This window comes from Barbatula barbatula (assembly GCF_947034865.1).
Source record: "Barbatula barbatula genome assembly, chromosome: 25".
NCBI classification, from domain to species: domain Eukaryota; kingdom Metazoa; phylum Chordata; class Actinopteri; order Cypriniformes; family Nemacheilidae; genus Barbatula; species Barbatula barbatula.
In genome coordinates this window covers 13,747,972-14,016,250 of record NC_136788.1, presented here as the reverse complement: position 1 = coordinate 14,016,250, position 268,279 = coordinate 13,747,972, and the positions used below count along the sequence as shown (strand labels likewise).

General features: G+C 39.2%; 18 protein-coding genes and 1 long non-coding RNA gene across 35 annotated transcripts; 10 read left to right on the top strand and 9 right to left on the bottom strand.

Annotated features, from left to right (window-relative positions):
* The first annotated feature begins 42,319 nt into the window (after positions 1 to 42,319).
* Positions 42,320 to 49,901, top strand: ehf (ets homologous factor). Its single transcript, XM_079449772.1, has 9 exons — positions 42,320 to 42,492; positions 45,119 to 45,212; positions 45,745 to 46,002; positions 46,746 to 46,802; positions 46,929 to 46,988; positions 47,084 to 47,152; positions 48,413 to 48,457; positions 48,612 to 48,807; positions 48,929 to 49,901. The coding sequence occupies exons 2-9, from the start codon at positions 45,125 to 45,127 to the stop codon at positions 49,026 to 49,028; spliced, it is 873 nt and encodes a 290-aa protein (XP_079305898.1). The 5' UTR covers positions 42,320 to 42,492; positions 45,119 to 45,124; the 3' UTR covers positions 49,029 to 49,901.
* Positions 49,902 to 53,748: 3,847 nt separating this feature from the next.
* Positions 53,749 to 60,521, top strand: ric8a (RIC8 guanine nucleotide exchange factor A). 2 transcript variants are annotated; one of them, XM_079449991.1, is made up of 10 exons: positions 53,749 to 54,030; positions 54,996 to 55,043; positions 55,732 to 56,358; positions 57,406 to 57,500; positions 57,761 to 57,911; positions 58,545 to 58,640; positions 58,726 to 58,870; positions 58,959 to 59,103; positions 59,312 to 59,431; positions 59,584 to 60,521. In XM_079449991.1, exons 1-10 carry the CDS (start codon positions 53,941 to 53,943, stop codon positions 59,717 to 59,719), a joined length of 1,653 nt encoding a protein of 550 aa, XP_079306117.1. In that variant the 5' UTR covers positions 53,749 to 53,940; the 3' UTR covers positions 59,720 to 60,521. The 2 variants fall into 2 exon arrangements, with proteins under 2 accessions (XP_079306117.1, XP_079306118.1); XM_079449992.1 differs by lacking the exon at positions 54,996 to 55,043 and having other exon boundaries at positions 53,853 to 54,030.
* Positions 60,522 to 60,962: 441 nt separating this feature from the next.
* psmd13 (proteasome 26S subunit, non-ATPase 13) lies at positions 60,963 to 65,054 on the top strand. The gene is made up of 13 exons (XM_079450087.1): positions 60,963 to 61,228; positions 61,669 to 61,747; positions 61,839 to 61,873; positions 62,018 to 62,073; positions 62,300 to 62,343; positions 62,418 to 62,504; positions 62,584 to 62,755; positions 63,445 to 63,524; positions 63,648 to 63,773; positions 63,907 to 63,969; positions 64,071 to 64,151; positions 64,344 to 64,460; positions 64,568 to 65,054. The coding sequence occupies exons 1-13, from the start codon at positions 60,981 to 60,983 to the stop codon at positions 64,661 to 64,663; spliced, it is 1,284 nt and encodes a 427-aa protein (XP_079306213.1). The 5' UTR covers positions 60,963 to 60,980; the 3' UTR covers positions 64,664 to 65,054.
* Positions 65,055 to 65,513: 459 nt separating this feature from the next.
* Positions 65,514 to 66,680, bottom strand: cox8b (cytochrome c oxidase subunit 8B). Its single transcript, XM_079450092.1, has 2 exons — positions 66,445 to 66,680; positions 65,514 to 65,686 (listed from the first exon to the last, which is right to left on the bottom strand). Exons 1-2 carry the CDS (start codon positions 66,553 to 66,555, stop codon positions 65,579 to 65,581), a joined length of 219 nt encoding a protein of 72 aa, XP_079306218.1. The 5' UTR covers positions 66,556 to 66,680; the 3' UTR covers positions 65,514 to 65,578.
* A 2,725-nt stretch (positions 66,681 to 69,405) lies between these two features.
* Positions 69,406 to 75,682, bottom strand: tesmin (testis expressed metallothionein like protein). Its single transcript, XM_079450481.1, has 10 exons — positions 75,296 to 75,682; positions 74,742 to 74,840; positions 74,236 to 74,383; positions 73,558 to 73,655; positions 72,507 to 72,583; positions 72,367 to 72,429; positions 72,107 to 72,209; positions 71,899 to 72,036; positions 71,701 to 71,822; positions 69,406 to 69,962 (listed from the first exon to the last, which is right to left on the bottom strand). Exons 1-10 carry the CDS (start codon positions 75,650 to 75,652, stop codon positions 69,761 to 69,763), a joined length of 1,407 nt encoding a protein of 468 aa, XP_079306607.1. The 5' UTR covers positions 75,653 to 75,682; the 3' UTR covers positions 69,406 to 69,760.
* Positions 75,683 to 76,416: 734 nt separating this feature from the next.
* Positions 76,417 to 79,016, top strand: LOC306890619 (C-signal). Its single transcript, XM_079450478.1, has 6 exons — positions 76,417 to 76,658; positions 76,757 to 76,808; positions 77,139 to 77,326; positions 77,453 to 77,608; positions 77,733 to 77,843; positions 77,928 to 79,016. Exons 1-6 carry the CDS (start codon positions 76,512 to 76,514, stop codon positions 78,039 to 78,041), a joined length of 768 nt encoding a protein of 255 aa, XP_079306604.1. The 5' UTR covers positions 76,417 to 76,511; the 3' UTR covers positions 78,042 to 79,016.
* gal (galanin/GMAP prepropeptide) lies at positions 78,403 to 81,022 on the bottom strand. 2 transcript variants are annotated; one of them, XM_079450479.1, is made up of 7 exons: positions 80,950 to 81,019; positions 80,795 to 80,875; positions 80,649 to 80,703; positions 79,926 to 79,997; positions 79,049 to 79,135; positions 78,787 to 78,858; positions 78,403 to 78,654 (listed from the first exon to the last, which is right to left on the bottom strand). In XM_079450479.1, exons 1-7 carry the CDS (start codon positions 80,950 to 80,952, stop codon positions 78,593 to 78,595), a joined length of 432 nt encoding a protein of 143 aa, XP_079306605.1. In that variant the 5' UTR covers positions 80,953 to 81,019; the 3' UTR covers positions 78,403 to 78,592. The 2 variants fall into 2 exon arrangements, with proteins under 2 accessions (XP_079306605.1, XP_079306606.1); XM_079450480.1 differs by lacking the exon at positions 79,926 to 79,997 and having other exon boundaries at positions 80,950 to 81,022.
* A 1,477-nt stretch (positions 81,023 to 82,499) lies between these two features.
* Positions 82,500 to 86,917, bottom strand: LOC306890358. Its single transcript, XR_013786270.1, has 5 exons — positions 86,860 to 86,917; positions 86,028 to 86,137; positions 83,388 to 83,487; positions 83,126 to 83,277; positions 82,500 to 82,892 (listed from the first exon to the last, which is right to left on the bottom strand). It is a non-coding gene; the product is annotated as an uncharacterized lncRNA (long non-coding RNA).
* Positions 86,918 to 89,109: 2,192 nt separating this feature from the next.
* ppp6r3 (protein phosphatase 6, regulatory subunit 3) lies at positions 89,110 to 103,441 on the bottom strand. Of its 9 annotated transcripts, none has more exons than XM_079450002.1 (25): positions 103,262 to 103,441; positions 97,968 to 98,139; positions 97,625 to 97,858; positions 96,852 to 97,038; positions 96,620 to 96,757; positions 96,299 to 96,364; positions 95,894 to 96,006; positions 95,625 to 95,738; positions 95,406 to 95,535; positions 95,047 to 95,199; positions 94,754 to 94,912; positions 94,602 to 94,666; positions 94,372 to 94,487; positions 94,218 to 94,303; positions 93,997 to 94,083; positions 93,678 to 93,775; positions 93,317 to 93,371; positions 92,907 to 93,037; positions 92,700 to 92,821; positions 92,437 to 92,617; positions 91,849 to 91,946; positions 91,604 to 91,772; positions 90,394 to 90,501; positions 90,182 to 90,268; positions 89,110 to 90,108 (listed from the first exon to the last, which is right to left on the bottom strand). In XM_079450002.1, the coding sequence occupies exons 3-25, from the start codon at positions 97,849 to 97,851 to the stop codon at positions 90,057 to 90,059; spliced, it is 2,742 nt and encodes a 913-aa protein (XP_079306128.1). In that variant the 5' UTR covers positions 97,852 to 97,858; positions 97,968 to 98,139; positions 103,262 to 103,441; the 3' UTR covers positions 89,110 to 90,056. The 9 variants fall into 9 exon arrangements, with proteins under 9 accessions (XP_079306128.1, XP_079306131.1, XP_079306134.1 ...); XM_079450005.1 differs by having other exon boundaries at positions 93,678 to 93,757; XM_079450008.1 differs by having other exon boundaries at positions 93,678 to 93,724.
* A 2,546-nt stretch (positions 103,442 to 105,987) lies between these two features.
* On the bottom strand, positions 105,988 to 151,236 carry lrp5 (low density lipoprotein receptor-related protein 5). Its single transcript, XM_079449906.1, has 24 exons — positions 151,062 to 151,236; positions 145,008 to 145,208; positions 144,405 to 144,624; positions 140,288 to 140,485; positions 137,441 to 137,637; positions 135,706 to 135,837; positions 133,925 to 134,321; positions 133,681 to 133,852; positions 117,492 to 117,708; positions 117,128 to 117,417; positions 116,380 to 116,606; positions 115,240 to 115,424; positions 114,826 to 115,149; positions 114,060 to 114,256; positions 113,731 to 113,933; positions 111,479 to 111,669; positions 110,291 to 110,500; positions 109,981 to 110,106; positions 109,630 to 109,866; positions 109,405 to 109,515; positions 108,752 to 108,982; positions 108,524 to 108,666; positions 108,313 to 108,410; positions 105,988 to 107,872 (listed from the first exon to the last, which is right to left on the bottom strand). The coding sequence occupies exons 1-24, from the start codon at positions 151,114 to 151,116 to the stop codon at positions 107,611 to 107,613; spliced, it is 4,824 nt and encodes a 1,607-aa protein (XP_079306032.1). The 5' UTR covers positions 151,117 to 151,236; the 3' UTR covers positions 105,988 to 107,610.
* A 2,765-nt stretch (positions 151,237 to 154,001) lies between these two features.
* Positions 154,002 to 163,002, bottom strand: cUnh11orf24 (chromosome Un C11orf24 homolog). Of its 3 annotated transcripts, none has more exons than XM_079450410.1 (7): positions 162,333 to 162,934; positions 162,140 to 162,244; positions 161,585 to 161,667; positions 160,677 to 160,868; positions 157,089 to 157,214; positions 156,410 to 156,535; positions 154,002 to 155,797 (listed from the first exon to the last, which is right to left on the bottom strand). In XM_079450410.1, exons 4-7 carry the CDS (start codon positions 160,837 to 160,839, stop codon positions 154,983 to 154,985), a joined length of 1,230 nt encoding a protein of 409 aa, XP_079306536.1. In that variant the 5' UTR covers positions 160,840 to 160,868; positions 161,585 to 161,667; positions 162,140 to 162,244; positions 162,333 to 162,934; the 3' UTR covers positions 154,002 to 154,982. The 3 variants fall into 3 exon arrangements, with proteins under 3 accessions (XP_079306536.1, XP_079306534.1, XP_079306535.1); XM_079450409.1 differs by having other exon boundaries at positions 154,022 to 155,797; positions 161,585 to 161,629; positions 162,333 to 163,002; XM_079450408.1 differs by having other exon boundaries at positions 162,140 to 162,392.
* An 18-nt stretch (positions 163,003 to 163,020) lies between these two features.
* On the top strand, positions 163,021 to 167,404 carry ap3s2 (adaptor related protein complex 3 subunit sigma 2). The gene is made up of 6 exons (XM_079450407.1): positions 163,021 to 163,226; positions 164,427 to 164,518; positions 164,619 to 164,730; positions 164,894 to 164,965; positions 165,806 to 165,913; positions 166,597 to 167,404. Exons 1-6 carry the CDS (start codon positions 163,158 to 163,160, stop codon positions 166,720 to 166,722), a joined length of 579 nt encoding a protein of 192 aa, XP_079306533.1. The 5' UTR covers positions 163,021 to 163,157; the 3' UTR covers positions 166,723 to 167,404.
* Positions 167,405 to 169,492: 2,088 nt separating this feature from the next.
* Positions 169,493 to 175,702, top strand: anpepb.1 (alanyl (membrane) aminopeptidase b, tandem duplicate 1). Its single transcript, XM_079449899.1, has 20 exons — positions 169,493 to 170,120; positions 170,255 to 170,397; positions 170,496 to 170,632; positions 170,733 to 170,859; positions 171,037 to 171,191; positions 171,314 to 171,427; positions 171,562 to 171,705; positions 171,820 to 171,885; positions 171,986 to 172,051; positions 172,137 to 172,309; positions 172,491 to 172,567; positions 172,663 to 172,796; positions 172,943 to 172,998; positions 173,086 to 173,233; positions 173,317 to 173,405; positions 173,510 to 173,620; positions 174,427 to 174,594; positions 174,671 to 174,811; positions 174,899 to 174,980; positions 175,263 to 175,702. Exons 1-20 carry the CDS (start codon positions 169,528 to 169,530, stop codon positions 175,419 to 175,421), a joined length of 2,883 nt encoding a protein of 960 aa, XP_079306025.1. The 5' UTR covers positions 169,493 to 169,527; the 3' UTR covers positions 175,422 to 175,702.
* Positions 175,703 to 176,243: 541 nt separating this feature from the next.
* LOC306890291 (aminopeptidase N) lies at positions 176,244 to 184,397 on the top strand. The gene is made up of 20 exons (XM_079449900.1): positions 176,244 to 176,832; positions 177,173 to 177,315; positions 178,261 to 178,397; positions 178,576 to 178,702; positions 178,779 to 178,933; positions 179,020 to 179,133; positions 179,567 to 179,710; positions 179,812 to 179,877; positions 179,953 to 180,018; positions 180,418 to 180,590; positions 180,699 to 180,775; positions 180,920 to 181,053; positions 181,126 to 181,181; positions 181,665 to 181,812; positions 181,892 to 181,983; positions 182,056 to 182,166; positions 182,328 to 182,495; positions 182,569 to 182,709; positions 182,854 to 182,935; positions 183,083 to 184,397. Exons 1-20 carry the CDS (start codon positions 176,303 to 176,305, stop codon positions 183,233 to 183,235), a joined length of 2,817 nt encoding a protein of 938 aa, XP_079306026.1. The 5' UTR covers positions 176,244 to 176,302; the 3' UTR covers positions 183,236 to 184,397.
* A 1,424-nt stretch (positions 184,398 to 185,821) lies between these two features.
* LOC306890292 (antigen-presenting glycoprotein CD1d-like) lies at positions 185,822 to 191,404 on the top strand. Of its 5 annotated transcripts, none has more exons than XM_079449901.1 (7): positions 185,822 to 186,069; positions 189,051 to 189,293; positions 189,625 to 189,882; positions 190,123 to 190,392; positions 190,479 to 190,595; positions 190,727 to 190,768; positions 190,905 to 191,404. In XM_079449901.1, the coding sequence occupies exons 1-7, from the start codon at positions 185,982 to 185,984 to the stop codon at positions 190,970 to 190,972; spliced, it is 1,086 nt and encodes a 361-aa protein (XP_079306027.1). In that variant the 5' UTR covers positions 185,822 to 185,981; the 3' UTR covers positions 190,973 to 191,404. The 5 variants fall into 5 exon arrangements, 4 of the variants coding, with proteins under 4 accessions (XP_079306027.1, XP_079306028.1, XP_079306029.1 ...); XM_079449902.1 differs by having other exon boundaries at positions 185,912 to 186,069; positions 190,530 to 190,595; XR_013786265.1 differs by having other exon boundaries at positions 185,917 to 186,069; positions 190,123 to 190,382.
* An 80-nt stretch (positions 191,405 to 191,484) lies between these two features.
* Positions 191,485 to 199,140, top strand: klhdc4 (kelch domain containing 4). Its single transcript, XM_079449898.1, has 12 exons — positions 191,485 to 191,745; positions 191,860 to 191,951; positions 192,018 to 192,096; positions 192,517 to 192,615; positions 192,765 to 192,901; positions 193,360 to 193,452; positions 193,835 to 193,997; positions 194,583 to 194,661; positions 194,879 to 195,087; positions 195,335 to 195,743; positions 196,428 to 196,547; positions 197,647 to 199,140. The coding sequence occupies exons 1-12, from the start codon at positions 191,647 to 191,649 to the stop codon at positions 197,817 to 197,819; spliced, it is 1,752 nt and encodes a 583-aa protein (XP_079306024.1). The 5' UTR covers positions 191,485 to 191,646; the 3' UTR covers positions 197,820 to 199,140.
* Positions 199,141 to 201,339: 2,199 nt separating this feature from the next.
* On the bottom strand, positions 201,340 to 227,786 carry jph3b (junctophilin 3b). The gene is made up of 5 exons (XM_079450212.1): positions 226,367 to 227,786; positions 217,278 to 218,085; positions 209,520 to 209,644; positions 206,976 to 207,928; positions 201,340 to 204,512 (listed from the first exon to the last, which is right to left on the bottom strand). The coding sequence occupies exons 1-5, from the start codon at positions 226,746 to 226,748 to the stop codon at positions 204,432 to 204,434; spliced, it is 2,349 nt and encodes a 782-aa protein (XP_079306338.1). The 5' UTR covers positions 226,749 to 227,786; the 3' UTR covers positions 201,340 to 204,431.
* A 2,914-nt stretch (positions 227,787 to 230,700) lies between these two features.
* On the top strand, positions 230,701 to 247,510 carry zcchc14 (zinc finger, CCHC domain containing 14). Its single transcript, XM_079450211.1, has 13 exons — positions 230,701 to 232,069; positions 234,740 to 234,866; positions 240,703 to 240,773; positions 240,922 to 240,993; positions 241,412 to 241,503; positions 241,950 to 242,044; positions 242,477 to 242,510; positions 242,598 to 242,883; positions 243,511 to 243,599; positions 244,338 to 244,462; positions 244,881 to 245,024; positions 245,109 to 246,224; positions 246,306 to 247,510. Exons 1-13 carry the CDS (start codon positions 231,401 to 231,403, stop codon positions 246,359 to 246,361), a joined length of 2,976 nt encoding a protein of 991 aa, XP_079306337.1. The 5' UTR covers positions 230,701 to 231,400; the 3' UTR covers positions 246,362 to 247,510.
* Positions 247,511 to 248,109: 599 nt separating this feature from the next.
* map1lc3b (microtubule-associated protein 1 light chain 3 beta) lies at positions 248,110 to 253,375 on the bottom strand. The gene is made up of 4 exons (XM_079450375.1): positions 253,090 to 253,375; positions 251,448 to 251,503; positions 249,801 to 249,907; positions 248,110 to 249,566 (listed from the first exon to the last, which is right to left on the bottom strand). The coding sequence occupies exons 1-4, from the start codon at positions 253,127 to 253,129 to the stop codon at positions 249,401 to 249,403; spliced, it is 369 nt and encodes a 122-aa protein (XP_079306501.1). The 5' UTR covers positions 253,130 to 253,375; the 3' UTR covers positions 248,110 to 249,400.
* Positions 253,376 to 268,279: the final 14,904 nt, after the last annotated feature.

Here is a 268,279-nt window from a genome sequence, read left to right as displayed (position 1 = left end):
GCGAACCCCATCTGTCGGCTTCGACACAACGTCTTGTTCCCTCCATCAGGGAACAGAGGTTACATACGTAACCGAGACGTTAAAGGTGCTTGCTAACATTTATACGTTTATTATTTCTCATATTTGGAGATTTTTGCACCTCTCCCTTTTTTCAAATGTCTAGGTATTTCTAAGTTTTAACAAGAATGCAGTATTTATTAGCGATCCCCTTCTCAACATGCTTATTTAAGTGCGTTTTCATTCATCATGAGATATTTAAGCCGCAGTGCTGAGTCATCTTCAATAAAACTTTGCTTAATGCGACGCTGGGTGATGGCCAGGTCTACTCCTTTGCTCAATATATCATACATGTACTGTATAACCGCAACAAGCCTACATGCATTATACCATCCATCTATCAGAGCAGCCGGCCCTCCTCTCGGTTTGTCGGTAAACCATTTTTTTATTTGTAGATTTTTTCATTTTACATTGCGATTGTGTTATTTGTCTTCAATGGAGAATTGAAATATATGAACCTTGTCCTGACGTACACCCGGTTTCAGTCAGGTTTTGTTTTAATGGCTTTATACACAGCAGGCCTGACGGGGATTCATATTCCGAGTCTCTGAACCGAGATTTTGCGTGCGGAGAACTTTGAAGCAAGGTTGATGAATTAGCATGATGAGAGTAGAAAGGGTTCAGACTCTTAAAATATGCAACGCTGCGCGTGCCAAAAGGTGAAAGTCTGAAGAAGTTCTGATTTATGCTTATTTATGTTTTATCGCGCCTGCCATGTTTTGAATCATACTCTTTGACAGTATTGTAGGAGTTCTTCAATAGTTTTTAGTTTTTTCCTCATGACTTTTTGTTTAAACATTTTGTTTTCTGTAAGGAACAAAACAAAACAATTATACATATATTATATCAATATATAAATATTTTGTTCACCTAACACCAAACCTAAGGAGCAATGTGGGCATTTTAGTAGCATCTAGCTGTGAGATTGTGAATTGCAACCAATGGCTCACTCCGCCCTTCCCTTTTGAAGCACTACGTTGGCTTACAGAGAACAAACATGTTGTCACATTTTTGCTTAAGATAAGATATTGAAGAAGTGAGCTCTGTAGAGCAGTTTGTGCATTTAGGGCTAATGTAGAAGCTACATGGTGAATTCCATGTAAGGGGACCTGCGGTGTGTGTAGATAGAAATGGCTCATTCTAAGATAATAAAAACATGATGAATCATTGTGTACGGTCTTAACACACCTAGTTATACTACATTGCATTTCTGAAAAACCTTTAGTTCAAACATTCAGACAACTTCAAAAAATGTAGATCACGAAAAACATTTCTGTCAATTTTTAAAGGCGTAAATAAAATTAAAATTAATTCAAGAAATTGGCATGTGATGTGATGTGACACACAGCTGCTTTTACACTGACCAAACAAACCAAATCCATCACCAGAAGCTTTGTTTTTTGTTGCTGTGTTTGTTGTTGAGGCACCCTGAGTCATTTCTCTGGGGTTCATCAAAATTCTCCATGATCTCTGCAGCCGTACAGAGTCAAACACATGGGTAAACCTAAAAAAAAACCGCATGATGTACCTGACCTTCAAGAGTGGTAAAAAAGCGAAGGGAAAAAGATTTTCTTGCAGACAGGTCGTAGCGCTACTCATCTTCCAAGTGTTGCCCTGGTGTCAATTCCATTTCATCACTCTTTAAAAGTTGTGCAGGACTGGTCAAATTCTGCTCTTGGCTGTGGGTGAAAAGCTTCTTAGTTGTGGTGCAGTCGTGAGGATGAACTGAACACGCTCCAGGGACAAAAATGCCGTAGGATAGAGAAGTGTGTGTGATGCTTTCAAAACCGGTGCCTGTTTTGCTCTTTATATGCTTTTAAGCATTAAATCTTGCTATGAATGTTACCTAGGGTATAGAGCATGATGTTTCCCTCATATAACCTTGTACTGTAAAGAATATCTTTTTTGCATTTTATGATGTTTTAGTTTTTCTTCGGCAAAACACAGGAGAATATATTAAAAAAAATGCTGGTAACCAAAAACCGTTGCGCCCCATTGACTTCTATTGTATAGAGACAAAACCAATGCAATTAAATGACGACCAACGTTTTCTACTACAACACTATTACCCTGACATTTTCACTGTTATTTGTACTGTATGTCTAATAAGGTTGAGCAACTTTATCCCACTGCAGAGAAACTTCTTCGGCAAGGCCAAACTCTAAATGCAAGCCTTTATGTTTACAGGCTGACTCGGAGGGAGAAAATCTAGGCCGTAACACTAACCAATTACTTTCTCTCAGCGCAATTATGAATATTCACCAAAACATGAAATATTGATTGTCTCGTGTTAACTTCGAGCCGCGGTGAAAATTAAAACAAATATTAATCACATGCCAGAATAATAGCAATATTTATGAGGTCTGGTGTGATGCTGAGGATGAAGTCGAAAATATGATGAGATAACCTCCGTTTGTGTTCTCCAATCAACTTTTCTAATCGAGGGGACTATCTATGTCCAATTAATTTGCTAAGCCCAATGACACACACACTCACACACTTTTTCATATCAAAGACATCCATGTCCGCTAGCAGAATGACTAAATGTCAATCGTCCACATTCCCCTTGCGGAGTGTGATACCGTTCCGTCTTATTGCATTTAGGTCTCATCGGGTTTGTCCTTTTCTCCCGGATGTTGATGAACCTCTTCACCATCCCTGTATGTGTAACTTTTAAATTACCCACAAAACCGAGGAGATGTCATTGAATGTTGTTGCGTGCACATTGGCTGTGAGGGTGTGTCAAATGGTGTGCAGAGACGCCAGATGCTGTACTGAACTAGTAGGACTATTATAAAGCAATCTTCATTTGGTGGTTATTTATGATGCATGTGTCTGAATGCATGTGTGACCTACCTGTACTTTTTGGGACATTTCTGATTAAGGGCTGGTGTTGAAGTAAACGTTGAACCTTGTGTCCATGCTGGTTCTTGTTTTCAGAGCATGCTTTAATATTGTTCTTTGTATTATTTCTAATCCAAATCTTTTATTTTCAAGGTGAACAAATCACAGTTTTACAATGTGTCTTCAAAATCCCAATGTACTCATGTATGAACCATTTGGTTCATTTTTATGGGGACCAAAAGTTTGAAACACATGAATGATGTCAATTTCAAAAAAGTTAAATTAAGTTTGTAAAAATGCATCTCATTAAAAGTAATTCAAGAACAAATAAGAAACGTGCACTGTGAAAAAAAAGTTTTACTCCAACTGCAACTCATCAAAGTAAGTTAAGCAATCAAAAAAATTACTTGTAAAGCCATTTAGATTGTACAATGCCCCGTTTATGTTTTGGATTGAACATTCGGCTCATGCTACAGGCATTTTCTGCTCTGATATTTGGGGAACATCGACCAAATGCATGTAAACATAATATTAGTAGCTAAAAGCATAATAATATGATGCAAAATATTTAGTTAACAAGCACACAAGGGGTGGGACATCTGTAAGACAGCAGCATCATTCGGACACTCCCCGAGTCCCTCCCAACCTCTCCATGCAGATTCCTCATTAATGCGCTGATGAAACCTTCCACCAGCGTTCCTGTAACTTAAACACAGGACAATACTTACCGTGCCATGTGAAGCAACGTTGAAAAGGTTTCTACTCTTACCTCATCCAGTACACGTCTGCATCAGTCTAATTAGCAGCGATGTTGGCTTGGTCAGATTAAAGGTCAGGCGGTTCTCTGAAGCATGTCTCCTGCAGTCCCGGCCACGCAGGTGTGAGCAGGTGTCAGACGCAGTCAGGCAGAAATCTATCTGTCTGTTCGCGCTCCTTAAACCCCGGGGGGAAATGAGCAGCATCTGCTGAACAGGTTTATCTGTTGTAAAATTGGATGGCTGCGCCTACCAAGAGTCCATCTCGTCTCAACAAGAGGAAAAATAAAAGCAACGGTTTGTTTGAACTTTCTTTGCGGTCGGTTATGCAGAAAATGCATTTGCAAAATCTCATAGACTTGCTTTGTTGTATTGTTGAATAGCCGCACAAGGAAGACAAGTAACACAAGCGTATCGTTTAAGCAGTCAAATAAAAGACAGGTGGTGTAAATAAAAGGATTACTGATATCCTGATGTTAATTTAGTCATCTGTGAGAGGAATCAGGGGAGGTTTTGAGCTTTCTTCCACTTCTGTTTTCTTTGTATCGATCGGTGCTGCTTTTTTGAATAATCCTCTGCATTTTTGGTGAGGTTCTCCCAAAGTCCCCGACAATCTGTTTCAGCTACGCCTCGCATCCCCCTGAAGTCCTACAGGACAACCGGCTGACTTCCCCAGCTCGGCACCAGCAAAGCAGATGAGAATCTCTGTGGTAAATTATATAGTCTTTGTTTTCGTTGTCATGTCACTGTGTTTCGTCTCTCCTGCGATGCAGACATGCATTCCGATGAAAACGAAGCAGGAGGACCTCTGGCTCCTGAAGGATTTCTGGTGAGGTTTACTTTCATAGCATTGTCAATAGCAATTACAGCGCAAGGCTTTTCCCCGAGCTTCGGCATCACAGGACTGGGAAAGTTGCCGGCGGCCATGTGCTCCCTCATTAAGACTGAAGGAAGTTACCAGCAGAATAAAAACAGTAGTATGATAAAAACAGTAGTATCAAAAGTAATGATGGGGAGTAGTTGATGCCAAAGCTTTTGGGTTAAATAACACTTTATTTTACAGTTTTACATCTTTATCTGATTTAATCTGTGTTGATATATATCTTGACAAGAAAATGGCAAATTACCAACTTTGTACATAACTAAAATATGTTCAAGCAAAGATATTTTATGTTTTTAAGGTAAGCATAGCTTTGAAAACGTAGGATATTGGCTGACATATGTATAATGAATTTCTAATCTCTGTCATCCATTTCATTAATTCTTCAATGTTATATACTGTAAATGCGAAGCTCAGCAATGTATCCATCAGCGTGGCCTAAATGTGGCTTTTTTTACTTCCTGCATTGATAATTTAAACCCGCGCCCCAATGACAGAAATGTTTAAAATGGTAATTCGCAAACAATTGTCCCAGAAGCCACCCAATTTTGGTGATTGACACTTCACAAATTGTACTGGAAATGTCTTTTCTTTCCACTTAAAGTTCCATGTTCCACCAGCTGAATGCACATTTATGAAAGCACACCCTCCGCATTGACATCAATAAATTCACATCCTTCTGGAATTTGCATCAGTGAGCTTCAAATATATCCTCCTATTGTTAGACAACTAACTACACGTGTCCTCCTCAAGCAGGTTATGAATACTCTTTTGTGATCCAGAGATCATTAGACACAATAGACATCTTGTCTATCCCCTGCTGGGACATTTATTTTTTGTCAAAGTCGGCCGTGTATTGAAAGAGCGTTATTCGTGACTCCACAACAATGCCCTTCAAGGAATTTTCTCAGTTTGGGATTTTATTTTTTGGTTTCCAATTTCTGAAAATAGTTCCCCAAAAGGGAAATGATGTCATTGTTTATTCACCTTCTTGTCATTTCTGTTTAACAATGAAATGATTTGGAGTTAAAAGAATAGTTCACATGAAAATGAAAATTCTGTCATCATTTACCCTAATTTCTGTTTCTGCAGAACACAAAAGAAGCTATTTTGAAGATTGTTGTTAACCAAACAATGAAGGTAACCGTTGACTTGTATTGGTTTTGTGTCTATACAATAGAAGTGAATGGGCTGTGCCGTTGTTCAGTTATCAATATTCGTCAAAATATTTTCTGTTGTGTTCTACAGAAGAAAGAAAGTCATACAGGTTTGAAATGACAAGAATGTAAATTTTTGGGTCAACTCTCCCTTTAATAATGTCAGAATTGGCATTTTTGAGTGAAATACTCCTTTGTGTTTTGTGTTTTGTGTTTTCTTTTATCGCTTGAATAATCTGTCAATGTCTCTCTCACTGTCCTTTTGTCTCATAGGAAAAGTTGGACAACCGTGAAGCAGGAACCATTACGTCTGCTTGTGATGAGTTCAACATGACTGGAGCGTGAAGCAAACCCATCCCATACTGATTATGACCAACTTAATAACCTCCATCATACGAGCTGGCACTGTGAAACCGATGAACTATGACCAATCATTCACATGATTGGACTACGGGGTGCCAGGCTTGGGTGGCCCAATAAAAACAATTGGTGCCAAGTTTCAGTATTCATATAAGGACAGGACAGATGGCTTAAAATCTCAAAGCCCCCAAAGTTCATTACTGTAGGGGTGTCCTGTTCGCTTCCAAGCATGTTTTTTCAACACAGAAAATAAACAACAGTGTGAGATTTACACCCTAGTGTTTGCCCTTTAAAGCAAATTGTGGCGTAGGGATGCTGGCAGGTGCCCAATTTGAGCGGATCATGAAACCATAGAAGTATCTGTTTAACAGAAGACATCTAATGAGCGTGATTTTAATGTTGTACACGAATACTTAAGGGAATATCAGAATGGATGCGGGCGTGCTCGCCGGACGGTGGGAAGGAACGGGTCGAGGCATAAAAGACAAAACACGACGACAATAATTCATTATGCTAATAGGTGGATTAGCATAAACACAGTATAGATAAATCCAATTACCCTGTGATGCTCACCGAGTTGCAGATTTATGTAGTTTAGTATGCACATTTTCTGCCTCACTGCTGCCGGTCACAGTTATTTATGGCCATTTGCTTCGCAAGCGCCGGAATAAGCCTGCCAGCCGATCATGAAATGATGTCCTAATATTTCCAGAAATGACACCAAAAAATCTGTTTGGATCTCAAGCGCTGCCATCTCAGAGGCGCTTTAAATTTTGGTTTTAGTGATGTATTTTTGTTCCCACTGATTTTGCGTTTCATCTTTTTCATCGAATGCATGTCATCGTTTACAGTTCTTGTTGCGGGCTGTTATTTTCATTCTTGTTTGTCAGTAGTAGGCATGCAGAGTTCTTCTGCGAAGTTTCCAAAGTTAAACGTTCATATTGTGATTCTCTCTGAAAGCTTTAGTTGAATTCATTGTTACGGTTAATGACGAATGATTCACATGTAATTTATAAAAATTACGAAAATTGTCTCGCCCTTATGTAATTTTAGATCAATTTGTTTTGGTGTAACTCCAATAAAACGAGATCTGTTGAAATATGGGTTTGAGATGTAAGAGCTGGAGTTACTGATGCTCAACCTTTTGCATGGGGCCAGAAATTACAGTAATGACGTATGGGTGACAAAGGTGACATAGACGTCTTTTTATGGTGCTTTTGCAATGCAAGTTTATGTCCTTTTGTGTGAAGATTTAAAAATATTTTTTTTGTATTCCATGGAAACAAAATAAAAGCATGGGGCAAGATTAAATAAGTAACTACTTGTACCAGGCAAGATTAATTGTGACTATTTGAGTGAACCATTCATTAATATACAGTTTTTTTCATGAAATTTGTGTAAAACATATAAATACAATGGCAGGACAGATGAGTGTAGTTCTATTCGAAAAGTACATTGCTGGACTACATGTTCATTAGTGTCACTCAGTAAATATTCACTTCATTTTACTCTTAGCTTAAATACTGCAGTAAGTTTTAATGTCTTTATTTATAGTTGTTTAGAATCCATCAGCCAAATAAGACGCTTGTGTATGATAATAGTTTTTATAGTTAAAGATGATTACAGCCTATTTTTAAGAGGTTTGCGCTCTGTAATCTTCTGCTGGTTTGTCACATAAATTGCAATTTAATGTGTTTACGTCCTAAATCAGCACTCGGGGTCATAAAAAAATAACAATAAATTCAACAAGGTCACAACTGAAGCGTTCTTGAACAGCCTTGTAATCAAGGTTAACGCTGTGAATCTTGACAGATTCCCGCGATGAAATTACACATCACAGACTGCTAAAAATAATGTGATTGAAATAGTCATGTCCCGTGATTCCCAGCAAACCCGCGTCACATAGGGCTCAAGGTGCTTTTTCTTCCTTTTCAGCTATTATAGGGGCACAGCGGGGCAAAGGCTGATCCGAGTACAGTGAGTCAACCTGTAGATCACATGGTTCCGCCTGATATTCTCCACAAGCCTGAGGACAGTGTCAGAGAATAATTCCAGCCCCCCGGGAGTGAGCAGACTCGCCACTGTGTCCTGCTGTCCTCTCAGACAATGGGAAGGGTAATGGCTTCCCTACGGCCTTTCCTATTCAGTCTGATTAGACCACCTGCATCATAGGAGCCAGCCACTACAACAATTAGCTCCATTTATCAACCCCACATCCTTGAGAGAGGGGCAGCTGGATAGAGAGGGAGAGGGAGAGAGAAAGAGGGAGGGAGATGGTTAAGGAAGAGTCTATGGAAGTGCACTTTACAGCTCGGTTGCCAAACATTATGCAGCAGATTATAAACATCAGCCCTTGCACTGATGTGATGCAACAAATGACTATAGAATCTGTTATAATAAGAAATTGTGCTACTGCATACGGCGCGATGCAAACACCTTTATGGTTTCTAATGGTGTCTTTTTCATTAACACGGTGGTAAAACAGATGCTATAGGTGTGTTCTACTCCATGCTGGGACGTGCAGACCGGCTTGCGCACACCCGGAGAGCGGACTTCCCGGGAAAGCCCTGATATCGTGCCGCGAGAACGGTCCGCTCAGCACTGCAAAAAGTCAAACACAACCGCTGACTTGACCCTTGTTTATTTCTACGTTACGTGTTATTGTTGTTTTGCACATGCGATTCAGTTTATAACCATCCCGAGTTCACACTGGAATCTGAATTGGACACATTTTTTAAATAGTGTGAACAAACAAAAAAGCAGATCTGAGTGGAATTGAGCATTTAAACTTGCAGTGTGAACGTTTAGTCTTACAGATGTATTTGTGCTATCTGGGGTTAGCCAAGAGACCAGCTAAATAACATTTTGCGAGGCTAATATATGTTAGATTAACTCGCTAGCCTACCTCTTAAAAAAACTTTGCAGAAACATTAAAAGAGCATTTCATCAATATTTGATGTCATAAATATGGTCTCTTAACGTTATTGTAAGAATTTTAAAGTGCATTTTATGAACATTCGGTCATTGCTTAATGTTCTAAAAATATTTTAGAAATAATTTGTATACCCTTAGTGGAATGTGAAATAGTTCTCATAACTGGAGCTCTATAAATGTAATGCTTTGTAAATAACAGCACAATCCACAATCAATTTCTGTCTCCTCCACATCAGCCTCAATTTCACTTAGCAGACGGTCTAAGCACCAAGAATACGGCCTATACAACTATTCTCTCAAGGAAATACAGATAGATGGGCTAACCGGTGAGCCGAGGTGCTTAATCTTGGTGGAAAATAGTTTTGAACGGTGCAAAAGCCAAGCAAAAAATGTGAGATGTGTGCAAAGATTCCAGAGTAACCGTTGTTTAAGGACTAACCTTGACACCGCTGTGCTATAAATGTTGAGACTAAATAGTTCAGAGTACATGAACAGCAGGGATGAACAATTTTTCTGCCCAACCCTCTGGAGAGAACCCCAGCTGAACGGAGACAAAACACAGCACATAGAGACCTCGGCCCTTTGTCTTCGCTAAATATAATATGCCGTATTTTTCATCGCGCTGGAATACGCTTTTAATCACGCTGGAGTTATTTGTCATGAAAAGAAATGATATTACAAATTGGGCTAAAAACACCAAGTGGTATTCTGACACAAAACAGATCACCCCAAGGACTCCTGCAAAAAGTCTCCTAACAAAAGTTAGGTGTCTTGTTTTACGTTCCTCTCGGGTCAGTCCCAATTCAAGATATGCAATATGCTTCACAGGAAAAATTATGATGATCTTCTTTCTCGATGAGAATTCTAGTTCCACCATTTACCCAATTACACAGTTATTGGTATTCTGTCCTTGAATTGGCGAGGTGAAGCACTTACAATGCGTCAACTCGCCGGCTCTTTTAATTATTCGGCCTCGGAAGTCTTAGTTCATAAAAGCAGGGCTTTCAGAGTGCAGGGGTCTCCAATTCCCCCCTCAGTCTCATCAGTTGTCAACGAGACAGTATATCCATCGTCTGAAAGCGTGGCCTCCACAAAGTCCTTAATTAAGTCCTGATCACCCTTTCCTCTCTCTGGCATCAGTGGGTTTCATTTCCTGCCTTCATATCGCTGACCTTCGCCAAGATTTTATTAATCCGCTTTCAACTTGTGGCTGTGTTTGGAAAGGCCATGTTCTTTTACTATTAAAGCAAGGGTAGTTGCGTAGCGGCTAGCAATAGCAAGTTCCCTGCGTCCCAATTCCTTAATTAGAATTAGTCCCAAATCATGGTTAAAAAGATTTTCTCCAAGTACGCGGATGGTCTATTTCCGGTTAACCACAACTCACGATTTAACAACTCTACACTGAAGTAATAAAAGTATACAGTAAACATTACATAGGGAAAATAGAGAATAAATACTTAAATTCAAAGAGGACACATAAATCTGGCAGACATCTATTTGATTGCATTTACATCTGCAAGACATAGTTTGCTCATCAGCAATACGTCTCGGAGACGTCTGCTGTCAGATGTCATGTAGACATCTAGAAGATGTCTGTAAGATGTGTATGTTTGAAATGGATGTAAAACTGCTCTTTCTAATGTTTAGCAGATGTTTTAACACAGCAGATGTTTAGCAGATGTCTCCAGATATTAGCAGACATCTTCCAGGCGTACCTGTTCTATCTGAGATGTTTATTTAAGATTACAATCCCTCACAGCATCTGGGAGACGTCTATCAGATGCATTTACTTCTGCAAAATGTTTTTTTATTGTTTGCTTATCTGCAATACAGGACACCTCCGAGATATCTCCTGTCGGATGTCATATAGACATCTAGAAGATGTCTGTAAGATATTTATGATTTAGAATGTATGTAAAATTGCCTTTTTTACGTTTGTCCAAATCTTTAGCAGACATCTTACAGACGTACCTGAGCAGGGATGTGATGTATGCATTTCACATTATATTGTTTTGCGGCGTACTAAAATGTATATATGTTTTCATAATAAAAACAATACATACTTTTATGGCAAGAGAATTTACCTTCAGAGCTCTCTACAAAGCCAAACCTCCTCGTGTCAGGTACCTCATATCACATTTACCAGTGAACAAACATGAGCACTGGTGGTTTAAAGTTTTGTAACAGAGACCAAACAGTTGTAACACAAGTATAAAATGTCTGTTTTTCTGTTTAAATGTTTACTCTTACATTATTTTATTATAGAATAGTTATATATTTGTCCACATTCTGTTGTATACTATTATATTATTTACAATGGTAAACTGTAGTTAAATTCCTCCTTTTGCAGATACAATGGTGTTTTTTTATAATTTCACTTAACTAACATTTAATATATATACATATATATACAGTATAAGTATACTCTAATGTTCATAGTTTATCAATTTACTGCTAGAATACTTCAATTTATTATAGTACATATTACAATGCAATACAGTGTTTTTAATCTGGATGTTCAAGTTTGCCAGACGGGTCGTCACAAAGAGGGTGTGGTTGATGGTATCATGGAGATGGAGTTCATGTCCTCATCCAGAGAAGCAGACAAATTCACTCCGCTAATCCTTCAATGTTTCCAAGTCGCGGAAATCACAGGGCTGAAAATATGGACTCAATGCAGCAGGAAAACAAGTTTTATCCATAAAATGGAAAAAGTTAGTTTTTCTTTGTGTTGAATATTTTATACCGTTTTTGTAGGAAATTGCGTGCCAACGCTCCATCAAATCTTCAAACCAACAGGGCACAGCATTCACTTCCCTCCATACCTTCCTGCCACGGTAGAGAAGAGATCTTGACATCTTTTGATACACGGCATCCACAGGTGGCCCCAGCGGTGGCTTTTCAATTCCGATTCCTTGACTGACATCCCTCTCCGCGTGAGAAAAGGACAGATCGCGTTTTTCAGGAAGGTCGGCCTAAGAAAGAGGGGCGGCTGGTAGCGCGCGGCCACTCTCGGGACGACCTGGGTTCTAATTTCACAGCTGAGCTGCGTTGGGCGGCGTATTGGACTGTGCCCGAGATAGACCTACGTTGCTGACTGCCTCTGACCCATGCAGAGATGGTGTCACTGAGTATTTGTGTTATATTTTCTTTTACACCTCTCCTGTCAGATTCATTACCTCAGAGACATCCATCATTTCAAAGTGACAGCGCATGTAACAGATTGTCATGAAATTGCTTGACAAGTTTGTTTTAATTTTTCTTCCAATGTCAGAGCAGACAGAACGGTAATGCGAGATGTACGATATGTCATCGAAAGAGGCAGTTATGACGCTATTATTTCGCTCGCTTGTCATTTTTCTTAAAATAGATGTCAGCGGAAGGGTAATAGACTGACAATTGGCAAAGCGATAATTGTAACCTTGCGGAAAACACGAGTTGTGCAATATCAACATGCTATTATTCATGTCGTCTTTGTCACACTCTTTTTGGTTGAACGAAAGTCTACCAGCAAAATGAAGGAGACCGGAAGTACTGTAGATCTGACAGGGAGAATGGGGTTATCTGTGTGACTCTGTGAGCCAAAGTTTTCATTGGCTGGGAGAAATGAGATGTACACTACAGTTCAAAGGTTAAGGGGCATTTGACCAAAAAAGGTTTTTGAAAAGGATTACTTGGAACAAATAATGTATAAAAGGCCAATAAGTGCCCAGAATAATTTGTTTAAAAAGCATTTAGACCTTAAGAAGATGGTTGATAAAATGCCATGTAAATGATTATATATTTATGTATAAATAATATAAAATATAAAAATAAAAAGTAATGACCTTAAAGCGATTGTTCACCTAAAAATGACAATTCTGTCATCATTTACTCTCAAGTTGTTTCAAACCTGTGTATATTCTTTTAAACAATAAAAAGTGTTTGGGGTAAACCATGTCATATTGTCTCAAGTTTAATCGTTGGAAAACATGTAAATATTTAATGTTTAAAATATTAAATAACTTTTACAAAAACACAGTTCTATACGAAAGTCATATTTGCTAGAAGTTAAATTATTTTCAACTTTTAATAGTATTTGTAATCGTATTTCTTGCTTCTGGGGACAACTTTACTATCATGGCTCCTGATACACTTTACATCACGTTATTATGTGAAATCGCTCCGTTAATTTATTCATGTCTAATCTGTAGCCACAAGATTAACATGATTCAATACATTGGCAATTCACCATGCATGATATATATTTGTACACCTGGATAAATTTGCTTTGACATTAAATTCCTTCTGGCTGCCATGAGAAGAAAATTCAATTAGATATGCAAAAAACTGAGGGGGTTTGCCACCACATGCAGCTATGTGGGCCGAGCCCTTTCTAAAAATATGTTCACGTGACAGGTATCCACAGTTTGGTAGATTAATAGAGCCTGCTGGCACATCTTACCCCACGATGTCTTGTACATTGATGTGTTGTCTGTTTTTTCCACAGGTATACATCCACAGCTGCAGACTGGAAACATCCTCATGAAATAAATGTATCTCCAGTCAGCTGCACGTAAGGATCCTTGAAGTTTCACAGCGAAATCAATCATTAGCCAGGATGTTTTGAGCAAAGATGGTGTGGGGCTTTGCTCAAGCTTAGAAGGGTTTATTGTATAACGTCATGTTCTCAAACCCTCCATGAATAGATCTCAAAATAGAAGGTGGCTCAGGTCCCTTTGGAATAGAAACGTAATATGTTTTAAGGCACACAACTATTATACATAGAAATCCTGGATTTCCTGGGGATTAGAGCTTTCAGCTGGCTGCGGTGATCTCATGTCGTCCCTCGCTGACGTTCGGTAGCACAAGTCTGTCGACCTTACAGATCTACAAGCTTCTGTAAGTCCAGCTGAGTCTGACCCATGTGGCATGCCAAGATTGTGACAAGCCAAAAAAAACACCCTGGTGGGAGATCTCAGGACATTTACTTCCGCTCGCACCGTTTCGTGCACCGCCCTTAAATGTGTCAAGCCTTCGGCCTTTTTTCTACTGCAGCGTGGCCAGGCACCCTTCTGCCTCGCCTCCCTGTGGTTGCAATCACCTTGCTAACGTAACCCAAGTCTGTGTCAGTGGGTATTTTTCGCCAGCCCTTCGGCTTTGACGTGACGTGCGGCAATCTTTCATGCGGACGTTGCTGTGCCACATTCTTAAATAAAGTCAATGCATCACAGGAAGGAAAGGTGTCTGTTAAAAAGAGAGAGAGAATGGGGCTAATGACTCAAAACGAGCCGTAAAGTGGTACAGAAAATCCAGCTGCTGACAGCAGACGGCGTAGCAGTGCATTGTGGGATAGAGGTAAATCGATAGAGGTCGGTAAATTTTGTGCAATGGTTAATTTGTATTTATTTGTGATTTGAGTCTACGATTATTAGAAAAAGAGGCCCCACCCCTAAATCTAACGTACAGATGAGATTGTATGGATTGATACTTCAAGAGATTTCAAATTGGCATTATTTAGGCAGTCCTTTTTCCAAAAGCATATTCTGTCGACCCTTCATGCCAAAGCGAAACCACAAATGGACCAAATGTTTTGGTCGGCATACATGGCAAACCAGGGCACGCATGACAATGATGGAGCCCCGACGAACGAGCTTACACGGCACATTTGGTAATTTGCACACCTACCTGCACTTCAGAGAGGCACAATTACCGGGTGTCTCCAGGGCGGCTGGCCTCTCCGATCCTCATTTGCAGGAAAAAGCGCACCTCCACGGCCCTGTCCGGCCACGGCTCCGCCGGTGTGAAATGGACGTTAATTCTCTTCGCTATCTGTACCGTGCAGGGACTGTTTTAAAGCTTGCATTCAAATCTCTCTCTGTCCTGCTACTACCATTCAAAAACTGTTGAGAGAGAATGGAAATGTGTGAAATAAAAACATGAAACAAACCTGTGAAATGTAAAATAGCCCATGTTTTGCATGCGGTTGCCCCCATCAGCAGAGCTTAATGAGAATGTTACCTTCCCAGTTTGAAGGTAATGGAAAGGGAAAAAAACTGTGATTACTGGTAAACAATAAGCAGGATATTACACAGTCAGGTAGTTTTTTATTAATGAAGGATATGTGAAGTGTTTAAGACTCAAATGCAGGACATTATGAGACTGGTGCTGCTGTCCGTGGTCCTGAAATCACCCAGAAGTCACAAGACATTTGAGTAGTTTTTACAAACATGCCTCACAAAAAACATTACTAGTGTGCATTCTGAGGCCAATCAACACAGGCACTGATGTATTTTATGATATGTCAAGCTGTTTACAGTTTGAACAGCTCTAACATTTATTTAGTCTTGGACTAGTCTCAGGTTCTGGGGTTATTAGACAAAATTAATTATCAGAACGGCGTGTGCTATTTGTGATTTGTTTCGCCCAATTTTTTAGCAGTTTATATTCCAAGCAGAACTATGCAACATGAACACAAAGTTTTTAATACATGTTTAATCGTATACTTATATAACTCAAGCATGTACATTTTCCAAAGTAGGACATTATTTTTGACCATGACTGTACATGAAAACATTGGTACACCTACTTGGTTAATGGCACTATGAGTGTAACCTCACCTTTAACAGTAACGTGATCGTATCTTACGTTTTCTTTGAATTTTTTTTCCTTATTTCTATACAATTTTTCTTCAGTTTCTTCTGTACTGTACTAATATATATTTTCTTCAAAGATACTTTGCAAGAATGTAAAATTGTAAATGGCACTATAGAATTACATTTGAACTGAATTGTCTTAGCAATCGGCCAAACCCTGTCGTGTTATATGGCACATATCTTAAAATTTAACTTTCTTTTTCTATGCTTCCAAGTGATTTAAATATATACTCTATAAATTCAAATGTATGTTTACACTAATTTTACTTCTTTCAGTGTCAAATTCACTTACTGTTCAAAAATGGTCAATACTGAATCCCTGTTCCTAACCCTAACGTCAAATACAAATGCATATGAATAAGCCTTTGATAATGCGATGTGAATTTTTTTTCAGGTGCTTATATAATAGATTCTTTAGTTTAAACCATTCACAGCTCTCGTTTTCTCTGCTTCTCATGCTCTTACACGCTCCTGCACGGTTCATTAGCATGAGCTACGCATCAACCAGGACAAGGTTGCGTTCCCTCATTCCAAAGCATCTCTGTTAAACTGTCAAAACTGAATTGTAAGTCAGCTCGATTTAAGGGCCCTGGTAGCCTGTGTAGAATATAAAGAAGTTGACATGTAAGCATACACTACAGTCGTACATACATCTACTGATAAGATACCGGATGGGAAAAGTGTATGAGGATGTAAGTAAAAAGCACACATTCACAAAAGCTGTTCGTAACAGATGGAACTCTGTCTGTACTTCAAGGGCCTGTCGGCATGCATGTTGTACAATAGTAAATGATCCCCTGCCTTCGTGAGCTTCAATGAATATCCAGACATCCTGAAAGGTCACGTTAATCTACTAGAAAGGAGAAGATCCATTAGAGCTGATGCCAGACCAATGATGCCACCAGCGAGTAGACGTAAACGCCGTAATCATTTTACGTAAAATACAATTCCCAGCGTTGAAGACATAAATGGCCCTCCCTCCACCACGCGCTTGTAAATCGTCCTACCAACCATCTGATGTGCCCACATGCTTCTGTTTTTCGATCGCTTCTGACAAAACAAACAATAATAATGGAATAATTGTAATTTCCCCTGTTGAGTGTTCAAATGAGTTGGTGGCTGAACTAAGACTCCACACAGTCACGCTTTGCTGATTTGGAACACTTTGTTACGTGTGTGGAGAGCCTCCATTAGGACCCGTCTCCTCGCTGGTTTTGGAGAACAGTGGCGCTTTGTTTCCCTCTGCTGGACGTGTTCGCCGCAACATTTTGTGGAATGCAATGAACAACATTCATGAGCTAAAGAGGAACGTCCAAAACAATAAATCACCGCTTTGTCAATACTCTCATCTGTGCATCTTGTTGAAGAAATGCCGGCAAAATCCAATGGTGCAAAGTGATTCAAATGAATGTTTTACAAGCATCTTCAAGCAAAGACAATGCTGGTTTTTACCTTCCTGAACATGAAAGTATTTTATTGATAGGTTTGCAGGGTTCAGTGTTGACAATCTGTCTAGACATCATCAGTCAAGTTCACCAACAGCTGAGAAGTTAAGACGACGTCCAACACTTCAACAGTTCTATAGTACTTAAGTCCAGACTCGAAACGTTTTGCTGTAGTCTCCCATTGGTAACTGCACTCGGACTGCCAAATGTTTTAGTTGGTTTTGACAGAGTCTAATGATCTTTTTCTCCTTCCAAACAAGCATACTATATGTTTGCTTCAGTTGGACTCTTGGCTTTCATTAAGTTCATTCTCCTTCCTCTTGGAGTATGTTACTTTTTGTGATGGGTAATCAAACTGTAAAAAAGATGATACGTAATACTAAATGAAATTAACTAATTCAGATAAACAGATTAACTGCAATGCATGCTGGGAGTGATTGAAGGAGTTTTCTACTATGATGCTACACAGTATGCCTTGCAGCATCAAGCTTTCTTTTGTTGATTGTCACTATTGTTCAGTTTCAAACACTGATTCTCGATGTCTGATTGATTCACCAATTTAAAGTTTTTGTTTGTGTATGTATCTTCTGTCGATTCAAAGAAGTATGATGAGCCATACCACTGCTTTAATCTCGCACAATACCTAGTCTACACGATGCACTCAGGAGCAATTATTTAGTCTCGACTAGTCCTGGTCTTGGACTTGAGAAAGGTGGACTTGACTGCAGCCCTGCACTTCAATACTCAAAGTATCCATTGGCTGCAGGCTTTTCAAAACCCAGTTAATTATAAAGCCTTGGAGAGCTGACAATACAGAAAAGAGCCTGTTCAACTTTTATTTGATAGCAATTGGCTTGTTGTAGACCTAACAAGTGCATGAATGAACTTCAAGCAGAACACGTCAATCCTCGAGTCATCTGGTATAGAACAGAACCCTGCTGTGACTCAGAATCAATGGGTAAGCTATTATTATGGGACGGCTTGACATCTATTTCGTTTTTTGACACAGATGTGGTGCAGCAATGGGCGATTTTTTCTCTGACAAAGCCAAAGTTTGGCAGGAAAGTTTTTGGTAAAAACAAAAAAGGATTGCATCTACAGTGTAATTGGTCATTCAGTAAGCAACCTTCCTTCAGCCATGGGAGCTTGAAGCCATGATCCATGACCACGGGAAGTCCTTGGTGGAGTTTGTGAAAGATGTGTTTATTTGTGAACTTCTTAACCTTTGCTCTTCAAAAATAACACTTTCGCCTCGGCGGGTGGATGTCTCACCTCGTGGGTGAGGAGGGTGTCCTGCTGGGGAGACGGAGTGCTTTCACAAGGGCGAGGTGAGATGGGTCGTATCCTTGATCCTCAACACTCTGGAGCCTGTGGGGAAAATCCTGCTAATGGCTTCCACTCATGTGATGGGGTTGTTGACTACCTTGTCCACGATTTGAAGCTGATCTCAGAACAGCAGAATGAAGGACCGCTTCTACCAAGTGAGAAATGTGCCCTACGTAGTTAACACAATCCATCAGCTTCCATAATTCAACCATAACGGATGCTCAGAGAACAAGATTGAGGGGTGGAGCCCATACAGACACAGAAGATAAAGATCTGTGAATGTGTGACTGTGAAATATTACAGGGTAGGTTGTTAATCGCTTGATTTTCTCACATCCTTATGCGTGGTATGCTATAACAGTCTCTCACCTACCATCAACAAATGAATTCTAATAAGGCTTGCCGTCTCAGCAAGGGTCGTTGTTGTTGGAACTGGAGAGGCATTAGCGTGAGATGAACAAGATAATAGAGGTGGGTGGAGGGGGGGGACGTGTGAAAGAGAACGCCGGGCACTGGCGGTCTCTCATGTTATTTGCCCTTTGATAAGCCCCGTGGTGCACAGCAACCGAGACTTATTATCCTTTTTTCTTTATCCTGATTACCATATTATTATGTTACCCTCTCTCTTATTAAAGTAGTCAAGCAGTACATTTCTGATAAATGAGAAAAAACGTTTAATGAGAAAAAGGTGAGAAAGCAGGTGGCGGCTGGACTGAATGTTTCGGGTTTAGCGTGTGGGGTGACTATATTAAAGAACTGTTGTGTTGAAAGAGCGTTCCTGTATATGGTACTGCAGTATCTCTTAGAAAAATCAACTTTGGTGTTATTCAAGTAAAAGTTTGTTGACTTGTAAATTTAAGTAAACAAAATCTTTTTATTTAAGCTCTTTTTTTATGTGCGCACATGGAAATATATAGCAGAAAATGTATTTTTGAAGCTGCCACCAAAGCATAGCTGTGAGCATTTAAAAATAGAAGAAATAAATATTGTAAATGTAAATTATGTAAAAAGATTATTTGGAAAATATTTATATTTGACCCAACGGTGGATTAAAACAAAAACAACACAGCATTTTGGGTCAAAACAACCCGTCATATGTTAAATTACTATCCAACAGTTGGGTACATCATTTTTGAGCCGATGTTGGGTTTGAAATAACCCAGCACTTTTTAGTGTATTTGTATTCATAGTCAAGTCACAGTAATTCACCACTTGACATCATTTCACATGGTCAAGGCCTTGCAAATTTGCATACCTGTGGGTAGTTTAGTAAATAGCTGCTACTTTCTCATATGTATAGCAGTAACATTAATGGCAAAGACATGATTGTAATGGTGAATCTTCCTTTCATTCGTGGCAGGTCAAGGACCGTTTGTCCCTCATCCCCAGAAGACTTCATCAATGAGGCTTTGATGATGATGAAGCATTAGCCAAAAAACTCATACAGGGATTTTAGCTCCACCAGGAAGCTCCAGCTAATCCATATGAATTTCCATCTGTTCACAGTTTAGATCTGCCTGATTCTGTGCTTTCTTGCAGGTGAGAGAACCAAAGGGATTCGGAGCAAATGGCTCGGATTAAGTTGAGGTAATGACACAGTCACGCTGCCTTTTGTGTACGCGGCTTCCTTGGTTTATACATCATACCGAGAGTTAATTTATCACTACGTCGGGAATGGGAGGAAAATAGAAGAGCGAAATGCATTTTTTCCTTTTGATACTCATTTCAGCATCTGTTTGGATTCAGCCAATCAGCTCGAGTCACTGTAATGAGGTGCGGTGAACGAATGAGGTCTGGTTGTGTGGTGATGCTTATGTCGTGAACGAGAACTGATGGCTTACCCCTGCGTGTCTTTTTTCTTCCTCCCCGCAATTCATTCTCTGCTGACAATTCTGCATGAGCATGTGTGGCCTATTTTTATGTATTCAGTTGCTCAATATTCTTCTTTCATGAAGAGCTGAAGGGATATGTGTGAATGTAAAAAGACGATATGCTGATATTTGTTATTTGTATAGCTCAATAGTTAACTCAATGAATTTGATGCAACCGTGTTGTATTGACTAATATTTTTAAGTTGAATTTTCAAAATTTGAAGGCAACCAGGTAACTTTTTTTAAGTTGAACCATTTATTTTTGGTTCAACAAATTTTGGAGCTCCACCAAAATAATTTTGTATTTTATATTTACTATAATATATGCTAGAAAACAAAACAATAATTTAATGACATGATTAATAAAATACATGATACATACTGATCAAAATAATTTTATTTCAAAATCTTAAATGATTGAAGTAATCATTACATACAAATATTTGATATTTATTGATATGAATATGAATTAACATTATTAACAATAAGTATATTCTTTTCAATACTGTTTTCCAGTGGAGAAACCAAAGTCCTTTAGACTGAAGTTTATGTCCTCAAATGAGATTTATTGATTATCTAGGTTGTCAGTATTTGGTAACGGATCAGACAGAAAATAATTGTTATGCAGTCTGAAACGGACTTAAATGCATTTTGGGATATTTAAAGGATTGACACCGGTCTTGCCCAGAGCATTGCAGTGTGAGCACTGATGAGTTTTTCATCATTTATAGCTTTTAAACACAGTACACAACTCAGAAACATCTCAAACAATGCAGTTACAAATCTCAGTCGAGTGGAAAACACTGTGGATGGGTGGAAGACTAGTCAAGGTCTGCCATTGCTTCTGCTTCAGTGAGCCATCAAGCGCTTTCTTTCTTTTTTCATAGAAACCATTAAGATCTCACTGCAGGCTTGCCGAATGCTTGTTCTCCAAAATGCGCATGTGTGGGTCGGGAAGGAGTTGCTGTGGGACTTTACACAGATGGTGCGTGTTGACCACGGGGACCGGATGCAAGAACCAGATTAGGAATGGCTTCAGAGACCCTGCTGGGGTGCTGGTGTAGCTTTCCAACCATCTCGCTCTCGTTCTCTCTGTTGGTTTATCTGTCCTGTTTGTAGGTTGGAGTGTAGAGGCCCATTTACTGCCATTTTACAGCTCGTTTGGGTCCAATCGAGCAGCTTGCCAGAACCTTCTCACGGCTCCCTGTGACCCACTTTCAACTCAAGCCGGCCAACGAAACCAAATCGTGAAAGGACGAACGTATCTGCTCACAGGGAAATATTTTTTACCCTCATGTCATTCAAGACCTGTATATGATCCAAAAGAAGATATTTTGAGAAATGTCTCCGTGGTTTTGTATACCTCCGTGTCATTATTCTCCAAAAAAAACGTTGAAGGACTTTTTACGGATATGTTATTTTGTTTTCCAATACACATTTTCACATGTTCACTTATGTATAGGACTATAGATCTGTGTATCCACAGCCGGTGTCTTTTATCAAAGCCTAGCCAATATTACCATTATCTCTCCCTCTAGCTTTCCTACATTCCAGCCCTCTTCCTTCAGTATTGGCACACACCTCACAGGCTGATTTAAGTGTGTGCATTACTGCGCAAGAGATGAAATTATTTCATTCCTCTCCTCTACGGCTCTCTACCTGCTCTTGATGGGGTCCCCCGCTGCCTCTGAGGCACGTGGGAAGGTACGTGTCCTGCGTATAGAGGAGCTCGCATCTAACACGCGTTTGACCCTTCCTTCTTGCAAGGGAGAGAGCGGTTGCTTTCAGCATCAAATGATTAGCGATCTGAAGCCCCAGAGGCGCGGAACCGAGCTCGCGCACGCTCAATTTTCCACCACCGAACGGTTAATGTTAGCCAGAGCAGCAATTCACACAAAGAACAGGGCAAGCCCATCTTTTCAACCCGGGCGATTCAGCAGGCTACTTTGATGCGGGACTGAATTTTATTATCTGGGGAAAGCCAGGGGAGCTTTAGTAGACTTAATAATTGATAGTTTCATTTTCTGTATTGGCTTATTTTAGAGGATATAAAGTAGCGTTGGCTGCATTATGTTTCTTAATTGAATAGGGATGGGCGATGTGTTAAACGCTAAACACGTCTGTTCTCTTGCAAAAATGACACAATGAAACATAAATTTGTATTTTGTCCTCGTTCTAATGGGGATGTTTTGAAAAACTCTCTTACGATTTTACAAAGTTCTGACCAAAGAACATTGTGTTTGTCTGAGATCATTTGAGGTCTTTAATACGTCTTACAACAAGGCTCTCGACCGCCATCTCTGAAACAAAATTGAATGTTACGTATCTATACGTTTTTTCAGTGGTGTAGAAAGTTAGGTCCGGCCCATATGCAATAAGTCTTAACAGGCCCCATCCGTCCGTTGGTGGCCGTGTTTCTTATTAATAGACATCGGTGGTTTACTCAGGTTCGCTATTATAAATGTTGACGCTCAAATAGTAACGGCAGACTCCATGAGAGGGCAAACATTCTTGATGCGATTAATCGCGATTAGTAATTTGACAGTCGTAATTCTTATCCATAGAACAAACGTTTTTGAAGCATGTCATATGGAGCACCACGGTCCCAATATCCATTTTGAAAAAGAGCCATCGGAACAATATTTCTTCATTTGTGAGGAAGTGTAAGAGTAAGTCAATTACAGCAGACATTTCTCTTTAACAATTCTGCAGGTTCGTGTCTTTTAATATTTCAACCTCTCGCTCCTCATTAAATTCTGCTAGTAAATGTATGAGTAGCATGAACTGAAGAGCCTCTCTACAGGACTGTGGAACTTGTTCTCTCGTAGTAGACACCCGAATAACGGAAGCCCCCTTGTGAACCACCCACCACTGTCTTTGTTTTTCAATATAAATGCTGCTCTCTTTTTAACGATCTTTCTTTCCTTGTCTTACACACATTCCACAACTGACTCAATGAATCATTATTCAACGGGCAAACTTTATTAAAGATGCATCTCTACTTCTGAGTCTCAAAGGGAAAGTTCTGACCCCGGCAATAGCTGTTGAATTATGAAGACCACCAATGAAGATGTTTGCCTTTTCTCTCTTAAAACAATGCAGTGATACAACTAGGGCTCTGTATATGCAATAGACTGCTGCTCATATCTTTTGGCATGTTTCTATATTCACTGTCCCACCTAGTTTGTCTTGCATGGTTTTGAACGATAGAGGATGAAAAGTGTGTCTTTTAGCGCCAGGCATGTAATTTTAATGGCTGCTGAGGGGAAGGCATCCCATTTTGAAAATTTCCGTCATTTGTCACTTATTAATAATGTAGTGAGATTGTCTGATGGGTCGGCTCGAGTAACCACGCGCACTTTTTACCACTATGCCAGTTTTACTCTATTTTCTTCAGATGTTCTTAACACTCGGCCTAAGAGATGATAATGACCCTTATTTGGACATTTCGGCTGTTTAAAGTCCCAGTGGAATAAAAAATGACAATTCTTATTTTTTCATGAAATACTGCAGCGTTTATAGTAAATAGCGTATCAATGTGGGTCATTTTATTTTCAAAATGCATGTACCCTCATAATCTTCAGTTAAAATCTGAAAATGCACTTCCGGCCCTCAAATGACGTAAATTAGACGGCTTGGCCAGAACATCCGTTAACTCCTCCCCTTCAACGGTCAGTCTGCTGCCAATTTCAAAATCAATGCAACCGCTGGTTTTACACATCCAATCAATTCCTGGTGAAAAATGCAAGCCACGCCCACTAATTTTCCTTTTGAAATTCCATACGGAAGTAAAAACCCCTCTGTATACAGCTGCCATAACACATGCACCTGCCTGTTGCTGGGTCAGATAGTGTTGTGTGCGTGCGTGCAATGTTTTGGCATATATGTTTTTAAAAATATCTAAGAAATATATACCGTCCTCCTTCTCCTCTCTCAACCAACAATACAGCAGTTCTTATTCACGCACTAGTCGCCTCACGTTAAGACTATCGTAATGTCCTTCTCACTGGTGTTTCCTCCAAATCTCCAAAGTTTTTCTTTTATTATATTGTAGTTTACTTAATATTTTTTATGATTTATTTTTACATTATTTGTTATGTATATTATTTAATATAAATATATATTTATTTATTGTTTTATTAATATTATTATTGTTTTTATTTTTTATTTATTATAATTTTTATATACATAATTTTTTATTAGTTTAATTTGTATTTATTCCATTTTAATTTGAGCTTTTCTTTATTTGTTATTACATTGGTGCCTCAATAACTTATTTCGGTTTATTCCTGAGCCATAATTTCTAATGCTCGTTTTAAGTTCTTGAAATAATATATAGGTATATCTTTTTTTCTTTCAATTGAACAGAATCTTGAATCGATTTAGTTCTAACAATAAAAATAAACCCTACATTTAGTGGAAAGGAAATTTAGACCATCATTGTTTTTATATCAGGACAATGACCAAAATCACTTTAATATTTCAAAAGTTTACCCCAGACACCAAAAGAATGTCCCTTTTTCTTTTTTATGAGTTGTTCACAATAACACTAGAAACATATTACTCTGAAGAAGTAAATAAGGTCAGTTTTGATTTCATGTTAACACTGAAGTCTCATCGACTTTGTGCGTGTACCTGTGTGTATGTTGTGCTAATGGGATATCGTGGGACTATTTCATGACAGGTGCGAGCTGAAGGTTACCCCAGAAGATCCTGGCAGCAGAATCGCAGAACCATCTCTCCCACCACGGACCTAATTAGAACCTTCCGCTGACCCCCGGTGAGCACTGAGAAGATGCCACACGCCTCGGCCGTCATGGAAACAAGACGGTCCCGTCCCGAGACTGGTTTCCTTACAGAGTGAATCATGTTCCGGCTCACAGATACAAATGAAGTCTGCGGTCGCCCTCTTGTAGTGGTGAGTGAATGAGTGTGTGTATTTGTGTCGTCTCTGGGGTTCTGTGATCAAATAACCTTTTCTTGCCTGGTTGTGCGCTTGCCTTGTGAGTTGTCAGTGCTACAGTATTTGTTTGTCCCTGTGTGTGTGCCCAATTTTCTTTAAATAACAAGAGGGTGTAACCACAGGAGAATACGCTGTCAACCACAGGGGAGGCGCTGGGTGAGAGGTGAATGCATCTGGGGTGTGAATGTGTGTCTCTGCAAACAACACATTGGAACCCAAGGACACAGAATATGTAAACTGGTATATATTTTTATAGTTTTAATATCATTCTTACTGTCCAGTATCAGTTTTCATACGATCTGCTTTTGCCCCATTGACTTTGGGCTAGAGGTGCCATTAAAGGGATAGTTCTCCCAAAAAGGAAAATTCTGTCATCATTTACCCACCCTCTTGTCATTTCAAACCTACATGACTTTCTTTCTTCTGCAGAACGAAGATATTTAGAAAAATGTTGAAAACCGAACGACGGCGATACCCATTCACTTCTATATTATGAACACAAAACCAATGCAAGTGAATGGGTACCGCTGTAGTTTGGTTGCCAACGTTCTTCTAAATATCTTCTTTTGTGTTCTGCAGAAGAAAGAAAGTCTTGCAGGTATGAAATGACAGAATTTTCAATTATCTTTAGGAGCGATCTTTTTAGCTTTTTTCTAATAATCATCCATTTTTGTATTCAAATCGTAAAAATTAATGAAATTATGAAATCGTTTTTTTAAATCAGGCTGGAAATTTCAGGCAAAGCAATGCAACGAAACTACAAACACCCAAACAGACATGAACATCTGAATGCGCACTCCAACACGCCAAACATGCACTGAATCTTAATTCCAGACTCTTTTTTATTACATACATAACACAGTCTGCATCAATCACAGTGTTTACAGTGATGCTGATGCCTGCGCTGCGATGATTTATTTAGCCGGCCGTCCGTTTGTGTTGTAAAGGTGATGAGGGGGTGGGCTGCGTTTAAAATGAAAGGCAACCTGCTAATGTAATTGGAATGAATCTGAAGTACAGGTACATAGCCGAGCCCCGTGCTTTATGTGCATCACGAGCGTAACTAGGCTTGGTTTATAATAAAGACAGGAGCTCAGCACCAAAGATGGGCTCAGATTTACGGCGTTGTGCGTGAGAAATGCAGTTAGACGAGGTCTGCAATGTCATTTTGAAGGTCGTAAACAACGTTGCAGCTCTCCGTGCTAATTTTATTGATGACTTGCTTGTGCTGGACTGTGTGTGCGAGGCAGGAGTGTGTGGTTTTTTTTTTGCGGAGGCTGTATAGACTCAGATTCCAGTTCAATTGTGTGTGTATCTCTGTTTGTGTGTGTGAGGTAATGCACAGCCAGCCTTTGGATATACTTGGTCCTTTGTATGAGTAGAAGTATGTAGAGCTTGGGAATCTATGTCATTGTGCATTGCATTCTGGGCAGTCGCCGCCATGTTTGGGGACACGCTCAGCAGCGTACAATAACAGCAAATAGAAATCACCAGAGTTAAAAACAACTGTATTTACATTTTTAAGAGCTGCTTGCACTTGCATAGAATAAATGGGCTAATATTTGAATCCCGTGTTCATTCAAAGGAGTGCTCCCTTATTTTTTGGCGCTTCTTTTCAGATCCGTTTCCCCCTCCAGTCATGAGAGCAGACTAATGTGTTTTTAACTGGATAATATCAATTTAAACATCTACCTCCACTATTTCCACGTCTCTTCTGCAGTGTCCCCAAGTCACCGGATGCATTGGGTTGCTGATGTCATGTTCCCATTCTCTATTGACATTCTTTACTGAAAAAATTTTGCTCCTTGTTCAGTTTACTTAATTGAAACACCAACATTTTTCAAATGGCCGGTACCGTGAATGTGTTTAGCCAATTGTGCCACAACTTTAATAAAGTTGGATTGTTTTATTAGTTTGTACCAAGGAGAAAAAAGAGAAGTGATTTACATTGGATTATACTATACATTATATCTGAGTAGCCTATGTGCAATCCACTTGGATCAAACCCATGACCTTGGCGTTCCTAGCGCCATGCTCAAACCATTGAGCTACATATTGTTTAAAATGTAAGCTAGTGCTAAGAAATCTGCCGTAGCAGAGCATGTTTTCAAAACACAATGCATAATACTTTTGGGTCGAAAAAAAGACGGCTCACAACTAAATTCCAGAAATACGTCCCGAATTCTGTGCTGTATGCGTGTACATTCGCTTTAGGATACTGTTAGTAGCCAAATCAAATAAACTAGTGAGTTTAAAAACCGTTTTAAAAAAGTCTCCAGCACATAAGGCCAAAAGTTTCCATTTTTGTGACTGGATTCACTGGCCATCATGTTTTAATTTGAGTGTTCACTCGATGAGAGGCATCGTAACCTGTACTCTGTACCTTGCGCTCTCTCTTCATCCGCCTCTAAAACTCTTCTTTCATTTGAAGGCTAATCTCGCAAAGCTCCAGCGAGCACATATTTTATATTTGATTACCAGGAGCCACCAAAAGAGATGGGCACCGCAGATAGCACCATCGCCACGGTGATAACATCACCTCCCGGATGATAGAACCATCTCCACGGCAACCCAAACAAATATCGGGGTGGCTGGAAAGAAAAGTGTATGTACCATTAAGACGGCTGTGTTAAAGCCTAAACCAAAACATCATCTGACACGGAGGGCGTCGTTAGATTACACGAATGATATCGGATCTGTTTGAATATGCAAATGCTTCAAACCAGCTAAACAGGTTTTTTATTCCAGCCGTCCTCCCGGGTCAATTTGCAGGCGTTTGGAACATTAGGACACTTACGACAGCTCTGTTTTCCTTGTATAACGTAAAATGACTCTGAGTTAATCTGTGTATTCATTGCAGATATATGTGTATATACAGACTTTTTCATTGTTAAACAGCGCAATGTTTTTTCTTATTATTATGATATTGAAATGAAGCTGTTTGCGTGCTTCTTGTTTGTTTGCTCTATGGACTGAACATGGCTTTAATGAGACCAGAAATGTTCCATACACAACCATTTTGTATTAGTCAGAACCCACTAAAGTGAGTCGATGATGACAGCAAGCAGCGGTGAAATTGACTATAATGGCTGAAATAGGAACCGCTGCTCTGGAAGTCGGTATTGAAAGGGCAATTCAGGTCTAGTTGTCTGTTTTTAGGGAAAGTAATGCTTTAATGCATAAAAAAATGGTTGGATGTTGTAAAATCTTCCATTTTTATGGTTCATTGTGTTTGCTGAAGCGTTTCAGCTCACCCCATTTAGTGACAGCATGTTGTCACCAAAGTTTGTGTTTCATAAACTGTATATTGCACAACAACGTTGCAAGTTTAAATCGTTTTTTTGTAGCGAGATTTCAAGGTATGTGCCTACGCAGAAATTGACTTTAAAAAATGAACTGACCCTGAGAATTTTCACTGGAGATAAAAGTGTGACAACCCTCCCTCTCGTGCCGCCAATTGCTGTACTACCGCAAAACTGAAGGTTACACGACCAATAACGTTTTCAAATTTCACCGTTTAATAATTCTTTTGTCACAAGAATTGCCCGCAAACTCAACATCATAAGAAACTTCTACCAAGGTTCTTTGTACTATAATGCAAACATGTTAGTCATCAGATGCGCTTGCTAAAAGCACAGTCGTCAATATAATTCTGGAATATTCTGATCATCTGAACCTAATAAAACTCATAAGGTACTTTCTATTGGCCCCGAAGGAACTCTGCTATGCCCTTTAGTGGCTGTCTTTTTGTGCTAATAACACAGCTTTCCTGAATTAAATTTCTCTCCGACTCTCTAACGAGATAACCTTTCAAGATACCCACTAATAATATTACTTTTCCACCTATTGGGTCTGAAGAGGGGCCACAGGGAGTGAATGGGTTCCGAAGGGCTCCCGGATGCTTTTATTTGAGAAAACATCATCTGTGTTTGGTAAACGCTAAAGTTACTATCATAACAAAATTGTTATTGGATAAGCTACTTTCACTGAGCTACTCAAAATGTAAATTATTAACACACCTGTATTTTTTCCTTTAGTCAAAATGAAAAAAAATACATATAAATCTTGGATGACAACAGAGGTGAGTACATTTTCATGAAAATGGATGTTGAAAGTGAACAATTCCTTTAACTTCAATGCACTAAGTTGATAAAGTAGCCTGCTATTGTTTCAAACAGAGATGGCGCTAGAGAGCAGAAAGTTGAATATGGCAGTTCTAATATAGTTTAATTTAATATCGTATAGTTTTCCATAACCAGACCTTTGATCAAATGGCAATGAGCGATTTGTAAAGAGTCCTATGATACTTTGTTTTATGACACATCGTTTCTTTATTTAAAGGTCCAGTGTGTACTTTTTTTGTAGCATCTATTGACAGAAATGCAATATAATATGCATAACTTTCTATTCAGCGACTTGCATTGCATTGTACTACAAATATATCTGCATATACCACGGGTCCCCTTACATTGAATTCACCATGTCGTTTCTACTCTACAGAGCGACCAGCTGTTTACGAATTAAATGAGATACATGACGTTTGGAGCGACCTTGTTTCGTATTTCATTCCCTGTACCACTCCACGTTTCCAATTGTGTCTTGGCAGATTGCAACGGCGGCTCTATTTTCCCGCTCTGCATTGGAGAGGATGGAGCGAGAATAGATGTGAATGAACACATTGAACGCCACCTATATAATCTACGGCTTAAGTGTAGGAACCTGGGAAGGACAGCCACAGAGGAGGCTGATAGCACTCGGTCTCGGCGTAATCATGCCACACAAAGGCCCGGCTTTTATCCGCGCTACTGAATAGGCTCATATCTGCCTTTCTAGAAAAAAGATTAGTAAGCGAGTGCAAGGTTGAGAAAATACAGTCCTTATGTTTACTGCGTTATACATCCTTTCGGGTGTTGGGTGGCACTTTAGAAAACACAAATAAACATCAATAAATGACGAGCTTTGGAGCACTTACGTGTCGGATGTGACCAGATTACACACGGGTATGGCTCATTCCAGGTATAAGAATGGACCGATTCTGCTAATGGAAGTTTCATGTTTATTATATCACGTTTTTGTGAGGATTTGAAAGGAATAGATCACCTTCAGAATGAAAATTCTGTCATCGGTTACTCACCCTGCTGTCATTTCAAACCTGTGTAGGCTACTTTTCTTTCTTCTGCAAAACACAAAAGACGATATTTAGAAAAATGACGGTAATCAAAAACTGTTGGTCCCCATTGACTTCTCTTGTATGGACACAAAAGCAATGCGAGTCAATTGAGACCAACAGGTTTCTGTAACCAGTTTGAAATGAAAAGATAATTTTCATTTTGAAGATGAGCTGCTTTTTATGCATTTTAAATGCATCAAATGTCTTTATTTTATATTTGTATGTACATTTTATTTATATTTGATGATCAAAGTTTAATGTTCGGAATTAGGAAAAAGTCAAGTTAAAAAAAATCTGCAGGAGCAAATGCAACATCTTTAGGTTAGGTCTTCCCCAGGCATTAATGTTCAGAATTCCCCTCTGACCAAAACTTTTTCAAGATTCAAGAAGGTCGACTTAATTACAAGATTCTCTAAAGCTCATAATTATACCATTAACTCTCTTTCCCTTGAAGACTCGTTTCCTTTCAGGGAAAAAAGCTCCTTCAAACTTCATCACTCAACGTTCCGTGTGTGGAACTCAAAGCAGGATATATGCTGTACAAACAGCCCCAGTGATGCGCAGTCATGCGGGCACGGAGACAAAGACACAGTGCTGCTTCACGCTGTCTTCCGTTCTGGTTTTCCCACAGTACATGGACATTAATCACTGAGAGGATGTGTCGTTGACAGACAGCTGGATGTCCCAGCATGCACGCTGGCAGAAACTTCATTTTTTACCTCATTCCTCTCCTACGTATTCCAACATCTTGATTTTCTATTCTAAATTCCATTATATGTATGCAGCCGTGGAAAAAAATTTAGAGACCATTTCAAAATCTGTTTTTCTAATTTATTATTTCTAGGTAGCCTATGTGTTTAGGTAAAATTATCATTTTTGTTTGGTTCTGCGAACTACTAACAATATTTCTCCCAAATTTCAAATAAAAATGTTCTTGCTATTTACATTTATTTGCAGAAAAGGAAAACTGGAGAAACAGGTCACAATAACAGAAAATATGCTCTGTATTTTTTCAGACCTCAAATAAGTAGAAATTCACATTTAAGCAATACAACAGTCATATTTTTACTATATTTTTCATATGATAAGCTTTATTTTGTACCGTTTTAATGTATCTTGTCATGCTGTCTTTAACGTTGCTGTTGGATGACTTTATGTCAATCCTGAGCTTTAACCCTGGACTGGAATGGTCACAACACATCTAGATATGCAACACATCTAGAATAATGTACATATTGGGTCATTTTGTCTGTATATTTTTTAATCAAATTATTTTTGATGGTTTAATAGTACATTAAATGTCTCAAATTTGCTTTATAAAAGTATATCACCCCTAAAGCACGGCATGAAAATGAATATATTTGAACATGAATCCCCTGAATATATTTCTAACACCAGAGACAGTTTTCTTATCTTTCACCTGTGTGTTTTGTATAGTCGCTTATAAATCTTACACAGATTCTGAGTATTAGAAAACATGTGTGCCATGCAGTGAAAGCGTTGAAATGTGCATTTGTTTCACAGGTTTACAATATCTCAACATCAAACAGTTGGTTTGAAGCCTCATTTCAGATAAACAGGAGACGTCCTACGACAAAGTCGCTGGAGAAATTGGGCATTAACGCTGACCATCGGTTCAGACACCTCCTGGGTGACTTTAAATTCTGTTGTGATGTTTCCTTGGACTGATTGATTGAAAATAACATTTTCTTTCCATTGCTCTCTCTACCGCTCAGTTTATCATCTCTTTTTTCGATATCTCCCACGGGATTTTCATCCATTTCGAAGGATTTCCCAGAACTTCACAGGAAATGAGCAGAAAATGTGAGATTTACAGGTCAGCCCAACAAGTGCGCACACACTTTAAACCAAGTTTTACTAAATATTTAAACACATTCAAAGTGATAGTTCAAGAGAATTCCATTTCAGTCCGTTACTCACACAAACTTATCAAATTGCTTTGGTAGATTTAATCAGACTTTCTTTAATAATATACCACGTGTTGACCACTTTATGATCCTTCTGTTGTTTATGATGCCTTCTGTAAGATTTAACGTTCCAGTTTACTGCTCCATTTACTGCAGTTACACAACAAAAATGTTGTGTTTTCCATATAGATATATCACTGTCAATCATCCTCCATTAAACTGTAACTTCATAGGAACATTACAGTTCAGTAGGGCCCGTTCTCTGCAGGTTGGTCCTCTGCAGGCATGCTGTATATTTATGGTCTAGAGAAGCCGGCATTTAATGAAGCCACGTAGACCGGACCCGACAGACAGCACTTTCCATCGCGGGGTTGCTCTAATCTCCGTTAAAATGAAAGATAATGAAGCATTTAAACCATCTGAACCTCTTTCAGCCTGTGGCCACACTGAAAGATTTGATGTGGAGAGACAAGGCGAGAAGCGATGCGTTGAAACAGCGGGGTGGTAAACCGGTAGTGACAGCGAGAGTGAGAATTTCATTGTTCACAAACTGTTGAGAATCTTCAAGTACCCAACTGTGGTTGTGCTATATTTACTGTATAAATGTGTTTCTGCTTTTTAAGATTGTTCAAACGTCATCCTTGCTCTAACAAGAATATTATATTATTTAGAATTAGGGGTGGACACCCTAGAAGCCCCCCAAAGCCCCCCTTTTATTTTATTTTTGCAACCATATTTCCAAAGCTTCAATTCACACACACATGAATAAACATTGTGGCTGTCTAGTTTGGTTCATACATTTCTGTCTTTCCAGATGCATCCTGGGAAATGCTGGCAGGACAGAGAAGCAATGAATACAAGATTGAGACAAACATAACAAGTATAAGAAGGCAAACAGTGTGTGGCTTACCCCTGAACCGAAAGTCCATTTTCTGTTTCCACCACCAGCAGAACCCGGACAATTAATGCTTCTGTTTTCCTACCGGTCCAGCGCCGTGTCTTTTCTCCTCTGGCCCCGCCGAGCATATCTCTGTGGGTTCTGCTCTTACCAGCACAATCAACACAAACAAAGCCGTGCGATCAAAGAACCCTGCGGTATAAACAAAGCTTGAGAGCCCTGCTCTCCTCCCTCAAGCTTCCAGTTTTTGATGATGAAAAGCTACTGAGTGTTCTTATGTCTGAAAAATGAACTATTGGAAAACATCACGGTAATTTATTTAGTGCATTTGAAAGGAAAGATGTGGGGTTTGCATTTGTTGAAACTTTACACTCATGGAAACTTTGGCAGACACGCTTAAACAGTATATTATGCTTTCAGTATTAAAGCTTTCATACTATGATGCAATAGGACAACCTACTGTATAGGAGAACCTATTCTGCTCCCTATGATGCCACAAGACAATCTATTCAGCTTCATATGATGCTATAACATATTCAGCTCTTATAGGATATCCTATGTCACCAGGTTTTATTCAGTATAAAGCTTGTCTATCTCCCTGATGTCATAAGATAACCTATTAACTTCCTAATGATGCCATATAAGAACCTTTTATGTATAGGAGAACATATTTTGCTCTTTATAATGCCGTAACAGAACCTGTTTAGCTCCTTATGATGCCATAAGAGAACCATTTTTGTATAAGAGAACCTATTCAGCTCTTTATGATGCTATAGGACAACATATTCAGCTCTTTGTCAAACCTATGATGCTACATGACACTTTATTATGTATAGCAGAACCTGTGCAGCTCTTTATGATGCTATAGGACAACCTATTCGGCTCTTAGATTAAACTAGGATGCTGTAAGATAATGTATTCAGTATAGAACATATTAAGGTCCTTATTTTGCCATAAGAAAACCTATTATGTATAGGAGAACCTAACGTATTTAGCTACTTATGATGCCATAGGAGAACCTGTACTGTATAGTAGAACCTATTTAGGTCCTTATGATGCCCAAGAAAAACATTATGTATAGGAGACCCCATCAAGCTATGTATGATGCCATAATTGAACCTATTTAAATCCTTACAATATCATAAGAAAAGTTACTTAGCTCCTTGAAATATGATGCTATAAGAGACCCTATTTAGCTTCTTATGACGGCATATGAGAACCTATATGATGCCATTATATATAGGAAAACCTGTTTTGCTCCTTATGATGCCATCGGAGAACCTGTATTGTATAGTAGAACCTATTTAGGTCCTTATGATGCCACAAGAAAAACAATTATGTATAGGAGACCCCATCAAGCTATTTATGATGCCATAATGGAACCTACTTAAATCCTTACAATGTCATAAGAAAAGTTACTTAGCTCCTTGAAATATGATGCTATAAGAGCACCTATTTAGCTTCTTATGACGGCATAAGATAACTTATTATATATAGGAGGACCTGTTTTGCTCCTTATGATGCTAGAAGAACTTATTCAGCTCCTTATGATGCCATCGAAAAATCTGTTGAGCATCTGCCACAGATGAGCATTTCCACATTTATTGTGCTTTAGAAACCCATCTGCATATCTCTAAAAACAACCCTTAAGTCTAATGAGAAATGTACTGTATGCCTCGATAAGAATACTGACCTTAACTGTAAAGAACTAAGTTGTTCTCAGTCTCAACATGACTCGTGCATGCCCTGGCAGGTGATGCAGCGTGAATGTAAAACAGCCATGTGGAGAGAAAGGGGGGTTGCTGGGAAACGGGTGGCAATATCTGCTGTCTCACCTCACTGCCTCCCCTCATCTCTCCTTGATTAGCTGCAGAAATGCAGTTTACTCATCTTCATTCCTAATGAAGAGTAAAATAGATGTGGGGGGAGACACCGCGGCCTGTTCTGGCGAGCTCCCTCCCCCGGGGGTCTTCAGCGATCTGTTAAAAGAATCGTTGACCACCAGCTGGGAGAAACAAGCTCACGTTTAACTGCACTCTGATCTGCCACAACCTTTTTGAGTCCTAATTGATGATGACAGGGCTTCTTTAAGGCATGAAATATCGCCGTATAAGCACTATCAGTAGCAGACACAACGCTCAGAGGAATAGTTTCAATTCAAACTAATGTCTTAAGTGTCGCCACGATGTGAGGCTTCCGAGGTTTATTGCCCACTTCCCTACTTGGCTTCCACTTTAAGAGTATTGCTGTAAATATTAAGTATTGTATTAGTTTAACAGAGTCTTCTTGTAGCTCACTTGGTAGAGCATTGTTTTGTCATGGGTTCGATCCCCAGGGAACACACAAATTTCCAAATCGTAAAACTAAATTAGGTTGCTTTGGGAGTGCATAGGAAGCATCCAAATACATACTACAAATATAAATACATACATGTAATGCAATTTCACAAATTTAAAGGAACAGTTGACCTAAAAAAATACATTCAGCCCTAGATGCTGCAGATACCTCCTGCTGTTGCAAAGAACTCTGGGTAAGAGTGTGTAGAGGCTCTTCGAGAGTTTATGAATATCCATTCACGGGCGCTCAGCACGTTTGAACAGAACGCTTAACATTTCTTAGATCTCTAAATCACACTTTGAGGGTCATAATGGCGGACTTCAAGGCAAAAACAACTTCAAAGAAAACTATTGCAATTTACATTTTATTGAATTGCCTTTTACACCAATTTCGATCATAATTGTCAAAGTAAAATGATCGGTTTTAGCGCCTGATGACACCGACTGTCGTGGATTCGGTTAAATGTGGATTCAATTAAAAATCTTAAAGAATTAGTCTATATGTGTTTGAAGAAAGCTGCATATTTTGAGAAATAAAAAAGCTAATTCACACCCAACCGCCTGCATAGACTGGAGTGTTCCCAGTAAGATAACACATTCCATGTGCATGTCTACACTTTGATTTCAAGAAGTTATTTGTTGCTTAAAGATCAAGTGATTGAAATTTAGCGGCCTCTACTGGTGAAGTTGCGAACTGCAACGAACGGCTCACTCCACCCCTCCCTTTCGAAGCACTACTGTGGCTGACACTGAACTAAGACATCGTCATGTTTTCACTTCTTTCCTGATGGAGATAATGTATTAACGAAACGAGCTCTGCTGAACAGTTTGTCCATAGGGCTACTGTAGAAACCACATGAGGAATTCCATGCAAGGAGACCTGCGGTGTATGTAGATAGAAATAGCCCCTTCTAAGGTAATAATAACGTAACGCTTCATTATGTAAGGTCTTTACACACCTCTGAAGAAATAGTAGTGTATATTATATTGCATTTCTATCAATAAATGCGTTCCATTAGTTCAACTCTTAGCAGATATGATATAAAAGGTAGTTTCTTTGAATAAAAGTGTACTCTTTGTTTACATATACATTTACCCGGTAACTTGAATAGTCGAGGGGGAAATTGTGTGTTTAATAGACAGAGGCCACACGAGCACGGTGTTGATGATAATGTGATGGGTTTTATGTGTCTTTAATATCTGTGGTTCTAGGAGGAACAGTGTTGAGAACCCTGGTAACCAGAGCGGCCGTTGTGTAAAGCAAATACTTTATAAGGGATAAAAAGTGCTTTGGAGTTATATATGAATTATGATTATGGGAGGTTTATTTTTGTATGTTTATATTATTTTGCTAATTTCGTTTTCTTTTGTTATTGTAACAGATGGCTGCGGTTTTGATTTAATTTTACTCTTGATTGTTATAATCCCTTTGGGTTGAGTTTTAAAAACAAACCAAAAAAAGATCCCTGAATCAGGGAGTCATCCTCGTCGCCATTATTCTGTTGTACTAATCCACTACTCACAATATTCTCATATAAAGAGTTTCCTTTATTAATAAAAATCATTACAAGTATTTTCTTAACCAGCCCTCTCACCCGAGGGTAACATAAACTAAACAAAAGTAATCGAAATTGGAAAAGTAAATCAACTCAACCAAATCAACTCAAAACCAAAGCCATCTGTTACAATAAACAAAAGAAAACAAAATGATCAAAATAATAACATAAAAAAATGAACCTCCCATAACCATAATTCAAATATAACTTCAAAACACCTTTTAAAATATCTGCTTTACCAAACGGCCGCTCTGGTTACCAGGGCTCTCAACAACGTTCCACCTAGAACCACAGATATTTAAGACACATATCCAATATCCCATTAGTCACATTAAACCCGTTGCACTACTCGCATTATCATCAACACCGTGCTCCTGTGGCCTCTGTCTATTAAACACACAATTTCCCCCTCGACCATTCAGGTTACCGGGAGCCTTCACGCATTATGTGTCCGTGCATCTTCGAGCCGTGATTGAATGGCGTCTCTCCCGCATGAGTTTGGTACCTCTTACATCTCTACCTGGTTCCCACCCCGCTCAAGCAGAGCTCCATACCACCTATATTAGGCCTGCAAGCTGCTGGTCATCAGTGTCTTTCCTTCTACTTGTACAAAAGGAGTGTGACATGTTCATTAAACAGCATGAATCCCATTACTAACCCCAGCAGTCACATCACTCACAAGTAATTAGTCAAACAAATGGCCACAGGAATGCTAATTGTCCCCATTCTCTTGCTCTCTCTCATTTGTCCTCTACCCCTTTTCTTTCTCTCGCTCTCCTTTTCCATTTGTTGACAGACTTTATTTGACCATCATTGAAATGACGACAGTATGGTGTATGATGGTCACTATTTAAACAGTCACTTGTGTGCACCATTTATGGTATGAACCTCAAGACAGAACCCAAGTGCAGACAGCTAAGTTAAACATAGTTTTATTTAAATAAAAAACCTGCAATGGGCCAAACATGAACTTAAACAAGGTTGTAAACCTAAAAACGCAACGAGGGCCAAAACAGGGTCCAAAATCACGGGTATAAATCCACAAAGGCAAGGTAATGCAAGACAGGTGCAAGGTAATGCAAGACAGGTGCAAGGTGCAAGGAAAGAGACTAGGGATGACTACATAAAGCATGGAATAGAGAACACAGGGGACTTAAATGGAGACACTTACAGGAGGGCATAACTAAGGACAGGTGAAGGGAATGAAACACTAATGGGACAATGACAGGGAAACAAGGTGGCGGGGCCAAAGCACGAGACAAGACACGTGGCGCAATGTCAAAACAAAAAGACATATGACACACACAAGACGTGGTACTGCCATGACCCTGTCCACAAAACTAGGAATTCCAAGACAAGTAGGACAGGACCACGACAATTTATTCATATCACGAATATAAGCTAAACTTTCATAAACTCACTACAGGCTCATGGAATCTTTGACGTCACTATTTTGACATTTACATTTAGTAATTTAGCAGACGCTTTTATCCAAAGCGACTCACAAAGAGTTCAAGAAGCGATAAGTCATACGAGAGCAATAGTACGATAGGTGCAAATACAAAGTTTTCAACAAAAACCACTACCTGTTGAGAAAAAAAGCGAGAGGGTTAGTTTTTCTTTCATTTGTCTGTCAAGTATTCATAGAATAATTCTAATATTGAATTTAAAAAGAATAGCTGTTGCCATTTGGGATTTCTTTACGGAGATGTAGGTTAGGATCAAGTTTTGTTGGTGGTTTTGCTGCACGCCGGAAACAAGCACATGGTCCTTGGTGTGAACAAACCTTTACAACAGCATGAAATATGATGCACCGATCACTGTTTGCTTTTACCGTGTGGAAACGCATCTGTTATGACAACCAAATCTATGCGCAGAAATAGTTTGAGGACTAGAAAGAGACCTCTCACGATGAAATTAGTGGATGTTAATAGACCTTGAATCAAATCTACTAGAAATTGAAGTGGATGGGGTTGCATCTCTCATACCTGCGACTTGAATAGACTTTGCTGCTCAATTTAACCGCATCACCTCAAAGCGATGAGTCACCAGCGCCGTGTGCTCAAAAATAGTAAACCGCTCAACTGAACGCGCATCGTGACACAAGCCGTGACAAAAAGTGCTGTATTTACCGAATGAGAAGATGATGACTTGTGCGTGTTCTGTATTTAGTGAGTCATAATCCTCAGCGTGTTCCCTGCGGTTGACCTAGAAGCGCTCTTTTGTCGTGTAGGCCTAACCGCGCGGTATAGCTTGTGCGTGCTTGCGCTTTTGTGTATTCCCACGGTCTGTGCGCCAGCGCTTCGCTCCGTTCTGTGTGAATGAATATTTCTGAATTAATTTGTTTCCCCAAGCCCCTCTCGCAGACACAAAAGTCTGCCATAATAGCTGCGAAAGCCAGTCAACGTTTTCCTATAAGAACTCTCAAGTTCCCGCAGTGGAGAACTGTCAGAGAAGGAAACGTGGATGGTTTACTGTAATGATTTCCATAGCTGAACCATCGAATGTGTGTTTGGTGATTTATCCCTCTGTGACTGTGTCTGTGTGCACCCCGTGGCTTTCAGAGCGGCTATCGTTTCAGAAAAGCATTGGACTCGGTTGTCTAATATAAGCTTCTCTATCAATGTCCAGCCTATCAGAAGCTCCGGTTCCCAAAGCCCCTCTGCCCGGGCAGAGCCAAAGAAATCCATGGTGGTCATGATTTTACAGGCCAGCTCTGGAGTGTAGATTTAGGATGCTGGGCATCTTAAGGACAGCAGGGTTTGTGGGTCTAGTCTAGAGAGAACATCGATAATTTGGCTACGAAGCCTTTACAAAACAGAGATCACGGTGCATGACTTCAGGTTCTTGCTCCAACTAGTGGTATTTTGTTTACATTTACATTTATTCATTTTGGCAGACGCTTTTATCCAAAGCGACTTACAAGTAGTTTTATACAGTGGCACATTACTGCAGAGCAATCAGGGGTAAGGTGCCTTGCTCAAGGGCCCTTCAGTCATGACCTGCTGGCACTGAGATTAGAACCGGCAACCTTTTGATCACAAGCCCAACACTCTAACCATTAGGTCAAAAATAATTCAGCACCCTTTTAGAATTCTATCTCTCTCTATCTCTCTACCTCCTTATACTTTTAGTGTGATTCGTTGGCCAAAAAGAAAACACAAAATGAACCAAAATTTATGATGGATTGTAGTGTTAGCGTTTTTTCAATAGGTATCGCAATCATTTGTGGTGGAAATCTTATATAATGTACTTTTTAGTTCATGATGTTAAAATGAGTACGAAGTTACTTTAAAACAGACACGTGTGTGAAGCAACCACACAGAACACACAACCACTGCTTTGCTCTTTTAGTGTTCATTTTCATTTTTTATGAAGCGCCGTTCTCATACATCAGCTTATGAAATGACATCTGTACTTGAACAACATGAAATAAAAAATATATATCTTGAATGAAGACTACAAGTAGTTTACAAAACCGCTTTCATATAACAGAGCATTTGCAGGCCGTCTGCAGTCATTATTAGCTAACAGTGCCATCATGTGGTCACCAGTAGAAACGCTCTTCCCAGGATGCCCCTGTGGTGGCCTCGAATTCCGGGCCCTAACATCCCGAGATCACCGGTTGAACTTATGTAATGAGATAAAACACAGAATATATCTGACTTGTCCCATGTCGTGTTCAGCAAATATACAAATGCGACACACGCACACACACGTAGCGCCTCATTCAGCACAAATCACTACTCTGCCGTTCTCATTACTATAATTACACAGTCATTGTTCTCTCACAAAAAGAACGAAAAATTGCAGTTTAGCCCGACAAATTGTCATTTATAGCTGTAATTGACCCTAATAAAATTATCTCCTCTTGTTCTTTTTCCGTTTCTTTCTTTGAAATATTAGAGACGACAGCTTTTGAAGGTGCTGATGAGAGCCTACTGAAGGCAAGAAGAGGGATGTTTGGATCGAGACAGCCACGTGAGCTGTAACGTTGGTCGTTCCTTGTAGATTCAGGTTTGTGGCACTGGAATGAACGAAGTTCTTAGTGCTAAAATTATTTTGAATGTGTTTACATGAACCAAAACGTCACTATACTCTGACAACCTTTTAAGCTTAAAGATCTTCAAATGGATAGGATGGGTCTATTTGCATGTCAAAGGGATAGTTCACCCAAAGAAATACAAATGTTGTCATAACTGTCTGGGTTATGTGGAACACAAAAGAAGATATTTTGAGTAATGTCTATAGAAACGAAGTCATTGAGGGTCATTGTTGTCCGATTTTTATTGAGCAGAAGAAAGCCATATGCAGGTTTGAATGACACAAGACTATCTGAGTAAATGATGATATATTTTAGACTTTGGGGTAAACTATGGTTTTATGTTAAAGTAATAGTTTTAACTACACCATGGTTAGTGTATTGTTATTGTGGTGCGACCGTATTCAACTGGGGTCACTGCTGTATGTTTTTTCAACAAATAAAACAAAACAACGATGGTTAGTTACTGTAAATGATGGTTTTTTGACATGTCTGATGCTGAAAGGGTGTAACAAATGTCTCAGAGCTGCACCTACACCCGCAGGTTCTATGTTTGATTTAAAAAATAACTGAGAATTGAAGTCATGGGACTTTGCTTTTGTAAGATTGTGATCTATGGGAGGATTGAATTTGCAGTTTAATGAGTTTGTTTTGCTCCATTTTAATAACAGGTTGTCGGGATGTATTTATTTAACGACAATGCCGTGTGTGGCTATATAAAGGTTTGTTTTCAACTGAAATTGTCGGTATACTTGATCATACGATGTCATTTTACGGTTCTTTCTTTTTCTTTTTGACAAACTTTTGGAGTTGCATGGCTGGATCAAATTTGGACATTTTCTAGATGAATTTAAACCGGTGGTTGGGTTTATCCATATTTGACCCATTATTTTTGAAAACAAAAAGCTCAGTTCTAGTGAAACATATTAATCACAGTCAGAATGAGCAGAGTGTGTGTGTGGGCGAGCGAGCGAGCGAAAGAACGAGTGAGTGGGTGAGCGAGTGAGACAGAGTGACACAGACAGTGCATTCATAGTGAAAGTAACAGCAACACCTTTCTTATGGTATGCAAATACACATGAATGCACCTGGCATGAAAATGAGCCAATCAAAGCACCAGGAAGCAGATAGGATAAAAAATCCTCATTGGTGAATGAACTCACGCTGTCTTACAGGAGTTTGACAGGCCCAAACAGTGCCACCGGTACACAGCCAGGTCTCTCTCTCTCTCTCTCTCCATAAAACCGTCATCCTCTCTCGCTCACAAGGACCGAATACTTCAGAAAGAAAAGGACTTTAAACCGTTCATCTGTCTGGGTCATATTCAGCATCTCTGGTGAGCACTTGATTCTTTTCTTTGACTGATGGTTGGCCAATGACCAGTCATGACAAAACACAAAACAGTAACTTTCCTCGCTGCAGGTTAATAACTGCTTTAGTTTTATCTAAACGACCGAGAACCATCTCTTTCGCCTGTCAATAGAATGGTGACAGTATTTACTTTCACAGGTTGTAATTTAACTGGCATATAAATAAAAACGTGGCTATTGTAACAGAAAGGTTGACTATATGTGTCATACGTAACAAATTATGCGTGTATTTTATGGTAGTGTACATATATATATAATCATATATGGGCTTTATTGTTTTGTTTATGATAACTGAAGAAACGTTTCTTGTGGCCGCTCGGCTTGTCGGCTCAGTAACTGTAAAGAATGTCAATAAGTTACGTTTCTTTTCCTCATACATTACTGAAGTCATCATCACACTATAAAATGTTTTGTAGCATAACGGGGAAAAGAATCAAGAAAACCTGCTTGACCTGTTAAAGCATACAAGGAGCAGGTTATTAGTAACATGGTTTATATATGAATGACCATTGTTTTAAAAAGGAAAGCATAGATTTGAATGGTTTACACAATAATGTGTTGAATTAAAACGGCAGGTCATTTGTTAGGTTTAAAACGGGGATCTTTAGGGGTCTGTATGCGTTATACAGAGGTTTACTGTAACAACTGTACTAACTACAGGGTCACTGTAAAATAAAATGTTGTGGACTTTTAAGTAGGCCTAAAATAAAATTGGTTTGAAATTATTTTCTATTTTATCAGGGTTTTGACTGGGACTAGGGATGTACAATAATACAATTATTTTGATGACTTAATGTCAACATTTTAACAACTGAACTCACTTTTGCTCACTACCCTTTATGAATGTGACTAAATCTTTATCTTATCATTATATTTAAAGCAGTTTATAGATTTTTTCTTCCTGTGTATTGCTGTATGGGATCATATTCAATGTTTTTAATCATATTCCATGTCATATTAAAACAAGTAAAAATAGTCTAGTTAAGAGTTATTATAGTATTATTTTTAGTTTTATTTAGTTTTATTCATATTTTAAATGAGCTTATAGTTTATGTAAAATTAACTTGGTAATGGTTAAATGTTGTAACTCGACAGAAAATAACCACGTAAACAAAACAACTTAAAATGCGCTATGCACTTTAAATAAAATTCAAACTTCCAGGTCACTTGAATAAACACTATTAAACTGACTTAAATATATAGTTGCATTTCCGATCATTTAAAAAACAATTTCAATTTTTTTTTATAAGTTATTGTAAAAATATTATTAAAAATTTAATTTAAATGACTTAAGGCATTTTACAAACACTTTCTTCCTGGACAAAACATATCTTTAGTCCCTATAATATCCTTTATTTGTACTGTGTGTGATCATGATATTGGCATAACACCCCTCTCTGTTTTACACGCATAAAATCATCATCTAGGTTCTAAGAGGATGGGTAACAGACAAATATAAGTCAAATATCAAGTAGACATTTTCTGTTGATAATATACACAAGAGTTGGTTTGGATTACAAACGTCAAATTAAACAGATTGACAAGCCTTCCAATGAATGTCAATAAACTCAGCTCATGCAAATATTGTTGCATTGGGTTAGGTTCATTGCATGTGCAACCCATACTATTTCTGTATGATAATGAAAATGGAGCACAAAAACTTTTTATAAAAAAACATTAAAACTATCTCAAAGTGGCTTACATTCACAAACACACATCATGCTTTCCCTACATATCGAACCCTTGACCTTGATGTTGCCAGCACAATGCTCTACCACGACAATGCATTACAACTATAACATTATCCTTATATTAAACTGTCTCTAATTCTCCTAACCCTATATATCGGGCGATAAACATTTTGACTGAACCATTGATCAAACTTGAAGGACAGTTGGAACTTCACGCATGCAAAGCAGTCCGACACACATTCCTGTGCAAATGCGACGGCGTGTGCGGTTGAACGTTGCACAAAGGCCCTTCACTGTTCATACAATACCTTTGTGTGTACAGTGCTGGTTTTTTTTCACCGATGGCAAATGCAGACCAGCACAACATCTATACTTAAATTACACAGTCATTTGTGACACTGACTGTTTACTTTTGCAAGAACGCATTCGAGTTGGCTCGTACAGCCCCGTGTATCACGTTTCATCTGATGACCGTGTTTTGGACGTTTCTGGCAAAAAAAATAATGTCGGGCGTTTATGTACTTATTTCGTTTTTAAGAATTTGTAGTAAAAGTGGGCAAAACCTGAGTTGACATTATGATTTGAAGTTTTCAAATCTGTATTCAGTTTGGCTTAATCGGGGATTAAGGCTTAAAGGGATAGTTCACCCCAAAATTTAAATTCTGTCGTCGTTTACAAACCTGTATGACTTTATTTTCTTCAGCAGAACCCAAATGAGTGATGGTATCATCAAAACCGTTGGACCCCATTGACTTTCATTAGTTTAGTGTCCATACAATAGAGGTGAATGGGGACCAACAGTTTTTGTTTACCAACATTCTTCAAAATATCTTCTTTTTCGTTTTGTAGGATTAAGAAAGTCATAAATATATGGCAATAAAGATTCCCTGTATTTTTTCAGCATTGGATGATGGTCCTTCAGGCCAGCATCATGACTATGAGTGTTGACAACCAGTTACCTGCCACATGGACAACCCACTACAGCTGCCCTGATGGTAATGTGTGACTCTCAAACACCAGGAACAAAATCTTACAATCACACTCAGCTTTACATGCAGAAGGATAAAATCTAGACAGATATAGAATCCAGTGCAATTCCAGTTATGCTACACTGTAGCAGACTTTACATGTTGATTATCTACCATCATGCAGCAGAGAGTCAGTCTGGCATGTTAAACATTTACTGCGGTGGTCACTGCTGTAGTTGCTAGGTTATCAGTTTTGTGAACAGTAAACCATGCTAGGAATAACAGAGAAGCGATAAGGAATGTGATTTATGCTCATGTACAGTACTTCTTACTGTAGTTTGTGTAACTAAATCATTTATAGTATTAGTTTCACACCTGCTTATAAAGATGTTGGTCACAACAGATGTGTTTTGGATACTGGTGCCTCAAACCAGTATGACATTCTTGGTAAACAGGTGTGTTAATCTGTCATTTTGACAAGTGCCAGCATGTACCAGCATGGACATTTACAATAAATACATTTGCACCTTTAACCCATTTAATTAACTCACATTCCCAGTTTCCACGGTGACATCCAGTTACACGGGTCGTCTCTGGTCTCAAGATCTTCACCCACAGATTTGGTCAAAGTACCAGGTTTGGGAATGGCTCCAGCAAACGTTGGACATGCACCAGATCGATGCCAACAGCATTCCCTTCCAGAACTTCGACCTGGATGGGAGACAGCTTTGCAACATGACCTACCAAGACTTCACACGGGCGGCTGGATCCGTAGGTCCCATTCTTTTCCAAAGCTTGGCTGAAGTCAAGTGGAATGGTAAGAAACATAAGTTAAGATTTAGCTAACCAGTTGAGCTTGTTAGTTTAGCCAAAAAAGAAAATTATTTCATCATTTACTCACTCTCGTGTCATTCCAAACCTGTATGACTTTCTTTCTTCTGTAGGATAAGACAGATAAAAGAAGATATTTTTAAGATCTTTGGTAACCAAACCCCATTGACTTTCATTGTGCGGACACAAAACCACCAAGACACTTCTCAAAATATCTTCTTTTGTGTTCCACAGAAGAAAAATGTCACATATAGGTTTTGAACGACATGAGGGGTAATAACCCTATACATCCAGTAGTTTGACACAGTTTTATTCAGATGTTTTGCTAAAATGAATGAAATCAAGAAAACATATACATATGTTGACATATGAGAACAGCACCGACAAGTTAAACTGGTTCGCAACAGCAAGATGTGTGTAATTACTCCGAAACTTGATAATATTCGTTGGAGAACATTTTTCCTAATTCTTTTCCCTTTCCTTCTTTATAAAAAAATAAATAAAATTACTAACCTCACTATTCTTAGCTTTTTATACTGTGCTAGGCTTTAATGGACTAGTTTGATGCACTTATGTATTTTGTTGCCTATGTTGTTATAATTGCTTTTAATGTTTCCTCATCTGTAAGTCGCTTTGGATAAAAGCGTCTGCTAAATGACTAAATGTAAATGTAACATGCGCACCGCGGTTATTAAAGAAACATTAGCTGTTTTTTTTTTTCTTTCACAGTTCAGTATGGTCAAACAGATTTGTTCACGCAGGGCGACATTAAAACAGAAATTGATGGTGAGTAACCACACAAGAAGCAACATAGAAGCGCTTTTTTTGGTTTCCCATAATCCTTTAAGTATGAAGGGCACACTCTTTAAGTAACCGTGAACACAGATTCATAACCACGGCTGACTTTTACAGAAGAATTTCCCTGTTCGATCCTTCCCTTCAAAGAAGAGTCCAGCTTTTATAGCACATCAGGTAGACCTCAGAATAAATATGTGATACTTATCTTTAACTTAATATGTCTATATGACAACATGTTGGTTTAACCAAATGACTTGTTTCTTCTTAAGACCTGTTTGATCTGAAAGGCTCATTCCAGCCCAACACCATGTTGGCATCCCCAGCTCCTTCAAGCTCAGGTGAATGATTTTAATCCAAACATTATCCTAATCGACTGATCCACTTATCAAAATGTGCTTTCTTCTTTCCTCTCTTGCTTATAAATAATAAATTACACCTTAAAAATGATGGTTTCTTTTCAACCCAGCGTTGGGTCAAAAATGAACATTTTGGGGGATCATTTAGCGGCTGTGTTTGTCCCTTTTTGACCCAATGCTGGGTTAAAAAACCACATGTATACCTTGATACTAAACAATTATACAGATACAAATAGTTTAAAGGTATTGTAAAGAACACCTTAATTTTACCACGGTACACTTTTAACAACCACAGTATTATATGTGCTTTTTATATATACCAGTTTACTAATATGATAATCAAATAGCACAGTGAGTATATTGAACATTATAGATACAAGTGTTAAAACGGGAAAGTCTGTAGATCTTCATTTACTTCATTTGATTCTCGTGTATGAGATTCAGTCTATTGTGCCGTTTAATTGTGGCATAAGCGTCTTCTTTTCATTTTGATTCTGTCTTTCGTTGAAATTCACTGGAATGAAAGGTTCAATTGATGAATGGCTTTAATGGAATGTGCCCGAGGTCTCGCTGCATTTCCTCTTTGTATACTGTTAAAGAAGTTAATCACTATCACCACCTACAGACAATATACAGGTATAAGATCAAAGATATACATGCATTTATGTACATGAAAAATCTTTACTCTGCATATGATTGTCATATGATTCATATGACACTGTCCTGTCCATTATTTTGTGGTTGTAAAGCTCCAAAAAATGCCGTAGCATTCTCATTTGGTTGCGCTCAAATTGGTATGAGGTTCAATGAAAAAAAAAGTAATTTTACATAGTTATACTGTTATACTTCTTACAGATTTATCAGGTATAATGTTTAAAAATATGGTGCTGTTTTATTTACAGTTTTTTCACATAATGTTTTAATTATTCGGGAAGCCCTGTAACTTTACAGAACACATTTTTTTATTTTACAGTATATCTCTGGCTCCCAAGCTGCCAGAAAATGTTTTTTTTTATATATATAGGGTTGTTTTTACAGACTATTTTTGAAATAGGGTCTAGAATCGTCAAATTATAGAAAAACACTGTACATTTGAAAGAAAAACAGGGAAAACCATGTTATTTTACGGAATATTTCTGGCGCCCCAACTGCAGAAAATTTCATCTTTTTACAGTGTTTGTTGGATAAAGACATTTCATCTATTTCATTTATAAAATATTTTGTTCAACTTTCTCCTTGTAGACCCCAAACGGTCACACGGTCGCTCTAATCAGGTTAAAAGACACAGTGAGTATGATTCTTTTCTTATTTCTCTTCCCTTAAGTGTTTCCAAAGAAAGCGCACTACACTTCCCCCATATCAAAAATTGGTATCACAGACCAAAACCCTCAAGTCAGATTCTTTCTTCTTTTCATCTTCCCACGTTCGCGCGCTTCGACAGACCCTCGAGGGACGCACCTGTGGGAGTTTATCCGAGACATCCTGTTGTACCCGGAGCGTAACCCCGGCCTTATCAAATGGGAGGATCGTTCAGAGGGGGTATTTCGCTTTCTCAAATCCGAAGCCGTGGCTCAGCTGTGGGGAAAGAAGAAAAATAACAGCAGTATGACCTACGAGAAGCTCAGCAGGGCAATGAGGTAACGCACTTTAAACAATATGTATTCTGCCAAAAAATATTTTGCTCTTCTTAATGTGCTCAGAGTAATATCCATCAGATTTACTAATGTGAGATCTGTTTTTATCTTCTCACATCTAAAGGTATTATTACAAGCGAGAGATCCTGGAGCGGGTTGACGGACGCAGACTCGTCTATAAGTTCGGCAGGAATGCTCGAGGGTGGAGAGAGTCTGATAAGTGAAGGACTTTGAGTTTTGAGCTTCCATGTAAAAAAGTTTATTTATAAAATTATGGCAATTTGAGTTAGTTATTCGGAAGACTAGTACGCTGTTTTGTTTATTAGAATTGTGCACTTGTCTGTGACTTTGTTGTTTGAGTATATTTTCTAGTTCCTGACACTGAAAATGGCAATGAAGTGGAAATTACATGTTGTTTACATTTGCATGTCATTTACATGTAACACTCATTTATATGAATTTGAATGTACATTTATGTATCTGTAATGTGAAACACTGTTTGATCATTAAACATGTTTAAAATGGCGTTTGACTTGAATACTACCTGAATGACTTCTTGCAATATAGAGATGTTCCTTACCAAATGAAGATCCTAAAAGGGATAGTTAACCTAAAAATTCGTTGACCATTTACTCACCCTCTTGTTATTTCAAACCTGTATGAAGATATCTGAAAGAAAGTTGGTAACCGAACAGCACCTGCACCCATTCACTGCTATTGTATGGTCACAAAACCAATGCCAGGGAATAGGTGCCGGTTACCAACATTCTTTAAAATATCTCCTTTGTGTTCAGCGGAAAGAGGAAGTCATACAAGTTTGAATTGACAGAATTAAAATTTTGGGGTGAACTATCACATTAATAGCAGGAGAAAGACACATACAGAAGATTCTGGGTAAAAGTAAAGGAGTTTATATGGAGGAGTATTCGGTTAAAAAGTACTAAACCAATTGCAGTGTCGCGTTATATTTTCAATAGGTTTTGTGCGGTAAATGTATGGCAGACCACGAGTCACCATGTTTTTTGTTTATGCTGAACATAAGCTGTAACTATTGCAATTACATTCATAAAAGCACTAATAAAACCATTTTAAAATTCATTTTTGATTTCTTATTCCACCAGAACACAAAAGAAGATATTTTAAAGAATGTTGGCGGTACGCTTTGACTTGCTTGCTTGTAAGTTTAATTCAAGTTGCAAGAATTTCTAGCAAAGAATTGAACACATAAAAGGAAAAAAGTATATCATTCAAGAAGATGAATTTCAACCTGTTTGAACCGGTGGCTTACTGTCCAGGTGTGATGGGTGAGGACACAACCCTCACAGACGCCGGGTCAATGCCGGAAGTCAAGCAAGTCTTTAATTTTCTCTTTGTTGCTGGGACGACACGATAGGTAATGATTTCCAGCAGCTGTGGCCAGAGATGTTGTCAGTCCTGAGTTATGTTAGATAAGACGAAATGCCAGCGAGTTAATTGTCCCACACATGTGTCACGGTCAAAGCGTTGCCACCTCAGGACAACAGATAACCGGATACCTGCTGCTCCGTGAGATAAGAACCGTTGACACTCTCTGGCTTTGCTTTTTGTCTTGCTGTCAGATTTTTCATAGGCAAATTCCTCTCTCTATTTCGCTGGCTCTCACCTACGAAACCCTGTTGCTTTCTGGAACATAATTTTTGTCTTATAAAGGTGGTTTACAGTGATTTGCGTTAACTTTTTTAATCCTTTTCTTTATCCACAGTCAAACATTTGATGCTCTCGTATGTCTGCAGCTCTGTCCCCACCTGGGAAAACCAAGTCCTATCTCAGAAAGAGACAGCACTGCTTGTCAAACAAGTTAAATGCATCGGTAGTCAACATTTTATGATATAGTTCTTGTAACAGCGAGTGAATGCCATTCATGTCCATGAAGGAAGTTAAATGCATCAGAGCATCAAGGATTGCTTATTTAATAAAACATCATCCTTAAAATAATTTGAGAAGTTTTTTAGGGGTTCATCATTGCACTGCACTTCTTCTTTAAACATGAGCTGGCATATGTTTTTTATATACTAATAGGAATTATATACATATATTACAGATACAGTCAATAAAAGCTTTTCTTAAAACTCATTAAAGTACAATCAGATTACAAGCTTATTTTTCTCTAAACCATTGGTGAATTGTTTACAAATATATAATATTTTGTGTGCAACCTATTAATTCGTTTTTATAGAAGAAGACAAAGACACACACTTGCAATTTGTTCTTATTGTGGATTGTTTTCTTTGGCAAATGTACTTTAGTTTCATAAAATCTCACCCCAAACACATCTTTATCCTCAGCGTGAGATAGCACTCTGTTTTTCATGCCACCAGTCGACCAAGTGCAAAATCTCCAAACACTACAGTGATTGTGAACTCATTTGAATGTACCATATGTGTTTTTTCATTATTTAAAACAAGCCGATGGCAGCAGGCAGAACAGGGAAGAGATGGCAGATAATTAAAGACAAACTCGATTCCATCAGCTGATCTCTGATCAGAGAAGGCTTTGTGCACACTGGATTCATCTTATCTCTTTAGTCCACATTCAAAAGACTCCTGTGAGGATGAGGCACATTAAGTTTAGCTGAAAAATAAAAAAGAGTCTGTTCTTTCTTTTAACAGAACAACATCAAGAATGTCTTAAATATTTTTTAACACATGATTGACCGGTTTCAGAGACAAGGCATGAGACTAGTCCATGACTAAAATGAAAGTTTGAGCTGTCTTAACTGAAAATACATTTCTTAAAATATGTCATAGCCATTGTTTTGTCTAAAGATGCCCACCAGTCAATGTTTTATCCAAGGCATTCATACTAATTATACTAAGGCATCATTCTGGCTTAAGCTAAGCCTTGTCTGTGTATCCGGGCCTATGTGGCATACAAAAACGAATAAACCTGCAGTCAAAATAATCAATATAAAAAAATATCTACTAAATAATTCTTTGTTCAAGCTGGGAGAACAGTTTTATTGGTTGGATTTTTAAGAATGCATACTTGTAAAGCTAGAATAAGAACGTAAACTCAAGGTTTATTTTATGTACCTCTCAGAGAAAACGTATACTTATAAACTTATATAATGTACTTAACGTATACATACTGTAAAGATGCACTTTTATATGTAAAACGTGGGAGAATTTAGTCCCAGGTACAGGATTAATATAGTAGACGTTCAAGTAAGTTTGTAATTTTTACTACATCATACACATCTAAGTATACGCATAGTGTACGATTGATGAATTTTCAGCATAAACATAAGATATTGACATTTTAACTAGTTAGTCGACAAATGTTTGTTTCACCTAGTGTGTGGTCAACAGTAATACTGCCCACTTTGACATCAGCTCACGCTTTAAAATTAAATCGTAAAATACTATTACGAATATTAAAATCAACACCATTATAGACATTTTTCGGACAGGTTTCTGTTCATCTAGAATCTCGACATCATGAATTGTAACATTACTCCTCATGACAAATGATTACACACCAAACAGGTGAAACATGTGCATGTTGTCAGATCATTTTAGTTTCCTGTTAAAGTCTGATGTTTTTATAAAAGGGTTTTCCCCGTCATACTTCACCCACTCACCATGCAAATATCAACAGCAACAACTATCACATTTAATTATTTCCTGGTCCAGAATCATACATTTGGTGAAATAAGAGAATTTGTTTAAGGGAAATAGTCATGAATTAAAATGATGAGCTGTCTTCTAAAATGAACAAGAAGGGAGTGTAGTATGAAGGTTTAGAATGAATAATGTTATTTAATCTCATGCAAAGCCCATTCGCTTTAAAACACAGTTTTTTGTCATTTTGTTTGGAAAACTAGACACATAAACTGTTTTGACGGAGACCACAAGACACGTTAAATACGTCTATTAGGTGTGAGTCACTAAATGTCTGTAAAAATATTACAGTGTGAATTCACAAGTTTGTCTGTAGTTTCAGGCAATTGTCATGTTTAACTGACTCATCGTGTAATGGACCGTTTGTACATTATGTTAGTTTTGTGGTACTAACGTAACCCTATAGATCAAATAAGAAGTAAACATTTTTAATGTTAATGACTGACAGCATCAGTCACTATTTACTTGTATTGCTTTTTTCAATGCAATGACTAAAGGCGGTCAGTCCCTAACAAACTGAAAATGAAGCATACAGAGGGAATTCATTAATATTCATATGTTTCTGTTAGATATGTATGTCTTAAATACATTCATATTAAATGAGTTTATAAAATTTTGAGTCAATTTGACTTATTTCTGTCAAGCAGGTGCATGGTAATGTTCCTTTGCAACCACTAGAGTTCACTGTAGATAAAACAATACGATCAATGATGACAACAGGAATTATTCTCAAATAAACACATCTCTGTGGAATTTTCATTTATTTTCTAATTTATTTTTTACTACTAAGTTGGCAAAACCTTTATAAAAGTGATGATCAGGCACTCAATGTAAGATCAAACCAAAACAATCTCAACAAGAACTGAGTTAACTATGTTAATATTGAAATATATAAAGCACGTTATCCTTTATCATTGTGGTGTTTATGCGTTTTCAACTCTGTTTTAACTGTATTGAATATAAACGCAACATAATAATGTACTGCGGATCAAATTCTACTGTTCTGAGTACAGCGCCCTCTGCTTAAGTGATGTCATTTACAGTTTATTTTAAATATAAATAATTATGTTATGTTTGTTTTAAATTGCATTTTATAACCCATGTTGTTGTTTGTGAAACATCCAGGAGATATTTACAACAATGACATTGTGGCAATTTTAAATGAGTAATGCTTATTTTTCTGCACTACATTTTCCATGTTCCTTTGCGAACCGGAAGTCCCACCCCTTGCATCTGTAGAGTTCTGTGATACGACATATGAGATGTCGTGCATGTTTGCTAAACCAATCGCAGCAAGCAACGAGTGGTTCAGAGGCGGGACTTCGTGGACTACGTATCCCATGATTCTTTGCCGTGATTTTCGCAAGCCGCTTTAATCGCATCATACAGGAGCTTCTGGAATAAAACTGGAGGATAGAAGCTGATTGTGTTTGAATGATTTTCCGTCTCTTCCTGAAAACAGAAGGACGGAATAGCGATGAAAATGGACTTAAATGGCATCATAGAAAATATGGAAACGGGCGATCAGGACGCCGCACTCACAGCTTTACAGATGTATAATAAAGAGGTAAATGATGTCACTGTAACATCCATATTTTGGGAGGAACTGTTGATTTTTTTCTATCCGGGAGAGCGTTTACAGTAAATTCAATACATTGTTTTTTTTAAATATTGCATGTGTTATAGTTTGTTGCACTGTATATTAGACATAGTACAGTAATCTATATATTTGTAAATAATGTATGAAAACAAAATCGATGAGTCTCATGGGCAGAATGTTACATGGGTTTTGCAAAATGCGGTTGTTGTAAATGCAAATGCAAATTAATTTGACTAGTAAACAGAATTAAATGTGTAATGTGCGTGTTTATCAGATACTGTATTCTGTTTAATAATATTTATTTGTTTAATCATTGTAGCAACAAGGAAAAGCTTACATAAAGTATGCTTACGTGGGAAAAAAATAGAAGAGAAAAAACAAAATATAAAGTAGCATTATACTACTAATATATAAAGAGGATAGCATAATGTTAGTACAGTTAAAAAAAAGTAGAATACAATAGAATAGAGTAGAATAGAATAGAATAGAATAGAATAGAATAGAATAGAATAATACATCTTTACAGTAGTTAAACAGCAATTTGCTTGAAATTCAGCTGATGGGTTCTTGTCCTTTATTGAAGACAGTGTAGGATGCACACACTATACTGGAAGAGTTTTATTGGTGGAAAAAAGTCTTATAAAGTCATACAGGTTAAAGAACGTTGGTTGACACAGATGGGATTAGGACTCAAATAGATTTCTCAGCTTGATCCTGATAGTTTGTGAGAGATTCATGTAGCTCTAATCTTCCATTAGGACAGAATTAATATTGTTATCAGTGATAAGCAGCATTAATGTAACATTTATTTTACAGTCTTTAAATTGCCTTTGTGTTTTCCTATTGCATAACACACATATTATATTTATATATGCATTTCTTCGATGTGTTACCTTTGAAACTTTTTCATGTTGTTGCTCTTTCCCTTTTAGAAGTCACAGTGTTTTTCATTTACCCCCGGGGAAGAGGAAGACAGAGAGGTAGGCCTTATTGATATCATACGGTAATGCAAGCAGTCAACGATGTAACCCAGAGCCAGCTTTTATTGCTTTCTCCCAGCCACCCTTTATGATACCGATTTTTAATATAACAAACAAATCTTCACAACCGATTTACATGACATTTCGTTTAATGATTCATGCTGGGTTTCACTTGATGTTTACTTGTGTTTTTTGCATGCGTTTTGTGGTAGGATGGACATTTGCCAGAGGTACCTGTGTGGCACAATATTTTAGTTGTAGTGCAGAATTACTGTAGAACCCAAAACCTATTTTTCATTTCTGATTGTCTGACGGTACAGACTAGATTCAGCTGGTAGTTTGACTTTGCAGTGAAACAAAGAAGGTTTTATAGTATCACATGATTGCAACAAAATTTTAGGAAACTTCCTTTGGGATTTCGGAATCTGACACTGTGTTGAGATGTTGACAAAACATCATTTCATGGGAATCATTGCGGTTCAGAAACAAGCCGACAATAAAATCTAATTTAATCTCTGTATTATCTTTTTCTAATGCATTTGCTTTGTTGAACAATATTTTCCCATTTCCCTGTCAAATTTTTGGTTGATGTCCACTGTAAAATCTCACTGGGAACCTCCGGCCTTATACGGTATGTGATGGTCTAAATGTTCGCTGATGTTCACTGTATTTCTCTCTCTCCTCTCAGAGGCTGGGCGAGCTGGTGCTCGGGTTCCTGGAGCGAGACCTCCAGCCGTCCTGTCAGCTGGCATGCCTTGAAACCATTCGCATCCTGTCCCGCGATAAGAAGAGCCTAGCCCCGTTCGCCACCCGCCTTGCCGTGCAGGTACTGATCCGACACGCCGGACTTGGGCTGGAGGAGGGCCTGACGCACGAGAGCCCCGACTTGGAGGTGATTGTGGAGGCCCTGAAATGCCTGTGCAACATCGTCTTTAACAGCGAGGCGGCTCAGCAGGCGGGGGCAGAGCTTCAGCTGATCATGGGATTGGCCAAGAGGCTGAAACAGTGCCGTGAGCCGCAGTGGAACCACGACGTGCGATTCTTCGACCTACGGCTAATGTTTCTGATCACTGCCCTGCGCGTGGACGTCAGAGCCCAGCTGGCACGAGAGCTGCGGGGTGTCAGTCTCCTATCAGAAGCTCTGGATGCCACGCTCAACCTCTGGTGGCCTGACATGTATGAGGTGGCCCGTGCAGGCGTGGATGGGTCCTCGGAGCTCCCGCCGCTCGGGAGGCAGGAGACGGAGCGAGTCATGGAAATCTTAAAGATTCTGTTCAATGTCACCTTCGATTGTAACCGACGTGATGTGGACGAGGTTAGATTGATGTGTTTGGCTTTATCGCATTTGTTTATTTAGTTGCCTGTTGTTATTGATTTTTTCGTGTATCGTTCAAAACCTGAGTCTGCAGAACACAAAAGAAGATATTTTGAGAAATGTCTCCGGTTTTGTGTCAATACAATGGAAGTCAATGGGGGTCAGTGTTGTTTTGTCACCAACGCTCTTCAAAATATCTTGTTTTGTGTTTTGCCGAGGAAAGAAAGTCATACAGGTTTGGAATGATACATTTTCATTTTTGGGTGAACTATCCCTTCAACACAACAAGCGTTAGTGTTGTATGGCAGCAATATATTGATATTTCTCAAGCATTACATTTTCACTCCAACACTCCAAAATGCTTTTACAAGAACAGTTCACCCAAAATGAATATTCTGTCATCATTTACTCACCTTCGAGTTGTTTCAAATCTGTATAAATGTCTTTGTTCTGAAAGATATTTAGAAGAATACTTCTTAGAAGAATACTTCTAAATATCAGTTTAGAACCAAACAGTTCTTGGCCACCATTGACTAGTCTACCATGGTAGGAAAAATACTTTTAAAATGTTTTGGTTCTGTTGAACACAAAAGAAGATATTTTGAAGAATGTAGGAAACAGCCTGGGGCACTTATGACAACCATTGTACCTTTTCCTACTATGGTAGTCAATAGGGTCCACGAACGGTTTGGTCACAAGCATTGATCCAAATATCTTTCTCTGGGTTCATCAAAACTAAAAATATTTTACAGATTTGCTACAACTCTAGGGTGAGTAAATGATGACTGAATTTTTATTCATGAGTGAACCGTCCCTTTAATTAGGTTTGAAGAAATAGTTTTATCATGTTTTGTACATAATTCAAACATTTAGCCTTTAAAAGCTTAAAGATTACAGTTTAGAAAATCTCCCACTGACATCCAATGATGGTTGGGTTTCCAAAGAGAAAAGATGTTATCTACTGGTAAATAACAGTGTTGAATCATATGTTAAGCAGATGTAATGCTGTTTCATGGGACTTATGTTATGCTTATGTGTGCGACGCAGGAGGAGGCGGCCACTTACAGACACCTGGGTGCCATTTTGAGACACTGCCTCATGAGCACTTCAGAGGGCGAGGAACGCACAGAGGAGATGCACAGGTGCGATGGCGCACAAACACAAACAAACACACAGGACAGCGTGGATGCAATACAGCTTCATGTAGACCCTTTAGAATTTAAATATGCAAAATACAATATAATGGGAAGTTTGACACAGGGGCACAGTTTGACCCAGCTGTGCCTCTCGCCCTCATTTGTTAAGATTGCTTACTTGTGACTGGAGAATTGTGAATTTGGTTGTCACATTAAAAGATTTCCCTTGATTTATTCATTTTCTTGAGTTCAATCTTGTTTTACAGCCACACTGTGAACCTACTAGGGAATTTGCCTCTTCCTTGTCTCGATGTCTTGCTCATGCCCAAAGTTCAGCAGGGGTCTATCGAGTACATGGGCGTCAACATGGACGCTGTCAAAGTTCTGCTGCAGTTTATGGAGAAACGGCTCGACAGGGTGAGCATTCTTAACGCCTCTGTCCTAAGAAGAATATAAACACTTAGAAGTTTGAGAGTCAATTACATTGAATAGAATTATTTGGGAAATAAGTATCTTGTAACCAAACGATGTTTCATTTTGATTGCTCGGGAGTTTGAGAGTTTATACAGTCGGTTTCAGCGGCAACAACATAAACAAACGTCATGTGGCCAAACTTAAGTTACGGTGGACCTCTGCGAAGAATCAATAACTGTTGAGTAGTTTTAATTGAATCTAATGCAATAAAATATCAATATAAATAATTATTAAAATAAATAATATGATATCAATTGTAAGATTATATCAAAATACAGACCGGAAATAAACTTTGGACCAGGCACGTATGTCCGATGAAACCTTTTCTATACTGTTTGCAGAGATTCATTTTGAAATTAGTTTTGTCGTGCCTAGTGAGGTTGAGGTGTAACACCTGCGATTCATTTATTGGTGCTATTTCTGTCCCGGCAGCCGCTCTACACCTGTTTTTGTCACCAATTCAGTTGTTATTGTTTTTGCTCTGGGCGTTTGGGGAATTTCTCCACCAGGGCGCATCTGGAGCAAAATAATGTCCCCTCAGTGTCTTCTCTTGTGGTCCTCGTGCTCTGTTTCTAGGGAAACAAGCTGAAGGAGACCCTGCTGCCCTCATTAAACCTCCTGACGGAGAGCGCTCGCATTCACAGGGAGACGAGGAAAGTCTTACGAATGAAAGTGAGATTCGTCTAAATGTGGTGATTTTCATTGGGTGTTATTTAAGATCGTTCTAGTTACGTTGCGCACTCACACTTGTCGTCAGGTTCTTCCACCGCTACGTGATGTTAAAAACAGACCCGAGGTCGGCCACGCCATGCGGAACAAACTTGTTCGTCTGATGACCCACATTGACACAGATGTGAAACACTGCGCTGCTGAGTTTCTGTTTGTGCTGTGTAAAGAAAGCGGTATGTTTATTATTATTACATCACTGGTTGCATTACATTTACATATATAGTTTAAATAAATATAATAGCCATTTTTGTCATGTCTCAGTTTCAAGGTTTATCAAGTACACGGGTTATGGTAATGCAGCCGGGCTGTTGGCTGCTCGGGGGCTGATGAGAGGAGGTAGAGACCCCGGACACTATTCAGAGGATGAAGACAGCGATACAGAGGAGTACAGAGAAGCAAAACCCCAGTATGTCACAGTAAATATAACAAAACCATTCATCTAGTGAAAAACGATCTATGATAACCTAACTGTACTTAATTGAAAATGAATGTTAAGGTGATTTACTCGGGTGAAGCATATGCGATATACAACAGAGAAATCATACCGTTGTGTTTTAATGTCCATGTCTTAATGTAATGCTAGAGATGTTTGTTATGTTCATTATGCCCTACAGTATTAATCCAGTGACTGGACGTGTGGAAGAAGAGCAGCCCAACCCTATGGATGGAATGACAGAAGAACAGAAAGAATATGAGGCCATGAAGTTAGTCAACATGTTTGATAAACTCTCAAGGTACCCTACCGATTATTATTCATATGTTTATCAAAATCACAGCTTTATTATCATAAAGCTGTATTATTGATTCTTTCGACATTATTGCTTTATTCGACAAACAATAAGTTTTCATAATGCCTTTAAATCTGTTTTTGATGTTTGTTTTTCAGAGAGCAGGTGATCCAACCAATGAAAATTGGAGCTGACGGTAAAATGACGTCAATGGAACCGCAAGAGTTCCATTATTTGGCCCAGCAACAATTTGGAGAGTTTAATAATTCAGAGAGCGACAGCGATACAAACTAGCAAGGATCCTGAAACTGAAGACAGTTGGATACTTGTAATGTTGCAGTGCAATAAAAAGCACTCGGGTTTTTAAAAGGTAAAAAATAACTTTTGGTGAATCCTAAGAAAGAATGAAATCATCTGACCCGTGAATGAAATCAACTGCTTGGAAGCACTTGGTGATAGATATTTTTAGTTCATTTCAGGTTTATTGTGTTGGCCTGTCAATAATCTATTCTGTACAATGACTGTGAAAACATGGTTTGGTTACACAGTGGCTAGTGTCTAACATTAGAGAAATCATTTAATGGATCTCTCTGTATTTGCAACACCGTATCATTTCATGAAAGCACAGATATTATTTTATTATTTATACTGTGGCCTAGGAAGAATTTATTCAAACGAATCGAGAACGAGAGAGAGAGCTGCTTTATTTATTTATTTATTCTTTGTTTGTTTGTTTTAGTATGAACTGAGCTGACCAGGGAAAACTGATATGACAACTAAGCAGAGTTTATGAGATGATATATTTTACGAAGAATATTCTTCTTTTTTTAAGGAAACATTTTAGTTTGCCCAGGAGGATATAAACCCTCCTGAAGCCATTTCAGTTCCGTGAAATTATTGTGTATTATTAAAATGACTTTTCGGTGTATATAGTGCTTTTTGTTCTGTGTGCTTGCTGTATATTGTCATCAGTGGCCACGTAGCTTGTGTAGTATGTATAAAAGACTACAGGGGAATGTTATATTTAACATGATTTATATCACATTGTGTTTCAAGAACTTTATTGTAAGATCAATAATAAAACAAATGAATTTGTTGTTGTCTCATATCTCTCTCTATCAGAAACACACAATAATTTACATAGTTCCCATATGACTTTGCTGATCCTTAAAATACACATTTGAAATGTTTTACAAATTCATAAATATGGATATTTTTCTTTCCTATTTAAATTGTGTCATGGAGAACCGAAGTGACGGAACAAAGGAAAAATGGTTATAACTACACATTATATTTTTATCTTATCAATACTCTGTTGCAATAGTAATAAAAGTCATACAGTTACAATAACATCAATAAAACAAATGACGAACAATATTATTTATTGGGCTGTGCATGTGCTTTTTGTTGGTTGTACCCCGGAAATAACGTTACTTGATCTAAAAAATAACCACCCGGTTTGAGAACCACTAAATTAAGGGTCAGAAGATATCATTAAACTAAAATAAATATAAGTGGAAGTCTATCTTTGTAGTATACGTAAAACAGACTGTAAATGCATCTTTACTCCGTTCCTCCAGGTGGCGGTAGCGCCCATGTTCTCTTCTGCGTCGCTTCCGTTCACTGGCACAGATTAAGTCGTGACAGCAGCAAGAAGCGCTTTATTATTCTCACTCAAACACTGAAAACATCAACATTCAAGATGAAAGATCTGATGGGCTATCTCAAACAGCAGCAGAGCAAGAGTCCGACGCCTGAGATGGCTACAGAGTGGCATTCGCTGGAAGATCTGTACAACAGAAAGTATGAATGATGTCTATGTGCGCTAGCTGAGTCATTTAGCATGCTAGGCTACTGCGGCTTTATACCACAAACTCCACATATATACATCACATCAGTCGAAGTTGAACTGAGTTTTAACATCACGTCGAACTTTTATCTGTGTTATGTATTTATGGTGTGTTTTTGTAAATGTGCCTTATGTTTAAGTGACTTATCAAGCACTTCGTGGACTGAAATCAGATTCCGATCAAAATTCGATTGTATTATAGTTCAATATCATGGTAACCATGTTTGCTATTTAACTATTATGGTTAAAATGTGACAACTGTAGTTAGAACATGATGAATATGGGGTTACCTTGGCTTTACTACAAATACTATTGTCAAACTTTGGATGCTGTAGTAAAACCATGGTTCATTTATTTTATTAATTCAATGTACGTGTATTTGCTTTTTTGATAGACTGTGGCACCAGTTGACTCTGAAGTTGACAGTCTTCGTGCAGAACCCATATTTTGCCAAAGGGGACGGTCTCATTCAGGTGTGATATCAAATCAGATTGTTGCTATTATGCAGGATTTAAGAATATGATGGGCGATGTTTTGAAAGTCTATTTTCTCATTTTTCCACAGCTCTATGAAAACTTTCTCAGTGATTTTGAACACAGGTGAGGATGATTCAAAGATATCGTATGAGTTTTGCACTACAAAGCAGTTGATCTGTTTATTAACATCGACTCGCTTTTATATACTTACATTTTTTTATCTGCCTCTCTGCAGTTTAGTTGAAATGTATTCATTTTCTTTGACAGAATCAACCCGTTGTCTTTAGTAGAAATCATCCTTCATGTTGCCAGACAAATGACAGGTAACAACTGCTCTTGAATGTTATCCTTAAGCCATCTTGTGTGCATTTTCTGTTGGTGGTTATTTAGTTTCTTTATGTAGCCTAAATGAAAAGTTAACAGAAAAGGCATTGACTTTTATTACTATTGATAGTTATTGATAACATATTACTTGTATGGTTCATCAGTTGTAAGGTCATTTAGAATTGTGATATGTTACAACATAAATAAATAAATATTTTTCGACAGACCCCAAAACGGCCATTAGCTTTCTTGAGAAAACGAAAGAGAAGGTAGGATGTTTCTCTACGTTTGCATGCTTTTACTAGACTTTTTACATTAGATATTAAAGCCACTGTGTTGTCAGGTGAAATCCAGTGACGAGGCCGTCAGCTTATGCAAAACGTCTATTGGCAGTCTCAAGCTCGACATCAACGATCTCCCAGCGACAAAGGTCTTATTAAAAAACCCATTTTACTTGTGACTTGTGTTCCTCAAATAGTGTCTTTCATATTGTGAAATCCCTCTTACAGAAATTAATCGAGGAGGTGGAAGAAATGCTGAACAATCTGCCAGGTGTGACATCAGTACACGGGCGATTTTATGACCTGTCGAGTAAATATTACCGGATCATTGGGAACCACGCTTTGTACTACAAGGACGCCCTGCGGTACTTGGGTTGTGTGGAGGCCAAAGACTTGCCAGGTAGATAGCAACTGCTAAATAACACTTTTGTTTAATGACCTCTAAAGGGGTCATGTGACGTGAATACGTGTTTTTCTGTGTCTTTGGTGTGTGTTAAGTTGCCCGTGCATGTATTAGACAAGTAAAATTGGAAAAAATCAAGTGTCATAACAAATGATGCATATATCTAGAAGCGAATGCTCACCCAGACCTGCCTGAAACGCCTTGTGTAACCACACCTCCTCAAATCTACATCAGTTTGTGGTTTGATTTGACTAAGACCGCCCAAATGTTTAAGCAAGTCCTTACTTGCTTACAGGCGTACCTGTCAGTACAATTCCTTTGGAACCTGATGTTCCAAATATGGTAAGAAGAATTACATTTCCGTTCCACGCTTGCCGTACTCGACCAATCACTACGCACTGGTTAACTGGCCAATCATAGCAAACCTCGCTTTTCAGAGTGATGAGCTTTGTTAAACATCCGTGCGTTTCAGAGAGGCGGGACAAAGAGGAGACACAAATATGTTTTTGAACCTTAAATCATGTATACACATTGCATTACATCTAAAACAAAGCATTCGTTTTAGCTGCGTCATATGACCTGTTTAAAGACACTTCCCCTCTAGTGGTGTCTCTGCATCATTGCAGGTAGAAATATAAAGAGATGCTCTCACCGTTTTTCACTTATTGTGATTTTTCTCACCACAGAGGCAGAACAGCAGGAAAGAGCCTTCACATTGGGTTTGGCAGGTCTGCTTGGAGAGGGTGTGTACAACTTTGGGGAATTGGTAAGTGCCTGTTGCACACTGCCTCTCGGCTATATCGGTTTCATTTGCTTGAACCTATTAACTTAAGGCGTTAACTTAACCACTTGTTTTGTGTGCTGTAACAACAATATTGGATTTTTAAAGCTGATGCATCCAGTCCTGGAGTCTCTTAGGAAAACAGACAAACAGTGGCTGATAGACACGCTCTATGCATTTAACGCAGGCAACGTGGAGAGATTCCAAGCCCTGAAGTCTGCCTGGGGCCAACAGGTTAGCAAACAAATTTTTCATTATAAAAAAAGTTCATTATAAAAATATCAAGGAGTTTCAGTGCAGATGCATTGAAGAGAATGTTTATTCTAAACGAATGTATGACGAAATAAATAAAAATGTCTCTCCAAAGCCTGATCTTGCTGCTCAAGAAGTCAAACTCATGCAGAAGATCCAGTTACTCTGTGTAATGGAGGTATGCATTTAAAAAAAAACAAGATAGTTTTCTTTTGTTAATGTATTGTTTTTCTTTTAGACTAGTACTAACAAAAAGTAAACAATTATCTTGAATTATAGATGACTTTCACAAGGCCAGCCAATCACAGGCAGCTGACCTTCCAAGAAATCGCCCAAAGTTCCAAAATTCAAGTGAATGAGGTTTGTATCTTCTCCCTAAAAACAGAGAAACTTCATGTCATAATCTTAATGTGCATTAGATACTGTGTTATTAGACACAGATTATATCATAATAATGAGGGAATACTCAATTGTTTAGTTAGAATTGACAGCGCTGTTTAATGCTGGGAATCTGTCTAGACGTTCCTCTGATTATCCCTGACTATCCTTCAGGTGGAGTTGTTGGTGATGAAAGCTCTCTCCGTCGGACTGATCAAGGGAAGCATCGATGAGGTAGACCAGAAAGTTCACATGACCTGGGTTCAGCCCAGAGTACTGGACCTGCAACAGGTACTCCTACCTCAACCACAAACTCCATAATATGATATGCAACATTATTGGGTTATAGGGACTTTTTCCTGATTCATGTTTACCAAGCGTTATTTCCCTCTCCACAGATTAAGGGCATGAAGGACCGTTTGGACCTCTGGTGTGGAGATGTGAAGAACATGGCCGTTCTGGTGGAACAACAGGCTCAGGACATCCTTACTTAAAAATATTAGAAATCAGACTATCCATTGTATTTCATTCTGTGTCTCGGATCTATGTGTAATACTTCAGTATCTTCATTGTGCTATTAAAGCAATTTGTTTACACAATGGTTCTAATGTGTTTAATTTTGAATGTGTTTATTAAATGTTCATCTTTACTGTTTGGATTTTTTCCTCTACTGTGTCTCTAACTAAACCTGTAGTTCCTGAATTTTACAGCACTCGGATTACTTCAAAACAAAATCAAGCACAAATACACATATTTGTCAGAGCACGGTTGAACTAAAAGCTTTTATTACTCCCACACATCTTATGTAACAGTGGATGCTGTGAGCCATACAAAATCACATTATTTTATTTCGTGAATTTATTAAAATGATTTATGTTCCAACCCAATTCTTGATTTGCATACATTTTGGTAAAACATTTTTACAGTTTTGTTTTAATCAGTACCATTCATTGATATGCTACAATAACTTAAACGTATTTATCAAAGATGACCTTCAAAAGACCAACCCATCATGATTCCTACCACTTTCTGTTTATGCTCGTAGGTCTGTCTATAAAAGCATCTCAGTCTTTAAAGCCTAACTCCGTGGAGTTAATCTCACTACAAAGAAAACGATGTTCATCGATTTGATTTGGGCTTGATACTTGTGCATGAGATTTGTGAAAGTGACCTATTTGTCAGATATGGTGAGAATCAAACCGGCAACAAGTCCGACTCTCTAATCATTATGCCATGACTGCCAATTAAAAGCAAGAAATAAAATAATATGGCTATACAAAACAATGGCTGTAAATGATATACTCTATTCTGAAAGATAGATTGCAATAATTGAGACCAGTTGAGTCATCGAATACATTCATTTATTTATCAAAGATTCAATAGGTTTGGTTAAGAGGAATGCTTCAGGTTTATTTTGCTGCCCCAGGACCTTTCTTGTAATCCTCTAGATGAGCCAGGATCCATCCAGAGGGCCCCAGGATGGTTACAAACATGGTCCCCAATGCGATTGCTTGCTCCTGCATAAAAGAAAAACAGTCAAGCATAAAGTTTATACTGTTGTTGTAAGCTTTGTACAATTTTGCAAAAACACTTTTTAAAAAAATCGGCACAGGCAAAAATGTAAACAAATGTTTTTCAATGTTTCCATAAAATATTGTATTAGATAGATATTTTATTATAAGATAAATAGGGTTGTTTTATGACTGGTGAGTCAAAAAAGCACCAGGCCGTAAGATCTAGAAGCAAAGCAATGCAAAGCTAAATATTCCCAAAAGAAAAAAAGATCATCTTGGGCTGGCTATATTTTGGGTGTTTTCTTCTCTCGGGATTGTGCCATTTTTGAAAGTGCGTAGATATATGACTTTCGTTATTTTGAATCGACCAAGGTCAAAAAATTGGACGTTATCCAGATAAAACACAGACCTCCAACGACAACAATCGCAAACACGTCTATTAAAAACTCTTGAATGACCCTTTGTTACAATATCGGTGAAAAATAAAATATTAACAGCCGAAACCATATGAGACGCACAAGCGCACCTTATAAACTGTATAGCCTACGTGAGGGCGGAAACCCAGTCAATGGCGTATCTTATTTTTCCCGTTTGCTTTTAATAACAACAGCCTTTATTTAAATGCAGTTAATCATAACAGATTGTCAGCGTTTCATAACCCAAACTATAAAAACGATCATGCGTTAAGGAAAGGGCGTTTATTGCGCAAACACATGGTGCGCTCCTGAGTCCGGTTAAAGTCCGCAACAGTTCATACTCACCCCAGTGGATAGCACATGTTTAGCTGGCTTGGCTGAAATGTTGGCTTTGCGTGTGATCTGATGCTTCATCGAACCCCTCAGCAGGTTGAAAGAGCGACTCAAACCCGACATTGTTTTTGGGTGTGTTGCTCGGTTGGATGTATCCAAAGTGTATGCGTCAAGTGCGCACGGCTCTGAAGTAATGCCCCGCAGAGAAACAGAGCTGGTACTTCATGTTCACCTGCCAAGTGCTATTTAAGTTCAGGAAGAAAAAAGAAAAGTGAAGAAGGATGTGTGCGTATACCAATCGGCTGCTCGTAAGATAAGCGCGCATTATTTTATTGGCTGTGCGAGCTTCAGTTTGAAGATCACGTTCAACGGTTTCAATTGGCAACTCGTATTTTAGTGTCCGGCCCACCAGTCCGAGTTGGCAGACAGGCCGATAAAGGACTTCAATCTATTCAGCCTTTAAAACGCCGAGACAGCCAGACTCAGTATGCGTGTTTTTCTCTTGATTGTTTGGACATGTGTGTGTGTGTGTTTTCTGTAGAGACACATATATATATTCATATGTACATACATGTCATTACGACATATGTGTTCTGGTTGTGTAAATGCGCACTAATAGACGGGATTTTTTAAGATTGTACGCACGCGTCTGTGTTGTCCCGACAACGCACGTGTCAAATTTGAGTATTGGTGGACGATGTATTGATGGTATTTGTCTATTTTCATCACACTCATGCACCAGAAGATGGAGCTGTTGAAATATATCTGTAGCCTATACATCCACTGTCTAAATGACATGTTGCCAGAATATTGTCATCCTGGTTTAACCCTTAAACCATAATCTGGGAGCAGGAATCATGAGATGATTTTTTGTCCCATGATCATAAATCATCGGATCAACACTGAGCATCGTTTAGGAATCATTTGACTCTTGAACTTCATGGTTCACATTCAAAGGGGAGCAGAAGCTTCTATGTTTAATTACATAATGCATATCAATTGATTAGGATAACCCGAAGAACACTTTATTTCTCTAAGATTTTCTAATGCAAGCCATTTAAAGTACATCTTGCAGTGGAAGATAAAGGGTTAAAACATGATAAACCATTAACCCACTTTTTTTGAAGAGCTTTTTAACCTGGACACTTAATGAAACAAGATTTGAACTGCAATCTATAATGTTAGACATTTCAGTTAGATGATGTCCTGTGTGAGAGGTTTTCCTTAATATATGAATACGAGGGGGCAGAAGGAAGCCATTTCTCTCCGAGCAAACAACACGTCTGGCTCACATGATCTGATCTCAAATTTTGCAGCTGTTGGACTTTAGCCATAAGATATATTTACGGTTGTCTAAACTACCTCAGCTGCCTTGCAGCAATTTGTACTTAATATGCACACAATATGATCTCTGTTGATAAGAAAAGAGTGCACGTTAAAGTGTAAAAGCAAGTGGAAAGAAATGTGGTTGAACGAACTACTTGTGACACACAGAAAAGAGGCGTGACATTCTGTTTCAGTGTGCTTGTTATGTAAAAACCATAAGAAAATTTATAGCGTTCATTTATAAAACATGATGGAGAGGACTGGCAGAACATTAAAAAGCATTAATGGTGAAATACTAATATAAGGTTATGTGAACTTAAATCGACAAAAGCTCTAACACACAACAGACAAAAACAATCCCTTTTCCCCAAATGTTTGACATAAATAGATTTATTTTCAAGTTTAAACATTACAAAGTATGGCACAATGTACAAAGTTTCCCTTTATGCTTAAGCTAACCAAATACAAAGTTCTGTGTTGTGAAGATTTCTGATGGTTTTCTTGCATTCAACAACTTCAGTTTCTGAAACCCTTGAAGAGAAGAAAACAGTCAAGATTGTTGAAGGCAAAATTGAATGATCTGATTCAACTGCAGTGTATTTCACACATTGAAATATCGATTCACACCTCTAAGAACTCCGTACCAGCTTTTCAACCCGGAATTTGCCATAATGTCTTCAATATCAGGGACAAACCGCCTTCCATCTGGAGGAATTAAAAAGGTGTTTCAATCCCAAATCATTCAGAATAACATTAAAGAAAATGTTTATAAATAATGCTCTTTAATCTATGGTTACTTTCTAACTCAATTGGTTTTATCAGAGAGTGGAACAAATGAAGGAAGCCATACAACACTCACGTTTTCCCTTTAGGTAAAGCATTGACTGGGGCCCCCAGTTCTTAGATAACATGGTCTGCTATTCAAACACACGCACAATAAACTAATATGAAAAGTACACGGCATAAAATACAACATGTGGGTCACTATAAAAACAAAACGTACCTTCTGAATGCAATGACAGTCGATCACCAGTAAAAGAATCACAACCGAGCAAGTCCATATGAGCCATATTCTTGATATCTGTAAAGAGAGGTATCAATTTAAAAAACGAAATCGCAACGCTGAAGTATCTAAGTATGCATATTTACCATTTTTTGTAGGATCAAGAACGGTTTTGATCAGAAGAAACGAACTGACGATCCAGTTTTCTTTTCCTCTATTTATGTTCTTGTTTAACAACAGGACCCAAGGTTCGATACAACCCCCTGCGAGAGACATCACTCACTTGTACCCTGTCCTATCATGAGAACGCTTCCTACATTAACCTGCACGAAAAGCTTGACGTCAACAGCACAACCGCCATAGTGAAGATCAATACTGGAAGGTTTTCCCTACAACTGTGTTTAAAATTCAACTTATGGCAGAAACGCTCATGTTTTCTCAAGAGCATCTCTATTTGAGGTAAACAATGAGTCGTGTGAATGAAAGGCGATGCTAAATTGACCTTTCTTATGATTTCAAGTGCCCATCTCTTTATATGATGTAACATATATAAAGAAACAAAACCAAGGACACATGTACAAAACACTGTGACAAAACAACCCGCAGTATGAACTGTAGTAAAAAAAATCCCAGACTACAATACTGCTACAGGAATGAAATGATATATTTTGAACAAGAAAGAACATTCCAGAACAAACAACAAGTAATGTGGAAAAACATGTAAAGGTGGGTTAAGTTAAGTTTAAAGGAAAATAGATTTAGCTATTTATAGCCAGAGCCGATATGTATGATATTCACAAAAACAACAAATAAACAAGTTAAAACAGCCAGGATATAAATATGGATATAAATCAATGTCACATAAATAAAATGTGTGATTCATGACTCTCAAGAGAGGATATAAATATATTTTTTGTCTTTGTTGATATACTTATTTATACACTTGTTCATACACATTTCAAAGCAAATCCGCTTCACAACACCGAACATCCTTGCTAGCTACGCCTGGCAATTTAACAGGACATTGGTAGATTTGAATATCGATCTAACAATTTGCGTCATATACTGGCCGAACTCCTCCAAAATCATTTTCTCAGCGTGTGGCAAAATGTACCCTTCCTTCTCCGCGTCTTCAGCCTGAGCGAGGAGACAGCCGCATGTGGCTTCCACTACGTCGGGCGTGATGCCCGCCAGAGGAGACCTATCAACAGAGACACCCTAAGTGACCAGAACGAATAACAAAACCCTACTGCTCTCATTTACCACCATCTGAAAAATAACAAACAAAGCACGCCAGAAACAGAGGCCTGTAACCTTATTCCGGTTGGACAACATCAGGACCTGCATCTAGTGATTCTATAGATGTAACCGTACCAAAAATCCATATCCAATCTGTGTTGAAAGTGGCATCGGAGACCTTTGGATTCCCATGATTCACCCACAAACCATTTACGATGTCGAAATCGGTGGCTTAGTGGCTAGAGCATGGCGCTAGAAACGCCAAGGGCATGGGTTCGATCCCAGGGGATTGCACAAAGTCAGAAACAAATGTGTAGTACAGGGGTCAGCACCCCGTGGCTCTTCTGCCCCTCTGCTGTGGCTCCCTGCAGTCTTTATAAGGCTCTGTTAATACCTGGTATTAAGATGTGTTTTGGTAGATTGGATCACAAGTGGACAAAAGTTCACAGCCGCTGCTGTAATCCGTCTATTTTGTGCCTTTTTGTCCACTTCTATCATGATTTCTTCAAATAGACGTAATAAGTGCATGCAATGTACAGTATGAGCACGAAATGACAGAAAAAACATACAGAGAGCAGCAGTTTTATTTCTGCTTTGACAGATGTGAGACAGCGCCGAACATTGTATGCGTGAGTGTGTTAGGAATGGAATGGTGAGAAAACATGCTGCTTGGTACGTTTTTCGTCTTTAACCCAAACATTTAGGTCTTAAGCTAGCATAGTTTCAATCCTGTCTGGTTAGCGTTCGTCTCATAATGTTTACGCATGATGTCCGTATGCGGAGAGTAGGCGGTCTCTTGTGGCTTTTCGCGGCAAAAACAAAAGTTCACAGAAAACTGAAGTCTAACTAAAGCTACTCTCATATTGCAACACTCCCACTTTTTCCTAGGGATGTATCAATTGTTAAAATCTAAATACAATAAAAATTGCAGTGTATTGCCACCTAGTGATGCAACTGGGTAACTACTACCTTACATGCATCTTAACCTGTGTTATATTTATTTAAAGGTCACATATATTTTGCGGCTCTAGACAAATTTTATTTGGTGGGAGAGGGTCCAAAATGGAGGGTCCAAAATGGCTGAACCCTTGTATAGTACAACGCAATGTAAATCACTTTGGGTAAAAGCGTTTGCCAAATGCTTAAATTTAAATGTAAAACAGTTAGTCTCCTCATCGCTGAGGGTTTTACTCTTTGACGTGACTAACTTGTGAACATGCTTGCCGTGTCACACAGTTACTGCAGAGGGTGTGGAAGTGGGAGGAAAAATGCTATTAAAAAGGATGTGGTCATAGATATGGTTTTGGATTATGGTTGTTTACAGTTTAAGTAATTTAAGGATGCGTGTTGCTTTTGTGATAAAAGAGAGCACGGGAATTGGATAAGTTCCGTACTGTTAACCCATGTTATGGTGTGTTCAGGGATACAGATCAATTACAGAACTAAAGGAATGGGAGCGGTCCAGGATACACTGAGTCACTTCTTAAGCAACAGTTGTTGTTTTTATCCTAAAATCGAGTCTCAAGACAACCTTCATCAAAGAAGTCATAAAAAGAATGGATTGTATTTGAGCTTTTCATCAAATCCATTTATATGTCTTTGGTACACTTGAGATATATGAAATAAGTTATAGTAATATTTTAAAGGGGACCACCACAAACCATTGTCACTGTATCATAACAGTCCTACTGTATGTGTACCTGGTTGGGTAGTGGACGACAGAAACAGGGAGCTCATCCTGCGCTGAGCTCTTCTTCTCAGGACTTTCTTCATAGTTTCGGCAGCCCACGCACTTACAGGTGGATGTGCACATGATATTGGCCTGCGATAGATTGTGGCGTACAGATATTAAGTATTACAAATAACTACATAAAAAATACAAACATATGTAGGTATACCTCATAACACTCGCAGTAGTTCTTCAGACATCCGGACCTTCTGCAGTTGCAACCTTTATTGTGACGTCCCTTCACATTTCCCTGTTTCCTGCTTCCGATCTTGGGTTGGAAAGCCCCTGGATTCCTGTCCAAACAGACCTAGGAAACAAAGACAAATTGTTGTTAAAATGATCAGAGGAATGTGAGAGGTTTATTGGCCGTGTTTTACCTTTATGGCCTGACATCTCTCTGCCTCGTGCTCCGTGTTATTGAAGCAATTGATACATTTGCAGTTTTTGCAAACCTCCCCGTTGGCAAAACATTCACAGTAACTGTCAGGAAAAAATGTTTGACACGAAAGGTTTTATTGCAAGTCCAATTTCACTGTAACTAAAGATATTGTTGAATAACACAACTATGACTCAGTAGAGAATTAACCAAACCAAAAGCCACATTTATTTACCCCAAAACAACAATGTTAAGACGTACAGTTTCAGACACTGCGATTTTGTGCAGTTGCAGGGTCGCTTCAATTTCTCCAGGTTCACACTACTAAACAAAGAACAAAATGGTGAGGAAAAACGTTTTCTTTTGGAGAAGAGTTGGTTTGACAGTATTGACACACATACCAGTTGCTTCCTTTGGTCTGATCCATCTGGTTCTGTCCTACAGTTTCAGTATATGTGGGGCAAAGAGTTTGATGGAGCTGAGAGAAGAAAATAAATATATAACATAATTACAGCCACTGAAAAAATAAAAGAGCATTTAAAAGTTTAATTTAATCAGCATTTCTAGATGTATAGATAGTTCTAGATGTCAGGAGTGACATAAAGTCTTCAAACGACAATGAAAAAGACTGACAGCATGACAGGACAAATGAAGACTGAAACACAAATCCAGGTATATCCAGGCACATATAATTATTTTAACTTTTCCTAAATACATGTAAAAAAACGACAATGTAAATATTAATTTCTTTATTCTGGGGCTTAATACAGGGCTGAAATATGACTAAAGCATTGATTTGAGATTTACCCATTTTAAAAACATTCTATATACATTTTTCATGCCCTGAACTCAAAGATCTAAGACTTTTCTATGTTCTATGTTCTAAATCTGTGTTAGTGAGCACTTCTCCTTTGCCGAGATTATCCATCCACCTCACACATATCAAGATGCTGATCAGGCGCCATAATTACTGCACAGGTGTGCCTTAGGCTGGTCAGAATAAAAGTACACTCTAAAATGTGCAGTTTTACTGTATTGGGGGTCTGGGGCTCTGAAATTTTGAGCTGAATTAAAAATTATGCACAGGTGTGCCTTAGGCTGGCTATAAAGAAACGGTTTTAGACTGGCCTTTTATTGTGGCCAGCCTAAGGCACACCTGTGCGATAATCATGCTGTCTAATAAGAATCTTGATATGCCACACCGGTGGATCCATTATCTCGGTAAAGGAGGAGAGCTCACTAAGAAAGATTTAGACAGATTTGTGCACAATATTTGAGAGAAATAGGCCTTTTGTGTAAATAGAAAAAGTCTTAGATCTCGAGTTCAGCTCATGAAAAATGGGGGGAAAAAACAAAAGTGTTGCGTTTATAATTTTGATCAGTTTACATAAATATCGCACCATTTAATAATGTACTCCATGATTTTTATGTTTTCCAGGGCAAGAACATTACCTGTGATGCATAAGGTCCTGGCATGAGGTTGAATGTGACACCAGCAGTTGACAGGTGAGTTTGAGGGGGTCCAGGGGACACTGTGTTCATTGTATATCCTGAAAGATGTGACCAGAAAGATGATCAAGATAACCAAGACATTGACACCTCACCCACAAACACCTAATTTAATTCTTCTGGAAAACTATACACTACAAACTATTTAAAAGTAAAAGGCAAAACAATAGGCCAAACGGAATTAATGCAAAAACCAGAGTAATAGGATTTACATCCAGGAACGATACACAAGACTTGTGTAATGAGATAGTTAAACAAGAACTAAGATGGGCGATCATGATTATTTGAAATATGATGAAAAACTCCTTATGAACTGTTAGAAAATCCCCAGACTTCAATATCAAAACCCCAGAAAAGTAAATGCAGTTAGCAAACTAAAGCATTTCAGAGAACTCTTTTCATCACAGCAGCTTAAAATGGCCCATTCAATTTTAAGGTGTGGAAAAAGGGCATGAATAACTTAAGTATGACGGTCCTGACACAAAAACCCTGACTAACGTTATTAGTGTATTGCCATACTTTTAGAAGAAAAGTTTAAAAAAGCATTTCATGACCTTAGTAATCCAATAAAATGTTTTAATGTCTACATTTTATAATCAGTCAACTATGCATGAACTTCACCTCTTTCCTGGGGTGAGCAGTGATCAGAATGACTCTGGACGGTTGGGTGAGGCAAAGATTCTGCGCTGTGATTGGCCCTCACGGTGTGATTCATCTGACCGGGGCTCAGCATCATGACCTGCCCTCCACGGTTTACATCACACAATATCTGCACCGGCCAACACATCACAGACTTTTAGTATAATACATATGTATATATTATATACATAATTAAAAACTCAACTTAGGGGTCAAAGTTGGCCTCTGCTGCTTGATTCAATAACTCCACCATCTTCACTTCATTTCTTTTTCTATTTACTGGCATTCAAAATGTTATTTTTTTCCTCCAGGGACTTATGTTATGAAAACACACACGTATCCAAAAAGGATTGTTTCTTGCTGATCATGAGACATCGCAAGTGCACCACGCGGATGACTCTTCTCATAGGCACAGCGTTCATTATCCACACTCGAAAATAATATTACACACGTACGCATACAGTCACACAAAAATAATCTGACATTACATTCTGATGTCTGAACGCTTGGCGTGTTGAATAAGCCTCCTGACTGTAACTTTCAGCCCCTTCGGAGCTGATGCTGGCCACAGCATGGCAGATTTCTCCCTGTGAGACAACAAGACTGCACATGAGATCTAAATTCAAGAGCAAGAACGCTATAACATTTTATTTATTGATTCATTCCATGCAGACTTGAAGCCTGTTTAGTGTTCATAAGACAAATAAAAGTTTACGGTTTATTTCTGAGTTATTAAAAGTCCCCAATAAAGAATTTACTGTAAAGGATTGAAGAACGTTATATCGCGTTCCTGTTGGTAGATGACAACGCAAAGGTTGCGGGTTCGATCCCCACTGCCTTTAATAAATGGTCTGTCAAATGTATAAATGTAAATGGGCAGCTGAGTTGTCCTATGGTTTGACGTGCAAAGCAGATTCATCTCTCGTATGCGATTTTATATGATAAAAATAATTTTTCATAACATTAAACGATGTAAAATGAACGTTTTGCTACATCACACCATAGGACCAAATGTGTGCAGGTATCAACAGTTTGCACTCACTGATGGCATCCCATAATGATACGCCTCCTGTGCCGGCCATGGACTACTAATGGAGCCGTATGACTGGCCCATTAAATGTGGATAATGGCTTGTCTGAGCCAGCAAGTATTCTGGATAGGGTGCTGAGCTCAGCTGGGCACCTGGAGGTAACTGATCGCATGTCAGTGGGTGAATAAACCTGCAGGCGGCACAGTCCTCTACCCTGAGGGATTCCTCCATTCTGGAATATTCTGTGTGCATCCTATGACCGAAGGAACTCGACATTCCAGGACTTCCATGGGTGTGATGTAATGGTATCAGAGAGCTTTGAGAAATGTCCCCTGTATAGGTGTACTCTTGCCCCTCCGCCCGACTCATTGTTTTACCACAGTAACGACATGCGAGGGCGCTGGTGTCACACAGGCGTCCATGTAAAGCATAAAAACAATATTTTACATTTTGTATTACGCTAATATAAAGTACGAAGTATAACTAAGCAACACAATATTTGTTAGAGCACTCGCTTGTATACTCTGAGTGGAGCGAGTTGTGTGACTAGCTACTTAGCCGATAGCTAAGTGTTTGTTTACCTCAGGATTGTATATAAACTCATTCGATTATACAACACTTACCAGTTAACTAAGAAAGTTTATGGATTTTGGACGGTTTGAGCAAACGGATTGAACTTGGATTTAGTGTATAATTTTATTGTCGTTTTAACGAACGTTAACTTTACGTTTAAACAAGAGTTTTCAGGCGCTTGTGACCTTTCAAGTTTCACGCGCACAACATATAGCGCGGGAGGTCGTCCACATTTTTTATTATATATGACACTTTTTTATATGACTTTCTTATTGTATGCTATATTTTATATATATAATATATATATATATATATATATATAGCTGTTTTTATCCTAGTGTACTGTAATATAATTACAAATTAAATATTGTGGTTTATCAGGATTACATGAATTGTTCAGATGGGATGCAAAGGTTGATTTTATTTGCCGTGGCAATAAATAACAATATAAATTATAATGTTTATTTACAAATACTAGTTAAGCCATTACAAGAAACCTTTGTGTTGTGCCTTACGTGATTTATTACAGCTGCTAAAATGCGTGTAACGTGTTCAGATGTGCCCTGCATTGCTTTTGAAACTATAGCCCCGCCTCCTCCAGCTGCAGAAACTCTTTAAAAGAGTGTGCGCGCGGTGCACGTTCAGCGTCTTAAAGATGAGCGTAAACTTCAGCAAGTGTCACTCGGTGCTCATCACGGGGGCGAGCAGAGGACTCGGACTACAGATGGTCAAGCAGTTGATCGGTTCGCAGGAAAGACCCAAAAGGATCATCGCGACCGCCCGCAATCCAGCCGCAGCAGAGGTACTGTAGGCCCGATCTGAGGTCTGATCGCAACACAACGCAGTTCACGCGATACAGCCCGAGATGTTTAACGCGTTTATTTTATAATTCCATGTCAGGAGCTGCAAGCACTTGCCGCATCTAATCCAGGGGTTGAAGTAGTGACTCTCGGTAAGTGTGTTTTTTTTGTTTGTTTGTTTGGTTGGTTGTTGCATGTGTTACACAAAATGCGTTACGCAAAATGTGTTACAAAAGGTGAAGTTGTGTCCAGCAGGTGGAGACAAGAACAAGAGGTTGGAATTCCTAATTCATTCGTGTTGCTAAGATCTGTTGATATTCTTAATGAACTCATTTTGAATCAAACCATTTTTGGATGATATGCATAATGTCATTTGTGATATTTGTGAAACAGATGTGATATTAATTAATATCAAATTATGCAGAAGCCGAGAAACACAAAATTAGAGATCACTTAAACTCGCCTGACTTTTTTCTGCCCAGATGTTACCAGTGAGGTGAGCCTGAACGATGCGGTTCAGCGAGTGGAGTCTATTGTGGGTGCTGATGGGCTGAACTGCTTAATTAATAATGCGGCAATTAACATTTCCTGTAATCTGGACACAGTCACCCGAGATACCATGATGAAAACCTATGAGAGCAATACCGTTGCTCCTCTTTTTGTGACCAAGGTACTTGTTTGTTTGCCATCAAAGTCAAATAGTTAATTTCTTGATGGCGTCTAAACGGGATTGTGAATTGATGTACACGCATCAGAATACAGTGATTTATTTTTTATTTTTTGGGGTCTTTTGCAGGCTTTTCTGCCATTGTTGAGAAAGGCGGCAGTTCAGGGCAGTGGAATGGGAATCCACAGATCAGCTGTGATCAACGTGTCATCTCTCCTGGGGTCTGTCCAGCTTAACTGGGGCGAGATGGCGTCCTTCAAGACCCTCGCCTATAGGGCATCTAAGGTAAAGGAGTTTTTATTCTTATTCTTCTTACAACAAATAATAGTAATCGTAATAATTATATGTAATTTAAGATTTTACATGCATCATTTTGTCATCTATGATAATATAATTCATGTTTTTTAAGAGTGCCCTAAACATGGTTACCAGATGTTTGGCAGTTGATTTGGAAGCCGATGGAATCTTATGTGTCGCCCTGCACCCCGGCTGGGTGCGCACTGATATGGGCGGAGAAATGGTGAGTACAACTTTGTCTTTTTGATATGATTTTTTTTTTGTATAAAAGAATAAGGAAATTACGCACATCTCTGTTCACTTACAGGCACCTCTGAGTGTAGAAGAGAGCATATTATCTGTGTTGCCTGTAGTGTCTGGATTAACGGAGAAAAATCACGGTGGATTTGTGGACTACTCTGGGGACACTGTACCTTGGTAATCTCCACAGTGTGTTACCTGTGTGTGCCGCATTGCCAAACCCAGGTGACCACTGAAGACCCGAGACCGTAAAAACAGCCGGAGGGATTAACTATTCATGAATTCCCTTTTTTCCACCTGTGCTTAAATGTCCCTGTGTGCCTGTGGTGGTTTGTTTGGGTAATATATTTAGGTCAGTTTTATACATTTATAAGCTCACATAGAAAACTTAATTTTCATGAACTGTCAATAAAAGGTTATAGTGTTATAATATAGTATTTTTACTGTCTTTAAAATAAATTCTTCTTGCTGTACAATATTTAATGGCCTGTATCGGTCATTGCAATTTCATGAACATAAAAAACACACTAAGTGAGTCAAATGCCATTTATGAATTTTATTTCTGAATCCATCTCCACATCAGCCATCAAATATTTTTCTGATATATTAAAGTTACGTGGTTATATCAGCAGGTTAGAACAGTGCATTAAAGAAGACTAGGAACAAGACAGCCTATGGGAGCGAATCCAGCAGAGTTCAGCCAGGCTGTGTAAATGCAGAATTTGGTCAAAGTTAGGGTTGACTGATCTCCTCTGATGTGAACGAGGAAGGCAGACTGTCCAAAGCCCCGATATCTACAGGATAAAAAGTTCAATCGTTTATCTGTTCATTTAGTTGCTTTCTACTGGTGAGAGTGCAGTACTCATTTTATTACAGATTAATAATTTTCTCTTGCAAATTCTCTGAAACATTTCCACTGTACTTACCTTTTAATTTGAGATAAGAAAGAAAGTCTATGATGGTGTGGACAACGTCCTCATCTGATATTCTCAGGGCCTCTAAAAACAGATTGTAAAATACAATTACATTGTATTTTTCGAAATGTACTGCATGTACAACATCTGTGAACGTGTATGATGCAATGCATGAAGAACAGCCAAACTGACAGTTCACAGTTTTCACAATAAACCATTCTGAAGACTTTGCAAGTCAATGCAGATCTTTGAGTCATGGGTGCGTGTTTTATACCTGTCTTGAAATCCTCTTCCATAGGCATTTCTCTCTTGCCCGCCAGTCCGTGCTTGTCGCTAAGGCTCCTGTGATTATCTATGGCATCTGATCACAATCACAGATAATAACATTTATCACTTAAACTGCAAATTGAGCACCCTCGGCAAAATACCCTGACATCCCGGATTATATTCATAGACCTGCCTGTGGCACACATATGTTCCTAATCGGAAAAAAAGACATTATCTGCAAAAAATCTTGTTTTGATTTTGTTTTTGTTTTTTTGACAGATTGAATAGAGCAACCTGCAGGATTTGAGATGTGGAATTGCTTTTTGTTGTTATGCGAAGCGGACAGTCACACCCAACGCATACAAGAACACAAGCAGCCACGCTTAGACATACAATGTAAGATATTTTCAAAACAGACAGGCAGCGACAGACAGAAAATGTAGTCAAACCAAAATCTCTCTTGGCCGTTCTCTTTTAGATGATCAACTTTGCTTATACAAAAGGGGCAAGATTGTTATTAAAATAAATAGTATGATTATGTAATTCGTTTTTATTATGTCTCCCTTTTTGAAAGTTGGAAACCTCATGCATGTACAAGCATAACACAAAGCAAACCTTAATCATAATAAATTCAGGCAAAAATAAAGGCATTCAGGTATAGTTGACTTGCTATGATAGATTAATACATTTTAGTTGCAGAACGCCTTAGAAATCTTTCCAAATTGTAGTTTTTCAGTTTAATTATTTAAACTAAGCTTAGAATGTTCATCTTAACATCCATGCTGCACTTTCAGGTTCATCAGCAAAGCAAAAGAAACACACAGAGCGACACTATACTGAGCAATTCCTCATGTGACTTCAATAACCTGCAGGAGCTATCTTACATTGACCGAGCAGATCTTCTCTCCCCCTTGCACTGGGAGAATCCTTAATCTGTATAAGGTGATCAATACGACCTGAAACACAGGGAGTTTATATAACTGACCTACACAAGTGAATGTTTATGAGCTGAACATCAGAGCACCCCCAAAACATTTCATCATTAATGCTGAAATCTCATCAAGGCCAGATTTACTGCACACGTATTGGCTAACCGTTTCGGGTTAAAGAGTAAAAAAGACAGAAATCGGAATATAATACAAGATCTTTTTTTAAGATCGGAAACCAATTAAACTAAGATATGAAATGTGTTTCTATTATTATGCTATTTATTCATATATGTTATATGCATATTTATTTCATGTTTTATAATAACAAATAATAATCATAATAACAAACGCACACAACTTTGTAAAAACATAAATCTAACCATGAAAATATTTGAATAAAAAATAAAAACTGTTATGCTTGAGCATTTTCGAGCCAAACATGTAAAAATTGACTTTAGTGTACATTTTATCAGCAGGCTTTTTCCATATGCGGTATCTATCTATTCTGGGCTCTTATTGGTTGCATTTTCTTCATCAATCTGGTTAAATGTTTCTAAAAAAATTGTAAGGACATAAATTATTATGCTGTCACATTGATATGTTTGTCTCTGGAAAGGGAATTAAAACATCTCCATAAAACGGTGACAACATCAGTTTGAAAGACTTTTGGGAACTCACGAGGACCGAGGAGATAGCCGGCGCTGTTCAGTGTCCATCCTCTCTTCTCTTTTGCCTGTTTCAAAGACAGCACAGCAAAATGTGCATACTCACAATATCACAATGAACAGAGGCCATCAAATAATGAATGCAAAATAAACTCTTACCGCAATGACCATTCCGATTGTCTCAGTGAGTACTGCGCAAAAAATAAGAGACACGCACACTCCACCGAAACACTTTTGCATCTGCAGAAAACATGTTTTAGGTGAAAATGTCAAGCTTATACATACCAAACATTCAAAAAGTTGCAAAAACTTACCATGAGTATCAGTTTCTTCTTTGGGGAATAAATAACACGGTAATAAATCCCTTCTCGTTGTAGCTCCTGGTTCTCTGACGCGATTCATGAATCGGACGCCTTTTATTGAAACTGAGGTTGTTTGCCCGCTTACGTGTTCGCGTCAAAAGGTGACATCGCCAGTGACGTCTCCTAATGATCGTCTGTCTTTGTACACGAGAGCATTCGATTATCGTCTAATCGATTATCGTATTGTAATAATCGTCACTTTCAGTTTGGGATACATGACATCATGTACATCTTGATCCTAATTGAACTAAGCTGAACCTACGGAAAAAACATAACCTGTCTGATTCGTGTACATCACATTTTTCCAATATTCAGACATTATAAACAAAGCACACGTCTTTATCTTATTACTGTGAATGTATAAACATAAATGCTGATTTTGGTCATGCATTGCAATCCAGAGGAAAATGTCATTGTGCGGTTCTTTTATATCTCAGCCAGGAGATGTGATGGGTTTCTTTAAGTGTCAGTTTTTAGTGACAGTTTTTAAGTAACTTAACCTCAAATGTTTCTCCTAAAATTGCTTAGGGGTAATAAAAACAGAAACAAGTAATAACGTGATAAAATGAATGTATATTGTTATAATACATGAGTCAATTTGATGAAAAATGTTTTTCTGAGTTCATGCAGAAATCTTTAAAATAATGACTTTTCATTGCAGACTTCTCTCCCAAATCTGAGCTTAGTCCGTGTTGTTGAGATCTGGTCTAAAACAATAGACATTTTTTAGATGGGTCTTCTCCAGATGAGAAATATCTGAGACGTAACATTTTTTCCATTTATTCTTCTCCAGAAACCTTTTTTTTCATTTGTTAAATGGAATAATTGATATATGACAGAGATATCATCAGTTGCTTGTTTCGGTAATGGATGCCTCGTCTACTTGCAGAGGTCAATGTGTATTGATAAATGAGAGGACCTTTGACAGATCTGCTCACACTTGGCAAGACTTTTCTGAGTTGTTATGGATCCATTCTTTTAAACGTTATTGTTAACACATGCAACATAGAGAACAGGAACAAACACCATTCGGTCATCAAGATCAAAGGACAGTTTACCTACAAGTCATCAGACTACTGAACCGCAACTAACCCATCCTTTACTTCACCACTTTACCACGGTCCAGTTGCTTTACCATTGTATCTATTGATACAGTATATCTTAACATCCCATATTGCATCAAAATAGTTACTAATATTGTATTTACATACTGCTGTGTATTTATTATTGCTATTTGGACATCTGCCACTTACATATACTGTAATGCTTGTTTAATACAGTGTGTTTTATTACTGCTTATCTCCAATTTGTCACTTACGGTGGGAATCCTTCCACCATTTTCCACCCTCAATCTTATTACTTTTAACCCCTTATGGCACTATTAGAACGTTTACAAATAATGATCGTTCTCTTACTACATGTTATTTACTAATTTAATAAAATGTCATTGTGTTCCTGATCATTTGGAAGAGTCTGTAAATAACAAACAAACAGCTTGACTCGAACATTTTAGAATGCTTTATCGAACAGTCGTTCATTTGGGCGGATTACACTTTCCAGTAGAGCGCCTGCAAAGCTCCCATGACCTTGCAATGCCCTCCACATCCAAGTAACAAGACAGGATGCCAATCTTGATGATGTAAAATACACCCAGAATAATGAACAGGATGATAAGGAATCTGATTGCTCTTCTGATAATGATGTGTTTTGGTCGGAAGTGGGGAATCTTAGAGTCCTTATTATCCATTTCCATGGATTTGGTTTTGGTCTGTGGAGCGGTTTCAAGCATCTGATGCTCAGTTTGTTGCGAGTGTTCTTGAGTGTCCCCGCAACAGGTTTCCTGATGATGTTCCTCACCGATTGGATGGATAGCGGAAGCCCTCGGAGACTGGGCCCTTGGTGAGATGAAACAGATCGCATACGATTCATCTTCTATTGAAGAAATCACTTCATCTAAATGTAAGTTTTCATTCTACATGTATAGTGCCTCATTTTAATTCAGACAAACACTCATGATATTTCAGATCGATAACTACGAAAATAAAACAATACAAGATTGTATTATGCTACACAGAGAAGGGAGTGTTATAAAAACAAATATTTAATTTTCATAGACAAAGAAGCCCACCTGTCGCATACAAGAAGGTCCAGACTGAAACTTTGTTCTAAGATTCTGGCTGGATTAAAGATGAATCTGAGTGATACATGACCGGAAGCAGGAATGACAAAATGATCTTTTCCCTCTGACTTCCCCGAGTTGGAAGATGGTCTCTCGATGATCTATGACATTAACATTTCAAATCATTTTGGTGGCACAATACACATTTCAGATAGTCGTTGCATTCAAAGAAAACAAATCTGACAAAACTGGATTAAATAAAATAACTAACCACAAGCCTTTTCGAAAGATTAAAGTTTGCCTTCTCGTCCATTTCAGCTTCGCGAGAGGAAACAATCGGCGGTTTGACGAACGATCTTGAGGCAAATAAACTAAAAATAAACAACAAATCGAGTCTTCATATTAAAAACAATACATAGCCTATTTCAAAGTCACGAGGATAGTTTTAAATACAAACACTTGATGATGCTTAATAATGTAATAATGAGTTATAATTCATATACGTTTGTTTAAGCGTTCTTATTAATAACTAAAATACGTATTTAAGCCAAGTAGACTTTTCGCTAGAAAATAATGTTTTGTCATTTAAACTGTTGAAATAACAAAGTAAAGCAACAACCCGTGCGCGCCCGAGCGGGCTACTGTTGCCATGGTTACCTCCTCACACGAACTCGACGTCATTAAAGCGTCTGCTGCCATAAGGTGAAAATTCGCTCAACCGCATTCTCAAATAACGCTTGTTCATACGAAACACTTTAGAAAAATAAGAACAAATGCTATATGAAAATATGCTGAAATGTAAAACTGCATGTATTTTATTAACTTGTGACTTCATGTACTGTCGTTGTGTGTGTTTGTATAGGCCTTATCTGTTAAAGGGGATTCTCACTTCTTTGCACTATTAAACGTGCTGGTTTCTCATGTGGGCAAAGTGTCAAACAACGATTTGAAGGTATGACGGAGTTGGTCTTTGTCTGTTGTGTGTATTATAACACAAAAGAACATCATAGTAAACTGTGAAGGCTCAATATGACGCATGACGTTCTGGACCATCACCATCACAGCAGACTCATCTTCATATGCAACACTGGACCACATTCTGAGTCTTTCTATTTCCCTACCGTAAACTATTTCAAATCCAATGTTCAGATCCTTAGTTGCTTTAAAACATAAATCTTTTCTATTTTCAGTCTTTAAGTCGGTACATCATTTCCGTATTTGCACCATTAAACATTATTGTCGCTTTGATGGAGTTCAGTTCCTCACACCTGTCCATCACTACTGCTCTAGCAGAATCAGGCAAATGTTTTTTTGACATTGTTACCACATTTTATAGCAATTTTCAATACTGTCTTTGTTTAAAAAAACATTCGGATGTTAATGCTCTTGGCCTTGAGCATTTACACACAAATATTACAGAAGTTGATATTTCTTCTTTCAAATTGGTCTCGCTTTAATTTGATTAGGTCGGTCTGATTTGGTTAAAGCCTACTGTTACAACAGAGATAGACTCAAATGAAATGAAACATAATCACTTGTATAATTTGGTTAGCTGTAAGAAATGGCAGGTTATGCAAAGGGTCTCTGTCGAAATAGTTACTCCACAATATTTGTTTTTCCGAGGCGGAACATTACAGCAGAGATTAACAATAACAGCAATAGTGAAACTCGTTTATCTGCAATACAGTGGTTTCTGACTTCAATAAGAAATCAATAACTGTGCTTCTCATTACACTTAATATAATCTTTGACATACGTACAGTATGGTAAAGTGGAAAACGTTTTCTCACTACGAGCTTAAAATGTATATAAACCAAAAAAGTGTCTGCAATGTGTTCAAGCAACTGTTTGTGTTGTGAATTGAAGATTTTTTATGTGTTTATGCAGAAAGGGAAATATCTAAATATGTAATATTCTTCAATTAAAATACACAAAAATGCACTCCACAAACATCCGCCAAATAGGGCACAATACGGTATAAATATTCTTTCCGTGTTCATTTTTACAGTTGTTTATTTAACATTTTGCACTGCATTAAGTTACATATAAACATTAACGGAAATGTCCGTAAAATAAGGGAAGTAGTAATTTTCTGCCAGTACTTTATCTGTTTTTTTTACAGATGTTTTTACAGTGTAGGTGTTAGAATGTGACTACCTCCTCTTTTATTCTTACAACATTAGCCTTCAAAACATCTCATTTTCTGGTCGACAGACAAAAAACAAAGTCATGCAGGTTCAGAACAACATGAGGACAGAATGTTCAGTTTTGGCTGACCTATCCCTTAAAAAAACTCATGTAACATACAAAACATTCACCTGCTCGAAACATAAGACTCACTTGCATCATTGAGGATGCTGATGATGATGATGATAATAGACATTTTTCGACTTATATGGAAGTGGACTTTTTCTGTAAAGAGACATCGTGACGACCACAGAAAATCTGAGTCATGTCAGGTCACACTATCTCACCGAATCGGATCTCACACAGGTTCCCCAATGACAAGCAAAAGCCTGCGGACTTTCACTGCTTTTAGAGCAATCTCCATCAAAGGAAATGGGACACATCACAAAATCTGGAATGACTAGGTCTGATATGAGGGAGGGAGGATGAGGCTTAAGATCGGAGGGGGGCTGGGTTGATGTACCAACCCATTGTCAGAAGAGAAAAAACAGTGTGAAAGACAGAGGTGACGTCTCAAATCACTGGATTACATGAGCACGGTGGGAGACATTACTTTAAAGCTCCATTTCGCTCTGCTTCCAAGAAGTACGTATTTTTCTGGAAGCTACATAACACCGTATTTACATTTCAATGGTGGATTTATGACGATCCTTGCGGGAAGGCTATTTCAATGACAGAGTTGGATTAAAAACAATAAATATGTTTTGGAAAAACTTGATTTTACCTCAGAGGATGGTCATGCTTTGTGGCACGATGCCTGAAATGAAAGCTGCTTTACAGTGTAGCTGTAAATAAATCCATCCAAAATATTTCCTTCACATTGCAGATTTTATTCTGAAACACATAAAGATATCTCGGATAGGGAAGATAAAAAAATTATAAACAGGGTGGCTGAACTTTCAGCCAAATTCTCTTTTTTAAGCTAATTTGGTTGGGAAATCATTCAAATCACTTAAAATGTAGGATATAATGTAAATAATTTCATCAGTAGAACCTACAAAAACAGACATTTAAAAGCTTCACATGATCCATTAAAAACAGGAGCACCTGTTATGAACATCTCATCTTTTTTACATTTCGTCCAATTCCTTACACAAAGATACGGACGACTTTGTCACTCCTGAGGTTTGATTTTGTTGAAACAGACACTGAAGTGAAATGCATCTAAAAATGCTGATTAAATGTAAATGTGGAATGGTCTACATTTTTTCCCAGCTGTTTATTGATCTTGTCCCTGTCAGTGTTCAATATTTCAGATCAAGTCAATTTAAATAAATAAAATGTCAAAGTAAATGGAGGTTTCCATAATTTAAAAAGTAGACGGACTTGTGTCATATTAATGGTAAACAGTATTTACAATACTTAGTATTTAATCCTAAATTTACTTTACATGGCAGCAGTTTGAAGTTATAGCTGCACTAAGTTACATTATGCCATTACTATTTTCCCTACAACATCTGATATCGGTCACAAAATGACACAAAATTAGACCTAAAGTTTCAACAAAGTAAATTTCCTAAGCTCTCCCTGTTATTCATAAACATTTATTCACTCACTTTTTATCAATGTCACTAAATGCAGCTGTTGGATGTCAGAGGGGACCTGAACTCTTGGCTTATAACATTGCAGGGTGCAGTTTAAAGACATATCTTAAAAAATCCTTCGCAATGTGGCTGCCTTAGATAAATTTGACTCACTGCCACTGGTCAATATAAACCATATGACCCGAAAAAGAGCATCGAAACCTTTCATTGACTTCATGATACATGCTCATCTGGTAGACTTAATGAAGTGTTTATTGTGATCAGTTAGACAGTTATTCTGAAAAATACCAGAAGTGTGCTCTCTGCCTACTGTCCGTATCGACATAACAGCCTTTACAAATGTGATTTAAACTTCAGTATTCTGTTATACAGATTTTCAAAGGTTAAGTGTCCATGTTTACTTTCCAATGGACAAAAAACATTGCTGGTTATGGTGGAAATTAAAACAAACATCAATACATGAAAACAACAGATTTTTTACTATAAATTAAGAGTAAATGTTATCCAAAAAATCCCTCACATTAGTCTTAACTTAAAAAAAGAAAAAGTGCGGTTTGCAGTAGAAATGTGCAGTGATGCCAAGAACCGTCCTCGCTTTTTGATATGCAAGTGTGTGGATCCTTTTACACCGTTAAACGTGACAAATATTATTTTAGGAAGCTTTATTTTTAAGTCTAGTGTTTATATTCGGCTTATAAAAATGCGAGTGGCAAATTTTGACCAGCTTCGGTACGTATCGTCTCCAAATAAGTTCTCTACAGCCCGCACGCAGGACACGGACGGAGGACATGAAGTGTACAGGAATAAAATTACACTTCATTCATCAGTTATTACAACCTTATAATAGAGCGTAACAAGAGCAATTTGAAAACATTATGGTGTCACTCTGCAATTATGGGCTATTTGGGAAAAATAGAGGATAATAGCGCACAACCCGGTTCATGCCTTGTGATGAGCAACGCTAAGAAAATTTCGACGTTTCTAGTCAACTTTGTGGTGTCACGATGGCTTGTGATCGTATTCCCGCAACTTCTTTTTTTAAAGTATTTACGTCAGATTTTGCAGTATTACTGCGAGTTTTAAAAACACGTGTCACGTGTGTGCCACAATGAGGTGTGTTCTCATTTGATAACGCGCACTAGTTTTTTCTATTCGCACACATCTGAGGTTTGGACGCCCTCCCTATGACTCGCAGTTATGGCAGGCGGTGACTCACTCTTGAAAGGAAATAAATACGTCTTTAGTGATGTCAAAACTGCCATATTGTAGAAAAGACATGTCCTGTTCCTTGTTTGGGCTCTGCAGGAACAGTACCGGGAAAAGCCTTTGATGTTACACTGACAGTAAAACGACGATAAACTCACTGACAGGAAAGCTTGGATCCATTCATAGTGTAATATCTTCTTATTTTCCAGACAGAAGTCTAGAGTTTGGGATAAAAGCAACACTACAGCGATAGTTACGGTACCGTATTGAGTCTTTGTGGATGATGCTGTAAGTAACCCATGGAGATGTACCTAATTGGTGTATCATTATCATCTCGTATGGCTTTAATTAACTCCTTCCTCTGCCATCGTTTTGCTGTTTAAGCTGTCAATATTTTTCCTGTACACCCTTTCTGTCATTACAAGGGGATTCTAAAAGGCAACATCAGCAGAGACCAGGTTTTGCACTTTTCTTTATCGATGTGCTTTAGTTGTTTTATGGATCTCATCCTGATCTACGATCTCTGTACTTTTTGTGGCAATTCGGTTCACATAATTCAATGTAATGTCTCGTGTAATGAGATGACTGAGGGTGTGCACTGCTGAAGTTGCATCTTATTTCTTTAACCAAAAAAGTTGAGGATTGTGTTCTGCATGCTTTATCATTCATGACCAAACTCCGTTTATGTAGTTCACACAATCACCACACCTTGTTTTTGCTAATACTGAACTGCGTAGAAGTCATGCTTATGAAGCATATCCTGATTTAGCCTTTGTTAAAGTATAGTCACTTACTGACACCTGTTGGCTTCTTGTAAAAATGCATGTGTCATCGAAAGGATGAAGATGCACATCAAGAAATGCACTACGTGACGTGAGACATGCAGCTCACCCCAGAGAAATCATGCAAGAGAGTTGCATTAGATCACTTTGAAGGCAAAACGTTCAAATTGAACCAAAGTTTGTGGCGGACACACACTACACAAACCAACTTCTCTAGCTCTGGATTCAGCATTCAACCCATACGCATTCAATTAATGCAGATCGCTTTGGATTACAAAAAGAACATATTACTTTTTCTAAATTGCTGGCACAGAGAGCGTTTTATTACAAAAGAAAAAAGTTGATGCATGATCATTGTAGCATTACCAGGAATATGTTACATTCCCATTACTTATCAGGTAGAAAGGTTGACTTGTGTGGAGAGAGAGAGAGAACAGTTACAAAAGTTGGGCTTTTCTAATGCAGGCCCTTAAGAATCGCTCCTAATATCTACATGCAAAATGGAGGACCCATTCATTCATTCACTCAAGATCTGAATTTAATCGAGGGAGAGGCGCGTATGGCTCGTAGTAACTTTGAGAATAAATTAGGTTAAAAACTATACCAAAAAGTTTCCAAATCTTGCTCAACTTTAAAGGATACAAGAGACATGTACAAATAATACCTGTGGCAAAATAAATCATACATTTCTAAATATTAAAAATTTGTTTCCCTAACAACAAGCGTAAGAATAAAACAGACTGACGTGGGTTGCCAATTTAAATCTCTGTAGCCGTTGCTTTTACTTGGAAATGAAATACTAGATTTTGTGCAAGAGGAAAATCCTATCAAAAAAGACAAGCGTATGTTTTGGTCACACCATGATGTTCCAATCGGTATATTTCATTTTATCAATCCTACGTATCTGTATACATTTGTCTTTTTATAAAATATTTTATTCATACAATCATTTTAACTATAGCAACATTACTATTCACTTTAAGTGGCAAGATGTCACACAGATCACCTCATAAGAACAATAGTATATAAACGAATGCAAAAAAAATCATTAGAGTACATTTCTCTTCATACAGTTCAAACTCTCTGTACAACTGTCTAATATGAATATTGCTGGTCCTGATCTGGTGGCGTCAGTGCAGTGCTGGAGTTACAAACTGCAGCAGCAGCAGCAGAGGTGGTGGTGGTGGTTCTTTCGGACTCCGGATGACGGGGCGCGTCTAATCACGCTGGACCGTTCACCGCTGCCTCAAGGTTGGCTGTGCGCTGCTCTGATCTGTGGGAGGGAGAGGAGTGGCTGTACAATCTGGGCTATGAACACGAGTTAAACGGGGTGGGGCAGAGCTTACTTGGCTTCGTCCATGGTGGCCTCGTCCTCTAGAGGGCCGTTTAGAGCTCCGCAAGTGGCTTTTGCTTTCTCTTCTAAGTGCTTTAGACTGAAAAAAAATAATTTAAAGGGGACATCAACGAATGGTGAACTATATAAAATCATGGGTAACAAAACCACGGAGTATTAAAAATCTTAACATCGGTAACCCTTAAAATAACACACAAGACCCACCCTGGTTTCTGACAGTTGCTTGGACAATTGTTCTTCTCAGATTCTCCAGTTTCTGCAACGAACAGCTTTGCAGATGCATCCTCAGAGGTAGATAGCTTCTCTTCCTCGCTACAGGACGAGCAGAAAACATTGTTTTCAAAATCTTTCATTCCCACCGCTTTAAAAAGAACAAAAGCCCATTTTTCGTCGCTGGACAAACATGCAGAATGGAAGAGACCACATTAAAAGCAACAGGGCAAAAAAGGGGGTTCGTGGACAAAGACGTGAGCATATTGACATACAGACGGATGTGACTTAACCACACAACAACTGGTTTGGATAATGAATGTGTTTAGAACGAGAAAAATGAGATGAGTGTAATGGTTATGACAGGTAATTTTGAGAGATCACATGCTGGGCATATTGACGGATTCCAAAAACACCTCTAGGATGTACAGAAATTGTATATTTTTTAGGATCTCATTGGGCTCTTTTAGCCCATTTAAAGGTGTCAATATTTTTCTTGTACACCCTTTCTACCATTACAAGAGGGCCGAAATGTGTTACACAAATTAAAGTTATTGCATGGCTCAAGTTTTAAAGGTCATGCCTGTACTCTTTTGAAAGACCTGTGACCGCAAACCTTAACTAAGAACTTAGGTATCCCACAACTCCTGTTTGCATTGTTGCAAAGTTTAGGAACTGTATATGCTTGAATATTTTCGCATCAGAATAGACTTCAACTAAAGATACAGGGGCATTTCATGCTGGCAAAAACCAGTTTTAACATGCAAATGGTGATGGAGAGATTACCATTTAAAAGAAAAACAAACAAACAGAACAAACATACGAATGAACAAAACATGATCACAAATTAAAACGCAGTGGCTGACAAAATGACACGGAAATGTCTGCCCCCTGATTGGCTGTACATACCGATACGATTTCAACACTCTGAAGCCAGACGCACGCCAAAGAGAGAGAGGAAGCTTAAGTTGTAAGACTTGCAGTTCAAGGAGGACAGATTTTGGGTTTGCATTCTCAAACAGACAAAACAGACGTTTCAAAGCTCTGCATTTTAAAGAGACAGAGTGTGGCTATTGGCCTGGTTGGCTCTGGGTTTGCACCATGAGAGGAATAAAAGGACAAGATAAGGTCTACATGCAGAGTAACGAGAGGCAAGTGGCACCATCGGGAAACCTTGTGTGTCAAGTCTGCAGAATGGACTCACCTTTTAAAAACAGCAGTTTCGGTTTTAGCGTCCACAGTTAGACTGACAGTCTCCTTCATGGAACCGTTGGTGACAGTCTCGGTAATGCGGTCGCTGGCAGGCTCCTCCTCAGGTTCTGCGGTTGCCCCTTCCTTCCCACTGGTGTCGTTGGAAAGCCACGGATCTATGTCTGGAGAACCGGTATGATTTATTCTAACTGCTCGGTGTTAACATTGACGGCATGAATGGCAAGAGTCTATTCTTACTTTCTTGCAGCATGGGTGCATTGACACCCAGAGGGTCTGCCGTCTCTATGCTGGTCTCCATGGCTACAGGGGAATTGCTCCTCAGCGGATCCTTAGGGCTAAATAAAGAAACGAAAGAAAAAGATGTTTGCACATTTATTGTGTTAAGTGTGGTGGCCTGCATGAGGCTTAAACAGAATGACCATAAACAGTGGGTGGGCATAGTAACATTCTAGCAAGAGACAAAAATAATTGAAGATTTTAAAATGGAGATGGATGAAAATCCTTTTAGCCCCTTGCCCTAAAAAAAGCCAACCGTTAAAAGGCTGTGTGACCATTTCTTAAGTATACATAATTATACTCGTGTAATAATGACAGCTGGAACGTGTCCTCATTCATTTTAATACAAAGTTTAGCTTGCATTAGACAGCATTAGCTTGCGACATGTAGCATGTGCATATTTTGGTGAATATGTGCGTTTCCTGAAAGAAATATTTTTTTATAATTTTTTTCTGACACTTGGGCTCTTTAAACGATGTGCAGCGAGTTTCACTAAACCCTTTTATCAATTTAACAAATTAAACATGCAATCGCAGCATGTAACAGTACCTGACAGGTGTGAAGCTAGAAAAGTCTGCCCAGCCCGCCGCACCATCGGTAGCAGTGTTTGGAGAGCTCCAGCCTGGAGGTTCGGGTACAGCGGCCCGCGAGGCAGACGGAGGTGCACTTGGAGCCGCAGAGTTGCCTGTGTCCATTGGCATGTCGTCGAAATTTGCGGTCCACACTGGACCTGAACCAACAATTAGGTGTCACTCCTCATCTTCAGCTCAAGACCAGTGACAGATAAGAACGTGGAAAACTTTTATTCTCACCATCTCCAGCATCCACTTCCATTCTGTCATCTGATGTTGCGTTACCAGACTCAAACGGGTCTCTTTTGCCATCTTCCTCCTCAGAATCTGTGCTCTCCTCGCTGTCTGTACTTCCTGAGCTCCTGCAGGGTAAAAGACGGACATGTAAACCAAAGAGAAACTAAAGAACTTAACAGCACAGTGTGTTCCAAGGAGAAGGTATGATACCTGGGACGTCTCTGAGCTTCCGGTGCGAACGTGACATCTTTTTCATCCCAAATATCCTCTTCGTCAGAACCAGTGTCCTCAAACTGCTGGATCTTCTCTTTACAGCAGGCCTCAAAGAGCGCCATGTTTGCCTGAGCACAGCAGGAAGAAACTATGAAAACATCATGATCTCTTTTTTGTTTCTTTAATACCATACCATAGATATAAAATGAGAAACCTATATTAAATTCCTTTTATAACACTGCGATTATGTGTTAGACACAGAACCACATCATGAAGCACATAATAAACAATTTCTGATGTGACATCACATACGCTTCACCAAAACAGACAAAACAAATCATGTTGGTGTCTTTCATAAGCACTTTTTTAAAACTAGCTAAAATCATCACTATGAAAAACACACTTACACTTTCATTTGTATTCAAGGAAAAGTTGATGTCTGATATTCTATCAAAGGGAATACTGCAAGAGAACACATTTGAGTTTGATTACATCATCTCTAGACAATGACGCCACACAACAGCCTCTCGGCACCCCATCACCCCCAGCATGACTAACACACAATAACAACCCACTCAAAGTGTGTTAGAATCACCAATTCCACCACACCAGTTTACTTGGACAAAAAGAGGGCTGTGATATGATCAAATATAAATAAGACTATAGAATGATTCATGGTTTAAATAACCCCAACACACATATAAAAACATAAAACAAAACCCCCAAACGTTTGATTTCAAAGCAATGTCATGCATTGTGGGTACTTACTCCCCGACATCATCCTGATCGGCGAACTCTTCGTCATTGAAGCCAAACTGCTCAATAAAATTGGACGTCATTTGTTGCATCTGATAATCAGAAAAGGCCTGGCAAACCCAGGACCAATGATAATGATATAATCTTGACACTACAAAGAAGCTTCATTTCATGACAACTCAGCAATTATGTCTCCGACATCAGAAAGTACCAGAAGGACTATAACTTCATCAACAATTTAAAGCAACAGCCATTACCTTTACTAATATATTATTAGTATGTTATTACGATTTAAAGCAGGTTTTGAGGGCTCATCCAGACACAGACTTACTTGCTGTAGGGAAGAGTCCTGGTGGAACCCGCTGTCTTTGAAATCTACCTCTTCATCACTGGATGAATGTATGTGGTGCGTGTTAACCTGACAAAGAAAGTGCGAGCAAACATAAATATATTTAACATTCTTCAAGCCACTGTAAATCAGAAACCGTTACAGCAGCATTGCTAGAACTGTACTTAAATACAAAACCACTGAATACAAGCAAGCACACGTACTAAGTCTACTGTGTTTTTCTTGTTTGTATCTGATAGCTGTACTGAAGTGAAGCCTTCCCATCTCTCCCTGTCTTCCTCTGGAAATTCTGCAAGACAAGAAATGGGATTAGTGAAAATCGCTTGAAAAAGCTACATTTTAAGAGATAAGACAAACCTGAGATGAGCTGTTGAATCTGTGCCCCATTTGGGCCCTTGTCACTGTTGTGGACTATAGAATTAGCTATTCTGGTCAGGTGACCCATGTAACCTCTCCGTCGCCCACCCTCGGCCCTGAGGAAAGACGTAGGCAGTGTTCTGTGAAGATCTCTCTCCTAACGAAGCACCTCCATCAGAGGTATACAAATAAGATGTCTAAACTAATCAAATTTAGGAGATCAGACTCACTGTTCCTTCTCATTTGATCCCCAGGCATCAAGAACTCTTTGTATTAACTGGCACTTTTGAAAGAGCTGCGAAACAGAACCGATCAGAACCGATCAGACATAACTCAGTGAATCCAACACGTGCTTTCTGAAGGATCAGGGTGTAAAACTCACATGTTTAATAAGGATGTTTTCTCTTATGGGTTCTTGGACGTTCTCTGTGTTAATCTCAGGAGATTCACTTTGGGTTGAAGGCATCGCTAATATCATCGCCGTACATATTTCTACTTGTGTGTGTAGGAAGTTATTCCACAAGTATTTGAAGTACATATCCTAGCAGAAAAACACAGATTTTACTGATTTTAAAACATTTAGGAGTGTGAATAATGAATGTTTTGACCCTGTATATGTGTATGTGTATATATGGATATATACACACACAAAACAATCTTAACTCAAGCACTTACTAGTATGACTCCCAGTGTGTTTAGAGCGATGAGCTCTTGGTTTATGATATGAGTGTTGGTCTGCAAAAGGCTTGTCACTAGTCGCACCACATTAAGGCGAGTGTTTCCCACTGGTGGATCCAGCACCCCCCACGTGGTGTTCAAGACGGTTTTCTAATAAGAAAACAAACAAAAATGATTTTGCCGTATTGCTTGCCTGCTAGGGATATGGAGTTGGGCAGAACTAGGTTGACACTTTCACATTGTCTTCATGTTGTTTCAAGCTTGGTGTAATTAGGAACTGAGAGATTACTGCCTAAAAGAGATCAGCTGATTTATCATGGCAAAGTGTAACCACCACACACGGGTGTGTGGCTCACCTTTGGAGGCTCAAGCAAAAGCTGGTGAAAATCTTTCAGTCTGGGCCTGACAGCATCTAGAATACTCTGATTGACCGAGAATGAGGGGTGGTTCATACCAGGGGGACAAATCTCCAGATGACCCTCAAAACTGCAAGAAAAAAAAAAGGCATTTAGACATCAAAACTTGTCCAAGGGATCCAGTAAACAAAGCTTACAGAAAATAAAACATGCACTCACGCTGGTCTCCGTGTCTCAAAGAGGGTTAGAAGTATCTGGATAACACTGACTATAGCAGACTCGTTCTTTTCTTTGTCGAATATGTTGGACAGCAATTGTTCTACAGTCTCCTGTCTGAAATAGACGCCACATGGTCCATTGTGATTTTCAGGTCGACAACAAAAGGTATCGCATCAGAACACTTGAAACTAAAGCTTGACCTTAATCCCATCGAAAATGGTTCTTTTTATATGTATTTATCGAGTAATAAGAACTTTGGACAGACTCACTTCTCCAGTGTGGCCAGTAGGGGGTCGGGCTCCGAGCAGCCTTGAACTTGGAACATCTGATCTCTGCTCAGCCGAATGATCTCACAGAGTGACTGCGATGCATTTGAGTGTCTCTGTGTGGAGGGAACAAGCCATTAGTGTTATACAGCAAACAAGCATTTGATGGGTAAAGACTGGGTCATGATGATGTAACAACTCACAAAATGTAGGTTTACAAGTTAAAAATATGTTCTTTCAAGTTTTGGAGATTTAGTGCTCCAACTTTTTAGACAGCATGCAAGGTAAACCTCTTGAGAAGTTAAATTTAAATACAGTTACAAATATGCAGACAATTCAAGCAACCTGCCTGTATTTTCATTGATAAGATATGCATATAAGAATTATTTCAATGGATAAAGTACTTACATCCTCATCCTGAGACGGCTGCACCATGTCCACCAGCCGCTGTATAATTTTCTCCTCATTTAGCCACTGCAGGACAAGAGATGAAGAGGAAATTGTGAAGTGCTATTATGACAACCGTGAGTGGATTAAACAACTAATCCATAGAAAATTTCCTGGAGCATCCAAATAAATATCCATGAAATTGTACACAAAAAAAAAAATAGCCCTATTTTCTTAATAGAACACAGAAAAACATCAAGACATAATATCTATATATCAGATAAAAATATATATCTCGCTCTATGCCTTTCCGATATATATGCATAAGATATAAGCACTTACATTTAATACATCTTGTCTAAGCTGCTGTGGCTCAATGCAGGTGAGCATTCGGAGCAGGAGGTCCATAATGGCCGAGGTCCCTATGTGTTTGATCATCAGATCGACAAAGTCTTCCCTCTTTCTAAGAAACTCCACGATCTAGAGGAAAAAATCATTTAGAGGATTTGTATTATGTTCATGTGAAAGAAGCTGGTTTGGCAGTCACACCACTGATGTGGACCATTCCACATACCTGCTCTGGTTTTCTACCGATGAGGATGCTCAAGACCTTGCTAAAGAAACTAGCCAGCAGCGGGTTGAGAGGCGGCTCATTCTGCAAAAAGCTATAGAGCTTCATCAGCAAACTTTCATCTTCACCGAGCCTGTCGTTGATCTGGCCAACATCTGAGGTCAGGAGTTCACAGGATATGTTGGGATACCTTTAAGAGCACATACAACTTGGTTAGAGAACATTTTATAAAACAGGAGATTACATGGCCCACCTGAATAAATTAGAACAGTAGATTATTTTGCAGTAAAATATCCAAAACCCACTTGGCCAGTGTTATATATTTTGTTTAACTGAGTACTTACAATATCTCAAATGTTTCCAACTACTTGTAAATTGTGAGAAAAATCGGCATTCTAAACAGTGACACAGGGATGTGCAGTCGCCTGTCAATGCAGTCATATCTATGTTAGCCTTGGTTTACTGCCCTTTACTGACGTAGAAACCACAAGACAACAGTGTAGTGGACAAATGTGGAAGAAGTGTCTAGCGTCTTACGCCTAGCAAGCCACTAGCTTGTTTCGAGCAGTCACTTATTTATGGACCACAGTTATACGCAACGTTTATAAAACTTTATTACTTTACCTCATCCGCTAACATGATTTCTCATTCCCATCTGATTGCTTGCACTCCTTCAAAACGTCATTAAGCTACGGTTTATAAAGTTATTATTAAGTTTTGATATTGTGCCCTCCAGCGGCGGTTTTCACAGCAGCTCAAAAGTCATGAGGTCTTACTTGTATTTGATTTTCTCCTCCACGTCATCATTGGGCTCTTGTGTGATGTAACCCACAAGGTCCTCCATGCACTGCGGCCTGACCAGGAATTCCACAAGCTTGTGGTTCTGAGCTTTGCACTCCTGCAGGACATCCTCCTCGTCCATCACCTCTGTCAGTGTCACGTCATCTTTCTCCAGGAGTGTGTCGATGTGGGACGTCGTGTGCAGATCAAACTTCCAAAACATGGTGCTGCTGTGGAATAAAATAAAAGGTGAGGGTTGATTATCAGTAGCACGATTACTATCCAGACCAGATGTCGCTCAAGAGGAGGAGATAAGCAAAGTGCCGGGGGGAGGCTTACCTGGGAGTAGCAGAGACCAGAGAGTAAAAGCTCTGATTAAAAATAAAATGATGCTTGTGCTGTTTGGGACTTCTGGCCCATTACAGGCACCACAGGTGGTAGAAACTGGAGAGATCCTAAAGTACAGACCACTTGCAATGCCCTCTGCCACAGCTAAAGACCTAACACACACCTGCAACAGAAATTAAAATTATATATATATATCTCCTCTCACCAAAACATCTTGACTTACAGGTTATTTTTCTGAATAGGCAGTCATTTCCATCATAAGCTTTTTTATTATTCACCTCATTTTAAACAAACACATAACACAAGAGAAACTTTTCCAGTTTATCAGGTCTTTAAACTTCCTTGAATAATGGTTCAGCTCAAAATAAAAATTCAGTCACCTTGTCATTTATAACCTGTAAATGTGGTTCATGCATATGTGTTGTGCAAAAGAAAGTCATCCAGGCTTAAAATAATACAAGGGTGAGGAAGCTATTTTATTTAAATGTTAAGCTTTGAGTGAACTATCCCTCCAAACCAACAACTTCCAAATGCTTTAAGTCAGCATGAAACGGATTAGGAAAGGGTACAGAGAACGGATACATATTTGGGTCGGTACATAATTGGGTCGATACCAAAATATCGATAAGCTTCATGACAAACGATACTGTTAGTGATCCTTGCGTGGTTTTTTCTCTGTGTATTCGGGTGTTAAATGGTAAATTAGAGGCTCCTGCCGGTCATTTTCCATCCCTGAATAATGTCTGAATGGCCGAGGTTTGTGTGATATCTAGGGCCATATGATGTCCACGATGTATTTGTAATCGGTTTTGTTTTGCGTGTTTGTGTGTGAAAGAGTGGCATGGTTGCAATTGTGGAGCTTTCAGCATCTGCGTTTCACAACGAGGAAGCTTCCGTCAAAGACAATTTGCGGCAACCCATCAAAATAAAAGTCCTTTATTTGAATGATAATGATAACAAGTGATAACATTAGGTAAATTAATTAAGTAAATGTGCTGGAAAAATTATAAAAGATAGTTAATACATTAAAAAAATATTACTTCCTTAAATTTAAGTACTATTTTCTACGTAGACTTAAAACCAGAAAGGAAAAAAGAAATACGGTCAACCAGCCAAATAACCATGGTGATGTAAAGTAAATATGTTGAATTACAATATGATGTGCTCCTAAGCACATTCAGAAACGGAATATAACATAACACTTCCAACAATATTTTGCATTTCGCTGCATAGCAAAGTTCAAGTTGGGTGAACTCTGACCTGCGAATAAGCGTCCCATTAGTGCGTGAGACCAATAGAAGATCAAAACATCACAGCGTGACCTCTTTTTACAGAAATGTGAAACATTTTGTAGTGGTGCCTGCCCATTTTTGTACCACCGTCCGAACGATCGTGCATGCATGTGATGTCTGCTGTGTAGTACATTGGCTTCATGATTTCTTGAAATATTTTTTTTTTTCATAAAACGACTTCAATTAGATGTGTGAGAGGAAAGCGATCACATCATGAGGTCAATCCTCCTTCCTGTCAATCATCATCATAGCATTCAAAGAAACAGGTTAAACTAGAAACACATTATGTCATACGCTTATATTGAGGAGGTATGAGGGGAACTTAATCACTTTTTGAAGATATTTTCTTGTGGGTGTTTTAATATAACATAATGTGAACTTGCAATTGCTACACGTGTTACAGTAATCTGCTGTTCCCGAATGGAATATGTAACGTTACCGCTCATGCGAACATCCAAACACCTCAGTTTAGCGCATGTTTATATTGAAAAATTATGATACAGCAGTGCCGCAGCATAGAAAGACGCATTCTGTGAGAATGGCCGGTGACAGTGCTACAGTGAAAAGGAACCCCACTAAACAGTGTCGCGCTGCGCCGTATAAATCTAGAAAATATGGTTATATTCATTCATGTTCATTAGTACCCAGCACTACCAAGGACGAACAAATGAATATTTGAGATGTTTAAAACTAAACTAACCGCGGAGGTGTTCAGGAAACGTCAAAATCTGTTTTACAGCAAGAACTAATAATCTTGTTAAGTTTTATTTAACATTATATTTACATTTTGTTGTGAACATGAAGAAAAGTGTCCATTTTGCTTTATTGTGTAACACTGTAAACAATGAAAAAGAGTAGACTTTTCAAAATGCACAATTTCTGTTGGTTTCAGATTAACTTGGTCTGGTGTTAATCTGGTGTTAAGCTTTTTATACTGTGCTAGGCTTTAATGGACTAGTTTGATGCACTTATGTATTTTGTTGCCTATGTTGTTATAATTGCTTCCAATGTTTCCTCATCTGTAAGTCGCTTTGGATAAAAGCGTCTGCTAAATGACTAAATGTAAATGACTAAATGTGGTGTATTCAGAGTTTAAACAGTCAATTAAGCACCATTCAAAAACAAAGCTTCTCCAAAGGCTCTGCCTCTTTAAATAAGCAGAACCAAATCTCAAGTATCAGTAATACAGTTATTTTGGTGGAAAATGTGAGTAATTGCATTGAAGGCTGATTTAAGGTGCGCTCCTTAAGTTTTCAGTAAGGGGCTATATTCACCTAGGAAAAACAGTTAGTCTGGAGACTGGAGCCCTGTAATTTAATAACATAACAATGAAACAAGTCCATTAAGCAGTTTTAACCTGAGGCGTTTCATCTTTCATCTAAACGGCTAAGTAGGTTCCTTATTGTGTGGTTGGCAGCCTAGCAACACTTGACAGGTCAAAGTGCAACGATCTACCTAAAGGTTACGGTCTCGTATTGACAATTTCACTTTCCTTATAGGTACACTACGTTTAATTTGAAAATGCTCTTTTTGTACCTGACAAACATTGACAATCCCCCAAAAAGCTATTATTGTGTTTTTCTAGCTTCAAATATTTCCACTTGACATATTTTCACGTGTCTCCTAACAACACTGATACTAATTACAACTGAAGCAAACACACAGTTATCCATTATTAAGAGTAGAGAAGTGACCATTTTTCCAGTCTTCCTTCTGAGGTGAAAGGTTACAAAGCCAGCAAGCGGCCATCTTGACTTTCATGAATAGCTAAAAGGAAGGAAAGCTTATTAATAGACTAAGGGGGTTGGGCCGGGCTTGCCTGAAAGAGCTTTGATACTGGCCTCTATCCATCCTCCACCGAAGACATTTGATGCTGACAAGTATTTAGTGTACCGCGTGCATTTTTCAACCATTTTAAATTCAAATCTAGCGATGAGCCAAGTATACTGATAAAACATAGTACCAATAGCCAAACAGCCATCCATCATAACTGCAAAAAAGAAACCCAAATTGAACTTCGTAGGATTTAACTTCAAAACAGCAAACTGGACAGAAACTGTTCAATTTGTTTTACAAATGTCATCGCCCGCTAATGTTAACCATTTATGAGACCTCAAACAAACAACATGAGTGCTTTACAAAGCTGTACATTATTGATTGTAATTTTTAGATGTGGTCTTTCAGTCTATGCATTCACTACATTTGCAGTTTAAAAAATGCTAACTTTCATTTCAGGGACATAATGGACTACCACAGTAGGTCGAATTAAATGGTAGTCAAAGGTGCCCGAGAAAAATATCATCAATTTTTCTCTTACTATGGTAGCGGATGATGTCCCAGAACTGAGAATTGCTTACATCTTCCAAATATATACCTGAAGGTGAGTAAATGATGACAGATTTTTCATTTTTGGATGAAAGATCCCTTTAAGCCAAATCAGCAGACTAAAGTGGAAAAGCGCACAATATACTCACTACAGTAGATCACCTGAAATGTTCAACTCAAGTAGCTCTGAAAAAAGTCCTGCCAAACCTCCCCAGCATCTCAGAGGCCACAAAACAACAACACAACTCCTCTGGTTGCACTCAGAATCAAGCTGGCAAAGATGATCTGCCCAAGTGGGCCATAAAAATGCTCTGCCATGTCAAAGCAACTAGTTTAAAAGTGTAAGGGGTAAGTGAAGCACAAGCTTTCAGAATACAATCACACCGGGCTAGTAATGAAAATATGTTTAGGAGATCAGGGATGTAGTGAAGAGAAAGATATATTAAGCATGGATCTGTGGTCAATTCATGTAATAGACATTTGCTTCAATACAGATGATGTCAAAGATCATTTCTAAACATTAAACGTAAGTTACAGGACTGATGGCTCATTCTAAAAATGCAATAAACAAAACAACCATTGGATTAGTGAGACTAACAATCCTGGCACAAGAATTTGGCTTTCATACACAAATGAATAAAGACGTGTTCGTTTCTTCTAACGTTACTGTTTATAACCAGTAAGCAACCTACCTGGACAGCATTTTTTGGTAATCACAGACACCTTTAAGAATTGCAACGCAATCTCCTCTGACGCCCACAAACGCTATCAGTGTAGGCGGCTTGCTAGGTTTTGACACACAGCCTTTTTGTCCCACTTTCCGAAGTTTTTCAGCATGTCGGGCCCCGGCATTAGCTAACGCTTAGCTTCCACCAGGAAAACACCACAGATATGACACTTTTATAAACACAGATTTTATTTAAATGTTCGGCAAAGACTCCAAGCGTGAGAATATTGTAGTTGCAATGAAATAAATGGTAGGAAAAGAACCCGTTCTGACTCAACAAAACAGAGAAGTGGCAGCAGGCTACTGCTAAGCTAACAGAGACACACAACACAAATACGCACCGATTAAGACAGCGGAATATGGCCCAAGTCCGGCATGAAGACTGGAGAACCTTTGACTGAACGGTCACCAGAATGAAAAAGAAAAAACGATGCGAGGTACGCGGGTTCCGGAGGAAATACGGTGTTAATAACAAAATGTGACAGGCGCGAAAAAAGAGACCATCAGAGTTCACTTTTCAAGATGGCGGCGTTATCAACTTCAACAGCCCCAACCCCCATCTGAGGTAAAAGAGCTGTCACTCAAATCCCAACGCTGCACGCTGATTGGTTACAGCGCCGTGAAGCAATGCGTGCCGTTTTTTGTATCTCAAAAATGGCACCGTCAATCTTAAAATTGGCACATCGTGAAAATAAATGTGCTCTTATGAACGACATTCCACGTTTTTTATACTAAATAACAACAAGGTATATCGCGTTTTAACGCCATTTTGAAATGAAACTAAACCCTTGCGCACACCCAACAGCAGCTCCGCCAATAGTATTTTAGGTGGATTTAAAATCTCTACCCTGATTGGTCCGCGGACGCGTCAATCAGACGCAACGATCGCTTTCAAAACTAAGTACAGCTATGTAAAAACCACGCGTATTGCTTTATCTCACCTTCTTTGCGATAGCTTGTCATAGCATTTCTTGGGTAGACATCCTCGATTTCAACATATCCGAAACACAAAGCCGATACTTTTATAATGTCCTCAAAATGCTACACAAACCAGACCGCTCACACTGTCGCTTTCGGAATTGCCTTAACCGGCTCGATACTCGCAACGCCCTAGCAACAATAAGACGTCACGGTGATTGACATGGCCGTGGACCAATCAGCGGCGAGTGCAGAAGCCACACATTGCTGAATGGAGTATACGATTTGCCTTGATAAATAAGAGACGACGTATTATTTCAACGCAAAACTGAAATAAAAGAATTTCACAAAACATTGAATTTGCCATTTCAATACAAATGATATCAAATTGCATTTTATTTCTAAACTGCGATCTAGATTTCACAATCGAGGAACCAGCAATATTAACCCATTCATAAAACGAGTGGTCAGAAGGTCTACAGGGCATCTCTACAGCCTGCTGGTCATGCAGACATGCAATTATGGGCTTGCTGTAGCGTGGCAAATAGGATCTGACGTCTGACCCTTATGTTAAATGTGATGCATAAATTCAAGGAGTCAGGCTGTGGAACGAATCTGTTAAAGTGGATGAAATGTATAATTCAGACAAGTGTTCATTTAGTTTTGATGTTTCCTTTGTCATGCAGTACCATAAAGATAACAAAACATGCAGCGGATTCTCCTCATAAGAGTAAAAGCAGCCAGAATTAATGCGTCACACATGTGTCAAATCAAGCGTATGCTTGCAATGTGTTTCTGGTTAAGGACTGACACGGACATGTGGGTCTTCAATGACCAAAACCATGAAACATGTGGACAGCCGTTTTGAAAAATCAAATAGGATTGCCAAATTCTGCCTTTTCTAATCACAGATTATGTCATGGAAGTCGCGCGGACTGATGTTGCTTTGAGGCCTCTGGAGCCATGCAAAGATGTGTTCTTATGTCATCGCTCATCTCATCATCTTTTTGATCATTTAATTTTGCATTGATATACAGTCTCACTACTCATAAAACAACTCTCACTTTTGTCTTTCAATATCATTTATTTAAAGCAGTACATTCCAGAAATGGTTTGCTGTGCATGATACAGATAAGACAATTATTTTATAACAATTGCATTTAATCAATAGAATGAAAAAAATCAAGAGAAAGGTAATAAATACAGACAATAATAATGCAGGTTGTTAATAGAAATGAGCTCTTCTTCACACACACACACACACACACACACAAATACACACGTTTGTACATATTTGAGCACAAGACCAAGCATACAGCAGTCCTGCTACATTTTCTTCTCAGCTCCTGACATGTGTAAGCACGTTCTCGTGTGCCTTTCATCCAATGCGTGTTTTAGCTCCTATACACTGATCAAAAACAAAGAGAGACAGATGGATACACGGAGGGGTGTTTATACTCCCTTCCCCCTTCGGCCCAGTCAGGAGCCTCATAACATGTGTTCACTTCTGTCAAGTGTGAACACAGCTCTTCAAGATGAAAAATGAGAAACAGGGAAATGTAGGTTTTGCTCTCTTCTGCTGTGTTTGACTAGTTTCATGGTCTCATTTTGGGACCCACGTATGATATCCGTTTACGCAGATCAATTTAGACATTTGAAGTTTTGAAATATTACGTTTAATATAAACTTTAATGGAATCAAAGCAAATCATGTTTTGTCGTCAAGTCGTATATTAATTGAAATACACAGACAATAATAATATCACTAGAGATGCATGGACAATGGAAAACGCAAATATAAATCAATCTAAATTAAAATATTGCAACTAAGGAAACTAATAATCAAACATAAAAATGTTACTATTAGGCCTATAGTTCAATTTTAGTGTGTTGTGCAAATTATTATACAGGCTGCATGTTTTTCATGCCTTTTTTTATAAAATGTATTTTGTATTACCAATATGACAATTTGTGAATAATTTGTGAAATGTTGGTGTAAATAATTATGCATTATTCTCAAAAAAGGACTACGTTATGCCAAATATTTTTAGAGATTACAAACGAATTAAACATTTCATGAAATTCACGCCAATATTAAATATCAAAGTCAGACTAAACCTTCTGAAATTGTTCACATAATCCAAATTCAATACATCTGGTGAGGGATCCCGGTTTTAAACCACATGAGGGCAGCAGATGACAGTGGCGCCACATCTTTCATTCACTATCTTGGATCACACATTTCCACATTAAATAATATCGCTTCACTGCTCTGGCCTAGTATTTACATTTATTACTTTGATAGTAATTTGTTAATAGCTGCGATTTATTCAGTCTGGACTTGTTGCAGAAAGTCTGCAGATTTAATCAGTTTGTGTCTTTCTATCTGAAACCTATGTGTATGAGGTCTAGTTTAAACAAATCTGTTCAGATGTTAAAAGTCTTGTAGTGTATTCCAGCCATTAGCAACGTAGACGAAACTGTTCACATTCGACCAGGCACTATTTTTTACAGCGGAAGAAAAGCTTAAAGTGAAAGTTTTTGGTTGAAAATTTGTATTGTGTTGTAACAGTTTTATAAAATCAATAGGGAATAATCAAGAGGTTTGTCCTTCATTCATTTCTGCAGACACAATTTTTCCAAAGCGACGGTATTCAAACCACATGATCAGTGTGAACCCTAGGATCGAACCCATGACCTTTGCATTGCAGAAGTAACTACAAGCCCTTCAAGTAACCTAACCAGCAACCAAAGGTAAACAATTATTTTAATGCCCTATGTACATACACATGTGTTTTAGACCAGAGTTTTAGCACTAGGCAGCTGTCTGTATACATTCATATTGTTACATAGTAAATTAACAAACATTCCTTAAAATAAAACCTTTATTATATAAAAATGCTTTCGATACAAAAATTGTCACAAGTGTGCATTATATGAGGCATTTGTACACAAAACACAGATTTGATGGTGCACCGAAGAGCAAAGAGCCCCCAGCGTGATGGTTTGATTTATACTTGTTCAAACCAAAGTGGTATAAAATCCAAAGAAACGCAATTCAGTCAAAATCAGATGACGGGTTACAACAACCTTAAGGGTTAAAATAGTTTTAATGCTGATCTTTGATTTTCTATTTTTCTTTATGGGATCTAATCTTTGCATTAAAAGACACTGTTACATGAATTCTTGTAAAAACAATTAGTTCGAGTTAAAATTGAACTCATTTAATCATACAGCTGATCTAATTTTTTTCTACATCTAATTCAAATCTAGTCTTAACTCAAGAGTCATTTTGTTAAGTGCTTACTTTGCCAACAAAATTAAAATACAATTCTAGACCATTTTGATCAAACAGACATAAATGTGCTCCGAGACATGTTTTCACCTGAATAAACAACTTGCTGTATACGAGGAAATGGTTGAATTTTTCACCTTCCCTAAAAACAACCTTTCTAAACCGCATGTTTGATAAATTACAAAGTAAAGTTTCTTGCCGTAGTATTATGGTACAATTAACCAAGTGTTGAAATCATAGCTTAGTGTAACATTATTATTATTTCATTTATTGTTTTTAAATAGTTCAGTCCGCGAGATCTTACATCCAGGTTTGGTTACTGTCTCTTTAAGACAGAAGCTGAAACCAGACAGTATCGGTCTCCCGGAAAGTACGTTGACTCCTTCAAAATAATTTCACATGTATAATCAGATACGACTATACACAACTAAAGATCTTTGCAATGAGATTAACAGCATGAGAATTAAAACATTTATATAATGGTCTATGGTCAGTTTCATTATAAACAAACATGTTTATGCTGGCTGTTTCATTCATTATTATTTACAGTAAAATATATATGTACAATAGCAGCAGACACACTTTTGGTAAACAGGACAAACCAAACATACGCTCGGAATTGTATCCTTTTCACATAGAAGAGAATCAAAACAACACCTCATGGCCATTAAGAAAAACAATTATTATTTACCTAATTACACATATGTACAACTCCATTGCAGCATCTTGTTTTGGTGTTTGTTGACGATTTGGTTTGATGCTACTTCAGAGCAATCTCAAAAAAAGATAATTTTAACCATCCTGAAACAGGGACGTTTGCATTTAAGTTGATATTTAACAGACTCTCGTATTGCAAAGCTCACGGGGGGCACAAAGAACCTTTAAAAACACTTGAAAGAAACGCGCAAGTCGTGCCATAAATGTTCCAACTTTCCGTTTGCGAATATCCGTAAAAGCATCTCCCGTTCTCCCCCTGGCGATTTGAAATGTTTCTCGAGCGAGCGTGTGGAAAAGAATAAAATAAAATCTTTGTCTGGACTATTTAAAACTATGTACAAGGGTGGCTGCGTGCCAGGTGTCATGAGGAGTCCGTGCAGGGCGAGGGGGGCGGGGGACACAGGTGGAAGTAGCTGCGTTCCGTGGAGGGCGAGGGAGGGCAGCTCTCCTCCGCTGACATGTATTGGCTCCGTGGAGTGGGGGGTGGGGGGTAGGGGTCAGAGTCTGAATTGAGGTCCATGTAGTACTTATTGCTTTTCCAGCGGCTGGTGGTGTAGTCGCTGTCGCACACGTCTGTGCTGCATGGGGTGGTGGGGGGCGCGACCCCTCGCATCACGTAAGGCCTGACGGGACAAAATAAACAGAAAATATGATCAGTTATATTGACACATCTTTCTTTCTCACTCCATCTATCATCCATCCATCTTTTTTCACACCATCTATCATCCTTCCATCTCTATCTCAATACATCCATCCACGTATCATCCTTCTTTCTCCATTCGTCTGCCCATTCATTTGTCTTTCTCATTCCATCCATCTATTATCCATCCATCTCTTTTTCTCATTTCATCTATTATCCATCCATGCATCCCCTCTCACTCCATCTGTCATCCATCCATCCCCTCTCACTCCATCTATCATCCATCCATCCCTCACTCCTTCTATCTTTCTCGCTTCATCTGCCTCTTTCTTGCTTTATCATCCATCCATCCAACTCTCTTTCTCACTCTATCCAGCCATCTATCCTGTTCTCTTGCTCTCTCAGTCGCTGGCACTCTCTCACCTGTAAGACCTGGTTGTGGATGGACTGTTGGATGAGTAAAACACTTCTGCATTGTAAAGCGAGCGATCTGTTGCTGGTGACGGAGGAGGGTTGAGAATCTAAACACAGGGGGAAAAAAATATATATACAACATTAGCCACAACAAACCGAATCAGATCAGAATGTACTTAAAGCATAATAAACCACAATAAACCAACGACCACTGCAGTACCTGTGGGTAAAACGCTCCTTTGGTGCTGGACGAACTACTGGACGAAGCTCCAGTTACATGGTTCCTGTCGTAAAGAGGCGCCCCACTGCTACTACTGCCCATGAGACTCATTGAACTCATCATAGACTTCCCACAGGATATACCTATTACACAGAGAGAGAGAGACTCAGCACCCACACCAAACTCCTTACTGCACCATCGTTTATTAATGTAACGGCAGACCTTTACCTGTGAAAGTGCCGTGTTGCGTGTTTGTGGGCGCTATGAAGTTAAGGGGGACGTGAGGGGTCCCGCTGATATACTCATGTGGGAAGCCTCCATTGGAGCCCTTGTAATGGCGACACACGACTCTCTGGCACACGAAACACATGCCACCCATCACAAACACCGAGAGGATGATGCCGATGACGGGCCCGATGGTGCTGGTGTGCCGAGGGAGATCGTTGGGGGTCGTGAAATCTGTACAGACATGTTAGATGATGTGAAATAAGAATGATTTCTCGAAACCAAAAGACATCAAACTGAGGAAAGAAAGGATGGGATTTAACGAAAAAGTTCACCCCAAAATTAAAATGTAGTCATTATTTGCTCCCCCTCCAGTTGTTAGAAACCTGTATACATTTCTTTGTTGTGCTGAACAGAAATTAAGATATTTTAATGATAGTTTGTATTTAAGCTGTTTTGGGTCACCATTGACTCCCATTGTAGCCTTTTGTCCTACAGTGGGAGTAAACGGTGACCCAAACGGAGGGTGAGCAAAGGATGACTACATTTTCATATTTAGATGAACTTTGATTTTAAGGTCAAACATTATCTACACCGGAGCAGATGATGATTTATTATCTGGTACGGTTTAATGTGATATAGTTTGGTAAACGTACCACAGAAGAGCTCATCTGAGTTGTCTGTGCAGTCTGGGAATGAGTCGCATTGTTGTTTTTTCAGGATACACTGGTTGTTGCCACAACGGAACTGGTTGGGCATACAAATGGCTGATGGGAAAAAGGCAAAATGCATCAGAATGTTAACTTGTTGAAACGGCTTCCATCAGCACAACACAACTGTTTTGATTAAATATTGAATTCAAGTTTAAATTGCAGACATACTCTCGCAATCCTGCTCGTCGGAGCCATCTGCGCAGTCGGGTTCTCCGTTGCACCGCAGCTGAGCGTCCACACACTGGCCTTTGTCGCACTGGAACTGAAGACCGGAGCAGATAGGGCAGTTCATCTCATCGCTGTGGTCCGCACACTCCGCGATGCCATCGCATCGCCACGCCATAGGGATGCAGTCGATCTCGCCGGTGGCACAGGTGAACTGCTCGCTAGAGCAGGTTGGAGGTTCTAAGGGAATTGTGAGTAAACATGTCATCGTGTGTGCATTTTCAAAACAAAAATGTGAAGAGAGAATACAGAACAATGTTTTTTAAAACATATGTATAAATGAGTGACATTTACCTCCACAGCTCAGCAGATTTTGTAGCAGGACCAGGTGCATGGGACACGAGCAACGTGGCGTCCCGTCTCCCTTAGCGATGCAGATGTGAGTGCAGCCTCCGTTGTCACGGGAACAAGGGTGAGATGCTGTAAGGTGAGACATCATTAATAAAGCACAATTATCAACCGATCAACATTCATATTAATATGTCTTAAATATTTATAAGCGTGTTGCTAAAATGATTCTTGATACGGTTTCTTTGCGTTTAGAGAGATGTTGTCGTGGCTCTCCTTTTTGTTTGGAGAGAGCAGGACTAACAAACAAACTTACCAAACTCTTCTGGTTCCATGTACTCGACCGCATGAATGCCGGTAAGAAACTGGATCCGGCCCTGAATGCGGGTTCTCTTCTCTCCGTTAAGCTTATCAACACGCTCTATCATCTGCTGCTGTCTGTCGATCCAGTACAGGTGATCACCCAAGACCGTCAGGCCCATGGGCTGCAGGATGTTGGAGTCCTGGAGAACGATCCGATTGGCCCCTGAGAAGCAAATGGAGAACAAATCTTTAACTATCTAATCTATTCGGCTTTGTTGGTCATTTGGCTGAGGAGAGGGATGATGCTGCGTAAGAAGATTATCCTAAGCTTAAGGTGCAATGATCTGTCTCATGCTAACATCAAACATCAGAGCTGAGCATCTGGGGAGGCTTTGCTGCCTGAAAGCCCATTGGCAAGAATGAAATAGGAGACATCAGACAAACCAGTGATTTTGTATGAAGAAGAAACTTAAATAACCTTTGAAGGTCTACCGAAAAGAAGAGGATTATCAATGAGTATGCTAAAACGCATGTTTCATGGAAACGTCAATGTACAGATGATGTGAAGACAGCGCATACTATACTGCTGTGATTAGTTTAGACTGGACTATAAAAAGAACAAATATAAATTGTGCCTGAGAAATGGGGATGTGACCGGTGCGCTGTAGCTCGACATGTTTAAAAGATGGAGAGGCTAGCAGGGAATGGAAATGCGTTCCAGAATTTCACAGAAACGATTACAATCAATATTTTTTCATGGCAATACAGTATACGACAGGAGTCACAAAGAATCAAAACATACGGAGCATTAATATTCCATGTCACGTATTTTTAAAACGCTCGCATGTGAATATGAACCGGATAATCATCTTTAAAACAATATTTTTGGAAAGGTTTTGACATCAAAATTGCTCTTCAAAATAAACGACTAGCATCAAGTTGAATTACAGAAATCTGTTTGTCGAAGCCCTCCATCATGACTCTCTGATACAACATCATAAAACAATAATGTTGTTCCATTGCATATTTTTCCTTTTTTTTACAGCAAACCTTTATAGGCCAATAAAAGTACACTATATTATGCACTTTCAATCGTATTGATCATTTCGGCAAATGCTGTTTATACATCAACGTATATTTAAGATACTTCTTTTATTATCTTATTAGACGTGCAGCACCAATGTGTTAAACTGATAGTTACCAGACAGGTCGCTGCTTTCAATGCGTTTCAAGTCGGCATCCACCCAAAATAGTTTGCCCAGCTTGTTGTCCAGAGCCAAGGCTACGGGCCGGATCAATCCGGTCGTGAAAAGAGATTCACGCTCTGTTCCATCCAAAGACGCACCTTCTATCTTAGCCGAGCGTTCCTGTACTGTGGTAAAGTACATGTACCTGTCCGAATATAGAGATTTGAGGGTTAAATATTTCCCCAGCAAAAAAACACATAAGATTACACTGAATACAAATCCTTTAAAATTAAAACATCACATTATTGCAATTCATTAAAAACATCAGCTGGATGCGGCACGTATTATTTTAACAGTGCAACAAAAACTGTTGTGCATTTGTTTTGACTGCATGTGAAAGTCTTGTATATCTTTACACATCACAAAAGCTGTCCTAAAGTTATGTCTGCGGCCAGTTTGTGATAAATCTCCAAGGTGGGTTTGCATCACTGTGTCAGTTGATGTCTGGAAAACCCACTATTTGCATCTGCTAGCAATTTTGTAGAAAAAAAAATAGAACGGCCATATCAACATATATGCCAATACATCGTCTCAGAGTCAGAAATTTGATGAAATATTACAGCACCAGATCAGGCCACTTCAAAAACAACCCGGCTACTCCTATGGGAGAAATTTAAGGGATATACATTATATTTGACATGTTCCCTATACTTGAAGTTAAAAGAAAAGTTTGGCTAAAGGATTAAAAGACTTAGTAATAGGTTATGCATTCGGTATCGGACTTTACTACACAGAACAGAGTATATTGTGTATTAAAATTTACACCTGCAAAACAAAACCTCATGCTGGATTCTTTGAAGGTATTGTTTTGATCTTTCACAATCTTAAAAAAGGTTAGTAAACTGACTACAAACAGCACTTCTATAAAAAACAAAACAAACACATTCAATCTGATTTTCAAGGACTTTTTCAAATAAATCTTTTGATGAAGTTCCAACAGTTTTGGATCCAGGTGCACAGAATACGCAGAACAAATCACACACAACTAATCTAAAGCAGTCCAAGTCCAGAACTAAAGAAATGAAACGAATGAAACAACTTTTCTTTTATCTGATCTTTTCAGACCGAGTAGATTATCAATGATCTAAAACACAAAAATGAGCCATTACAGGCAAAACATGTTGATTCCATTGAGATATCTCATAAACCACGCTGGATAACAAGATCAATCTAGGGATAAAATGCGGTACTTGTACTTGTACACCAACAGACCGAAAACAAAACAAGTGTATTTTATTCAAAAACCTTTTAAACCAATAAGACTTATTTTGAGATAAAACATGAGACTAAAAAACACAAATTAGATCTATTAGATCGGAAAAAAACACATGGCTTAATAAGAAACATGAATATTACATGACTGTTTTGTCATTTGTCTGCTTTGGCACAATCATAGGATAGGTTCCCTCTGCCCCAACCGAACCATTTGTGTTGGAAAGATGCAAATAGAAAACCCACCGATGACGGTCACGCTTACAATGGGACGCACAATTACAGTAAATACAGCAACGGCTGCAAACAGTCGAGGGGGACCACAGCGAGCCATCTGTTCCACATATCTGCTGTTGAAAACGTCTGGCTGGAATTAAAGTTTTTCAACAATACGAAAGCAATGGCGTAGTGCCCCGTCATTCGAGAATCCACTTCTGCACCGCAAGTAGAAGTCCACAATATATAAATACACACCTGATGAAGTGTTGTTTTTTTGGAGGAAATTAGATGTTTTTAATTCGTTTTGATTTAGTTTCGAACCAACATTAAATCAAAAATCACCCTGTTTACTTTCTAGATCTACATTTATATGCTTATTGTGCGCTGTTTGTATTGGTCGTCCTTTTTTATTAGTCAAAGTAATAATTGACTAATACTTTTAGTATTGACTAAAACACTTAGATCACCGAGGCTACTACATAAACATAAACAAATAGCCAAACAGCTCTGTACACATGGTATCAGCAAACTCATATCAGCTTTATTCTGGGAAGAAAAGGACACTTTTTATGACCCAATAAATTTCTGATGAATAGCTCTACATTCTGAACTCAATGATTATTTGTTACCTTCATTGTTGCATTGCTGCAACTACTTTCACAATTACTTTATCTGAATCTGCTTCACTCGTTTTGTTTACATTTATATTGCATTCATTGCAAATAAAAACTTTATACATTATCTATACTTAATCTATGGTCTATGTGTTTCTTACCCTTTCTCAGCATTCACCACAATAGCACGTGGTTTGTCCCCGTCATCCTTCAGGACCTCTCCGATGACATTCCCATCCATGCGATGGATGTTGATGGTGTTGGTGGCCTCGCAGGTCCAGTAGACAGTGCGGCTGTAGGGGTCTAGACTCAAATCGTGGGGCTGCTTTGGGTGGAGGTTGGTTGGTGTCATCACAGTAGATGCCTTGAGAAATAGTAAATAAAACAATACTTAATGATAAAAAATATATGGTGGCTAACCTTCAAGTCTGTGATCTTCATGAGTATCAAGTAAAGTACAGGTTTCACTGGGCATTGGTTTAACAGTTACCTGAGTGCCATCATCTCGCGCCCGCCGGATGTTCTGTCTCCCGTCCACCCAGTACACCAACCTCTCCAGGGGGTCGAAACTGATGGCACGCAGATTCTTCATAACGTGGATGGGCAGAATCATGTCTGGACTTTGTTCTCCCAGGACTATTCGACTGATGGAGCTTTTCTGGCTGAAGAGCAGGAAGCTAGAGGGCGCTGTTGAGGAAAGCAATGGGAGGCAACAAGTGTAAGAACGCAGGTCAGTGTCTGGCACTCCTTATTCAATCTCATTCCGTTTACGAGAAGGTGAAGGTCATGACCAACTTTTAATGCAATCATCAAACTCGGCGCAATCAGACTTTCCCGGAAGACCAAGAAAGAATGTGGACGAAATGAAAAAGCGGGATTCAAAGAGTGCTGCCAAACTCTTTGCCAAATGTTTCCTGGCTTCTTCATTACCCGCTCTTTAAATCAAGTTCAGTCATTTTTAAACTTATAAGGAATTAAATGCAAAATATGACTGAGTTTTCCATGGCCAGAAGCCATTGTTTTCTAAAGGAGTGCCAACCTCCCAACTATATCTTTAACACTATTATTCATTTCAACGTCTGGGGAACAAATTGAATGTTATCGTTGAGAGGCCCTAGATTTCTTTGGCCCTAAAATTTTAAAATCCTTTTAGAGGTAGTACCACTATTGTGCAGAAGACCTTTATTTGGAAACAACTGGCCGTGTATACATCTGGGTAAGCACTTATATGGAGAAGGTTGGACGTGTAAACTTACAGCTGCAGTTGAGTCCATTCGCCTCAAGGGTGTAGTGTGAAGCGCAGCGACACTGGGCTCCTGAGGGTGACGCTAGGCAGAGGTGGGCGCAGTGTCCGTTGTTTTGTGAACACTCGTTAGAGCCATCTTGTCTGGAGGAGTGAAAAACCAGGATGTCCATGACATATTCTAGATGGCCCTGCACCACTGTGCGGTTCAACCCACTGCGCTTGTCTGCTCGCTCGATGCTGCGCAGGTTCCAGTCCGTCCAGTAGATGTAGTCACGGTACTGAGTCAAACCAAAAGGGTTAGGAAGATCGTCGGCCACAATCTCTCTCTGCGAACCTGAGAATGATTGAAGAAGATTTTTCATATGGCGATGTCAAGTAAATAGGCATTTGGGATGATTTGCAAGGAGATTAGTTAGTTGTTTACCTTGCATGTTTGTAGATTCGATCATGCAGGTGTCCAGATCTGTCCAGTAAAGACGTTGGTCGATGTAGTCGATGGTGAGGCCGTTGGCTCGGCCCACTTTGTCCACCAGCGTCACAATGTTACTGCCGTCCATGTGAGCTCGGGCGATCCTGGGTCGACCTCCCCATTCAGTCCAGTACATGTACCTGGAAACCCGAATCATGTACACAAGATTACATGACCCCATATATAACAAAAATATGAATAAGACTTTTCAAAAATCTTATCAATTATGTAAGTCAAATAAAATTGTATAAAAGAATCTTTAAACAAAATAATTTTATATATTAATAGAAAATCATGAATATCTGTTTTGTATCAATACAACATAGATTGAAAAAAGAAACCGACTGCAAGAAACAAATAAGAAATGAATGAATGAATAAAGAAAAATATTATGAAAAATAAAAACAGAAAGAACTTGCGAGAAAGCCAGCAAGAAAGAAAACACTGAAATGAATGAAAGTAAAATAGAAATGCAAAACAGCAAGCCAGCAAAAAAGACAAGACAGAAAATCACAATATCATGTGTCCATCACAGACAGGATAGTTGAAGGCCTTCTGCTCCACTTCCTGTCTACACTACACAATACAAATGTTACTTTTCCCTCTCATCTGGTAAAACAAGAATTAAAATACGCATTATCTGATTCCTCAACATACTAATTTACGCCACTGGGCTAAAAGTCAACACCTCTCACTGTGAAGGTGAGAAGAAACAATGCTGAAGAATGTGTTGGCTATCAGAGAGTCATGCTTCATAAGCCACAGGAATGCCTGATGGGTGCTGGAGGACATGACTTCACTACTTTCAGCCACATGTTGCCACTTGCTCTCCGTCACACATACTCAACTTGATGCCCCGCAGAGACGCAGGGATAGTGATGAGTATGTCTCTATGAGAGCTTTTAATGTAGATGCAAATCTCATTTTGGAACCAAACTATCTATATATAGAAAATTGCCAGGGTGGGTATATATGACTTCCGTGATATAGCCAAAAACTCAATGAGACATTTCTCAAAGAAACAGTCATATGCAGATTTTGAACGACATGAGGGTGAATAATTGATGACAGAATTGAGTAATCCAGTAGACATACCCGCTGGCGGGATCCAGTGCTAGAGAACGTGGGTTATCCAGGTCTTTGCAGACCAGCACTTGTCGGTACTGGCCGTCCAGGCGAGCCACCTCGATGCGGTTGGTACCGGTGTCAGCCCAATAAAGGTTTCGACCCATCCAATCTACGGCCATGCCCTCAGGATAGTCCAGACCAAACTCGATAACTGGTTCCACCGAACTACCATTCATAAAGGCTCTACTGATAGTCTGCAAACAAATAAAAAAACAAAATAAATAACAAAATATGGAAATACAAGGTCTCGCTCAACTTGTCCAAGATGTTTTATGAGGCATGGTAATGGTACTTTGAAACCATATTACAAAATGTAATTGTGACCAAATCCAAAAAGACAGTCAGACCACAAGCGGCTTTAAAGCTCTTGAGATAAAATATGTTGGACTTTGCTGGATCTATTCCTCACGATAGAATACAGTGGAATCTTGTCTGTTGACGTTTAATATCTAAGTCACAGATGTTTTGGGTTACAAGCAGACGGCTTTGCTTTATCATCATCCAATCCGGAGGTAAAAATAAATGACTAAATGATTCGTAATGCTTGATTTGACCATTCCCCTGAGATATGCGAGTAAGAGAAATTCAAACAACCTTGTTTAAGAGACCTGCTTTGTTGGTCACCTGCACATGTCGTTTACCTCAATCCTCAAAACACAGACACAATTCAAACTGACCAACATTAAACCGGCTTGAAACAACATGGATTCCATACCTTGGTGCTAACATCGGTCCAGTAGATTCTATTCTCCAAAACATCAAAGTCCAGTGCGGACGCCTCCTTGACCCCGGTGAGCGGGATGGGCACGTCATTGCTGTTGGTGCCCAGCGAGATGCTTCGGATGTCCGCGCGGTTGGTAAAGAGCAGGAAGGCCTCTGGGACCACACACGTCCGCAGGTCACTCAGGAGCTCCAGACCCATGGGGCAGGCGCAGCTGAGACCCCGCGGCAGATGGAAACACAGATGGCTGCAGCCGCCGTTGTTTTCAGCGCAGCCGTTGGTACCTGATGACAGGGACACATTTTAGTTTTTTGTCCATTCATCAAGGATTAAACTGATCTAACGTGAGATTTCTTACCATAGGTTTCCGTGACCTTCGTAGCTTTGAGGCCCATGAGGTCAGGAAGTTGCTCGATGATGACCTCGCGGGTGCCGTTGGCGATGTGAACTCGTTCGATGCTCCTTCGCTGCCAGTCCGTCCAGTAGATATACTCTCCCAACAGAGTGAAACCGAAGATGTGAGGCAGTTTGTCCTCAAGAATGGTCATCCGGTTGGTTCCGTCTACATTTATTACCTGTCGACAAGAGGATGTTTGGTAAAGGCCGGACGAAGCTAGAAATTCAGCAACATGCAAATACACAAGAAACATACTGATCCAATATTGAAAACATCGGTTTGACTGATAATATACATCCATTTTTTTGTTTAATCTAAACTATTTGGATTGAAAAACAACTTTGCATTTTTATATATAAAAAGGAACAAATACATAAGAAAAATTATAATGTTTAATTGACACAACAACAACAATGATAAATTTTGCTGAGAATAACCTGCTTTTTATTGCTACAACAGCGCAAAACAAGAATCGTGAAGAAATCGTGCGAAGTTACACTTTACTAGGCACATCCAAAAGATTGGCATACGTTGCAAAAATCCTGTCAATCTTAATTGACAATTGTTAAATTGTAGGTGGTCAGATCAATCTATTGCGATTAACAGCCAAAAACAGAAAACACACGAACAAATCGCGGATCTGTTTACACTTGCCAAACAGCTGTACACCACATGCACCATTGGACAGATCTACAAATGCTCAGATATTTGAAGTGCCATAATTGCAGTATCCTAATCCAAACCAGCTAGGATTTCCCAAATGTGGAAAAAAAAACAACCAAATATGTAACTGCCAGAAGAGTAGCTATTTTAAGTCATTACAGAGTACGCAAGCTCAAGCATGACTTTGAATCCCTTCGTTCAGAATGAGCGGTGTGCTTTCACCGCTGAAAGGCTACACAATCATTCTGATCCCGGCCAAGTGTATCATATTTGAATGAGTGAATGTGACAAAATAAGACACGAAGGTTGCGTTACAGGGAGAAAAACACAGCAAACTGATATAGGGAGGGGAGCCAGAACATGCCTGAATTTAGAGAGAGAGAGAGACTGGGAAATATTTGTTACTGAAAAAACTTTATTTACAATCAACTTCTTAACAACATAAACAATCAGTAAAAAATAGGAAATAGGACACAAATTAGGACAAAATCCAGAAAAAGAGATAAAGTGAGAGAGACGAAGTAAGTGACAGACAAGAGTTTGAAGCGAGTGGGTTGCTGGGAAGGGAATTGGGTTCGTTTCTGAAAAGGTTGCAATTACTGTTTCTGGAAAGCGTCCTGACATTACTACTCCTCAAAGCACACTCTCTCTAAATAGACGGCTTTCCATTTTTCACATTTGGCGAATGGGTGTCAGTTGCAGTAAATGCTGCTTACCTAATCAAATATATTCTGGAAAAAGCTGAAAACCAGCAAAAAATAAAAGCGCAACAACCTCAAACCTACCGACTTTTACCCGGCCCTATTCCGAAGGCCTGCGAATGATCAATAACAGACCGCCCCCAAACGCTACGGCGTATTTTGCCAACATTCAACGCCCGACCCAGCGGTTCTCAATTTTGTGGGTCAAGAAAAAAAAGTATTCTTGTTTATTCTAAAAGTCAGACAGAAGGGAAAAAGGATGCCAGACATAAACACGAAAACGTGAACAATCAGTTATTGATAAAACCTACATTTACAAAATCAGTTTGTACAAATGTATCACTTCTCATATAAATGAACGCACAAGTCATCATGAAGTCATGTCTGGAAAGCATCCATGTTGCTTTTTATGTTGCAAAAGCCGTTGGGTTCGTGTCATCCTATACCTGTGCAATTAGAAACGAAAAAATGCAGAGAGCCTACGCATGTTTTTCTAAACTTCGTTCTAAGCGCCTGCGGCCAGATGTCTTTGTTTGCTGAGAGAAACCTGTGACAGTTAACTCTATCACATCTTCTCTCTGAATGATAAATGAGATTATAAACGCTCAAACAAGCAGGTCAAGATTGAGTGACGGGCGTATTAATGTAGCATATTGTTCCTGGGTAAAGTAGCTCTTCGAACAAAGACTTCCTGTGAGACTTCTTTCCCAACCTCGAGTTCTTCCTGTGAGGACCGGAGAGGGGGGCTCCGAGGGGACTGGGGCGGTCGCCAGCGGCTGGCAGGGAGGGGTGTCCACCTGATTTATTTCTTTTTGCATTTCGGGGCTACGCTTTCTATAAGATTACACTGTTCTCCTACGTATGAAGACGTGGGAATTAAACTGCATTAAAAAATGTGCACCTTTGGGAATTTGATGAAATCTTGTAAGAAGTTAGGTAGCACATTACATTGTCTTGTTCTTGAGGAAGACCTAGCGCTGTTGTCAAAATAGCACAACCATACTACGCAAGTATGGCATTTAAAAAAAAACTGATTTAAAACGTAAAAACAAAACCCTACAAATGAAACGCAACACAATGGGGTCATGTGACCCTTAATGCTTTAATACATCATACTATTTCTTATACTTCAGACAGATAGCAGTAGATAGCATTTAGAGGGCAGTGCGAAACACAACGCTAGCATTGCATTCCTGACATAGCCAACCGGTGTAACTAAGATGGATTTGTGGATGGATCGAGGTGTTAAGTGTTGGAACTACATGACCAGACACCTGAGGGGAAGGGAAACTGAGGAAACCGAAGCCGTGGTGAAAGGCTCCTCTCTCCTCAGACAGCAGAGGTGTTGACAATCTGAAGGAATGCTAACAAACAGACAGTGGGCCGAAACCACAATGGCGCTTTTTCTTCGACTCCTCCAGACGCAGAAAAGCCTCAGCGGGTCTAAAATGAAGTTTTACAGATGTTTGCCAGCCCTCTGGAAAAGCATATCACGATGGTGATTAGCTGGGTTCAACCACGTTGGTTGTTCTTTGTACTTATCCATATTTTTTGGAAGTACACCCATGAACGTTACCAAGTACTGCGGTATAACCACGGTATGTACTATGGTACTGCCTGACTTTTTCATTAGGGTGGGTGATAAGAACATGAGTTTAAATCTGCTTTCTGTCTCTCGAAAAGCCGCAACAAGGTGGAGGAGGGGCCTTTGAAAACTACAAAAGCGTTTTTACACAGCATGCAAATCTGACTTCACCACAATGACAGAAACCAGTGGGTGGAGAGACGTCACATGACTTGTCAAACAAAATGGTGTTTCTATGGCTCCGGCGCTGAGTGGTGGTACAACACTTGTTCTTGACGTTTTCTGAAAGCCATCTTGAGATTTATTTCACAAACTTAAATCGTTAAAGGAAAGGTTCACCCAAAACATTCCTCATCACAGTCTCAAACTGCTTCAAACCTTCATTTTGTTGTTGCAACACACACACACAAAGATATTTGGAAGATTGTTTGTAAACGAACAGTCCTGGGGCACTATCGACTACAATAGTAGGAATATAGAATATAGGTAGTCAATAGTGCCCCAGACCGGATCCGTTTCCATATGTAAATGATTTTTTGGGGTGAACTATCACAGTTAATGTTTGTTAAACGTCATCAAGTCAATAACATATTTACGGCTAACTTTTTGCGACAAACCAATTTAAAACAATGTTTGGTCCAACGTTCTCATTGCCGTATTGGAGCGAGGTGAATTATTTTTAATTTCAGGAGTTTTATTGGATGGTATACCTTGCCGACATCCGTTTCCCCTTTTGCTGCTAAGTGTTCAAAGTTTTTTCATGTAAGCACTGACCACTTCTGTCCATCCATAATATCCCATCAGCATTCTTGAAATCCCGTTTCTACAAAATCAAACCTGCTCGGCTGTTTCGGGGGAGTTGAGTGAAGGGGTGGAGTTGCTACAAAACTGATTCCTAAGGGCTTTCACACTGCACTTAACCCCGGGTTATCTTTATTCTAAACCCTGATTTTAACACAGAGTAAACAAACGTTTCACACTTGTAATTTTGAAGCGGTGTTATCCCCTCCGAAGCAGGGTTAGCACCGCTTTTGCCGCATTGCGGGGCCAACGTGTGGAGTGTGAAACGAAGCGGGGGTATAATGATACAACCAGACGCTTAGCAACAGACACCCAATCAAAAACTGAATAGCGCTTGCCTCGTTTCACAAGCTGTGCAGAGTCACAGAAACTCTGTGCGTTGTGTAAACGATCCATTGAGTTTTTTATTTATTTGAGTTATTTAAAGGGACCCACACTATTTTTATTCACTCAGTTTGACACTGAAGTATTTATCAAATCATGACTGTTGACGCCGCAAATATGCAAATAAGAAGTTAACCAAGGGTTTAGTGATGCACAGTGTGAAACATCAGGTTATGAATACCCAGGGTTATCTCTTAAACCCTGGTCAATTATAAGCAGTTTGAAACGTGAAACCGATTACCAAGGATTCTGTTTACCTGGGGTTGAGAATAACCCGAGGTTAATGATTTCAAGTGTGAAAAGCCCTTTTGTTACCAAAGCTCTCACATAAGCATATTTGCTCATTTAACATTCACTCTGGCACCGATCTCTTATGTTCTCTATTAAGAGACCAAGTTTGCACCTGAACAATTTTGAGACCCCCAGATTGCGGCAAGGTCTCTAGACTAAGTTTGCAACTGAACAATTTTGAGACCCCCAGATTGCGGCAAGGTCTCTAGACTAAGTTTGCAACTGAACAATTTTGAGACCCCCAGATTGCGGCAAGGTCTCTAGACCAAGTTTGCAACTGAACAATTTTGAGACCCCCAGATTGCGGCAAGGTCTCTCCAGGTCTCAGCAAGGGGGATGGGAAACGGAATTGAGGGGAAGCAGAAGGGGGAGGTGAGGGGTATAGAAACGCATGGCTGCCAGTGCACAGAGAGTCCTGTATGTGCTTAAGGAGCGGCCAGCTGCCGAACCCCCTTCAGACCCCGCCAAACCCGTGCAGGTCTCAGAGGTCACCCAAACACAAAAGCGAACTCTGAGGGGACTGAAAACATGCAGTTTAGATACAGTCCAAAAAACAGGCTGAAGACGCTTTCGGAGGCGCCATGAGTTCGAGGTAAAGTTAACAAGAGTGTAAACAAATGAAAAATAAACAAAATCAGTAAACTGCATCAACTCTGTCACGCAAAGTAAGCGGATTTCAGGTAATATAAAAATTGGCCAGGGTAACAAAAGTTTTTACCAAAACGCTGCAAAATTTTTTCAATTTCAATTTTCTTGATAACGTCAGCAAAAACTACATTTGAATGCATAGTTCACCCCAAAATGACTATTTTTGTCATTACTTACCCTCTTGTAACTTCAAATCTGTATGAGTTAGTTTCTTCCGCAGAACACAAAAGAAGATATTTTGAAGAAAAAGTCATACAGGTTTGAAATAAATAGAGGGTGAGTAAATGCATTTTTGGTTGAACTACTTACATTTAGTCATTTAGAGGATGTTTTTATCCAAAGCGATTTACAAAGTACGGGAAAACAATAGAAGCAATTTGTGCAACAAAAGAACAACAATGCATAGGTGCAATAAAACTGGTCTCAAGTTAGCCTACCACAATATACGAAGCTAGTTTTTTATTTTAATTTGAGGGGGTAGGGGGGGATATTTAACAAAATTTTAACTTATACTAGTATACAAAGATGATAATGTATAAATATAGTTTTTATTTCTTATTTATAATTCATGCAAAACCTTCGGGGGAATTAAACATTGGTTACTACAAAAAATATTAAAATAAAGTAAAAAAATACACTTTCTCTATAATAAAACCATGTTTAATTTTCATTAAGGATCTCACCACCAAACTTTCAGGCCTTTCCAAATGGTTGCTAGGTCATTGCCATGTGGTTGCTAGGGCGTTTTTAGGTGGTTTCGTGGGACCATGGTCCCCAGATATAGCACGCAAAATATCACACTGCAAGCAGCGTTCATCACATGATGGCTAATAAATTGCAACACAAAAACTTGAACTTTGATGCTCCCCTTCTCAGTAGGAGCCTTTTTTTCTCACAAACAAAAAAATTCTATTCATTTTTAACAGACGCGATTAGACATGGCCATTTAATGTAAAAGAGCGTTGCGCTTTTTCCTCTTCAGTGAGAATTGCGCGATGAGAATGCGGAGTACGAACCCTATTTTTAAAGAGGAAAGACGTAACAAAACGAACCAAACAAAGCCCCCAAAAGTCTCATTAATTCTGACGAAAAGTCAAGACGCTGGTTTTTTTTTTCAAAGCCAGATTATAAAAAGTGTCCAGGCACCAGGGTGCCAAGCAAATTCAATATGAAGACGACCGAAGTGACAGCATGGCGGGCGTAAACGGAGGTGAGGAGGATGAGAGAAACAACAGACGCAAGCAAATGAAAGCTTAGCTCATCAAAAAAGCATTTCTCTCCAAGATGTTAAACTCGTAGAGGTTGACGCTCACCGGCTGTTTTATGCACCACGTTTGCTTTCTGTATCTCTCTGCATGTGGTTGAGCTCAGTCGTTTTAAAATAAAAAAATTAAATTTGGACAAGTTTCTCGCGACTAGTCAATTATTGAGGTTGGCTGGTTCAATCTCAATTTTGTCTTATTTTGATATTTTCTCGCACCGATGCGTTAAAGCGGATGCTGTGCTAATGGCTGCCACTTTTCATGGACTTTCCTGGAAATATAAAATGATCATACGGCGATTGTAAAACCTTTACATTAAACATACACATACAAACGTCTCCATGCCAATGCTCAGAGAAGCCGACCGCCATATTTTTTCAATTACCCGACTCGAGAGTAAAATCCAGCAAAATAACCTTCCATTCCTGCACGAGCTTTGAAACATCATACAATTTCACCTGAGGTTTGGCCGGCTCTTCTGACAGGCCGATATTATCTTTTTAACTGTTGTTTGCTTGTGCAGGCCAAGAACAGCACTGCCTTAATTCAAACACAATGACGGGCCGTTCTGCTTTTCGGCTTTACCCCCGTGCCCGACGCTCGTGCCTGTCCATTCCGTCCGGTGCTGTGCTTGCAGTTCCAGACTCCGATTGAACTCGGGGAGACGGACGCTGAGAAAGTTCCCGATGAGAAACGCTGGAGGATCAAAAAGCGAGTGAAAGATGCGAGTTGCGAAATTGCAAAAATATTGACTCATGTTTTAGCAGTCATGCGCATGCTGTCGGCTCCCATGGGTTGCTGGAGCCCAGAGAGAGAAGTTATCATTCCCATGGCCTTCACAGAAAGCAGAAAAATCAGCAGGTCAAGCAGTGGGAAAAAATATCTGATATCCATTACTATAAGATTCCATTTTTAGATAGCCTACGACAAAAAAGTGATATTAAAAATCGCATGATGTTGGTTATAAATACATCACTGTAATTTAAATAGTAATTTTCTTATTGAATTTACTCAAATTTATATTTAACATAAAAAACATGTGGCCAACACAGGAGTTACATGTTATGTAATTGAATTAATCCAATTAAATTGCAATGAATCAAATTTATCCAGAGTTTAAATAAGCATTGAATACACTACGAAAATACTTTTTCTTTGTACAAAAAAGGTTTTAGAGGTCACTGCGTTGTTCATTTCCATATTATTGAACATGAGCCAATTTCTTGAATTGAATCTGTAAGCATCGTCTGGTTAAGTCAGATGCCTAGGAAAGAGATGCATGATGGGAGCATGACTAATTGTATTTTTCGATCATTAATCATACTCAATTAACTTAAAATGACAGCCTCAGTTATATAATACAACAATACCAAAATGAAGCAGACGAAACAGTATCCATAGTTTGCATTTCACCGCCACCTCTACATTGAAATAAAACTCAAGACAAACCTCAGAAAAATGCTATTATCCCGTTTACTCGTTATATAATCACGTCGACATAAATAAAAACATTAACATCCTGTGGATATCTTGCATGCTTTCATACGGCCAACCCTTTTAGTTTGGGAGAGGACTCACACGCCCAGACTTGAGGAGTGGAGCTCTTATGTTTTGACAAAGAGGAGTAAGATGAGTAGGTCAAACTGTGTTGAGAAAAGTAGTCAATTTACCTAAACGCTCCTGAACGCTCCACTTAAGTTTATATAACAGCAATAAAACTGTGGAAATATTATAGAGAATCATTTTCTCTTCTCACAGAGCACACAATTCTAATGTATCATAGACTCTCTTTTTGGCCATCAAAAACAAATATAAATCTTAAATCTGGTGAAATGCAAGACCGGGCTCAGTGTTACAGAACTCTTTACGGGAATGAAACGGTATGAATACATTTGGGAGGTTAATCTAACAATACAAAAACTGAACCCGGTAATGTAATTTAATATATACAAGCAATTCTGAAAAAGATCGGCCAAAAATTCGATACAAATATATACAAACATTCTTTTACCCTCATAACGATATTCTATATTCGTACAATATGATGTAATTGCTGTGAAAAATTGAAAAGCAAAACTCTCATATTATAAATCTTGCATGCCATCATTCTTGAATGTTTTGCTCTGCTATACCCCTGAGATTCGTCTAACCGGACCAGAAAGCTACAAGTTGAAATTGTATCTCAATTGGCTGTAAATTCAGAAACAATATGTTTTCTCTGGGGACATGTGGGATACATTGCTTGCAGATGAGTCGACAGCTTCTGGTGGCGTATAACCGCAACACTGCTGCAAAAAAACGGGGAAACCTCTGCTGTGTAAAGTTATTAACCAGCAGACGTCTCCAGAACAAGAGAGGAGCCCTGGCGACTTCCCCCTTCACCAGCCGCCCGCTGACAGATGTGGGACGATGATGCGCGTCCCTCAGTAAATGAGACCAACTATGGTGGCAACAGAGGCACTATGGAGCAGGAACGAAAGCGAGCATGTGTGAAAGCAAGCAGAGGGGGCCAAAGGTCACAATATTAATCATGTCTCAAGCTAGGGCTGGAATGATTCCTCGAGTAACTAGAGAAATTCGAATACAAAAAATTATCGAGGCAAATTCTCGTTTCAATTAATTTCTGCTCTGACAACCGCAAGACTGCAACAAATACTGTGTGTGTCGTGCATGTGTTCTTGGTACGTTCCTTATGTCCAAAGGCTGAAAGTGGTCTTGGTGGCTGTTTATACACACATGCATGGTTGTACAGTGCGGCATATATATATATATATATATATATATATATATATACACATACCAGTGTAGCACGCATGTGATAACATTTGGCAGTTGAGCTAAACAGAGCCGCTTGTTTGTGTGAAGTGCACCGCTATTGTACTGAGTTTTTGTCTTTTTTGCGAGTGAAAGCTGTTATCCGGCTACATTGAGTCCATATAATTGAGTCCATATAACTAAATAATCCTGTTATTTAAACACGCCATCTGATTGTTCTGCATGTCTGAGTGAATGAACTGCACAGTTTAACATGCTACTCATGGATTCGTCTGCGCTGTATGAGGACATGAACTTCATCTCAGTTTATTTCAGAACATTTTACTGAGCGAAGCTATGTGAAGTAAAGCTATCAAACATACACTAAAAAATAAGCGTCTTCCGATGAACTGCCAAAATAAAAGTTTGGTTTACTACAGTATGTTTATGTGGACAAATATATTCCTATTTAATAGTAAAGAATAAAAAAACTTAACTTTGAAAATGAAAACTAATTTATGTAAACTGTAATGTAATGTACTAAATGGGTTTAGTTTTCACAGATATTAATGCATGCAACTTTGGCAATAAACTTTTTTTTTCTAAAAAGCAAACTAATTCGTTTTTTATTTTAAGAGAACTGTCTTTTTTTTCTCTTGTATATTAACTATTGCTCTTTAATAAAGAAAAAGTACTTATTATCCAAATACTTGATTAATTGATGGAATAATTGGTAGAATACTCTATTAGGCTCACTTGTAATGTAAGACAGAGAGAGTAAAGAAATACAGACGAGTGAAATGAAGGAGAGCTGGAAAATCTAAAGGAAAATTAGATGTTTGTAGATGATGGAACATGGAAACTGGTTTGTTGTTGGTCCAAGTTGGTCATTAGCTAGCTGACCAACTGCCATTTTCCAAAACCAGCTCGACCACCTGTTTTTTTTTTCTGCTGGTCTGAGGTGGTCTACGAGCTCAGACCATCTAATGTCCAACTTAGAACAGCTAGAAATGTTCCATGTTCCAAAACAGCTACCCAAGCAACCTGGATTTTTCCAATAGGGTTGTCTCGGACTTCATAACATTGTGGAGGCCTGAAAGAAGGAGCACATGGGAGCCTTAAAACCAGCACTATATTCCAAACAAACGCTAATGGTTCTACTTTGGTTTTCAATTTCTTTCAAAGTGTTTTACATCCCCCCGGTTAAAGCACACATAAAACGCATTTCCCACACGTAACATATCATCCAATTAATCACACTAAAGAGCCATTTCAACAGCTTTTCTGCTCTTCGTGAAAGTGTAACAAACGCTCGGCTTGCCTGTAAAAATCTTACATTCAAGGGTATTTGTTTTCCCAAACAAAATAAGTGCGCGAGTGAAAGAATCGCTGGATTGTGTGCCCAGCACTGGCCACAGGAGATGGAAAATATTACAAACGTCAGGTGTCTTTTATACCCCTATAATTCAAGTCAAACCGTGTATCCTTGGAGCCTGAAACATCAGAATTTAAGAGCTAGTAGTGAAACAGCCAGCAAAAGCAACAAACTGTTACCAGGCAATTAACAATAAGGCTGTTTGGCTTGGACTGCCACTGGCTGGATTTGGCCCACTTTGAAAAACCTGACTTTTAACGGAGCCACAAATTTGCAATTCTGTTGTATTTGGGAGAATTCTATTATGAAAACAAAAGCTGAGACAACTCACTGGATTGTACAGCGGGCATCGGTTATACATTACAGAGGAACACGTTTTCTGTGCAAACTCCAACTACAGAATGAGGGAAGGACAAATAAACAAGGTCCACATATTGCAGGCCAAGTACTACCACAGATTAAATGTTACGATGCATTAAATAAAATCTTTTTTTTTGTTTCTTTTATTTTTTCTAAAAATGAGCTATTAGAGGAACCCTAAAAAGAAACGCATTAAAATAATGATACTAATGATTATTAGCTTTTTGCCTTTATTAATTATAGGACAGTGTAGAGAGACAGGAAGTTATTTGGAGGAGAGAGGGAAGCAGGATCAGGAAAGAACGCCGTGCCGGGACTCGGATTTGGGTCTCCCAGGGCACAGTTGCGCCACTTGTCTGGAGCACTGTCCAAACAGCCAAAGGCACCGACCAAGTTTCTTAATTCTATCTTCCTTCAGCATAAGATCTAAAAATATTCTAGTTTCCTCATTATGTACAGAAACTGGTCTCCAATCCACCTGGGAAAGACGTTTCCATGATGTCCGGCAAACCCACACAAGACATCCATCACAAACCCTATATAAACACTAAAGAACTTCAAGTGAAGCTCGCAGCCCTTTCTAAACAGCTTATTCCACCATTACCGTCCAAATCGAAACAGCCCTCGCTCTGACGGGCCCTAGATGTGCCGCTAACTCAGACAAAGGAACCATCATTAGCATGGCCAATGTTTTAGAAAGAGGCCCCTTGCTGAAAAAAACCCCTGCGCAAATCAAGTTTCACGGCTCCTGCCGGCCACAATGTGCCAGGGCCATTAGATCAGCGCTTTGGGGGACTTTAAAGAAAAGCAGTATTGATCCTCTTCACACTTATGTTTTTAGTCAGCATCCATCAGCGGACGAGGTCCGGGCCACCTCGCATCAGATAAAAGTCTTCATTCAAGCTGTTGCTTTTTGTTGTCACAGTGTTGCCATACTGAAGTTCCATCAAAACGCACTTCAGGATTCATTGTAGTCTAATGACTTCATCGTGAAGAACGAAGACTTTTAGGGGATGAAAAAGAAGACGTTGCTTGACGTGCTATTTTAACATTAGACATTTGATTTGTCCAAGTCATCCAGCTGTTATAGGATAAACAACAGGTATTTATAACATTTATTAGGTATGTACCAAAAATACACATTTTTAAAATCAACTGGGTTTGAAGACTAGCTTAATGAAAAAGCACACGAAACTTTGCATAGTTTAGTTTGCAGGCCAACTAAAATAAATCACTGCTAAAATTGTATTACTAGAAGAAAACAAATGAATTCTAGATAAACTAGTCAACTTGATGGTCATCTGACCCATGCCAACCATTTCCTAAGCACTTAAAAACTAACCTATGACTTCCTCTTAACCCAGTGTACAAACTGAGGTCCTCGACAACACTTCGTTCTCGGCTTGAGACTACCCCCCCAAAAAGCCCTCCTGTTTTGTGCAAGTTCTGCTTCACTCTGTTCTACATATTTGCCTTTATGGGAACCCAGAGGGCACCATGGCACTTTCCAATCGGGGCCACAAAAGACTCTGTGAAAGCAGAATCTACATAATTGCCCCACAAAGCAGGGGAGTTTCTACAGAAGGGACGGCACCATCAGTCAAGCGAGTTATCTTAAGCATCTCTACACTGAGGGGGTGAATTAAGGGGGTCCGCGGCAACTTCTAAAAGGTTCAAAGGGGAGGGGTAGAAAAGGGGCGGGCTGCTCGGAAAAGAGGCAAAAACAATCGAAAAGAGAAAAAGCTGCGAATGCCCACAATTCCCATACTGTTTAAGCAAAAAACCTTCTCGTGCAAGCAGCAATAATCAGGCCTCCTTTCAGGAGTGCGGGACCAGAGATGAAAGAGGATGTTGTTGGCACACGTTCAAAAGCGCGATCTTTCATTGCACGTAAAAGAGAACGCGCCACAAACCTGAAACGCCAGCTGGAAGTCCGTATGCTGAAGGTGAGGACATTTCAGGTGGTTAACCGCAATTTCAAAGGTGCCTGGATGTTCTTACATGTAGTCAGACGGTTGTAAATGAAAACAAGTTTGAGTGTCATTTAGAGTAAATAAAAGAACTTTATAGTAGAAAGAAAGATTAAGTATGTCAGTCAAAAGTTTGGATGCGATTGTGAATTTGTAATGCTTGCATTTGTCAAATTTTTACATTTTTAAATGGACAAACTGAACTGGGGAGAGAAAATAAAATGGTTTAGAAAGCATCCCATAATGCACCACATAAAACCGCTTAATAGAATGTCCAGAGTCTGCAGATACAATCTGGACGAATGGAAGTTACTTTTCAAGTTGTTGTAATAAAAGATAAAAATGTAAGATAAAAATAAGACCCGACTGTTATTCCAAAAGTTGGAAAATAATAAAAACCACTCTGAGACATTTCCGCCATTCTTACGAAAACATTCTGGCGAGAGGCAAAAGTTAAAATCACAAAAACAAGCCAAGTTAAAGCAGCAACACGGTCCCATCCGCTAGACTTTTCCTTTCACAAACATGAAAAATGAACAATGGAAATGTCCTCAGTCTAAAAAACGATTTTACTTTGAGAAAGGTGAAAAAAGATGTGTTAAGGGGGGAAAAGCGAGAAGGCAAAATGAGGCAGGAAGAGAAGGGAGGGGAGGACCCAAAGCCTCCATTCCTCTATTTATAACCATTCAGGCAGCGAGCAGCCACATTCCAAATGCCAGAAGGCACTTTTCAAAACTTAATGTTGTTTTCAGCCGCCCTCCCATCAAAGAAAAAGGGACCAGCACGGTAAAAAAGGCAAACAGTAACATGTAAATGTGACACTGTTCTATGGCAGTCCAAAATCAGTCAAACAAAAAGGACAGCTGAGATGAGGTAAGCGTGCATCAGTATGCATAAAGAGAAAATCTTTAATGAGAAATTACTAATGGCGCTGAAACTCAGGGCGATTAGCACTTCAAGGGCTTTTCTTCCATTTGGAGGGTAAGTGGGCCAGCTGAAGAATGGCCTCCGCCTCCATTAAGGTAAATCTGAAGAACCCTTGCGAGGAAAGAAGAACAGAACGCACCAATCAGCTGCGGGGAGTTTGGGGAATGCGGCACAGTCACCCAAAAGTGCATCTGGCAGAGGGGTGGGGAAGGACCTCCGCAAGGGTTCACCTCTATTCTGTGCAGCTTTTGTGCTGGAGTAGAAAGGGGGTTCAAGCCTGAACATACGACCACAGGGTTTCCCTCTCCTCGGCCGGGCTATTTGTCGGACAAGAGGGAGAGAGAGGGTGTCCCAAATCCTCCTTAAGAACACATTCACTGGAAGGAGAATTTACAAATGAGTTTTTTTTAAACCAAAACTGTTTTACTTTGACGGGAATAAGATTAAATCCAGAACAAACTGAGTTGTTTTAGATGTTTTAGCCTAGATGTGTTTGTGCAGTCATTGACAATAACATTGGCAATAACAAAACATGCTATTCAATATTTAAAACCTAACCTTCTGTCTTCCTCTAGTTTCAGTATTGTAGCTTTTGTTAAAACTAGTAACTTTGTATTAGCACCTTATTGCTCCTATATGACATGTCGCTTGTTGCTCCCTGAACTCTCTGTAAGTCGCTTTGGATAAAAGCTTCTGCTAAATGACAACAAATGTATTGTCTGTTTCAGAAGCGTAACATCTCGGTTGTGAAGTTGTCACAATATACTGGTTTTGACAATTAATGTCTTGATATTGCGTTATTAACATACTTATATATATGTAGATTTAAATCAATATGGTAATACACAAAAGAAAAAACATTTTACATTTTGCCGTTGAGGAGTCGGAAGGGGTGCAAACCCTCATGTCTCACTGTGTGAATAGTTTGAGTGTCATTTACGGTCACAAAAAAGAAAAAAAACACTACATTTGACATGAACAAATTTAACATAACCAAAACAACAGATATCACGATAATATTGCTATCGTGAATTATTTTGGCCAGAAAATCTGACAGTGTGACATCCCTAGCAGGTTGAAACCTAACAAAAGGACCTTCTACAACAACTGAGAACAACGTGAGAACACTGTTAATTTTACAGGGCTTCCGTTAAAAACTGTTTTGATAACATCACAAATAGAATCGCCCGAGGGAAATACATTTTTTCCATAGGAAGTTAAGTTGTAAAGAGAGAACCAGCGTTCACAAGTCTAGAAAGGTGCTGCACGTGGACTTCAATGAACGCTTGGCCTTTTACAGAGCTCGATCTGTCAGCGGGAGAGTCCTAATCCTCAACTCATTCAGCCTGGCTTTAACACAGGAAAACACATCCTCGCTCCTTCCTTTAACACCCACAGAAAACCACCTCTGCATCTCAAAGACATTGTAAAACGGGGTACGCGCAAACAAGGACTTGATGTGGTTTTAGGCCGGCCTTACCCTGCCGTTCACCGCCGGTCCCGCCTGTCTTCACTACAAACGGAACAGCGGGGAACCGGGCAGCTGAAAAAGCCCCGGGTTATAAACAGGTTAGTTGTGATGCCATTTTCCAGAGAGCTTTGGTGGCTTTGAACCACTGCAACCGGTAAACGGACCAAAGCTGTCGGCTCATGGGGGTTCTGTGCATCAATAAATGAAAGCAACCCTTTAAAGATGTGCAGTTTGAGTCCTGAATAAACTTGTCACACACTGGTTAGATTTTTTTGCTTGGATAAAGTATTTCCAGAAAGAACAGAAAGACATTCTCTCATACTGAGAGAAGCATGTCAGGGAAGGTTGTCGACAGTCAGCGTGAGAAGAAAAGCAAACGAGAGCGAGAAAAAAACAGGGTGAAGTTTCCGTAGCTGCCTTTGTGTTTACATGACAAGCTTTCAACTATACAGACGGAATGAAAAATGGCTTTCTACGTATTATGACACCCGGGGACCTGTGCCTACAGGTAGCTGACTAATTACACAATGCAAAAACCTCGAAGGCGCACACCAAATGTAGAAACCGCGCCACAAAAAGCAGCAAAAGAAGAGAGCAAGAAATGACAACGTAACAAATCTACGAATGCAGTAGAGTTTCAGCTCCGATAGAGAAAAAGGAGTCACAAGAACAAAACAGGAAATCTTTGAAAATATTCTCGAGGTTTCACAATGTTTGGGTCAGCAAACAAAAATAGCCCCAGAACTGACCGGATGTCTACTGTCAAGTTTTTCTGATTTAGATTCCTGAGCAATAAACCTCAGATTCCTTCAATACTAAACATATTAGGACCATTGAATCTGCACCGAATCTGAACTCAGGTGCTCTAGGTCTATAAATAATCAGAGAAAAAAAACAGCAAAGGTTAAAACAAACTGATCCCAGCCCACAATCCGATATAACACAAACTTTAAATTACCTCAATTTTGTCCGTCTTTGCATCTCCCCAGTACAGCTTTCCTGCAACGGAGTCTACAGCCAAACCATTGGGCCACCCGAGCGATGTATTTAGCAAAACAACACGTTCTCTGCCATCCAGGTTGGCCCGTTCGATTTTGGGCATCTCACCCCAGTCGGTCCAGTACATGTACCTGCATAAGTGAGTCGAGGGTAAGACATACAAACTCAACAGCAATGACTTGCTCTTAAAACCAAACACATACCCATTCACAGGATCCAATACGATGGCTCTCGGTTCGTCCAAGTTCTCTGATATGAGCACACGTCGAGATGTGCCGTTGAGTCTGGTCACCTCGATGCGGTCTGTGCCCGTGTCCGTCCAGTAAAGGTTGCGCGCCACCCAGTCCACCGCGATCCCGTCGGGGTGGTCGATTTCGTTGGTGATCAGCGTTTGAGCATCACTGCCATCGATGCGGGAGCGACGGATAGCCCTGATCTCGTCATCCGTCCAGTACACATAACCATCCACCGGGTCGTAGTCGATAGCAATTGCATGCCGGATGTCTCGGACTTGCAGGACTATATCTGTGAAGTCGGGTAAGTCCAAAGAGATTCGCCGGAGGTCGGTGCGGCGAGCCAGCAGGAGCACCTGTTCAGCACCTGAGAACAAGATTTATAAACATTACGTTTTTTTTATACGACTTGGATTGAGAATGAATGTTGCACTTAAATATTATAGATGATTAACAAATATGGTGACCTCCCCTGTCTGCTCTTATATCTAGAAAAACTATGAATTTGTGTCTGTGGAAAGACTTAACTTTAAAAAAAATGTGACAGTAGTAGTTAGTAGCACAGACTACGTTGTTGTCCTCGCGGATGGTATATTGCAAGATCACATTCCTCAATTACAAAACCCACATGCCAGGTTTAAACACCAACTGTAGAATCCATCCAAACCCAATCTGTGGAAGCAATTAGGTCCAACCTTGTCCTTATTTAATCTCCCTTTGTAGCAGACCACGCTCCAGTACCCACAACACCAGCTGCGGTCCACAGCACCCAATAAGTAGCGACATCCATCAGCGCTGACACCAATAAAAGACGAGAGAAATCGACTCCTCTAAGGTTTCTCCTTTCTTCATTCTCGCTTCTTTCGCTTTTAATTTGTCCCTCATTTCATTAAAGCGAACGGACGCCTGACAAACCCGAACAAATGCTTTCAATTTAGCCACTCAAGCTAAACAAACAAGAGGTGTGCGCACGTTTTCTCATGTTAATCCTCTCTCCTGCCGGCCCCCTGTCAAATATCCTCCTGCCCTCATCTTGTCACTAATCAAAGGGCGATACAATAAGCTATTGCTTAAACTTCCTGATTGGACGTCAACTTTTCAGGACTGTTTGGTTAATCCTGGTCAGAATCTGCTCCTCGTTTCATCTGGCCAGATGACCTCTCCCTCTCCTTCACTATATCGCCACGCTGGACTGCCTATGTTTCACCAGCACCGCTGGAATGAGAGCTGAAGAATGCATCTCATTGTTTCCTGGCCTGGGAATGCATTGAAATTTGAGGGAGTTTTAAATCCAAGTAGAAAGAGCAAAAAGGGGCGAAAGTATTTTTTCTAATGCAAGTGCAATGTGTTGGTAACAGCCCGGGTGAGCAGATAAAATGGACGATACGATTTTGTTCTGGGGTGAATGGGAAAAATATAGAAAGCCATGAGGCTCTATTTTAAATAAACGCTTTTTAAGACCATCGCTACACATGTCGGTGGAATCATGAGTGATTCGGGCTAAATCGTAAAGGAATGGCATCTGTCAAACTTTAACCTATGTCATGGTCTTCTGTGCGTACCGCATGCAACATTTAACAGATGACCAGTATGCTAATATTCCAAAACCAGCTCATGACTAACCTAATTTCATAAAGATCTCATTTTTACGACGAGAATGGGGATCACGTGAAAATACATTGTGTGCCTCTTAATGAATTTCCTAGAAATTGAGACGTGTTTTCATCACATCGGTGTTAAATGATGGTCACCTGGTCTGCAGGTCTTCCCGTCCTCTCTCAGTTTAACCCCCGTTGGACAGGCACAGCTGTAGAAGGGCGGCAAGGGGGAGAGAAGACACAGATGGGAACAGCCTCCGTTTCCTTCACTGCAAGGAGTTTGAACTGTGGAGCAATGACAGATAAAGAGACGAGTTATAAAACAGACGTTTATGACCAGAACATTTCACCACATATTTACCCATTTTGTGCGAGTTCATCAGATATGGGGTTCAATGATCCACAGCACACAATGTCATTGTAAATACAGGTCTGGTAAATAAATAACCTTGCAAGAAGTGTTATATATTACTTTATATTCACAAAACCCTTTGAGATTGTACATATGCAACACATTATTTGTCCCCATTAGGTTATGATCTTTTCACATGTGAGATGACAGATTTAAGGAAAGAAATCACAAAACCGCAACCTCTAAACAATAGCAGGTGATGACAAAACGCTCTCTTTCCTGTTACAGATTTTTCCATTTCCGCCAGGTCACGCTCTGCTCGGCACAGTCAAGATGCATCTGCTCGGTCAGGGAAACACGCACGCCCCTGACCCCGACACTTGTTATCCCAGATCTAGCCGGCTCGCAGATGTGATGTCTGCATTGTCTGACTGTCCACAATTCACGGACAAGTGAGGAAACTCACGCAATATCAGAATACAGGCAGATTTTTGCGGATGAAGTAAAACAGGGAATTACAGCGTTTGACTGCGCAACAGATTGAAAACAACATCTCACCAGCTTTTTTTTTACTTTACGCTGTAAAAAACGTTTCTTATTTCGAGTAGTTTTGGCATGTTTACAGTCAAAATATCTAAACATCCTTGAAGGGATCGTTCATTAAAAAAAATTTGATTCACCATACAATGGAATCAAATGGGGTGCCAATGTTGTTTGGTGCCCGACATTCTTCAAAATACCTTATTTTGTGTTCTGCAAAAGAAGGAAAGTCATCCAGGTTTGTAATGACATGACGAGACATGTAATGGTATTTTTGGGTAAAGCGTAATGATATCTTGTTTGTTTTTTTAACCCCAGAAACCTCACAAAATGTACTTATATTTATGCTTCAAACTACAAACATCACCAAATTAACTACAAAATACACATTTAATTATACAACTATACTTTAAAAAGTAAAAAGTTGTTTTAATGATGATCTTTCCAAACTATCTTCTAATTTTAAGATGGTTTTTCTTTTGCTTATCTCACCTTTATCAAAACGAACACTTACCTAGTCGTGTTTGCAAGCTGTTAAATGTTTCAGAGCAATCCACATCCTCACACACACAAAAGTGGGGGTTGCTCTGTCTCTAGTGAGGAGCTATGTTTATTTGCTCAGGGTGGAATGCTGGACACTTGAAAAATTTCATTCCCTGAGTCCCTGAGAACTGCTCTCTCCACATTGCCACATGGGGCAAAAGGCCTAAACTTTAACAAAGACACAGTACAGCGACTCGGTGAGTACTGAAACCAGAGCCTTAAAAATTAAATATGGAATGTAAAGGATTGCATTGAAATGTCCATTTCCGAGAGAACTTGATTATCCGAGCGCTGTCTTGCGAAAGGATCTACGTCTTTGTTTTCTGGTTCATTCGGTGGATTCATGGAACGGTAAAATGTTTTCACATTTACTTTTTGGGTTTGCCTGTGCGATAAACCAGTTTGGTTTAAACCAGCAAAACCAGTATTAGGAAGTGTTTGTAGGAGACTCACTGTTAGGCTGTCGCTCCGACCCGAGGACCTGAATGTCCATCGGCGCGTAAATCCCACTGAGAATTTCTCTCCGCTTCTCCCCGGTGTGCTTGTTACAGGCGTGGATGGAGCGCGTCTGCCAGTCGGTCCAGTAAAGCGTTTGGTCGTAAAGCGTGAGGGCAAACGGGTGGGTGAGGGTCCCTTCCACAACAGCCTCCCTGTAGACGTATACAAGACACATACATTTTAATAAACGCAATGGGATTATAAATCGAGCCCTTTTTGGGAGTATATGCAACTCATTCTTTCCAAAGAACATACAGAATGCACATTTCAGACCAAAAGCTGAATTTTTTTCAAACCCTTTGGGAAACCTGGAGCACATGCAAACAAGTCTAACCTCTTCACGATTACATTCGGTGGGGGAAATTAAACAAATCAAGGCTGTCATCGGCCTGCAAAACACATCTGTTTTTGCTATAAGCAGGGAGTCGACACCGGTACGGCTGCCCTTATTAAGTGAAGTGAAGCGGGAGTCCATCTGAGCAGAGCCTGTAGAGTTAGTCTGGTCCAAACAGCGGCCTCCTCATCCAACAGACAGTGCAACGGGCCGACAGCGGACATAAATAAATGTTAGTGGATCAAAGCCCCTACCGCCTCAGAACCCTAACGCTGCACTATTCAGAGAAGCAGCGCTCATCAATCACGGAGCTATAGCGGGATGAGAGGGGATACATTTTCCTGGGTAGGAGGCGGCGAGGGGGTGCCTGAGCGTGTATGGAGGAGTTACAGTTTACATGTTGTTCGCCCCTCAGGTTTTAATAGCGTGTGACGAACTGCGGAAAGGAGGGGGGGTCGGCGTTCTCGAAAAGTAATTACAACCAGATTTTTCACAGCTTTTGACGTGTTCTCGGTATCGACGGGCGCTTTGAAGGCGGCGAACGAAAACAGCCATTAAACAGAGGTGTCCGGAACAACAGACGCGAGAGCCAGGGCTTTTATTGTTTTAAAAACCGCCGAGCATAAACATTTGAAGAGGGGCGCTAGCAAATTTACATCGAGGTGACAGGGAGCAGAATCTCTGTGGAACGTCTGTTCTTCAGCCAATTTTGAGCGAGGAACCTTAAAATAATGGCTTAATGCCACAAGTGTCATTAGGAGACGAGAATCAAACCCGTGCCGCCGATTCACTAATGCATGAGAACTGCAATTACTCAAACCCGATTCAGTCAAGTCTTTCTGAAGGCCAACAGAACCCCGCAAATGTTTTTAATGGGTTAGGCAACACAACACAGGAAAATATGGGTAAAAAACAAGCAAAGCAATTCATCATTTAAAAATATACAGGAACGCTTTAATAATAAATACAGATAAAATAAAGATTTAAAATGGATTAAAGTAGAAAATGTAGTATGATGTATAGACCACTTCAGTAGTCGTAAACAACACTGGTCCAGATCAAATTCCCGTTTCATTTTATTTACTTTACACAAATGTATAAACAAAATACAACCAACAGAACATTTATAACCAAATCAAAATGTTTATATATATATATATATATTTTTTTTTTATATAGGATTAAATTAAGTGAAAAAAAATTAACCAGAAGGGCTTTTAATCCGGTGTTTACATTTAAATTTTTTGAAGTGGCCTATAGACGATTTCATCTTAACAAGCTCGACCGCTAAATGTCAATGTACCATACGGTTTGTTTAAATGCGACCAAACTACAGGACGCCTTCAACATATTGTTTATTTAATAAAATGAACATGCAACAAAATTCTATTATAAAAGTATTATAAAGTAAAATAATAATATAAAATAAACATGAATTAAATTAAATATAGATATATTATTAGACACTTGCCAAACAAAAATCGGAAGTTAACTGGGGGTCAAGTTAAGTTCTGCCGTTACTATGGTATTTGGACACGATGCTATTCAGAAACCATGGCTAGGCAGCTGCTAAGATGCTCCAGGTCACTGCATATTGGCAGAATATTGTGATCTCTACATATGGCTGACATAACTCCTTCAATGCAAGTTTATAACATTTGTTAAATGATTTGTAAAAAAACTGAAGCTGACTTATTTGAGATCTGTCCTTAAGCTGCATGATTTGATATTTCATAAACATTCGTCACATATTAAGTTTGTAGTGTTTAATAGTCAGGTTTATAGTATCATTTGTTTTTTAATTGTTGCTAAACTTGAGTAAACGACAAATTAAACTTAGTACCGGCAATTCGTCGACACGATCTGCGGAAATTTGGTTGCCTTTCTTGCCAGATGCGATGCATTCATCTTTAAATTGGGCAAACAGAGCTCATGGAAAACTTGGATAAATCAATGCACAAGACCAAATGCCAATGCAAGATGCGCGCACCAAAATGCCTTCTTCATTTGCTTTTTTTCCCTATTCTTGCACCGTTTCACTTTAGTTTATCTACCAAAGACGTTTCCTGTCCTACATGCCCGGTCAGACTTCACACAAATCGACGAGCAATGCCAATCTCAGCGTGAAAGAGGGTTTGGAATACCACTTAATCGAAGCTGCTATGAAATCCTATACACACTAAAGTATTTGTAACTCTTTGGCTCAGGTGTCCCAACCACGATAATAATGTCAGGCGGGCTCAAGTTACAGTGGTAAATGGTGCGGAGGTCAGCTTGAGTTTAGAATAAGTGGAGCGGGAGGAAGTCAGAAGGGGGTTGAGGCGAACTAATGTGTTCGCACTTTAGCTGACCGAATATCAACTGTTGGGATTGGACCACAAAGCCATAGCATTCAATCTCCATCTGAACAAATGGAAAAATACAACAAGATGAGACACAATAGGTTAAGGCGATTGTAAAATACTGACCGGGCGGTTCCATCCAAGTTGGCCTTGTGGATGAAGCTGAGCTTGGCATCCGCCCAGTAAAGTTTCTGCTCCTCGAGGTCAATAGTCAATCCATTGGGCCAATAGATTTCAGTCTGCACGATGATTTGTCGACTGGTACCGTCCATGCCCGCCCTCTCTATTCTTGGCTCCTCCCCCCAGTCCGTCCAGTACATGTACCTGAGAAGAGTTGAGACATCAATCGGTTTCCATTTGCTCAGTGGACACAACAAAGCAGGTGGCTTGAATCAAGCCATTTTCAAGAAGTACAGCATGCAAAACAGTAAAAAACAATAATTCACAATAAAGATAGAGCTAGCAATGGTTTCAATATTGACCAGAAGGCACTCAAGGTTAAACAACATAGGCTTGGAGGTAGACTAAACAACAGCCGAGCGTTTCAAGTACAGGGCTTTCTCAAAGTAGGCAGAAAAAACGCTGTATTTTCCAGAGACTTTCTTGCTTAAGGTATTTCATGCGAAAATGCCACAAAGCAGCACTTAAACCCAGGCAAACTAACTTTGTTTAAATAATCTTGTCATGCAAAATAGAAATCTTCTGCAAAAGCAAACTGGCCAAACTAACACAAAGTAAATATACATAAAATAGAAATAAGAAATTTTAAAGTTTTATTCATTTCAAAAAGTTTAGTTTTCAACCAAATAAAAAGATGAATAAAACCATGTCCTGCATTGAAAACATGATTTTCTTAAATAAAGAAACATTTATTTAAGATACAAAATGAATTTATAATCGGTCAAATGACCAAGAAAACTCACAAGACAATTTTCTCAAAATACAAAAACCTTTTTGTTTAAAAAAAAAAAAGATCTCTTAACGGGACAGTTCACCCCCCAAAAAAAACAATTCTGTCATAATTTAATCACCCTTGAATTGTTCCAAATTTCTTTAAAAGAAAGATATTCGAATGATTGTAACCCAACTGTTCTTGTCCATCACAGACGACTCTGTTATACTACTCTGTTATTTCCCCCTCTAGCACTGTTGCTAAAAAAAATGACCTAATTTATTTTATTTAGATATCAATAAAAAAACAGTAATTTGTACTTTAGTGAAACAGTAGATAGACAACAACACTGATGTGAAGCTATGCTATAGCAGCAATATAATTGTGATGAACTGTAACAATTGTGAAGGACAAAATGCAAAAGTGCATGCATGGCCCAACAATGTTATTTCTACAGGGCATTAACTGATTCATGCCTTCTTAAACATGAACAATGGTCTGTTCATACAGTATAGGGTCACGTGTGTGAGTGTAGCCATTTAGTTAGGTCATATATGGAATATTAGATGAACGACTGTTTGTACTCCTAAATGACAGATCTCAAATCAGAACATTACGCAGCCAAACCACATCTGTAATGTGTCATATGCGAGCCAGCGTTTCCTAATCAACACTAAAAGCTCCACACAGAAAGCTGTACTTTGCCGCTGGCCAATAGCAAAGCAAGAATTAAAGATAAAAGAGGCGACGAGGAACTCTGACAAAACGCAACAAGATGAGATTACTTAGCTAACGTGTCACCAACGGAAACGCTTAGATCGAACCTCATGCCAGCGAGGAGACCAAGCATGAAAACTCGACCACCCTTTCCTCCCCCGAGACGCATCTTATTAGCTTCCAACCGATGTGCTGCATCTTTCTCAATTAGGGAACGTAGCACAACACCGCTGCCTGAATCCGTCCACTGACAGAACAAAGAGTTGAACAATGCCTGTGCTAGGTAAATTAAAACGGAGCGACAGTAAATGGACGTAGCAAATACAAAGTCACTGTTTCAAGTACGCTGAAAGATGTATGAAGTGGCATAAAGGTTTATTACAATGAAATAAAAAGTTCTCGTGATTTACCCTCATGTCATTCCAAATATAAGTACTGTATTTAATATTGAACAACTTTTCTATATACAGCAGAGCACAGATTATGAGCATGAGCAATATTATTGCATTTTCCTGTCCTTTTTGATTGACAGGATATAAAGGCTCTGATTATCGGCTGTTTTTAACTCTTTCATAGTGTGTATATCGACAATACCGATTATTGGCCGATATATCGGTAAATAAATCTCTATTAAAAAACAAGCAAAACAACTGATGGGCCTAATGGTTAGAGTGTTGGGCTTGTGATCAGAAGGTTGCCGGTTCTAATCTCAGTGCCAGCAGGTCATGACTGAAGTGCCCTTGAGCAAGGCACCTTACCCCTGATTGCTCTGCAGTAATGTGTCACTGTAAAAAAACTACTTGTAAGTCGCTTTGGATAAAAGCGTCTGCCAAATGAATAAATGTAAATGTAAACTAGGTGCGGCCTGAGTGTTCTATGATAACCAATCAGAACCCCCGGGGCAGCTTTTCGCCTGTCTCTGCAGTGCTCTGCAGATTTCACTTTGTGCTCTGCAGATTCCTTTTATTTTAAAATGGTAAAGAGTTTAGTGGACAAAGTGTTTTAACAGAGAAAAAAAACGAATGCTACCAAAATCAGACAAAAGAAACATTCTCCTCTAAAGATGGAAATAAAGATACATTTTAGTCTCCGTTGTAGATCGGCATTAAACTGATACCTGGCCAAGCAACAGAGAAGATCACATGAGCTTAAAACTGGAGCCTCTTAATGTGTCTACAGACAAACGTGGAGCTGGTGGAATGTCTAGAACAGAAGAACATCTCCAGACCTTAAATACCAGGCCCATCATCACTACATAACTCCATATATAACTTTTTGTCAGATATTTGAATGTGCCGTGGTAATAAAAAGGTTGGATTTAGAGATTCGTGAAGGGTCAGAAAACTTAACATGGTGATGAATAAAAAAACACCCACTCTTTTCATCTGATGGTTATTCATCTTTTCACTCCTTCCAACAGTCCTTTTAGGAACGTGAAAACAATGAACGTGTCTTGAGAACAGACAAACATAATTCAGGGGCCCCTGCATGCGGTTGCTCTCGCTCTCTGGGGTTTGTATGAAGACCCCCCTTTCCCTGATCTGAATCAGGAGCACTGCAGTAAATCTCCGCTCAAAGCTCCCGGGCGGCGAAAAAATTAAGAAAGTGAAAGAGCACGAAGCTGATCTTTTTTGGTATTTTTACCAAAGGAACTTTCAGACTGCAGTGTAACGGGATCTCGCGCTGGAGGACGCCTATACCGAAAAATTCTCCAGGGGTGATGAACTCGGCTAAACAGGCAGCGAATGTTTCGAGAAAACCAAGTGGTATGGTTGTGTTTCTTTAGGACACGGTCCAGGAAAAGTGTCTGGCTCCATTTTTAATGTCTTCATCATACACTGTACGAAGCGAAGCGCATTCTGCAAGAAATGTCCCAGCTCTTGAGTGCCGTAAATTCTGAGTGAGCTAAAAGCCCAGTGCTTACAGTGGGACAGCCGATAAACAAAAGTCACCATCATTTTAGACCCAAGTATGAACTCAAACATTTCACATCAAATTTACCCAAATTAAAATGCTTTGGAAATGTCAGTTGCTAACATTCTCACAAATATCTTTCTTTTTGTTCAACAGAACAAGGGTTTGGAACAACTTGAGGGTGAGTAAATCATGGCTTCTGGGTGAACTATCCCTTTAAATGCAGCCCATCTGAGAACTCTATCTAAGCTAAGATATCTAACAGAAATACACAAACCTAAATGGCTTTCATCAAACTTCAGCCTAAATTGTTCTCTACAAGGGAGAAAAGCAAGAAACAGAAAGTGGGCATTACTCAATACGTCTCAAGCCAAGTACGTGAGTACACACTAAGCCGAGGCTTATGCAATGCGAGCGAGACAGATCTCTCTGAACTCGAGTTACATGTTGCATATAAACACGCCAACTCAACAGCAAAGTCAATGAGGACACCCAAGTAGGATCGCTGACTCTGGGACTCACAAACCACCCCGGGGGTACACCGGAGGGTCTGACATACAGGAACTGTACGCTATACAACCGGAACAAAACTAAATGCTACGTTGCATCTGAACCTCCCATTAGGAGGACGTTTAAACGGCCTGTAAATAAACAACCGGGGCACTCATTAATGAATGTCAAGGGTCAAAGGATGCATGTTAAGACGAAAAGGAAACTTACCTATGGGCAGGGTTCAATGCTATGGCCCTGGGCTGGTCCAGATCTTGCCAGAAAAGGACCTTGCGAGAGGTGCCGTCCAAGTTGGCCACTTCAATGCGGTTCGTCTCAGAGTCGGTCCAGTAGAGTTTGTGGCCGAGCCAGTCGCAGGCTAAGCCGTCGGGCGAATCCAGACCTGAAACCACCGCAGTCTGCCCTCTGCCCAGCGTGGCCTCCTTCATAACTGCAAGACAAGGCCTCCATTGAGTTCCACAACAGTATTCAGTTAAATAAATTCCTCAAATGTTTCATTCGGCCTCCAAGTGAATGGTATAAGAATTATTTGAGGTAACTGTCTGCAAAAAGAGCTATACTGATTTAAAAATATCACTTGATAGAGATCAGATAAAGATTGATACATATTATGTTATGCTGTGCTGTTTCTGCTGTCATACTTAAAATCTAAATGTTAAATTTATTTGACACATCTGTGCATGGAGAATTGTGATTTATTTTCCCACTTAATTTCATGTTTTTTGATTCAGAAACTGAACAACATTTGAAAGCTATGACAGATAGGAGGAACTTCTGTGAATAATGACAAAGCAAGCAGGTAAATGATCTTACAGGTAGAAGAGAAGTTGTAGTAGGTCTGTTTAATAGCCTCTTCACTGACATCCGTCCAAAATATCAGTCCCTCCGAGAAGAGAAAGTCCACTGCGGCCGCATCCTCGAGATCGTTGACGACCACGGCGGATTCTGCCCGGCCTACCTCGGCATCCACGAGCCGAACATCCCGTCGGTTGGCAAAGAGCAACAAGGGAGAACCTGATGATGAGAATTGCAAAACGACCATGAGAATTTTGAAATGGAATATGCTGTATACTTTTTACATTCTCAAATCATGACTCTGCAACACAAACAACGCAATTGCAATGCACTCCGTCTGTCTGCTGCGACCCCGGCTATCTAAATAATCAGCTTTTTCATGAACTCATTGCACTTAATGAGAGGCACATGTGAAGCTCTCTGGAGACCGAATAGCGGCGGAAACAACGGAAACGTCTGACCTTCGGTTTGGCACCCAGACATATCCATGGGGACCGCCAGTTGGCACCTCGCAACAATCTGCATGTGCCGGCGAGTGCCACTCACATAGCAGTCAATAACTGCCTGGGGGAGTGGGTGGGGGCATCCTATGATGTCATAGGAGGCACACACAAGAATGACACTATGACTATGGTGGGCGTAGTGAGGGTTGGGGTGTCTTGCTGTGGTTTACCAACATGCCATGAACCATATCAACATCGTCAAGCAAATGTGGGTTCCTGCCACAGAACTGCTGTTTGAGTACTTAATATGCGCTACTGGGGCGCTCTTAAGAAGACCATTAATACAATAAGCATGTGAAGGCGGTTAAAACTTGTCAAAAAAGAGAATATAGGTCTTGGACACCAGGCGTCTGCATGGTAATCCAATTCACGTACCATTCAACAGCTAGAAACTAAAATCTTCTTTGTAATGTAAGATGGTAACCATCTATCTTCATTTCGAATGATGAATAATTTTGTTGCTTTAATCACTTTTCAAAGTTTCAGTTATTCCATTTACAATTAACCAACCCTGGTGTGAAGAATGATGTCATATTTTACAAAGTAAACGTTGCAAGACGCAAAAAAAAATTTTTAGCTACCCGTTTAAGAAAAGCCCACCATCCTTACCTACACATACACAACTAATAAAATCCAAGTCCTTCTAAAGTGGCATTTCCAGTCATGTGACCTTAGCTTTCTGCCCAGACTGGTAACCACTAAGAAAGCACTCTTACGAGACTAAACAGAGCCCGATTTGTGATTTGCCGCTATCTGAAAGTCAACACCGCAGCATTTTTTGGCTTGAGGGTTCTTTTATCAGCAACCACCAGCAAGGAAAACCAGCCTGCAATTGTCTTTGGGAGATCCTCTGAGCAAAGAGGTTGTGCTAGGAAACAAACACAGACCTCCTAAAATTGAGAGTCTTCACAAAATGTGCACAACTTTCTGAATCCATTGGACTACTGGGATGCACCCAAAGTCTCCTTCAAATATTTAGACATCATAAAAAATACAGATCGTGCTATTGTTCCTGTAGTTCAGTTTGCCCAGGGAACACACATACTGATAAAACTGAATAGATTACATACAGTAAGCCAGTTTGGACAAAATCAATATCCAAAGGTTTTATGTAAATGTAAAATTAAAGAAGCAGATTTGAAATGTAACATTTGACAAAGCCTGGGATTGATTTGTTTTGCATAGCCACAAAATTTAAATATCTGTGAATTTTACCTTACAAAACACAAGCATATCTAGTATGTGCTATCCATACTGCTATCTGGGTAACGCCTACACCTATTCTGAGCCATGTAGCCATTCACAACCACCAGCGCGTAGACTTATGAAAACACGTTATCAGGTATACAATTTCTACCAACATGATAAATATCACGCAAACATCAAAATGACGCAAAAACTGCCAAGCAACACCTACACTTCGAAACACTTGAATTCTTCTACGACCACAGGAAAAGTCCTTTAGCAATTTTTACAGTTTGTATACATTTCATACAACCAACACATCGCATCCGCTAAACAGGGACAGAAGCGTGAAATTCACATTATGGAGAAAAGCAACAACAGTCAGCCAGACATCGAACTACAATCTTGTCTTCGCCCCACATTGTTCGCACAAGTTCTCTGTCAACTCCGTCAACGTTTTTCACTCCTTTCTTCCAACGTCTTTCAAATATCAAAGAGAAACATACATCATTCAGAGAAAGAGATGGAGGTCTATTCTTTCTTATTGCGGTGGAACACTTATCAGATGAGATGTTCCCTAATGCACTGAGTGAACTGCTTCATGTAGACTTTTTATTAGGTCTCGATTTAAAACACTGAGGTGATAAGTTGTGCCCAATGTGCATATGCAAACATTTAGTTGCTATATAACAAACATTTTTAAAGGTTTGGTTTAATTGCAATACACATGCATTCAATTGCAAGATAAATCTGCAAGAAAGCTGATTTTGCATTTTCAACTCAGAAATTATCCTCAAGAGCCCACGGCTGGCCTGGGTGGACCCCAACACCTCCTTCCCATGCGAGCACAGAGCAGTGGGGATTAAACAGATAACCGCGTCCCAACAGCTGCACTGTTTTATGAGATCACAAGGACTTCTGCGGTCCAAATGTGCACGAAAAACCCACCAGCATGAAGCATAACAACCACGACCGGTCCCCCGGCACAATCTCGAACCCGAACAGATGAGCTTACTCACTGCACATTGTTTTAGAACGACAGCCTTCAGTTATGAGCAAAACCAACAGATTAGTCGGCGGATCACTAGGCTATATTTAAAGAAAATTTTATTCACTTTTCAGTCCTAAGGGGCTTGACTTGAGCATGCAATAAATGTCTTGCATTTACACATTGACCGAAAGCAAAGTTAAAATCGTGATCCAAGCCTACTTTACACTATTTAAAGATTCTTTAACTTTTAAAATTTTCAGGTATCATTTTTATTTAATAAACAAATAATAGATGTTTTTCCAGATTAACCCAGAAAAATATTCTTAATAGCCACAAGTCTAACAGGTCTCAAGACAGAAAGCATTCAGATAGATTTTGGACCCCTGCTCATTATTTTATGGATTCAGAGGAAGCATGCCAGAGATCTAAGGTACAAAGCAAAGTGAACCTGGTTTCAAAATTATTTAAAAGGCAAAATATTTCAGACCCGGCGCTAATCTCCACCCTTTGGAGAACTCATTTCCACAGCATACCCGAGCACCCATATGACTTCCAAACTTCCGTTCCTCTGTCCTGTGTAGTGCCGGGGGCACCTGGGCCCACCGGGCTCCTCCTTTGTAGAGGAAGAGCACAAAGAAACAGCTGAGGAGTCTGAGCTTGTCACCAGAATGAATAGCCCTCCAATGGGAGTAGCTCGCATGAGGGTAGAGGTCTACAAACAAGTGAAGGGTCCTGAAAGGTGGACGAAAGATGTTCAAACGAAAATATTTCTCTTTGCCTCCTTCACCTACCTTATCTGTCTGATTATGATCAAAACATTCGCACACTTCCTCCAGTTCGAGACATCGCACAGTTGAAGTAGTGAGATTGTGTCAAAGAAAACATGCAAGTACGCAAATGCATTGTGTTGATAAAACAGGTAAACCCCTGTGAAACCTCTTATGGCACTAATGTTAAGTCAATCATAGAGAATGTTTACAAAATAAAAATCAAAAAGACAAAACATTTGAGCTCATGTTTATTTTTCAAAATTAAACAATACAGCCATGCCTTTACGCAAAGGACTGCATAGAAGGTTATATTTCCTGTTCTTTCCACCACTGAACGCTTTTATCCAAATGCAAACTTTAAATTTCAATTAATTGCAAACATTGATAGTTGGAGGAAATTTCCATTTTATGTAGAATTTCAACAAGATGTGTCATTTTTGACACGGCCCAGGGTTAAAATCCATATAGCGTATTAAATTTGTATAACTAATTCTCACTTCTTGGAAAATAACCTCTCGAGAGACAAGACTGACATGTTCGCTGATGTCTTCTGGCAGACAGATGTCATACCAACCTGACAAAGATGACATAACACCACTCGCGAGTCGCTATACTGCTTGGGGCTGTGCAAAAATATCGATACACGCAACTATCGCAATATGTTTTGTTCGATAGTGTATCGTTACATTTTTATTCCAAAAAGTAACAATGACATTTATTGTTCTTTCACGGATGTGACACCAGCGCATTTACAGCCAGAGGAACCAGGGGTTTTATACGGCCCATGTTCATTGCGTTAATTGTAATGCACCACAACAGCCAAGTGACACAGATGGAAACCCAAACCTCTGATCTAAAGGTCCATGCATCGTTCATGATGGCCACTCTGCAGAGGTAAGGTATGTTTTTACACTTATCCTTGCAGAAAACCCCAGGTGCTGCACAGCATGTTGTATTTCTAGCTCTACTTTTTAAATGTTATATTTAAAGTATTGCAATATATCGCAAATGTGTTTCGTATCGAAATGCATGGCAATATATTGTATCGTGACCCATATATCGTGATATGTATAGTATCGGGAGGCACTTGCCAATACACAGCCCTGCTACTGACGTGACCTGAATAATTCATGCAGAAACACGCAAACACCACAACCGCACGCACAGAATAAATAATAACATTATTCACAGTTAGTCATTTAGCAGATGCTTTTATCCAAAGCGACTTACAAACAGTTCGGGGAGCAACAAGTGATATAAGATAATGTTCTCTAAATTGCATTGCCACATCCTAAATCGTCTGGTAACAGCACAACCCTACACTACTGTATTTCAAATATCAAATGATCTTACAATATCTTACAAATGACTGGATTATATAAGAGATCACAGATCTATGCACCGTTTAGCACAAATAGAAATATCGGAATCAAAGTTACAAACAAACAAAACTACAAAACATTGTTACTATCGTTAAACCAGTGGTTCTCAAACTGGGGACCCCAAGATGGTCCGGGGGGCAAAGCTTTTGTGGCATTCTTTGAAAAGAAAACTGAAAAATAATACCACCGACCAAAATAATTGATGTTCCAGCATTGTATTATTCAATATGTTTGGTTTAATTAAAATTAGAAGTTTAATATAATAAGTCTTTATTTGGGGGGCCACAAAGCCACGTTCGTTTTCATAAAGGCGGGGGTTGTAGAGTATTTGAAGTAGTGTTATGACATCAATTCCTTTACACCCATTCTTGAAAGGCATTTAGGAAAACACTTGCTGTTTTACAAACGTGCTTTATATATAAAGTTTGATTCGATTTGAATTTCCAGGTGATGCGAGTGACTGCAGTCCATTCAGTGCATCAGATTAACAACATTCACACTCTGCTTTCTTCAGTCTCTACAGGCGAGAATGCAAACATCCCAATAATGAGAACATATAAACATTTAAGCGAATTTGATTTACACCCGAATTTGATGTTGTTCTTAGCACTCAACTAACGTAACATACCATCTGACATGCCAAAACAACCCCTTCGCTTGAATGCTCTTTCACTTGTATCATACTATAACACATTATGCAATTCTTTTCAATTATTAATAAGCATGATTGACAAGACGATGATCAAATAAAATAGCATCAAGTAAAACACTAAAATAACTCGTTAAAATAACTTTACACTTTTCTTTCTGGCTATGTTTGACATCCGACACCACCGAGGCCTCCGTAACACTCAACCAGAGCAGTTCAAACGTCCCGGGACCTCACAAAACTCCGATTAAACCTGAAAAACTTCACGGAAAAACTTTTTTAGTTTAAAGACGTAAACACCACTTCGAGAAGTCCAGACATTTGCGAAGTTTACGTTACGGCTGAACTTACCTCAGACTTCGCTCGCGGCGGCTACACACGTAAAACTTATAACGTATTAGTCACATTTCAAAATATCTGAACTTTGCGCGTGCTCGTCGCAAAATAAAAGTTCCGCGAGAACTTTTATTACATCAATTATTACTTCGTTTGGCTCTTCACACCTACTTTGTTTCACATTGTTCGTGGCGGTATAATGACTTCAACACCTCCGAGACGCGAAAAAAGCGCAACAAAAACTATTTCAACTCACCGCGAATCTCAGTCAGACTACAACAAAGCAGCAGACCCAGCAATAAAATCTCCATCGCAGGCGATCCGGGCTTTAATTCGATAATCCCAGCTCCATTTCTTCGAGGTATCGGTGTTAGGAGAAAGTTTGCAGTCCGAGTTGAGGTCGATCGCTCGCTGGTTTTTTTCCTCGACTTTTCCAGCCCTCTGAATCTGATAGTAGAGGAGGCACGAGGAGGGGAATGACTGACAGCGGAAACTGATCGACGTCATCAAGCGGGATTGCGCGTCGCCAGTCTGCTGCCCGTGGAGAGTCGAAGAAGTGCTCTTTCTGTTCAAGAGCACAATTGCGTGATATTATGAGCATAACGTGGTCAATAAATGGTGCAAACAATTAATAAATGCGAGGAAAATAGGTAGTAGTGGGAGATGTGCAATAAACAACTTAATCAACACAATAAATGAAACATAAAAATGTATGCACACTGACGTCACTCGCACTATGGTTTAGTTTCAATTATTATCGGTTCATAGCCACCTGTACATGTTCATAGTATATAGCCATCTGTATATATTGTTCATATTACACACCTACTCTCATATTTTCATAGAACATAACTACTGTAAAATATTTCCATAGTCTGTATTGTATTTTTTTCTAATATTGTATTCTAACTGTATATCCTGCACTTGCTAATTGCACTTCTGGTTAGACCTCAACTACATATCGTTACTCTGTACTTGTATACGTGTAATGACAATAAAGTTGCATTTTATCTAAAAAATAAATAAATATGTATAAACAACATGAAGTAGGCTTATGTAACATAATTGTTCTTATTTTTATTCTATTTTTACATCACATTTACATATATTTACAAGTGCCTTCAAGCCATATGACCTAATGACATGATGTCTCTGACTTAATATCCCAGTTTCATTTCCCGAGACAATACTGGGTATTGTTCTTCTCTGAACACAAAGGGAATTATATTTTTAAGTGCATGTGTGCAATATTGAGGTTTCATTTCCGTTTTTGTCTCGCACATTTGAACATATAAGGTAAAATGTGGCATTCGTTTGCAAGTGATGTATATGCTATTTACAGTCAAGTTAAATAAAACCATTTCACATAATTGGAATCTTCCTCAGAACTCTGTGTAGGTATTTTTAATAGAATAAAATCATGATCAATGTAACGTTTGATAGAGTTTCTTTGTCACCAAAAGTTGCATGTAATAACGTTTGGTACAATGCGTCACTGGTGTTGGTTGAATAAGAACAAAGGTTCATTAGCTACATTGCATTTATGGACCACTTTTTGAACTGTCATCCATTTGTAGTCTAACAATAGATCAAACTCAGTAAATGACCTCATTGGTTCTACATTTTCAGAAAACAAGACCTTAAATATGCCAACCCTGGCACAGCTTTTCCTGTTAGCTACAAGCCTGTTACTCTTTATTTGTGTTCCTTTGAAAATACATGTTATAAAAAACGAAATCACTAAGATGCGGATTCATTTCAGCCTCTTTCAAAGGTCCTGAGGTGCTGTAAACATCAAGGATCAAACCGAACCCCTGACGGACTGAAAACACATCGTCGGGTTGAATGGTAAAAGTTCTACAACTGGTCCAAAGTGAAACCATATGTGGCCTCCATGAGTGCGTGTGAGGAGAGGAGGCAGTAATTCCCGGGCCCTGAGAAATATGCCGTAATGAAACCTGCCTTTACGGTCACCTGTTCGATATTGCTCTTGGCATTCTCTTTGATCAAGCAAGCACCGTGCACCACTTTCTCCACTGCCCGTTGTTACTCTTAAATATTAGAGTTTGATGTAATACACTCAAAACCTAACGCAAAACATATTTCTGGTGTAACAGATGCTATCTGGATGGAGTCCTTTTAAAACAAAGGGTTTATAGAGGCATCATTTCAACATGCTTTAACCCGGTTGCTACCAACTCCTCTCCAAAAATTCATAGACAGGATTGTGTTTGTACAGCCTGAGGCCCAGCGTCCACCACCGCATTACACAATCTCATAAAACAGATATATTTTGTTGAAATGTGTGGGCAATAAAGGCCTAATAACTGAGTATCAATACCAAACCATCATCGACACTGCTGTTTACAAATAGTTTTTCTTGGAAAGCGGACTTGACATTTTTATTGGATTTTTATCAACATTATTCTCACGAAATGAAACACTTAGGTTACAAGTGCCAAGAGAAAGAGAGATATTGGGAAATTGCATGGCCTGGGATTTATGGAAACAAGGTCATCATCAAGAAATGTGGTAAGCATAGGTTGCAAAAGGATGTTATCAGATCAGCAGACCCCTTGCATATCCAAAGCGCAGAATATAACAAAAGGCTCCATACTTCAAACTGCGCTGCTTCAATAAATTCCACATTGAAGTTGTTTTTTTCCCCCAAATCATCCCCCGGTGAGCTTGTTGTAATGGTGTCGGCACACCTTCCTCCCAACTCATTATTTTGCCAGTTAAATTTCCAGACGTTTAAAATGAGACAATGTGCAGTAGAGGCACAATTATTGGCCGTCAGATGTGGTTTGTTTTTGGTATGGCATCTTGTTTACGCCAAAGGATGCTTGATATGCATTTTTCATAAAACACTTGGAAACTGATGTCTTGGGGGGACTGTCGGCTCCAAAAGAGAATAGGAAGCAAAGGACTTCTCCTTAAGGTTGTGGAAAGACCCTTACCAAATCTTCAGTTCATGCATCTGTGCTGATTTTGGGTCAGAATTTTCTTTAAATGTGGTTGAAGTGTTCATTGGAACTGAGAGTCCTAGACTTTTATTATCTTAAACCAAACGTATTATAAAGAACGAGAGAGGGGTGGGAATATTTAGAAGTTTGCGAACAATAACATCTCATGGGAGTATCGTACGGGTGCAGATTCCCAGTAATGGATCGCGGTTAAGTACACATAATAAAATACGAGAACAGACTGTTTCTTGCAAAGTATCGTTTCTTTATTATATATCTTTTCTTACAATGCAGCTATTAAGACTTACAAAATAAATTTGGCACATATCAAAACTATCATTGCTCTTGCCTTCCTTAGATCTCGTACAGTAATATCATAATCTTTTCTTTGTTCCAGACACTAAATACACAATGGCTAATTTATTCCCTTGGCTTGACAATGTGCTTCTGTGCCGCAATACCTGGTTTGGCATTTGTTCCTCACAAGAAAAACACTGACGATCAAAAGACAATAATTCCTTAACGATTCTTTGAATGGTCCTGGACAATTCAGACAAACATAAAAAAGGCAATTATTGCAGCGAATCTTTTAGCTGCGTATGAAACACTGTTACAAAACACAAAAATGGCGAAACAAGTCAAACATTTTCAAATATTGCACTATGAATTCTTTTATGAGATTCGTGGAACATAGGTTAAGGGTTAAATTCACACTAAGGCTTCACCCCCATCTTTCCAGAATTACAAGGAAGCTAAATCTGCATAGAAAGAAAACACTAGTCATACTAAATAACTCCATAAATTTTGTCTTTGAGCACCAGCAAGATTTCCTTAAAAGGACACTTCACCAAAAATGGAAATTTGGTCATTTATTCACCCTCATGTCATGACACTTTTTTCAGTGGAACACAAGATTAGATATTCTGAGGGTTTAGGAGGGTTTGTATTCACACAATGTAAGTCAATGGAACCAACGTTCTTCAAAACATCTCATTTTGCGTTCTGCGGAAGAAACAAAGTCATTCAGGTTTGGAATAACATGAGGATGAGTAAATGAGGAATAATTTCTCATATTTGGGTGAATGACCCCTTTAATAATAATGAAAGTTGCACAGGGCTTTTGAAATGTAAGTGCTACCACTTTGAGCATGAGGAGCAGCTAGCAAACCCCGGAAAAGTCAATATCGTCCAACGAAACGTAAACAATCTCCTCAGACTCCCGAATCGGAGTACATTCCATTGATGAGATAGTCGACCTGAGTGTAATCCTTTCTCTTGTAGCTCTCGTACGCTTGCTTGAGAAACAACGCGACTGTGACCACAAAGAACAGAAGGCCGAACATTAGAACAGCAAGCAGAGAGCTGGTGTTCAACAGGTGAATGGTCAGAGGGTCACCGGCCATCTCCACCTTGGCTTGGTCAGTCCTTCTTTGGTCCCCATTGTCTTTAGGCGGTGTGGATGGGACGACTGAAGGAAGTGTTGTGGTTTTTGCTGTAGTTGGTGATGGCTTTGTGGATGTTTCAACTGGAGAAAAATGCACCGGTTTTGAGGAGGTGATGGATGGAGGTGTTGTAGGCACTGTTGGTGAGATGCTGGCGGATGTTTCGGCCCATGGCGGTGAAGGTGAGGAAGGTTGTTGTGGAATTGTGGTTTTGGCAACTGTTGTGGTGACGGATGTGCTGGTGGATGTTGTCAAGGGTTTAGTTGTGGTTGCTGTAGTCGTTGTTATGGTTGTAGGAGTCAATGTTTTAGTTGGTATTGTAGGAACTGTTGTAGGAATAAGTCCTTCTGTTGTTTCCTTCGATCCAGCAGCTTCAGTTGTCTTTAGTTTGGTAGAGACTGTAGTTGCAGATCTGTTAAGAAACACAGGCGGGTTTGTTGGATTGGAAGTGCTAGAGATGTTTAAAGAAGGTCTTGATTGTTGGTTCTCGTTTACAGAGGAACCGTCTTGAGAAAGCAGGGAGTTGTTTCCAGAGGATTGATGGGGAGGCGCAGCTCCATCATTGTTGTTCTTGTGGAAAGATTCTGCAAAATAAAAGTGCGGAGAGGTAAAACGTGAGATCTGGCAACATAATGCAAACCTTAAATAACTATCATTGCAGATGAATTGGGAATATGCCAGAATCGTATACATACATCTATGGTTGCATTACTGTAATGGTAACTAAACTGAAAATTGTTTTATAAAAATGTTTTCCATCATGTATCTGTTTCATGTGTTGCTATTGTGGATGTTGTTCTTGTCCTGGAATCTTGCTGTAAACATGACGACAGTTTAACTAACTTGCCCAGCGAGAATCTCTACAAACCGTTATTGGTTGGCCTGAAAGACAAACTCGACTGTGGGCGGTTTATGCTATTAGTGTAATTCTGCTCAAATCCTGGAGTGTCACAGATATGTAGAGTTTAATTCCAACTGTAATATTAAATCTGGTTATTTTTATAATTGAGATTGACCCCAATTGACATGCAGGAGATCTATGAAACGGATGACTTAAGAAAGAAAGACAAATAGGGGTGAAGGTTTCTAAACTAAACAAATCAAATATAAACACAGGCACAAAAAAAGAACCGTATTGTTGAAAACCAACACATGGGCGGCCAAACCACGGAAAAGTACAGTAGGGGTATTCACACCTTGTGTTGCTAACAGGTCGTGGATCATTGTGGCATTTTCACAGATGTTCTGTGGGCAGCTGATCAGATAACAAAGAGGTTTCTTGTCGTCATAAAAGGTTTTTGTACACAAATCAGAAGGAGGACCTGAAAATAGAGAAGAAATTGGTCAACCACAAGGTTCTTATGGAATGATTTTGACATGTTTCTCCAGTTTTTCTGTCAATAAATGCAAATATAAACAATTTTTAATTTGAAATTTGGGAGAAATTTTGTTAGTTGTTTACTGAATTAAACAAAAATTATAATTTTACATAAACAAGACCGATAAATAGTAAATTCCGAAAAAACTGAAGTTGGTCTTTGAACCTATAGCCGTGGAAAAATTAAAAGACCATTTCAAAGCAGCTTTAGGAACAGTCCAGAATAACTTTATTATGAGATGATATCAGAAAGCATGGTGGTAACAGTTTAATTCCAACTCTAATATTAAATCTGGTTATTTTAATAATTGAGGTTGACCCCATTTGACCCCATTTCACATGGAGCTCTATGAAACGGATGACTTAAGACAAATGGGGTGAAGGTTACTAAAGTAAATAAATCAGATATAAACACAGGCACAAAAAAAGAACCGTATTGTTGAAAACAAACACATGGGAGGCCAAACCACAGAGAAGTCCGGTAGGGGTATTCACACCTTGTGTTGCTAACAGATCGTTGGTCATTGTGCCATTTTCACAGATGTTCTGTGGGCAGCTGATCAGATAACAAAGAGATTTCTTGTCGTCATAAAAGGCTTCTGTACACAAATTAGAAGGAGGACCTGAAAATAGAGAAGAAATTGGTCAACAACAAGGTTCTTATGGAATGATGCATATATTGCAAATATACTGCAGATACCATTCGAAATTTTCTTTTAATCAGTATTTCTAGATGTATTGTGGTCATGCAACAGCAAAGTGAAAGACTGACAGCATGACAAGACACATGTAAACTGTGATAAAAATCAAGCATATCACTTTTCCTAAATAAATGCACAAATGTTACTGTTGTATTGTGGATAAAAAGAAATATGAACAAGTTCTTTACAGTATTTGAGGAATGAAAAAAGACAGAGCATCTTTTCTATTATTTTGACATGTTTCTCCAGTTTAAATTTTCTGGCAATAAATGGAAATATTAACAATATTTTATTAGAAATTTGGGCGAAATATTGCTAGTAGTTCATAGAATGAATAATTTTAGCTTCAAGGGGGAAGTTCACCCAAAAATCTACTTTTTTTTTACTTACCCACATGATGTTAAACATGTTTACTTAAGACATCTTCGGAGCATAAATGAAGATATAAAGGTGACATCAGAGATATTTCCAGGCCTCCTCATAGACATCATGGTGTCTGTATTTTGGCTTGTTTTTTGCACAAAGCATTCGAGTCGCTTCAAAAACCTTCAACTGAGCCACTATGCTCATGGACCAATTTAACAATGTCTTTAGTACTTTTTGGACCTTTGCAAAGACTGACACCATGATGTCTGTGAGGAGAAGTCACATAAATATCTTCATACTCTTTGTAAGTCGCTTTCGATAAAAGCGTCTGCTAAATGACTAAATGTACCTATAAATAGCAAATTCAGAAAACCTGAAAATGGTCTTTACATTTTTCTACAGCTATAGGTTCAAAGCAGCTTCAGAGAAACAATGTGCCTGTTACCAAACAATCCAGAATAACTTTTAAATGAGATGATATCATTAAAATATTTAAATGGCAGACACCTTTTATCCAAAGCGACTTACATTGCATTATGCTATACATTTTTTGTTTCTAAGTATGTGCAACCCCCTGGGATCGAACCAACGGCCTTGGCATTGCTAGTGCCATGCTCTAACCACTGAGAAAACAGAAGTCAGAAAGCATGGTGATAATATCATATAAAATATAGTGTTTACGGCTAAACTAATTTTAAACTTATGACTTAAAGATTTCTATTAGCCTCACTTCATTTTAGATGGGAAGTAACATAATATGTAATTGTACAAGAACAACTTTTGTTTGTGAATCAAAATCGTACTGTTTTGGATATCCAGTATTAAACCTTCCAGTACCCAAATTCCCCAACTCATAAATACCCAAACTGTAAAACACGGACAATGTGTGCTACCAGGCCCTTGAAATTTAACAGTTCAAATAACTCAAACTCCTTAATGAATTTTGTAAAGATAGTTTTTAGATGCCAGATCCATTTTACAGCCTCTCTAAAAAACTAAATAAAACGAACGGCACGATCTGTGACTCATCAACTTCGGCTGTTTTCATTGGGACAGTGACGTCCCCGAATGCTCGTTACTGGACATGGAAATGCATATCCCGAGCTCGGCAGTCTTCGAGAACGTGCCGCATCTGGGAGGAAAAAACAGGCCTTACTGTTCTACTCTTTGATCGTTTTTCAACAGCACGTACTACACACCTCAAGCTCGACATCCGTTGTAACGCACCCCGTCTTTTGCCTATTCCCAGTTTCCCTGATTACTTGACCAGGTGGCTGTAGCATGCCAGGACCAACAGGGGCCCGCTAACAGGAAGCCGTGTGTTTGCGCTAGAGCTGCAAAATGCTCCAAAATGCCCTTTTCTTGCATTTTTGAAGTGAGACTGCCAACGATTGAGCATTTAAAAGCTCCAGGTGAATCAATATTCAACCACTATGCCAGATGAATCATTTCTTGGTCAGTGTTGACAAGCAAAATAAAAAGGCCAGCTGTATTGATTTTTTGCATTAAACATTTCCCCAGATGTTTTAAGAGCAGATGGGGACACTATAAGTATAATTCCAGATATTCAAACTAGAAGTGTCAATGCGACACAATCAGTGCATTCTCTGCATCGCCACAGGGGGCGCTATAGTGCAAAATGTCTTGAAAGACAATCAGGCAAAGCATGTTAGACTTGAAGTATGTTAAGAGCTAGACACTTAAATAAAAACACATCCAGCATAATGGCACAGACATTAGAAGGTAACTCTTTCACCACTTGAGCGCCACAGTAACGCACGTGAAGTACATACAACAGGATCATGTGCAAAGTGCTAGCCAAGCATTCACGTCTGCACTCGTGTACTTGGGTGGCAGGGTGCAGAAGGCGTAGGTGGCAAACAGAGGCTGGTGTGAACCCATAGAGGGCCTGACCTAATTTCCGCCCCCCTGCAGTCGCCACAGGTCGCCCTATAGTACGTTTGGGCTTTGACGTGCCAAAAACACAATGTTCCCTGGGCTGGAATGTGGAATGCTTATGTATTTATAGCTCCTGTCATTCCAAACATTTCAGACTTCCAGATGGTAGTGGCGATACTGACCTTGCCTTCGATCTCAGTGCAGTTAGCGCGGCACGGAAATTCGATACAGAGTGTGTACGTGTGCGTTATCTGTCGGTGGATGTGAAGAGGCAGGGCCAACCGCTCGCTCCCCGAACACAAAGCCAGCCTGCCCCAGGGTCATTACCACTGTCTGTGTGTTTACAGAGGTGGCGAGATAGTAAAGTACAACGTGTGTGGCCAAAGCGAGAGGAAAAATTAAAAAGCGAGCATGTCTTGACGAAGACTGCAGGAGGGTATGGCCCTCTAAAGGAGCGCCTGGCTCGTTAGCAGAACAGCCAGCCCGAGCTTTCCTTTCATCTTAAATGAAAAACACATGGCCCTCTTTGAAAGTACACGTCCTTCAAGGGGAAAGCGTTATGTGTAAAAGACAAAACGAAACATATGGCTTTAGTTTTGTGAAAAAATATTAGATTCCGCAGGTACCCTGTTTTATCTCTAAAGGTAGCACGCAGATTGTATTTCATTCTGTGGACCGCAAAATATTGAGCTTAACAACCTTAACCTTTTGGAAAGAGGAATGGTAAAGAGTACCTGGATAATTTACATTTTACTTGTATGCGTCTATCTTGCGTACATTCTCAAAGTAGCTATTTTCTTAAATAACCACATGACACTTTTAAGGGGAGATAGTTCTGTCAAAACTCATCATTTACCCTCATGCCTTTCAAAACCTGTATTTGACTTTTATCTGTGGAACACAAAAGAAGATATTTTTCGAGAAATGCCTATTTTGTGTCCATAGTAAAAGTCAATGGGGTCACCTGTTGTTCGGTTACCAACATTCTTCAAAAGATCTTTGTTTTATGTCTCACTAAGTAAGACACAAGTTTGAAATGAGATGAGTGTAAGTAAATGATTTTTGGGTGAGCTATCCCTTTAAATTACCCATCTGCAAAAGAATTACATATCTACTTACACAATGGCTTGTCACAACCTGGATTTTCCGAAGACACATCAGCACCTATCCGGAGGCCCTTGTCCAAATGTATGGACTCACATGGAAGCACAAGGAACCCAAGAATGGGCAGCAATACCAGGGTGGGGTGGATGGCCATGATCACATGAGTGGCTGGGATCATAATGTGAGAGAGGGTCACATCCCCAACAGCTGCGGGATACAGAACGTGAATAATTGATCAAACTTTAATAATTATACAATCAATGTATTTTGATCAGTCAATTTATTTATCTGGCTCTAGCTAGAGACAACTTTTATGCACACTTGGTTAGATGCTCTTTTGTAAAAGAGATATAAGCAGACAAAGAGCAAATCTGACTGTTTCTGTCTATTCACTTATACTTTGTAGTTCTTGAACTAATAAGGCAGCTTGGATGAGTTACAAAACACGTGTGATTAATAGATAAACAGGTCTTGATGTTCCACAATGACCTGAAAAAATGAAAACAATAACTGCCCTGCATGGCGTGAGGGAAGCAGTGAACTTCAGACTGACTCAATTACGCCCCCTAGTCCAGATTTTAGGACACAACAACAGACAAGATTTGATCTTTTCATTGCATCTGTAAATGCATTAGCATTACTATCAAATTAAACGAACCATGGCATACTAGAGTATTTTAATCAATTGGTTTGTCTCTAGATGTCTCTTACAAGGTTTATGCTTTGGTGCAGTTATGCAGGCAAGGTTGGGAATAAGGAAGTTTCAAAGTGGAAAAATAGGACATTGGGTAACACATAAATCACTGCCACACCCCTTTAAACAACCACTTGGTTACTCCAGTGAGGGCAAACTAAACCAGTTCCAGGATCTGCAGATCACATGACTTGTATCTAAGTTTGAACAAAGGTGGTGGTGAACTCACTCAAAGGTGGAGCAGATTATTCACGGATGGTCTCTCCCGAGAGGTCTGGAGTAGAACAGTAAAATAAGAAAACCAGTTTGTGGCTATAGAAATATGACACAAACATCCAAATAAGCATAGACAAACAATCATTATACAGATTTGCACGCATAACATGTAAACAAATGAAAAACGTATGGCATGTTGAATGTTATTTTCTACTGGGTTAATAATATACATTCAAACCACATTGGAGATTAAGTTCTTTACACCCCAAAAAGAAAAAACTTATTACTTAGAAAGTAAACTTATTAGTGTGCATATTTATATTGAACGCCATAATAGTTTAATTATATCTGATTATTATTAATTACGTAGGTCAGTTATGTTTGCAACGAAACACGTGTCTGCTGAATCTCCTCCCTGGGCATAAACAACAATTACACCAATTGTCAGTCATTAACTCAATTACACATACAATAGAATCGCCTTTTAAAGAAAGGCTGTAACAAAAACAATGTGCAAAACAAACATTGTGTACAATAGCACACATAATTTTCAGAAGGATGTACTTACCAAGACGTAGACAACCCTTTTCACCGACAGGAAACTTTGCATAAATGTAAACAGTGGCGTTTGAAACAGTTATCTTCACACCGGCAGGTCGTTCCACTGCAGTTTCTGTAATGAATGAGGTTTATTTCCCCATTAAGTGCGCGTCACGCGCTTCATATTTGAATGCGGGCTGTTTATACAAAGTAGCGGCTACCTGGCAGACACGACACAAGGGTGATGCGACAGACGCTGATGCAGGACTTCCGGGTCGCGAAACGCTGCAGTTCGAAAGGATGTTAAATTAAAAGTCCCTTTCTCTTCACGTCACGCTTATACATCAGTTTATTAATCATCCAGTACTAAAAAGAGCAAAGTGTACTGTAAATGATCGCGAAATTTGCGAAGTGTACTGTAAATGATCGCGAAATTTGTAGGGGGAGTTTTAAAAGCGATGGCCTATACGAGTAGAATGCCTCTTATAAGTAATTGATTATTAGACTATTCTATATGTCACTATACTATGGGTGAGGAGGACTTTTATAATTAACATAAAAACAAGCAAAACTATATAGAAAAATGAATACGTAACAATAATACAAACAATACACAACGTTATACGAGTTAAATAACCAAACGTTGTTAAATGTTTAGCCTGAAGTCTACTCTATTCATTTTCCTAAAGCTTTCCTTAATTATTTGATCAATTCTATACTTTTATTATTTTAAATTATGATTATTTCTTAATAACCAATTCCGCTACGGCGATGTGACTGGCCAGCCATAGAGTAATTTTACACCTTAATAATTTTCTTATATAGACCAAAAATAATACAACTAATCTAAACACGGACGCAGTTCCATAAAATCGTCGATATATGTCGTTGAAAGGCCGATTTTACACTGGTGCTTTTATCGTGAAAAGCTTGAAGTCACGTGACACGGAAGTACTGATGTCGGTTTTTTTATTGACGAAAAGCTTCGCTAGAAAGATCAACCACTTAAATTCAGTTGACAACATATTAAATAAACTAAAAGAAGGATGATAAAGGCAATTCTTATTTTTAACAACCATGGGAAACCCAGGCTCATCAGATTCTACCAATATTTTGTAAGCCGATGTGATGTTTTCGTATATAATATTACTGTATGGTTATTGAAGCACAATATTATGATCTCGTTTTTTGCTCTTTGTAAGCAAGAAGCGATGTTACCATATAATACATTTTGTTTTTACTTATGTATTTGTATCAAATTATATATCATTTGACATACACTTTTATTTATGTGTTTATGTATATATATATGTGTGTGTGTGTGTGTGTATATACAGACATACATACATATATATTACACACACACACACATATATACATTGCGTTGTTCAATCTTAAAAATATATGTAAACTAAGTCATATGCTGTCACCGTCAGATGCATGGAAGTTAATTCATGCATTAATGACATCAAGACTAGATTACTGTAATGCACTATAAGGTGGTTGCAGTGCAGGCTTATTACAAACTACGCTCTCAGGCGTCCGGTCAGTTGGTAATACCTAGAATCATATGATGAATATTCCGAAGGTTAAGGCTGCACTAGTTAGATCAACCCGAACCAATTACTACTGATGTATTTGTTGCATCAACGAGTGCAGAACAGTTCTCTACTCTCAGCCAGTTTTGTCTCATTGTTCTAAGGTTACTAGAGCAGGCAGGACACAGTCCAAGGTTACCAGAGCGGGCAGGACGCAGTCCATGCCCAGACCTGACCAAAGTTGATGATAGAGCTGGATAAAGGACACGGCAACTCTACAAAATTTCAGCCGCTATTAGATTATTAATGATAATCTTAAATCAACATTTTTTATTTTTGCCCTGTTATACAAGCACTGTCGAGCTTGTGCAGAGGCTGCAGCTTTCACCAGAGGGGAACTGGAATCCCCTGGTTAGGCCTGGTTTCCCTCTGAGGTTTTTTTCTCCTCCAATGGCGTTTGGGGTTCCTCGCCACCGTTTGCATACTGTTTTGCACTGTTTGCCTGGCCGGGGGGGCTAGAATTTGATAGTTTTATTTAATTAACACTGCATATAGCAATTTATAGTCTGTCTGATATTTGCCCTCTGTTTTGACTTGCATAACCTTATATGCTATAATAAAAATGTTTTCTTGTACAGCTACTTTGTAACAATGAGAACTTGACATATATATATATATATATATATATATATATAATTTTCTTATTAAATGTTCTGCATCGCATAATGCTTATCTGTGGAATAAAGTTAATTTTAGTCAATTCATGCTCTTTCTCAGGCAGAGGACATGCAGCAGCAGATCATTCGGGAAACTTTCCATCTTGTGTCCAAAAGAGATGATAATGTCTGCAATTTTTTGGAAGGTGGAAGGTAAAGCCATATATTCATTGATGTTGACATATATAATATGTACATGAGCTTGATGTAATGTATTGTAGCCGTGTAATATGTTTTTTCTTCTCTATTTTAGTTTGATCGGAGGCTCAGACTACAAGCTGATCTACAGACACTATGCCACGCTATACTTTGTGTTTTGTGTGGATTCATCAGAGAGCGAGCTGGGGATACTAGATCTCATACAGGTACACATACGGTTGTATTTATTGTATAGAACTGACCTTCAGCCACAAAGTGGTAATTTTGTTTCGTAATGGACATGTTTATGTTGTTCCCTGCTCTGTTTAGTCTTTACAAATCTCAGTGGAAATCAATCCTGTTTTTTGTTTTGTTATATGTTCCCCGCAGGTCTTTGTGGAAACGCTGGATAAATGCTTTGAAAATGTGTGTGAGTTGGACCTGATCTTTCACATGGATAAGGTCAGATTTCACCGAATGTACTTTTAAACTATTGTTCGATTTGTCATCTTTGTGCTGGTCATTAGTGTCTTAATAGCACATTATCACATTACATAAAAGCTGTTGGACTTTTGTACTATTAAGTCTATCTAGGGGTGAATAGGGTGGTGCAGGGGAAGTCCTTATGAAAGGCAAGAGATGACAGGGTTTTTCTCCAGAAGGCAAGTGAAGGGTCATACTGTATGTGAGTGAGAATATCGTCTCTGATAAAATACTTTAGTTTAATTATGGTACCGGTATGAAACTTGATATTGATTAAAGTGTGGTTATCTAGTGTGTGGTAATGTTTTATGAGTGGATGTATTGGGAAGTGTATGACACATTTTGTTTTGAATATTGTAGTCTCTTTTAGATTTATGTAACAGGTTTGATAAAACAAACCAGTGTGTAAATTTAAAGGTATATTTAACACTTCGCTTCCGACAGCTAAATTGTTTTATAAACTATTTACATATTCTCAGAAAATAATATTAAATGGAGAGGTCACCCAAGTCATTCAAAACCTGTATACGACTCTTTATTTTCTGTGGAACATAAAAGAAGATATTTTGAGAAATGTCTCAGTGGTTTTGTGTCCATGAGTCAATGGAGGCCATTGTGTTTGGTTATCAATGTTCTCCCCCCATAAAAATTCTGTTCTGCAAAAGAAAAAAAGTCTTTATATTGGTTTGGAATGATATGGGAGTAGGGAAACGATTGAATAATGTTTATTTCTGCTGAGTTAAACCTTTAGGGATGCGAATATGAACCAAATGGATTCCTATACTCTTGTAGATTTGAAGTCTTTGTTGGTTTTTTCAGGTGCACAACATTCTCCAGGAAGTTGTCATGGGAGGGATGGTGCTGGAAACGAACATGAACGAAATAGTCGCTCAAGTGGAGCTGCAAAACAAGATGGAGAAATCAGAGGTGAGTTCACATTTGCAATGAGTTCTGATAGAACAGAAATCCAATAACTTTGACATACACTAAATAAGAGTTTTGTAAATAGCTAAATGTGACGCTTACATGCTAATGGTCAACAACATTGAACAAATCAGGTTAAACTACTGCACACAGCAACAAACTTACACAGAGAAAATGTTTTTCGTTGAACAATTTGAGGCGCAATCCTTTAGGCTCATTTTCTGTTTGCCTGCAAATATGTTGTCTGCATTGTGAAGTTTTATCATCAATAGACCAGTTGAAAAAACTAATTCAGATAATGGTCCAAGATGGCAGTGGTTTATGGTCAGTGTGTTCCAGATAATCTTTAAGGAAGCTAGACGATCAATAATGTTTGACAACATTGGATACACTGTGCTGATAAAACGTTTTTATAATGTTTGAAGAAACGATACCTAATACAGTTCAGTCACTGAGTAGACAGTGTGTGGTAAGACACGTGGGGTCAAAATTCTATATCACATTTATTAAAGAACCATAATATTTAATATATAACATAATATAAAACTTTCTTAAGAATAAATTTGCTTAAATAAAATAGGAAACAATATTACTGTTAGATTTATTGTAGCAAGGAAAGATGTTTTTGTTTGCTACTTAGTACTGAATATCATTAATATTATTGCATATTGTTGATGTTTGTCAAGGGTGGATTGTCTGCAGCACCAGCTCGAGCTGTTTCGGCAGTGAAAAACATGAACCTTCCTGAAATACCTCGAAACATCAATATCGGGGACATCAATATAAAAGTGCCCAGTCTATCCCCATTTTAAAGCTTTATGTTACTGTTCAATGTGGTCTGTGTTGTTATTAAACCCTAACATTCATTGCCATAGATACTGTCTCCCTATGCCAACAGACTCACGACTGACTATAGTCACCAGGATATTTAACCTAGGGTCTGTTACATTTCATGTCATCTAAGCACACTACAGGGTCCTTTCATGTACATTTATTTCAAACTTTGATTTGTAGCTGAACTTCTGTTGTTTTCATAGGATTGTTGTGTATTTTGTCTGTGATGTAGCAACATTCCGTAATACTGATTTGTGTGCTGAAGTTTATGGCAATAACTGTCAATGTTTTGCATTATTTATAATGCATGTTAAGTCATTAAAACTGTGTTTTTGTCAAGTTTTACGTCTTGTTATCATTTAAAATGAAGTCTATGTTACAGTTTCAGAGAGAATATTTCTGACCCGCTGATTTGTGTTTTTAAAGTTCATCTTTAACTTATGTGACACATCATCTCATATAAAAGGCTTGAGCTGTTAAATTCACACGGGACGAATGATCGGGTCATAGTGAAAAGATATAGTCTCAATGTTCTAACAGTACAATGGTTTCATTTCAGTCATTTTTTATCCAATATTCCTCTCTGAAATGGTCAAAATGTATTTGTAAAGTAAAAAATAAAATAAAAGGTGCAGTAATTAATTTAACTGCTGGCAAATTATTCAGTTTATTAGGTCAGTTCTTGTGTGCACTTTCATACTATGAATGGTTTCATGTTTAGAAACGTTTATTGGTTTCTACAGAAATGAAAGTTCTTGCTCTATTCATTTACTGTTAGTGATGTATGTTTATGGTTGGAAACAATAAATGGGCACACTAAAAAAGGTAAGTGCACATATTATATCAAACCAATTATATGAGCAGAAAAAAAATTCAGCATTTAATGAATTTCCATCTTCATATTTTAGGATTTTTAATTTTGACAAATCGTTATTTTTAGTCACTCTTTGTATAAGTTACTAAAATATAACCGTTAAAAGTGCTTGTCAACTTTGACAACACAATTTGTTTCAGTCCATTTTGTAAAACTTTGGACATAAAGGGTTTCGGAAGGACATCATCAATGCTTTGTGTATGGCATGCCAAATTATCTTTTAATGTAATTTGTCCTTTCATCTGTACAGACATATATAATATAATATAAAAATAGTTTTGTGCATTTAGGATGGGCAATTCTAAGAAGAATACATGTAACTAGTGGGCTAAAAGGTTAAAAGTTCTATAAGCCTTTCGGTCCATGTTATTTGTAAAGGTCCATGAACGGGCCTTCGACCCTGGCCAAGGTCTGTTTAATTGCAACTGTGCATCAGCATTATTTCTGGAAATTAGCTGCATCACCGTGAATTTGCAGCATTATACAATCAACTTTATTGCATTTAAAATTTGAGATTTTGAAATTACGATCGACAAAACTGACGCATGAGTCATATCATATCTTAGATCTCTGATATCGTTGGAGGCGAACTATAAAGATAGAGGCCTATCAAAGGTCAAAAGCCATCAGATGAGACAATTCTATCTTAAATTCACTTTGTCATGCCGCCTTGTAGTTTTTTTGATGTAGAATTTGATGCATATTCTCTTAAGAAATCCACTGCTTAACAGTTAAACAATCAACACTTCGAACAATTCTTTTGTGTGCGCTTATGTGTGGATTTTGTTTAACAGACCTGAAAGTCACTGCTGATATATTTGCTTTGTTTTTTTGAATTGTTGTTTATGAGGTAAGTATTGCATAATCTAATTTACCAGAAATCAAAGGATCCTTTTTATAATCCCCAAAATATATTTTGTTACCGTTCATGATGACCTGGTCCTTTTATGAAAAAGGGAAAGGTCATTTTCACAACAAAAAAAACGTGATCCAAAAGAAGCGGATAAGTTGAGGTTTTATGGACCTTGATGACTTTGTTGGACACATCACACAATTAATATCAGTTCAGGTGATGGGAAGGAAACACCATGAAGACAGATAACAGTACAGTATGACAATACAACAAAATAATGATTTTGTTGTATTGAATTACAGCCTTGGTGCAATTTTCCATCATTAACTGAATCCAAAGGCCACATCTGTCCATTGCATTCATCTTTTATTGTACAGTTTATTCTGAACAATCTGCATTGACAACCACACAGAAATCTACACTTAAGTACACTTAACACAAATTCTGTTCTTTGCTCCTGGGAAAACACATGGTAATTTAGTTAAACCAAGGTTAAACTGTGAATAATTTAGCTTGTATAAAAAATGATAGTGGTATGACATGTTGTGACATTAAGTTATCCTTTAACAGTTGTGTCATCAGTTTAGTGTCTGATTCTATGAACATTGTCCTTTCATCATTTTGTAAAATGCAGATATTTATTGAATTGCTCCTGAATTGATTTATAAAAGTGGACTGAGAAGAACAGTAAGCTGTTTAGACAGTTAGAGGAATTTTTGAGGAATGTTTCCGACAAGCATCCCGCATCGACCACTTAAATATTTGGATGCAGTCACATTACTAGAAATGTAGAACTGTGGTGAAAAACATTCACATAATGAGGTATAACATGCTTTCGATGAAGTTACAGGTTACAACTTTTATTGAAATTTCCCATTTCTGGTCTCACTGGCCGTCTAAACCTATTTCTGTTTGCCCTCTTGAACACCGAAGTAAAGCTGTGTTAATGGATGATTTATTAAATCATGTGGGAGGGGAGTCCTCCATACCTCACATAAAAAAGTTCAGCAATTGTAATTTCTCCTCTCTCATCCTCTCACGCGGCGACAAGCAAGAATGGCGAAGGGATTCTTCATCAGCAAAACATTGGGGATAGTGGGAATAGTGATAGGTGCTGGAGCGATTGCCACAATCATCGCCCTCTCGGTGGTCTACTCCCAAGAGATGTCCAAGAACAATGAGTTGAAACCCACCTCTGAAGTGACCACCACAATAGCCCCAACGGTTCCAACGACGGCACCGTCCACCGAACCCTGGGACCAGTATCGCCTTCCTCAGACGTTGGAACCCGAGTCGTACAATGTCCTTTTGTGGCCGCGGCTGCAGCCGAACCCTACGACCGGTCTCTACAACTTCACTGGAAACTCTAGCGTGGTCTTCAAATGTGTACAGGAGACGGATCTCATCCTCATTCATTCCAATAAGTTAAACATGACCAAAGATCCCACGTTGACGGCGCACGGCAGCACACCCGCTCCTTCCATTAAGTCGACCTGGATGCAGACGAAAACGCAATATTTGGTGATTCACCTGGAAGGCAAATTATCTGTCGGGGTAAAATATGAGCTCCATACGGAGTTTGTGGGAGAGCTTGCAGATGACTTGGGCGGCTTCTACCGAAGTGAATATATGGAGAATGGAGTGAAGAAGTAAGATTTTGATGTTTACTTTGTGCTTCAATGTTTATGCCAAATATCTTCTAGGCATTTGTGGTACGTCGAGGGTGTTTTTTAGTTCTTTCTCAATATTAGATTCATATTTTTATTTCACTGTTGATGTACAGAGTGGTGGCTACGACACAGATGCAGGCGACGGATGCCAGGAAAGCTTTCCCCTGTTTCGACGAACCAGCCATGAAAGCAGTTTTCAACATCACTCTTCTACACGATCGTGGAACCACAGCCCTCTCTAATGGCAAGGACATAGGTATGTTAAACACATTATAGACAACTCATGAACAGGAAATCAATATTGGAACTTTAAATCCATTCAGTCTGTGTTATGATTATTTATATTACTTTTAGAGAGCGTTCCCGCTGTAGTGGATGGTGTTAATGTAACCAGAACGGTGTTTGAAGCCACCGAAAAAATGTCAACTTATTTGTTGGCATTTATTGTGAGCGATTTTACTTCCATTAGCCTTCAAGATGAAAAGCCCCTGGTATGTATCTTTGAGGAGTTATAAAAGTATTAATACCTATTGCTGTTTTAAGGTCTGTGTTTATTCAAAGCTTAAAAAAAGGATTGTTTTTTGTCCATAGATTAGAATTTTTGCTCGTACAGCTGCCATTAATTCAGGCCAAGGGCAATATGCGCTGAACGTGACAGGACCGATTCTCAGATTCTTTGAAGAGTATTATAATTCAACCTATCCATTGCCCAAATCAGGTGAGATTGAGCTGTCGACTGTATTCAGATTCGAACATTTTGATTCATTACCATTCAAAATGTTTATGTTAAAATCTAAAACCGATGTAGTATTAAATTCATATTTAAACTTATTAATACATTAAAACTTCAGATAGCAATTTTATAATTTAATTAATTCTTTCAACTGTTGAACAGATCAGATCGCTCTGCCCGACTTCAACGCCGGTGCCATGGAAAACTGGGGCTTAATCACATACAGAGAAACTGCACTTCTGTATGATGAAGAATCATCTTCAAATGGAAACAAAGAGAGGATCGCTACTATTATTGCCCACGAACTTGCACACCAGGTACGTCAATTTCCAGTTTATAACTACTAAAGCACAGTTCTTGATAAATCTAACACCTCTCCCTCTCTCTCTCTCTCTCTCTCTCTCTCTCTCTCTCTCTGTTTGCTTGTATTTTTTATTAGTGGTTTGGAAATCTTGTGACTCTGAGGTGGTGGAATGACCTTTGGCTCAATGAAGGTTTTGCATCCTACGTTGAATATCTTGGGGCCAATGAAGCTGAACCGGACTGGAAAATTGTGAGTTTTTGAAACATTACATGCAAAGGTGCAAGAATAGAATCAAATATAACTTGATATTACTAGCAGAAGATGTTATATGTTTGCGGCACAAAGCAGGATAGCACCTGAGGTCTTGTGTGTTTATCCCACAGAATGACCTGATTGTTCTCAATGACGTCCACCGAGTTTTTGCCATAGACGCCCTGGCCTCATCTCACCCCTTATCCTCCAAAGAAGAGGAGATCCAGAGACCCGACCAGATCAGTGAAGTCTTTGATGCCATCTCGTACAGTAAGGTAGCGTGTTAGCACTGTTTGCTCATGAAGAAAGTGTTGTCTTTATTTGTATATTATTCAGTCTGTGGTTATAAAAACAGATTAGACATGCGGAATAACGGTCTTCTCCTCTAGGGGGCGTCGGTTCTTAGAATGCTGTCTGATTTCCTTACGGAGGCAGTGTTTACACAAGGACTCCAAGTAAGTTCTCATTGGACGCTACAGAAAGTAAGGTCAAAATTGAAAATGCGTTCAGAGTCATTGGGGGTTGATGAATGTTTTGTGTGTTTGTTTTGTTTAGACCTACCTTGAGCGTTTTCAATTCAGCAACACGGTGTACACTGACCTATGGGACCATCTTCAAATGGTATGTTACATAATGTTTCACACCATGTGTCCAAGCTGCTTAATGTTACTTAAATAAAAATGTTCTCACGCTAAAAACTCTACAGGCTGTAAACAAGACTGGCACTGATCTCCCCAAAACCGTGCGAGAGATTATGGACCGTTGGGTTCTTCAGATGGGTTTCCCAGTGGTCACTATCGACACTACAACTGGCCAGATCTCACAGAAACACTTTCTTCTGGACCCGGACTCTGTCGTGGAAAGACCGTCAGAGTTTAAGTATGCCAAAAAAGATTGTGTTTATTCAGAGGACCCTTTACACCACGAAGAAACACGATCTTCAATCAAGATCAGACACTCATTTAGTTTTTTATCAGATACATTTATTATCAGACATTCATTTAAGAATCTATCTGTAAAGAAAAATTGAATTGATAACAAAATGTGCTTCATTTTTTAGTTATGAGTGGTATGTACCAATTAAATGGAGGACTACAACGGCGCAAAAGCAGCCAAGTTGGCTTCTGAAGAAAAATGGTAAGATCCGAAATGTAGTTTCATCAGCAAAGACTACATCAAAAGAAAATTCATTGTGAACTAATCTGTTGAAATTTCATCCATTTTTTTATTAGATATAAACACTGAAATGATAGCAACTGGAAATGAATGGATTCTGGCCAACATCGACGTGGTAGGATACTACAGGGTCAACTATGACGAAGGAAACTGGAACCGTCTACTTGATGCTCTCAAGACATCCAAAGACGTAAGAAGAATTACAGATGAAGTTCAATATTATTGTTAGTTATTATGGCAAATTCTGTCATCTGGTTAACATCACAACATATCCTAAATAAAATTCCAATTTTGTGTTATATTAATCACAGTAACTTTGCATTTGTTTTCATTTAGAGCATTCCTGTCATTAACCGGGCGCAGATCATTGACGACGCTTTCAACCTGGCTAAGTAAGATTGACAACCTATTCTTCATTGTTATGAATATGAGTTTCATTGGTCCGTCCAAATGCTCAAATGCATCTCTGTCTTTAACAGAGCAAGAATAGTTGGCACAACACTGGCCCTACAAACCACACAGTATCTTTCATCTGAAACCGAGTACATGCCATGGGAAGCAGCTCTGGATAACATGGACTACTATTATCTAATGTTTGATCGCACTGAGGTTTACGGCCCCATGCAGGTAAACTTTGTCAATGGGTATTTCATAACATCAAGAAAATGGGACTGAAATAGATGCTAACGCTGTATGTGTCATTCTTGTAGGCGTATGTTGGAAAACAGGTTAAGCCCTTGTTTGAATATTTCACGAAGCTTACAAACTGGACGGATGTCGCGAAAGGACATACAGACCAGTAAGTCAAGCACGGATAAGACGGATAAGATGTCCTCATTGTTTCGATTTGGTTAAGACATTTTTTATTGTGTCCGAATAGGAAAAATGTTTTTGTCTCTGCAGATATAATCAGGTGAATGCACTCAGAGTCGCCTGCAGCACCGGGCTGGAAAATTGTACAACTCTAGTCAAAACATGGTTCCAACAGTGGATGGACAATCCGAGTGTCAATCCGTGAGTAGTTTAGTATGATAATACTAATAACAGATGACAACGATAATAATCAAATCAAATCAAATCAAATGAATGAAGGAAGGAATAAAATTATATCAAATTAAAGTTAAATAAAGTAATTATAATTATTATTCATAATTTTAGCAATTATTCAGAATTACTTTGTCTGTATGCATTTAGTACAAAATATTTAACAGTAACCCTGAAATGCATCATTTATTTTTAATATGGTAAAAGCACACAAATGAGTTCAGGTGGTTTAAAGTCACCATGAAACTGAAGTTGCGATTGACTTCTTTTCCGCATCGTGACGTGTATCCGAGTGAAACGGCTTCTGAAAAGAGAAACAAATGTAGGGTGGGGCTTTATTTTGCCCTTCCCTTTATGATTGGTTTGTCGTAAGTTGGGCCTGCAGGGGAAAGCTAAAAATGCCCGGCCATTGGACAGTCAGTATAGTCCTACCTCTTTTTTGTTGCCTCATGTGGTGTGTTGTTGTTAAGAGAGGGGGAACAGGCTTAATGTTTTTGATTAAAGATTACAAGTGGAAATGAATTAAAAAGAAATGAAAGACAATAATAAAGCCCCGCCCCTAAACTTAACCGTCACTTCAAGCAGACCGCTCTAAAACGTAAGGATGACACCAAACAAACGTGCAAAGTATGTCAAATAGAAATGTTTGTCACTTGCTCACTAGAAAGAAATAAAATAAAAAAGAGTTCATTCAAATATTTGTGATCGTTTTGGAACATGAAATCGGTAGATCGTCAGACATTTTTTACGTAGCTTTTTCCTTTTTTCTGGATCAGTATTAAGGCCAACCTGAGATCGACAGTTTACTGCAGTGCCATCGCTGCAGGTGGCGCTAAGGAGTGGGACTTCGCATGGACCATGTTTCAAAGCGCGGCTCTTGCTTCCGAGGCAGAGAAACTGCGCGCCGCTCTGGCATGTGCCACCCAGCCTTGGTTACTGAACAGGTACGCTCACTTCAAGTCGGCAAAGTCATGTTTTTCTCAAGTGCTACTTTTAATTATTTAAAATTTAACGTGGTAGGTATCTGGAATACACTTTGGATCCGAATAAAATCCGTAAGCAGGACGCCACCTCTACCATTATCAACATCGCAAGTAATGTGGTCGGACAGCCATTGGCATGGGACTTTGTCAGGGCCAACTGGGAGTACATTTTCAATCAGTGAGTAGAGGATTATGTCATAATTTGCTTGAAATAATTGGATAGACATGTTTTTTTTTTAATTCTCTCTTCTTCTTGAAACTTAAGATATGGAGGTGGATCTTTCTCTTTCGCCAATCTGATCAACGGTGTCACAAAGAGATTTTCGACAGAATATGAACTTCAACAGGTGGGTGACCAGGATTGGGTTCGATGTACACGTTTTACGTCTAGAATAGGTTTTAAATGTCCAAAGTATGAAATTTAGCGGCATCTAGTGGTGAGGTTGTGAATTCCAACCAATGGCTCACTCCACCCCTCCCTGTCGAAGCACTACGGTGGCTGACATTGGACTAAGATGTAGTCATGTTTTGGCTTTTTTGTCGAAGGAGATAACGTATTTACAAAACTCTACACTGAATGTTTTACAACCTGTAAAATTTCAATCTACTTCCATGTTTCAACAACGCAGCTGAAGCAGTTCAAGGATGATAATGCTGTTGTCGGTTTCGGATCGGGCTCCCTCGCCATTGAGCAATCCATCGAGAGGACTACAGCCAACATCAAATGGGTCACGCAGAACAAAGACGCGGTGTTGAAATGGTTCACGGATGCCGCTAACACTATGTGATTCACGGATTGTAGTTTGATCTGAGGAGGAGATGAACTCTGGTGTGCTCTCCGTAAACTGTGGTGTAAATGGATAGAGAATGAAATAAATGGTTATTTATTGTTCATAATGATCTAGATTGCACAGTTTTCCAGATGCAATTTCTTCCTATGAAGAGGTTTCGATTGATTATTTGTATAAAAAATAATTTTCATAATGAAAATAAAACTTTTTTTTGTAAATGTATCGTTCTTTTGGTGTTTTGTCGAATATAAATAAACAAAATTGTTTTGAAATGCTAAGTTTTCCTTCTGTGTGTGTAAATGATAAAAAGCCCAAAAAATATTCTATTGCAATTCCATAAACATTTATTTATTGTTTCCCATAAAGCATAGCATTCAGAACCCGAATATGACTCTCCTATGGAACACAAAACTGTGTCCATACAATGGAAGTCAATTGGTGACAATGTTGTTTGGTTACCAACATTCTTCAAAATAAGTCCTATAGGTTTGAAATGAAAGTGAATAAATGGATCAAATAATTGTAATCTTTGGTTGAAGTATCCCTTTAACATCATGCACTGACTATGCCTATAAACATTACACCCAACATTAATCCAAATGAACCTGAACGTCCTCACCGTGTTTGTTTTTCACACCAAAAACGTGAACATCTTCCCACGATTGTCAGCAGCACATTCTGCTCATGTCAGCATAGATACGTGCCATGATAATAAATTATCTCAGAGAACTTATCAGGTTTCCAAATTCTTTGACTGGCTAGTATCTACTTTAATGGATCAGCCATTATTGTCGGGGAGGAGAGAAAGTGGGAAGATTTCAATAAAATCCTCTCCGCAATGTTGATCTCCGCTGACCTGTGTTGAATCTGATCTAAACATGAAGGGAATCAATTTCAGCCCAATGTGCTTTGGATGCACTCTTCTGGGGGTTGCTTCGGTCGCCACCATCATTGGATTGTGGATGTTTCAGCTTCTACCGTCTACAGACCCGCCTGCTGATCCATGGGACCAGTACCGTCTCCCAGACGCTCTGGTTCCAGACCACTACAACATCACTCTCTGGCCCAGACTTCAACCCAACATAGACGGTCTGTTTGTCTTCACTGGGAAGTCAAGTGTGGTATTTAAATGCACAAGGGAGACGGATCTCATCCTCATTCACTCCAATAAACTCAATCTGACCTCAGAAGATGGATGTCTGGCTAAACTCTCCACGCTTGGAAACACAGCGCCACCTTTGATTGAGAAGACCTGGATGCAGAAGACAACGCAGTACCTTGTCATTCAATTGAAAGGCAAACTACGTGCAGGAGAATATTACGTGCTTTACTCAGAATTCGTGGGTGAACTTGCAGATGACCTGGCAGGGTTCTATAGGAGCGTGTATTATGAGAACGGAGAAAAAAAGTAAGTCGGGTCATTTTAAAAGTTATAACTCTCGGGTGGTAGATGGGAGAAACAAATCAGCCATCAAGGCCATTGGGTGTCACGTGTTTATTTGATGAGCCTCTTAATAGATTCATGTCTGTAACCTTTGCACCGTGAAATAAAAGTGAAAGATTACTTCAGGAAGTATTTGTGTACACATGGAGTTACACAACTTATTCTCACACGTTATATGCTCTGACACGTTTCATTACTTGTTGATGAAAAATAAACCATGTGTTTCCCCATAATGGCATACTTATAATTCAACTATACATTTAATCCTGGTGTACTGTATGTATAATTCTTATATTTTTTGCAGGATTGTTGCCACCAGTCAGATGCATCCCACGCACGCCCGCAAGACCCTTCCATGTTTTGATGAACCTGCGATGAGAGCTGTTTTCTACATCACTCTCATTCATGCCAGAGGAACCGTGGCCCTGTCTAATGGAATGGAAATTGGTCAGTTCTTCCACAAAATTTTTTTTAGCTATACTGATGTAAAGGAAATGTCTCACAAGAATTTTAAACTATTGTACGAGGTGGCTAATTTATATAAATGCGTATGGTGTGAATTATACAAAACTGTATGTCGATTAGAAAATAACCCAATAGTGTCTCACCCTTATATCTAAACATGGCGACTAAAACATACAACCTAAATTATTTTAGTTTTTAGTTTTATTGTAGTTGTACTAATATTTGTAAATCAAATTTTTTATATAATAAAGTAATGATAATAAAATAATAACATTTAATAATAAAAAATATATATAAATTGTTTCTATTTATTTTTTATGCTTGTTTTAGCTATTTTGATATGCGCTTTTGTCAATTTATTATTTATTTTTACATTCTTAATAATTTAATTTAGTTTTGGTTTTGTCTTTTATTATTTATTAAATATAATTTTATAAAATGTAACAGTTTATTTTTGAACAATTTGAATAATAAATCATTATTAAGTGATTGATATATTGGATTCATTTATATCATTAATTTATGTGTAATATTAATAACGAGATGATCATTTTGGTAAACATTTTTTATTTCATTTCATTTTTTCACAATCTAATGTTGTATTCAATAATATATTTCCATTAACATTAATGTTTAATAGTTTTAGTTAAGCATAATATCCCTGGTTGGAATAAAAATGTGTAAAAATTTGCCAACTCTTTTACAAATTACAAAAGTTACAAATTACTGTGTTTGTACTGTGGTTGTGTTGAAATCTCTGTCAAGTCGAGCCTTCACATTGACTTCAAAACTGTTAAAGTGTAGAACTTTTCTTGTTAGACTTCTTTAACACCTATATAGTGTTCATTTGAGTTGGTTAAATAAACAAATTATAATTTATGAACTCAAAAAGTGCACATGGTGCTGTAATTTATCTTTTACATATAGGGAAAGTGGACACTGTTCTTGATGGCCAAGCTGTTACAGTAACAACATTCGAGCCGACGAAGAAAATGTCCTCTTATCTGCTGGCGCTGGTTGTCAGTAGTGACTACACAAACATTACATCAGCCGACGACACTTTGGTACTGCCATCAACTGCTTTACGTATTTAACAAATGTTTACAGCCACAATGACCAATAAAACTTTCAGATGTGCTGTATGATGTATGACAAGATAAAAATCAGATTTATTGGACCACAAAATGCACCTTGACGCATATGTGTCCGTTGTTCATGACTTTTATTGTGTTTGCTGAACAGATACGGATATGGGCTCGTAGCAAAGCCATCGCTGATGGTCATGGTGATTACGCGCTGAATATAACAGGGCCCATTCTCAAGTTTTTGGAAAGATATTATAATGTACCGTATCCACTATCTAAATCAGGTATGTCGAAACATTTATGAACATGAAGAGATTTTGTTTGTCCTGATGTAAAACATGTATAATATCCTCTGTGTAGACCAGATCGCACTACCTGATTTTTATTTTGGTGCGATGGAGAACTGGGGCCTGGTGACCTACAGAGAGACAAACCTTCTGTATGATCCTCTCATCTCTTCAAATGCAAACAAGGAGAGAACAGCCACCATCATAGCTCATGAACTGGCTCACATGGTACATGATATGTACAGTATGTATCTGAAAGGGTTTCATTTGTCCTGTAAACACTGATATTATGGTTTGTCTGTGGTTTTGGTCAGTGGTTTGGCAACCTTGTGACTCTGCGATGGTGGAATGAAGTTTGGCTGAATGAAGGTTTTGCCTCCTACGTGTCATATCTCGGTGCAGATTTTGCAGAACCATCGTGGAATGTGGTGAGTGTTTATGAATAAATAACATCACATTTTACAACATCTTCTGCAACGCATTTGCGGTGCGAAATTTACATTTTGTCACCATTGCCAATGGCTGGTAAAGTTAAAGAAATTAATTGGCATTAATTGAAAAGAAAAAGGAAATAAAACATCAGAAACCAGAACACAAATTGTAGTTGATTTAATGGTTATAATGGAAATTGTCTTTGTTTTAATGGAATAATGGTTTAATGGTAACAGCAGATGGTTTGTATTTGGGAAACCATTAGATTTCTATTCAGGTTCTTTTACAGCATGGACATAGCTGTTTCTCTTTACCCATAGGTCACAAAAACATTAAGAGCCATGCTGATCGATTCACGGCCTGAATGTAAATGTAATATAGATGTTGTGTTTTTTCAGTTTGAGCATATCTCTCTTACCATTCTCTCAGAAAGATCTGATCATCCTCAAAGACGTTCATCGTGTTTTCGCCGTGGATGCTCTGGCTTCCTCACACCCCCTGTCCTCTAAAGAAGAAGACATTATAAAACCAGAGCAGATCAGTGAGCAGTTTGATGCCATCTCTTACAGCAAGGTTAGACGATTTTTTATAACCAACACTGTTTGATTTGTATAAAACACATGTATCCAGTAACTGGCCTAAGGACAAACTTGTGTTGTGCTGTCTTTTATTAGGGGGCGTCAGTTCTGAGAATGTTATCAGACTTTCTCACGGAGCCTGTGTTTGTCCATGGACTTAATGTGAGCTATTTATAATACAATTTTATCAATCTGATATTTCGTGAGAAAGTAGCTTATTTAATCTTTTCCCAAAAGACGTATCTCACCAGGTTTGCCTATCAAAACACAATAGGTGAAGACCTGTGGGACCTCCTTCAATCTGTGAGTTACGTCAACGATCTTTAAACCCAAGTTCAATTGACTATGATTTAAACCGTATTGTAATATTTAAAGGAATCTCACTCATCACTCATCCTAATGTTGTTCCAAACCTTTATGACTTTCTTTATACAATACATTTGGAAGAATGTTGGTAAGCAAACAACGTTGGCCCCATAGACAAAAAACAATGAGACATTTCTCAAAATATCTCCCTTCGTGTTCCACAGAAACAAGGCGTCACATACATGTTTTGAACATCATGAGGGTTTAATTTGGGATAAATTATCCCTCTAATATAAGAACGACTTCTGTAGGTTCCATAAAGGAATTTTGTCAGTACTGCCCTCTAGTGGTGTCACCACAATCAATAATAACTCTCTCAACAAACATCATCAATAGGCAGTTGATAATACTGGAATAGCTCTCCCCTCAAGTGTCAAAGGCATCATGGACCACTGGGTTCTTCAAATGGGCTTCCCGGTGATCACGGTCGACACTGGCACAGGTGAGGTGTCCCAAGACCACTTCCTTCTGGATCCTGAATCCATAGTAGAGAGGCCATCTCCATTCAAGTAGGCCTGAACTCATTTTCAAAGCTTTTTTAGCTACTAGTAGTATTGCTGTAATGTCTTCAATACCATAATATCTTCAATGGTGGCTTATTTTGATGATCTTTATAGTTATGAATGGATTGTGCCTATCAATTGGATGAAGGTGGGAGTGGAGCAGTCACGGATTTGGCTTTTGGGAAAAACTGGTATGAGGTCAAAATTATATAAAAAAGTGTTTCATTCTTAATAGCATCATTTGGTTCAAAATCAATTCATAATCTTATTGTAGAGGCTCTCAATATACGAAAAAACTCCTGAAGCATTTTTAATATAAATCGTTTTATATGCAGCTTTTTACAGTGTAATGAAGACGTCTGGAAATGAGTGGGTCCTGGTCAATCTGAACGTCACTGGATATTACAGAGTCAACTATGATCATATGAACTGGGAGCGTCTGCTGAGTCAACTTAATGAGAATCATGAGGTCTGTACAATAGACTCACTCGTGATGGATCGCACAGCTTTGTAAGCTCATCATTTTGTCCCTTTTTCACAGGTCATCCCAGTTATCAACAGGGCTCAGATAGTGGATGATGCTTTTAATCTCGCAAGGTAGAATAATCTACAATACAATTAATGGGACAGGTCACCCAAAAATGAATTTTCTGTCATCATTTACTCACCCTCCTTTTATTTCAAATTTATATATATATATAAATTAACTTTCATTCTTCTATACAAAACACAAAAGATCACAAAAGACTTCGGTGACCAAACGATGGCGGTACTTGTTGACTTGCATTGGTTTTGTGTCCATACAAGAAGTGAATGGGGACTGTGTTGTTTAGTTACCAACATCCTTCAAAATATTTTCTTTTGGGTTATGTGGAAGGAAAAATGACAAATTTGAAATGACAAATGTGGGATTAAATGATGACAACATTTTTGGGTGAATTATCCCATTAACAATACAATAATCTGCTATAGTGCACATTCCTTTCGCAATCATGAGCACGGATGGTATTTTATTAATTTATTATTTAGATCTCATTTGAAACAGATGTAGGACCTAAACAAAGTAATATTTTTTTCCAGGGCTAAGATAGTTCCTGTCACTTTAGCACTTAGATCTACAAAATACTTAAATCAAGAAAGAGAATATATGCCATGGCAGTCTACGCTCAACAACCTGGATTATTTCAACCTCATGTTTACACAGACTGATGTCTATGGATTTTTACAGGTCTGTCCACATTTTTTTTATTTGTTTTATAAGGATTTTTGATCGTATATCCTAATGCATTTTGTTGTTGTTGTTGTAGAACTACCTCAGGAAGCAAGTGATCCCCCTTTTTGCACATTTTAAAAATGTAACTGAGGATTGGTCACATGTACCCGCTGGACATACAGACCAGTAAGTGAATAAATCTGCATTTGTATGTGACGGAAAATGATGTTTGAAAAAATCACAAATTATTTTCTGTAGGTACAACCAGGTAAATGCAATTAGAATTGCCTGCAGTACCGGTGTGCAGGATTGTCAAAGTCTCACCTCCGGCTGGTACAGACAGTGGATGGACAAACCGGAGTATAACCCGTGAGTTCCCTCTCTCTCCATTAGAGCTTTCGGCGCAGTTAGATCTTCCAGTAAAGCAATATGATGTTGTAAAGCAGGAGATACAATAAAGTATAAAACAGACTTTAAACAGAATATAAGGTTTTAGGATGTTTTATCACAGATCTAATTGTGTTATGAAGGATTCATCCGAACCTGAGGTCTACAGTGTACTGCAGTGCCATCGCTGCAGGTGGCACTAAAGAGTGGGACTTTGGCTGGCAGATGTTTAAAGACGCCACCATCGCCATTGAAGCTGATAAACTCACGAGTGCCCTGGCTTGCACAAAAAATCACATACTTTTAGAAAGGTTTGCATGGTCTCTTATTTATTATTTGTGGCCATATTGATTATTTCTGTGCATTGACTTATTTTTTATAAAGGTATCTTGGATACACACTTGATGCATCACAAATCCGAAAACAGGATGCAACATCTGTTATTGTGTACGTTGCAAATAATCCAGATGGTCAGATTTTGGCCTGGGACTTTGTTAGAAAGAACTGGGAATACATGTTCACAGAGTGAGTTTTTATTTTTTAATGCTGTCAATGGTAACTGTAATGAAAATTAATAAACTTACAGTATATCAATAAATGTTTGTTGAATACAATACTGTGTGTGGATACAGTTGTGATGGGCATGATTAACCTGATTTCTCTTCTTAGGTATGGCGTGGGTTCATTTAACTTTGCCAGCCTCATAAACGGCATTACGAAAACCTTTTCGTCTGAATCCCAACTTAAGCAGGTGTGTGTGTTCTTACACATTCAAATCATTTATTTACTTTTTTAATTACTAATTGAATTCATTAACTCTTACATGTCATGGTGTATGTTAAACTCTTAACAAACGACCTGTATTTCTTTATTTCTAACATCTCACGCGTGTGAAAAGCTCCTGCAGTTTCAGAGTGATCATTCAGAGATGGGTTTCGGATCGGCGACAGCAGCTCTGCAGCAGGCCATCGAGACCACAAAGGCCAATATAAAATGGGTGTCTGAAAACCAGAGAGAAATCACAGACTGGCTTGTGGCCGAAACTGCTTAAACACAACAGATAATGACATTAGCGTTTATTACTACTTTCATTTAAGTAAAAATGCTCTATATTTCTATATAATGAGAAGGGTACAGTAGCTTGCTAATTCGTTGGTTGTGAATAGTTCATTAAATAGTTTATGCATTTCAATAATGACGATTCATGTTGTTTATAACGTGATCTGTCTGAATACTCGATTCTGATTGGCTGTAAAATGTGCATTACAGTTTTACATCCGTGACATTTGCGAAACAGTAAGTGCATTTCTCAAAACAATTCGTACAAATAGCAAAACACCATGGATTACCTGCAAAAGCAAGTCTCTTGCTCAAAATCCTTAGTTCATCCCTCAAAAATAAATATCTGTGTCAATGAACATGTCAGTGCCATCAGAATGACCAGTCCTTGTGTTATTGTGTACGGATAAAACAGTCAAATTGCTTAGTCATGTTGTCAATATAAGAGGTGTACTCTGTAGGGATGTCCTGATGTAGAGTATGGCTAAAGTTTTGATGACAATTATTGAAGACTATAGGTTACACCTTACATCTGCAGCCATCTGCTGTGATGTCATCACACGCTGCATCCATGGCAGCCAGAAGGGTCATCTGTGTATGTGGCTGGCGATCATATACCTTCCATCTCCATGCTGAGAAAGATTTCTCAAAGGGGTTGAGGAATGGACAGGACTCCATCAGCATCCTGTTGTGGGCTGCAAACCATTGTCTGATGATGTTGGAACGATGGAAACTGACATTGTCCCAAACTATCACATACTTTGGCAGGTCATCTCCAATCTGACCCCTCTCTTGTTCAGGGATGAGATCCCTGTAGAGAGTGTCGAAAAAGGTGTATGGTGCACTAACCGGAATATGCGCACCATTCTCAAAGATAGCAGCACTCATGGTTATATTCCCGCCTCGTTGGCCTGTCACATCAACTGCAGCTCTGTGACCGAAGATATTCCGACTTCACATTCATTTGGTGACTTTTCAGTACCCTGTCATTGGTTGAGATGCTGACTGTTTGGATGTCGTTTATAATAGGGCTCTTTATCTCCCTATATAAAATGTCACTGTTTACGTAAAGTATACTTACTGTATATTGTAAAATGCAAGTGGAATACTCTAATATTGTATGAAGCATTACAGAAAGTATACAGCATTACAGTACAGTGCCTATGGTTAGATTACATACCTGTTCTGTCGACTGAGAGACCGAAAGTCTGAATGATTGTGGACACAGTTATTCTCACAACATTTGGCTGCACCCTTTGACCAGCCTCGGCCATTGAAAGTACATGATTGAGAACGTGGTCTATAAGTATGGCTCTTATCTCATCACGAACGCGCATATGTCCTCGGCCTCTTCTGCCTCTTCCTCTGTTTTACCTCCCAACTCCTCCGCCACGCAACCTCACTCCTCTTCTTCTTCTTCTTCTTCTTCTTCTTGAGATGCACCTTCGTTAGAGAAAGTCAAGATTCAACACGGAGCAATTTACCAATTCAGGACAGATTTAAAAAAACATCTAATGGAAATGTATAGAAATATGCTTGACATATTATGACAACTTGTTTAACCAGTGACCAAACAAAAACAGGGCAACATGATAAATACAAAACAGAGCACAAGAGTCCGGGGGGAATGTACAATCTAGGGCAAACCTGGGGAACAGTTACTGGTAGCCTCCGTAGTGCTACAAAGGGTCTGTTTGATTAAATGAAACCAAATATGTATATCACTTTTATTCAAAAAGACCTACATTAATACACATTTTTATATTAGATATCGTCTTCAATGGAAATAATCCCATGAGTTTGGCTTGCGTTATGCTTTACTGTCTGTATTGAGTTCACACATAATTTCTGCCCTAACAGGTCCCCAAATTTATCAGGTGTTAAGCCTTTGGGAACTGTGTGGGACACTGACAAATGGCAACTGATCATCTTACAGACGCTCCATTAAAGATAATAGACACTAAAAAGACACTATTAATACAATATTAAATCTATTTCACAGGGTTTATCCCCTGTACCATGTCCAAAAGCCATATTAAGTTCTTGAGGAACCATAGGTGTAATTTGCGGGTGGGACATGTCCCCACCACTTCTTTGGAATAAATTAAGAAATGCTTGCAGAAGGTGTGTATTGTTTAGGGGCCATTAACATCTTAAACTCGAAGAAAACGCTGGATGCCCTGCTTTTTCTCAAGGTTAAATAGAGGTCTAATAGTAAAATGAAAAACAGAAATATTATAACAAATCGTCATCCAATTGTCCTAATGCTTTATACATTAGCCAAAATACATAAATCTACCACAAATCCTCCTTATTGACCTATAGTTTACAGTATTGATTCACTGAATTTCTAGATTTTTAACCATTGGTTAAGCATTTGCCTTCTTATTTGAGAGACAGTTCATGAATAAATTACAATCACATTAAACAGGATGACCAAGACTGGCTGATAACATTGGACTTATTATTGAAAACCTCCATTTCACACAAAGAAGGATTCAAATCTTTTCTGATGATTGTTTTTTTCTTTGAAAAGGAAGTTAAGAATATTTAAAAGTGTGTGTAATGCTGTGGATGCGAGCCAATGGATATATCAGGTGTGACCAGTGTGACAGCCTTTCAGCTTAGCGCGTATCAAACAAAGGACATTTTTGGCTTATATCTATTTAGCTCAGTGAACATAATTGACTAGGATAAGACAGAGAATACGGTGGTCTTTGTGAGTGCTTACCGAATGCATGAGGTGTGAATGTATAAAAATCACTAATATGGACAAACGTCTTGTGCTGTTACTACTTTTACTACTTCCAACCGCTGCTCCAGAAGGTAAGATTTCAGATGAAAAAAAAAAGCTTTCTTTTCTTATTTTTCACTACACTATTTAACTTGCCCTAACCTAGTACCAATTAGCAAAATGTGACAAAACAAATTACTTCACTAAAAATATATTTACATTATAGTTATTTAGGTTTCATTATTAGATTGAAGCATGTGAAGATATAAAAAAAATTCTTAATTGTCCTTAATTTATGTATGTTTAATGGAGATGTGTCTGTCAGTCCAAGACCAGTTCATATACAGTATATATCTTTCTTGTCCACATGATTTTCTGTTCAATGTCTATATTCAACTGTTAGTTTCCCTAGTGACAGATGATTCAATAAAAAAACTTCTTCTTTGGGAGAAGTCAAAGCTCATAAGTGAAAGTGTATCGACACTATATTTACTTGTAAGGCATGTTTCTTATAATAGGTAGCTATCAGTTTTTGATCTTTTGCTGTAGTAAAAAGTATGCTGGGAACCACTTTAGTGTGACAAGGGGCACCAGAAGTTATGGGTCATTCCTTTTGCGCAGTATATTTTCATGTGCCTGTCAGTCTAAACGGATAGACAGACTTTCTTCATTTTATCCATTGTCTAATCAAAATGTTTTAAATAAATTAGTTTATTTTCAAAAAGCCAACTATATATAAAGAATTCATTATTTTTGGAGACAAACAAGCCACTGGCATAAATTCATAGGTGGGGCATTGCCATATGAAAATATATCAAAGGTGCCAATATGCAATATTTTCTTGCGACTACTTAAAGCGACTTACAGAGACTTCAGGGAGCAATACAGCTATATCATACAGGAGCAATAATAGAATAGTTGCTAATACAAAGTTACTAGTTTCAACAAATGCAAGAACAATACCTAAGAGAGAGGGTAAGTGTTTTTTTCTCATTTGTCTGCCAAGTGTTTTTGCAATAAATGGGATTAGAGAGACAGGTCTGTAACTGTAGTAGAGGGGTCCGGTGTGGGTTTCTTAAGTGGCGTGACCTGGGCCTGTTTGAATGTGGATGGAATAGTGCTGGTGAGCAGGGAGGTGTTGATGATGTGTGTGAGTGCTGGTGTGAGTGTGCTGGATGTGACTAGTAGTCCCTTAGGTCAGCAGGATTCTTGGTCTTGCGCCATTTCCTTTCTGTAGCCCTGATTGTACTCCGTTGCTCACGGAGGACGTCAGACAGCCAAGGACAGGCGGTCTGGAGGACAGAGGAGGTTATCTAGACTGGATGTAAGTGTTGAGCATAAGGTGTCGGTGGCAGTGTCAACATCTAGAGATGCAAAGTTGGAGTTTAGAGACAATATCACTTTAGCAGACAGGGTGGTGGGGAGAGAGTCTAAAATAATCTGGTGGTGGTGTAGGTGTAGTGCATGTAGGAAGGAGCATGTTGAAAATGATGAAGAAGTGGTCAAAAATGTGAAGAGGTGTGACTTTAACGTTATCTTTGGTGCAGTAATGGGTGTAAATGAGATCAAGGGGATGATGTTTTGAATATACATCACACCCTGACAACTATATTGCACCTTTGTCCTCCGTCCTCCAGACCGCTCACGCAATCCCCTCCCGCAGTCCAAGTTTACCAGAGCAAGCAGGATGCAGTCCATGCCCAGACAAATGTGATGATAGAGCTGGACAAAGGGCGTGGCGACTCTACAAAATGATTAATGATAATCTTAAATAAAAAAAAAATATTTTGCCTTGTTGTGCAAGCACTGTCGAGCTTCGGTTGAGGCTGCAACTTGACTCTAATCCTAAAAGACAGATAGCTAGGTAACCTAAAATACTCTTTCAATAAATATGTGTTTATTTTAAGCGGGTAGTCTGACGTGGTATTTTGCATTGTGAAATCATCCTACCTGTTTATTTTGTCGATGTGGTATTGATTATATTAAGTTTTGCCCTGCGGTAGGAAAATCTGACAGGGTAGGACAATTCAACACCGGCTGTAATAATATGACATTTAGGCCTATTTCCAGGTGTGTGGTGGCACCGGTGAAACACCTACGCCACTGCATTGCCCTGGTTTTTCAACCAACAAGCTTTCTTCACAAAATGTCCTGTTTTTCCAGTGTAGACCACAGAGTGATACGGCTAGATAAGGCTGCGAGCCAAAAGAAAACAAAAGTAAACTGAGTGCAACGCGGAAATTGATCTGATATAATCTCAATGAGATAAACTTCTCACAAGGGTGAGACTGAGGACAGTTTAAAGTTGGTCATTTATGTGAGTTCTTCCCGAATGCATGTTGTATCAATAATAATATGGATAAAATTTGTGTGCTGTTTCTACTTTCTCTTCCAACAGCTGCTGGAAATGGTAAGACTCCGCCAGAAAACGTTTCATACAATTATTCAAATTTCAGAAGCCTATAACATCCCAACCAAACCACGTAATTGCATTTTTGCTGCATGATGGAAAAAACGGATTAAATGTAAAGCGCCCGTGTTATCGTTTTAATAATGAATGTTACATTTACACAAATTTTTATAATGCACGTGTTAATAAAGAAATGGTTGTTGTTATTTCATGTTTTCCATAGGTTTTCCATTTCATGTTGTCCTTACCCTAACACAAAATATCAAACATGATATAAACATATTTACAGACAAAATTTATCTCAGATGATAATCTTTGCATTTTAATTTCAGATTTCTTTGCAACATTTTGAATGACGATGATTCAATAAATTCCAACATTTTTTTGGAAGCATCAAAACTCATTTGGTTTGTCTTGATAGATAAATAATAATGAAATAGTAAAGAGTGGAAATGACTTTCCTCACAATTACACAAAACACTTGTAACATAAAAAAGCAGCTCATGATGATGATTGCTTCATTTTCCCTTTATCTAGTAAACTGTTTTAACTAAATTTGACTTAAACCTGTTCTATATAATTTATAACTCTTTAACTTCTTTAACCTCTTTCAGCTATAATTATTTTGTTTTAGAGTGTCGCTGTTTTTATATATTTTCACAGACTCTTATAACTTCTGGGCATCTGCCATTTACACCAAAGGAAAAACTCCTTTTCCCCAGTATAGCGCCACAATGATGTTGAATGATATCAGACTTCTGTACTATAATGGTGAGGCAGACACCTTCATTGGAAGAGGAAATACAACAAATGAGGAATCACTGTTTAATACTAATGAGCTGCATAACGTGGGCCAAGCCATACAAAACAGATGGGCAATAGTAGAACACTTCCACAAACCAGAGGGTAAGCATTGTCTACAATTTGTACAACATTGGAACATAAAGAAAATGTAAATCATGATTGACAGAGTCACAATGTGTCCATCAAGGGATAGTTTTACCAGAAAGACCTATATTGTGTCCCTTAAAAGGTATTACTGTACATTTTTTTACATACAATAGTAATACTTTTATTTCTGACAGTGTTTTAACAGATTGAGTTACTTGCTTTACCAAGTAGCTTTAATCACATTTGATTGTTTTGTAACTTAGAAATATCAATCAATATGTATGTTTGTCATAGTGCTTGTATTTTTCGTGTACATTTTTTAAGTACATTGTCTTATTTTGTGAAGGTTTTGGTACTTTTCAATTACTGGTAATGTGTCAGCTGGAACAGGGCCGACCAGGACAAATGTTCACATGGGAGGGTTTACAAGGCTCCACCATAGATGAGTTCCATTGGTACAATGGTACTTTAAAATACACAGCTCAGGTGTCAACAATCAATTATGATGCAACTTCAAAGCAGTTTGAAAATTTCTTTTACCCTACTTGCATACAACTGCTCAAGGGTTTCCTTGAAAAAAGAATAAATCAAGTAAACAGAAAAGGTAAGATAAATTAACTTCCGGTCAAACTGTAAAAAAATGAAGAATTAACAATTAATAAACGAACAAACATCCTTGTTATGCTATAGCCGGTTACACCCTTAAACCTCACATTGTTTCTACTCTGTGTTAATTTGTTTTTCCTCTGTAAAACAGAAGGTTAATGTTTGAAGAACATTCTGGCCAATGTGTGTAAATAAACATTTAAATGTACATGATTCGTCTGCCATATTTCTTCAACAGTAAAACCTGAAGTTCGTTTCGACCTCAAATCTTCGGGGCCCCATCTGCGTTGCCTGGCAACAGGATTTTACCCTCGTCCCATCAATATGACCCTGTTCAGAGACGGAAAGCTTGTACCTGATCATGAGATCACTGGAGGAGATTTTCTGCCCAATGATGACGGGACGTACCAGATGAGGAAGATTCTGAAGATCAGTGCAGATAAGACACACATATACAGATGCACTGTCTCACATGTCAGTCTAGACAACGAACTGGATGTCAGTTTGGGTAAATAATATACTTAAAGAAAACTAAAATACAGACAAAATCATGTTAAATCTCAATGTGAATTTTACTTATGAATTATGTTTCAGAGTATAATACCCGGACACCATTAATGTTAGTGGCCATCTTAATCCCAATAGTTTTGGCTTTCGTGCTGATCTCTGTGACTGTAGCTGCCATAATTCAAGCAAAAAAGCGACGTGGAGGTAAGACAGAAAGTGAAAAAAATGGTTCAATAAGCTTAGTATAGCTTGTCTAAATTCAAAGTTATCGATGTTTTCACCGTGAGGCTCTTGGTTGTTAATATTAACATGTGTGCTTGGTGTTGATCTTATAGTGACGGTAACTCCTGTTTTTCTTTGGAGGAGGCAACATGGAGGTAAGACAGGTGAAAGTAATGGTTTAATGATCTGCACTTACATTTATAGTGTTTATTCAATTATAATGCTTTATTCTTTTAGTTTTAACAGCATTTCATCTTCTTTTTAATCATTCAAAATTCATTTTATTTTCAGTACCTGTGCAACATGTGAACAGTGTGGACTCCGGTCACAGCAATGATTCAATGATTAATGATTTGTAATACCGTTCATTACAAATTTCTTCACAAAATCAAGCCTTTTAATTTCTCCATCTTTAAATATTCTGATATATGTGAAAAATGCTAATGTTATAGAAAAAGCTGTGTATTTATTTTGTGACTGTACTATAGCGAATAACTATAAGCTGATTTAAGTACAGAACTACAATAGTTAACAAATAAATCAAAATGTGTCATTTGGTGTGACAGGAAAAAAAAATGAAGATAAATCTGTCAATGAAGAGAAAACTATGCTATTTTAGATTATAAATATGAATAATATATTAGTTTCTGCTGTCATAGGACACATGTACAGGATATTTATCAACAACCCAAATGTGACCTGATTATCCTCACTTTTACTATTTAAACCCAAAACAGCTTTCTCTAGAATTGAATGTTGTTCATCTTAAATAAAAATCCATGTCGAAAGGTATTTTCTGCAGTATGTGTTTTTATTACACAATGGCAAAGTCATTCATTCAGTTAACTTGTTTCAACTGCACTTGATCCAAATCAGCAGGCGGCGCTGCAGAGCACCAGTGCTAAACACGAGCCGCCGAGAAGCGAGTTGATGACGGAAGTGAATGGCAGGACCGTCTTGTAGTTCATTTAAATCTCCATGTGGTTGTAATTGTCACGCTTGAAGACAAAGTCTGCCATTTAAGTCGATTAAAATGGGTAAAAAAGGCAAGAAAGAAAAGAAAGTTAAAGGAGCGGAGAAAACCGCCGCCAAAATGGAGAAGAAGGTTTCGAAAAGGTCGAAAAGAGAAGAGGTGAGTGAATTTATAGTTGAAATGGTCCTCCAGATACCAACATACGCGCTGTACAGCCACTTACACCTCTCGCGTCATAATGCAATGCTGATATGCTGCATTTGGTCGTAACAGGAGGATTTGGAGTCGTTGATCGCTGAATTTCAATCTATTGACGCGAAAAAGACGCAAGTAGTGGAAACCGCGTGCGCGCCTCCGTCCTCCAGGTGCGTCTTCATGTGTGTACAGCTGTCAATCACGTGACACTTGATTGACAGCTCTTTCTCACGCAGGTTGAACGCGTCTCTGTGCGCACATCCCGAAAAAGACGAGTTGATTTTATTCGGAGGGGAATTCTTCAATGGGAAGAAGGTAACTGTTCGATGAGAGTTTTCTTTTTGTCACTCAATTTATTGTCAGTTTATGTTTTGTCATATGGGTTGGCAACTATATCTATCTATCTATCTATCTATCTATCTATCTATCTATCTATCTATCTATCTATCTATCTCTCTATCTCTCTATCTCTCTATCTCTCTATCTCTCTATCTCTCTATCTCTCTATCTCTATCCCTACCTACCTACCTACCTACCTACCTACCTACCTACCTACCTACCTACCTACCTACCTACCTACCTACCTATCTATCTATCTATCTATCTATATCTATCTACTATCTACATGCATACATTTATATATATATATATTATATTATGAATGTATCTCATCCACTTAACATAACCACGTGTTCTTCGAAGCTTGTATTAAATCAAATGTCCCTTTTCTCCTAGACGTTTCTTTACAATGAGCTGTTCTTCTACAACATTAAGAAGAATACTTTGGTCAAGGTAGACATACCGAATCCTCCACCAAGACGCTGTGCTCATCAGGTATTCAAATCAATACATTTGGAATAAAAATAATAAAATGTAAATGAATTTGCTTACAATTTTTGTGATACAGTTTCAGAGTTCACCACCAGGGGGCAGACCGCATTTAAAAGATCTGTGTCAAACCTCTTTTTGTCTTCTCCCTGCAGGCTGTCATAGTTCCCCAGGGTGGTGGGCAGATGTGGGTGTTTGGAGGGGAGTTTGCATCCCCTGACGGCGAGCAGTTCTATCACTATAAAGATCTGTGGGTGCTTCACTTGGGAACACGCACATGGGAGCAAATCAAGTGAGTTGTTTTGTTTGTGAGAACTCACCGCGGGCCGAGCAGTTCTCAGAGATGTATAACAAACGAAAGGGAATACTTTCTAGGATGAAGTCGTCGACAGACATCATTCTACATTTTGTGCTTTTAACCAAAGAGAAGTTATAGATTACATAAAGTCTATTTAAAGCAGAATTCTTAATTAAACATTCAGCTTTATTTAGAAACGTCACATTACGGCATTGGACAAATATTGATGTCTGATATGTCTTTCTAAAAAGCAAACAAATCCTTTCACAGAAACTATAGTCATGTACAGTTCGTGTACAGAAGGTGTAATCGTATTTGCAGTTCATAGAAATTCAGCTCTGGATGTTAAGAGGCGTTATGCTAGACTATATAGGTGATAGATGAAACAGGATTGACTTTTGACTTGTCGTGCTGCTAGTAAGAGTTGAAATATGCCCGTTGTGTTCTCGTAGAGCTCCTGGCGCTCCATCTGGCAGAAGTGGACATCGTATGGTCCTGACCAAAAGACAACTGCTTGTGTTCGGGGGATTTCATGAAAGCACGAGGTACGGGTCATTAAACAGTAGAGAAACATCCACAAATGTATACAAATATTATAGAATGTTGTACAGTATTATACAATATTAAATAGTAAGTTATGTCATGTTTCCTGTATTATGTCATTACATTCTTACCAGTTTGTACGCGTCACTGTTTCTAAAGTGCTGAAAACGGTGTAAACTGAAAACAAAAACAATGATGTAAACTGTAAATTAGCATAAATAAAAGTATGGCAATTATTTAGTGACAAAAAATGCTTAGGTAAAAACCAATGTAGGTCGACCTACAAAGGATCTTCAATTTTAAGAATGTGTATTTAAAACCATAAAAGCTAATTTAATGATATAATTTACATTATTCTATTAATGCATGTTTTCTTCTGTACAGGGATTATATCTATTACAACGATGTCCACTCATTCAATCTGGACACGTTTACTTGGAGTCGCCTCCAACTATCAGGAACCGGCCCCTGCCCCCGTTCAGCCTGTCAAATGACCCCCACCCCAGACGGCAACGGGGTCATCATCTATGGCGGATACTCCAAATCTGTACGTTCTGTGCAATCATGACATGATTAAATTCACCTCAAAGTTCAGACAAATATGAGTTCATTGTTATAATCGGAGTTGATGGTACACTTGGGTTGCATAGGTGTGTTACTATAGTACTTGAATGTGTACCATGGTACTGAACAATTACTATATTCATTTACCATGGTGTCTACTCCGATACTTCAAACCGTTTTTGTTAGTCAACCAGAAACCATGGTATTTATACAATCCAAATGTGTGATCTCATTCGTGTGTCTGCAATTTCATGTCCTGGAACGAGGTTTCACATCATCATTCGTTGTTTAATCATGTAACAAAAAATGTAACAAATGTAATGGCGAAAACTCATTGGCAGGTTTTAAAAATGTCATGTTGTGACATCTGGGCTCATCAACTTCTTTCTCCAGTCCATTATATATAAACAATATAACGGTTTAGCCTGATAGTGTGTGAGCATGTTAATGGTAAGCGCAGCTGTCTTCATAAGAAAGCCAGCTATTGTGTCATTTCCAGGAGCCTGTCCTTGAGTAAACCCACGAGAGTAAACAGACGTAGGTGGTAATAGCTGCTTTTCTCTTCCAGAGAGCGAAGAAGGATGTGGATAAAGGAACCATCCATTCTGACATGTTCCTGCTGAGGAGGGAGGGCAAAGAAGAGAATGGTACCATCATTAAAGCCTGCGCTATCACTCCCCAACTCTCCTATATGTCTTTGGACATGCGTTTTTTATCTCAGCCTTTTTTCTTTCATCTATAGATCTATTTTCTTTCACCTGTGGTTTATATGTTTTTCACAGTATTCCTGTAGCTTAATATGTAGGATTGTTGGAAGCACGGTAGACTCTACATGTCATGGTTTTGCTGGGTGCTGTCTTACAGAGAAGTGGACCTGGAGTCGATTAAACCCGTCAGGAGTGAAGCCCCCGCCCCGGTCTGGTTTCTCACTGGCGGTGGGTCCAGGGGGCCGTGCACTCCTCTTCGGTGGTGTTTGCGATGAGGAGGAAGAGGAATCTCTAGAGGGAGATTTCTTCAATGACCTGTACTTTTTCGACATCAACAAAAACCGCTGGTTTCCTGCCCAGTTGAAGGTTGGCATGTGGTTTTTCAATTTAAGGAACGTCTTAATTTTGTATTAATATATTTATGTTCACTTTTAAAAACTTGCTTTAGTTGAAGTTCAAGCTTCTCTCTCCGAGTCTCGTGGTTTTGAAGATTAGCTCAACCATACACGGGACTCTAAAGACTGGACAATGTGTTCTACTGAGCAATGATGAATGAGTGCAAAAAAAACCTTTTATTTTTAAAAACTAACAAAATGGTTGTGTTGTTTGGCAGGGCAGCAAGTCGGAAAAAAAGAAGAGACGTCGAGGAAAGAAGGAAGAACAGACCAATGAAACCGAAGAAGACAAAGAGGCAGCACAGGGTCCCACTGAGATTATTAAAGAGATCGTTGCTGAAGATGGAACGGTAATGACCATCAAGGAGGTGATTCCAGCCCCACATGCAGTGGAGGAGAGTGAAGAGGAGGATGAAGATGATGAGGAGGAGGAGGAGGCGGCCGCAGCGGTTCCCTTGGTAGAACCCTGTCCTCGCTCTAGTGCCATGGCAACGGTGAAGCACGGCAAGTTGTATTTGTATGGAGGAATGTTTGAGGTGGGAGATCGACAATTCACCCTCAGTGATCTCTACAGCCTGGACCTGCATAAAATGGACCAGTGGGAGGTTTTGGTGGAAATGGATCCCAGTAAGTACAAATCAGCTAGTGAAAAAAATATTAGGGATTGTCTTTGAAAGTAAAGAAAACACAGTAGGCTGTCAAACGATTAATCGCATCCAGAATAAATACAAGTTTTATGTCTGTGCACTTTACATATTCATTTTGAATTTACAAAAACATACACACACATGCATATATTTAAGGAAAGTCCAAAAATATATTTTTTAATGATTGGTAAATATACTTTGTAAATAGTACAGACATGTATCATGTAAACGCAAACTTTTATTCTGGATGCGATTAAGTGAGTTTAATCATTTGTCAGCCTTATAGTAGATGTACAAGGGCAGACAGGGCTCACAGCAAGATTTAAAAAAATAAGCAATTGTGTATCTGTGCATTTCATAACAAAACCTTCATCATATCCTACTGAATTTTAAAAATGTATTTTTTTTTTTTTAAACATTATTTAAACATTTCAGAAGATGAAAACTATCTGACAAGGATTTTGATGGAAATAGTTTATCACAAAGCCTCTAGAGAGTTAGTTATACAAATGTGACGCGTGACAAATTTCCAGCTTCAAGCTATTCATCTGTTCACACTGATGTGCAATTTAAAACAATCACAGGCAATCAAAGTAAATTCGATTTAAAAAGATGCAACATATTTTGATATTGATACAACAGATGCCTAAACTTTTAATTACAGAAACGCAGGAGTGGCTTGAAGAATCAGAATCAGAAGATGAAGATGAAGACGAGGAAGAGGAAGAGGAGGCGAAAGGGGGCGAGGAAGACGAGGATTCTGTGGAGGAAAGTGAAGAAGAAGGTAAAACTTCTTGCAATTTCCTTCTTCAATCTGTAACATGCGTTTAATGCAGTGTTTTTCAACAGGGGGACCCCAGTTGACTTCCAAGGGGACCTCAAGGTTTCATTTAAAATATGACAAAATGGCATAAATTAAAAAATTTAAGAGCATTTTAATAATAAATAGTTTTTTTCCGGTTAATGTCAAGCTCTATAATATTTAATATTATTATGCTTGAAAATTATAATTTTTTGTGAGTGGGGCCTTTGAATATTGTTGAATACAGTGGGGGTATATAAAACCTACTTATTTTTACACGGGTTTGTCAAATGACACCAGACATTTCCTATGAAATCGTACCCAACAACTGAATTTATAAATCATAATAAAAATAAGCTTATCTTTGTGAATCAGGGTGATGTGGCGACAGTTTTGAACAAGGACTTTTTATGTACTTGCTCAATAGTTGTTATTCTTTTTATAACCCAAAAAGTTACAGATTAGAACTTACTTTAATATAAAATGCTTTTTAAAATATAAAAGTCGAAAAATAATACAAAATGTTACATTTCACATTTATTTAACAATAAAAAGAAAACGCACCTGTCAGGCAGATCGCATTTTTGTTCTGTGCTCTGTGATGGGTAATGATCGGAGTTGTGATCCGGATCAGGCTCGTGGTGGTTGACATGACAGGATGAGGTTTTGCCGCCAGGATCCAGGTCAAGTTTTCCTGATCCTCTTTGACAACCAGAGCTGTGTGTTTCGCTTTGGGGTCCTTCTCGCGTAAATTAATTATTGTTAGATTTCTGTTTCGCATGTCAGTTGTAATAACGTCACCAATTGTTAGCTAGTGGCTTACTCACGGTCGGGTGGAATGCTAAACAAATGCACTTTGTTTTCCTATTATGTATCGACTGCCCCAAGCTTTTCCTTTGGTGTTTGGTCTTAGATCTGTTTAGAGTTTGTCTAAAAAGCAATGGTTTTAAAAAAGGACCCAGATATTATTAGACATCACTTGGCAACAAAAACTTTTGTTTTAGTTTTTCCCTTGGCTAGTTTAGTTTAAAAGATAGGACATACATGGGCATTGAGTACTTTTATGTTGTGTATTCCTCAGATGCAGAGCACCCCCCCGCAGAGCCAGGAGAAACCTTGGCGGATTATCAGACCCGGACTGAGAAGTACTGGATCGGCTTGGGCCGAACCAACATGGGCCCTGACGCAAAAGACAAGAAAGTACAAAAGGTCGGCCTTGCCATGGCCAAGGTGTTTTATGAGATTAAGGAATGAGTTTTGTGCAGGTGTTGATGGATTTGAGGGATGGGCGAGGCTGTATTATAATAATGTGTGTATGCAGAGAGAATTAAAGTGTTTGTATGTGAGAAGAGGAAGGGAAATTTTATTTTACTGTGTATGCGTTTGAAATGTGTGTATGTGCACGAGGGAAAGAATGAGCGTATGTTTTGAAAGCAGTGAAAACATGTTCCCCAAACTTAAATGAAAGATTGTAACAAAATGTACATTATTTGTACGATATCGCTGCCTTCTCATCATTTTGTCTGTCGGTTTTGTTTTAATTGTGTGCTTTTTTAATCCAAAATGACTTTGAGTGCATTTTAGCTAAACATTATCAGTGTGTTTTTATCTTTATTGAACACCTTGGTATTGTTAGCCACTAGCCACTAAAAAATATATAAATGCAAAGTCTTGGTAAGCTAGTACGTTGTCTTTGACTCCATATATGATTCATTATTTTTCAGAAAAATGTAACAGATAATGGCTAAAGGGTGAGCACAAGTGTGGAGCATCTTTAAGACGTTTCGTCAAGAGTTGCTCAAGCTGATGCTAATAGCAAAACCAGAAAGCAATCACAGTTTCTAAATGAACCGCGTTTCTCACATTGACCTATTTTTTTGTTGGCTGTGAAAAGAATGATGCATGTAGAAGGAGAAGCTAATGAATAATAAATGGAGGAGAGAGATGGATGAACTCAAGATTATCCAGCCAGCTGTCTCAGCTCATCGCGGCCTCTTCTTTCTTCATCTTTGTTTGAAATTCTGTATATAAAGATGGCGTTTATAAATAACTAAAAAGTCTCCATTTGTACAGCACAGCTCTGACGCTGAGAAGCACATGAAACTGCTGTCGTCAGAGGTACGTCAGGAGAGTGTGTGAGAGAGAAAGGGGGACAGAATGGACTGAGATGTTTGTAGGTCATGTTGGTGGATTATTCTGATGTCTGTTTACCTAGTGGTTGTCATTATGACCTCATTAATCTGTTGAAGTAATAAGATAAAGCTTTTGATTGAAGATAATGGTTGGTAATTGAGGCTTGACTAATTCCGTAGCTTGGGGACACTTCCTTGCGATATTTAATTTGTTTGGACACTTTGAAATAGCTTCTGAATGAAGATCTTTTCCTTTTGACTGAGGGCAAATTTCACAAAAATAAAGTTTTTTATTTGAAAACAAATGATGTGCAAGTTTGTAAGCAAGGTTTGCGAACACTTACCTTCTCTGTTCATCCTCTTTTAGACAATATGTTAATAACTCTTCAATTTGCAAGTTGCTTTAGATAAAAGCGTTTGCCAAATAAATAAATGTAAACGCTCTTCAATGGTCCGTCAAACAGGTAGCCACACCCAAAACAAATAGCCCCGCCCAAAGCCCAGCGATTTCTTGCGTTGGTGTTTTGGTCCAACTGGTTGAGATGCCCAAAGAATTGTAACAAAATTTAAGTGCCACACAACTTTTAAAGAAATAAACCTGCCAATAGCTTATTGAAATGTTTCTGCATATTTAGCAGTGTTTATATCAAAATATTTATTTTCTTCCTTTAATTCATGCATAATGAATTACAAATTGAAATTTAATAGAACAAAAACTTTATCATTTCAGACTTCAAATGCTTCGAACCGTTTGAAGTAAAGAGATTTGTTAATCTAGTCAAATGACATTCAAATAATGAACATGAATTTAGTCAATATGCAACAAGACTTAAAGGGATTGTTCAACCAAACATTAAAATGCTGTCCTTTATCATTCATCAACCTCAACCTGTATATCACTCTTTCTGTGAAACACAAAAGATATTTCAAGAAATGTGATTTAGTATATAAGTCAGCGTGGGCCACTATTGTTCAGTTACCAACATTCTTCAAAATATCTTTTATGTTCTGCAGACAAAAGAAAGTCAAAGGTTTGGAATGACACGAGGGTGAATAATGATTTTTAGCTGAACATTCCCTTTAATGGTCATTAAATGGCTTTATGGATTTTACTTAAGCAAAATCTAATATCGCCTTTTTTATTATGTTTTGATTTTGTTCTGAAGTGTGATCTGGTCATGTATTTGTAAAGGTCATTTTAAGAACGCACCGTTTCTCCTTCTCTGCTTCACTTCCTTCTTAACTTCCTTACCAATAGATTTAAAGAAATGACCCATAATCCTCTTCTGGTGCTGGGACAAGCTTGAGCTCTGCACAGAGAGTCTGTTACAGTAATCTCAGCCAAAATTGGCTTAACTTCCTAGCAGACGTGCAACAGACATCCACCCGACAAACAGGCAGTCATACCCGCAAAGTAGAGACGTTGACATTTGTGTAAAAATGCCACCAATTGGGTCTAAGGAAGTGTTCTGATGTAATCCCATTACAAATTCAAGCATCCCACAGGTTTGTGAAATTACAGCTTTGTAGGGTGCGCGCACTGTTTACTACACCGTTTAATGGCTAATGTGATCTCGCATTGCCATTCCAACACACTGTTTGCTCTCCCCTCCCTCTGACACACCGTCTGTGAGATGCAAGACTGAGAGGTTGCGCAGGTGTCTCAGTGGACGGGAGCGAACCATCTGGAGGCAGCTGGAGGGGTGTCTGTTTACGCTTATTTGTAAGCATCTCACCTCATGCTTCACTGATGTGAGAACAGGGAGAAGACATGAGGGGTTTGGTTTTGCTGCGGAGGACAAGGATGAAAGTGAGATAAAGAACAAGAGACAAAACAAGAATAAGTGACACTGCGAAGATAAAATGAAGATTACATTTGCAAAAACAGATAACTCCATTTAAAAAGAAAATCTAAAATCATGTTTTTTACTTTGCATTCCAATATCCATCAAACTGCAGATGGGTTGAACTTGTTTTGACTAAATAATAAAAACACAATAAAACACAATAAAAACATGATTTTTGGACTAAATTTCAAACAGTTAGTCTATCTTTATTGCAAATAACCTCTTTGCCTATTCAAACTGTATTTTTTGACATTTGGTCTTAAGGTCTTTGACATGATGGCTAATTTGCGTAAAATAAGATTAACACGGGGCCTCATCCCCCAATTTTGAGTTTTTAGGTATTGAGGCTTTTATTTTGCATTGACGCCTTTGTATAACATCATTTTTTTATGTAATTAATGCATTTTAATTTCTATAAATCAAAGAATACATTTGATCATCATGGATCATGTAGCTTTTGGGACAGTTCGCCCAAAATAAAAAATTCTGTCATCTCTTACTCGCCCTCAGGTTGTTCCAAACCATTATAAATTCAGTTGTTCTGATGAACACAAAGAAAGAGATTTGTATGTCAGTTAATGTAAAATGTATTTTCTCTACTATGGCAGTAAATGGCGGGCAAGATTGGTTTGGTTACTGACATTCTTCCGAATATCTAAATACATCATGTATACAGGTTCGGAATGACCGGAGGAGGGTAAATGATGGCAGAATGAAATTTTTCTGGGTGAACTATCCCTTTTTGCTCAAAACATAATGAAGACCCCAGACTCAATAACCACAAGACAGGAGCTTGCTTTCAAACACTTTCATTAATTTCTCAATATATCTCAAAAAAAGAAACAGACCCCCAGGAGAAGTAACCAACCGAATGATAGAAGGAGAGAGAAAGAAACCAAAGAACTGGGCATGCTTGGGCATGCTATAGGCGCATAGGGTGACAATACATCCAGGTCAAACGGTACAAGAGCCGGCGATGAGGGTCTACTGCGTCATCTGTTTCGATGACCCGTCATAAACCCGTCACATACAGCCGTTGTGCTGTGTCCAAGTCACATGCGCTTTAGCCCAGTCAGGTGATCCGCTGGAGCCGGACCAAGAAACCCAAGTCGAGGTGAGCAAAAGTACGACTTGCTTTCCTTTACATCAGCGTAGGTCACCATTTGCACATTTCATTGTTTTTGCTCATATATTTTTCTTTTTCGGCTGGATAGAGAAACGGAGAAATACAGGGAAGGGAGGGCGGTGGACGAGTGAGTGGGATAGAAAAAGAGAGAGAGAGAGCACACAAATTGTGAATGAATCGTTGCCAGAGGAACATACTCAAGGGGAGAGAGTACAAGCCCATACACACATGCTATAAAAACATCTCAGAGTCTTGCGTTCTGATAGCTGGCTATAAAAATAAACAAACACCTCTCTTTGATTATTTGTTTCGGTTGTTGTATCGTCTTCGGATTTTGGGGCGGCTTCTGAGAATTTGAAGAGTTCTGTTTGGGGTTTTCTCCTTGACTGCGTTTCCATGTACGATCTTACACCGAATAAGCTTTCTGATCTGGTAACATCACGTCAGTGTCTTTTGAAAGAAAACAGTTCACCCAATGACGAAATTTACCTCAACTTTATCCCAGATGCGTGTCTCGCAACTAGCTGTCATATTTTCTGCTGCGTTCGAGACACCTTGGATTTAGGATAGTTCCCATCACAAGCAACCGGAAGTAACGCCTGGAGTAATATCAAAAGGATTAAGTAGCATTAAAACATTAATATTTGCTGATTATTTAGTAGTATTAAAACATTACAAGTATTTTTTAACAAAGAGCGCTGTTCTAGAAATTTTTTCTGGGTTAAGGTTGGAAATGTCCTAAATACACGGTGTCTCCAACGCAGCATTCCTCACAAGACACATAAGAACCAATTTGATCTTTGAATTAAATGCTCGGATGTGCTTGTTTTGATGATAGTTTCGCTAATAAGAAATAACTAAAAATAATGAATAAAAACACAAAAAATAAATGTACTTTATATATAAAGTAATAGCTTTTTATAAAGAATATATTTTATAAAGACAAATGTCTATAATGGAAAAAAGAAAGTTATGTTCATCTGGAATGGCATGAGGGTTAGTTTTGGGTGAACTATTTCTTAAAGATGAGTATTTTTATCAAACGTTATCAAAATGATTTTTTAATGTTACGCAAAGTTTTTATGCATGTAAACACTTTATAGTGACTGCCTTATAGTGCCTCTTTTTTATCGTAAACACTTTATAAAGAGCAGATTTTTATTGTACATGTAAACGCACTCATAGGCTCCACTCCGTGGAGTTTTTTAATATCGGCCAATAAAATAAAACGTTGAATTGGGATACACGAAATCCTTTCTTGCAGCTTTTAAGCCGCTTTCAAAACTCGCAGACTTTCCAGTACATTTTTCTCAGATATCTATACAAAACTAAAACTTACGTTTGCATGCAACTTTTTTTCTTTTACTTTTAGAAAAACAAGGCAGTCGGCATTTTTCAGACGTCTTGCAAAGAGCTAAAAAAGATTTTTTTGTTCCTTTTTATCAATAAATATTTGTTTTGAAAGCAGCAGTTGGGAAAAAACGTTAACAGTCTCTGAACGTCTGGTCAGGAACGCCAGCGTCACGCACGCAGCATGTGGCTTTCAGGGGTGCACGCTGAGGTCGACAGTAGTTCTCGTGATCTCATCAAAGTGGGCAGTTCTAAAGAGGATTGTAGTGATGATGGTAACGATGACCTCGCAGAATGTCATGTGTTACCCCATTTTCAAACAGATAACACGAACTATGGAGATCAGCTACGCTCTATATCGAGTGTATAACTGCGTACATGCAAAACCGGTTGTGTCCCGATTTAATCTGCCGAGAAAATGTTTTATGTGGAGCGAGATTAAGGATGAAGCCCTTTCAGATCATAGCATTTTTAGATCCTGGAATTTTTCCAAATGCATGTGGGTCAAATCCACCAGAGTGCATGTTGCGGATGCTGGGATGTCAGTGGTGCTGTGTCTTTGTAAATACTAAACACGTTGTTGTGCTTGTTTTAGCAGCATTGGCCAGATTCGACATTTGCAACGACTCGCAGATGAATTTGCGAGATCTGCCCCGACATGGTACAACTTGACATCAGAAAGGTTGGTAGCTCCTTTTTCAGATGCATTATAAAGCGATATCTAAAAATACTTTGTCATCTAGCAGAAGGTCCGGACCACCATGACATTCTCGGGATGCTGACGTACCACACAGGTGGGAAATGGAAGTGTGCAGGACATGCAAAGATCACTTGGTGTGTGCTTTTGATGAGTGACAGAAATGAGAATGTGAAGAAATGGAAGCGATGTTTGGGAGTGGCGCGCGAGGGAGGCGGGTGGGTATAGACAGGAGCCGTTTCCCATCCTTTTGAGACCTGTTGACATCATGTCCATGTTACTCTGCCGTCCCCTTCACCCTTAAGCCACCAACACCCAAATACAAACAAAACCCAAACGAAATAAAAAAGAAGCCACAAGCATCGTCAAGAAAAAGGCAAGTAATATGATATAAAAAAGAGAAACAAGTATTTTCATTCAGAACAGCATTAATGAGTGAGTGAATACATAGGTTAAAACTAGAAGTTCGAAAGGATGCGTTTAACTATTATCGAGTTAAAAAAAGAGAACAAATAACAAATGAAAACAAGAGCTCTTTGGGGACAGGAAAAGCAGACTGAACCGCTGAGCCCAGTTTTGTGTTGCCTTCCTCAGTTCTGTCATAACTTCATTAGAAGTAGTTGGTCGTTTGTTTAAAAAAGAAAACCGGTCAGGACCAGATATTGATTCGATAATAATGTATCTTAACACGAGAAACTGACGGCAATGAAGAGTTCAAATAAAAAAATGGACGAACAAAATGGCGACTCCAATGTTGAGCAAAATCACCATGACAACCAGAATTGAGTTGGATCCCTGTTGGGTGAGAAAGAGAAAAAGAAACCACGATCAAATCAGGATTTGCCAACACATTATTTTCCATACAGTATATATCAATGCACATATATGCGCTTGCTGATAATTGTTGTCTGCATGTGTCCTCTGTTTTGTTTAACAGGCTGTTTAATAAAGGATTTAAGCTAACCGGGTAAAACCGTGCTAAACAAGTTTGCACGAAGCAGGTCTACATCTCGGAAGCCTGTGTCATTAACAATTCATTCCATCCATAGATGCCGCGCTGGTCTTTGAATTGTATGTCAATGATGTTGTCATATTTTACAGAAAACACGTAGTTGTAAACTTCTGGATACAAGCATAATGTTGTGTTTCTTAATGGATTTCAATGGTTTGCTGTCTACCTGGAGTACAAACACATCATCAATGCACCTGGATAGTTTTTTAAGGTGTAGTTCACCCCAAAATGAAAATTTTGTCAATATTTACTCACCCTCAAGTTGTTCCAAACCTTTATACATTACTTTGTTCTGCTGAACACAAAAGACTGTTTATAACCACATTTACACGATGGACTACCATAGTAGGAAAGAAAACTACTATAGTAGTCAATAGTGGCCCAGATTTATTTGATTTCACACTTTCTTTATAATGACTTTGTGTGCAGAACAAAGACATGTATGCAGGTTTGGAACAATTTGGGGGTAAACTATCGCTTTAATATCAGAAAATAATGTTGTCATGAGAAATTGTGAAAACTCACCTGTCAAGCATTGAAATGGGTTAATATGAATGTTATTGTGCTTTTCTTCCCAAACACCTTTCATCGCATTGCGAAAAATTGCAATAATACCATGTATTTTATGTTTTTAGCTTTTCATATTATGTAAAAAGTGCTTTGGTTTCAGCAGCAAAATATCAAAATGTGGCCCAAACTTCTGGTAGACTGCTCCAAAGAATCTATATAACTGGTGAGTAGTTTTAATGTAATTTTAATATACAAAATATAAATTATCATTAATTAAATATAAGATAAATTGTTATATTATAACTAAACACAGTCCGGAAGTTAATTTGGCCCAGGCGCGTGTGTCCGATTAACCCGTCTATGAAAATAAAAATGTAACCAAAAAGTTTTTATTATAGATTTCAGCCTCCCTTTTTATGGTGTCAACAGGCCAAAGCATTTAATGTGACGTCCAATGACTCCATCTCTTATATAGAGTCCACCTTAGACCCCTAAGCGATTCTGTGGCTAAAAAAAACTTTAATTGGTCCTGAGAATTGATTAAAATACATTACAGGATCATTTCAGCACATTTAAGCTCTATTTGTGCTAACATAACTTGCATTAAATACCAAAACTGTAAATTCGCCCCACAATGGATTCAACTCTTTTAACGTAATACAGTTCTAAATTCACAGCATAACAAACCACATCTGCACACTCACAGAACCTGCATGATTATTCTCATCCCGCAGAGATACAGTGTTATACAGCGAGTGTTATCTGAATGGAGATGAGAGTCTGCTCTGCATTGTGTGAGCTCTTAAGAACCAGGTTTGTCGAGCTCTATTTTTAATTGATGGGCTCATGTAAGCGTGTCATGGAAGATGTTTACAACCACCGAGCGGTGGAACACGCACGCTGCACATGCAAGACGCATGTGAGTCATGAAATTAGGTTGTGACAAGCGAAGCGGACATAGCTGTGTTAAGACGTCGTCTTTGCACAATGAATCAGACCGAGCATACAGTATATCAAGTGATCACAGTCAGATCGTCGTTCTGTCAAACAAACTTATAGTTGGATAGTTGCGTGCTCTCCTGCGCCTGTTCTTTATCTCTCAGCGTACATGAATGTTTATGTTTATTGTATGTGTCTTGACGTTGTATAAATGAGGTTGACATGTGTTTCTTCATCAGTGCCCGTATGTGTTTCTGTTTCATGTTAACCTGTCTTCCAGGAGTCTGCTGCATTGCTCTGCGGCTACAAACATAAACCCCCTCCTTCCCGCTACTTGCTCCCGTCGTTTGATTGGCTGCAACCCGAGCAAGGCATAAGCTGTTCCCTAGCAACAGAGTGCGAGGCAGCCAATGTAGGGCTGCAGTGTGGAAGGAGCCACTTTGCCAATTTGCTGTTACCAAGGTGTTCCCAGTGCAGCGAGAGATCGCAGGGCGCTAGGATGTTGAATGGGATGGTTAAAAGTTTCGATATGTGTTTGAGCATGTTGTCAGTTTACATATTCCCTTAGGACCCAACACACATTTTAAGTCTTTATTTTGCCATACACAAAGGAGTGCTTAGAACGAAAACGTTTTAGAAGCACTGTTTTAAAGTACCGTCTCCATTAGTACATCACCAGTCAGTTTTGGTTTCATGTAGATTTTGAGGGCTAGGAATTGGTACAGAATTGGCACAAGCATTTTATTTTATTACCAAATGATGATTGAGCAAACACAGCTTGTTGCATCATCACTTACCGAGTTCACTTTGAGCTGAGACTGATTCCCGTCTTCGTTCTCTAGTGCAATAGGTGGGGATTTCTGTGGTGGTGAGAGCGTGAGGTCCCTACGGAGGGGCCGAGCATCTAGCTTTTCTCCCACACGTAGACTGTCCAACTTTTTCACAGAGTCGGGTACTGCCCCCTCCCGTGCCTCCCTTGGCCCCGAGGCATCCCGTTCCCGGTCTCGATTTTTACCCCGCCGCTGTAGCGTATGTGCGCGAGACTCCCACTCCTCCCCGTTCCCATAGGGCTTCTGGGAATTATGGGAGTCCATGGGCTGTAACGGCCTCATCTCCATTTCATAATTGCTTAGTTTCTCCTCGTCCTGTTCCAACAGGCGGGGGTGGGCTAAACTGTCCCCGTGTACCCGCTGTGAGGTCCAAGAAGCCGAGGGTCCGTCCGCTCTCCTGTCCCGTGGGATTTTGTGATTGGAGGAGCTGTGGTCTCGGGGCTTGTGATTGGAGTGCTTGTGACCATTGGCCCTTGCCACCCCAACTCGCACCTCGTCTTGCACCGAGGGGGTCGTGGAGCGGCTACTTCCCCGACTACCCCCTCTGCTGCTACCCCCACGAGAGGGACGCTTGTCCTCACCTGTCCCCCAGCTGTTCGCCCTTAGGTAATCTCCACCTCCGCTCGGACCACCGCCACCTCTCTCCTCCATCAGCACCTGGATCTCTTGGGTTCCTCCTCGTTCCTCGTCCACGGCGCTCTGTCGCAGGAAGCGGGCGTTTTTGGTGCGGTGGGAAGATTTGGTGGTCGGGCTTCTGGGAGGCGTGGAGGGCCGGCTGGTGGTGGGGCTAACGTCTGGGGTGAGGTCCGGGGGCGTGGAGCCCTTCATGTAGAGTTCTGTGCTATCTGCCGTTCCGCTGGAGATCACCTCCACGTCGTTCTCGCTGGAGTTTTGCTGCTTGGGTCGCTGGCACTCCACTCCTACTCAGAGACAGAGAGATGAGTCTAAGTTTTCATTTTAAAACATGTAGGCATGCCACACACTTATAAATTGCAGGAGCATTCATCTGTCTTAAACATAAATGAGTTAAATGAGTTACTAAATACAATACAGGATTTTTATATTTTATAGAACTTTCATAATTTCACATTTTACATCTGAATAATCTTTTTGCTTGGTAATAGGGCTATATTCAAAGTACTAGGAGGAATTACAATTGCAGTCACATTAACTAACATTAACAAAGATTCATTGCTAGTTTATGTTGGCTAATGCATTTGCTAATGTTAACAAATACAACCTTATTGTTCTTTCCATGAAACCGTAGGTCTGAATTGACATGGATAATCAAATATTGACAGAATTGTGATTTACTTATTTTGCAAAAGGATGCCTTTTAAACTCTTGACTGTTTAGGGCACATGGACTGTTCCTGATAGGTTGGGTTCACAGTAACTTATCAAAGCTTTTTATTTGGTTATCTCCTTTTGGAACCAAACTCTTCAAATAATATCTTTACTCCTACTGTAAACATAATTTGTTGGAAAATCCGTTCGACAAATCGGTTGCAAGCAAGTCCGAGCCACCTTCATACTCAGACATTTCTAAGGTCATCATCACATTCAAAACGACATAACATCATCATTTAGAAATATCAGCCCGTCCAGGTGGTCACATGCACTAATCCAGCCCAGCGTGTGTGCTTGTACCGCAGCTGTCCTGTAAAGGGCTGTTATGTGATTTTAATGGAATATGATCTGAGAGTATATGATTTGTGTACATGCTCGGCTCTGCCAATACGTGTGGGGGTGTGACAGCGACCAATTGTGCGACGGTGTATGTGTGTTTGTGCGACTGAATGTGGGTGGTGTGAATCTGCGTGTGTGGGTATTGTGTGTATGTGCGTGCATAAATATCGGCGTGTCGGCCTGCTCCGCGTGGGCTCTTCAGAAAGGTCAGAGCTGACCTCCTCTCATCTTCGTATTCCTTTTTCTATCACTCAATTCCCCCGCTTGGCACGGTAGGGGCATTGACCCCTGCAGCCAGGAACCCATTCGGCACCTACACGCACACAGGTACGCTTTCTCCCTATCTTCAATTCCTAGGTTATTATTGAAGAGATAGAGATAGTTCGCCCAAATATTTTTATTCTGTCATTATTTACTCACCCTCTTGTTATTTCAAACTTGACTATGACTTTCTTTCTTCTGTAGAACAAAAGAGAAGATATTTTGAAGAATGTTGGTAATAAAACATGGTGGTACCCATTCAGTTTTATTGTATGGACACAAAACCAATGCAAGTGGATGGCCGTTGTCAAGTTACCAACATTCTTTAAAATACCTTCTTTTCATGTAGACATACCTTCAGCGTAACAAATGATCTTTATATTTGCGTGCGTAAGGCAACAAGAGCCTTTCGAATGTCTTTCGAATCAATGGGGAGAGCATCCTCAGAGTTAGCCTGTTGAAGCGTTTAGCATTCGCAGCTAACTGGATAGCTCAGTCGTACAGTCAAACTATTTGAAGTCCCGGTTATTTTTAGCTTTCAGACTCGGCTGGTTGAACTTACTGTTTCCTCTGTGCTGGAATGAGGGAGAGAACTCTTTGGCGGTGATTCGGGCCAGCCTGCACTCTTCCTGGCCTTTCTGTGCTGCAGCCGTCGCAGCCTCTGCTTTCCCTCTTGCGTGAGCCGTTCTGAATATATGGTGTTCCAAGACGGACGTTTGCGAAGTGGAGGGAGAAGAGGAGAAGATGTGAAGGAAGAGACATGTTAGAAAGGTAAAAAACAATGAACAATGCATTGAAGCAGAAGTGTGTAATTCCTGCTCAATTCCAGACAAGTTGTTTTCCAACAAGCTTGCCCATTTAACGTTGTTTGTACCATAGACATGTATACATAGACGAGCTTTATGTAAGTTGTCCACCATATTGGAGCAGTCAAAATCGGTCTTTAAACACTCAAGAGCAAGTCGTCGGTCTCTGCAACCATAGTTACCCAAAAATGGCATCTACCAATTGAAATCTATAGGTATATAGTATCTAAAAAGACAGTCCGGCCTCATTGGTTGAGCCAAATTCCTTCACAATGCAATTGATAGCAGTAATTGTATAGCAAAAACTGTATACCATTAAGATGCTATCTTGAATGATTTATGAAGTTCTTTGACACATGAGGTAAACAGTGTCCATACTTAAACATGGTTTACCAAATCAAAAGACTAGTCATTTAATTTGTAAGGAACATGCTTCAACGCCTATCAAAATCTTGACACTCGGATATTCCAAGGGTTGGAGATAAATACAAGCTGAAGGCAAACAATTACACACCAATCACCCACCCTCACACAGACTCGCTCTCCCGGGACCCAACAGAGTCGTGCCTTTCTGACACTGTAATTCTCACTTGTTTTAACTGCGAAAACTTGCCAAGACTGAAAAGATCTGACTTTACTGATGTTTAAATTACCAAGTTAAAATGTAAATTGAATCTGCTGTCAACTATTTGCACTTTGCAACCTTTTTACAACGTTGCTGCCATATCAAACAAATTGCGAATTTGACAAAGAATCCATATACAATGGCATCCCAATTTCTGAGACCACAATAACATATGCTTAATGGTATAAATGTGCTAATTTGATAAGTGGCCAAGAAATGGACAGAATCCTAAATAGTTCATCAGAATGTATTTAAAAAAAATTATTTTACATTTTTTATTCACCCTCATGTCAGGTTAAACCAATTACTTTCTTTCTAAAGCAGAACACAAAAGAAGAGATTTTGAAGATTGTTGGTAACCATTTGGCCTCCATTGTACAGACACAAAACCACAGAGACATTTCTCAAAATATCTTTTTTGTGCTCCGCGGATAAAAAGTAATATATAGTTTAGGTTGTGAACACCATAAGAATGAAAAAAAGATGACAGAACAAGATGACAGAACTTTTCTTATTGGGTGAACTTTCCCTTTAAAGTTATATCATTGAGTTTGATACCAAATAGATCAATGTGCATCAGGTGGTCAGCGATGGGAGGTGAGGATGGGATTGTATCGCACCTCAAAAGACACTTGAATTTCTCTTCATGATGTAAACTTGCATCGTTTTGCCTTTTTCCTCAACAAAGCAGTACAACACACAAAAGTTCCCCAAGATTTCACATCTTCACCCCTAAGAACTTTAAACAGGGCTTGCTTTGGCTGCTAAATAATTCACTAAGGAAATCAATGTGGTCTGCGTGTCTGCGTTTCGGAAGTCAAGAACTAAGATGTCATCACGTTTTCATGTCTTTGCCGAAGAAGATGATGTATTTACAAAACGTGTTCTGTAGAGCAGTTTATCCGTTTAGGGCTACAGTAAAAACAACATGACATATTCCATGAAGACATACTTATGTATCCCCCAAGAAAACTACACACAGCACCTTTAAATAACACAATTTTATGTTTAAAACAGAGAAAAGTTATGGACTCCTGATTTAATGCTTCAAACAAACAAAAATCTGCAAATGAGGCATGAAAATGTATAATTCACTAAATCTCAATTTCACTTCGTAAATGTATATTTGTTTACTCAAGATGTACATTTATTTAATTTAGAAGACAAAAATTCTTGATTGGGACTTTCTTTGTGGTAAAATATATTAGTTTTGAACAGATTCATTTTACAATATGTGCTATTTGTAAACACAAGTCTGCTAACAATGAACAATTTATTTTCAGCATTTTTAATGCTTGTTAATGTTATTTCATGTCAATACAGTTATTCAATACGTTAGTTCATAATGCATTAACTAATGTTAACAGTGACAACGTTTGATTCGAATATTATATTAGTAAATACTTAAATTCACATAAATGTTAATTGCTCTATAAGTATTGTTAATGGTTAACTGATGCATAACGAACTGTTAACACCTTGTTGAAAAGTGTTACCATTGTTATTCATGAGGATTTATCATTAAGATGACCTGAACCCAAGTCATAAAGGCACCTCCCCTTTTTCTCCTAAGGTTATTTGCTTTTCTTATTTGTGCAGTGGCTGCCTTGGTGCAGCATTGCATGTCGATGCTCATCGATTGCACCCTCTTCCTCTCCGCTCGAGGCTATCTTCACCCAGCCAGCCAGCCAAACCAACCAAGCATATGTGTGAGGGAGATCTTTGGAGTGTATCTTTGTGTTTGTGCATGAGTTTAAACACATGAAGGGTTAACCGAGGTTATGCCATGTGCCGTAGTGGAGAGCGCGTGGGCACATGATCGTTTGTGTGTGTTTTAAGGTGCGCTACGACAAGGTAGATCGGATGAAGAGATCTTCGGATTGCATTCACCTCGTGCCTGTCGGTTGTCATGGCAATGGCAGAGGCGAGAAAGTGAGAGAGAGAATAAGATGGCGTGGGGTATATAAAGGACAAACAATTAGATAACAGAGGACAATGAGAGAGGATTGTGGGATGCGTCTGGAGGTGTTGAGAGTACAGTCAGAGATTGAGGGCTGGAAGTGAGAAAACATCCATTCAGTGATAGTGGGCCTAAGTGGCACGTATTCCTCACATACACACTGGATACTGATCCATAGGTGCTGTGTGCCTGGATCGAGTTGTTCTATTTATGTACTGCTGAACAGTGTTTCCACAGCACTTCTGTTTGAAACGGAAACGAATCATTGTTTGACAACTAGAATATCTCCCTCCAACTCCTTCCCCAGAATGAAAGGGATAGATCACATACAAATGAAAATCGTCACGTCATCATTTATTGACCTTTATTCCTGTATTACAAAGGAAGGGTGAAGTTTTGAAGAATATCCTGCATCTTTTTCCTCATAATGGAAGTGAATAGGGACTGGGGCTTTCTAGCTCGAAGGGGACATAAAACACAGAAAGGGTATTTATAAATGTGACTTGTGTGCTTCAATACAAGTCTTAAGCCTTACGGCAGCTTTGTGTGACGGGTTGTAAGCTATGATATTTTCTCAAATCACCTATTGTTGAAATTATAAAACGTTTGTACTCCATTTCAGGGCTTTGGTGGAATAAATGAAAAAATAGATATATTTACAATCCTCACGCAAAGCTGTCATATGGCTGAACACAGATAGAAGATAAAATGTTTACTCTTACGTTGCTTTTTTGTCTTTTTGGAGCATGAACCCTCCAGTCCCTATTCACCTCCATTATATGCAAGGCTCAGTACATTCTTCAAAAAATGCGTATTTTGTGTTCGAAAAAAACAACAACACGGCAATGGGCAAATGATAACAGAACACTTACATTAACACTCATTCACATTGATTCACACTCTCTTCCCATTCCTGCCTCTCGACACTTCCATCGCTGCCTTCCCTCTCTTTCATACACACATTCTCACACATCTCATTCACATTCTCCTTCTCTCTCGACTTCATTAAAAGCTCCCGCTCTCTCTTCCTTCACAAGATCACACATTCTATACACGGGGCTGTTCCGTGTTTCAACAAAACATTCAGTCACATGAAACGGGACAAATCATAGAATAAAGACATTCGTGTGGTTATGAAATATTTTTTGTAGAAGTCAATGTGCTTCGAACAAGAACATATAATAATAGTTAAATTCCTGGTGCAAAACTAAATGACCTGATCCAAAGACAGTGTGGTCTCTCTGTTTGTTCTATTTGTGGACAAATTGTGAGTCAAAAGCTCTGAGGTTCTAAATAATCTGGGTTTTTTTGGAGCAAGAAATGTCAACTATAATCATAAATTGACTTTGGGGACTAAATTAAATGTTACAAAATAGATCAAATGTTTTATTGTTAACGATCTTAATCTTTTTGACCCTTAAAGTCCCCCCCGTTGTCCACAACAATATTTGAAAGCGCCCCACACACATATTAAAATATTAAAACCAGGTATATTCACTATGAAATCATGAAATATTTTAAGACATCTTTCTTTCAAGTTTGTTGAGGTTAGGAACGAGTCTAGAGACATCATTAGAAAGAGAGAAATGAACTTTTGTACCAACAAAAGAAAAGAGATTACCAACAATAATCTTTCTGGAGAGGCTCACGTAAGTGTGCGGATGACTCGAGGTTTCTTCCGGTGTCTGTTCAACTGTGCAGGTGTATCGTCTGCTTTGACCATGATGACCCTGCGCGGCTAATCAGATTAGCTGTGATGTGATATTCTCAGTCGTTTAGATCTCCAATTGTCTATTCTGCTTCCTGTTGGAGTGCGTGCGCTTGCGTGTGTCTAATAACTCACCGGAAGTGAGTGATTTAAAGATCTGTGAGCGTCCATGTGTCGGCCTGTTCGGTGTTCAGAAGCTTGGCCCGTAGCCATGAAACCTGCAGGCCGTAAGCGCACCAAAGTGCTGCTTCTGAGGTGCATTTAGAGATGGCATTTGCATAGAACTCTTAAAGGCACAGCAGCAATGTTAAAGGCACTGGACGTTTCAATGTTTACATGTCCAGAGAGAGTGGTGGATTATGAATTTTGTTCAAAACATCTCAAATAAATGCTCACTCGCACCCACAACGATAATGAATGAGGAAGGTTTAAAAATCAATGATGAGACAGCCAAATCCATTTTATTTTAAAGGTCACACCCCTTTAAAATGTGAAACTACAGTGCTTGTGTAAAATGAACAGAGTAATCATCCATTAGTGTGAATGCTAATATTGTTATTGTTATGGTTATTTATAGTGCTTTTTTCGTGTTGTGAACAGGCCTTAACATACAAAATGTACATAAGATAAAAAATACATGTATGCATATAATGTACGAATGTAAAAAATTTTTTTTAGAAATAATGATTTCAAGGCAAAACATGAGATGTTGTGAGCAATACCAAGTGTGATATGAAATAAACCGACAGCTGATGAAACAGTTGCTGGTTTTAAGAAATACCTTAGCAAGTGCTGCAATATATTTTAATGTCTCTCATACTATTTCAATACTTACATTTCCTCAAAATTCACTTTCTAAAATGTAAATGTAAATGTAATAGTACGCATGTTTTACATCCTGGGAAATACTACTGTGTATTAGTATTGTGTGTATCGAGCTGAGAAGTTATTATGTGTTCCCTGTTTGTCTGACAGTAAAATGAGCAGTTTTCTAAGATAAAACATGGCTACTTTTCATCTCTACATGGTCACATGAGCGGAAAGCGGTCACAACGAGCTGACGGCTACAGTTAATGGGTCATGATTTCCTCCATCTGTGCAGATTGGGCACTGGTACAAACTCACATCAGTTCAGTATTATAAGTTCTTTTATGGGAATAGTCAAGGATGTTCTCGTCAGATTGACGCTGTTTTGGGTCATATCTGCACGGATGAATGGAAGGGGATGTGATGTTCAACCAAATTTGGTATCGGGTAATCAAATATTTCTAAATTATGCTTGGAGAAACCGCCTGCTCAGTAGGGAATAGGTCAGGAAGGAGTTGCAGAGAACTTTAAAGAGTTTTATAGCCTGAAACTGATGCTCCTCTCAGTCGACAAGAAACATTTTGGGTTATTTGAAAAGCATTTTAGGAATTCACCTCATAGTTATTATCACTATAAATTCCATATTTGGTCAGGAACAAATGTCAGTCGTGAATTTTTTTGAAGAATAATGACTTGTGATATAAATCATCATTTTTAAAGCTCTGCAATCTCATTGGTTGGTGTTTTGGCTCTGTGTATGTATTTATCTCTTCTGTGTGCAGTGCTAAGCTGTACTGATAGCTTCTTTCAGAATATAATGAGGTCAGTGGGATTTGTAAGTGGTGCTCTTAATATAGTACATGCATACCTATGCACGTTTGTACTGTATGTGTGCACACACGCAAACGTGCAGTCGCCATCAGTAGGTGGTCACACGTACACAAACACATATGTGCAAACACACGTTTGCCTAACATTTATGTACAGATCACTTGGATGCACAGCATATGTGAGGCAATATGATATGCTGAGTTTGAAAAGGATTGAGAGAGAGACAGAGAGATAGGCTAAACTGGATTTGTTCCAGTTCAGCCTGCCCTGCGAGTTGCCAACACTCTTGGCATAATGCGGATGCCTTTCTCGTTTGTCTTCATGCTTTGCTGTACATTTATTTTCCTTTGCTTTTTCTTCTGCTAAACTTTTCCAAACAACTAGACCTCCAGGACACGCTGGTGTCGCAATGGGGTACTGAAAGGATCTCATGTGGTTTTAAACCTGAATGCTGTTACTTTTTGCAAAATCACACTCCTCATGCAGTTGTTCGCCAATTTGACAATTATATAACCAATTCTGTAATTTTTAAAGATCCAATGTGTAAGAGATTCCATTCTTGATATCAAGAATTATAATTTTTACTACAAAAAATTTAATTGTTGATATAAAAAATTCACATCCTGAGAATGATTAAAAGCTAATTCGGCTTGCCGTAGGATAGAATGAGCCATTGGTTGCATTCCGTGGCCTCACCACTAAATGCCACTAAATTACATACACTGGACCTTTAAAGAAATTGGACAAACAAAGTTCAAGAGCCATCACGGCCTTGAAGTGATGCATAAAAAATAACACTATACGGTGTAGAACAACATATTCCAAGTTGTTTTGGGTGATCTATTCCATACATAACACACTCACAGACACGCAGGCACTAACTGCACCATGCAATTTATGACTATGTCATTTCACATGTCCTTGTTATTGATTGTGCCACTATTGCTCTGCATCGATACAGACATCAGTCTGTTCACTGATACACCCAGAATCTACATGACTCTCATTAAGTGGACTTATGTATTCTCTCTCTTCACCGAGACGAACACAAATCATTCATGTTTCCTTAGCAACCACGCCACAAAGCATCGCTAGCAAAGCCCATTTAACAAGTCCAAAGCAAACGCTAGACATATGGCCCTACTTTTGCATGCTCCATAAACAAACAACGAGAGAAACAGAGAGGATATATTTTGTTGAGTGATGTCAACAAGTTGGTTTCAGCTCTTGTGTGAATGTGCATTGACTGGATATTTGAAGGAAAAAGCTATGTCAGAAATCTGCAAACAGGGTGGAAGTTTAGTATAAGTATACAAGTAGTAAGCGGTTCTTTTGATGGTCTTAGACTGGTCTAAATGGTCTTCAAGCTTGGCCAATAAAAAGTGGCCAAAATCTCCTTAAATACCCAGCGTTTTTTTAGAAATAATATTTTATCAGCTTTGATTGGACGGACAAATCACCCACCCTGGCCTATGCATGGCTTCCCCTCCAGGACGCCAAAATATCAGAGGTATGTTGCGTAAAATGTTGCGAGAGTATTACTTTTGCTCCAACCACAATAAGAGAATCTTACTGAATCTTACCTTGACACTGCGATTTCCGACTTCTGCTTCGCAATGTCTGCCGCCTTGTCTGCCGCTTCCACCGCTCTGTCCACTTTCTCTCTGATCTTGCTGGCACGTAGTGGGATCAGGTTCTTGCGTTTGCCACTAACAAGCACATTCTGTTTGTATTTTCCCTCCTCTTTAGTGCCGTCTGGAAAGGTGGTGCATCCATACCCGTGCCTCTTGTTGCCAAGCCACTCGCCCTGGTACTGCAATCCGTCCGATCGCCGGCTCAACCCGCAGCCCGTCCTCTTGTCGTTCTTCCATTCGCCGGCGTAACTCTCGGTTGTAGTGGCGTCCACGTCGTCATCCCCCACCGGCAGCTCGCTCTCCCCCTCTCCCAGGCTGATTGTGGAGTTGATGTCGGATGCCGCGGAGCTGACCGTGCTCATGCCCGCTTCACTCCGGAAGGAACTCTGCTTGCTTCTCTGGCTGGCCAGTGAGCTTTTGGACTCGGATTTGCGCAGCTTGAGGCCACTTAAAAGTGAGCGACGGAAAAGACCCTTCTTTTTGTTTTTTAACAGCTCTGCTTCACTGTGGGCCGTCAGAACGAAGCCCCCGCGGGACACGGCAGGGCTGCCCCCCACTAGGACGCCTCCGGCCCCAACGCCAGCCACGGGCGGTCGGTCGCCGGTCAGCAGCGCTGTGCCGTTACTGTGCTCGGAGCGTAGGGAGTTTATGGAGGTACGGAGAGGTGAACGGATGACGGCCGCCATGCCGTACGGGACGCTCTGCCGTACGCCGTATCCGTGCCGCATTCCGCCCACCCATTGGCCTTGGTATGTACCTGCAGTAAGAAGCAAAAAGTAAGAAAATAACTTTAGACAGTTACACCATGAATCACCAATCTACACAATAAACAAAGAATGAAGATTGCTGTTCTGTTGCAGGATTTTGCAGAACTGCAGATGTAAAACCCAGAGTCTGCTGCACTAAGGTTTCTCAAGAGTTTGGATAGTCGCCTCATGAATTCAGCTGGTTCTCTTCGGTTTCTCTCTGACAGTTTTGTGAAAAGCATTGGATAAAGAAAAATTTACCACTCAGACTGGTCTTTTAGTAGCCGAGGTAACAAGGATGAATTTTGGTCTCGGGATGTCAGATGGTCTCAGATGGCAATGAAAGAACTTATAGACCTAAAGAGTCTGAGGTAAAGTTACTGTAAACGTAAGACATCAGATATGTTTTAATCAGACATACGTTTTGAATTTCAGTTGAATGGGAGCAAATCTCATCATGTTTTGTTTGTACCGTTTACTCTTTACATTTGGAAAAGGTGTGTAGTGCAAATAATAATAATCCCTGTGAGCTCATTAAATTGCTTTGCTTATTTTTTATATGACCCACCCATATTTTATCGATCAACTCATTTATGTTATTAGTTAAAGCTCAAGTATTTCTTACAGTACAGTAGTACAGCATGATTACAGCTGTTATAACTTGTAACATTGCCATCAGCGTAGCCAACATCATCCATTGCCAACCACAGGAAGTGCCATAATGACCATAGCGGGAGAAGTGCTTTTGGCAGCCATGATTTCTAGACCCAACTCCATTACTTCCCTTATTGTGATGGAGCCTCAGGGGACCAAGTGTTCATCTCATCTATCTTCATGTCCATGAGGTATTGCAATGTCCGTCACTTTAGCCGCCAGCAGCGTTATTTATTGGGGACTGTGCCAACAAAATAATGGAATGTTGCGTTCTGTAACATTTCCTTTACGAAGCAGGCAGTCTGATCTTTCTGTCAATGGTGTTGATGGATCAACATCTTGGATCTTTCATTAAGCGACATGGCTGACCAATAACCATAATGTCCCCGAAGTCGATGAGAACCACACTTTAATCTCAAACTGGTGTCACTGGTAGAAAAGTTTTCTTCTTGTTTGAAAAAAACTGATTGGTTGGTTGTCACTGTATATAGGCCTCTCTCCATGGTGCTGAAATCTGGGACAACGTTCTCTCTTTCTCATATACACACTGAGAAGGTTTATACACACCCAGCAAGGATCTTTGAGCCTGACTCACTCGTATTAGAGATCCACCTGATCTGTCCTACACTTTTTCCCGCTTTGTGAGATCACCTGTGATGCAACCGCTATCCCTATATGTAGATGATTCATCCTGGCTAACATTCTAGAACGTGCCTACACATGCAGAGCTCGCTGTGCTACTTCCGCTATCTCACCATCTCTCCCAACTCTTATTCAGCCTTGTCCTCTTTTCTTCTCCCACGTCCTTGTTTTCTCTTCTTGTTTGTACTATACAAGTAAAGGTTTAGGGTCACTTAGTGAACTCTCTATAAGTAAGTCTCTAAATAACAAAGATGTAAGGAATTGGTATATAAAAAATACCATCTTCAATGTAGTTACCCTTGGCCTAGAACTGTCAAAAACTTACTCTTGGCATTTTGTCATGCAGCTTCTTGAGGTCTCACCATGAGATGATTTTTAAACAGTATTGATGGAATTCCTATGTTGTGCTCTTAATTGAGGCTTTTTCTTCACTATATGGTCCAAGTCATCTACAGGATTTAAAAAAACGTGATTATAATTTTGAAAATAAACAATAATTTTATTTTTCTTTAGATAATTCATTTAGTTTGCCTCAGATCAAAAAGAAATTTGTTTTATTCAAGTAACCCTAAATGTTTGAACAGTAGTGTACACACATTCAGCCATACGAACGCCCCCATTCCCTCTGTCTGTATTGATCTCTGTGGGTTGGCATGTCAGCGAGGGCTGCTGGATGGCTCGATGGGGCTGGAGCCGTGCTTGGTGGATTTTCCCAGCACCCACTTCAATTTACACACTCTCCTGGCTCTCAAACAGCTTTGCCACCATCCCTCTCCATTCACCCATCCATCTATCTACAGTATATCTGTGTTTTAGAAACGTATTCAACTGTTATAGAGTATTTCATTACTACACATTACCCTTGTTTTCCAAGAGTGCCATTGTGTTTCTCATGGGCTTTTAATGAGGAATTCAGACTTGATAAAAATTAATTATATCAAGAGAACACGATATAGGAAGTGAGTAAGTGCTGCTGTTGGGAGTGAGAACAGACACTGACATATTTTCACAGGTCTACACTCTTGTCATTCTGATGCTGTGCTCTGCAGAGGACGACAGTTGGCCAACATCTCACTGATGCACACTTATGACATATTGTCAGGCAGCATCTGTGTGATATGTAGATCAAACGCAGGCATAAACTGATGGGATTAGCTTGGAAATTCGCACACACCAACACATATAAGTCAGCGTGTTAGACAGAGTCCTTTCATACAAACACACACACATGCTTACATTATTAAACACTGCATGCTTATGCTCGGGGGGTTGCTGATATATTGGTTTAAAGGTTTTGTGTGATTTTGCTGCAATTGAAAGAAGAATGAGAACGAGAATGAGAAAGTTCTGTTCTTGAGACCAACAAAAGATTTTGAGTTCTTTTTAAGATGTAAACATTAATGTAACTTGGATACGCAAAAACGAAAATCTTAGTAGAAAGCCTTTGCAGACTACAAAAATTGTGTTTACCTTAACTTATATACTTAACAAAGGACAAATCTAATAGATAAAAGCATTAAATGTATTATATAATAAGAGGGAATTTTATTATAATGCAATGCCAGACCTTTCAGAATAAAGGCTTTCTGACAGTCATATAAAAGTGCTGACGTCTGTAGTGTTCTGATGGATGGGCTCAGTGTTAGCGCCGACACGAGACTAAGCATTCAGCTCGGAGTCTAGCAGTCTGAGGACAAGTTCCGCCCACAGGCTGAAACGAGTGGTTTTATTCATTACGACTTCCTGTTTCAAGTATGTGAAGGGGGAACTTGTCCTTGCTTGGCCTTTAGACTGCTCTATGTACCTTGATGGCCCCGGGCAGACACCGAAAGTCACAGTAATTGAAGTTAATACTCACAATGTTTTTTTTACGCCGTTCTTAAGGGCAACAATATGCAAGATTAATAAGGCAGGTAACTGTTTAAATTATAGCATAGTGTATATAAATGTATATATCTACTAAATGAAAAATATAGAGTATTAAAATACAATTTCAAAGACCCTTTTCAGTTGTTTTCTGAATGAAGATTAACTGTATATTTATGTGTATAGGTTAAAAAACATTTTGTTCTGTGAACTAACAAAACGTCTGCTAGCTTTCAAATAAAAATATAGTTTCTAATTGCATTTATTTGCAGAAAATGAAAACTGGAAAAACAAGTCAAACTGTATTTATTTGGTGGTTTCTTTATTAAACTACAAAATATATATAAAAAACAAAATGGCTTCTTCAGGCCAAATTCAGTATCTAGTGTGGTTTTTCTTGGCACTAGGCACGTCTTGAACTTTTTTGGGGAAAATGTCCTCAAGTCATTAGATTAGATTTAGAAATTTCAGAATTTCTTTCCATTAAGGTTTAAGAGAGCCAGGTTTCTACATTTGCTGAAGTGTATGGTGAGGTCACACTAAATACTTGCTACTTTAGCTTATAGAAACTGCTTTTTATCTTTTGTGATGTCTGGTTGAATTCTAATAAACAGACTGATAAATAATTATATGTGGTCGCAAAATTAAAACTGGCCTAATACTTGGACAGTGCTGTATATTATGGATTTAAAGTAGTAGTTCACTTTCAAAGTGAAAATTCTGTGATCATGTGCATACCCTCTTGTAATTTCAGACCTATATGACTTTCTTTCATTCAACACAAAATAAGACATTTTTAAACATCACAGCCCCCTATTCACTTCTATTGTAAGCAAGGTGAACTACTCCTTTAAAAGTGTCTCTTGTTTTCACAGTGATGTCAGAAAAGGGAGCGAAGTGAAATCTCTTATGGCACAAACACATGCAAACCGACGGGCCGTGGATAATCCTGCATGTAACCATAGGAACTTCTCATTAAATCCCATTAATATGTAAACAGCGTGACAGACCTAAAAAGGCAATTTGTTAGATATTGCAGCCAATTCTCCTGTATTACTATGATATCGTGGGAAAGCTCTCTCAGGCGTATAGAAAGAGAGAGAGAGAGAGAGAGAGATAGAGAACAGTCACGACACTGGCGCGCTGCTGGCGCTCTCCGTGGTTCTGAAGATTAGAGTAGGAGTTTTGGCGGTCTGTTTCGGGTGGGTTTTACATTCTCTGGAGACTCATTTTCATATCTGTAGTGGACATTCATTTTTTGCTAACACCCATGAGAACATGCATGTCACTATTTGAAATCTTCGGTGTGTCTTGAAGACATCCCAACTCTGAAAATTAAAGCTTACCAAATGTAGCCTATATTTGTAAAAATGATCAGTATTTTACATTACATTTACATTCAGTCATTTAGCAGACGCTTTTATCCAAAGCGACTTACAAATGAGGTAAGCAATGAAAGCAATTGGCACAACATAAGGACAACGACAAGCATCAGCGCCATAAAACTGGTCTTCCTCAGTATACATAGCTACGTTTTTTTTTTATTAAGGATAGAAAGAGTAGAAAAGAGATAGAAGTCCGAACTAATCGGTCAGGTGCTGACGGAAGAGATGTGTTTTCAGCCGATTCTAAAAGAAGACGTTTAGAATCTGCTGATCGTGTTGCAGCGGGCAGATCATTCTACAATGATGGAATAGATCCAGGGAAGATACGTGAGAGTGATTTTTTCCCTTTTTGAAATGACACTACAATACATCATTCATTTGTAGAGTGTAGGGAACTGGCCGGTACATAAGTCTGTATTAGCGAGTGAAGATAAGGGGGTGCCGAACCCGTGGTGGTCTTGTAGGCCAAGAGCTTTGAATTTGATGCAAACGACTACAGGGAGCCAATGCAATGTAACATCTGTAGAGGTTTGGTTTTGAAGGCTGGAAGTCCATTGCAATAGCCCAGTCTGGACAGGACAAGAGCCCGGACTGGGGCTCGCGTAGCATGCTCGGACAGGAAAGGTCTAATTTTCCTAATGTTGTAGAGGATGAATCTACAGGACCGGTTGGTGCTGGCAACATGATCCGTGAAGTTAAGCCGATCTATGTACAGAGTACATTTTAATGATGAGTATACTGCTATTGTGTTTTCAGATGACCTAAGACCACCGCTCTTCTGCGAGCAATAGCCTTGCGTATTGACAAAATAAAGAAGCCATGCTTTCTGTGAATGTAGACGTTAATATAAATCATATATAAATGTAACCGAACCATCTGCAAAAAGAGAAAATATGTCGTATATTTCGTAACATCTCATCTTTGTAAGCGTTCTACATTGCAGCAGTATTGGTTTGCACGAGCTTTGGACGTCTCACATGGTGTTTATGTGATAAGTTGTCCTGTATTGGCTTTCTATGAGTCCTGCAACCCACATGTCAAAACTAATTGGCTTGCGTTTCTGCCGGAGGCCTGTGAGATGCATTGTGTAACGCACAGAACGGAAACGGTTAATGCGGAAAGATCAAAGACGTGGAAACATCACAGGGCAGATTTAATCACGCGCCTTCCCGCGGGCTGAATTTATAATCGGTTCTTTAACAACGCGCACTGCTCTGTTTCGAGGTTGAACGCGTCTTGTTTCCGCATTTTCGTTTCACGATGCGTCTAGAGTAATGTCAGTATTCATTTATGATCTGAATATCAAACAATACGAAAAGGAGGCAGAAAGTGTGTTTGGATCGGCTCTTCCATGAATTATTAATGTCTGTCTTTTTTCCACCAAGTCAGCAATTGCACCGCAGTGTAATTGTTGCGTGTGTGGATGGGGACAGGGTCTGCACATCTGTCCTCCGGGCTCATTGCTAGTGGCTCTAAATCCAGAGACAGGTGTTTGTAGCCATAGATGGACTGAACAGAAGATCTCTCATCCATAACCAACTCTAAACTAATGGCCTTCTTAGCTAATATAAACTATTCATTGGCCATTCATCATAGCTGGGGAGCTAACAGCTCGTTCTGCACACAAACAATGCCATAAATAGTCTGTGTGTATGGAGCACAGCTATTGCGAATATGGCCCTACAAATAAAGCTACACTTAAACCTAAATCTCTCAGTAAGCCTACAGGCTGTTATCCGGTTGAGGGGATTTCGGTTTGACTTTTTTCAATGTTATGTCGGTGACGTCTATCGAAAATGGAAAACATTTTAGGATTATCAACGAGATGAAATCGCACGGGGAGTCTGTTTGAACCCCATCTCTGATAAACATCTTTGTTTGATTTTATTGTTGGGCTAGCTGTGTCATTTCGATTTGCTTTTGAGTAAAGCAGAGTGGCACTTTTTAGAGGCCACATTGATCAGCATTTACAGTATGTCTTAGTCATACAGGAGTGCTGGGAATTGCTGTTTATATAAGCCACATAGTGGACATGATGCTATTGCTGGCATTGGACAAAACAGAGCTTCCACACTGATGGATGCGAGTACTTAAAGGGATAAAAAAGCTGTTATCATTTGTTGACCCTCATGTGGTTTAAAATCTGTATTTGGTTCTTCTGTAGAACATCAAAGAAGGTACTTGGAGAAATGTCTCCGTGGTTTTGTGTTTATACAATGGAAGTCAATGGAATAAAATGTTGTTTGGTTACCGACGTTCTTCAAAATGTCTTCTTTTGTGTTCTGCAGATGTAAAAAAGTAATACAGGTTTAGAATGACATGAGGGTGAGTAAATGATGACAAATAATTTGGGTGAACTATCCTTTTACCTCTCTGTATCATTGGGGTTACATCAGAACCTGCACATTTTATTTTATTTGTGTGATGCCATTCTCTGTAGAAACATAATCCCTAAAGTAGTGATGGAAGGCTATAACATGCCACGTCATGTTATTGAACTAAAGACTATGGCATGTGAACAACTTAAATATTACATTCAAATATAAATCATAGCAATCCAAATGTGCCAATGCTGTATACATTTTAATATATACATATAAATATATTTCAATAAAGTATTCATATTTGATCTCTTTACACCAGTCATCCGTCGGTGTGGTGGGGGAATTCAGGTCATAATGCTTAAATGTGTGTCAGCTGTATTCTGCTCAGACATAGCCGATAATGGCACTTAAACCTTTCTGTGGCCCTATCAACATTCTTTATGTCAACCTTCTTTTATGTATAGATATTTTCCTAAATATCTGTGTTTTTTTGACTGCATACTGTGGTTGAGATTAAGTGGCCCAGATTAGCAGCAAAGTAAGTAAACACCATTAGCGAGTCAGCCAGCCAATCACAACGGCGACCATAGAGTCTCTGGTGACACTCTGACCTGCCACCAAAGTCTGCGTGCGTTTCCAGAGCAACTTGCTGTATAGACACACAGGCAACACTTCCACGGTCGAGGGAGATTGCGAAAATTAAACAAAGAGAAAAGAGACACCCTCAATTTAAAACAAACATTTGCTCTCTATGTGCTATGTTCATGTCCATTGCTCTCTGTCACTTTTCTGGCCTTCCTTTGTTAAAGGTTCACACCAAAGTAAAAATTATTTCATCCTTTAATTCATTTCATTCCAACTGAATTTCTTTCATTTGCAGAACACAAAAGAAAACATTTTGTTGAACGTTGGTCACCAAACAACATTGGACCCTGATTGACTTTCATTATATGGACAATAATATGTTGAATACATTCTTTTTGTGAAATACTCCTTTTTTACGTTAGTTTTGACAGGGTTCATTTTCACTGACCCCAGCACAGGACACCAGAAAGCATTGGGGGAGGTTCTGGTATTTTGTCAAAATGCTTTTTCAAGAAGTGCAAGTTGATGAAATCTCTAACTCTTTCTCTCCCTCTCTCTAGATCTCCAAATAGCCTTGATTTCATCCTCCAAATTGATCTCCTCTGGAGAACGGAGGAAATAGCTTGTCCAAATGATGAAGGGAAGAGGGTGAAAAACAGAGGCTACAAGTCATAAAGTGATGGGTGGTGAAAAATGGAAATTACAGGGTATCCTAGAGGTATCTCATTTTAGTCCGCGTTTCTGCTGTTTCAGGGGATTTGGACGGCATATATTAAGTATTACTCAATGTAACTCAACGTGTAAACTTTAGCCCAACAAGTTAAGTAAAATCTTACCTCCATCAGAGTACGTCTCTGTTCCATATCCATCCTGTAGTCCGTTGTTCCACGTACCCTCGTACTTGCCACTTGTTCCCGTGCTCTCCCGCACACCATAGCGTCCCTTAAATCCATGTGTCCACTCACCTTTATAAACCCACTTGCCCTTGTTTTCAACTCCAATGCCATGCCGCTTGCCTTGCGCCCATGTCCCTTGATAGGTGTTCCCACTGGGCCAGGTATAGACGCCCACCACCTCAAAGCCGTGGCTCCACGAGCCCGCATACTCGCCTTGGCCCTTTGGTCCCGTGCAAATGCCATGGCCGTGGGCCTTTCCCTCTTCCCACCCTCCACAGTATGATCCCCCATCATCAAAGTTGAACCTGCCCCCAGTGGACATGCATGAAATAGGTTTTGGCAAATACCCCAAACCTCAAAAAGAAAAGAAAAAGAAGAACGACCGAAAAAAACGCAGACTTGGAAACAGGGCCAGGGTGTAACAACAGACCTGTAACAACTCCCGGTGGTAGAAAACAATTGAAAAAGTTAAAAGAAAGAAAAAAGAGAAGCCCTCCTGGGCAGTAGTCCCCTCCTGTCAACCCAGGCAGGAGCAGATTTCGCCCTCTCAGACCATCCTCCTTCAGGAGTGGAGCTTGTTATTCACGGATTGCTCTCTTGCGGCTGCTTCTCGGTGATGAAAGTGGGCCCACGCCAGCCATGCGCCTTATCGTACCGTTACCAACGCAGCAACAATTTTCGCTTTTGGTACTCCGGCCCCCTCCTTGTTCCTGCCTCCACAGGGGCACCCTGTGCCAGCACACCTACCCTGACTCCTCGCTGGGGCTTTGAACTGTCTCACTTTCCCCTCCCTGTTGTTAAGACCACCAGGCTCCACCTAGAAACATGCAAGTCCTCAGAGTGACGGCCGATAGATGAAGCAGTCAGGTAGCATTTACAGACGTATCCCCTCTGTCGGGAGCTCGCTCTCTGTTGTAACACATCCACCCAACATGCTGATGCCACGCAGGGAAGCCGAGTGCAAGAAAAAACTGCGATATATTCTGCAAGGTTCAGTCTCCATCAGCTAGCAGCAATGCAGTCTATCGCATGCATCTGTACGCACACTCTCACCAGCACAGGATGAGCGCACAGCTTGATCGCAAGCAAATGTGATTAATTCCTTATCAGGGCACTCTTTCGTCGTTCTCTCTCCTTTCCTCTTTGCTCTCCTACAGCTATGTAATAATCCTCTCTGGTTTGCGTTCAAGCTTGAAAACGAGACTCATTGTTCTTGATTTACCTTCCTTGAGTCAAGCACGTTGTTGGAATGATTTTCGTGAGTCGTGGATTGTCATTTCTCCGTCATCATCTTATTTCCCCATATGCGTGGATGTCTCTCTCTCACCCTCTCTCTCTTACACTGGTGTCTCTCAAATCTGCTCATTAGAGGCGGACTGTTCCAACACAGCCAAACCCCCTCCCCCTTTCACAATCTCTCTCTCTCTTCTTTTAAAGAGACATGCGCTGTGTTAACGCATCATTTTTCTCTCTCTTTCCCTCTGTCTATATCCCCCTCAGGGAGCAAAGATTGCTTTTCTTAATTGCCCGGCTTAGTCCTTCCCCTACCCTCCCTCTAAATCTCTATCGCTCTGCCCTCACAGAATAATTAGAGCATTTGTCGGTTAATGATATGGCTTGAGATAACACATTACATTTCTATCTTGCACATGAGTTTATATGAAATGCATTCTTTTGACCTTGCCGCAATCATCGTGACTATTTCTCGTTGAAATCTTGTACAGTTATTTTTATTGTGGATGACTCGTATGATAGATGAAAATGTATATGATTGAGGTCACATCACTACAACAACCCTGCACGGCACCTTGCTGTTCTTGTACTTTGTATTTGTGTCTTTAGCTACATTTCTGTACAACCTTTCAATAGATGTTTTCAATAAGGAGGTCTAAAGTGTAAGAAAAGCACTCAAATGCCGAATGTGGATTTCTTACATGAATGAAAACATGAGATTTCAAGTGTACATATAATTAACCAATAATTTTGTGTTTGCCATTGTGTGTGTGTTTATTTAGGATGATGGGTATTTATCCTCTCAATTACAGGGGATCAACTCTGACGTTGTTGGGTAAAAATAAAACGCATGCTGACATGCTGCTTCAGCTCGGCGGGGAGCTGGAGCCCAGCATTTACGAGGTAAACAGGTCACCTACACTTTAACTCAAACAAGCTTTTCTGTGACTCATTATGCCATATCTGTGTTTCACTGAGCAATGCTAGCTCGCCACTTCTGGTGGTTTAGCTGATCAGACCAATTTGTTGCTAGCCTGCTGTTGGCTTGATTACCATTGGGGGATTTTATGAGATGGGATCGGCAGGCAGAGCGTGGGAGTGTGTGTGTGAGAGAGGAAGAGAGAGAGATAAAGAGATTGCAGAGGAGGGATGTGATGCACGACAGGTGTCTTCAGATGGATTGTTTGTAAGGTTGGCCTTTTCAACAACCACACATTAATGCAAAACCAGCAGCAAGTTATTTGTTAAACAGACACCAAATAAATGGTAACTACGCGTATTAAAGATACTGACATTTTAAACATACGCATCTTAAAACACAAAGGCTTTATTTATAGCGCTTTTTACAATTTCCATTGTTACAAAGCAGTTGTACATGAAACACATTGACTATAAGCAAAACCTTAAAGTTATACAAGTAAAAACAAAACTCCACACGCACAGTGCACAAAATACACACGCGCACACACACAGCATGGTTATCACAGAGAAGCACACATTTAACATAAATGAGAGAGAGACACAGGTACAATATAGTACGGACTGCAAATTCCTATATGTTATAATAAATAAATTAAACAGAATGTTACATTTTAAAGTTATATTACGTAAGAAATACGAAATCTTTAAATTCTAAAGCTGATATCAGCAGCCCCCCCCCAGTCAGGTAAACAGTATGCAAACAGTGGCGAGGAACCCAAAACTCCAATGAGAACACAGGCCCAACCAAGGGCCTTGTCCTGATCAAGCTTCACAGAATTGTTGAAAAACTGTCAAATGTTAAACGAAATGGCAAAACAGTCATTCCTGCTGTACCATGGAGCACGTGATGAAGTCACACAATGGCTGTGTGGTGTTTGAGGCCTGAGGAGCCAACCCATTAGTTCAATCACATCCATTATTTAGACATTTTAGCAAAAACAGGGTGTGATGACTCAGACTCCCCTGCAGCACAACTGAAAGTATAAAGGCTCTTATTGAAATTCACTGAGTTATTAAATTGACTTTTTCTCTGTTACCGTTTAACTTCACAGCAAAAATAACGGATGGAAGAAGCATTTCTAAGCCAAGGTGATCTTGGTCTATGACCTGTCTTATTTATTTGTTTATGTTGTATCCAACCTATAGAATAAGTGTTGGTATAGAATTGTATATCTGGACGCCCACCACATAGATGTGTAAAAGCTAATGTAAACAAAGTGAGAGCAAAAGGCTCCCTCTAGTGTTCATTTATGAACATCACTAGTTCCAGTAGCCAGCACAGTAATGTTAAGTGTTATATCATTTGTGTAGTATTATTTGTGTTTGTTGTTAACCATAGAATAAATATTAAAACAACAAATATCTAAACGAGGAACAGCATATAAATGTATTATATTGCATCATTCTTTACTATTGCATAACTTTGTATGAGCACCGCTCTTTTATGATATGTATTCTTTAAGTCATTGCTCCCCAAACTCTTTGTAAGTCGCTTTGGATAAAAGCGTCTGCTAAATGACTAAATGTAAATGTGATTCCAAGTAGTGGAATATAGTGGAAAGAAAACTTATATTCCAAATTTGAAAATAATAAAAGATAAATAAATCAACTAATGATGAAAAACTAAGAAAACAACTGTTTACTGCTTTGCATATGAAGAAATATGACAGAACGGAAAGTGTTTCTTTAGATTGGACGAGGGTATTTAAACAGCCGTCTTTGAGCTCTGGGACAATTGGCGCCATCATCGGGAAAGTTGACGTAATGAAATGACAAAAGCAGAGCTTTCCGATATTTTCCTTGCGCAGATGGCTCGTGTATTATTCGTCTACCGCCTCAATAACGCCTGGTTTTATAAAACTCGAACAACTTCCTCGCGATGTGTAAAAGTCAATAAACAACAATACCCATTCAATAAACGCACCTACCGCCGATATAAACGATACAATATTTTCCCCGTAAAGCTGAAAGGTATCAGAATGGAGATTCGACCAATCGAAACGCCGATTACGATTACGGACAAGCCTCTCGTCCAATGCAAATCTCGCGTAGGCGGGATTCGCGTGAAGTTCACGATAACGCGCAACTACTCTCTCAGTTTGCGTTCTCGACTTCACGACAGTGAAAGGTAACGAAACCGACGCATTGTTCACTCACGTCCGCGACAAACGATTTAGGTACAAATAAACACACCGGAGAACGCGTCACGCTTGTAAAAACCATAGAAACTCGCTAGGATTTAACGTCCGACGAAGGAATACGCGGTCATGTGTGTCGCCGTCCGTTCTGTTACAGTTGGGGAGTTTTCCACATGAGCCTGGCGGTCCGTTTGCGGGTGCGAGGCGATGCCGACAGTTTCATCTGGGAATATCGGCGCGACTGCGAGACCGGGAAAAGTGGGACGCGTCGTTCTTGTTAATGTTTTGTAATCTGGACTCTGTTTGATAACTGGCTGACGTGTGGGGATCGCGGCGGGGGGCTTGCGGAAAAAGCGGAGGCACGAGCGGGCAGAGGGGCTGCGCCGCCGCGCGTCTGAGGTCCCGTAAACATATTTCGTTTCTTCGACAACTTTCTCCGTGTCATGCTGTCTATTATACGCCTTATGGTATAAATGGCAAAGGAAATGCGTGTCGGATCTGTTCTTGTAGCGGTTTTGAGACCACTGGCTACAAGTTCATGGATGTTTGCGTCAGTGGGTTGTTTTGAAGTTTGAAAAGTTTATAAAGACCAGCGATCTTCTCGTCACTCCGACACTTTCGCATGGTAGTTTTAAGCTCTATATATGGCGTGTTAAGAGCACCGGTTAAAATGGTCGAGAATAGAGGTTTTGTCCAGAGAGAGGATGTTTACCGCTGGTTCTCCACGGTGAGCTCGTCACAGAGGGCTGAGTTCCTCTGCGGCCTTCTGGACCTCTGCGTGCCCGTCGAACTGCGCTTCCTCGGCTCGTGTCTGGAGGACCTGGCCAGGAAAGACTACCACTCCCTGAGGGATGCCGAAATCAAAGCCAACAACCCGGCCGACCTCGCCAACCTCACCAACATCACGGACGAGGTCGTGAGGAGCAAGCTTCTCGTCTCCCTCGCGCTCCTCAGCTCTGACAACCGCGTGGCGGCGGGCGTTTTATTTCGGACCCTCACTCACATCGACACCATCATCAATAACTACGGGCTTCAGCTCAACGATGGCCAGACCGGAGAGCAGTTTTTGCTCCTCTTCACCATGGCCTCCAATCACCCCGCTTTCAGTTTTCATCAGAAGCAGGTGCTGAGGCAGGAGCTGGAACAGATCCAGGAGATCCTCCAGGTGACTGTTGGGGATGCGCCGTCGACGTCACACGGGGGCGGGACTACCGGTGTCGCGACCCCGCACTTTTCTTCGTACGTCACCACTTTTGGCTCCTGCCAGGCCGGATGTCCATGCTGCACAAAGGTGAGAACTCACAGGTGTAGGGATAAAAAGAAACGTTGTCATCAAATGCTTTGAGTCAGCCCAAGATATATTGATCAGATCTGATTTATTCAGGAAAAGATCAATAACAGAGAACAATGATAAACTGAGGTCAACTGGTACAAAGAATGTTGAGCTTTGAGATCTCCCAAACGTGTAATGTTTTTTTTTTTAGCAAAACATCAGTTTGGTGAGTAAACAAGCAGACTTGTGAAACGTAACAGTTGCGTTAAAAATCAAGCCAACTTTTGTGACAACCCAGCTAAAGCCATTTTTTTGTATATATGTTGAAGTCATTCTACTTATGTAATAAAGAACATTTCGTGAAATATAACCTTGATATCTTTAATATTCTCATGTCGAAGATTGAAATCATAATGAAATGAATGGTTGAATCAAACTTTGATGCACAGTGTCTCATACTTACAGCTTGAGACTTTAGCCTGGATTTCACAGGTATGGTCACGTTTGTTCGGTACAATAACGAAACCTTTCAATTACGGAGTATGATGTTGTGAATAAATAGATCTGAGAGTGAGGTAATATCATCTGACGTAATGCAAGCAGTTCTGGTGCACATTGCCTGGCACAGCTGCTTGGTAATATTCATGTACAGTAAGTTAGTGTCCTTTAAATTTACCATGAGACTGCATGTCTTCGTGATGTTTTGTTTTTTCTACATATCTTCATGTCTAAGCAGGAAGCGCAGTACCCCGCGGAGCCTATTTGCAGTGTGGTTTTATTGCCAAAAAGTTGAACTGGAAAGAAAAACCCAGGAAAACGCACTCTCGATGTATTTAGACTGTTAGGGTGTTTATTTTGTGACCGCGATTAGTATTAAAATACTTGCTATGTGGTTGCCAAATAACGTTATTTAAAGTTGCAAAAAAAAATTCCACTTGGACAAATTCCCAAATCAGATGAAATAACAGAGTCAGATGAGTCTTTTGTTCGGGGATCCCCGCGTTTTCACATCCAAAAACCAGAAGTGTTGTTGGCATCGAGCTTATGAGATGCTGTCGAAAAGGTTTTTGGAGGGAGGGAGGGGGGGGGTAAGCGGAAAGTACCAAGTGAGGGGAGAGAAGCCGGTTCTATTTAGTGATTTGTTGGTTTTGGCTTTCTCGTATTGAAGCTCAGCACATTTCTTCATGCTTAAATCAGCCCTCTGTGTAAGTCGCATGTGATTCATCAGGAACATCCGTTCTCTCGTTTGTTTGAGAGGCTTGTGCACTAGACAGAACGTAAACAAAAGCATACACTCTTTTGTCCGGAGCATATCGAGATTGCAACAAAGATGGTTGGGAGACTATGTGTGAGAGTTTGGGGCCACTTGATGAAACTGTAGTGTAACAACATCCTACATGTGTTTATTTTGTACATGTATATATGACTTAAATGCTATACCTTTGAGGGACTTTATCATTCTATTACGATCTGGGACTCCAACAGACGCCTTCTTAAGAGAGAAAGAGAGATTTGGCAGTGTGGGATGTGGATGTGGCAATGTGGACTGAACGGCACTCGTAATTGATTTCAGAGCTGCTTTACTAGCTGCTTTGCTTAGCACATGTGGTACTGAGCCGGAGGTGTGGCCTCGAGAGAGGAAAGGGGCGGGGCTAATGTATTGAACGGCTCTGTCAGTCAACTGTCACTCATTTTTCCACTTATGTTTGTTTTGGGAGGAAAAGATGGTGAGATGTTCTGCCCGCGACAGAACGGAAATACAGAAATTAGAAAAAGTGACATAATAGCGAAATTGCTTGAGTTGGCTTCATTACCAAAGCGACTAGTTATAGACGTGAATGACTCACTTGTTATGTAAGTGAAAGCAGGGGTTCTCAACTGGTTTCCTGTAGGATTAAGTGGCATCCTGACAAAATCAGATGTCTTGCTTTTATGGTGTTTTGTTGTGATGTTTTGAGTGTTACTTTCGTTTAAAAACTCAACAGGCCTTAAAATTTTGGTCTTTTTATTGTTGAAAGTTTGGATTGAAGTAATCCACTGTAAAAATCGTGTTATGGTAGCAAATCACGTCTGTTCTCTTAGTAGACTTAGTAGTTTTAATATTGTGTTTTTTGTTTATGGTTTTCCAAGATGAAGGCATGTCATTGAAACTATGTGAATCTGCATCTGAATAAAAAATGTTTTGAATGTCGTCTACAGATGAATTTGGGTTACAGGGTTGATGGGACACATGAACTTTGACGTCAAAAACAAAACACATGATATGTGAAGCATTTTCTTGTTCCTTTAAAATGTTGATAAGCCTGTTTATTTAATTGTTGTTACCTATGCACTTAACATAGTTGTTCCATGACAGATGTGTGACCCATCAGCTGAGAATCTCTGGTATCAGATATTTTCTTTTACAGATTACTCTTTTATCTTTTTAGTCTTGTTTTTGCTTTCAAGATTCACTTTGCTATTGTATTTGTTGGTAACAATGTCTTTTTTCATAAACACCCTTTATTTTAAATAGTCCTTACAGGACATGTCAACTACTCGAATACAGAATTCACCAAAACTAAATCCAAGCTTTAGTGTATGAAAAAAGCCTGCCGGTGTGATGTCAGCAAAACTTGAAAAGTAAGCAGTTGTGACATCTTTGACAACCCGCCTATGTATGTGTTTGACCTTTGACCTCTTCTCCAGACCCTGCAACGAGAGGTCACGGGAGGTCAGACAGATGAAGGCTTAAGTCCTGAGATCATGCTCCCAAGCCAATCGCTCTTGTGTCAGGAATTGCCACTCAAAGCGCATGCCCTAAAACCCAGCAAAGGTGAGTTCCTAAACTTTAGACTATCCCACTAATCCAGGCAGCGAACGCACAATGATGTATGCAGGACAGGGTCAAAGGTTCTACCAGCTAAGCATCATAAAAAACAATGCCCTAGGTCGATTTAAGACCAACATGCAAACACGCAAAGTGTCATTTATGTGAGACAGCGGGTGGAAAATATTATATCCCCTCAGGTTTGTCCCAGCAGAGCGGGATAAATTCATCATAGCAACAGTTAGATGTGCCACTAGATGTTTGTCCACTGAAAGAAGACTGAAGGTCTTGTCAATCGTCATCTTTAAAGGGATACTCATCATTTACTCACTCTCATGTCATTCCAAACCTGTATGACCTTCTTTCTTCTGCAGAACACAAAAGAGAATATTTTGAAGAACGTTGGTAGCCCAACAACATTGGCCCCCATTGACTTTTATTGTATGAACAAAAACCACTCAGACATTTCTCAAAATATCTTCTTTTGTGTTACACAGCAGAAAGATCCACAGATTTTGAAATACATAAGGACAAATAAATGTCAAAATGTATAGTTTTGGGTGTACTATCCCTTTAAGATCCATACACACTTTGTAACTGTGAATTATTTAGTTGAAGAGCTCATAAGAGTTGTGGTCATTGTGGTCTTTGACTGTAGTGGTAAGATTTCATTCCGTTTGTGGCAGTGGACTCTGCACTCTGTGTGAACTCAAGGCTTGATTTGTGTCTTATCTTGGACAGTGTAAATAGACACAGTTCATATGATTCCCCAGAGTTTGCAATCCCAACTTGCTAGTGGAACTTGAGCGGACCGAGCTTACCGAGTTTGAGGAGAAATCTTAACCAGGCACATTTCAAGAATACTTGTAAGGGAAGTACCTTTCTGTTTCTGTCCTGAGAATTTAAGAGACACAACTTGCTATATCTCCAGAAACAACACAGGGACCGCCATGTTTTTTGAGGGACACGAGGGTGAAGTTTCGGGCTCTGTTTTGCCTTGATGTTGGCTCAGTCGTCCAGTGTACCAGATGTCACGTTTACACACTAAGCAGTCCACAAACTTGGAAAAGTTCAGACATTTTTGGAAATGTATGTATTTCCCAGCATGTTTTTTTAAATGATAAGCCATATGATTCTGTCATATTTATTCCCCCTCATGTCATTAAAACCTGTATGACTTTCAAATCTTCTTTTGTGTTATGCAGAAGAAAGAAAGTCACACAGGTTTGGAAGACATGAACGTGGTCTCTTTAATATATTTCATTAATATATATTTTTCCAGTGTCAAAGATATGGTCAGCCGCTTAAACAGCCCTGGTAACGGAGACCGAATTGGACCCCGTCCATTGCATATCTATTCCATAACATAATGGAAATGAGGAAGGGTTTTTTAAGCAGCGGGTGTGTTGGACCCAACGGTCATACGAATCGAGTAAGGTCTGACTAGACGCAGCAGGTCAAATGTTGTAGAGACGGACTCTTGTTTTGTCTGCCAGAAATTGTATGCGTCTGCATTACCTCATGGGCTTCACCGCATGCCTTTAGCAAGAGTCTCAGTCATCCGTCAACACCCTCACGCACAGATACACCAATCCGTACGCGTGCTATCCGTACTAATGTCTCACAAAGCCTTTATTTGCACCCATTAATGTGAGTGAATGTTGATCGGCTTTGTTCTAACATTCTCTGCTCTGATTGGACATGAAAAGGTCTTTGAGGTTTAAACGTACGACTTGTAATGTCTTGGATCAAAGGGGGTTTGGACAGCTGTTCTTCAGAAGTGGATTTCGCATGGCCCACAATGATAACAAAGGCATTTTTGGAAATTCCCAAAAGTTGTGCTGTGCTTATTGAGCAGTTCTTGCACAAAAACTCAAGGGTAATGTTAAAATGGACGTACGTGTGGCATGTGTGCAGCAGTTCTAGATCTGCATGTCTGTTCTTGTGTTTCCGTGTGTGCATGTGAAATAGTTTTGGTGGGTAACCAGAGCTGTAAGAATGAGAGAATGCTTCGGATTAGCGGGCCCAGCATTGGGTATGCGGCAACTGCAAGGCCCAAAGCATACAGAACATTGAAAGCATAGACAGTAAAGTGTGTATATATATATTTAGAAGAGAGAGAGAGACGTGTGTGTGGATTCTTTAGAGAGAGACTGTCTTTACTTATACACAAATATTACGCTTATGTACAGATTTGGCAATATTTTTGAAAGCCAAATATAAAAATGTACAAATGGGGGATAGATAACATTATTAATCTTTATTACTGTAACAAAACAAGTGTTTTGTGTTGGGGAATGGAGAGAGAAAGGTTGTAGCCATGTGTGGTTAAGACATTCAGCAGAAGTTGACGTTGAAAAGAAAGAGTAGATAACCAAGCTAATTTTACCTCAGCATGTACTCTGCTTTCTAGGAAATATGAAAATAGTTCCTCATTCTTTCTTGAAACTATACGGAGTATCGAAAAATGCTACTATGTAAAAGACTACCATCTTTTTAAGTACTTATTTAAAGGTGCAGTTTGTAACAATTTTGCAGTAAAATATCCAAAAACCCAGTCGCCAGTGTTATATATTTATATAAAATATATAACTTGTAAATCGTGACAAAATCGCCGTTCTAAACAGTGACAGGGGGCTGGGCACTCGCCTGTCAATTGCGTCATAACTGCATCACCCTTTTTACCACCTTTTACTGACGTAGAAAGCGCATGACAACAGTGTCGTATAAACACCTTACATAATGAAGCATTATGTTTTTATTACCTCAGAAGGAGTTATTTCTATCTACATACACCGCAGTTCCCCTTTACATGGAATTTGCTTGTTTCTACTGTAGCCCTAAACGGACAAACTGCTCTAGAGAACCCGTTTAGTAAATACGTTATCTGCTTCGGCAAAGTGAGCTGTTGGTTGCAATTCATTACCTCACCACTAGTTGTCGCTACAATTCACGACTGGACCCTTTAAGCTTTTTAAAAGTATTTTTATCAATTATAAAACATGTGAACAGATTGTTTTACACTTTAGAAAACACCATCATTTACATAACTATAAACAAAGTATGTAACGAAATATGAATGTATATAAACAACTGATGTACTATTTTACTAAATATTATATTACATAAAACTCTGAAAAATCTTCTTGTTCACTGTAATGGGATCAATAACCATCATTTGAGAAGATTTAGATGAGAAGTGGAAAATTATAAAGAAATACAATATGGCAGCTGAGCGATGAATAGTAAGAGCATTGGTTCAGGTCAGCTGCACCTGTGCACTTTCATGATTCAGTGGGTACCCATAATGCCCTTGGGCAGTGTGTGAAGGTTAGGAGGAGGACAGTAAACAGTGTTGCTTTAGTTTTCGCTCTCTTCATGTTATAGCATGTTAAAATGATAGTCAATACTCAAACTAGGGTGTGACAATACACTTTAACATTGTAACCCTGAAAAAATCAAATTTATAATAAATCCACAGCATCATTTAGGATAATATAAACTCTTAGCTTACTTTTACTCAACTTCCTTGTTCTTTTCTATTCCGTCTACATCTCGCATTTATCTGTCTGTCTGTCTTTATCTCCTTTTCTTCACTGCCGCTGCATCACTCTGGGATTGTGGTTAGCTTTCACTCAGAGACACACACACGTGTATACTAACAGACACAGTGCAATGAGGGGTTTGGTAGGCGGTTTGGGAGGAGCAGGCAGTCGTCTTTCTTTTGCCGTAAGGGAACGCTTTCTCCGCTCCGGAACATTCCAGATGAGCTCACACTCGCCTGCCATAAATAGGAAAAGAGAAAATGCCTTTAAAGCGGACATTCATCTAAATGAACACTTTCCCCAAATTTAAATGTTCCCCATATCCCTCATATTTTATCCGTTTTAAAGTCAGACCGGAGTTTTATAAATGAAAGATTCGTAACAATTTGGAACATCCGCCCGCACGTTTGTGAAAAAGTAGCCAGGACGGATTACATCAACTGCTACAGGAGCCGGAATAATTCATTCACAAATCAGACGGACTTCACCCCTTTGTCCAAAACTTTTCCAAGCGTTTTTTTTTTACATTTTGGAGTTAACTATACCTTTAAAGAGCAGTTTTGGTGTTAAGTTTGAGACAAAGATGCATCAAATGTTTCTATGAATGAAACTGACGAAGAGAATTGAAGGCTATTTACTGCTCTTGAGTCGATATGACGCGTTGAACTCGCAGAATTCCATTCAGCTCACTCACTCTCTCTCTCCACACACACATTCTACAGGAAGTGCTGACACTGCAGGGTTTATTTTACATGCTCGCCCATGTGTACAGTGAGCAGACTACTGATGTGTCTCTGCTCGCTCCTTCTTGCGTCGGTTTATTTACAGGAGTGGCGTCTGTATTGTGAGTTTGTGATTGCAAGTGGTTGATTTTAAGCTTATAAACAGCTGTTTAAGACTGAATAATGGACACTTTCTGGTTGTCGGACATTAGTGGAATGTGGTCATAGGAAACTAAATCTGTGGTAGCTTCGCAAAACACAAAAGAAGATATTTTGAAGAATGTTTGTCACCAACAACATAGTCCCCATTGACTTCCATTGTGTGGACACAAAACAACCGAAACATTTCTCAAAGTATCTTCTTTTGAGTTTCACAGTAGAGTCACATACAGGGTTTGGATGACCCGGGGGTGAATAAATTATTTAAATTTTTGTTATTTTGGTTGTGAGAAATGTTTTAGCATCATTTGATAATACCTAGAATATCTAAATCCACCAAAGGGGGCCGAGCTTTCTCATACGTAGCACCTAAACTCTGGTATAGCCTTCCTGATATTATTCCAGGATCAGACACACTCGCCCAATTTAAATCTAGATTAAAAACGCATCTTTTCTGCCAAGCATTCACTTAATGCAAAATATGCTAAATAAACCACCAGGAGATGCTGACATTAGATATTATTTACTAGAATAATTGGATTTATTATGTAAAACATTACACCGTGTAGTGTGTTTTACCCTTTCTTGGGTTTTTCGTTTTTCCCCTGTAAAGCTACTTTGGAACAATGCAAATTGTGAAAGCGCTATATAAATAAAAAAATTGAATTGAACATTTGTTTGTTGCCACTCGGTTTTGATTTCTTTGAATCTGATGCATTGTTGGTCTCTGTCCTGCTCACGTATACTCTATAGTGCATGTTGTTTTTGCCCCTGTTATTTTTATTATAAGGTGCATTTGATGTTGTTCCATTGAATGCTTGTGTGTTAAAAGGTAAATATGCTGAAATAAGTTCTAACCTGTCATCCCCTCCTGGGATAAATTCTTGAGGATTACTTTACTATTATTCTCTGAGCAGCCTATGATGATGTAACCATTGTGGAGTTATTTCAGATTAATAATTCTACGTTATGGAAGGTAAAAATGTGTATTTCTTAAGGAATAGTTGGTCCCCAATTTGTTGACGCTCCAAAAGCGCATTTATCATTCACAAACTACGGTTGGTTAATAAATGTATTTAAACAATTGGTTTGCGTAAAAACATATTTCAAGCCTTTTAAACATCAAGTGCCAAGTTTGTAGCATGATAACTGGACACAATTCATCTATATTTAAGGATGTATATTGTCAACAAAATAAAAATGTTAACATCAGGCAGCAATAAATTTCTGTTCATGCACTAAATGAACATAACAGCATATAACATCATTTCAGAATGTTTCTCCAGTTTCATGTGGATGTCAAATTAAAGAGGCATATTTTATAGGAAGTGCTAGGTTTGATAATACTATAACTCTGCAAATCTGAAAGTACAACCCATAATGATTTAGTAAAAAGAGACTTTTGTTTTCTTTCAGTGTATGTTGAAAGAATTGATCTGAGAGGAGTCACAGCCAAAACAGACAAACCGAAAGACTATATCCTAGACGTGAGTCATATGTACATTTTCAGTCAAATTGAACTGAACTGTTTTGTAATCTTATCTTAAGCATCATTCTATCCTTACATTACTTTTTTTATGATAATACATTTTTATTGTGGTGATCGTCTGTCCTACTTTGCTTTTGGTTTCAAAGATTCTGTGGTCTGATTCCACTCTTTCGACCATCAGCAAAACCCCTCAGGAAGTGCTGGAGTTCATCTCCCAGGTGAGTGATGGAGAGCTGATCACGTGTGTGAGAAATGTAGAGCTGGTGTGTAAAGTCAAGATGCCCTAACAAATCGAACAGACTTAAAGGAATAGTTCACCCCGAAAAACGGTCATCATGTATTACGCTCATGTCATTTAAAACCCTTTTTTGATTCTTCTGTGGAACACAAAAGAAGATATTTTGAGAAACGTCTCAGTGGTTTTGTGTCCATACCATGGAAGTCAACGGAGGCCAGTTTTGTTTCTTTACCAACATTCTTCAAAATATCTTCTTTTGTGTTCTGCATAGAAAGTAAGTCATACAGGCTTGGAACGACAAGAGGGTAAATAAAGGATGACAGCTTGTGCAGTTGTGAAACGCTAAACCTGTTTACTGATAAACACTGATAGATTGTGTCTCTGTTCTCTTTCTTCAGCTCTCTCAACTCTTTCCCGATGAATGTCTGGAAAAACACCTGCCGCCGATGCCTGGACTCACAAACGATTCTGCTCACGAACTAGATCCCAGGTATTTTCGCACATTATGTATAAAGTGTACATGAACAAACAAACGAATTAAATAAAAGAAAGCTAATCTTAAGAAATAACTTTTTTAAAGCATTAGAAGCACACCATAATATATGTTGATGCAGGTTAAGTGTTGGCAGCTACACCGCAATATGTTTCTTTGTTTTTTGTATCAAAATTAATTCCACCGCGGTATACCACTAATAATATAATAACGATATAATATTATCATAATTTTGTATACATTTTAAAGCACTTTCAAGTTCCTTTTTCAAACATATTTTTATAGTTTTTTTTGTTGTAAACTGTTTCACAACATGACCATTGATATGAAAGTTCATTAAAAAGCGAAGACAATATTAAGACATATTTTAACATGATGTTGAGCTATATGTCTAGTTATACTGTAGTGGTATGTTTGTAAAAAAGTTTCTTGACCCCACACAGGTGCTTGACCTCCCTACCACCTCAAGTCCTTAAACATGACAAAGTCTCTTTCTTCTTCAGCACCTCGTCCACACCTCAGCTCCCCAGCAGCACAAGTAAGCCTCTTCTTCTCCCTCTCGCAATGGTCCGTCCCTCACTAGTCTCATAGAGATTCGTATATAGATCAGACCATCTCTCGGGGAAACGGGGCATGGATTCTATTTCAGTTCAATTTGATTTGACCTGCTAGTGCTGGGAAGTCTCAAAAGCAATGACCTCATCTAAGAAACTATTAATAGGATGATAGGCCACTAGAACCTGGATGTGTGTCTGTGTGGTGGTATTTATAGCAGTGGGGGGACGGGACGGAAAACCCAGCGGATAGAGATGAACATTAAACAATGTATGCATTTGTGTACTAGTTTTTAGCGCAACAACACATACAAGTCAGATCAAAGTCACTGGTGTCATACAAATGAATTTGCAGCTATATTTGATATTTTTTTGACACAAAATCCTCACATTGATTTGTATTCCATGTATTTCAGAGGTCGGCTGTCTGCTTCAATACAGAACAAGCAGGTGAGCATGACAATCACATGACAATGTTCACATCCCTGGTATTACTTTTATTGATCTCACCCATGAATCTTTCGCTCCGATCTGCAGGCCCATCTGTGGGGTTGCCAGCATCCAGCCTGTCTTAGGAATCCACGCCTCCCTTTCGCAGAACTCACCGGCTCACCTGCCTCCGCTCCCCCCTCAGACGGCGATGGCCGTCCTCCCAAATAGTACCGTACCCATGGGGGAGGGCAGCCCTACACAGGCGCACCTCCCAAACCACGGACCCCAACAGTCGCAACCCGGCCCGGAGCAGAACGGCATTCTAGACTGGTTACGTAAACTGCGGCTGCATAAATACTACCCTGTCTTTAAACAGCTGACCATGGAGGAGGTATGAAATTCAAAATGTTAGGGGCCCAAACCTTTGTGTCATGCTGTTTGGACTAGGAACCACCCACTTAGACATGATTGACAGCCTAAAAAACGGCTGTTCATCAAAAAGTACAGATTTTGATTTATATGTACATTTATGTTTGGCAGATGCTTTTGTAAAAATTCTTGTACACAAATTCTTATGTGTGTACCTTGGGCTTCGAACCCATGACCTTGGTGTTTTGCTAACACAATGCTTTTGAACTACAGAAACTATTACCCAGAAACAGGCTTCATTTTCTTTATACCAATTTTTTTTTGGATGTGTTTAACCTGGTAATTTCTTTATCAGTTTCTGTAAATTCACCCAGTCGTATCTCAGTACCCTTGTAAAAAAATACCTTCTCCAACACTCTTTCCAGCAAAATCTGACCCTGTTTTTTGCTTCCGATTGTAGATGCTTTTTATTTTATGGTCTACAGAGAAGAGGTCATAAAAATGTTTTTTGACTTCAAACTCGCCTTTTCGATGACAAATCGTATCGGCAGAGAAGTTTAGAGAATGGATTCGGGACGTTCGCAGGCCAAAAAAAACTATTTTTCTCCTGACAAGGAATCTAAATTATCATCTCTTTATTCCTTCTCAGTTCCTCGCCCTCACAGAAGAAGATCTAAACAAATATGACCTTACCCAGGGGGCCAAGAAGAAGCTGAAGACTCAACTGGAGCTTCAGAAGTTAGTTTGGTTTATGTTCACAATAGGACACTGTAACGTTTTGATCTGTGTTTTTTGTACCATGAAGCCACTTTGAAATACCCAGAAATGTTTTTGAGCGTTCGTAAAAGTTTGTCACATTTTTTAAAGAAGTAAACGCCTTGATGGTAAATGTTCAACTCGAACATTGCAGATCGCTTCCTTCAGATAAGGCGTTCTTAAACATGAGACTTCCTCTGCCAGTTTTATCGCTGTTACAATTGTAGCCGGTTAGGTTTTTCCACAGTTTTGAGAACAGTAAAGCTGTGTTTTGGTGTGTAATGGTTAAGCTTACAGTTTGATGTAATGAGTTCGAGATCAGCATGGAGGTGGAGCATCTTTTTCCATTTCTCAGATCAGCAAGTTTCCATTGCACAGGTAGAGCTGTGGGAACTGAGATATTGGATAGATAACAGGATACTCATTGGGATGTTTTCCATGCCTGGAAACAACAAAAACACAATTATACTGTTTTACTAGTCTCATTCTTTACTAAGCATGAGTTATTTGGAGTTAACAAACACACTTTATTAAATACCAAATATAGTTACGTTTGTTTCGCTGTTGTTCTTGTCTGAATCTAGAAGCATGGCTTCTATATTTACGGTGAAAGTTTACAGTCATCAGTGAATGCTGGGATGTTTTTGTGCATGCCGCCATCTAGTGGTTATTGCTGGGAAATAAAAGTATGTAATAAATCATATTTTGTCTTGTTGTCAGAGAGAAGCTAGAGAAGAGATACGTGGTGTCTCAGTTTCCAGTTTCTTGTGGGGGGGTTGCCAGAGTGACACCGTCGAATCACGTCGGACCACTGACAAACACGCACGCCGGCAGCACTGGCACAGGTACACACGTCTGAAACGTAATACTCAAGAAAATACCAACCATTCGAAGTGCCGCCGTTTTTTAAATGTGTTTAATATGTATGGCTAAAACACATAATTTTACTGTAATTAATTATCTATATTTATTATTATCTATATATTTTAAACAAATATTCTCTGCCCCCTACTTCAAGCTAACGTGAGCATTTTCATACTAAGTAGTATTTTATGTTGCAGGATGTTAAGATATCACAAAAAAAAGAAAGAAAATAAGACAAAGGTAAAATGTAAATAAATCCTTCAGTTAGTTGGTTGGAAACAGGTTCAAAATAGTCCAACTTGTAAAAATGCTGCATTTCACAAAGAATATTGAATATATCTTATGAAACATATTTCACAGAGACTAGAATCTTGAACACGTGTTTTTGTGTGTGTTTAGAGTTACGAGTAGACGTGGAGAACAGCTCGCTGCCCGTTCCCCGAGACAGCGGCTCCTCCTCAGGTTACTCCAGCGCGCCTTCTAGTCCAATGACTCCTCTGTCACGTGACGCTTCCTTTGACCGTGTCAAAGACCCTCCCAGGCGTAAGAATGTTTTTTTTATTATATTTTAAGCATTCTTTAAACAGGAAGCGATCATGAAAACCTGTGGTATTTTGTGCCTTTTAGGTTCAGACGCAAGTTTGGATACTGGAGAGAAAGAGCGGTCCTGTTTTCTTCTCAACCCTGCCGTGTCTGCCAGTCCCAGCCGTCCCACGGCTCAGGTCCTCCCGGTCCAAAATGACCCCTCCCAAATGAGTGTACCCCCACCCTCTCTGCCACTCCTCTTCCCGGGCCGAATCCTCAACTCCCTCCGCAAGCCCCGCCCACCCCTGCTCTGTCCAGAAGATCGCTCCAAGCCGATGGGGTCTGGGGTCCGGCTCGACAACATCTACCCTGGGATGAGTCTAGACGGATCTTCTGGGCACCAAGAGGTATCGGGACCCCGAGGGCCCCTCACGGTGCTTCGTTCTCCTCCGGGCCTCATGGTGGAAACCAGCACTTCTCTCACCTCCACATCCAACACCCTCCACCACGTATCTCACCCCCCTTTACACCTGCAGGTGTCTTTCTCATCGCCACGTGCAGGATCTTACCCTTTCTCTGCGCCGTCCTCCTGCCCATCATCCAGCTCCTCCACCAGACCTTCCTTTTCCCCGGTCAGTGGAGTACCCATAGCAACGGCAAGCAGCGTTCCAAGGGCGGCGGTACACGGAAACACCTACTGCTTGAATAGTACGCCTGCGGTCACGCCCAGTTCCAGCCCGGCGTCAACAGAGAACACCGCCTATGCCTCCGTGCAAGCAAACAGCTCTAACTCTAGTTCTTCGATGTGCGTTTGTAGCTCTTGCGGTTGTAGCGGTAACTGTGGATCTTACGGAGCGTTTCCAGCAAGTTACGCCGGATACTTTCCGCACCCATTTTCAGGAACATCGGTGTTCACATTAGGGCCTTTGCTTCACTTCAGCCCGCTCATTACGGGAAGCGGTACCGCCTCCCCTTTTTCATACCCCCTGGTGGCTCCGCCCATTTATAACAGCAGTTTATCGAACGACTCTCAACAGAATCTCGTGCTTCCACCGGTTCAGGGTTTTTTAGGGGGAGGGGTTTACCAGCCCCACGGAATGATGGGAAATGGAAACTCGGGGCATAGGAAAACAGGGAATGTGTCCTGCTATAACTGCGGGTTGAGCGGACATCGCGCACAAGATTGCAAACAACCAGCAATGGACTCTGCACTACAAGGTAACTGCGCATTCGTTGTTTGTTTATTTATTTATTAATTAAATGTTTTCTAACTTTTCACACTGCATATTGTTTTTTCAGGGACATATCGTTTGAAATATTCTCCGCAGTCGGACAGCCAGGACTCAGGGGACTAAATGCCGAACAGGTTCGGACCTGCACCGTAATCGGTGTTCAAAGAAACGTTACGTGAAACGTCACTGAGCAAAGACTTGTTCAAAATCCCTGCAGGAGGATCAAATCGGATCAGTTATGGTTCTGATGAAACCTTGGTGCCAAATAGTAGAGGCAATAGAAGATGTTTCACTTTGCACAATTTATCTTTGTAATGGGATGTTGAAGAGAACAACTCAAACATACTTTCATCTCTTTGTGTTCTTCTGTGCATTTCACACCGATTGTCAAACGTCCAGCTTGCACAGCCAAATTAAATAGGATATCGGGATTTTTGTACTGGGGATTCCGAAAGAAAACACACTCGTTGGTGTCGGATCAGTGGAAAATGTGTTTTTGTCCATCTCAGAATGTCACTTTAAGCTCTTTTGACCACAGTGAGTCCATGTTGTCCATAAAGAGCCCTTAAAAATCATGTGTTAGTTGTATATGACTTCTTTGTGTAATCATGTTGTATTTTTTAATGTTCCCGTTTTTGAAAACGTGTGCAACGTTTGAATTATTTTTTATGTATTTTTATTGAACAGATAAAAATGTTTTTAGAATAAATGCACTTGAGACAGCTAAAGCGTTACACTTCACCAACATTGAATTTTAACAGCTGTTGTTTAAAAAACGACAGTTTTTGGATTTCTGGTTCTAAATTGAGAACTGAACGCACAACGGAAACAAATCATTTTTGTCACTTTAAGGTCACAGGTTCTTAACATGCACAGCAGACATACAAGATTTTGTTTAAAACAAGTCTAACAAACCCCATCCAGTTTACCCAAAAGATTCCATTCCATCCTGTCATTCAACACCAATTGAAAAATAAATCAAAGTATTCATGATCAGTGTTTGTTTGGCCCTTTCTGTTAAAAAAACATTTTATAGAATATTTCTGTACTGTTTTTCACAGTCGCTGGTTATGCATGTTGCCTTATAACCTCTGAGCTCTTTGTATCTCATGTCTAGTATTATCACATGACAGTTTTCAACCTGATATGACAACGCTGAGGCAGCAGTTTTGTATTCGGATGTGAATGTTTATTGAATTTGGTTTGTTGGATTTTTGTATGTATCAGTTTGACACATTTTTAAAAAGTAAATTTTTTTGAGAAATTCCTGTGAACCCAGCTTGTTTATTTGACATTGGCCTGACTACGATACCTGGGAAAAGCTATCATGAGTACCTACGATCTCCATAAGGTAATTGTCATTAGAAAACCGTGTGAATGGTCTTGTTTCCCCACTTATTATGTCTTCCATTGTTTGACCAAACAGATAGTCCCACCCAACTACATTTATACCATACGTGGTTAGTACATTGGCCACAGATCTGTCCAATTCTTTAGTTTGTAATACTAAATTATTATTATATATTTTAATATAATATAATTTATAATTATCATTAACATGAACTTTTTTCCTTTGCAGTATTTGAGGACTGAAAAAATACAGAGCATATTTTCTGTCGTTTTGTCTTATTCCTTCAGTTTTCAGTTTCTGCAAATAGAAACACATTTCTGTATTTGAAATTTGGGAGAACATTTGTTAGTAGTTCAGAGAATGAAACAAAATTGATCATTTTACCTAAACACATAAATAGTGAGTTCAGAAAATAATTTTGAAATGGTCTCTTATTTTTTCCCTGGCTGTATTTTTTCATAATATTAATATTATCTTGTAGTAATATAAAAAAATGAAAAAAGAGTTAGGAAGAGCAAGACAATGTGTATATTTCTCTTTTATTTTTAAAATATCGACAGAAGTAGAAGTGTGATATTGCTGTAAATATGAATTATGAGAGCAGGACTTATGCAGAAATTAGTTTAGTTTTTATAAAATGTCGATCATTTACGATGTAAACCCTCGTTCAAACAGTTACTTTTGTACATTGCACATATTTGTGTTTTTACATGTAAATCAACAAAACAAAAGATAACATCTCTTTAAATAAGAGCAAGACAGGATAAAAGGCATCTAAGCTTATCTGTACAATGAACTTGTAAGACATACAGATAGACCGAGTACAACAGCTCACGGTTATGTATTCATAAAAGCGTAAATAATTCTCTTATAAAATCGAGAGGATTAAAAGCGTGCAGCTAAACAAGCAGGGGATTTTTAGTAGAACTGCGGATCGAGCGCAGTTCCTTACAGACCCGAGACATTCGTCTTACTGTATGACATGACAGTTAGCCACATACATTCTTCTTTCACTGTACCATTGTCTTATAATTTATATTGTCCTTCTTGAACTTGCACTATAAAGCTTAAACTACAATAAAATAGCAAGTTTTTTGTCATTTCAACACGTCACATTTACTTACTGGTCTTTAAGGCAAGTAAGCCGTGATATCAAACCTCAAGCTGAGAAATAGCTCTCGACCTAGCTGGCAAACCTCAAGAGGTTGTGAAAAAAACAAAATGGCTTCTGACAAGAAATAATACACGGCAGAAAGCGACTTATTTAATGACATTTACAGGTAAGAAAGTCCAAAGCCCAACTCTATGAGAAGATCGTGAGCTATCCAAGTATTCCTCAAGCAGCGAGGTTATATATCACCACTCCTTACCCAATAACCTCTGTAACTATTTGACTTCTCAATGTGTTGGGTCATATTTGTAATTGAAACACTAATGTGATTTTACAGCTACACAAGTTTCTTTCAAGCTTTTTGTTTATGTTGGGTAAATGTTATTGAGAAACCAGTTCATCGTCCCGCTAACCATAAACTGACCTACAAACACACGATCCCTCGGCCATTATATGAAAACACAACTATGAGAGTCAAAGATACAGAGCGAAAACGATTTTATGGAATTTAGGATTTCGCTTCGGGTAACAATTAGGATTGGCTGAGGGATTTGAGCCAAAAGGACTGAAAGTTCAGCCGGTTCCTCGAGTCCTATTGGGAGTTGGAGAAGAGGGGTGGGATTGGATGTAGGGGAGAGGTCATAAGGGCTCATGGTAAGCTGAATCACTGTCCAAGACCGAAAGCCAATCGTATGCCGTTTTATACAGTTCCAAATGTCTCCTGGGAGGCGTAGACCATGTACAGGAAGCCATCTTCGTCTCTCTCGCGCTCGTAGACCTCAGAAATGGCGGTGGACACAGAAACCATGCTGTGACCGTTGACAAGCAGGAAGAAAGCCTGGTTTGAGTTGAGCTGGAGGCGTCTCCTGTTGGAACACACCCATAAAACGAAGATATACTAGCAAAATCAAATAATAATCGGGCTGATAAACTCATTTTGTTTTCGCGTTCTACGTTGGGAGAGTAGCACAGGATCAAATTAAAAATTGATTGAAAATAGACATATATTTGTTTGCAGAGAAGACACGGCAGAAAAAGGCCAACCTTAGATAATTAAATGAATACAGATAACATATTTAAAGAAGAAACTGAAAGTTTACCTGATTATCTTAATAAGTTCGCTCATGTTCACATGGTCAGGTACTAAAAACTTTGTTTTGTCCAGAATCGGCAGTTGCTTCTCTCCCTTGTATCTCTCAATGATCACCTGAAAAACAAATTGATTCAATCAAAAAGATGTTATAAGGTATATGTCGAACGTCACATGACCAAACGTGAACCAAACTTTGTCTGCTTGTCTGCTAAGTGTTACGTTTTGAGATCAGCCAACCAAGCTAGTTGCTTATTTTTGTGTGCAGGACTGTTATCGTAATCTCGAATCATGAATTGCATCCAGAATAAATGCCTGTTTACATAATATATATAATATGTGTCTAAGGCTTAAATGCACTACAAAAGTTTTGCACAGATTTTCAGTCTGGACTTGTGGCAGAAAGCCTACTTGTTTTTCTCAATTTTATTTGAAGTTATATTGTTTTGTATTGAAAAGCAAGACAAAATGACCACTCAAAATTTGACCACTCAGTTTATGCAATAGTGACAAAGTTAAAATAGAAGAAATACGAAAAGCCAAGTATTTCATTTCAGCGCATCCCTAATATGTCTGTGTACTGCGTATATGCATTTTGTTTATATAAACACATACACATGCTGTAAATGTAGTATTTAAGAACAATACAAAAATAAATAAACATGACTAATATTTATATATAATTTATACATGCAAATATTTCCTAATATATACACAGTGTGTGAATGTGTTTAGAAATAGAGAATAAATATGCATAGTGCACAGACATGCTATTATGGAAACACAAACGTTTATGCTGGATGCGATTTACCTGGATTAATCATTAAACAGCCCTATTTGCGATTTTTTTCTTTGTATTCTGATGTGAATGAGAAGAAAAAATTCTTAATGTGATGAACATCGATTATGTCCAACAAAGCACATACAAATAACCTAAACCGGTTGCGTTGAGACTTGTTTTTCGACATGAAGCCTGTTAAATAAATAGGAGTTCATATTTTATGATAAAAGATTACTTTTTTCTTTAAAAAAATGCAGCGATAAATTGTTCACAATAAGCTAGGTAAAATTAAGTCCGTTTTAAGAATACCTGAACTCTACAACTCCACCTACTGTTAGTCCAGAGGATTCTAGGTGAAAAATAAGATGATGGACCTTCCAGAAAATACTATAGGAAGTGATTTGTGTCTATTCGGCAAACAGGCAGTAAACCAGCACTTTATTCCTATCTGCTTAAATAACAATGGAGACTGATAGCCCCGAGGGATTCTCAATAGAGAGAGCCGCCAACAATTGGTCCTGCAGGGGCTAATGGAGGTTGTGTGCATACATGTAAATGCATTTTCTAGTCTATTTACATGAGATTACCTTATTATGCCAAATGTAAATGTTTTTCAAATGCTGATCCAAAAGCGCAAATGAGAATGGAAGATAAATTAGCAATCCCATGTATAACTTCCTCAAACACTAAAATAAATGGTCCGATATAAAAATCTCACTACCGGCATCACACCGGGCGCATGAAGTGGAACTGTGGTCACAAGGCTCCAAACTGGCTGAAACATCCAAACCCACAACCCTCCTGTTTGCCTTTTCTGCTGGTTATCAATTTTAACCTTCACGTTCAGCTCCGCAGACGCGCGTATAATCTGCTTACCGGGATCTTGTTGGGATGCTGCTCTCGGATCAGCCGAACATCTTCCACCCGCTGCTCTGTGGACAGGAAGTGGATATTAGAAACAGCCAGATCACAATCCACAAACCACAGACATTTCACCGGAGCGGATACGGGACTGATATGTGGGAGTCTCGAGTATCAATCGATTCTGTAAAGGCCCGAGTTGAGTCGTGTTTAACTAAGGCCTTAACGTATAGTTCAGCGCGAAATGAACAAATACAATCAAATATGGTAGAAAGGTCATTTATAGTTTAAACGCTGTATTGCAGATGAACTTTGTTCTACTGGCGTATTAACCAACACTAAAACACAGGTCAGAGGTTTTGAATCCAGCCATTTTCTGGCGTCTGGCAGGATAAATCGTGTTGATACTCGACACAACCTGCAGTGTTTACACTGTTCTTTCAGTATAAATTGAACAAAATTTTGTACATTATTTGTTTACGTTGTCTGATCTATACGCATGTGTTTCGTGTATTATCTCATAATGGGTTAACAAGCAGAAATGAGAGAGAAACAAGGAAGTCTTTGTGTACTGTGATAACTGACATGCTCAGCATGACTCCGGACTCTAACTACAGCAACCATAAAACAACATATAAATAACAGAAGATGTTATTTGAATCCATGTTTGTGGGCCGTGAGGTCCTTTGTTTCGTGAAGTCTTTCGAGCACATGTGGCTGATGTGTGATCCCACGTGACCCCGACATTGAGCAACTTTACGGAGTAAACTTTTCTACCCCAAACATCTGACGTAGATCCGGAAGTAAGGAATTCGATCGTTTATGAGATAAACACGTCTGGTTGTTTTTAACAACAATACCACCTTGATCGCTTTAATTACAATACAATAAATATGATTAAAAACACAATTGAGGTCCTAAATTTACTCTCAAGATTAGGGAGCATAAAAAAGTACCACGGTTCAAGAAAACGTAAACAAATCAAAAATGACGTTGTACGGCCTTCAATGGGCCTGCAACAGAGCACGGTGACAAGAACAACGAATGCGTCAATAACACACACACACACACCTGTTTAATAAATAATCGCAAACGTTTATTCAAACGGTACGTTGGGTCGTTGTTTATTTATACGAGTCCTTTAAAATATCCCCAAACGCCCATCCCCCAATCCTGCAGCGTTGCGTTTTCACAAACATCTGCCCGCAAACAAAGAACAAGCAATAACATTGTGGTTCCGGTAAGTCGAAATAACGTGAGACAACATATGAATGTTATTTATGTTATCAGTTTATTTCTGCATTGACGTTACATATCGCTTTCGCTTATATGTTGACTTTGCACGACCGACACCCGCATAACCTGCTTTATACGGTCTGACTTATATGTCTGTTATTCAAGAGTTCGTGTTGTAATTCATGACACGCATTACATTACATGCTTGACAAATGCGGGTGCATCACAAATACAAAACACGTTTGTGACCCCCTAAAAAAATACAAAACACGTTCGTGACCCCCTAATGTATAGTGCCATTCGTGCCACTTGTCAAATCAAAGCAATCCAAATATGTTTTTCTTTGTAAACATATAAAATATTACGAAGGAGTGTTGTGCGTTTGCGTTCTCGGATGATATGGACTCCATCACGCACTTACCGAATGTCCTCCTTTGTTTAAATGTCTTTTCCGAAGGCATGTTTAAATGTGAAGGTAAATGTCGCGTTTTTAGGCAGGCACCCGCCTAGTCGTTTCTCGCCTTTCTCTCTGGACAGATCTCGGTCTGTTATGTGTTTTTTTAAATGTCGAAATCGCGTATTTCTGATCCGAAACGTTTCCTTCCTGTCGTCAATTCGTCTACCCAGCAAAACAAACCGGTCAGCTGACCCGTGACGTCACGGGGAAGGGTGGAGGCTGAGGTTCAGTCGTTCTGGTCGTTCACTGTGACAGTTTTAATGTAATAGGAAATTATTTATAATTGTAGGAGATTATTGATTTAAAAGTCTTGGTTTGGGTCGTGTGCGCATTTGATGAATGCGTAGATCAGAAGCGTGACTCAATAAAACTGGGTTACTGAGTCATAATGGTTATTTATGTGGAAGGAGTCACATTATAGCCCTATAATAAAATACACTACGAAAGTGTATTTTAAGTTGGTGTTTAACAGCTATTTTGCTTGATCTGTGTCCCTTGTGATTTATAGTTGATACATTTTCTAAGGGTTTGAAAATAAACACTACATATTTTTTTGTATATCAAAAATGTCAAAAAAACATAACGCCTATGTTCTTACAATCACCTGCTACCAAATATTGTTATATTACCTTTATGGATAAATGACAGCTGGGGCTGACTTAGTGATAGGCTCAATGAAATCTTGTAGACTTCATAAAAGCATGTTTATATCTTTATTTCTATAGTATTCTCTATCAGTGTTGATTAAATGATGTGTCTTTCTTCCTCTCAGGGAATCTCAGCGAATAATGTCCTTGAAAGCAGGGACCATGCAAACGAAAGGGAAAACAAAGATGAAAATTCAGTAAACATTGTTAGCAGCATTGTAGGACTTTCATGGAGCGATGCTGAACAATGTTCAATGCTAAATTGGCGAACACAAAATGTAATAGAACAGGTGAAGTATAGGTTGAAAGGCAGTGAATGTTATTCTTCGTGCTCACACACAGACGTTTGATTTTTGTCTAATTTCTGATAGCAGATTTTATCTCCAAAAGTGTTTTTCCTGATTTTAACACAATTATTTTGTGTATTCATGTAGACATTCTGGATTTCTAAAATGGCTTTCTCAAAGTTATTAAGTTCTAGCTATATGACGCATCGTCATGACACCTTAACACATAAATAATGAATACGTTTTTAGCATTTCCATTTCTATGAACAGCAGATGCTCATGCATGCAATAAATTCCAGAAAACACATTGTCATACATATTCTATGAGAATTTCCACACTTCCTGTTTTCTTGGAGGATACATCTCAAATTAAAGCCCAAGCCAGATGTTCCATGTTTAGCCATTCTAGATTTCCGACGTCTGTGTTAAAAAGATGAACATCTTTACATGTTACCCTTCCTTTGGAAAAAACATGTCACACGGCCATGTCATCAGCTGTTTGCCATTAAAACCACTACAAAATTCCGTTATGTGTGTTTTGGTTCCATCTGCCAGATAACATCCTACCAAGATAATCCACAGTAGAGACCCACAGATACCATCATACAGTGATTTCTATTAAAACTAGTTATAACTTTAAAATCCAATAGAACTCCTGTGATGGATTATTGTGTTTTTTCAGCAAGGAAATCACACATTAAAGGAAAAAGGAGCATTTTTATAGTATCAAAAAGGAGATTTTTATTCACAATCGTAATGACCAATCCCATGACACAGATGTAAAGAGTGCTCATGATGTGTGCGTTATGGATGACACTCTGTGTTCCTGTCATCGTCCTGAGCATCAGATGGCGGGCACGCTCACTCACGGCTGGGCACTCGACGGATGGCAGCTGTCCTGTAGGAAGTGCAGTTGGCTCGGGTTAATCTGCGATCTCTCTCTCTCCCTTGGCATTGCGACACGGTAGAAATATTCAGCGCTTCGAGCACTCGACAGTATTCAGAGTTTCAACTTTGGAGCCAAAAACATCTTTCTTTTGCGTTCGAGGATTGCATAATGAAACATTTATTATAATAATAATAACCGAAAATCACAATGATCATCACGGGGAGGCTCGTGCTGTTGTTGTAAACTCGTGGGCTTGTTTTAGGGACCCGCAAGGGATGACGTCATCGTTACGCGCACGCACTGGCAGGAGTTTTGTTTGTACGGCAGGGGGCGCGCTTGCACAAGCACAGCCTGCCGTGGCGCTTTTACGCAAGGGACTCCGAGATGCTCTTTGCTGTTTTTATAACACTTTCAGTAGAGTCAGATACGTTAAAGCTTTTAAGACAACTACCCGTTGGTAACAGCAGGTACGCTTATATTTTTATAGAATATTTTAAATAAGTGATGTGCAAATGAAGCATGCGCATAACAGGTTATGTGATGTCAAATGGGTGATGACCGTCAACACTTACCCATTATTCTATATGACCGTTTTATAGCTTTTCTTTTATTTAGCCTATTTAAGGCTTCTTTATGACACGAAAATCTAGCCTGATGTGTGATCTCTGAAACCACCCTTTGCATGGAAAAAGATTAGGGAAGGAATATATTCTTTAAAATTCATTTTTTCTTTGATTTAATAATTCATGCATCTGACCTCGCAGAGGGCACCGTATGTTTACTTTCTAAAACATTTGACTGAGGTCTTACAAGTGCAATTGGAAATTATGACACGAGGAACCTGTTGAACTCCGTTCATCTAAACAAGCAGCTGGATGTTGAGAGCTCATGCAGCAGTAATTGAAATCCTTTGAACCATCACCAGGGTCGGAGGACCAGGGACAGATGTGATAATAATGCGTAGCATCATTGTAAATTAAAATTGGACTCTCTCTCTCTCTCACACACACAATTTCCAAACCATTTCCCCTTGAATAACAGTGAACTAGTTCACGAGGATCAATCCGCGGTTCATCCTGACCCTGAATGGGCTTTTTGGGGAGGGGGAGCAATATCTTATTAAATGAATTACCCTTAAAGTAATGGAGTCGCAATAACCTACTGCACTCTATAGTTTTAGCATGATAAAAGCAGGCAGCGAGTATTGTCGGCAACAGACCCTCTCAAGGCCAAGGCTAGTAATTCAGCGCGAGGTTGCCATGGTGGTCGCCATGGAAACATCCTACACCGTTTGGTGCGAGTTGAAGGTAACACCCACTCTCATTGTTCATCATTCGCAAGGCTAATGCATATTCATAGTTTGTCACAGCAAAGCCATTACCAAAGGCTTTTATTGGTCTGTGTGTATATCTATCGTCTGCACAATACCATTACAAATGCTGCAATTCACCTATCCGTGGCCTCTTAATTAAAAAGGACTAGATTAATAACCTCTGTGATTTGATTAATAAAGCGACAAGAGTCTAGCTAGGCTACCAGATTTGCGTGTCGGCGTTAAACACGCTTTGTTTGCAATGTTCAAAATAAAAGAATCAAGTCAGACAGGCTTTAGAATGATGTTTTTAATCAGTTTGAGGTTTAAAAAAACACAGATGCTATCACGTATCGTGCAACAGAGAACACAAAAGCGAATCTGAGATAATTGATTCATCAGAACTATACATGAATAAAAGATCAGCTCGGAGCTCGAGGCCTTGAAACATATCGCCCTCCTACACAGATTCGCATCCACCTTAAGTTGGCCTGCGGAAGGAAAAACAGCCCCGTGCAATCGGTTCCTACAGGGACGTATTTGCAACAGCGAAAATAAATGCTCTGCTGAATGTATTCCAACGTTTCATACACGTTTTTGTTAAGGGTTAGAAGAAAGACACATTCCTGAAACAAAGCCAGGTAATCAGATGCATTGTTAGGGGCCAAAACACGGTTAATTGTGAGCTTTAGTTAAAAGCTGCGAGCAGACGTGACTTACTTGAACGCGAAGAGTGTTGTGAGGTCACGTGACCTCCACAAAACCAGAGTAGTCAAGGGACCCGAGCACTGAGGTAGACTGTGACTTGTTGTCAGAAAGCAGAAAGAACAACAACAAAATCACTAGTCTTCCACGGCGCCGCAGACCATGATGCGTGAATACTGCGGGAAGAAAAGAAAAGCATAAAGTCCCAAGAGTCATTTTATTGAAAGGAATCGTGATTCACTTCAATATTTGTGGGTAGAGCTTCTCTAATCTTCCAATATATATGTTCTTCTCAAATATCACTACGGGGGATAAAACCCATCAACATGTCCTGCCTATAATTCATAGAAGCTCAAATGTATTTACTGTGAATAAAGTCATTGTGATGCTGAATACGGATAACCTAGGCCTAACGCTTTCCTTCCATATGTGTGGTTAAAACCCGAGCCGAAGCTTTCCTGAGACCTGCTTGAATCCAAAGAAATCCAGACCACAGGAGCTCATAATGTGGTATTACCTGAAGCGTACCTGCCCTTTCCACGGAGGAGACTTTGCCCACCCTGTAAAATGTCGCTTGTGTCTGAAGGCTACTGTGGCAACCTCGTGTCCGGTAGATGAGACTCAAAATGAAAGGGGATTCAGCCATCGAGCCCCTTGTTGTAATAACAGATATAACTGAAGAGTTTTGGAAATAGCTTTAGGTGCGAATCATATCAAGAATCGGCAACATTTAAAAACCTAACAGGAAGATTTATAGAAGAGAAAAGCATTGGCCGTAAACACTTTATTATGTAGGCTTTGATTGATTCTTGATGTGATTTTTTTATTTTGGCTTTTTAACGTAATCAAAAACCGGATACTTTCCAAAATAGTTTATCCAAAAAATCTTTTATCATCAGTTGCCCTCGTGTCGTTTTAAATCAGTTTGCCTTTCTTTATTCTTCAGAACACAAAAGAAGATTTTTTGAAGAATGTTGGTAACCAAATAACATCGGACCCCGTTGACATCCATTGTATGGACGCAAAACCATTGAGACATTTCTCAAGATATCTTCTTTTGCGTTCCACAGAAGTCATACGTCTTGAATGAAATGAGGGTAAATAAATGATGACCGTTTTTTTGGATGAACTACTCCATTAATTTACCTTCAAACTAACTTGACACAAAGTGAATAATTTTAGTTAAGATAAAGCGTACTAAAAAATATAAATGTAAAAGTGACGATAATTCTGATGTGTCATGCTAGGTAGCCACGCCCACCAAAACGCATTGGTCCGAATCCGAAATCAGGCACTTGGTCATATTCATCAAATATCTTTTAATTCCCACGTCGCGCAGCCATTTCTCATTCGTTGTGGACAGATAAATAGCTTGTTGCTACGGTGGCATCAATCTAAGCAGCTATATATTTCCCCGTAACACTGTTTGTCCTTCTGAATTAACATTAGCCACGAGGCAGTTACCCTCGGGTATAAAAGACAGCGATAAACCGCACGGCACTCGGTTAAGCAAGCTCACATCTCCCACCTCACCCTAGCCTTTCGGTACATAATGAAGTCATCAGTTTGATATGACAGCTCGAAGTACTGAAAACGAAAAGCGACCGGCAGATCTCGCAGGAGAGGACGCAGCAAGCTTGCCTTTTCTTCGAGCTTGCGCGTAATTTCGCTAAAAACCTCTCCACGTGTGCACGCGCATCCTAGACCTTTGATAGTGACATTTCAAGAGGGACAGCCGAGTGCATTCAGTTCTACCTTCCTCGCGAGACGTGGGAGAGTGTATTATGACCCCCTCTCAGCCGAAGAAACACTCTCTTTTCTTTTGGGCCGTAGGGTGGAGGGCTCTACAACGCACAACAAAAATCCAGCAGAAAGGCATGGGGCTTTGTCAGATAGAAGGTGCTCATTTGATCACAGGAACACTTCAGGGGAGCTCACCCTGACACCGTAACGCGAACCACCTACACTGCTTCCATCTTTGCTGAGCTCAGAAATACGTACAGCGCGTTTGTTTCAGACAACAGCGCACTGACGTCAAACTCACCTGTACCCAACAACAAAAGCGGGACTGACAGGTGTTTTGGGATGTCAGGGGACCGTCAAATCTAAGGTTACATCGGTCCATTCATTTTGTATAAGGCCCTGCTTGGGTTAGCACGTACAAAGAGAAAGCAACAAACGGCGGACCATTGTGTCGGACGCGGCATTGAGTGGAGACTGACAGCACGATTCTCTAGCCTTCTGAAGGAGAGCTTCCACGCCTCATACCGAGGTGATGGATTACTTTCAGAGCTCAAGCCACACATGTGAAATTAGCTCGGATCAACTATGGTTTTTCCCATTAAAAAAACATATTATCCATTAAAGCCCCCTCAGTTCATATGAATAAACTAGAGCCTTCCCTTTTTCTTTGGTTTTCTCCAATTTTCCTTAAGTAGCCGAGCTGGTTTCCGCATGCACTTATACGTTTACTTAAGATTCCGCAGAAGTGGGAGCAAGTGAGAAAAAAGGGAAAAGGTGAGAGTGCCGCTCCTATTCGTCAGCGGTCGGGAGTCCAGCTGGAAAATAATAGGCCCTGCGTTGAATAGTAATCCTTTATTAGGCCCAGTTAAATTATGCTCTTCACTTTAGCATGGCCGCTTTTCACCGAGCACAATTAGAAAAATGAAATGCAGCTCGCGCAGAGAAAAAGCTCGGTGTCCAGCCAAGAGGAGCAAGCATTCAATTCAGCTCCTATAACATCTGAATTAGGACTAATGTCCAATTATTCTGTCGCGGCCATTTGTCTAAGGATGATTCAATGGAGAGAGAAAAATCCTTTTCTTTGGAGTACGTGCATAGATCATAACCTTGGAAATTCGTCATGCTTGTAAACTTTATTATAATCATTCTTGGCACGGGAAAATCAATTGTCTTCATTTTTTGGATTGTTGAGCATGTTACGGGGATTTTATAGGCACTGGAACATGACAGTTTGGACGGATTTATCGCGTCTCGCTAATGGAGAGACCTCGAATAGGTTTGGCAGAGATGTTCGTTTAATGGTACTTTTTCCTTCTCATCTCATGTGTTAAAAAGGTTTTGGAAAAAAACATTTAAAAAATACATTAGGGCGGACGATTACGGAGCTTAGGAGGTAGATAATGATTTCCGTCAGGGAAAAAAATCTTATCGAGGAAAGGAGGGTTTGAGTCGGATTCAGATGTTTAAATTAAAATGTCCACAGCACATACTTCGTTGGTAATGACTAATTGTAGAAAAAAGAAAAAAAATCAATAATTCAACTAATAATCCTGGCATTAACTATGAATGCATCATTTTCAGCCTTAAGTGACACATTTTATACAGATATAACAGAAGTAACATTTACAGGTTTATGGAAAAGTACAAAGATAAAGAACAGGCAAAATGTTTCTCTATATGAAAAAATTCTGTTTCATTAAGTAGGGTTTGCAAAGTGTGCAATATATAATAAATGTATTCATCTATTTTTTTTTATTTCATCTCATGAAGTTATCATGCTTGTTAACACACAAAGACAACTATACATCAAAACTGCTTCAGTCTTCACCAAATGCAATCATTAGTCGACATATATTTCTTTAATGCAATAAGACCGCCGTTACACTGCCACACCGGCCCCCCATCACCCTGACCGGCCACCTCTCCTAATTTGATTCCTTTCACATCCAGTGAACCTTTCCTTTGACAGTACATAGCAGTAACACCTTAAGTGTCTGTTCATTCACCCCTTAAAATTATTAGCTTTCTCACTCGTCCTCTCTCTCCCCAAGCTCTGAGCTGATTAGCTGTGTGACTTACAACGGAGGTGACTTCCCCCTTCATGCTTGGTCTCCACGTCTTTCTATCATGGAGGGAAGAAACGCTGCGGAGATGCTTGAAGCCATCTCTCTGATTTTCTCAGAGTGCTGTTGGGCGGGGTTGAGAAAACCTGTGAGCGGATGGCAAACTGTGCTTGCGGTTCTACGGCACCGTTCTGCTGTTCTGATATTCTAATAACTGCCATATTGTGAGTCACTGACAAATAGGAACTGTTATTGTTTCTTATATAAATGAATCATGATGAGTTGAATAAACCTGTTTTAATATAAATTTAAGGCAAATTTGTATGCCTTTATCTCACCTAAAAGAACTGGATTATTTCTGTACAAAAGGTGTCACAATATACTCAGTTTGAAAAAAAGATTGATATGAATAACTGCGATTGTGGATATTGTGTTAATACTTAATACAAATATCATAAAAAATTCAGTGCCAGTATCTGGTTATTTTTTCTAATATATCAGGTGGTGGTTTTGCACCCATTTAACATTTAGCCTTAAAGAGATAGTTCGGCCAAAAAAGACACTCTCGTTTCATTCCAAACCTTCTTTCTTTTGCAAAACACTAAAGAAGATATTTTGAAGAATGTTGTTGACCAAACAACATTGGCCCCCCATTGACTTCCTTCATTTCCCCCATTGACTTCAGTCATTTCCCCCATTGACTTCCACTTAGGAAAATTTCTTTTTGGATTGAAAAAGAGCCATTTACGGGTTTTGAAGGGTGAGGGTGAAAAATGATGACAGAATTTTTATTTTGTGGTGAACTGTCGCTTTAAGAGCCAATCACGTCAATCTGACTAATAAAATTATGAATTTCTTGTGATTAAAACCGAACTAGATTTTGCGATAATATCGCTATCGAGAATTATTTTGGCCACGATAACCGCGTAGTGAAAAGCTAATATCGTGTGAGCCTTATATTCTGTACATTTAAAATAAGAATCAAATCTGAAATTGTGGTTTTAAGGAGCAGACCGCTTTCGACCCGGTTTTCTCTTTTAAATACCTTCAGCTACAATTCACAAGCAAAATCTGTTTTGATCACAGATGTTACAGATGTAACGGTACATAGGATAATTGTTATTGTTGTAAATATGTTCGAGCCCGAGTGTGGTTGTCAGTCAGTGGTGTACGGACCGATTTCCAGGTAATTAACGTGGGTAAGAGCATATGATTTAAGGTAATTGCCTTGACAAGGGGGCTGAGTGAAGCTACACTTAATTACCTGAACATGTTCTCTCTCCCGGGAGCCCAGTGGAAACGGCCTTTTACTGCTTTTCCCTTTTATTCCACACTGCTGAAATTGGAGCAATGTGGAGGTGGTGAATTTGTTCCGCACCCCTCAATCTGCTCATCAGAAAAATTAAAACTGTAGTCGCCATGCCTAATAGTACACAGATTTTTCGTGTTTGTCTGAGGTGATTGTCTATTTTTCAGATATAAACACATGCAGATTTGCTCAAGCTTATTCTCAACTGTGGTAATTGCGAACAGCACTGGAGGGTTTCACAAATTTCGGAGAACTTCCTGTTTTGAAAACGTTCTGTCTATTTGAAGAAGCCTTTGTACGGAAAGTGCCACAGCGTGTCATGTTGTGAATCCTTGGGGAAGCTGAGATTCAGGCAAAGTTTTTCCATGTTACAATCATATTACCTCGATTGTACGTCTGTGGCGAACTGCCCGGGCCTGTTTTTATGACAGCAAAAATCAATTGCGCCATTTTCTAAACTGCACAATGTCACAATGATGTCAGATGACCTCATAGGCGCCGCGCTCAAATGCGATTGTGTGATGTGGTCAGCGCCATCAATACAAACGGGCACGTCTCCAGTTAATCAAACGGTGCAAATTTAATTTAACACATTTCGGCTGGATTGAGGAAAGGTAGAGAGGTGTGTTACGTGTCATGTCGCCTTCCATCATCAAACACTGTGACACAAGTCTGATTCAACGCTTTAGAGAAAACAGATTGGTGCAGACGGTGGTTGCAAATTGAGTGATATATAAGAAAGAAAATAGCGGTCGATCTGCCAACGTTTCGAATGTATCAGACAATATGTAGTTGCCGTGTCACGTGACTCCGTGCTATTGTGTGCGAATGAACAGTAAGGGGGGAGTGCTGCGGACCCCCGCTGGCTGGGTGTTACTCGAGGATTTGTCTGTATCGATGGGAGAGCAGCAGATATGTCTGTGTGAAGTCAAGCTTTCTCTCCCAGTCCAGGCCCCTTGCTGCGCCCACCTAGGATGATGAATCTCACTCGGACTTTCTTCTCCCAACCCCCTTCCATTCCTCCCTTCATCCACCTGCCCCCCACCCCCATTCTGCTTGATAGGTCGCCGAGTAGTTTATGGCACCACGGCGGCGAGGCGAAATGCTTTTTGTCCCCGCGTCATGTTTTTGTGTACACAGATTTGGCGTGCACCTGTGCTCGGCGCCGAACAAAGGTCCATAGCAACGGGAGGATCGCGGCAACTAGATACCACACCTGTTTGATCTTTAAGACCCCTCTTTGATAAGTGGCCGTAACCAGGGTAACCAGGACGAAATGGGTTTAATGCATTGTTTCAATAGGTGGAGCTTAGGATTTATGATAAAATATTTTTAGAGTTAAAATGAAGGTTGGGAAATTCATACTCACGTACCAGATGCACCACACGCACAGTGTTCTCCCCACAATTGTTTATCTGAAATAAAAAACAGTCATGGTTACGGAATGCCTTAATGCACATTTCAATTGCATTCGTTAAGTCTCTTTGTGCGTTTATCTGTAATTAAAACCACAACTGAAAAGATAAATATCAACTGGCCCTGGTTTTCCACGAGACCCGCTCTGATTTTCACGACATACATGCACAGTCTCTTCGGTGCGGCTGAACCCTGCTGTGCACAATCTTAGTCCTGTGCACTTCCTGCTTTGTAATTCAATTGCACGGCCTAACAGACACTCTCTCACTGGGAGGAAAGCCGAGCTTCTTAGCCCAGATACCCTTGGGATCCATGTGCTTAGCTATCTCCGCGGAGGCGAATGACATAGTGGACCATGAATAACTATTTAGCCTTAGACAGAAATAATTTGCATCCTGAACTAGATGGTCAAAAACACTTGGTAACTGATTTGACTTTATGTTTGTTATATTATTAAATTCTGAGAAATCTCTGTTTGATTTTCCACCACCAGACAAAACATAAGGACGCACAGAAAAGCTGTTTATCACCGCTACAAATGAAGTCATGCAGAAGAGGCAAGAGAAACTAATCTATTTTTCTTGTATTTGGAAAAGAAATATTTTCAAGCACAAACAGATCTTGAAAATCAGACATGGATGTGGTCTTAGGCCTTCCACGCTATCCTCGCTGGTCCCTTACCAACTTTCCCAGCTTCCCCCAGTGGACAGCTGGGCTGGATCAAACCTTGCTTCACATCCTCTCTAGGGCCTGTCACAAGTCAGATTCTATTCGCACCTCCAACACGATCACAAATGGCCTTTGCTTTTATTCAGATTCTGTCACGTTTCACTGTGTTTGTGGGCATGCGCGTGCACGTTTGCGTGCGTTCAGCCTCTGATGCATAACGGATTGCCAAGGTTAGGGGGGAAAGTAAAGCTGGTGGCCCTTGAAGTCGTCAGTAGATTCCACATATTACAGTAGGCGGTGATCTAATATCACTCAGAAAGATCAACAGCTGTCGAGCATCTCGCAATCTTTTAACAAGGGGAACCTCCAAGGTCCTCGCAGCCTAAATTTAATTCAGAGACACGGTGCAGTGATGTGATCTTGAACACCATCCATGAGGAACCTGATGCCCGTGGGCAACAAAGTCAACATAAGATTTATACATTTACACAGGCGTTGTGTGATAAGGTTTCCTTTTTTTCTCGAGACCAGGGACTAAAAAACATCTGTTGAAAACGATAAAGACAGAAGGCAGTTTACGTTTGAGTGGTTTTGTTTAGTGGACAAAGCTAGTTTGTTATCTTCACGTGTAAAGTCAACACGTCGTATTTTAGGCGGACGTAAGGATTTTGACGTAACCAGGCTGCATGTAATTGCATTAATTGAGCAAACGCGGCATGCACTTGTTTGAACACCTGCTCTAAACGTCCCCCCGCCCCCCCCCTTCGTGAAGTACAGACCGCGACATTTGGGCTGCCAAATCTGGAAGTGTTTTTCCATGTAAATGTGTAATCGCGACGCTTGCGGACAACCTGTCGCCTCCGCCTGCGCGCACATCTACAGCACGTGATGGAAACGCAGCGAGGAATCATCGATCAATTTTCTACTTGTTTTCGACCGATTGCGTTTCTTTGGGATTTAATTTGCAGTCTAATAATCTTATTCGTTTTAACATCAGCCAGAGACGAGCTTAATTTCCCATTCTAATTGAATACAATTCAATGCATTTTGTTTACATGACTGTTAAGAGATTTTGGTGAAATACACGTTTATCAGATGTGACCGAAGCTGTCTGTACCTGCAGCCTACGTAATTAAATTTCCTGACAGATAACACTGTTTATTTATGACAGATTTTAATTAAATGTGCTTATATCTCATTGCCCCGAGCGAAATTCGCAAACGTTACAATTAAATCCATTCTTTGTGTTTTTCTGTGCGAGTTCTCGTTGAGACAGAAATGCAATATTTGAAAGCACGTATATGCACTTTAAATCTAACTTGACAGGTGGTTCTGAACATCTGTTCGGGCGCTTCGGAGGTCCGTCGCTGAGCCTTGCGCAAGAAATCTTTAATTCCGATGAGATTTAGCAGCCTACATCTCAGTCTGTTCGAGATAAACAACAACACAATTCGTGTTCGGACTTTTATTTAAGAGTCGGTTTGTGCTTCTGGCACGGCAGACACCTTAATCGCCGTATTTCAATTAGCTCGGGAAATACTGTGAGCTATACAAAGCAATCCCAGATTAAACGTTGAATAGCTCACAATAATCAAACTAATGAAATCAAGGGGGCAATATTCTCCGTTTTTATGGATGTGTGGGAGGTTTTTACATCAGTGTCTGAATAAATCATTCATTTGTCAAATTGGTCCCCGGAGTTGATCCCGTTGTGTTGCGAATGATTGCAATTAATTGACTCTCGTTCTGTGCGGTGACGTTGGGAGCTGTCCCACCACTGTGGTGCTGAACATTGATCGAGGCGCAAAACGCCCTGGCATCCGGCGGAAGCTAATCATACGCGCCCTTTTCCTCGCACATTTTTTTGTGAGTAGGTATGGTATGGTATGTTGTTTTCCATTTTTGTAGTTGTTGCTACCCCTTCCATTTTATCTTTTTGCTTATGTGCAGCATGCCTACGACCCAAGACCACATAATATGGCATTAACAGCCACACTTCTGCCAAAAATCCAAAATGCTGAATTTAGAGTCTCATCACAGGTTATTTCCCGAGAAAAACTACATATTCTTCCCTATAGCCTTGCTTACACAGCGTGTTTTAATGTTCTTTTTTTACTATAAGAAACTAGGTCAACCGATAAAAAGCGGGGTTTTTTTTCTTGCGTTATTGAGTGTATCTGTTGAATACATAACGTATCTGGGAGCCCAGGCAAGGCCCACCTGGAGATGTGTGACTTGTCATATTCCCCACCGATGGACTGTACGCTCGAATCCGACCACGAACTCACCCCGAGGGGTTGGAGTTCTGCCAAGGCAGCATCTCACTTCATTGCATTAAATTGCCATCAGAATACATTTGAGCTAAACGTTAAGGGAAGGCCACCAGGACCCATCTATGCGATTAGCCACGGCAGAAAGATGAGGATGTTGAGGACTGCTCTGGTATTGGATTTGCCAAGAATAACTATAATAAAACAGCTCTTCAAATCTAATTGTAGTCATTCGGTCAACACACCAGATGGGGAACTGCGTATCTCGATGGGGCGCCTCTTCTATAAATCAATACAACTTTTGTAAAAGCATATTTGACTGGGAAAAGGCGATTATTTTGACCGAACGCGGCAAAGCAATGAATTAATAGCTTGCTAATAATGAATTATGTCGCTGGTCGTGACCCTCGGGGCTTTTCGTCGCAAAAAGAAAAAATGTAAATGAAAATCCACCGTTTGCTCATTTCTAAAAGGTTGCATTCATAGGATGTGATTTTTTGTTGTTGTTTACACAAAGATATTCGACGTGCACATTTAACCGAAAATGACTACTTATAGTGACTCGACAACGCGATCTTGTCACTCGGGCAACGCGTCCGCTACCTGTTGATCGGGATCAACACCTCGCTCGCCAACTTGCACTACACACATTTACACATTCGTTTTGTTTTAAAATGCAAAGAGGAAAACACGTCGGCATGACATCAGTCTGAATATTTGACATACAAACGCATTCAAATGACCACTAAATGTTTCCGTGTAACGTGCTACAGTGAATGCATTTCTATTATTATTGAATTATTCAATTTAAAGGTCATCATACAACAGCTTCGATTTTCCTAGGGCGGTTTTCTGTATCACATAATTTGCAAAACCTTGCGAGAACTCGAGGATTTATCCCTCAGCACTTTGTCTCCGGCTGACATCCCCCCCTTTAAATCTCGCAAAAACCTATTTTGACCGAAAACGAAAAATGTCAAAGAAAAATGCCTTACGTGTCTTTGCTGAAAGGTGTGGAGATGGAGAACGCTTCGCTGGAAGATGACAGCCAGTCGTCTTGTCATGTGCCGTAACAAAAGCATCCCATGCATCCAATGCCTGTCCCTTTAAAGCCTTGCTGCGTCCCTGGCAGGTGGCCTGTCAATTTACTGGATCGCTATGAGACGTCACCACATGGTGGATCGCGCAGAAAGTCAACCTTCATAATAAAAGTCACGGGTTTTTGTGTTGGGCTGTTCAATTTGTCGTCTAACAAATGTATTACATTTGTTTTATTTAATTGATTTTGTTGAGAGTTAACGACACAGACAATAACATCATCAGGAGACGGATATTCACTACAACATGCAATTAGGCCAATGTTAGAAATTTAAAGAGCTCACCCACACACCACATGAATTAGATGCACGCAGCGTGTCAGTCGGCATCGTGATTTTCTTTGGCATATATAGATTTGTTCTGTCACAACCTCAGAGTATATTCTTTGGGTTGCAAGAAATAAAAGGCCATTCGTGTTTTTTCTGTTTGCACAAACTCAATATTTTGCATTGTTCTGTAGATTGTTAATACATATTAAAATACAAATTATGGTGGATGAAAATGTAATTATATGGCTGGGTTTAAGATTAACATACACACCCTTCTCTGGTATAACGACCCAGCATTTGACAAAGACTGAATGCATAATGTGTTTTTATGATGTATTGAAGTGCTCTGAATGACTTCTGTAGGTCAGGGTATGCCTTGAACTGTTCCCTTTACAAGTGTAAAGTTGAATGAGCGCAGTGTCTTCACAGATAAACTTATTGATTTATTTATGATAGATAGAGAGAGAGGAGAGAGAG

What these genes read in the sequence shown, in the direction of transcription:
- ehf (XM_079449772.1), top strand. Translation starts at nt 45,125, where the DNA reads ATGATGGTCCTTCAGGCCAGCATCATGACTATGAGTGTTGACAACCAG. An exon ending in CCACTACAGCTGCCCTGATG is followed by an intron (nt 45,213 to 45,744) that starts GTAATGTGTGAC and finishes TCACATTCCCAG; the next exon opens with TTTCCACGGTGACATCCAGT. An exon ending in GGCTGAAGTCAAGTGGAATG is followed by an intron (nt 46,003 to 46,745) that starts GTAAGAAACATA and finishes TTTCTTTCACAG; the next exon opens with TTCAGTATGGTCAAACAGAT.
- ric8a (XM_079449991.1), top strand. Translation starts at nt 53,941, where the DNA reads ATGAAAATGGACTTAAATGGCATCATAGAAAATATGGAAACGGGCGAT. An exon ending in CGCACAGAGGAGATGCACAG is followed by an intron (nt 57,501 to 57,760) that starts GTGCGATGGCGC and finishes CTTGTTTTACAG; the next exon opens with CCACACTGTGAACCTACTAG. An exon ending in GGAAAGTCTTACGAATGAAA is followed by an intron (nt 58,641 to 58,725) that starts GTGAGATTCGTC and finishes ACTTGTCGTCAG; the next exon opens with GTTCTTCCACCGCTACGTGA.
- psmd13 (XM_079450087.1), top strand. Translation starts at nt 60,981, where the DNA reads ATGCATCTTTACTCCGTTCCTCCAGGTGGCGGTAGCGCCCATGTTCTC. An exon ending in CTCAGTGATTTTGAACACAG is followed by an intron (nt 61,874 to 62,017) that starts GTGAGGATGATT and finishes TTTCTTTGACAG; the next exon opens with AATCAACCCGTTGTCTTTAG. An exon ending in TGTTGCCAGACAAATGACAG is followed by an intron (nt 62,074 to 62,299) that starts GTAACAACTGCT and finishes ATTTTTCGACAG; the next exon opens with ACCCCAAAACGGCCATTAGC.
- cox8b (XM_079450092.1), bottom strand. Translation starts at nt 66,555, where the DNA reads ATGTCGGGTTTGAGTCGCTCTTTCAACCTGCTGAGGGGTTCGATGAAG. An exon ending in AACATGTGCTATCCACTGGG is followed by an intron (nt 65,687 to 66,444) that starts GTGAGTATGAAC and finishes TCTTTTATGCAG; the next exon opens with GAGCAAGCAATCGCATTGGG.
- tesmin (XM_079450481.1), bottom strand. Translation starts at nt 75,652, where the DNA reads ATGAGTCGGGCGGAGGGGCAAGAGTACACCTATACAGGGGACATTTCT. An exon ending in CAGACCAAAGGAAGCAACTG is followed by an intron (nt 72,430 to 72,506) that starts GTATGTGTGTCA and finishes TTCTTTGTTTAG; the next exon opens with TAGTGTGAACCTGGAGAAAT. An exon ending in AGAGATGTCAGGCCATAAAG is followed by an intron (nt 72,037 to 72,106) that starts GTAAAACACGGC and finishes TTTGTTTCCTAG; the next exon opens with GTCTGTTTGGACAGGAATCC.
- LOC306890619 (XM_079450478.1), top strand. Translation starts at nt 76,512, where the DNA reads ATGAGCGTAAACTTCAGCAAGTGTCACTCGGTGCTCATCACGGGGGCG. An exon ending in GCAATCCAGCCGCAGCAGAG is followed by an intron (nt 76,659 to 76,756) that starts GTACTGTAGGCC and finishes ATTCCATGTCAG; the next exon opens with GAGCTGCAAGCACTTGCCGC. An exon ending in CTGATATGGGCGGAGAAATG is followed by an intron (nt 77,844 to 77,927) that starts GTGAGTACAACT and finishes GTTCACTTACAG; the next exon opens with GCACCTCTGAGTGTAGAAGA.
- gal (XM_079450479.1), bottom strand. An exon ending in CAATCGGAATGGTCATTGCG is followed by an intron (nt 80,704 to 80,794) that starts GTAAGAGTTTAT and finishes TCTTTGAAACAG; the next exon opens with GCAAAAGAGAAGAGAGGATG. An exon ending in CGGCTATCTCCTCGGTCCTC is followed by an intron (nt 79,998 to 80,648) that starts GTGAGTTCCCAA and finishes CCTGTGTTTCAG; the next exon opens with GTCGTATTGATCACCTTATA.
- ppp6r3 (XM_079450002.1), bottom strand. Translation starts at nt 97,851, where the DNA reads ATGTTTTGGAAGTTTGATCTGCACACGACGTCCCACATCGACACACTC. An exon ending in GAGGAGAAAATCAAATACAA is followed by an intron (nt 97,039 to 97,624) that starts GTAAGACCTCAT and finishes GTGCTCTTAAAG; the next exon opens with GTATCCCAACATATCCTGTG. An exon ending in TTTGAGACACGGAGACCAGC is followed by an intron (nt 95,536 to 95,624) that starts GTGAGTGCATGT and finishes TTTTTCTTGCAG; the next exon opens with TTTTGAGGGTCATCTGGAGA.
- lrp5 (XM_079449906.1), bottom strand. Translation starts at nt 151,116, where the DNA reads ATGGAGATTTTATTGCTGGGTCTGCTGCTTTGTTGTAGTCTGACTGAG. An exon ending in GAATGGACTCAACTGCAGCT is followed by an intron (nt 114,257 to 114,825) that starts GTAAGTTTACAC and finishes TTTCCTCAACAG; the next exon opens with CGCCCTCTAGCTTCCTGCTC. An exon ending in CGACGAGCAGGATTGCGAGA is followed by an intron (nt 109,516 to 109,629) that starts GTATGTCTGCAA and finishes TTTTCCCATCAG; the next exon opens with CCATTTGTATGCCCAACCAG.
- cUnh11orf24 (XM_079450409.1), bottom strand. Translation starts at nt 160,839, where the DNA reads ATGATCCCAGCCACTCATGTGATCATGGCCATCCACCCCACCCTGGTA. An exon ending in CGATCTGTTAGCAACACAAG is followed by an intron (nt 156,536 to 157,088) that starts GTGTGAATACCC and finishes CTCTATTTTCAG; the next exon opens with GTCCTCCTTCTGATTTGTGT. An exon ending in CGACCTGTTAGCAACACAAG is followed by an intron (nt 155,798 to 156,409) that starts GTGTGAATACCC and finishes TTTATTTTGCAG; the next exon opens with AATCTTTCCACAAGAACAAC.
- ap3s2 (XM_079450407.1), top strand. Translation starts at nt 163,158, where the DNA reads ATGATAAAGGCAATTCTTATTTTTAACAACCATGGGAAACCCAGGCTC. An exon ending in AATTTTTTGGAAGGTGGAAG is followed by an intron (nt 164,519 to 164,618) that starts GTAAAGCCATAT and finishes TCTCTATTTTAG; the next exon opens with TTTGATCGGAGGCTCAGACT. An exon ending in ACAAGATGGAGAAATCAGAG is followed by an intron (nt 165,914 to 166,596) that starts GTGAGTTCACAT and finishes ATGTTTGTCAAG; the next exon opens with GGTGGATTGTCTGCAGCACC.
- anpepb.1 (XM_079449899.1), top strand. Translation starts at nt 169,528, where the DNA reads ATGGCGAAGGGATTCTTCATCAGCAAAACATTGGGGATAGTGGGAATA. An exon ending in TTGGCTTCTGAAGAAAAATG is followed by an intron (nt 172,568 to 172,662) that starts GTAAGATCCGAA and finishes TTTTTTTATTAG; the next exon opens with ATATAAACACTGAAATGATA. An exon ending in CTCTCAAGACATCCAAAGAC is followed by an intron (nt 172,797 to 172,942) that starts GTAAGAAGAATT and finishes GTTTTCATTTAG; the next exon opens with AGCATTCCTGTCATTAACCG.
- LOC306890291 (XM_079449900.1), top strand. Translation starts at nt 176,303, where the DNA reads ATGAAGGGAATCAATTTCAGCCCAATGTGCTTTGGATGCACTCTTCTG. An exon ending in GTATCCACTATCTAAATCAG is followed by an intron (nt 178,703 to 178,778) that starts GTATGTCGAAAC and finishes TCCTCTGTGTAG; the next exon opens with ACCAGATCGCACTACCTGAT. An exon ending in ATGCCATCTCTTACAGCAAG is followed by an intron (nt 179,711 to 179,811) that starts GTTAGACGATTT and finishes GTCTTTTATTAG; the next exon opens with GGGGCGTCAGTTCTGAGAAT.
- LOC306890292 (XM_079449901.1), top strand. Translation starts at nt 185,982, where the DNA reads ATGAGGTGTGAATGTATAAAAATCACTAATATGGACAAACGTCTTGTG. An exon ending in AAATCAAGTAAACAGAAAAG is followed by an intron (nt 189,883 to 190,122) that starts GTAAGATAAATT and finishes TTTCTTCAACAG; the next exon opens with TAAAACCTGAAGTTCGTTTC. An exon ending in TTGGAGGAGGCAACATGGAG is followed by an intron (nt 190,769 to 190,904) that starts GTAAGACAGGTG and finishes TTTTATTTTCAG; the next exon opens with TACCTGTGCAACATGTGAAC.
- klhdc4 (XM_079449898.1), top strand. Translation starts at nt 191,647, where the DNA reads ATGGGTAAAAAAGGCAAGAAAGAAAAGAAAGTTAAAGGAGCGGAGAAA. An exon ending in TGCGCGCCTCCGTCCTCCAG is followed by an intron (nt 191,952 to 192,017) that starts GTGCGTCTTCAT and finishes TTTCTCACGCAG; the next exon opens with GTTGAACGCGTCTCTGTGCG. An exon ending in AATTCTTCAATGGGAAGAAG is followed by an intron (nt 192,097 to 192,516) that starts GTAACTGTTCGA and finishes CTTTTCTCCTAG; the next exon opens with ACGTTTCTTTACAATGAGCT.
- jph3b (XM_079450212.1), bottom strand. Translation starts at nt 226,748, where the DNA reads ATGTCCACTGGGGGCAGGTTCAACTTTGATGATGGGGGATCATACTGT. An exon ending in TCGGAAATCGCAGTGTCAAG is followed by an intron (nt 209,645 to 217,277) that starts GTAAGATTCAGT and finishes CCATATATTCAG; the next exon opens with AACGGCTCACGCAAGAGGGA. An exon ending in CTCAGCTCAAAGTGAACTCG is followed by an intron (nt 204,513 to 206,975) that starts GTAAGTGATGAT and finishes CTCACCCAACAG; the next exon opens with GGATCCAACTCAATTCTGGT.
- zcchc14 (XM_079450211.1), top strand. Translation starts at nt 231,401, where the DNA reads ATGGTAGTTTTAAGCTCTATATATGGCGTGTTAAGAGCACCGGTTAAA. An exon ending in TGCTGGAGTTCATCTCCCAG is followed by an intron (nt 240,994 to 241,411) that starts GTGAGTGATGGA and finishes CTCTTTCTTCAG; the next exon opens with CTCTCTCAACTCTTTCCCGA. An exon ending in AATGGACTCTGCACTACAAG is followed by an intron (nt 246,225 to 246,305) that starts GTAACTGCGCAT and finishes TTGTTTTTTCAG; the next exon opens with GGACATATCGTTTGAAATAT.
- map1lc3b (XM_079450375.1), bottom strand. Translation starts at nt 253,129, where the DNA reads ATGCCTTCGGAAAAGACATTTAAACAAAGGAGGACATTCG. An exon ending in TAAACAAAGGAGGACATTCG is followed by an intron (nt 251,504 to 253,089) that starts GTAAGTGCGTGA and finishes TCCTGTCCACAG; the next exon opens with AGCAGCGGGTGGAAGATGTT. An exon ending in GAACTTATTAAGATAATCAG is followed by an intron (nt 249,567 to 249,800) that starts GTAAACTTTCAG and finishes GTGTTCCAACAG; the next exon opens with GAGACGCCTCCAGCTCAACT.